Below are 228,500 nucleotides of genomic sequence, written 5' to 3'. Positions count from 1 at the left end.
GGCCTGTCTTCTGGAGCCTGTGGGGAGTTTTCCAGGCAGATTCTTTGCCATGACAACAAGGTCCTGGCCTGTTGGCCCCTCCCTTGCCCTCGTGCCCCCTCCCCCCATTCTGTAAATACTTGTCATTGTGGACTCTAACAGGGTCAGAGGGACAGGCCTGACCGACTGAAACTCCTCAGAGATATCATTTCTGTCTCCCTGGGTACCAGCAGCCCTGCTGCCATGTGCACTGGGGTGGCACTGGAGAGCCATGGAAGTCATGAGATATTGTGTGTGTATGCATGTGAACAAGTGTGTGAATGTGTATGTGTGTGTGTGTCTGCCTCATTTGGCCTCTGGGATCAAATCAGCTCCTTCTCTCTAAGTGCAGTGCCCTGGAGAGTGGTGGCTGCCCAATGCCTTTCCTCTGCTAGCTTCCATGTCTTGTTTTTGCTTCCCCCTCACTCCTTCCCTGCCTCCCTTCTTTCCTCTCTCCCTTTCTTTCCTTCTCTCCTTCTTTATTTGAGGGGGGAAGAGTGCTGTACAAAGTCAAACAAACAAGTTTACAGTTGTAAGTGCAATGAATGACCCGAGTCCTCCACATGACCTTGTGAATCGTGTGCCGTCCTCCTGTGCTCTGTGAGAACTCGTGGTACTTCAGTGTCCCTCCCCCTGTATTGTAACAAGGTAATTCTGTGGTATCAGAATAAAAGGACTTGGTATAAACAACCTACAGACTGTCTCTGGGATGGTTTCTGAAATGGGAAGGCGTAGGCAGAGGAACAAATCCCCAAACTGTGACAGTCCTGCCTTTTCACAGTTAAAGGGAAAAGAGTGAAAAGGCAAAGTTGCAGAAGTACTGGCAAGGCCAGGGCTGAGTTCATCCCAACCTGTCCAAAGACAGTGGGCCTCTCCACAAAGGCGCCCCAAGGCAGGTTTAATGCTTGGACCTGGAGGGAGCAGTTAGCTCACTGGGCAGACTGCTGAGCGACTGTGCCTCCACAGCCTTTGAGTGTCCGGGCTGCACAAACAGCTTTCTAGGGCCTGGTTCCCTGGGGAAGCAGGTGAGCAGGTGCTGCCCCCTGGTGTTGCCAACAAGCCCTACACCTGTCTGCCTTGCTGTGTCCACTCCAACCCCCAAACTCTTGGGGGCTGCTAGATCTTAGTCCTTCCCCAGGATGGGAGCGCCTCCTTATCAAAGTAACCCAGAGTTGCTAGAAATTTTTTAAAACACAGATAAATGAAATGAGTATCAGCCTCACCTCTGGCCTTCCCTAAAGTTAGTAGCTTGATGCATGTCTTTCCTTCCTGTTTGTGTTTTTCTTTTTCATTTTAAACAGAAGCCAGAAGGCACAGTACTTACTGTTTTCTAGCCTCCTGTTTAGTTCTACACATTCATTCCAAGTACTTAGATGTTCATCCTCCAGTGCCTGGCCTCCAGAGAGCTGCACCATGAGTTTACAGCCAGTCCACTCTACACGCCCTCAAGGACAGGCACCATGTTCCCAGTTTTCCTGTTATAAACAATGCTGTAATGAACATCCTAGTTTCCAACTTTCCACCCAGATTGGTGGCTGGGGCCACTCTTTCTGCTCCAAGTTCTGGCCTTAACAGTCCTGCACACACTGGATGCTCACAAGTAAGTGGCCTCAGAAAGTGGAAACTGTTTTTAGTTAACTAGTCCAATGGAAGGAGAAGCTGCAGGCCAGTCAAGTGGGATCTCAGTGAAAGGCAAGGCAGGGCGCAGGGAGCCAAGGCCCTGAGGTGTGGAAGACCAGCCAGGCTCAGGGTATATGGAGGAGGGGACATCCATTGCTGCTGGCCTGACCAGCCTCTCCTGCCCTCTTCTGCCATTGTAACCTGCCCAGTCCAGTGCCACTGTCCTGAGGGAGCCTGCCTGCCCAGGTTTTTCTTTCCACAGGAAGCTCTCTGGTTCTGGGTGGAGCCTGACCCCACCAGGCCCTCTACACCCAAGAACTTGGGCTGAGACCTGGGAAGGCAGACAGAGGCCCACGCGCTCATGATCCCCAGCAAGGTGCCACTGAGCGGGGCGGGTGAGGGCTGCAGGGGCAGATAGCTTCTGGGGTAGGCCTGGTGGCCGATAAGACCAGGCGACACCCTGTGAACTTTGCACCCGCCCTTCTTTACCCCACGCCCCGGAGCTCGAGCTCTGTGCCCTCTGCCAGGAGCACACCTCCGCCCTTCTTTCCTCGTCGGCCTGAGAGCCCCTCCAGAGCAGGGCCTGGCACCGTCTGGTGAATGCTTGCCTCGTAATGGACCAGAAGGACCCGACAGTTAGCCTCCGGCCTGCGGGAGACCCCAGCTGGGGCTGACTTTGGCTTGCACCCTGCCTGCCTCTCAGGCCCCCGCCCCTCACCTCTCTTTTCCTCGACTTTACCCTCGCAGGGCTCAGCCCCGCCCCCACCCCCGCGTCTTCGAAGAGTCCTCGGTCCGCAGCCTCTCAGGACCTGCCCCCGGATGCTTAGGGCCCACCCCCGTCCGGCCTCATCTGCCCTCCTCCCGTGGGCCCTGTCGTTCTTCACACACCTCGCCCCTCCCTACAGACCCGCTCCTTTATTCCGTTAACACAGCGCCAACCCCTCTCCTCGGAGACCCCATTCCCTCCCCTCCCAGTAACAGGCCGGGGCTTGGCCCACAGAGCTCGCCTCTCTCCAGCCTAGCCCACCCCGAAAGGCCTGCTCCTTTCCCCGAGGTCCCTGCTCTTCCCCTCCAGGACTCCTGAGGCCGCAGCTCCAACTTGTTTCTCACAGGCCCCACCTCCTTACCATCGAGGCCCCGCCCCTCGGCTAATCGTCCTCGCTCATTCGTCGAAAGTCCCGCCCCTCTCACTGCGCGGCAAGGCCGCGGCGGAGACTGGCCGAGCCTCTCACTTCCGGGCGCCTGAGCGCCCCGCCTCGCCCCGGCGGCCCAGAGCCACCATGGAGCGGCAGGTGAGGGAGCGGCCCGCGGTTCCCGTGGTCTTTGCAGCCCGGGCCGGGCCTGACCCTGCTGTGTCCCCTGCGCAGGTGCTGCTGAGCGAGCCCGAAGAGGCGGCGGCGCTGTACCGGGGCCTTAGCCGCCAGCCCGCGCTGAGCGCCGCCTGCCTGGGCCCGGAGGTCACCACGCAGTACGGCGGTTGTTACCGGACGGTGCACACTGGTGTGTGTATGGAGGGGAGTCGGTGGAGAGGAGGGGGGCGTGGAGGGCTAGCTGCCTGACAGTGCACACGGGTGTGTGGAGGAAGGCCGGGCTTGGAGAGTGTGGGTGTGGAACAGTGCATCAACAAGAGGTCTGTGCACACAGGTGTATGGGGGGGGCTATTTGGGGTATTATGGGATGGTGCCCATGAGTGCAGAGTGTGGGCCTTGTAAGGGTCACCCCTGTCATCGTATCCCACACCTGCCCTCAAGATTCTAGGGTGGATGCTAGGAGCAGTAATCGTTTCTCTCCAAGACGTTGCCAGCCTAGGCTCTGGAGGCCTAGACTTGAGAGTTGTGGCCAAGTGTTGCACATCCTGCCCCCCAGAATATCTGGAGACAGACTGAGGGAGGTTGGGTAGGGGAGGGGGTAACCTGTGCTGGGACTGGTCAAGTTGAGCAGCCTCATGCCTCTCCTCGCAGAGTGGACCCAGAGGGACCTGGAACGCATGGAGAACATCCGATTCTGCCGCCAGTACCTGGTGTTCCATGATGCGGACTCAGTGGTGTTTGCAGGGCCTGCGGGCAACAGTGTGGAGACCCGGGGCGAGTAAGTTTGAGGGAGGAAGCTTATAGGCAAGGCTGCAGCCATCTGCAAGCCTTTTATGAATGCCCACCCTGTGCCTTGGTGTGGGTAGGGCCCAGAAGGGAAGCCAGGAGCCAGATCCCTGCCCCTTGGGAGCTCAGGTAGTCTCTAGTGACATGGTCATAAGCATTGGAGGCTTGCTCCAAACTTGGGCTGCGACTAGAGGCCCTGCCCCAGGGAAGAGAGGCAAGGCAACTGCCATGGTAGGGCTAGAAGGGCTGCAGGGGCGGTTGTGGGCCAGAGCCTCAAGAATCTTGTCTAAGAGGTTGTGGCCAATAAGGGGACAGGATGGGCTATCACTGGGTGGGAGGTAATACTGACCTGCTCCCCTGTATCCTCCTCAGGCTGCTGAGCAGAGAATCTCCTTCAGGCACCATGAAAGCCGTGCTGCGCAAGGCTGGAGGCCCAGGCACTGGGGAGGAGAAGCAGTTTTTGGAGGTAAGTCTGCCTAGGACCACGTGGTGGGTAATTGGGGGCTCAGTCCCACAGGTTAGGCTCTGTTGGAGGACAGGCAACCTGACTCCCAGATGTCCTTAGGTTTGGGAGAAGAACCGGAAGCTCAAGAGCTTCAACCTGTCAGCGCTGGAGAAACATGGGCTGGTTTATGAGGATGGTGAGGCATCTGGCTGGTGAGCAGGCAGGGCGGACAGGAGGGGCAGCCATAGCCCAGGGCTCCCCCTGATCGGCCTTCCTTGCACCCAGACTGCTTTGGCTGCCTGTCCTGGTCGCACTCGGAGACACACTTATTATACGTGGCAGAGAAGAAGCGCCCCAAGGCTGAGTCCTTCTTTCAGACCAAAGCCTTGGACGTCAGTGGCAGCGATGACGAGGTGGCCAGGCTGAAGAAGCCAGACCAGGCCATTAAGGTGCTCATGGCCATGGCCAGTCCATGAAGGCCCCTCAGGGCAGCGCTGGGGTCCACTATGCTCTCTGCCCACACTGTGCCTATCAGAACCAGGGAGGTACTGGCTTCTAGGGGGCAGGGCCGTCTCCTGCAAGACAGGCTGGGCATTGAGTGTCTTGTGTTCTCAGGGGGATCAATTTTTATTTTACGAAGATTGGGGAGAAAACTTGGTTTCCAAAAGCACTCCTGTACTCTGTGTGCTGGATGTCGAGAGCGGCAACATCTCTGTGCTTGAGGGGGTCCCTGAGAGTGTGTCCCCTGGACAGGTTAGTGCTGACTTGGCCTACATCACTCCTGAAGTCTGGGGGCCCTGCCTGAGCTACTGTCCCTTGATCACACCTGTCCTGTGGTCTTGTTTACAGGCATTCTGGGCCCCTGGGGACACAGGTGTTGTGTTCGTGGGCTGGTGGCATGAGCCCTTCCGGCTGGGCATCCGCTTCTGCACCAATCGAAGGTGAGGACAATCGAAGGGGCAGGGCAGGGGGCCTTGCAGCTCAGACCGGCCTTGAAGCTGAGTGTCTCTCTGGTGGTTCCAGGTCAGCCCTGTACTATGTAGACCTCATCGGGGGGAAGTGTGGTAAGTGCTGGCACCTACCTGTGCTTCACTGACACACACCGGCCCTGGCAGCCTGCATGATGCTCGCATTTCTGTCTGGTCCAGAACTCCTCTCGGATGACTCTCTGGCTGTCTCTTCTCCCCGGCTGAGCCCAGACCAATGTCGCGTCGTCTACCTGAGGTTCCCATCTCTGCTCCCCCATCAGCAGTGTGGCCAATTGTGCCTGGTGAGCTGGGGTTGGGGTGGGGGGAGGTCAGCAAGAGGAGGGGATGGTGGATGAGAGCTGGAGGGTCAGCTTTGTCTCCCCACGGGCCCCTCAGTGGACCTCCTGTCCTGGGTGCAGTGATGGTGTGAGTTCTGCCTTTCCTTCTCTCCAGGCAAGGCCTGGAGGCTGAGAGTGCTGTCATGGGGGCTCTGCACAATCAAGACTCACCACCTTGAGAGCATCCTCTGTCTACAAGAATGCTCCTCCCTTTGCTTCTCATCTGCACGTGGCCAGACTCTGCAAGGGGCTGGGATATAGTGGGCAGTTACAGAGTCTCAGTCCTTGTAAAAGGGCCCCTAGTGAAAGTCAAAGGCCCCTCCAGACATCTGGTCCAGGTCACCAGAAAGGAGACACATCAAGCTTCTCTCAGGTCCTCCCCTCCCTGCCCTGAGGGCACTGCGAGTCCCCTGGTGAGCCTGACTATTGTGTTCTGTTGCAGTATGACTGGTATACCAGGGTCACCTCCGTGGTGGTGGACGTTGTGCCTCGGCAGCTGGGAGGTAAGGGGTGTCGGCTGGGTGGGTGCCAAGGAGCATGCAGTTCTGTTTTCCTGCCATCTGTTATCCCTGCTCAGGGCCAGCCTCCTCAGCTCTTCCTGCCTGGGTTCCTTCTGAAGTCTCCCTGCTGCTGGGCCAGCCCCAGGTTCAGCCTCCACAGGGGGTGGGGCCATCACCATAGGGAATGGTTCTGATAGAAGGAAGTCAGCTGGACCAAAGCTGAGATCAGAGTGGCCCAAGCTGGCTGAGGCTTGAGATTATTTCATTTGTGCTGCAGCCCATAGATTTATCTTGTTTTTCCAGTGGCTGCTTAAAGCCACTGCTCCTTTAAGGGGTCTCAGAAAGTACACTAGATTGGCAGGTCCTGCCCCAAGGGTGCTCATTCTCCCACTCCCAGCCCCCACCCCAGCGTTTGTCTAGTCCAAGCCCTTGAGGCAGCAGGGTCTCTGGGAGGGTGGCTCTTGGCTGACAAGCTCCAGTCACAGTTTCGGGAGCTCACAACTCTGCTTGGGATCCCAGACTATCCCAAGGACGTGAGGGGGTGAGTCTCTTGTTTTCTTAGGCCGCCTGGTCAGTTCCAGGAGTCAAGGACAAGGGATGGCCTCCTTTTCCTGTCTTTGGGTTACAGGGATGCAGCAGTGGGGACCCGGTCTGAATCCTAGCTCTGCCCCTTATTAGCTGTGTGTTCTTGGACAGTATCCTGACCCCCTGAGCTTCCATTTATTTATGTGAGGAGGGGGTGGTTGTTCCTGCCTTCTTTGTAGGATTGTAGTGAGGGGTAAATGAGTGATGATGTTAGAGGGTAGGGTTTATTCAGGCCCGAGTGCCAGGTACTCTAAGTACGGTTAGAGACAGACAGATGTCTTGGTTACAGCACCTGCTGCCTCCCAGCGGCCCATAAGAGCAGCTCAGAGGAATGCCAGTGCATTCAGTTTCTCTTAGAAGCTCTTCAGCTCCACCTCTTCTGGGCCCTCAGAGGCTTCTGCCCTTCAGCCCCCTCTTCAGGCAGCTCCTCATTGCCTAGGGTACCCCCATGTATGTGGCTGCTGTTCTGTCACAGTTCTGGGGCCCCAGGTGAATTCCCCAGCAACGTGGCCTGCCTCATAGTCTGGAGACACACACACACACACACAACCTCCACTCCTGGACGTGGCCCCCAGCTCTCTGCCTTTGCAGAGAACTTCTCTGGGATCTACTGCAGCCTTCTGCCTCTGGGATGCTGGTCGGCTGACAGCCAGAGAGTGGTTTTCGACTCGGCTCAGCGCAGCCGGCAGGTGAGGAGCCCTGACTGTGTTGAGAAGCAGCCCTCGACCAACGCTCAGGAGCTGTGGGCCTGGGACATAGCACACACACACTGCCAGGTGGACCGCCCAGCTCACAGGTCTCCCTGGCCCCTTAAGGCCCTGCCTGCCCCTGTCCTGGACTCATTTTTCCTTGAGGGGGCTAGCTGCCCTGGTACCCCACAACAGAGCCCTTGGCCCTTTCTCCTGAGGCAGAGATGCAAAGCCCCCACCCTCAGCATTTCCATGTGGTGGGCAAGGGGGCTGCCACTGGGGCGGGCCCCTGAACACCATACGGGGAGCTGATGGAGATGGGACAGCAGCTTTCTCCCAGGGATTGGGTGGGGACACCACAGTGTGCCAGACTCCTTTGGGGTTAGATATCGTTTGGTCCTCAGGGTAGCTCTAAGGGGCTCAAAGGCATTCCTTATCTTGCCCAGGGTCACTTAGCAAATTGTGATGGAACTGGGATTTGAACCCAGGCCCTCAGGCCACTCCCTACTGCACTGAGTAGCTATCACCATAGTCACTCACAGCTCTGGCCTTGGCCCAAGGGTCCCCAAGAGGGTAGAGAGGTGGTGGGGGCAGGACCCATAGGGCTCTTGGATGTGGTACCACACGTGGCCTCCTCTCTGCTTCAGGACCTGTTTGCTGTGGACACCCAGATGGGCGGTGTGACCTCTCTGACAGCTGGTGAGCAGGGCTGGCGAGTGGGCCAGCCAGGCCAGGGGTGGGACTGGAGCTCAAGCATGTGGGGCAGCCACGTGCTGACTCTGCACCACTGACTCTGCACCACTCTGCACTCTTGGCCACTCTGCACCACTGACTGTCCCACAGCCTTTACTGACAGTCTTGTGAGGACCCTGCCTATGCAGGACCCTTACTCAGCCAGCAGACTGCCTCCTGGCTCTGCTCTGCTCCCTGTGTCCTGGCACTGCCTCAGCACGGCCCCCACCCTACTTCTCAAACCCACAAAATTCTCTCTTGCCAAGATCTGCCAGAGTCATCCTTCCCCCTCCCCAAACCTCAGGCAGAGGCACCTCTGCCAACACAGGGCGCAGAATCCCTGGGTTGGCTCCCTCATCTTCCTGTTACCCAGGCCTGCTGATTCTGCCCCTGAAGTGTTTTTGAGTCCTCCACCTGCCCTGGCTGTACTCACTCCACAAAGCTACCGAAGGATTGTTCCCAAACTGCATCTCATTGTATAGTACCTGCTTAGGAATCTTAATCTCCTTGGTCCCCACTGCCTAGAATTAGCACCTCCCCCACCAGCCTCCTGGGCCTAGCTGCCACCCCTGCAGACTGCAGTCATCAGGTGGTGGGTGGATGTGCCATGTGGTCTGGTGTGTCCCCAGATCTGGCAGTCCCAGGGCACAACCAGCGCCTGCTGGATGAGTGGACTGCGAAGAAGGCTCACCCAGAGCTGTGTGCAGTTGTCTGTGACAGTCCCTCTGTGGGCATCCCTTTGCTTCCCAGGGAATAAGGGGCACCTCACTATAAAGCCTCCAGCCTGGGACTCTGGCTCTGCAGGGAGTGGGTGGGAATAGTGGTGGCATCTGCCTTTTCCAGGGGGGTCAGGTGGAAGCTGGAAGCTGCTCACAATTGACCGGGACCTCATGGTGGCACAGTTCTCCACGCCCAGCCTACCCCCATGCCTGGTGAGTGTTGGTGGGCCCCAGGCCAGGAGGCAGGGATTCTGTGCAGGCAGAGTTCCCCAGGTCAGGGAACTGGCCCGCGTCTGACTGTGGCTGGTCAGCATGTGAGAGGCCAAGGTGTGGACCCAGCCCAGTATAGTCCACGAGGGTCTGGCACTATAGGGAGAAACTACTGGGTTAAGGTTTGCTCTGTTCAGAACAGGGTGCCTGGGAAAGTGCTCAGTCCTCTAGCATAACAGCCTAGAAGCTGAGGAGGGAGGGGTACATATGTGTGGTTATGTGAGTACCTGTGTATATACCAGCTCATGACAGGAGTCCATGCTGTACCCTCTGGAGGTGGGCAGATGGCCCAGTATAATGAGAGCTGCCCACTCTCACACTGGTGGAAAGGCAGGGAGGCAGCCAGGCCACCTGTGACACACTCTTTCCCTTTGGCAGAAAGTTGGGTTCCTGCCTCCTGAGGGGAAGGAGCAGGCGGTATCATGGGTGTCCCTGGAGGAGGCCGAGCCCATTCCTGAAATCTCCTGGAGCATCCGGGTACTACAGCCACCCCCAGAGCAAGAGCATGTGCAGTATGGTGAGCTGGGCAGGGGCAGAGGGGCACCTTCTCCAAGTTCCCCAGCACATAGTGTCTGTGGTCACCTTTCCCATCTCCTGTCTCACATTTTGGGATTTTTTGAGATGACCTCTAAGAGATTTTTTTTTCCTCTTGTGGACGGTCATGGGGAGTAGTGTCCAGGCATCTGAGCACCTACTCTGGGTATCAGAGCTGGGCATCACCAGGCCAGATCATCTGCGGTGGGATAACGGAGCCCAAAGAAGACAGGCCTGTGTAAGGCCTCTGTGACCACACCTCCTCCAGAATGTTGCCCCTGCAGAGACTGGGACTCCCTGACTAGGGCAGAAGGAGCATGAGCGTCCTGGGGTCCATGTGTCACAGTGTGGGCTACCTTGGCCAGGTCTCTTGTTTCAGAGGTCAGCTGCAGACCTGCAGCTACAGCTGAGGCCTTGGCTGGGGAAGCCCCTCGGCAGTAGAACTGGCTCTGCTGATTGCTGCTTTTTCCCTGCAGCTGGCCTTGACTTTGAAGCAATCCTTCTGCAGCCCAGCGACCCTCCAGATAAGACCCAGGTGCCCATGGTGGTCATGCCCCACGGTAGGCAACTGGCCTAAGAGCCCCTGCCCTTCCACAATCCCTCCTAGCTGGCTCTTTCACCTTCTCTCTGTTCCCTATCTGCAGGGGGACCCCATTCATCCTTTGTCACTGCCTGGATGCTGCTCCCAGCCATGCTTTGCAAGATGGGCTTTGCAGTACTACTAGGTGAGGGAGCAGGGTGCCGCAGCTCTGGTAGAGCTGTGGGGTGGTGGTGATGGTGTGGGCCTGGTCTGTACAAGCACTGCGGGTACCACCCTAGTCTCCAGGCCTCTGCAGCCTGGACCTGGTAATCACTATCAGAAACTGCCCTGGCCAGTCTCTGGCTCCATGGCGTGGTGATAACATGAACTAACTCGTGACTGCCATGGAAAGGGTGTGTGGTCACTGGGCAGTCTCAAATCTCTTGGCCCCTTCCCCTTGAGTCTGGTGCAGCTAGCCTCAAGGCCTACTTCACATATAGGTGAAAGGGCGCTGGGAAGGTCACTTGACCACCCTGTCTGGTCCCTCCCTGGCCTCCAGTGAACTATCGTGGCTCCACGGGCTTTGGCCAGGACAGCATCCTCTCCCTCCCCGGCAATGTGGGCCACCAGGATGTGAAGGACGTCCAGGTAGCAGGGGCTGGGGCTTCTGGACAGGCTGGGGGTGTGGCTCCATTCAGCTGGGCAGGCAGCTGGCTGCAGCGTGATCTGCCCACCCTGTAGTTTGCAGTAGAGCAGGTGCTCCAGGAGGAACACTTTGACGCAGGCCGCGTGGCCCTTATGGGTGGTTCCCATGGTGGCTTCCTGTCCTGCCACCTGATTGGTCAGTACCCGGAGACCTACGGCGCCTGCGTGGTGCGGAACCCTGTGATCAACATTGCCTCCATGATGGGCTCCACTGACATCCCTGACTGGTGGGTGTGCCCAGAGGTCCCCCCCCTTCTCCCCACCACTCCATACCCTCATGGAGCTCCCGCAGGCCCCAGAGCTCCTGGGCCTGCATCATCTCAGTGTCTTGTAGGTGCGTGGTGGAGGCTGGCTTCCCCTACAGCAGCAACTGCCTGCCAGACCTCAACATGTGGGCTGAGATGCTGGACAAGTCGCCCATCAAGTACACCCCTCAGGTACGCAGCCCTCCTCCCTGCCCAGTGCACCACCAATCTGCCCAGAGCCCCGGGCCCTGCTCACCTCCGCTCCCCACATACCTAGGTGAAGACACCAGTGTTACTGATGCTGGGCCAGGAGGACCGGCGTGTGCCCTTCAAGCAGGGCATGGAGTATTACCGTGCCCTCAAGGCCCGAAACGTGCCCGTTCGGTGAGTACAGCAAGACAGCCCTGGCAGCTGGTGGGCAGGTGAGCAGGGAAGGATCCTCAATCCTCAAACATTGCTGCCCAACCCTTACAGGCTCCTGCTCTATCCCAAAAGCACCCATGCACTATCAGAGGTGGAGGTGGAATCAGACAGCTTCATGAATGCTGCGCTCTGGCTGTGCACGCACTTGGGCAACTGAAGCCCTACCACTCTGCATGAGCTGGGTGACATATGCCACACTTGGCTCTTGGAGAGCCCCAGGGTCTGGCAGAGCGGCAAGAGGCTTCCTGGGCTCTGGACTTCATGGATGGGTGAGCCGAGGAATGTAGGCTATATGCTCATAATAAATGAGGACACAGAGTCTAGTTCCTGCTGGTACTTTGTACCAAGCCACCCCTAACCCCAGCCCCACCCTTGGGGTTCAGAGACCGTAGGCCCTGGGTGTGGTAGCCATAAGGACGGCATCTACTTCCAGCGTGAGAGGGGAGGGGACAGCGAGAGGCTCAGCTGCTGCCTGTCCTGGCCAAGTAGGACTCCACCAGGCTAGCTCCCTCTGCTGCAGCCCCTTCTGTTAGAAACTGCCGTACACCACCCTTCTCCTCCCAGCAGTTTATTTAGGGGACTAGTGAGGCCCTGCCCTTCACAGCACCCACAGGCTAAGGTAGTGCTAGGGTCAGATCGCCCAGTCCAAATTGTGTTGGACTCAGCCACTCAGGCCCTAAGGAGGAGTTGCCAATTCATTCCCTAGAAGCAAAGGCTAAGAAGCACCCTGCACAGGCATAAAGAGGAAAGGTGGCTTTATGTCTGACAGAAAGCTTCGTCCTCCCCAAGGCCCACAGGATTGAGGCTGGGACTAGCCCAGCCTCATGACCTTGTGAATCCAGTCCACAAACACAGAGACACGCATGAAGATGGATGGCCAGCGGGGCCGTGCGCACACTCGGTTGGGGATTATAATTCCCTCCAGGACCCAGCAGTCGTGAGTAAAGCAGGCAAGTGGGCCCCCGTAGTCACCCTGGTAGGTGCAAGAACTGGTGAGGGCCTGGACCATGGTAGAGCCTAGACCCCTTGGGGGTGAAGCAGTACATTTTCAGCTTGCCAGGGGCCCTGCCACTGACCTCACAGGCTCCAACAGGGGCCAACAGTCCTTCAGTGCACATCTCACTCTCGCGTACGCGACCTCGGTGCTTGATGTTACATTCCCGGTTGGAGATGACATTGAGGGAGGCTATGTTCAGGACCGTGTTGTCCCCTGTACCTACAGTGAAGGGAATGGGAAGAAGGATAGGGTCTGTGGGTAGGATCCAAGGCTGGGCCTCTTGGCCTGGAGCAGTCCATGCCCCTACAGTGTACTCTTACCTTTGGTCTCGCCCCAGCCTGCGATCTCACACTTGGTGCCTGGAGGCACCACATACCACTCAGGGGGCAGGCAGATCAGGGCCACTCGCTGGTTCAGGGTCACAGGTCTTTAGCAAGAATGACGGCATTCAGGGTCTGAGGCCACAAGGCCCAGCCCCACCTCACACCCTCTTGACTTGTCACACACCTCTCCAGCTTGAGCAGAACAAGCTGGGAGCCAGAGGGCCCGCAGACCATCTTGGCCATTGAGATGCGCTGCAGGCCTGGCTCCCCGGGCTGTGGGTCCGGGAACAGGGTGCCTAGCCACACCTCATAGCCAGTGAGAGGCCCATGGCTGAGAGAGAAGCTCTGCTACATCAGTTGAGACTCATAGTCTGCTGCCCAACACTCACCCATTGGCTTGCCTAGGGAAGGTGGCTAAGGGGGAGAGGAAGGCAGGGGATTGGGACTGGGTCCCCAAACCCAAGGAAGGCTCACCAAGAGGAGAAGCACTGCCGGGCAGTCAGAACCCACTGCTCTTTCACTAGGGAACCTCCGCAGAAGTGCTGGCCCTGCCTGGAGGAGTGCAGGTTAGGAAACAGTCCTGAGACACAGAGACACAGGCTGGACCTGCCATGTCTTGGCTAGGATCTGTGAGGCTGGGGCAGGTTCCTGCCCCCCTACTGGCACAAGCACAAAGGATGTAGCGTCAGCCCCTGTCTTGGAGAATCAGGCAGTTGTGCCTCACCGGTTGCGCAAGCTGACTGTCCAGGGTGAGTTCCCAGGCTGGCCGCCCACCACACGCAGCTTGGAGCGCCGTGGGTCCAGGCGGGTCACTCTCTTGCCACACTTCTCAAACAGCACCTGGTCTGGGGGATAGAATGTGCTGGATGAAACCCCGGACTGGATGGAGATGGGGGGCAAAGGGACCACGACGCATGCCTGGCCCAAGTCCGTACCTGGGGGCTCCAGGATGGATGGCGGTTGGTCATCATCTGAAAGACCCAAGTTCAACCAAGTTAAGGGAGCCAGCCTTTGGCGGTGGAGGCTAGGGGCGGGGCCCCGGGGCTGTGTCGCCGGTGCTCACCGCAGCGCCGCAGTGCACAGTAGTCGAACGGAGTCCCCGGATCCGTGGTGTAGCACCAGGGCCCGTGACTGTCCCCGTCTGGGTTCCTGCAGAAGTTCTCCTCCAGTGGTGCGTGTGGGGTGGAGGTGGGTGTGAACCTAGGCGGGAGGGGGAGCAAAATCAAAGCAGGGTAATCCCAAGCCCTCGCAAGCCTCCAGTTGGAGAGCCGAGGCATGCCGCCCTAGGGTTAGTCCCGGGCGGGGCCTGTGGCCTCGGTCTGGGAGGCACCAGGCGCGCTGGCGGACTTACTGCGGCTTGTGCGGCGTCCCCGCGGACCAGCGCTGACACCGGACGCCCTTTCGGGTCTTGCTGACCGAGCCGCGGTACAGTTCCCCCGCGCCGTGGTAGCAGTCTGCGGCGGGCGGACGGGGGCGACCGTCAGCCGGTTCTCGCCCCAGCCCTCCGGCTCCGTGCCTCCAGCCGCAGCTCAGGCCTTACCCTCGGGCCGCACGTCGTCGGTGCAGCGCCGGATCTGATAGCAGAAGGCCACGCGCATGCCAGGCCGCGATGTGAAGCACCAGGGCGCCTCCGATCCGTCGGGGTTCCGACAGAAGTTCTCCCGAAGGTCCCTGAGCAACCACGCAGCTCAGCCCGGGTGGGTCCCAGGTCATGGGCTGGCCAGCCCGGCTGGGCGGGAGCCCAGCCTCCAGCTCCTCCCCAAGCCCCGCCTTCTTTCAAGCCCCGCCTGGGACCCCCCTCAGGTCCCACCCGCAGGAGTACTAGGCTCCCAGCGGCGGCCAGCCAACTCACTTGCACGCATACTTTTCCGGCGCAAAGCGATGCTGATGCGGATGCTGCGCGTCCCAACGCTGGCAGGGCACGCCCGCGGCGGTGGTGTTGACCGTGCCCCGGTAGCCCTCGCCTTTCCCGCGGAAGCAATTGAGCGTCGTGACGTCCCGGCGCGGCTGTGCCTCGGACCCTTGGATGGACCGAGGCCGGTCGGAGCCCGAGTCGGAGGTGAGACCGGGGCTGGGGCGGAGCCCCACTGTCGTTGGGCCACCGCCGGGTCACGCCCAGCCCCTCCTCTAGTCCCAGCCAGGCCACGCCCCCACGTGTCTCAGGTGCCCTCCCACGCCCCGCCCTCGCGCTCTACCGCAGCGGGGGAGGTCGCAGAACTCTCGCTTCATCTGCGGGTCCGCGGTATAGCACCAGGGCCGCTCCGAGCCGTCCGGATTCCGGCAATAGTTGTCGTCCAGACTTTTGTCCAGGAACCTAGAGGCGGTAGCCGGGCGTGAACAAGAGCCTGGGACTCGGGCCCTGTCTGGCCCCAACCAACTATGTGCTACCTTACATCGCCCCGCCCCTGGAGTCCTGGGCCCTCCCCTTGCCCGCCCTCCTCCTGCCGAGCCCGCCCACGCGTACTTGCGGGGCTCGAAAGGGTGAGGGTGCGGGTGCTGCAGGTCCCAGCGCTGACACTCGCGTCCTGACTCCGTGCGGTCCACTGAGCCGCGGTAATCCTCGCCATTGCACCAAAGGCAAGCGGCTGGAGACACAGGGCCGATGGGTTCGTGGACGGGCGTGGGCATGCTCCTCCCGCCCCAGGCTTGACCCGGAGCTGCTTACCCTCCCGGCAGGACTTAATGCCGCAGCTCTGGAAGCGCACGGCAGGGTCTGTTGTGTAGCACCAGGGACCTCCGGGGTCCCTGTCCGGGTTGCGGCAGAAGTTGTCCTCCAAGCCATTTCGAAGTGTTGGTGTGTACCTGTGAGAGTAGCAATACAGTGCGTACTGGGGGCAGGCGCCAGGCCGGCAGGGACAGAGGGGAGCTGCAGTCTGTCTCACTTGTGGTCATTGGGGAACCTGTGGCTCCAGCGCTGGCAGGGTAGACCACCCATGGTGATGGCCACGGTGCCCCGGTACTCGACCCCATTGTCCATGATGCAAGTCCGAACATAGACTGGGAGCAAAAGACCCAGGATCAACAAGGCCTGAGACCCCAGCAGCCCTCTCCCCAGCCCGCCCTTCTCTGCAGCCACTCACTCACTTTTCTTTTGGAAGAGATCGCAGCGCCTGGAACGCTGCAGCCGTGTCTGAGCTGAGTGCTGGGTCCATGGCAGCAACTGGCAACCATGGCTGCTCACATTGTAGTGGAAGGCCCTGGGAGGAGGAGCCACAGGGTAACTCAGTGCCCAGGTTCCCCTACCTCCAGTCTTATCTAGGTCCTGTGGCCACTCACCTGCAGTCCAGTAGGGGCCCACAAATCCCTGCACATTCTTCAGCATTTGCCACATCTTCTTGCCAAGGCCTGGGCCCCACTGCGTGTAGCAGATGTTGCAGCTCCGTACCCCGGAGCACCTGGAAGTCATTCAAGGGCGAGCGCTGCCCTGCAGCGTGGGCATGCATGTCAGCACATGTATATCAGCACGTGCACAATTTATTCATTCAGGGGATCAAACTACAAGGCCTCTGGAGTGGACCCTGTCAGCCCATTCAAGGGTCAGACCCCTGTACTGGGTGGGAGAAGCAGGCCCAGACATGATAGTTATCACTAGTGCACCTGTTTAGTGGGCAAGACACTAGGCTCAGCTGTAAAACATATACTCTGAGAGCAGTGGGTGATGGTGCTTGCCCCATGGAGCTTATCCCATCTCATTTCTCAGATGAGAATGAGAAGGCTCAGAGCTACCTTATTAACCATGCAGAAGCCCAACCCAAGCATTCTGACTCCAAGTCTAGGCTCTCACTAGCATAAGGGCATATGCTAAGTTAGAGAATTAGATCTGGCTCATAAGGGATAACTGCCTGCACGTGTGCCTGCATCTGTGTGGTCCTAATACTGCCTCAATGCTACAGCAGACGTTTTAACGCAGGCCTGAATAGGCAATGTGTTTATGTGTTCCTGGGGCTGCCCAGCTCTGCGAAAGAAGCCAAGGTCACTCGCTGCTCCATGCCCAATAGGAAAGTAAGTTCCGGGCTCAAAGAGCGGGATGGGCCTGGGGCCAACCCCTTTCTGAACGCAGATGGGGATCAGGGCTGAGGGGAAGGGCACTCACCAGGGGCCCCTGAGAACCCCGTCAGAAGCAGCAGGAGTGGGAGCCACCCCATCCTCCTAGCTGGAGGCTGCACTGTGACCCACCACAGCCCCATCCGGGAAGTTGTGAAACCTGTCCCTACGGGATTGGGTGGCTCTGTCTCCACACCCCCACTCTAGACTTGCTGGGGCCTGACCTGAGACCCAGTGGCAGGAATGGAGGTGGCGCCAGGCCTCAGGCCCTATAGGTGAGGTACAAGGGTCCTCACTCTGGCACAGTTAGCCCCCCGAGAGGCCTCCCTATGTAGTGGGCAGTGTTGGAAAGGTTCAGTGGGGACACTTGAGGTGCCCTGGGGTGGGGGTGGGGCCCCACTGCCCCCCCTCCCTTAGCCCCACCCCCTCCCCCTCCCCGCACCCTAGGCTGCTTTGAAGGGAAGGGCAGTGTGGACATGGTTGCTGCCAGAGGCCTAGGTTCCAGCCCGAAGGTGGTGATATTAAACTTTCCTGAGCTTCAGCTTTCCCCTGTAAAGTGGAGAATATTCCCTGCCCCAGCCTGAAGCAGCCTGCCCCTTTTGCTGTCTTATCGGCCCCAGCTGGAGGCAGGTCTGCCCACGCCCCTGCCAGCAGAGCCCAGAGAGGCTCCCCTCGCCCCGCCAGAGGTGCCATCCCAGGGAAGGTGAGTGAGGCCACCTTTCTGGCCTGAATGGAGGTGAGGGTGACAGGTGGCAGGGACCCTGGGAGGAATGGCCTTTCAGACGTCCTAGGGGACCTGTGGGCCGGACCTCCAAGTACGGGTAGGAGCTGAGATAGGTGGCCAAGGTCTCTCCCAGGACACAGCGTTACGACATGGCTGGGCCAGGAGCTCCTCCTGCGCAGGCGGGGGTCGGAGGAGGTTGGGCAGTGGGGCAGTGGGGCAGTGCGGCAGTGGGGCGAGGCGGGGGCCGGGAACGTCCCGGCTGGAGGCCGCGGAGGAAGCCTCCCCCGCTGGAGGCTGTGGAGGGGCCCCCTGGCGGAGGCCGGGAGCGGGTCGATGCGCGTGCGCGGCGGCGGCCGCGCGGTTTGGCCCTGGACAGGCGCCGTAGCTGAGAGCTGGGCGGATGTTGTGAGCCGGGACGCGGTGGCCGAGGTTGGGGGTGAGTATGAGGGGCGGCCGGGCTCCGAGAGGGGCGGGTGCCCGCGGCTCCCCTTGCGGCCCCGGCCCGTCTAGTGTGAGGGCGCTCGCCGCGCGAGGGGTCACACAGCCTGTGGTGCCAGACTCCGGGCCGGAACTGGCCTGGAGGATCCTCCGGAGCTTGGGGCCGGGCAGAGGCGACTGGGGGAAACAAGCGCTGCCCTTGCGTCCTTGGGATCCGAGATGGGGTCGGTTCGGTTAGAAGCCTTGAACTCTCGGCGGGGCTGAACAGGATCGACGTGGCAGGGAGCCCCCGAGCAAAGTCAAGGACCGCCTCTCACCTGGGTCCTCAGCACCTGACACCCGGAGTGGATGTCTGGAAGGTTTGCTCATCAGTTGAGTGACAGCGTCTAATCTGTCCTGCACCTGCTCTGGTGTGAGAGGGCTGGTGGTGGGCGGCAGGGCGGGGAGTCACCTTTCTGAGGGGCAGGCGTGGTGCCACCTGGGAGTGGGCAAGAGTGTGTGGCGGGAGCAGAGGACCTGTTTGGGGTGAGATAAGAGAAAAGAGTTCTGTCTAAGGCAGTGCTGGAGGGCCAGCCTCTAGACCAGCACTGACTAGTAGAATTTTATGTGATGATGGGAATGTTCTTTATTTTCGGAGTCTAGTCCAGTAACCATTAACCACATAGGGCCACTGAATCCTTGAAATGTGACTAATATAATTGAGAAATTGATTTTTTAATTTTAATTGAAATTTAAATACCCATGTAGGGCTAGTAGCTGCTGTGTTGGACAGCACAGCTCTAGATCAGTGAACCAGGCACCAGGGACTTAGTGCAGCTTCTGAAGCAGCTGTAGCAACACCATGGTATGTGAGGGATGGACAGCAGTGGGGACAATGGGGCCTGTGAAGAGGGCAAGGGTGGTGCTCTGATGGGGTAGGAGGCTGTGTGTGTGACTGGGGACAAGAAAGCTAGCAGGCCTTTGGAATAGAGAAGGGAGGATCCTGGAACTGAGGAAGGGGATCCTGGCCTTGGATGTAAGCAGGACTTGTAGCTGGAGATGGCACCAAGGCCTTGGATGGTGGACTATACTTGATGTAGGGTTCTCTCTTCCAGATGTGGACCCAGTGTGGCTTACAACCGAGAAGGATACAGGGGCTCTGCTCCTGGGCCACCTCACTTTGGACACTTGGGTCTGATTTCACACTCGGCGGAAGCATTTGGTTTAGTTTAACAAACATATATCTGGCACCTGCTCTCTGTTGGGCCCTGTGTGAGCACTGGGACATGGTGGGGCCCTGTCACATGGCCCCAGACCCCCTCCCCCCCCCACCCCCTGTGTAGGAAGCTGGAAGCCCCTGCTTTCCTTTGCCCTGGGTTGATGTGTGTGTGAGTGTGCATGCAGTGGCTTCACCTGCTCCCAAGCCTTTCTGACACCACAGGATTGAGGTCAATATGGAGGCCCTTGGCTGGCTTCGAATAGACAGGCTCTGCCTCTGCTTCAGTCCCCAGGACCACTGGCTGCCCACAAGAGATGAAAGATGGCGTCCAAGGGGACTGGCACGGCTTTCTCCCGAAAGAGCTACAGACTGACCTCAGATGCTGAGAAATCCAGGGTCACAGGTAAGGGTTGGAAGGGCTGGGATGAGGCTTCTAGTGCTGAGGGAAGAAGGAGGAAGAGAGAGAGGCAGCAGAGTCCCAGGTGCATTGAGCCTCAGGCCTTCCTGCACCTCCTGTACCTGTGAGTCAGCTCTTCTCCACTAGCAGCCATGGAGGAGGGCACCCACCGTGACTGCTCCTCTGACTCCTGTGGCTGGGCTAGGACCAGGAGCCTCTGTGGCCAGTAGGGGCTGGGAGCCACACTGACCATGTGTCCCTTCTCTCCCTTCTGACCTGTGGCGCAGGCATTGTGCACGAGAAGCTACTGGATGACTACCTGCACCGCATCTTTTCCTCTACTGATCGTGCACCCACGGCAGCCACCAGCAGGTATGGCCAGGTGGATCTCCCTTCCTCACTCTGTGGGACCAGACCAGAGGCTGGAGACTGCATTGTGGGGAAGGAGGCCGGGGCTCTGGGTAAGCTGGCTTGGGTTCCATTCTTGCTCTGCCACTCCTGGCTGTGAGACCTGTGGCCAGAGAGTCTGCCTTCTGGACTCCGCCTCTTCCTTTCCCCTGGCAGTGCTAGTACCTTCCTTCTGAGAGTATAGTGGAGGTCAGGGGCATGGTGCACACTCAGCATGGCACTTCGCACCTACTTTACACTCAGCATCTGGTCCGTGTGCACCTGCCCTCACCTCTACCGCACCCTGGCCCTCTGTAGCCTCTGCTTGATCTGTAAAGCACAGATGCCACCAGCCCTTTATTCCTTGCAAATTTAATGTATTTAAGTTTAGCTCATATCAAAACTACAAGTGGGGAATTCCCTGGTGGTCCAGTGGTTAGGACTCTGCACTCTCACTGCCGAGGGCCCGGGTTCAATCCCTGGTCGGGGAACTAAAATCCCGTAAGCCACTTGACATGGCAAAAAAAAAAAAAGTTACGAGTGTGCTGTAGCAGAAACTTATATAGAAAAAGAAAAAGCAACTGTCATCTTCTTATTCTAATATGACCATTTGAGTGTGATTCCTTTTTGTTTTCTTTATGTCATGATGTATGTAGTTTGGGTTATGCTATGTGGAAAATTTTTTTTAGATTTTTGTCACTGTCAGTTTTTTAAAAGTTATTGAGGAATAATTAACATACAGTAAACTACATGTATTTAAAACATACAATCTAGTAAATTTTAACATGGATAACCTGTGAAACCAGCAGTGCCATGAACATATCCCTCACCTCCAAAAGTGTATAGGAGTTTAAATCCTATTTTTGTCATCAGATGTTATCCCTAAATGTTTTTCTACACTACAGATTGATCTTGGGGGGAATCTTTTAGGTCCAGGAATCTGCCTGATCACTGCCCTAGTTTAGAGGGGCTTTTGTTTTTGTAAACAGTGCTGCATAGACGCCCAGGGTTGGAATCACAAGGCTAGAGTATTTGAATTGCAATCACTCTTAGGACTGTTGCTGAATTTCTTCTTCAAAGGGTTCTGTACATTCTTTTTTTTTTTAAATAAATTTATTTATTTTTTATTTATTTATTTATTCTTGGCTGCATTGGGTCTTTGTTGCTGTGCGCGGGCTTTCTCTAGTTGTGGCGAGCGGGGGCTACTCTTTGTTGTGGTGCGTGGGTTTCTCATTGCGGTGGCTTCTCTTGTTGCGGAGCATGGGCTCTAGGCATGCAGGCTTCAGTAGTTGTGGCTCGCGGGCTCAGTAGTTGTGGCTCGAGGGTTCTAGAGTGCAGGCTCAGTAGTTGTGGCGCACGGGCTTAGTTGCTCTGCAGCATGTGGGATCTTTCTGGACCAGGGCTCAAACCCATGTCCCCTGCATTGGCAGGTGGATTCTTAACCACTGCGCCACCAGGGAAGTCCCAGTCTGTACATTCTCTCTCCCTGCAGTGAGGCATGGGTGTCCCCATGTCTCAGCCCCCTTGCCAGCCAGGGCTATTCTGTCTTTCACAGTCTCTGCTCGCTGGGCCGACCCAAAGGGCAGCGTCGTTGCCTGTTCCGTTTAAGCAGCTGTGGTGACCAAAGGGTTTCTACTTGTGGAGGGCTGCTGCCCACCTCCACCCCAACCCCAGCCCTGGCCTGTTCCCAGGGCCATCTGATCCCTACCTCATGTGATACCAGAAATAATCCTGCTGCCACTGGTGCCGTGGCTGCCAGGAGGGAGAGCAGGTGGCAGAGCCATTAGTCAGTGGTTGTGTGGATGCAGAACTCTGGGCTGGGACCTGGGCAATCCAGAAAGGGTAAGCAAGTGCTGGGGTTGGCCAAATGGGCAACGTTGCAGGCGTTCACTGAGGCTGAGTGTCAGGTTGGCCACCCGAAGCTGCTCTTAAGAGCAGGCACAGGACTAGAGCAGCCTCCCAGGTGTGGGCCTGTAAGAAATGCTGTTGTGGAAGCCTGCTTGATCTCTGGGCCCATTGGGGTGTTGAGAGACAGGGTTGGCTACAGCCTTCCATGTTACTGGTGAGGCACCCCATTGCACGGCTGCCTCCTCGCCTTGGCCTGGGGCTCAGTAGGAGTAGGGAGGAGCCTTCATGAATCTCCACCTCCTGTAGCTCAAGGTCAGTTGTAGCTCACAGTGTGGGGACATGTGGCCCCTGGGCCTGGGTTGAAGCTACCTTGCCAGAGAGTCAGTGCTCTGGCCCATCTACGTGCCCTTCCAGAGCCTACTCTCTAGGGGGATGAGCGGGGTGGGAACTGGGATTAGAGTTAGAAGAGCAGGTGCCAGCAGTCTGTGGGCTGGATCCAGATGGGCACCAGGCCTCTGCTCTTTGAGGCCTGCTAGTTAGCACCACCTCATTCCCTGCTATTCTTAGCAACTGAACTCAGGACCTAGCTGGCCAGTGTTAGAGCTCTTTCTCCTCTGGGCATGTGTGCTGGGAGGATGAGGGGGCCACTCAGACAGATTTTCCTAGCCCCTTTGGCTGGGGCAGCTGGCAGATAGGCAGGCTGTGTGCTCTACTCTCCTCTACAGGTGGGTCCAGGACAGAGCCAGCCAGAAGCTAAGAGGGCTGAGCCCTTCATCCTCCCAGGACATGTCTCATTCAACACACAGGCTTCCCTGGCTGGGACCACAGACCTGGGGTCAAGGATTGGGCTAGCTGATCTTGGTACTGACCATCTTGGGGATCAGCACTTCTCCCAGCCTTCCTTGCCCAGGCATACTCAACAAGCCACCTTCAAGAGTGGGCAGGTTATGGGCTACGGAGGGCGCATTATTCCTAGGAATTTTCACAGCATCTCTGAGATACAGCTCTTGTTCCATTTATACAGGTGAGAGGATTAAGGCTTAGAAAGAGTTCTTCCTTCTTTTTTTTTTTTTTTTTTAAACAGTCTTGAGGTGCACCAAATTTAGTGGATAATCCAGTCTTCTGACCCCCAGCATACCAGAATCTGGGACTGGCACAGCCCTTTTTCTGGAGTCTGGGCAGCCACCCTCCTAAGCTCAGGAGAAAGGGACTGGGAGAGGGATTTAGCGTCATCTGGCTGGTTTCAAGGACTTTTGGGCCCCTCGCAGCCTCTCGCTCTCCCCAGGAAACTCCTGAACTTCCAGAACCTGCCAGAGCATCTGGACCAGTTGTTACATGTGGACGAGGAGGCGGAGGAGGAGGAGGAGAGCCAGGGTAGGTGACAGCCTCAGGAATGGGACTGGGGAGCCGGGGCTGGGCCTGGGGGGCTCAGTACCCTCTCTGCATCTGTCAGGCCCTGTGCCCGGCCCAACCCCACACCCTCTTCTCTCCGTTCCAGGACAGGTTGAAGGGCGGCTTGGCCCATCCACTGTGGTCCTGGACCACACGGGTGGCTTCGAAGGGCTTCTTCTGGTGGATGATGACCTCTTGGGGGTGAGCGAGGGCAAGGCGTGGGGTCCCAGATCCAAGCCCCTCCTGACACAGCCCCAAGCTCCTCCTGATGTGGCCCTGGTCTCGACCTTTCTTGATGGGGCTGCAGCCACAAACCCCTCCTGATGTGGACTATTGAGTCCCCAGCCCCCAAACCCTCCTGACATAGCCCCGAAACCCTCTTGGTGTGACCCCAGCCCCGAGGTCTTCCCGGCATAGCCATGAGTCCATCCTATCATGCTCCCAGCCCAGAACCCCTCCTGACATGGGCCCAGGCCCTTCCACCCTGTTCAGGCAGAGTACTCTGTTGGCCACGACAGGCGTCGCCACCAAGGCGAGCCGAGTTGGAGTGGGGTCGTTCTCCCTTGGGGTGGCACCCCGTATGTCCGGGAGGAGGTTCACCACCCCTGCTCTCCACCCAGGTGATTGGACACAGCAACTTTGGTACTATCCGCTCTACCACATGCGTGTACAAAGGTGAGACCACGCTCTGCTGTGGCCCAGGGAGTTGGGAGGAAGTTTGAGGGCCCGGGCCAGAGGCAGGAGGCAGTCTTTGTTTCCCTGCTGGGTTTGACGTGACTTTTTCCAGGGAAATGGATCTACGAGGTGCTCATCTCCTCCCAGGGGCTCATGCAGATTGGCTGGTGCACGATCAACTGCCGCTTCAATCAGGAGGTACATGCGGGAGAGGGACCCCTCCCAGGGAGACCTTCTCTGGCAGCAGGCCTCATCAGGGCTCAGGCAACCCCCCAGCTCACATAGGGTCTGCTCAGCACCCTAATCTGGACTGCCCTCTGGAGGAGGAATGTGTCCCACCCCATCCCAGGGCTATCTAGCCCAGAAACAGCCCTCACTCCTTCCCCCAGAGCATCAGCCCCATTCTGTAGAGCCACGTGGGTCCAAGGCTGGTGGCTGGTGGCTGGTGGGCTCTGGCCCTGCCCCTCCCCACCTCCCCCAGACCTCACAGAGAGTTCCTCCCTAGGAGGGGGTTGGAGATACACACAACTCCTATGCCTACGACGGCAACCGGGTGCGCAAATGGAACGTGACCACGACGAACTACGGGAAGGTGAGGCCCAGGCCCCCTGCAGCCCAACTGGCCCGTGTCCATCCCCACAGCTTGGTGGGGGCCACTGGGCAGCGGTGAGGGAATGTAGGGCACCAGGGGGAGGACAGGGACTGAGGTCCTCTGTCCTTGTGGCCAGTCTCCCCTGGGTGGCAGTGGAGACACAGCTGGAGGGGCAGAGTGGGCAGGCTGCTGGGCTTCTGCACATCTGTAAGGCTTCCTCCCCTGGCAGGCGTGGGCAGCGGGGGACATTGTGAGCTGCCTGATCGACCTGGACGAAGGCACGCTGTCCTTCTGCCTGTGAGTCTCCTGCCTCTATTCACAGGCCTGGCCTCTGGGGCATCCCCAGGCTGCCCTCGTGTTCCAGGCCCTGTAAGAGGCCAGGCTGGCTTTGGTAGCCTGAGGGTGGGCAGCCCCCACGGAGGCCTGCTCGCTGGTCCATTTCAGCCACATCCTTCTTAGCACTGGCTCACGGACCCTCTCTTCTGCTCCAGGAATGGTGTGTCGCTGGGCACCGCCTTTGAGAACTTATCCAGGGGCCTGGGCATGGCCTACTTCCCAGCCATCAGCCTCTCCTTCAAGGAGTCTGTGGCCTTCAACTTTGGCAGCCGTCCCCTGCGATATCCTTTTGTGAAGAAGGCTGTGGGCTGCTTGGATGCTCTTGAGGAAGCCAGGATGGGGGTCTCCCTGCTCCAGGAGCTCTGCAGGCTGGTGGCAGGCCCTGCTGCCGTGAAGAGTGAGTAGGGTACAGCTTAGGTGGGTGCCGAGGAAAATGCTTGCAGCAACCTTGTTAGGTGGGTACCATTGCTGTCTCCACTGAACAGGTGAAGAGCATAAAGTGGCAAGAGAAGTTTTGCTTCACAGAGAAATGGGAGGGTTGTGATGCAAACCAGGCAATCTGACCTCTCAGCCCCGCCCTGGAGCCCAGGCCCTACTGCAGGGGTCTCAGTGGGAGGGGGTGGGTATTCTGAGCCACAGATCAGGTGTTGCTGGCTTAACTCTGTGGCACCTACCCAGTGGTGGGCTACCGGCCCCTGCAGGACCCACCAAGCGCCGACCTGGTTCGGGCACAGGAGCTGCTGGGCTGCTTCCAGGCAGTGCTGAGCGTGGAGCTGGACCCCATGGTGAGCCAGCGTCTGGGCCGGGCATGCTGGGGGCTTTCTACAGCCCTCTGCCCCTCACAGTTCTTTCCTCCCTGCCCACACAGGAAGGGCGGCTGGTGGAGAAGGAAAGCTCTGAGTGGCAGTTGCAGGGCCAGCCCACCGTCCTCCTCACACTGGCTCACATCTTCCATCGCTTCGCACCGCTCCTGGTGAGGGGACATTAGGGAGGGGAGAGGCAGGCCATGGTAGAAACACCCCTGCTGAGGGCTGGGATGCTGAGGTGCATGAGGTCCAGCAGCATCACCTGTCAGGGGCCCCTGTGACCAGAGCCCTTAGACCTCAAGGATGTCACTGGGTGAGGAGGAGACACTTCCAGCTGAGGGTATCAGGGGGCATCCTAGAAAGAAGATCGAGGGGTGGTGACATCACAGGCCAAGGGAACGGCATGTGCAGAGCCCCAGAGGGGTTGTTGGGTAGCAGCATTTCCTGTGTCTCCATCAGACCCCAGAAGAGCTCGTCCATGACTTGGGGTTGCTTGACAGGGACCAAGAATCCATCTGTGGCCTTGGCCATGTGCCAGGGCAGGGGGGCCCTGAGTGGGGCAGGAGGCTGCCACCTCACTGGCACCCGCCCTTGGTGCAGCGCAAGGTGTACCTGGTGGAGGCCGTGCTCGTGAGCTTCCTGCTGGGCGTCGTGGAGGCGGGCACCCCCACACAGGCGCAGTCTGTGGTGCACCAGGTCCTGGATCTCCTGTGGCTCTTCATGGAGGTGAGGCGCCGGATCTCAGGCCTCAGGCCAGGATGTCAGGCTCCACTGAGTCAGGGGACGTACAGGGAGGGTGTTGGAGAAGGCCGCACACATGGCTGTCCCAGGGCCTGCCCTCAGCGGGTAGCTGTGCAACCTCACCTCCCTCTTCCAGGACTATGAGGTGCAAGATTGCCTCAAGCAGTTGATGATGTCCCTGTTGCGGCTGTACCGGTTCTCGCCCATCGTCCCTGACCTGGGCCTGCAGGTGGGAGCTCCTGCCCAGGCCCTGAGCCCCCTGGGCCTCACCTGCCCACTCTGAGTACCCTCTCCCCACAGATCCACTACCTGCGGCTCACCATTGCCATCCTCAGTCATGAGAAGTCCCGCAAGTTTCTGCTTAGCCACGTCCTGTATCCTCTCCTTGCTACTAGGCAGGCCAGACATGTGGTGCCCTCTGGGGTCAGCAGAAGCCAGGGAGGGTGGTGTGCCTCTGCCCAGGGTTCCCCACGGAGGCTCAGGAAGACCAGAGCCACCCAATGTGTGAGTCCTTGTTCCAGGACCCAGCCTTCCCAGCACTTTCTCTACAGAGCAGGGAGGGTAGAGCAAAGGATCCAGGCTGGCTGGCTGGCCTGAGCAGGGATTTCCAGATGCCTGCAGGCTCTTGGGCCACCCAGAGGTGGAGGGCGGTGGTGGTGGGGGGGAGCCACCAGCGCCTGCCCTCTTCAGCCAAAGCACTGCACTTTTATCTGTGCTCCATGGCGGGGGTTCCTATGAGATCTTCTCGAAGGAGTCAGCTCTTCCTGTTTCCCTATAACGTTGAGAACTGCAGGAATAGGAGAGAGAGCATAGCTTCGGGCCCCTGGCTGGGAAACCTGTGCTTAGTAGCTGTCTTCTCTCTCTGGGATCCTCAGCCTCTAGGAGGCAGAAACAAATAGAGAGGCTGCCAGGCCCTCTCTCCAGCTGTCCCACCGTCATCTGTTCCTGTGACAAGTCTTCATCGTGCCCTTGCTCGGAATTGGGCTTGGTGGGTTTGACAGCCACAGCTGTTTCTCTGGGCTCACAGTCAGTGGTGACAGGCACACAGTAGCTATGGCACCCTGAGGACTGGGAGAGCTGTGGTGGGCACATCCGGAGGTGGGCAAGTTTCGGGAGGGCTCATGAGGGTGTACGGGGCACCCTGTGGTGAGTAGAGCTCTGCCTTAACGACCACCAGCTTCGACGTGCTCCGGTCCGTTGTCTTCTTTTACATCAAGAGCCCCCTGCGTGTGGAGGAGGCTGGCCTACAGGAGCTCATCCCCACCACCTGGTGGCCCCACCGCTCCAGCAGGGAGGTGGGCAGCCCTGACTGGGGTGGGCGGTGGTCACAGTGAGGGCTGACCCGGGGTGTCCGAGCCACCTGTACTTGGCACGCGAGGCCCCTTCCTGGGCTGGGGGGGGGGGGAGTAGGGGTCTTTTGTCTGAAGTAGACCAGGGTGAATCTTGCCATCTTTGAACCCCCTCCCCTGCCCCGCCCCTGCCCAGGGCAAAGAGAGTAAGGAGGTGAAGGACGAAACCTCCGAGGAGCGGCTCCGGCGGCGTGCCTATGAACGGGGCTGCCAAAGGCTCAAGAAGCGCATCGAAGGTCAGCTCCGTGCCTCAGGCACTGGGTAGGGGGTGGAGGATTTCTGTGCCTGTGTACTTGGGGGCACTTGGTAGTGACCATGCTTAGGTTGGACTTGGGGATCCCTGGTGGTGGAGCCTCAGTCCAAACCTGCTCCCCCTGCCCGTCCCCGGGAGCCTGAGGGCAAGGCCCTGCCTGAGGAAGGCTGTCCTGTTCCCCACCCCACCCCCAGTGGTGGAGGAACTACAGGTCCAGATCCTGAAGCTGCTGTTGAACAATCAAGATGACAACGGGGTAAGTGACTCCCAGACCCCTGTGTGGGTCCCTGGCCAGGAAGGGTGTCAGACCGGGTCTGGAGACCCAGAGGGCAGGGCTGGCTCAGGCTCTTGTGGCAGGGTGCAGGCTAAGTTGAGTCCGGTCCGGGGCCAGGATCCTCAGCTCATCACAGCCTCGGCTTTCCTTCCGCTGAAGGGCGAAGCTTCTAGGTACATCTTCCTGACCAAGTTCCGAAAGTTTCTGCAGGAGAATGCCAGCGGCCGGGGGGTAGGTATCCCCAGGCCAGCCCACCATGGCCCCCTGGCTTTGTTGCAGCATTTGCACCTGAAATTCTGGCACCTCTGCATCTCCTCCCCACCTGCTGCCCTACCCTCTCTGCTCAGCCCAGGATCCTGGGGCAGGGCCTTGGATGAGGAGTGGGCTGGCCTCTGGGCTGCACAAATGCATGTCTTACACCTGTGCCTGCAGAACATGCCCATGCTCTGCCCCCCCGAGTACATGGTCTGCTTCTTACACCGCTTGATCTCGGCCCTGCGTTACTACTGGGACGAATACAAGGCCTCGAACCCATACGCTACCTTCAGTGAGGGTGAGTGTGGCCAGGACCTCGAGTTGTAGACGCTGGGCAGAGCCAGGCCCAGGGCAGCCCCTAATGTTGGTGTGGAGTGATGGCTGAGGGCAGGGCTGAGGGGAGCTGTCCCAGGCCTCCTGCCTAATTGAGTCCTACCCACTGGGTGCGGGGGCCTTGCACTTGGACGGTGAGCCCGTGTTTGCTCTGATGGTCTCCCGGGTTCCTGTCCTCTATGGGCCCCGTTCCTCAGTCCTTGCCTGCTAGCCCTACTGTGCAGTGTTTTGTCGGGGATGCCTTGGGTGAGCTCTGAGGTGCTGGGGGCCCTGTGTTTGTGTGGGACAGAGTCCTCAGGGGTCAGTGGAAGCAGCCTGCATTGGGGGATCTCCCATAGGGCTGGGTCAGGGCCCTCTCTGATTCTCACCTGGGTGACCCGCTGCCAAGAATGCCCCCTTCATCCCAAGTTGTGCCGTTGCTGGAACTGACCTGAAATGGTAGAGGGCGGGGTGGTAGGGGAAGCCTGGTCGGGTAGGTGGCCTAGGCCAGGGGTCCTGCTGGGCTCTGACTACTGGCCCGGCCTCCCAACTCCTCGCAGAGGCCTACATCCCGCCCCAGGTCTTCTATAATGGCAAGGTGGACTACTTTGACCTGCAGCGCCTTGGAGGCCTCCTCTCGCACCTTCGGAAGACCCTCAAAGGTGCGCGCAGGCCTGGGCAGTTAGCAGGGCAAGGACGGGGATGGTTCGTGAGCCAGCTCTGCCATGAGTGCTGAGCTGCGCTGTGCCCACCAGAGGGCGCCCGAGTCTCTCCACCTGCTCCGCAGGGAGATGCTGATGGGCCTCCTCTGCCCCTGGTCTTGCGTCCAACTATTCCTTCCTTCCCTTGCACATCCACCCCAGAGGAGGTCTGGGAGCCCTGTGATGGAATAGGGGGCAGTGTGCTGATGGAGGAGGGAACCATGGGATATTGGTGAGGGGGCGGGTGTGGGTGGTGTGGCTCGCATTTGCTGCCTGAACTACTTTCAAGGATCAGCACAAATGTCTCCAGTGCAAAAGGCTGAGAGCACAGTGTGAGCAGTGGCAGGGATGCCAGCAACGGCCCAGCATGGCCTGGAGACAGAAAGCAACTGGCGTGCTGGAGAGGAAAATGAGAGGCAGGGAGTGATGGGAAATGAAGCCAGGGAGTCTGAAGGGCAGAGTCTGAGGGCCTTGTGGGCCACAAAGTGGCTGTAGGCTCCTTCCAGGGACAGTGGTAGCTTTGGAAGGTCCTGAAGCAAGGGAGCGAGGTTGGGGGGGTCTGCGTTGTAAGAAGCTCCCTCTGGCTGCTACGGTGTGGAGGGTGGAGTGCAAGGGCCAAGAAAGGAGACAAGGAAGCCAGTTGTCCAGGCAACAGAGGAGGCGGGGAGGGTAAAGGGGAGGGGACAAGGATGACCCCAGGCTTCTTGCCAGAGGCTGTGGGGATGAGGCACCATCAGGAAGAGGAGCTGCAGAAGAGGACAGTTTTGTATGTTTGAGGTGCCCAGTGATGCAGCCAGGACGAAGGCCTGGGCTGGAGGCAGCGGTGGTGTGTCCAGCTGTCAGCGTAGAGGTGGGGACAAGCCTGCGGTGAGGACCGGACCCCCTGGGGAGTGTGCAGAGTGAGGCAAGGAGAGCCCTAGGCAGCTCTGGATCTCCCTTTGTTTGTGGGGCAGGACAAGGAAGAAAGCAACGGAGCAGTCAGAGAAGTAGGGCCCTGGAGAGAGTGAGGTCATGCAGATAAAGACGGAGTGATGGGGTCATGGTGGGGAGAGCCTTCTGCCTCACTCAGCAGGACTCGCCCTACAAGACACAGGGCCTTGGGATGCAGGGTGAAGGCTGGGTTGGAGCCGGCGGAGGGTGAGGCGCAGGCACAGTGGTGAATGGGGCCCTGCAGGGCCTCCTGCCCAGCCAGCTGGTGCCCTCTCGCTGTCCTGAGTGGTTCCATCTATGACCCCTCTGCCCTCCACTGGCCTGAGAGCCCTCTTGTCATTCCTCCTAGATGACCTTGCCTCCAAGGCCAACATCCTGATCGACCCACTGGAGCTCCAGGCAGCCACCATGGATGACCTGGATGAGGATGAGGAGCCAGCCCCGGCTGCGGCCCAGGTGCCGCGGTAGGGGCAGGCAGGGGGCTTTGTGTTGGGCTGTCCCTCTATCATAAGGGCAGGGGTGTCACACGGGGCCATCTCCCACTCCATGCAGGCAAGGAGCTTGTCCCCAGGCAGGTTCCCTTGCTGTAGGTGGAGGCATGAACTGACGGGTGTGGTGGGGCATGCCTCCTGCTGCTGAGTCCCTACGAGACACAGGGCCTTGGGATGCAGAGTGAAGGCTGGGTTGGAGCAGGTGGAGGGTGAGGCGCAAGCACAGTGGTATCTGGGCCCCTGCGGGGCCTCCTGCCCAGCCAGCCGGTGCCCTCTCGCTGTCCCATTCCCCAGCCTCGCAAATCAAGGGAGCCATAAGTGGGCCCGGGTCCTGGGATTGCTGAGTGGCGTCTGGCCTCCTCTCTCCACCACAGCGCCCCATGCAGGCCCTGGCCATGGGGGGCACGCTGCCCCTGCCTCGGCCCAGCTGGCTCAGTTCTCCAACCCTGGGCCGAGCCAACCGCTTCCTCAGCACAGCAGCTGTGAGCCTGATGACCCCACGGCGGCCTCTGAGCACCTCAGAGAAAGTGAAGGTCCGCACGCTGAGCGTGGAGCAGAGGACCCGTGAGGACGGTAGGTGCCAGGCAGGGCCAGGCGCGGCACACTGAAGGATCCTTCTATCCTGTACAGCACTCCCCCGGGGCAAAGCCAAATACACCCCATTCCCTCCTGGTCCTGTGGCCTGGCAGTATCTCAGGGGTGTGGGAAGTGCACTCTGAGGGCAGGAAATTGATGCTACAGAAATAGGTCCTGGAGTGCAGGACCTCCCCTGCCCCTGCCCACACATTCTCCCTGCAAGTCCCTCCTTGGGCCCAGGCAGGGGGAGAGGGCCTCCTTCTCCTGCTGTAAGGCCCATCCTGGCTCCATAGGCTTAGAAGAGAACTGGAATGGCTCCGACCCTGACCCTGTCCTTCCCTATTCCCTAGTTGAGGGTAGCCAGTGGAATGAGGGCCTGCTGGTGGGGCGGCCCCCTGAGGAGCCTGAGCAGCCCCTCACCGAGAACTCCCTGCTGGAAGTCCTGGATGGTGCCATCATGATGTATAATCTCAGCGTTCACCAGCAGCTGGGCAAGGTTTCACGCCACTGGTCCATGCGCGTGTTATGTGGTTCTGTGTGTTTGGATGCGTGTGTGTGTGCGCCCACATGTGCCCACGTGTCTCCAGGGGTGCCTGGGCGTGACTGTGCGCGTTAGCATATGCCACAGCAAGACTAGTTTCTGCCAGTGCCGTTTGGGCCTGACCTGGTTGACTTCTGTGGGAGGGGGCTGTCCTGGGCCTAAGGTTAAGGGTTTGGCAGGGCTGGGGTCCAGGCTGGGTGTGGAGAAACCTGTGTGAGGTGCCCAAGGGTCACCCTGGATGTGGTGTCTGGTGCTCTAGATGGTGGGAGTGTCCGATGATGTCAATGAGTATGCGATGGCTCTGAGGGACACAGAGGACAAGCTCCGCCGGTGCCCCAAACGGGTAAGGTGGACAGGCAGGTGGGTCTTTGGGAGGGCGGGGTGTTGAAGAGGGCAGCTTGCTCCCTGGGGGTCCCCAGGGAAGCCCATGAGGGAAAGCTGCTGTCCTGCCCCTGCCTCTGGGGTTGCCCAGCAGTTCTCCTCATCCCCACCCCAGCCCCGGGCAGACCACATCAGTGAGAGTGGGGCTGGCATCACGGCTAGGGACGGCCTGAGCCCCGTCAGCCAGCCATAGCCTGTGCCAAGATGCCCCTACCCTGGCCACTAAGTGCTGACGCACACCCACTCTCCTCATCAATTATGGATTCGACCCTGAGTACTTCCTCGGCCACTTGCAGAGTCAGCAGGAAGCAGGGCCTCCCTCCCTCCCTCCTTCCCTCCCCTGGAGCCCCTCTGCCGTAGCTCTCTGGCCTGGGGAACAGAGCCAAGTATGCCCAGTCTGGGCTTCCCTGGCAGCCCCTGGCTCCCATCTGTCTACAGAACCCTGCGCTTGTCCAGGGCAAAAGCAGCTGCCAGAGCTGCAGTTCTAGCATGGAGTCCCTGGGGTGTCCCAGCCAGGAGCTCATCTCACATACACTCAGCTGCGTCTCACTTCCACATTCTGAGGGGCACCTGTGGCCCTGTCTTGCTCAGGCTCACCAGCAGGCCAGGCTGAGGAGGGTTTTGAAGAGTGGAGCTGGGTCCGCCCAACACTTTGCCTGCCCTGGGCACCAGTGGGGCCCCTGCTAGGCTGCATGGGTCTGGGCACGGGGCCATGTCCTGATTGTCCTCTCCTCCCTTCTCCTTGGGTGGCAGAGGAAGGACATCCTTGCAGAGTTGACGAAGAGCCAGAAGGTTTTCTCAGAAAAGCTGGATCACCTAAGTCGCCGTCTTGCCTGGGTCCATGCCACCGTCTACTCCCAGGTGAGCGGTGTGGCCTAGGCCAGCAGCTGCTGCCCTCCCCAAGCCCCCGGACTAGTCACTGATTGGGCAGGGTTGTGCCAGCCCCTCAGTGCTTCCTGCCCTCCTGGACCTCTGGCACACACGTGCCCCCTCCCCGCTCCTCATCCTCCCTCCTCCCACCTAGTGCCACATCCCCTGAACTTTTCATGCCCCATGAACTTAAGTAGATGCCATTTGTAGACCCCACTTCCCCACGCAGCTCATAACCCTCCATTCAAGGAACAGCCTGTCTCTACCTGCCTCCCACTGTCCGCTGCCCCTGCTCCTCTCCCAGCGCATCAGGGGCTCTGTGACCTCTCCCAAGCCTCACCCTGCATCTACATCTGCATCTGCTTCTCTCTGACTCCCCTCCCACTCGAGACCACTGGCTTGTTCCCTTCTCGCTCATTCACTCACTCGTTCATTTATTAACATGCCCAGAGCCTGGAGGATGCCAGGTGCCATCCTGACACTGGGGACACTCAGTAGTGAACCAGAAAGCTGAGTCCCTGCCCTCCCGGGGTAGACGGGCAGACGGTGCACTCCCGCAGCGACCATGTTTTGACCCCCGCCACCCCAGGCCCCGGACCCGCCGCACTTGTTTTATCTCCCCACCTGCCCTGGCATCTCCCCCTCCACAAGTGAGTGCCTTGGGATGCTCCCCATGTGCCCATGTAGGGCATCTGTTCACCTTCTTGGGTGTGCCCCTCCCCCATAACTGGGTGATCAAGGCCCTTGGTATCCCTGTCTCTACTGCTCTTTCTTCTGGTGACTCCTCCCCAACCCAAACCACCTCTGCCTTTTACCCCTCTGTTCTCTCTTGCCACGGACCACCTTGCTCCAGCCCCACAAAGATGGTCACTGTCATCGCACCACCAGGATTTCATGCCTGTCCACCTCCCTAGGCGATCTTGCCACCCCCTCCCACACTGTCTTCTTAGGAACCTCACCCTCCCATCTTTGTACCTTTTTCTTTTTAAATTCTGATAAAATATACACAACATGAAATTTACCATCTTAACCATTTTAAAAAGTTGTGGTAAAATACAATATGTAACTTATCATCTTAGTCATTTTAAATGTACAGTTCAGCAGTGTTAAGTATATTTGTTGCTGTGCAACCAGTCTCCAGAACGCTTTTCATCTCCCCAAACTGAAACTTATATCCACTAATTCCCATTCCCCCCTTCACCTCAGTCCCTGACAACCACTGTTCTACTTTCTGTCTCTGTGAATTTGACTACTCTAGTACCTCATATAAGTGGAATTTTTGTCACTGGCTTATTTCACCTAGCATAATGGTCTCATGGTTCATCTATGTTGTAGCATGTGTCAGGATTTCTTTCCTTTTTAAGGCTGAATAATATTCCATTGTGTGTATATACCACATTTTATTTATCCATTAATCCATCTATGGACATTTGAGTTGCTTCCACCTTTTGGCTATTGTGAATAATGCAGCTACGAACATGGGTGTGCAAATACCTTTTCAAGATCCTGTTTTTTAATTCTTTTGGGTATATACCCAGAAGCAAAATTGCTGGATCATATAGTAATTCTATTTTTAATTTTTTTGAGAAACTGCCATATTGTTTTTCATAGTGGTTGCACCACTCCCACTAGCAGGGCACAGGGTTCTGATTTCTGCCTATCCTTGCCAACACTTGTTTCTCAGAGATTTTTTTTTATTAATAGTAATCCTAATCTGTGTAAAGTGGTATCTCATTGTGGTTTTGATTTGCATTTCCCTAGTGATTAGTGATGTTGAGCATCTTTTCATGTAATTATTGTCCATTTGTATATCCTTCTTTGGAGAAATGTCTATTCAATCCTTTTGCCCATTTTTTAATCAGATTGTTTTTCTGTTTTTGATTTGTAGGAGTTCTTTATATATTCTGGGTATCAACCCTTTAGCAGATTATGATTTATAAATATTTCCTCCCATTTGCTCTTTTGATTGTGTCCTTTGATGCAATTTTTTAATTTTGATGGTCTAATTTATCTACTTTTTTCTTTTCTTGCCTGTGCTTTTGTTGTGATATCCAAGAAATCATTATCAAATCCAAGGTCATGAAGGTTTCCCCCTATGTTTTCTTCTAAGTTTTTAGCTCTTAAGTTTAGGTCTGTGACCCATTTTAAGTTAATTTTTGTATATGATGTGAGATAATGGTCCAACTTCATTCTTTTGTATGTGGCTATCCAGTGTTCCCAGCACCATTTATTGAAAAGACTGTCCTTTCCCCATTGAATGGTCTTGGCACCCTTGTCAAAAATCATTTGACCATATATGTGAGGGTTTGGGGGTGGGGGGCTGTCTATTCCATTGGTCTGTATGTCTATGTTTATGCCAGTACCATACTGTTTTGATTATTGTAGCTTTGCAATAAGTTTTGCAATCAGGAAGTGTGAGATCTGCAGCTTTGTTCTATTTCAAGATTGTTTTGGCTATTTGGGGTCCCTTGAGATTTGATAGGAATTTTAGAATAGTTTTTTCTATTTCTGCAAAAAAAAAAAAAAAGCCATTGGGACTTTTATAGGAATTGCATTAAAACTGTAGATTGCTTTGGGTAGTATTGACATCTGATGATATTAAGTCTTCCAGTCCATGAACATGGGATGTCTTTCCATTTGTTTGTACCTTTTAAAATTTCTTTGAGCGACATTTCGTAGCTTCCAGTGTTTCAAGTGTTTCACTTCCTTGGTTAAATTTACACCTGTTTAATTAATTTTGATTCTCATGTAAATAGAATTATTTTCTCGATTTCCTTTTTGGATTGTTCCTTGCTTGTGTATAGAAACACAACTGATTTTTGTGTGTCGATTTTGTATCCTGCAAATTTCCTGAACTTGTTTATTAATTCTAATAGTTTTTTTGTGGAATCTTTAGGGTTTTCTGCATATAAGATCATGTCATCTGCAAACAGAGATAATTTTACTCCTTTCTTTTTTAAAAAAATATTTATTTATTTATTTATTTATTTATTTGGCTGCGCCGGGTCTTAGTTGCAGCATGCAAGATCTTCATTGCAGCATGCAGGATCTTTAGTTGCAGCATGCAGACTCTTAGTTGTGGCATGCATGTGGGATCTAGTTCCTTGGCCAGGGATCGAACCCAGTTCCCCTGCATTGGGAGCGTGGAGTCTTAACCACTGGACCACCAGTGAAGTCCCATACTCCCACCTTTCTAATGTAGATGGCTTTTACTTCTTTTTCTGGCCTAATTCTGGCTAGAACTCCCAATACTACGTTGAATAGAAGTGGCAAAAGCAGACACCTTGTCTTGTTCTTGATCTTAGGGGAAAGCCTCTGTTCTTTCACCATTGAGTATGATGTGAGCTATGGACTTTTCATAATACAGCCTTTATTATGTTGAACTGCCTTTTTTTTCTTCTACATTTGCAATGCTTACCCTCTTGCCTCCTGCTCATTCAGCTTCTCCCATTAGTAAAGGAAAAAGCCCGTGATGCCTTTCCCTCACTGTACATTTGCTTACACTACCGCTCTCTCCTTCCTTCTCTGTGTCTTGGCTTCCTCATCTTCCCTTCACTCTTTGCCCAGATCAGGCTCCTCCACTTTTCTGAAATAGTCTTGCGAGGTATCTATCGAGCTCCCCCCTCTCCCTTTGTGGACACATCTCCTCTCCCATTACAGTGGCCCCCTTGGCCGCATCGGTGCCATTGCCATCCTTTCCTCAGACTCGGTCTTCTCTGGCCTTCGGTGACACCAGCTCCTGTAGGCCTCCCTGTCCGTGTGTACTCCCAGGCCCAGGCCCACCCTCTGACTTCTTGCTTACGTCTTCTCAGGCTCTCAGGTTTGAGAGCACATCAGAGAGCTGGTGGAAAGTGCAGCTGCTCCGGCTCCACTCCAGGAGATGTGGTGCTATGGGTCTGGACTGGGGCCTAGGGCCTCACTCTGGTTGGTGACCCCTCCTGGCCCCTTTTGTGGGATAGACTATCTGGAAACCATACTGTGGGGAACTGGGCCCTTGGCAGGTTTTGTCTGCTTTCCATGGCCTCTGTTCCACCAGCAGTCATGCTACCTTTGACCTTCACACCACCTTCTCCTCTGAGCTCCAGACCCATTTTCTACCTGCCTCCTTAACACCACCTCTTTGGGGGCATCGCTGGGCACCTCATGCTCCACATGTCCTAAGCCACATCCCCTCTCCCCTTCACCAGGCCTGCTTCTCCCCCAGGACTTCCAACCGCCATGGAGGCTCCATCACACACAGAAATGTGGGCCCCGTTCTTGTTGCGACCATTCCCTTGCCCTCACAGCCAATTGGTGCATCCGCATGCCTGGCCATCCAGTCCCTTTGCTGTCTTGGGCCTAGCCAAGGCTATAGCTTCCTCACTGCCTTGTCCCCACTTGTCCCTGCAGCCCCTTCTGCTCTGGGCAGTGTTCCAACACAGGCTTCTGGTCACATGGCACCCTCTCGCTTAACACCTTCTGTACCTTAAAAACTCGCAACCCAGGATTCTGGTCGGGGTTGTAGTGCTGCCCTGTCCAGGCTGGTGGCTCATCTTGCCTGCCCAGTACAGTGCTTGATTGCTCCTACCTGAGCCACTGCTCCCACTTCCTGGAATCCAGTTCTCATGTCATGTTCCTGGGAGGCCTTTCCTAATCTCCAGACCGGGCCACACCCCCTGTGACCCCTCCCGTGAACAGCCCAGCAACACCCCGTGTGCCTCCCACAGGAGAAGATGCAGGACATCTACTGGCTGCTGCGTGTCTGCCTGCGGACCATCGAGCATGGAGACCGCACAGGTCCTCTCTTTGCCTTCATGCCCGAATTCTACCTGAGTGTGGCCATCAACAGCTACAGTGCTCTCAAGAATTACTTTGGCCCTGTGCACAGCATGGAGGAGCTCCCAGGTGATAGGGCCATTCAGGCTGGGAGGGGACAGAAAAGGGGGCCCCTGGAGTGAGCCCTAGGAGCCCTGTTCTGAGCCCTCGTGGCCCAGCAGCACACATCCCACGTAGGGGAGGAGGTGAGGCTCTGCCCAGCATCATACAAGCATTTGCAAAAGTCCCACATGGTGGAGAGCCCTGTCCTAGTACCAGCAGCCATAGAATCAACAGCACCTCCCTGGTGTTAAGAGGGAAACAGATGAAATGGAGTACAGGGAGTGGGGATTACCCCCACCCCACCCACCCTGCCCCGCCCCGCCCCGCCCCGGCTTTTACTTCCTTCTTGGTGCTTCTGTGGCCCAGGAGCCAGCTGGCCTCTTACCTTGCTGCCCTGGCGCTGGCCATGGGGTGTGGCATCCCATGCAGGGGCAGAGTGGCTTGTCTTTGCAGATCACAGCAAGGAGCACGGGGGCCCTGCTGGTGGCCACATAGGAGTCTGGGCTTCTTGCAGACCACTGATTCCAGGCTGGGCTTGGCAGTTTATGTCTGGACTAGGCTGTGGGCTTTTAGGCTCCTGACCTGTCCCCTTGCCCTGCCCTAGGCCTCGGTGCAGGCTTTGTCCTCAGAGGTGGAGCTGTGGGTGCCCAGGGGGCTTTGACTGCTGAGCCCTCCAGTGTGTGTGCTGAGATGGGTTTGAGCCCAGGCAGGACTCTTGTCAGGACCTATCCTCCTGCTGGGACCCGCCCAACGCCCACAATGAGTCTGTGCCTTCGCCTCTCACCAACTGTTAGTGAATGCCCTGCCTAAAGTCCCCAGATGTCGGCTTGGGCTCAGACTAGCCCTTGGAGCTAGCTCTGGAGCCCACTACCCAAGCCCACTCACCAAGGGGTGTGCCTGCCTCTGGAGTCCGCACTCCCAATCATCTCGCCCTACTACCCAACCCTGCAGGCTATGAAGAGACCCTGACCCGTCTGGCTGCCATCCTTGCCAAACACTTTGCTGACACACGCATCGTGGGCACTGGTGAGGTGCCCGACAGAGGGCTGGGGGAGATGGGGACGGACGGGATGGCACCTCTGGCTGGCTATTTTCTGCGCACAGTGCCGGCCAGGTGGGTATGAGGCATGGGCACCAGGGCTCATGCCAGGCACCTGCTGAGGCATGGCCTGTCCCAGCAGATATCCGTGACTCGCTGATGCAGGCCCTGGCCAGCTACGTGTGCTACCCAAACTCCCTGCGGGCTGTGGAGCGGATCCCTGAGGAGCAGTGAGTGGGGGCCCGGGGGCAGGGGGGCACACACTGTGCCCTGCACAGCACTAGCCTCACCCCGTGCCCGCCACCCGTTGCTCTCACAGGCGTATCGCCATGGTGAGGAGTCTCCTGGCTCCCTATGAGCAGCGGCCCTGGGCCCAGACCAACTGGATCCTGGTGCGGCTCTGGAGGGTAAGCCTGGCTGGAGAGGAGGTGGCTATGGCTGGCTGGAGGGAGGGGTTGCCCTGCCCCACTGACCTCCCACCAACTCCACCCCCAGGGCTGTGGGTTCGGGTACCGCTATACACGGCTGCCACATCTGCTGAAAACCAAACCCGAGGATGCCAATTTGCCCAGCCTCCAGAGTGAGTATCCAGGTTTGGCAGGCGGGGGCCCTCACCCGCTGCTCCTGGGCTCTCGCAGACTTTCCCACTTCTTCCAGCCTCAGTCCTGGACTCGTGTTGGGCCCCAATTCCCTGTGTATCCCCTGGGGTTTCCATTTCCCTGCTTCCTCCCAGTCTAAGGACACTCTGGTCCTCTTGAGTCTTGCTTTCCAGTCCCATGTGTGCCCTTTGGTCCTGAACGATCTGCATGTGTCACAGTGAAAAGGGGCAGCATCTTCCCAGGCTGCCGGCAGCTTATGCAAAGTGAGGACCCTATCCCTTGCCCTCTGAACCAGCTCCCTGACTTCCAGCCTTGTCCCAACGCCATGTCCTTCTGCCCCTTTACTTTCACTAGCTGGTGCCAGACCCTGGATACCTGAGTCAAGGCAGGGGCACAGACTAGGGGCTGGCCAGGGCCCCAAAGGGTGTCCATGGGGCTTCCTGGAGGAAGTGGCCTTTGGTTGGGAGCAAAGTCTGCATTTTCTGTCCTGGGCCTATGGTCCAGCAAAGCCCTGTGAGCCTGGACCTTCACTGGGCCCAGCCCAGGGTCTTGGGCTGTCTTGCTTGCAGAATCTGCCTGTCACATGCTGTATTCACCCCACACAGTGGCTCTCTTTAGCCCACGTGGTATGTTTCTGCCCTTGTGGGAGTGTTTGGGCCTAAAGGGGTCCCCAGAGGCCAAGTTCCTTGTGCAGAGTCACACAGCAAGTCCTTGCCAGTTGCCTTGGTCCTGCCTCCAGGGTGGACCTGAGCTGCAAGTGGAGAGCAGCAGTGGGGCCAGATATGCATCCTGCTGCTGTAGGAACTATTGATTTGCAGGGGGGGAGGTATGCCTAGCCCAGTGTGGCTGAGGGCTCTGGTTACTGCTGCCTGTCAGCCCAGACTTGGCGCCCACCACCTCAGCCGTATGCCAAGGCCAGGCCAAGGGCAGCAGAGGACAGTGGAGGATGGCAGGGCTCAGAGTAGGCTCTTGGGAGAAATGGCCTTGATACGAGTGAAGAGGGGTCTAGGTTGCCCTGTCTAGGTCTAGCCCTTCCTGAAGGGCATGTGACTGAGAACTTTCTGGGGATCAGGCTGGGGCTTGGGGGCAGTTCTAGAACTGGGGGTGGGGGAGGCATTGGGAACAACTGCAGCCTGTGGTTGGCCCAGCAGAGGGAGGGGACAGATTTAGCCCTAACCCCCAGGCAGCACTGCACCCTGTCCGCCTGCCTTCAAGACCTGAGTGTTCCCAGGGAGCTGTCTGTCTGCCCTTACACCAATGGCCTGTGAGTGAGGACAGAGGCAGACAGGCAGGGGCCGCTGACTGGAGTCCCAATGATGCCCCTCCCCATGTCCCCACAGAGCCCTGCCCCTCCACCCTGCTGCAGCAGCACATGGCAGACCTGTTGCGGGAGGGTCCTGACGTGGCACCCAGCTTCCTCAACAGTGTCCTCAACCAGCTCAACTGGGCCTTCTCTGAGTTTATCGGCATGATCCAGGAGGTGGGTCATGGAGGGACCTTGTGGGCCAGGGGGTTGCAGAGGATGCGGCACGATCTGTGGTGTGGCCAGACCACTGACTGCTGCCCACGCACACGTTGGTGGCTTAGATCCAGCAGGCTGCTGAACGCCTGGAGCGGAACTTTGTGGACAGCCGGCAGCTCAAGGTATGTGCCACCTGCTTTGACCTCTCGGTCAGCCTGCTGCGCGTCTTGGAGATGACCATCACGCTGGTGCCTGAGATATTCCTCGACTGGGCCCAGCCTACCTCCGAGATGCTGCTGCGGCGTCTCGCACAGGTGTGTCCATCTGGGCAAGGGTGGTTGGGACCCTGGGGACACCCCAGTGGTGTGAGCCCACCCATCCACCAACGGGCTCCTGCCCTCACAGCTGCTGAACCAGGTGCTGAACCGGGTGACAGCTGAGAGGAACCTGTTTGACCGCGTGGTCACCCTGCGGCTGCCTGGTGAGGACCTAGAAGCCCTGTAGCCAACACACCACAGGCCTTGGTTCCTCTGCCAGGAGCAGTGCTGCCTGATTCTACATTCTGCACCGGGACAGCCTGGCTTGGCACCCCCAGCCTAGCTCAGCCTTCTGTGGGGAGGAGGGTGGGAAGTGTGAATGACGATGATGTCGGCTGGGCAGGGATGGAGACCCTGCAGCGGGAGCACTTGGGTAGCTCATCCCCTTCCTTCCCTTTCCCTTAGGCCTGGAGAGTGTGGACCACTACCCTATTCTGGTGGCAGTGACAGGCATCCTGGTACGACTCCTGGTGCATGGCCCAGCCTCAGGGTGAGTGTTAGGGGCTGGGGTCCCCTGTGGGGGCTGGGCTTGTCTGATGGGGAGGGGGCTGGGCAGGGCCTTCCAAAGCTCATCTCTCACATGGACTTCAGCGTCAGGTCTGGAGCTGGAAGGAAGGTAGTGAGGTGTGAACTGAGTAACTGGGTGGCTGCAGCAGCAGCAGCAGCAGCTCAAAGCAGGAGAATCCAGGAGCTCAGCAGAGCAGGGTGCCCCGGCCCACGGGCACAGCCGCTGGCTGTGGCTGTGCCTAAGGCAGGGGCAGGGGAACTAAGACTGTGCTAAGGGCGGGGTGCCATCGTGCGATATCCAGGGACGCACTGCTGGGGTTAAGAGCTGAGCACACACACTGCCACCTGTGTCTGTGAAGGCTCCAGCGACAAGCATGTACTATCTTTATTAAGAAATTCCATGATAGCTGGATCCAGGACACTTGTGGGCCCCCCAGCTGAGCCCTCACTCAGGAGGGGTTCCCAGTCCCCGCTTCCCTGCCTCCCTGCAGTGGGAGTGGTGAGATGCATATGAAGCCAGGGCACTGCTTCAGCCATTAGGCCGATACCAGTGCCAGCCCTTAAGAGGATTCTACCCTTGGGAGACAGCAAGTTCCGGCTCGGCCCTCCCATCTTAGCCACGCTCAGCAGGCTTTTTACTGCTGAAAAGCTGGGGGAACAGGCCATTGATGCCCCTTACCGTTGTCTTGCGAGCCCATGGGAGAGGCTCTGCCCTCAGAGTGGCCTGCGATGCCCCTGGGGGTCTCTTGAGGAGCCTTGCCTGCTGGTTGCCTTCTCACCAGACTGCATGGACTCGTGAAGCTTCAAGTAGCTTGAATGTTGGTGCGTGGGGAGTCACATTTCACCAGAGGGAGGGCTTGTAATTCCTCTTTCCACCCTCGGGGTGGGGACTCAGTCTTCCTTTGAAGTCCTCCTCCTTTTCCCCCGTGGGCCACTCCCATCCCCTTGGGAAGCGGAAGGTGGTCATGCTTCAATTCTTCACCACCACTCTCCTTGATGGCTGCCTCAGCCCCTGCGGGTGAACCTGGGGCTCTAATGCAAGCGCTCTTCCAGATGGTCCTCGGTTCCAATCCTCATGTGGGCACAGGTAGGCCCTGCTACGTCCTGGGATGTTTTGGTCCTGTGCTGCTGGGGAGAAGCAGGAGAGAGTTGGGGACTTCAGCCCCTCTACCAATGAGTGGGGTTGCTGTGGTTTATGTTGAGGCCCACACAGGAGGCTGGAGGACCAAGCCCAGTGCTTCCCACCAGCATCTGGCAGTTCTCTGGGCAGCAGCAGGGAGCAGGGCAAGCAGCGGGCAGGCAGTGGCCTCGGTGGGGCCCCTGAGCAGCCTAGGTCATCACCAGACCCTCAGAGCCTGTGGAGCTAGCGGACTCAGAGCCAGCCTTGAGCCGCAGGCCCATGGGATTGTAGAGATCAAAGTTCTCAGCTACCGCTAGCTGCACACGACCATTGAGGCTTCTCCTGCCAGGCTCCAGAAAGACCACATGCTTGTGGACACTGGCCTTGCGTCTTGGTGCGTTGGGCAGCGTGGTGCTGAGCACTGAGGACTGTGCGCTCAGCTCCTGGAGTGGGCTGGGTGTTCGGGGCCAGCGGCGGCAGCGGCAGGTGCAATGGTAGCAGCGGCGGCAGCCGGGGCAGGGTGGCACGAACAGGTAGAGCAGCACGAGCACCAGGCCCACGGCGCAGCCCAGCAGTGTGGTGAAGCCCGTGTTGAAAGTGTCAGGCTCAGGGCGTGGAAAGTGCACACTCACGTTGTACTCGTGTGTCTGGTTGTGATGCAGGTGGGGTCCAGTAGCCAGGCACACAAAGACACCCTCGTGCCATGGCTGCACGTTGCTGATGGCCAGGCTGCCATCAGCCCGCACTGCGATGCTGCCGTTGCGAGATCCTGGTGCCATGAGCAGCTCATGCTGCGGCGAGACCCAGGCAATGTGTACGGCTGGGGCGCTGGTGTTGCAGTGTAGCCTCAGGGACTGCCCCACCTGCACATGCAGCTGTTCTTCCGGCTGCTCTAGGCCCCGAGCCAGGGCAGCTGAGCAGTTCTCAAAGACACGGCTGTGCTCAAAGAAGTGCACGCGGGAGGTGGGTACCTTGAAGGCCAGGCACGTGTACTCGCCCGCGAAGTCGCTCACGGCGCTGAGCCCCCGCTGGTGCCAGCGCCGCAGCAGGTGGTAGAGACGGCAGTCACAGGGTAATGGGTTGTTGTGCAAGTAAAGGCCGTTCTTGAGAAAGGCTGGCAGTGAAGCCAGGTCAGGTACAGGGATGCGTCCTAGGTGGTTGGAGGAGAGATCCAGAGTACGTAGGTGGGTCGTGCCCAGGCCGTGCAGGTGACTGAAAGAGAAGGACGCAAGTTCATTGCAGCCCAGGTAGAGACGACTGAGCGCGCCCAGGCCGTGGAAGGCCTGCTCGTCCAAGTGCGCCAGGCGGTTATTGAACAGAAGCAGCATCTTGAGCTCCCCCAGGCCGTCGAGGTCGTGGCGGCCAAGGGCCCGCAGGGCGTTAGATGATAAATCGAGCAGCCGCAGGCCACTGGCATTGGTGAAAACTCCCCGACCTAGTGCATCCAGCTCGTTGTGATTTAAACGCAGGGTGCGGAGCCGGGAGAGGGGCGCCAACCAGCCGGGGCGCAGGCGCTGCAGCGCATTGTGGCTCAGGTCGAGGTCTGCAGCTGCAGCTGGTAACGTGACCGGCACATCCTGCAGCCCCAGGCCGGCGCAGCTCAGGAGGTCGGCAGCACAGACACATTTGTAGGGACAGTTATGAGGCGCAGGGGACAGGAAGCCCTCGGAGTCCAGGGTGCTTAATCCGACGCGCAGCATGCACAGCAGTGTGCCCTGCAGCACCAGCCGGGCCATGGCGGCGGCTGCCAGGGGTGGGACAGGGCAGCTCGGTGTGGGGCGCAGCTCGGATACTCACCCACTTCACATCCGGCCAGAAGTGCGGGGCGCTACATGGCCAGTGGCCAGCGAGACAGGATGCGGGCTCCGTCCCGCAAGGCCGACTGCGCCAGCTGCCTGGTCCCAGGTTTTGGGTTGTGAGTTGGGGCCACGCTCGCTCAGCACTCCCTTCTCAGGCTTCCCCAGCTCTCTCCTGAGTGCCTTTGTGAGCACTCAGCTTCTAAATACTCTCCGGGAGGCGATTTCTCAGGGGCGGGGCCTCAGGCTCCCATTGGCTCCCATTGGAGGGGCGGGGTAGCCGCGTACCCCGGCGATCATAGGCCCCCGCGTGGCCGCCAGAGGGTGAGCGAGTCGGGCCACAATGCCCCAGCCTGAGCTTGGCCGGCGGCTTTCCAGAGGGCCCTGTCTCCCGGAACCCTGGGAAGCACGCCTTTAAGCTTCTTGTGTTCTTTGTGTTTTCTTTGAAGGGTTAACGTTTATGAGGGGGCAGGTGTTTTCTTTGAAGGGTTAACGTATATGATTGGGCAGCTGTGTCCTTTGAATGGTTAACGTAAATGAAGGGTCAGGTGGACTTCCATTATCTTCTGGTGGTGCCCCCTTAAACTGGTACCCGGCAATGTGGGTCCTTACCGGGATCTAGGACTTTACTGGGAGGACTGGAGAGAAGCAGGGAGATTGGGTGGAATGAACCAGGCAATAATGCAAGTAGGCTGGACTTTCCAGCCCCACCCCTCCGATAGATGCTGATTGCAGACAGGCCCAGCATTCTGACTACCCTTGTACCCTCTCCAACCTAGGACAGAGAGAGCCACATCAGTGCTCCTGGCTGATCCCTGCTTCCAGCTCCGCTCCATATGCTATCTGCTGGGGCAGCCAGAGCCCCCTACCCCTGGCACTACCCTGCCTGCCCCTGACCAGAAGCGCTTCTCCCTACAGAGCTGTGAGTAGGCCGGGGGTGGGTCAGGGAAGAGAGGGATTTGGGGCTGGGCCAGGTCAGTAGTCTTAAGAAGAGCAAATTTCCAGGCAGGGAGTACTCAAGAGGCACTGGGTTCTAGGGCCACATTGGGCCTGACACCTCCTTCCACCCGCCAGACACAGATTACATCAGTGTTGAGGAACTGGCCCAGGTGGAACAGATGTTGGCACACCTGACCTCTGCGTCTGCCCAGGCAGCAGCTGCCTCCCTGGTGAGTGGGGCCACAGCATACGGGTCCACACAACCCCAGTACACATCACCACAGCTGTGTGCGTAGTGTACACCCAACTTGTCTGGGCACCCAACCCCAGCCCACCCTGCACTCTGCTCCCTGCAGCCCACCAGTGAGGAAGACCTCTGCCCCATCTGCTATGCTCACCCCATTTCTGCTGTGTTCCAGCCCTGTGGCCACAAGTCCTGCAAGTAAGTGGGCTGCACGGGCACAAGGGGCTGGGTGGGGAACAGCAGGGATACACAGGCCACCTTTATGCCCTCCCCTGTTATAGAGCCTGCATCAACCAGCACCTGATGAACAACAAGGATTGCTTCTTCTGCAAAGCCACCATCGTGTCTGTAGAGGACTGGGACAAGGCAGCCAGTGCAAGTGCCACTTCCTCGGCTGCCTAGGCCTGCCTGGCCCACACAGCAGGAACCTCTACCCTTAAACTCAAACCCAGGCTGGGCCCTATTTATGAGCCCCTTGCCCTGTCCCCCACGGCCCCCCACCATGCCCTATTTGTGCCTGAGCTTGACTTTCAGTCAGGGCCACAGTGAGCATTAAATTATTATTCCATACAGTCCTGGCCCAGCCCATCTTGAGGGAGTGGGCTTTGTGGGGTATGCCCAGCAAGGATCTTGCCAGATTATGTCCACAGGCGAAGGCGGGTGTCCGACAGCTTCAGCCTTGTCCAATCCTCCCCAGTCAAATGGCAATGAGTCCAGAGCCTCCTGATGTGTCGAGCCAGTGATTCCCCTTGCCAGTGGGGAAATGGGGGCTCAGCCAGCCCCGCAGCATCCTCACATGATGATGCGGGGCTCTGGCACCGACTCACCAATAGACTTGTGGGGCAGCACACTGGCCCCGTTGAGGTAGAGCTCGTCGTTAACTATGACGTCCTCACCCAGCACTGTCACGTTCTCCATGCGCACCTTGGGGGGAGGGGCAGGCCTGTCAGCGAGGCAGAGGCATTCCCCCACCCTCTCCATCTGGCCCAGCCCGGAGGCTTACCCACTGGCCCACGCGGCAGCGCCAGCCTACAATGCAGGACTCAAGCCAGGAGTGGGAGCGAATGTGGGCGTCTCGCAGCACCGTGCACCGCCGAATGCACACACCATCCTCCACCACCACACCAGGACCCAGACTCACGTTGGGGCCAATGCTGCAGTTTTCGCCAATACGGGCACTTGGGTCCTGAGGACAGTGGGGAAAACACAAGTGGGCCATCTGTCCCCCAAGATTGAGGGGGTTGACAATGCTCTGGGCAAGGGCCTCACCACCAGCACGTTGCCCACAATGCCAGGACCTGAGCACAGTTGCTCAGGCTGCCTCTGTCGCAGCGACTGCAGGAAGAGGCACATGCCAGTGAGGAAATCCTTGGGCTGCCCAATGTCCATCCAGAAGCCTGTAGGGAGAGAATGCATCAGGGGGCTCCAGGGGGCTCAGCCCAGCCACAGACCACCCCCACCCTGTGGCCTCCCTGCCTCACCCTGCAACTCCATGGCATAGAGCTGCCCCTCCTTGGCCATGACAGGGAAGATCTCCTTCTCAATGGATGTGGGCTGCAGCTGTGGGAGTGGGCAGCTCATGAGCAGGGTCATGGCAGTGGTGGCCTGCCCTACCCCAGCCCACCCAGCAGCTGGCTTCTACACACCTGGATGCGCCGTAGCACTGCAGGGCTCAGGATGTACATGCCTGCGTTGATCTTGTTGGACACAAACACCTGCGGCTTCTCCACGAACCGGTGAATGCGGCCTGTGTCCGCCTCACACACCACCACACCGTACTTAGAGGGTTCCTCTACTTTGGTCACCTGAGTGCAGGGGGACTTCAGGCCTAGTCCAGTGCTCCTGAGCCTTGATATACATGTTGTCCTAAATTTCACGGGCTTTGCCACAAATGCTTAAAGGCACAAACTGCACAGCTCTGCATCCACAACACTAAGGGGCAGTTCAAGGCCGGAGAATGGGAGAGGCTGGGGAGGCTGTGCATGGGGACAGGAACATTAGAGCAGAAAGACGTGCTTGCTTACCAGAATTGAGCCCTCCTGGCCATGGTGTCGGTGGAACTGCACCATGGCTTGAAAGGGGAAATCGCAGATCACGTCACTGTTGAGGACGAAAAAAGGGTCTGCAGTCTCAGAGAGCAAGTCACGGGCCAGTGCCAGGGGCCCAGCTGGGGGAGAGGAACAGGTCACCATCATCTTGGGGGTCTGAGCCCCTGGATCCAGGCTCAGCAGTCCCCATCCAGGCTGAGTCTTGCCCCTTCCCTGGCCCTAAACCCTCCCCAAGGGACCTTCCTGTCTCTACTGACCTGTCCCTAAAGGCTCCTCTTCATGGGACATAGAGATTCGGATTCCTAGCTGGAAGGAAGAAACCCCCCGTCAGGTTCCTCTCACCAGGGTGAAAAGTTGAGCGGGGACCAGGGCAAAGAACCAGAAGTCCGTGCCTCACCCTTTGCTCCTGCGCCTTCATTTCCTTCTCCAGCACCTGAGACATATAGCTCACAGCCAGAATCACGTGGTCCACGCCGGCCTGTGGGACAGAACGGCGCCGGCCGCCAGGCGGACTCAGCCGAAGGCACAGGTGTCCCCGATCCCCAATCGCTGGCCGTCCCTCATCCTATCAGGTCCTACCAAGACCCCGGCCCCGGGCCTTACCGCGGCCAGCGCCTCCACTTGGTGCAGCAAGATGGGCTTATTGCAGAAGTCCACCAGCGGCTTCGGGATGCTTAGTGTCAGCGGCCGCAAGCGCGTCCCATAGCCGCCCACCAAAATCAGTGCCTTCATTGCGCCTGCGGGCGGCCGGAGAGTGAGTCCCGGGATCCGAGGTGTCCGCGGCCCGCCTGGCGCACCTCTGCCGCACACTCCCGCCGCTGTGCCCGGCCCCGCGCCCTTCACCCGCCAGACTGACCAACTCTGGCTCTGCCTTGTCCGCCCAGTCCGCGCTGACGCTAGGTCCAGGACCGCAGCAAACCGAGACGCGACGCCGGACGGGGACCGACTGCCTCCCAACTCGGGCCGGCGGCCGGCGGGAAGTGACGTAAACTCGGGCGGCCCAATCAGCTACCGTATACGTGGCACACCGTCGGCGTCGGAGCGCCGGGACGCGACGCTCCGGCCGACGCAGCCAATGAGAGCCGAGCGCGCCGGGCTGCCATGGGGACCGGGACCCGGACCTGCGGGTCAGCTGGCCATTGGCGGATCCAAAAGCGGAGCTGGCGCCAAGGGCGAGGCTTCCTTTGCACCGCGCCCCAGCGGCTTCCGGCCCCTCTTCCCCTCACCGGGTCAGCGAGGGGCCGAGGACGCGGGCGGGCCGGACTAGGCCAGTCTCCCGGAGGCCGAGGGGTTTCTCAAAGACACGGACACGCCTCGGTTTCTAGCGGCTTTATTTTGACATACACGACCTCAGACACAAGCGGGGCGGGCAGCGCTAGGTGTACAGAAAGGGGCGGGCTCGGCCCAAGGCCAGAGCACCCCCCTCCCCTGCACGCAAGGTCCCGAGAAAACGCAACCGCGCCCAGACGCGCCCAGAGCCACGTGTCATATCCGGGCGCAGGGCTCGGGCGGCGTGGACAGGCTTAGGCAGCTTCCAGGAAAGTGGAGTAGAGAGCGGTCCTCCAGACGAGGCCTTGCAGTTCCTCGAGAAGCAAAGGAACCAGGCCCTTCCCACGGTTCTCCCCAATCTTTTCCCCATTAAAACATTTTTTAAATCGGCACAAACAAAACCAAATTGAACAGTTTTAAAGTTCAAGCAATCTGCATCTGGGGGGGGGGGGGTGGTGCACGTGGCGGGATGTGAGCAAGTGAGCAGAGGCTACGAACTAGCCCAGGCCTTTGGCCCCTTAAGGAGAATCCCCACGCCCACTGTACAGGCCCGGATGTGAGGGAGGCGTGGGGTCCCTGCCAAGTTGCAAAACTGGTCCCCTTCCTCTTTAAGCACCGCCCATCCCACCCCGCTAGGGGGCTGGTGTCGACTTCGCCCAGGGAAGCACTACAGAGAGGGGTCGCTTGAACGCCCCAACCCGTGATCCCATCTTGCACTTTGGTCCCAAGTTGGGGCTGGGAAGGCAGGGCCTGGCAGGGACAGGGCTCTCTAGCATGGAACAGGGTGAAATGGTGGCAAAGAGCGTGTGCAGACACACACGCCCACCACCCACCAGATAACAGGGCTGTGTCTCCCAAGTGTTCAAAAGTGCTGAAAAGAAGGGACCCTGCCCTGGGGGAGAAGCAGCAAATCCCAGCCCTGCTCTTTTAGTGCCAGGCAAACACTGAATTTAAGTCAGTACAGCCTCTCTCGCGATGAAGAGCGGAATGGGGGCAGCATCTCCCATAATATACAAACTCAGGAAGCACAGCACATCCCCAGGCTGGAGAGGTGCCATCAAGTGGGTCCCAAGCGGCCCCAGACCCTTTGCTCTAGCCCCTGCCTTGCCAGGAAATGACTATCCACACTAATGAAGAGCTACTGCCCCCATGGGGGAAGCCACAGAATAGTACAGAAGATGGTCATTACTGACCAGAAACAGGCAAGCTGCCCCTCCTAGCCCCAAGGAATGGGAACCTGCCCACCAACGGCACCAGGGTCAGAGGGCCGAGAGAGATGGGATCCCATCAAGGAGCCCATTTAAGATGTGTGAGGCTGCATCTCTAAGGACCAGGAAATTAGTCCATCAGTTATCAAGGCCTCTCAGAGACACAGGCTGGCAGGCTTATCATTAATGCCCAAATAGGGACATGCCAAAAGTGACAATGACAGTGGCCCTAGACTCAGGTGAGGGCACTAACCTCAGCAATGGCTAGGTGAGTGCAGTATCACCTGGCCACAAGTGTTAGAGATGGCAGGTCTCTGTGCCATTAAGGGCTGGCAGCAAAAGTTATGAGCAAGGAATGGGTCACCCCCTGGGCCTTCACTGTGCCACTGTCAGTGTTGAGTGTTGAGGGGGCCACACTCCAGGCTCACAGAGAGGGTGTTGGGCCAGCAGAGAAACACCTCCTCCAATTCATTTTGCTACCAGTTCTTTTAAAAAAGGTAGCACCTGCTGAGGAAGGGCACAGGGGCAAAAGCTCACCTCAGAAATGGTAAAGAGAATATTTTGCTGAGGGAAGCATGAAGAAAATCAATATTTACTAATGAACAAGGCTACACCCCAGGGGAAAGATCACAGGAGCTGGCAGATGGACAAATGGACAGACTGATGGACCCCAGTACTGATAAGACAAAACTCTCATTAGCAGAATCTGGGCTCCTGCACCCAGCGCCCAATGTCCCTATAAGCAAACAAGCTTAAAGTTCTCCCTCACAAGCCTGGAGCTCCTCACAGTGGGCTGCTGCCTTGAGCTTGGCCTGGGGAGAGGTGAGACCCTGAGCGGACCACAGCCTTTGAGCCCTGGAAGGAGCAGCCCATCCAAGGCAGCACAGCTGCCCAAGCTAGAGGAAGAGGACTCCTACCCACAGCACAAGGACTGCAAATACTAGCTGGGTCAGAGCCATCAGAGGCCCTGAGACCTGCTGGAACATTGACTCTCCTCAGCAAACAGAGCAGGGCCCCCTCCAGTGGGGCAAGAGGGGATGGCCTCCTTAGGCAAGGGATCTTGGTGAGAAACGCTGGCTGGGCTGTGCAGGCAGGAGGAGGAGCAGGTTCAAGTGCCAAATAGTGCCTGGGGATCCCAGGGCCTGCCCTCTGCCATTGCTGGCTTCAGCACAGCTTCATGAATCTAGCCTCATGCCAAGGTCAGAACCGAGAAGGGTCCAGCTGTGTGCAGTTGGCCCTGTGGTGCCCTGGGGACATCTGTTACAGACCTGGGTGATACTCACAACACAAGTTACAAAGTCCCCCAAGAGATGGGCACCCAACCCTCTACTACTGAGGAACAAGGGATGAGTGAGCACAGAGGGGCCCTGAGCCATCCCAGGGCTTCACCCCACAACTAGCAGGACCCTGCAGCCACAGACCCCAAAGACCTAAGCAAGAGAAACCAATGTCCAAGGGCAACCTGTCCCTGCTGCCAAGCCCACCAGGGGCATCTCCTCCTTCCTAAGTCAGCCTGGACACAGCAGTCAGAACCACAGAGCTAGGAAGCCTGGCTGAGAGGATGTGTTCTGCCCTCCTTCACTTTATATATATGGATTCCAGGCTACAGCTAAAAACATTTCTTTTAGTTTACACCAAAGAGAAATATAACCCTTTTAAAAGCAAGTCTGTGTGTCCTCATGGCGAGTTCAGAGCAATGGTCCCTGCCTGAGGGTGGAGAGGAAGGGGTTCTGGAAGCCCAGAGCTGGGCCTACTGGTTCTCGTCCCGCATCTGTTCCATGATGCTGATGAGGTTCTCCAGGCCAAACACATAGCCTCGGTCAGGCCCATCATGCACAGTGGGGTCATCTCGGAAGCCCTTGAACGTGCTGTGTGCAAAGTCGATCATGCGGACATCCACCTTGGGTGGAGAGGAGGGGCCCACCTCGGGGCTGGTGCTGCTGGGGCTGGTGCTAGGGCCACAGGATGGTGCCACCTCAGGGAGCCCTGTGTCCAGGTGCTTGATACGCATTTCAGACCGGCGGTCCAGGTAGGACTCAGACCGGCACTCCTTGCCATCATAGATGACAAGCAGGGAACTGGAGTAGAAGCGGTAGGAGGCCTGCCGCTCCAGAACAGCTTTCAGGCCCCGCAGTTTGCTCAGGATGGGCTCAAAAAGGTCACGCCGCAGGTCCAGGCCATTGTGCAGGTACTGATAGAGGGCATTGCGGAAGCCTTCGATGGAGAGCCCACGGCCATAGTACTTGTTCCTGCAGAGGTAATGCCCCGTGTCCAGCTGGTACACCTGAAACCCCAGGAGACAGACAGGTGAGTACCAGGGAGGTCTGATGACCTCACGGTGCCCTGGGCAGGCACCATCTGGAAAGTACTTCTGACCAACCTGAGATTTTCTGCTCAACCCTACACAACTGGAGGAGGCAGGCCAAGTTCACCCTAAGTTTTCCTGTGGTAAAGCCAGCAATGTGCAGAGACCAGGCCTACAGGTTTTCTGCCACTACCTCTGGAGCCCTCCTCCAAGTTGCCCCAGGAGACCAGCTGGACTCAAACTAGGAATTATCTTGCTGACAGACAAGAGTCTTACTTGCCCCAATATCAAGGCAACAGGCTCTCACAGTGGTTCTGCACTGGAGCCCAGACCAAGGTCCCCAGGTAAGGATAAGAGGGCTCAGGGAACATACCTACAAAAACGCACTCCGCACCCTGTAGGGGACTCACCCTCTTGGAGGAGATTCTGGACCACTGTGGGCCAGGAGGACACCTGGCTCGGATAGCAGGCAGGTACACACGCAACCCAAAACAGGCAAGCAGGAGCACCTAGGCTCTCACCAAGGATGACTCACCTGCATGCCACAGACTCTGACACCTAGTGTAGCCGACGTACTTTGCTCGCACTTCCGCATCTGCCGAGCTGCCTTCTCAGCTGATGCATCATCACCATGCTGCCGGGTGCCCATCTTCAGGTCCAGCACACAGGGGTACTTGAAGTGGTGCACCACGTTCTCAAGCAGGAGGAACTCTGGGCCACAGTCAAGGGGAATAACCACCAAACTCACCATCAGCCCCAGCCAGAAAAGCACAATCCAGTTTTTCTATAAAAGGAGGCATTCCCCTCTAATGTAATCTGTATTCACCTCACAAACTCTCAAATGTGGATTTCAAACCACTGGCTTATTATTTCTTTAAAAAAATTTTTTGTTGTGGTAAAATACATGTAACATTTATCATTTTAACCATTTTTAAGTATACAGTTCAGTGGTGTTAAGTACATTCATATTATTGTGCAACCATCACCACCATCCAATCTCCAAAACTTTTTCATCTACCCAAATAGAAATTAGAAACTGTACCCATTAAACAGTAACTCCCATTCCCCCCTCCCCTGCCCCCATAACCACTATTCTATTTTCTGTCTCTATGAATTTACCTGTTCTAGGTACTTCATATAAGTGGCATCATGTAATATTTGTCCTTTTGTATCTGGCTCTTTCGCTTAGCAAATTGTTTTCAAGGTTCATCCATATTGTAGCATGTGATAAAATTTCATTCCTTTTTATGGCTAATTTTTCATTGTATGTATATACCACATTTGTTGATATCATCATTTTTATTTTATTCTTTAGATCTGTCTTGCAGGCATACATAAATAAACCAAAGAAGATTTGGCAGTTTCACATACATCCCTGGCACCATCAGTAAACCAAGGCCCTGCTCAATCCAGTGTCTCATTCAGGCCTAAGAAGTAAGGAACTTCCTTTGTAGCACTACTACAAAAATGATAAATCAGATTTAACATTCCCAAACAGGAATCTTTAGAAAAATCTGGATTTAAATTTCTATCTTGCCATTTTCTGACTAAACTTCAAACCAGTGGACCATATATTTAAACTTATCCCTTAGTACTTCTAGGACCTTCTGCTTAAAATGGCTCTGTGGTCCTGGCCTCCTGGCATTTATATCCATGTCCTCATCTACATCTCCTGTCTGCAACAATCTTAAAGGTACAGGCCTGTCACATGTCTGCCAAAAGTCATCAGGGCTCACAGCCTAGCCCTCAATTCCATATTTGGGACTATGTAGCAATCACATGGTCTTGGAGGATAAGACCCTCAGCATCACTCTGATGAATATTTTAATATCCCCTAATTCTTTAAAGAGTAACATAAAAAAATGATTAAATATGGCTTTTAACTAGTCTCATCACCTGCTATAACCTATAAACAAGTGACAGTAAAACTCAAAGAAGGTTGCAGAAATATCTCACAATGCCTGAGAGCACTGGATCCTGCTTCGGCCACTCACTGGCTCTGAGCACAACACTTAACCACCCTGTGCTTCCAGTTACTCGTCTGTAAACGGAAATCATAACAGTTCCTCCCTCAAAAGACTTAGGAAAACTGAGTAAGTACATATGAAGTGCTCAGCATGCTTCCCCTCAGTTTCTCAGTAAGTATTATTTATTTATTGTCTACTGCTTGAAAACACTAAATGATTTTAAGAATTCCCATTTCATAATACTTTTTTACCTCTGGTATCTTAAAAAACTGTTTTATATTGCACAGGTATAGTGTTTATCTTTAGAAAAAACATACTAAAATCAAACATATTACTTTTTAATTATTATCTTTTGGGAGGGGAGAAATACACACGTGTACACATGTACATATGCGCATGCGCACACACACCCCTCCCCCCCAATTCTAGACATGCACTGATAAATATGGTAGCCACTATCCATGCCTGGTGATTTAAATTTAGATTTTAATTAATTAAATAACAAAAATTCAGTAACTCAGTCACAGCAGCCATATTTCGGTTACAGTGTGGCTAGTGGCTACCCCAAATTTCAGCACAGATTCAGAATACTTCCATTGTCACAGACAGTTCTATTGGACAGCACTCTTCTAGACTGCCAAGTTTAAGCTTCAGTCTTACCAGCCCCAAAACGCAGGAAAAAAACATGTTGATGAAAATAAGAAGGACAAAGAGGAAGAAGAGCCTATGGAAAAGGGAGATGAGAACGAAAGACGAGCCCCTGAACAGAGAGGGCACTGGCCATGGTACTGGTAGGTGCCCTGACACAGGAGTCATGGTCCCAGTAGCAGGCACTGCTGGGGAAGCAGTAACAAGGATACTGTAGAGCTTTCGGTCCTTGGACTCGGAGCGCATGCGGCTCAGCTGCTGTTTGTGACAGCGCAGGCTCCAAGGGTTGTGGCTGATCTTCTCAGAACTCAGACCGCTGTTGCCATCCAGCATCTGGAAAGGGACGTCCGAGTGGCTGTGCAGCTCCACCTTCGGAGTCTTTGCCTCCTGGGGGCTAAGAAGGAAGAACATACCCATTGCTAAGGGGCTCAGACAAGTCACCCTCTGGGGTCTCACTACACAGGGTGGGGGAGGCCTGGATCAAGTCTAATGTGCCACGCATAGACCTTCCTGAGGGGTGACACGGGGCCCAGATGCATGAGCCCATTAAAGTGAGTAAATGGTATAAGTACTAAGGAGCTAGGGTGTGCAGCCTGTGCTGCTAAACTGATCTGATCTGATGTCAGAGACAAACTATGTGCTGCCACATCTAAGAAAAGTCCCAATTCCAACTTCTAGGTCAAGTCACAGAGAATCCTATTCACTGAATTTTTTTTTTTTTTCTTTTTTTTGGCCATGCCGTACGGCTTGCAGGATCTTAGTTCCTGGACGAGGGATCAAACCCAGGCCCTCAGCAGTGAAAGTGCCGAGTCCTAACCACTGGACTGCCAGGGAATTCCCTCACTGAAACTTATTTTTGAGTGATATTAAATATATATAAAGTAATTTAATCATACAATTTTAATTTCACTTTGGTTAAAAAGCTCATTTTTTATTTACATTAGTTTTATTTTTTTTACAATTCAGTGTTTTGGGTTTTTTTTAGTATATTCATGAGGTTATAAAACATCACCACTATCTAATTTTTAGGAATTTTCATCACCCCAAAAACAAACCTTGTCACCATTAGCAGTATCTAATTAGCATCTATCCCTCCCCCTCAGTCCCTGGCATCCACTGACTTTGCCTTCTGTCTCTTGGAGAGAAACGATGGATTTGCCTATTCTGAACATCTTATATAAATGGAACCATATAATATGTGGTTTTCTGTGACTGGCTTCTTTCATTTAACATAAATGTTTTCAAGGTTCATCCATGTTGTAGCATGTGTCAGTACTCCATCCCTTTTTATTGCTGAGTAATATTCTATTGTATAGATATACCACATTTAATTTATCCATTCACCAACTAATGGACACTCAGGTTGTTTCCAGTTTTCGGCTATTAGGAATAATGCTGCTATAAACATTTGTGTACAAGTTTTATGTGTGAATATATTCCTTCAATTCTCTTGGGCATATACCTAGGAGTGCAGTTGCCAGGTTTAACTTTTTGAAAAACTGCCTAATTTTTTTCCAGAATGGCTGCACTATTTTACATTCCCATCAGCAATGTAGGAGGGTTTCAATTTCTCCATATCCTCATCAAAACTTTTATTGTCTATCCTTTTGATTATGGCCACCCTTGTTGGGGTTCACATTTTTTTGCATGATATATCAAGAAAAATAATTCCTTTGTAGACTATTTTCCTAATCTACAAGAAAAATCAATTTCCAATACAATAAACTGAACTTCAGATTCAGGGAAAGGATTAATAGCTGATATCAGAGTCTCAGAGAGATCTGACACCCAAACCCTTAAGGAACACTAGTCTGGATGCCACTCATTGTCTTTGGGCTCTGACATCCTGCAGGTGAGAAAGGAGCTGGAACCTCATCGTGGACCAATGCATTTCCACCTCTGTCTTGGGGGTGCGAGACATAACAAAGCTGGAAAAAACAGGGTGTTCTTGTTTCCAAAAAGCTGAGGGAACTTCATTCTCTCTTGACTAGCTACAGCTATACTCAGAAGGAGGCATCACCGGGGTGATGTGACATACAGGCGGCAGCCTGCACCTATGTGGGTGGCCTAAGAACATCAGCCACCTTCCCCCAACCTTGAGCCCTACTTCCCCGTGATGTATCAGGACTCTAGTGATATTCTGAGTATATCAGGACCAGACATGAACCACCAGTCCTGCTCACCGTCCCCTTACCTCTCTGAGGTTTCAAGGGACAGGCTGGCTTTCTCCTCCCTGTGGTCACTGCCACTGCCTGACCGGTGCAGGCTCCGGCGAGAGTGCTTACGCCGAGGTTGCTCCCGCTCTGGTGTGTCATCCTGCTCCACGGTCTCACTTTCCACATAAGGGTAGGCCACCAAGTTGATGTAACCATCACTGTCCCCCTCAAAGCAGACTGACACCACTCCTGTTGGAGAAAAAAAGGCAGCCACTCAACAAATGCCTACAGAGATTGGGTCCATTCAGTTCAGACTGCTGGCACTTGCTGTCCCTCAGCACACTGACATCACCTGCCCTGAATCAACTGTAGGAACAACGACTAGCAGACATCTTTCCAAAACATAGCTAACCACTAATCCCCCATTCTAAGTCCACTATTTACCTTTGATTTTGGATAAATCTATATTTTTTTCCCATTCTCTTGTCTAACCCTCTCACTTTCCTTTTTTCCTTTTTAATAAATTTATTTATTTATTTATTTTTGGCTGTGTTGGGTCTTCGTTGCTGCACGCGGGCTTTCTCTAGTTGTGGCGAGCGGGGGCTACTCTTCGTTGGGGTGCGTGGGGTTCTCATCACTGTGGCTTCTCTTGTTGCGAAGCACGGGCTCTAGGCGCGTGGGCTCACTAGTTGTGCATGTGGGCTCAGTAGTCGTGGCTCACGGGCTCTACAGCACGGGCTCAGTAGTTGTGGCGCACAGGCTAAGTTGCTCCGCGGCATGTGGGATCTTCCTGGACCAGGGCTCGAACCCATGCCCCCTGCATTGGCAGGCGGATTTGTAACCACTGAGCCACCAGGGAAGCCCACCCTCTCACTTTCAACTATTGCCTTCTGTACTATTCAAAAGAACTGTATTTTCTAGGTGACATCCACAGTCGACATAATTTAACCCTATACTTACTTAACTGCTCTATGATGCTGTCATTTCCTATGTCCTCCTCTAGATGTGTTTTCCTTCTGCCTGACAATGTCACCTAGAGAGACATCAAGACTTCTCAAAGACAGTCTCCAAAATATGTCTTCTGCTGACACTGAACATCAGGCTATTCTAAGCTCAACAGGCAGAACTTCTGCCTCACCAAACCACCAGCATTCCTAAGTTGAAACACCTATTTTCCATGCTGTACTCATGCAAAACAGTTTGTTGTGTCCATTTTTATCAAACAGGTTTTCATAGTTTCTTCTGGATCATTACCAAACGAGTTGAAACACAATACCTAGAAATCAAGGAGTTTTTTGTTATTTGTTCTTAAAATGGTCTAGGCTGCCCTTCATCTAACTTCCATATCCAACCTTCTGTCAGCTACACTTCTTGTTTTACACTCTTGGTGTGCAAAATCAGCATTATGTGAGAATCAGTGAGAAGCATTTAGGAATATGTCAGTATGCCAGACCAAGAATATCCTTCTCTTTGGCCCATTTCCTTCTCCAGGAGGGCACTGCCCCAATCCCTGGTCTCTTTTAGGAAAAAAAATCCTTAAGACGTTAAGGTGAAATAGATTCTTTTTTCTTACCTTCTCATTACATTGTTTAAATGTACACCTCACTTTAGTGAGCTTCACAACTGTGTCCTGGCTTCCTTACACAGATGACTGCCTCTCCTACAGTTTTTTGCCTTTATAACTTCTTCTCTTTGTCTTTTCCAGAGCTTCAGTTCTGTTCAAGCTTGAATGCCCTCTGGTCTACAATATTCTTTGTTTCCTGGGCTCCCCCTCGTACTCTGATCTAGAGTGTCCTCCAGGCCTGCCACATAGCTCCCATGCTGGGCCCCTCCTTGCTGCAGCTGACCAGAGTGAGAATTGTTCCTTCTACGTCCTCTCCTTTTCCCCTTTTTCTTGGTTTCCTCCTTATTTGAGTGGAATACATCTTCAAGTAACTTCCTAAGAAAGAGTATTCAGGAGGTCAATTTTCTGAGTCCTTTGCAGGACTTTATTCTACTCCAACACTTGACTGATAGTTTGGCTGAAGACAGAATTCTACGTTGTCTGAAAATAAAGACAGTTTTACTTCTTCCTTTCCAATCTGGATGTCTTTTATTATTTCATTTTCTTGCCTAACTGCGCTGGCCAGAACCTCCAAGTTATATGTCAACTAGAAATGGAGGGCATGGACATTCTTGTCTCGTTCCTGATCTTAGGGGTTAAAGCAATTGTCTCATCACTGAGTAAGAAGCTAGCTGTAGGTTTTCATAGATGCCCTCTATCCGGTTTGAGGAACTTTCTTTCCATCCCCACTTTGCTAAGAGTTTTGTTACTCTTGTTGTTTTATCAAGAATGGATGTTGATGCAGATGGCCAACAGGTACATGAAAAGATGCTCAACATGGCTAATTATTAGAGAAATGCAAATCAAAACTACAACGAGGTACCACCTCACACCAGTCAGAATGGCCATCATTAAAAAATGTACAAATAACAAATGCTGGACAGGGTGTGGAGAAAACGGAACCCTCCTACATTGTTTTTGGGAATGTAAATTGGTGCAGCCACTATGGAGAACAGTATGGAGGTTCTTCAAAAAACTAGAGTTGCCAGATGATCAGCAATCCCACTCCAGGGCATACATCCGGACAAAACTGTAATTCAAAAAGATGCATGCACCCCTACGTTCACAGCAGCACTATGCACAATAGCCAAGACATGGAAACAACCTAAATGTCCATCAGCAGATGAATGGATAAAGATGTGGTACATATAGACAACAGACTATTACTCAGCCATAAAAAAGAATGAAATAATGCCACCTGCAGTAACACTGATGGACCTAGAGATTATCATACTAAGTGACATAAGTCAGAAAGACAAATACCATATGATATCACTTACATGTGGAATCTAAAATATGACAAGAACTTTTCTACAATACGAAACAGACTCACACACAGAGAGAACAGACTTGTGGGGGTGGGGGGGGAGGGATGGGTTGGGAGTTTGGGATTAGCAGATGCAAACTATTATATACAGAATGATTAAATAACAAGGTCCTACTGTACAGCACAGGGAACTATATTCAATATCGTGTGATAAATCATAATGGAAAAGAATATGAAAAAGAATGTACATATATGTATAACTGAATCACTTTGCTGTACAGCAGAAATTAACATAGCATTGTAAATAAACTATACTTCAGTAAAATAAATTTAAAAAAAGAATGTATGTTGGATACTGTCAAGTACTTTTTCTGCATCTACTGAGATAATCATATGATTTTTCTTTTTTTAGTTTATTAATATGGTCAATTACATTAACTTTTGAATGTTAAACCTACCCTGCATTACTCCTATGGTAAACCATACTTGGTCACGACATATTGTCCTTTTAATATATTCTTGGATTCAATTTGCTAAAATCTTGTTCAAATTTTTTAAATTTAGCTTCGTCTAGGACATTAATTTTCTTGTAATAGCCTTATAGAACGAGTAGAGATGTAGTCCTGCTTCAACTTTTTGGAAGAGTTTGTGTAGTATTTCTTAAATATTTGGTAGACTTCACCAGTGAAGTTGTGTGGGCCTGGAGTTTTCTTTGCTAGAATGCTTTAAAATCCAATTTCAATTTGTTTACTACATAGAGCTATTCAGATTATTCATTTCTTCTTGAGTGAGTTTTCATAGTTTGTGTCTTGCAAGAAATTGTCTATTTCATCTAAGTTGTAGAATTTACTTGCATAAAATTGTTCATAATATTTTTATTTTTTTAAATATCGGTAGAAACTGCAGTGATGACACATCTGTCTTTTTTTTTTTAAGATTTCTTTTTTGATGTGGACCATTTTTAAAGTCTTTATTGAATTTGTTACAATATTGCTTCTATATTTTGTTTTTTTGGCGGTGAAGCATGTGGGATCTTAGGTCCCCAACCAGGGATCGAACCCACATCCCCTGCATTGGAAGGTGAAGTCTTCACCACTGGACCACCAGGGAAGTCCCACATCTGTCATTTCTGATATTGGAAATTTATGTCTTTTCTTTTTCCTAATCAGTCTGGCTAGAGATTTATCCTAGCCTTTGGTCTTTAGTTTTCATTGATTTTCTTTATTTTTGCTCATTTTCCTACTGAATTGTCTTTTTTCCTATTGATTTTGAATTGCATACACATACACACACATTCTAGAAACAAATCCTCAGTCAGTTTTATGTGATGTAAATAGCTCTTAATTTTCTTTAAAAGTGTATTTTGATAAAACTTTTTAATTTTATATACTCAAATGTATCATTCTCTCCTTTAAAATTTCTTTTTGTCTTGCAGGGCCATCTAAAGCTGTAATAGAAACCTTTAATTCTCTGCAGGCACATACCATTGAACACCTTGACACAGAGCATCATACCTGATCAAGGGAGAAATAGTTATGCTATGTGTAGAACAGGAAGAAGATCCTTCCAAGAGTGGGTAAGATCTGGTAATTAAATGAGCCATGCAACCTACCACTAGTTTAAAAAATATGTATTATTTTGATCCTGATTTTTTTTTTTTTTTTACCTCATTACTCACACCTAGAAAGAACTCAGGTAGGAAAATGAAAATCAATGGTCCTTTACTTTATTTGATATAAGCCCTAATTTTCTTGGCATTTGTAAGATTGGCTTAAACACAGAGAATTACATTTGGGTGGAGGTTTTCGGGGGTTCTTTAATATACTTTTTTTTACTTTTTAAAATTGTGGTAAAAACATATATAACATAAATTTGTCACTTTAACCATTTTTAAATGTAAAATTCAGTGGCATTACGTACATTCACAATGTTGTATATAACCACTTTCGTTATCTATTTCCAGAACTTTTATATCACCTCAAACAAAATCTCTATATCCATTAAATAACTCACCATTTCCCTCTCAACTGAACCCCTGGTACCCTCTAATCTACTTTCTGTCTCTACAAATTTGCCTACTGTAGATATTTCGTACAAGTGGAATCATGTAATGTCTGTCCTTTGGGGTCTGGCTTATTTCACTTAGCATAATGTTTTCAAGGTTCATCCACCTTGTAGCATGTGTCAGAACTTCATTTGTTTTTATGGCTGAATACTCTTCCAGCGTAAATATATGCCACATTTTATTTATCCATTCGTCTGTTCAACCCAATCAAACACTTGGGTTGTTGCCACCTTTTGGCTATTGTAAATAATGCTTCTGTGAGTATTACAAGTATCTGTTTGAGTCTCTATTTCCAATTCTTTTGAGTATATACGTAGGAGTGGAATTGCTGAATCATATGGTAATTCTGTGTTTAACTTTTTGAGGAACTGTCAAACTGTTTTTCCATAGTGGCTGTACCATTTGACATTCTTACCAGCAATGTTCCTATTTCTCCATATCTTTGCCACTCTTTCTTTCTTCCTTCCTTTCTTCCTGTCTTCCTTCCTTCCTTTTCTTTCTTTTAATGTATTTTTATTTATTTATTCAAATTAATTTTTATTGGAATATAGTTGCTTTACAATGTTGTGTTAGTTTTCTTTCTTTTTAATAGCCATCCACCGGTTGTGAGTAGTCTCTATTGTGGTTTAGATTTGCATTTTCCTAATGACTAATGATGTTGATTATCTTTTCATGTGCTTATTGGCCATTTGTGTATCTATTCTGGAGAAATGTTTATTCAACTCCTTTGACCATTTATGAATAGGGTTGTTTCTTAACTTTTTTTTTTTAACATCTTTATTGGAGTATAATTGCTTTTGTTTCTTAACTCTTAATTGGCAAAAAGAGGTAGACTAGTTCTTAGAACTAGTTGTTGTTGTTGTTTTTCTTATAAATTTATTTATTTATTTATTTTTGGCTGTGTTGGGTCTTCGTTTCTGTGCGAGGGCTTTCTCCAGTTGCGGCAAGCGGGGGCCACTCTTCATCGCGGTGCACAGGCCTCTCACTGTCGCGGCCTCTCTTGTTGCGGAGCACAGGCTCCAGATGCGCAGGCTCAGTGGTTGTGGCTGACGGGCCTAGATGCTCCGCGGCATGTGGGATCTTCCCAGACCAGGGCTCGAACCCGTGTCCCCTGCATTGGCAGGCAGATTCTCAACCACTGCACCACCAGGGAAGCCCTGTTGTTTTTTACCTCAGGGCTTTTGTTTATGAGTGGAAGCTTGGAATGTTCTTTCCATTGTCCTTTGCCCACAGCTGCTCCTCATCCTTCAGTCCTTTAAGTCTCCCCAGACACTCCTTCAATGATCATTCTATATCAAGTGCTCTGTTTTGGAAGCTTTATTATTTTCAATTACAGAACCTGACTTATTTTATTCAAAGTACTTATCACAATCTATAATTGTTTTGTCTATAATTTGTTTATTCTTTGTTTCTCACAGTAGCATGTAAGCTCCATAAAGGTATGGGCCTTTTTTGTCTTTTACACTAATGAGCACAGGGCCTGGCATCTAGTAGATGCTCAGTAAGTACTGGTAACTGAAAAATGAATGAGGCAAAGTTTTGAATAACTATACAGAAGCCTAGAACCTCATATTTAGTACTATTAAGAAGTAACACTTGGAATTTCCCTGGTAGCGCAGTGGTTAGCAGTCCAATGCAGGGGACATGGGTTTGATCCCTGGTCCGGGAAGATCCCACATGCCGCAGAGCAACTAAGCCTGTGCACCACAGCTGCTGAGCCTGAGCTCTAGAGTCCGCGAGCCACAACTACAGAGCCCATGTGCCACAACTACTGAAGCCCGCGTGCCTAGAGCTCATGCTCCGCAACAAGAGAGGCCACCACAATGAGAAACCCGTGCACTGCAACGAAGAGTAGCCCCTGCTGGCCGCAACTAGAGAAGGCCCGCACGTAGCAACGAAGACCCAATGGAATGGAATGGAATGGCATGGCATGGCATGGAATAAAATACTGAAAAAAAAAAAGAAGTAACACTTGATAACTACCGCTGGTCATACTAAGTAAATGAAAATCCCTCTTCAAACCTATTGCCAAAATATAGACTATTACTGGCATTTTTCCTTAGCTGAGTTTTAAAAATACCTGTACTTCTGGCAATCAAGAAATATATGTGTAATTGTGGGTTAGTATTAATACATGTATTTTCTAAACCTGTGTGTTGAAAGGGGCTAAAGGCAAAGGTATTCCAGTGGCAATCAGAACATCTAGCACCAAGATCTTGTTTTTTCTAAATACCATTCCTAAAAGGAAGAAGAGCTTGTTGCAGAAGTATTTGGCTCCTGAATCTGGACAGGAAAAATACAAGATGAGCCTGGAACATCTTGCTGTAACTGAAAGTAAAGCAATAGTCAAAAATGATGGGGGGGCTTCCCTGCTGGCGCAGCAGTTAAGAACCTGCCTGCCGGGCTTCCCTGGTGGCGCAGTGGTTGAGAATCTGCCTGCCAATGCAGGGGACACGGGTTCGAGCCCTGGTCTGGGAAGATCCCACATGCCACGGAGCAACTGGGGCTGTGAGCCACAAGTACTGAGCCTGCGCGTCTGGAGCCTGTGCTCCGCAACAAGAGAGGCTGCGATGGTGAGAGGCCTGCGCACCGCGATGAAGAGTGGTCCCCACTTGCCGCAACTAGAGAAAGCCCTCGCACAGAAACGAAGACTCAACACAGTCATAAATAAATAAATAAATAAATAAATAAAAGAACGTGAATTTCTAAAAAAAAAAAAAGAACCTGCCTGCCAATGCAGGGGACACGGGTTTGAGCCCTGGTCCGGGAAGATCCCACATGCCGTGGAGCAACTAAGCCCATGAGCCTCAACTACTGAGCCTGCGCTCTAGAGCCCATGAGCCACAACTACTGAGCCCGTGTGCCACAACTACTGAAGCCTGTGTGCCTAGAGCCCGTGCTCTGCAACAAGAGAAGCCACCGCAATGAGACGCCCATGTACCGCCACAGAGAGTAGCCCCCGCTCACTGCAACTAGAGAAAGCCCGCACACAGCAACGAAGACCCAACACAGCCAAAAATAAATTAAAAAAAAAAAAAAAAAGTTAAATCACCAGTAACAAGGTATGTACCTTGTGATATGATGAACTGAAGAGGACACAGGATCATTTCTATCGCCCCAAAATATTAGGTTGGCCAGAAAGTTCGTTTGGGTTTTTCTGTGACATCTGACAAAAACCCGTATGAACTTTCTGGCCAACCCAATATACAACCTCAATCTAATCCTGAGGAAAGATAAGACAAATCCAAATTTAGGGACAGTCTACAAAATAACTACTAGTACTCTTCAAAAGTGTCGAGGTCAGGACTTCCCTGGTGGTCCAGTGGTTAAGTATCCGCCTTCCAATGCAGGGGACGCGGGTTTGATCCCTGGTTGGGGAACTAAGATCCCACATGCCGCAGGGCAACTAAGTACACATGCCACAACTACTGAGCCCAACTCTCTACAACTAGAGAGCCCACATGCCGTGACTATAGAGCCCACGTGCTCTGGAGCCCGCGCGCCACAACTAGAGAGAAGCCCGCCTGCCGCAACAAAGATCTCGCATGCTGCAACTAAGACCCAATGCAGCCAAACATAAATAAATAAATAAATATTTTTTAAAAAGGTGGGGGGGCTTCCCTGGTGGCGCAGTGGTTAAGAATCCGCCTGCCAATGCAGGGGACACGGGTTCAAGCCCTGATCTGGGAAGATCGCACATGCCGCAGAGCAACTAAGCCCGTGCACTACAACTACTGAGCCTGTACTCTAGAGCCCACGAACCACAACTACTGAGTCCGCGTGCCACACTACTGAAGCCTGTGCACCTTAGAGCCCATGCTCCACAACAAGAGAAGCCACCGCAATGAGAAGCCCGCACACCGCAACGAAGAGTAGCCCCCACTCGCCGCAACTAGAGAAAGCCCGCGCGCAGCAACGAAGACCCAATGCAGCCAAAAATAAATAAATAAATTTATAAGTGGAAAAACAGCCAAAATTTGAATAAAATGTACGGATTAGTTAATAGTATTATACCAATGTTCCTTTCCTGGCTTTGGTAATTATAAATTATACTATGGTTATGTATTTTTTAATGATGCTTTTGTTTATTGATACTAGACAACCAGCCTAAGTAAAGACTCTGATTTTAGTATAAGTCCCTTTACTAACAATCGGCATGAAACAGCATCATACTTAAAATCTAAACCGTTTAAAATCAGGTACTGAAATTCACTTAAGGAACTTAAGGGCAGTGTTAAAAAGGGCCAGGTTTTCACAGGCCCTCATCCACTTCTGCACGTTGGCTGGCACCATCACACTGCAGCCTCCTGTCTGCTGGAGAACAGACCACAGCACAATTTCTGCCACAGTGAGTTCATTCCCAAGAAGCCAGGAGCTCTTCCCAAAAGCTGAATTCATGGAGCAGAACACAGTGGCTTCCCTCTTCTGGCTGAAAAATAGCTCTATCTACCCAGCTATCTATAAGGGTTAAACTTACAGCATTATGCTTCTGGCCAAACAGAAAACAAAAAATGTGCATGTTCCCTTCTCCTTCAATGGGATACATCATTTGGATATTGAACTTCATCTGAGTCTTTAGCACATTCTTCCAAATTAAGAGTAAAACCCAGCACTTACGAAGGTTTTCTGGCGTGCTCTTGACTGCTGAATGTGTGTGAACAGTAGAGAGGACTCTAGTGGTCACAGAGCAGCCAGTGCAATACAAGCAGGGAGAGGGGAAGAGAGGGGAAGGGAGGGGAAGGGAGGGGAAGGGAGGGGAAGGGAGGGGAAGGGAGGGGAAGGGAGGGGAAGGGAGGGGAAGGGAGGGGAAGGGAGGGGAAGGGAGGGGAAGGGAGGGGAAGGGAGGGGAGGCTGGGTTTGTGTTGATCAAGATGTCTTTCAGTGCCCTGTAGTCTCTTCCAAACACCGAATTTAAGCCCAATGCATTGGTAGCTAAAGCAGTGGGTTCGTCAGCTTGGATTATGTTGGTAATATCCAAATCCACATCTGGCATCTGAATCATCTTGGAGAGACCATCGACTGCAGCTTTCAATTCATACAGATACTTTAGAATATCATCTTGGTGGAAAAAATAAAGTATCTTGGCGGAACTCAATAGGTTGAAGACTCTTCCTGCATCTAGCACGGGGCTCATGGTCCTGCCATGCACACTGGGGAGCCAGTACGTGCATCTACACAGAGAGGTGAGCCACACAATTACAGGGCTTTACTTAGTACATCGGCATCATGGGACCATTAGAGGAACTCTTATTATTTTTGCAACTTTTCTGTAATTTTAAATTTATTTCAAAATAAAAAGTAAATGACTTCCCTGGCGGTCTTGTGGTTAAGACTTTGTGCTTCCACTGCAGGTGGCACGGGTTTGATCCCTGGTCAGGGAACCAAGATCCCACATGCCACGTGGTGCAGCCAAAAACAAAAACAAAAAAAGGTAAAAACCCTATGGTATCAGTCTTTGAAATACATGAATTGGACCCATCATATCTTCCATTTTCTCTGAATAAACTGGACTTCATTTGACTTAAAAAGAAGGGATCAATTTTAATTTAATTGTATTTTTGAGAAAGTGTATTTATTCTTCCCTAGTGAAAACGCAGCCTGAGGAAAAAAAAAATCAGGTAGATACTAAGGATTTGCTATGGCTTTTAAAGACTTCTGTTCCCCAGTCTGAGAGCAGGTTGGGGGAAAAACTGAACCAATCTATGACTGACAATCCTTCCCTGGGTGGCACCTTGAAATTCTAACTTGTCCCAATTCTGGTGGTTGTGATTTAGAAAACATTTCTTTGGAGCCAGGGGCTCAACTCCATTTTCAGGGTTTTTTTTTTCCCTGAGCATCAGAAGGACTCCATGAGCTAACACGGCTTGCAGTTCTCTTTCTGGTTTTGGCATATTTATAGCAGAAGATTTGGCCATGGATGTGTTGAGTGTGGATGAGTAGGCGGCTAAAGCCACATTTATAAAGCATTTATAACTGTTGTTTCTTAGCCACTTAGGGACAGCAGTGTGTTTGATTCTGGCTTCTCTCTCGTTTTGCAGCCTTAGAATATTTATTCCTCCAAATTCAGTATTATTCTGATTCTGTTTTGAAAATAATAACAAACCATACAATTCAAAACTGCACAAAGGACTTGAATAGACATTTCTCCAGAGAAGATACACAAATGGCCAATGGCACATCAACATCATTCATTAATCATTAAGAAAATGCATATCAAAAGAAAACAATGAGACACCACTTCACACCTACTAGGGTGGCTATAATTTTTTTTTTTAATGGAAAATAAGGGTTTGTAAGGATGTGGAGAAATAGGAACACTGTTGGTAAGAATGTCAAATGGTACAGCCACTATGGAAAACAGTTTGACAGTTCCTCAAAAAAGTTAAACACAGAATTACCATATGATTCAGCAATTCCACTCCTACATACTCAAAAGAATTGGAAATAGAGACTCAGATAAATACTCACAGAAGCATTATTCACATTAGCCAAAAGATGGAAACAACCCAAGTGTCCATCAACAGATGAACGGATAAACAAAATGTGGCATATATTGACACTGGAATAGTATTCAGCCATAAAAACAAATGAAGTTCTGACACATGCTACAAGGTGGATGAACCTTGAAAACATTATGCTAAGTGAAATAAGCCAGACCCAAAAGGAGAAACGTTACATGATTCCACTTGTATGAAATCTCTACAACAGGCAAATCTGTAGAGACAGAAAGTAGATTAGGGGGTACCAGGGGTTCAGGTGAGAGGGAAATGGGGAGTTATTTAATGGGTATAGAGATTTTGTTTGAGATGATGTAAAAGTTCTGGAAATAGATAATGGTAATGGTATACAGCACTGTGAATGTATTTAATGCCACTAAATTATATAACGGTAAATTTTGCTGTACAGCAGAAATGAACAAACATCGTAAATCAATTATACTTCAATTAAAAAAAAAGACAAGGTGCAACCACTTTAAAAAAAAAATGGTTAAATTTTATGTTATGTGGACTTCCCTGGTGGCGCAGTGGTTAAGAATCCACCTGCCAATGCAGGGGACACGGGTTTGAGCCCTGGTCCGGGATGATTCCACATGCTGCGGAGCAACTAAGCCCGTGCTCCGCAACAAGAGAAGCCACCGCAATGAGAAGCCTGCGCAAGGTAACGAAGAGTAGCCCCCGCTCACCGCAACTAGAGAAAACCCGCACACAGCAACGAAGACCCAACGCAGCCAGTGGCTGAGAATCTGCCTGCCAATGCAGGGGACACGGGTTCGAGCCCTGGTCTGGGAAGATCCCACATGCCGCGGAGCAACTGGGCCCGTGAGCCACAACTACTGAGCCTGCGCGTCTGGAGCCTGTGCTCCGCAACACGAGAGGCCACAATAGTGAGAGGCCCGCACACCGCGATGAAGAGTGGCCCCCGCTTGCCGCAACTAGAGAAAGCTCTCACACAGAAACGAAGACCCAACACAGCCAAAAGTAAATAAATAAATAAATAAATTTATTTTAAATAAATAAATAAAATATTTTAAAATGTTTATGTTATGTATATTTCACAATTAAAGATTTAAGGAAACAAAAGTCAATACCAATATGGATTGGTTTTTCTAAATCGAGGATCCCCCAAGTAAAGGATGGTACAAACATGACTGAATTCATACTGCTTTGGAAAAGTTGAAAAACAGAACACAGGGGCTTCCCTGGTGGCACAATGGTTAAGAATCCGCTTGGCCAATGCGGGGGACACAGGTTCGAGCCCTGGTCCCGGAAGATCCCACATGCCACGGAGCAACTAAGCCTGTGCGCCACAACTACTGAGCCTGCGCTCTATAGCCCGTGAGCCACAACTACTGAAGCCCGCATGCCACAACTACTGAAGCCCATGCACCTAGAGCCCGTGCTCCGCAACAAGAAAAGCCACTGCAATGAGAAGCCCACGCACCGCAACGAAGAGTAGCCCCTGCTCGCCACAACTAGAGAAAGCCCGCGCACAGCAACAAAGACCCAATGCAACCAAAAGTAAATAAATAAACTAAAAAAAAAACAACAAAACCAAAAAACAGAACACAGGGAATTCCCTGGCAGCCCTGTGGTTAGAACTAGGTGCTTTTACTTCAGTGGCCCGGGTTCAATTCCCGGTCAGGGAACTAAGATCCCGCAAGCCATGTGGCACAGCCAAAACAAAACAAAAAACAGAACAAAAAACATAACTTACACATGAGAGGCAATCATAAAAATATATAATCATAGTGACAAAAATCAGATTTGAAAATCAAGTACCTTAAATTCTGGTATATATCCACGGGGTTCTAGTCTATAAAGTTAATTTACATTTTAAAACAGATTATTTTTCCTTTAAAAGTTAGGACCCTCCAGGCCCCAGTCCTTCTGTAGATTTCTTACCATCAATTCATCCCCCAGCACATACATACACAAGCTCCACAGAGCCTCCTCGCCAGCTGTCTCATCGCCTTAGCCTGGAAAGCATCCAATTCTTCCTCCTCTGGGACCAGATAAGTGCTGCCCCTTCTCTCCTAGACCATTCCAGCAAACAGGGAAACCTCCTTGACAACAGCATGCTCTTCACCAATGGGACTTAATGCTGTGAATTCTTCTCAGGTTTACCTATCAATGAATTCAATTTTCAAGATCTAAAGACCTTGCTGATGCTTTCAGCTTCAAATTTTGCTTAACAAAGTGACTCTGCTGCTTTGAGACAACAGAGACCTACAATCACACCACATGGCCATCAGAACAAGGAAAACTGAGCTGAGGGCCTATAGCTGCTGCTGTCTCCAAACTGGCCAGTGACTGACCTTTGTACTCAGGGGTGAACTCCTTCATTTCGGGAGGGAGGGACTCGTAGAAGCGCTGCTCCCGGGAGATGAGGGGCTTGCACACAGTGTGGTCGTCGTAGCGCATCATGCTGCTGTGTCCGCCCACCTGGTGGATGAAGGGCTCCAGGAGGACTCCCCGGTCTCCGGCCCGACTTGCGTTCTTGCCATACTGCCCCACTTCCATGGTTTGACAAACACACATTGCGTTGGGGGCCAGTTGCACACTGAGAGCAGAGGATGCAGCACATGAGCCACGAAAGGAGAGTTAGGTAGAAGGTCCTGGCGAGCTGAAAACCAACGGTCAGAGTCTGTTCAGCTTATTCTTCTCTCCTAACAGAGGGAAGAGAGGAAAAGAGGGAATCAAAACACCAGGCAAGTTACAGTTTCCCTGGAGTTCACAGAATATCCACTCCTGAGGAACAACAGGGATTCTGTCTTGTTCCCTGCTATGTGTTCCCCAGTATGTACAACACTGCCTGATGCATGAGAGGTAGCTGAGTCAATTTCTGTTGAATGATGTAATTTTGGTCTCCTCCATCCGTCTTTTTATGCACAGAAGCCCATATTCTCTTCCTTTCCTAGTTCTCAGATCCCTTCTAAGTTCTCTAAAGGATTTGATTTTAGAGCTACAGTATGTTGTAGCCATCAGGAAGGCAACTATCCCTGTTTACTTCACATTCAGTTAAGAGCTCAAGAAAAAAACAGAAAGCAACACCACTTCATTCTGTTCGGATTTTTCACAATACTCAGTACTGGTAAGGGTCTCTTCCCTGACTCAAAGGAAGGGTTTTTGCCTGAGAAATCAGGTCATTCTAGATTCCCAACTTTTCTGCTGAAGGTGCCAAGGACCAGACAGGAAAAGCCATTCCTTCCTGCGTTGTAGAAGCATAAAAAGGTTTTGTTTTGGGACTTCCCTGGTGGTCCAGTGGGTAAGACTCCATGCTCCCAATGCAGGGGGCCTGGGTTTGATCCCTGGTGGGGAAACTAGATCCCACATGCATGCCACAACTAAGAGTTCACATGCCGGAACTAAGAAGACCACGTGCCGCAACTAAGATGTCTGCATGCCGCAACTAAGAGCCCTCATGCCACAACTAAAAGATCCTGCATGCCGCAACGAAAAAACATGCCGCAACTAAGATCCCACGTGCCACAACTAAGACCTGGTGCAGTCAAAATAAATAAATAAATATTTTTTAAAAATGTTTTGTTTTTCTGAAAGGAATTCAGGCTTCATATTTCTTCTACTTTAAATCTATAGCCATCAATTTATGACCATGTCTAGCACCACAGAGCTTCCCTTTCTGTTTGACTCTAGGGACAAAGAAAAGCTCTTTGTACTTAAATAACCTCCTTTTAATGTCAGTCTTCTCTCAAGAAAGTTAATATAGTGGGCAACTTAATACTGAATATATTTTAAAAATTAGGAATGTAGTAGGTGGGGGGGGTGGGGGAGGGAAGGATTGGGAGTTTGGGATTAGCAGAGGCAAACTATTATATATAGAACAGATAAACAAGGTCTTACTGTATAGCACAGGGCACTATATTCAATATCCTGTGATAAACCATAATGGAAAAGAATATGAAAAAGAACATATATATATATATATATATATATATATATATATGTGTGTGTGTGTGTGTGTGTGTGTGTAACTGAGTCACTTGGCTGTACAGAAAAAATTAACACAACATTGTAAATAAACTATACTTCTATAAAATTTAAAAAAAAATTAAAAAGGAATGTAGTAGGCAAGACAACTTCTGAAAGATCAAGACTAAAAAAGAAAAAGAAAATATAGAGCAGAAATATGGTTTTATCTTCAAGAGATAATAAACTATTTTTTTTTCTGAACCTCATAATTATGGGCAAAATGAGCTATACAAGAACACTGTTGCAAAACTGCAAAATTTTCTTAATCCAAAGCTGCCCAGGAAACTATGTTCTATTTCACCGCTATCAACAAAAATAAACTATTCTCCATTCCCACTCCCACAAACAGATCAGCACCACTTTAAAGCTATTCATTTTTTAGTCCTCCTTCAGGATAAAGCAACTCCCTGTCTCAGGGAGTTTTTTGAGACTCCATTCTCTTGAAACAAGAGTTTGATGTACACCTCTGCGACTCCTACGGCACCCTGTGCCAACTCTAAGGCAGCAATAAATCACTGTAATGTCATCTATTTTGTCATCTGTCACCACCACCAAACCATTCTCTCTTAACTCCATCTAGGATCCAAGGCAGTTCCTGGCACACAGTAGTGCTCAAAATAAGGTTTGTTAGAATGAATTAAAATAATTCCAGAAAGAGGACCACAGTGAGTAAAAGCACAACAATATGAAAATAAAATATGAAAGCACAGTGGCAGTGCTTAGGGCAGAAAGCAATTGCGGAAGGCTTATCTCAGGGTTCCTGGAGGTGCCCACTGTGGCAGTGGACTCTAGTTAGCAATGTCAGTCGGCTCCTGCCCTGGCTCCTCTTCACCCTGGGATTGCCTCTGACCACAGATGGGATACCAAGAAGGTGCCAGACTTTCTAGCCTGGGTCAGTGGGTATCTGGTTTAGGAGAGGGGTCAACAGTGCCAAGTGCCCCAGAAGAGTTGGACATTAGGGCCATTCCTTGGACTCTGAGAGATCCGTGGCATCCTCTGCAGCCCCCACAGGACTGAAAGGAAGAAGTTCAATCTCCAGTCAGATGTAGACTTTGATATTTTGTTTCCCCTTGATGTCTACATAAAGTCATGGTACTGTTTTTGTGTTTGAAATATTTTCTTACAAGTAAACATGTAAAATATACCACATTTCTATAGCTCTGATTTGGCCTTTCTTTTTAAATAAACTGGGAACCTGAAAAAGTGGAAGTGCCCAGAACTCTCTCAACCTCTGTGAAGCCCTGGCCTACAAGGTGTGGAGCCTTGTATGTCACTTGAAGTAAGAAACTTCAAGTTTCCTCATGAAGACATGCCCACTGCCAACCCTGGGGGATATGCCGACGTAGGTGAAGGGCTTGGGCTTGACTCACCTACTGCCCAGCCTTGAAAGTTCTGGAAATAGCAAAAGCTCTGACTCTTTTTGATAAACAACCAGAGGTCATTCCTGAACTCTGGTGTCCACCAAGGCCCGCTGTAAAAACCGTGGACTGAGAGGGCTATGGATGATGGTGTCTGTCTCCACTATTCCTTTCCTAATAGAGTCCCAATCTTGTTCAGGCAGTCAAACCTCAAGGGAATGTGAAATTCCATTCTAGTTCAGGGAGAATCTTGAACAGTACCTCAGTTCTTACGAGCTTATTTAGGAAAAAGCATGTGACTCTCTTCTTCCCAATGAGATGAGGAGAAGTTGGCCAGGGATTCTCTGGGAAAAGATACCTTGCTCTTAACATGAGAGAGGGGTACCTCCTCTTCCTCAGGATATTATTCTGTCTGCACGTGATATATGAGACTACTGCAGCCACCTTGTGACTCTAAAAGATACTTGCCTAAGACAAGGCCAACATGCTGAGCATACAGAACAGGAAGAAAACATCAGGGCCCATGATGCTGTCACTAAAGTACTGGATATCCTGTTATGTAACAAAAATAAATTTCCCTTTATGCTTTAAGCCAGTCGCATTAGGATGTTCTGTCACTTGCAGTCAAAACCATCATAAATGAAAGGCCAGAAATAGTTGCATCAAAATCCCCAGATCTCCAGTTAATACACTTTGCACATAAAGAGGTCACTAACTGTTTTCTGATGACAACAAGGAAACTTCCAACAAATGAAGAACAAGCTCTTTCACTAATGACAAAGGGCATATTCTCCATAAGCCCCAAAATGAAAAATGCTGCTTTATAAAGTGTCCCTGAAGGCAGAGAATGTGAATTATGTCTGGTCCATAGCGCTGGTACCAAGATACTAAAAAAGAACCTGACCAACAGAAAATTCATTCTCTCATACGTAGAAATGAACCTGTCCAAATATCCAAATAATTAGTTTAGAACTGATTCTACTATGCTTCAGGAGGCAGACCATAAAAGAAATTTATACTCTTGCCACTTCAGGACCTTACTGCTCATTATTTTTTTTTTTTTTACAAACGGATCTAAATACCATGTAGTCAATAAATCATATTTCCCAGAGTGTAATTAATTCTCAAATATTTTGCAGACTGTCCTCTGCAAATACACTGACCTGATTTCAAGTAGTTTATGCCATTCAAGATGTCAACAGCTTCTGCAGTCTTTTCTAGACTTAAGAAACTACTAGCATAAAGAAAAACTTGTGGGGACTTCCTTGGTGGTCCAGTGGTAAAGAATACGCCTTCCAGGGCTTCCCTGGTGGCGCAGTGGTTGAGAGTCTGCCTGCCGATGCAGGGGACACGGGTTTGAGCCCTGGTCTGGGAAGATCCCACATGCTGCGGAGCGACTGGGCCCGTGAGCCACAACTACTGAGCCTGCGCATCTGGAGCCTGTGCTCCGCAACAAGAGAGGCCACGACAGTGAGAGGCCCGCACACCGCGATGAAGAGTGGCCCCCGCTTGCTGCAACTGGACAAAGCCCCCGCACAGAAACGAAGACCCAACACAGCCAAAAATAAATAAATAAATAAATAAATAATTAAAAAAAAAAAAAAAGAATACGCCTTCCAACGCAGGGGACATGGGTTCAACCCCTGGTTGGGGAACTAAGGTCCCACATGCCACGGGGGAACTAAGCCCACGCACCACAACTACTGAGTTCGCATGCCTCAACCAGAGAGACTGCATGCCGCAAACTACAGAGCCCAGGCGCTCTGAAACCCACGCGCCACCAACTAGAGAGAGAAAACCCACACACCACAACTAGAGAGAAGCCGATGCACCACAACTGGAGAGAAGCCCGCGTGCTGCAACGAAAAGATCCCACATGCTGCAATAAGACCTGATGCAGTCATAAAAATAAAGGGACTTCCTTGGTGGGGCAGTGGTTAAGAATCCGCCTGCCAATGCAGAGGACACGGGTTCAAGCCATGCTCCAGGAAGATCCCACATGCCGCGGAGCCACTAAGCCTGTGCGCCACAACTCTGAGCCTGCGCTCTAGAGCCCACGAGCCACAACTACTGAGCCCGCGCACCTAGAGCCTGTGCTCCACTACAAGAGAAGCCACTGCAATGAAAAGCCCGCGCACCACAACAGAGTAGCCCCCGCTCGCCGCAACTAAGAGAAAGTCCGCATGCAGCAACAAAGACCCAACGCAGCCAAAAATAAATAAAATTTAAAAAAATTTTTTGAAATAAAGAAAATATATAAAAATAAAAATATAAATATATAAAAAAAGAAAAACTTGTGAATTCTTTAAAAGCTACAAAGTATCAAAAATATCACATAACTGCAATCATGAGGGACTCTGGTTTCACTGCCATGGGTTAAACTAAAAACAAACCAAAAACAACTCCCTACCAGAATATGTTTTTGGTTTGGTTTGGTTTTGTAAACAAAACTCCAAAGGCTTTCCCTGGGGAAAACTTTATAAATGGTACTCTTTTTCCTTATGTGGCATCTTAGACCTGCGTCACTACAGAAATCATGGCCAAGTTTCACTTTTCTGTGTAGCTGTGTTCCCATGTAAACGTGTTTCCAAGTTACCTGTCTTGTCTACTTCCCAGGTAACATAAAGATTTTTCTCTGGAAAGGTGGAATCTCTACAGATACAGACCTCTATGCTGGCAAGCACTGGTTTCCTGGGTGTCAAGGAAAGGAACGAAGAATAGTGCTTGAAAATTACAAATTAGCCACTTTTTCCCCCCTAGTTTTTGGCCACGCTGCGTGGCATGCAGGATCTTAGTTTCCCAACCAGGGATCGAACCCGTGCCCCATGCAGAGGAAGCGTGGTGTCTTAACCACTGGAAGTCCCAGGGAAGTCCCACAAAATAGCCACTTTAATTCCACTACTCAGACCAGGGAAGTCCCACAAAATAGCCACTTTAATTCCACTACTCAGACAGACCCAGGAACCATACAGTGTGGAGGAACTTGTGAGCCGCCATCCCAGTTTCTAAGACCAGCAGAAAGCTGGCATTTATTAAAAGCATCTCCAGGACGCAAAAAGGCTCCCACTTTCCCCAGTCATCCCGATGGCCCTTTGCTGTGACTGACAAACATGCAGAAGTGAAAAGCAATTGCAATTAGTATTTAATTCCTACAGCCTAATTCTTTGACATGAAAGTCTGAAGTGGCATTTGCCCAGATTCAGAGTTGAAGGGAAATGTACTATTCTTCTTCCTCTCTACACCTTTTTGTCCTTGGCAGAAATAGGGCATTTCTCATTTTGGGGGCATTAAGGAGTACTGAAAGGAAGTAATTACAAGGAGTTACATTCTTAGGGTTTTGAGAAGAATCCCTAGGAAACTGTCTTAATCCGTCTGGGCTGCTGTAATAGAATACCATAGACTAGGTGGCCTATAAACAACAGAAATTTGTTTCTCACTGTTCCAAAGGCTGGGAAGTTCAACACCAAGGCAATGGCAGGTTTGATGTTCGATGAGTAACTGTGTCCTCATGTGGTAGAAGGGATGAAAGGGCTCTCTGGGGCCTCTTTTATAAGGGCACTAATTCTATTCATGAGGGCTCCACCCTCATGACCTAATCAGCCCCAAAGGTCCCACCTCCAAACACCATCACATTGGAAATTAGGTTTCAACATATGAATTTGTGGGGGACACAAACATTCAGTCTAGAGCAGAAATTACAATCAGTGTTTTCAGCTCTGCTGCCAGAGTACCTGTTCACTCTTTTTCTGATGAGACTTCACCATTTCTGCCATGACTTGATAAAATATTTGGTGAGGAAATCTTGTTTTTGTGAAAAGGAAACTGTCCTTCTCTATGGAAATAGTTTGTAGCATTGTGTGTACCGGATTGAAAATTATTTTACTTTATTTAGAGAGGATTAACCAAGATGGCAGAGTAGAAGGACGTGCTCTCACTCCCTCTTGCGAGAGCACGAGAATCACAACTGGCTGCTGGACAATCATCGACAGGAAGACACTGGACTTCACCAAGGAGGATACCCCACGTCCAAGGACAGAAGAGAAGCCACAGTGAGACGGTAGGAGGGGCGCAATCAGAGTAAAATCAAATCCCATAACTGCTGGGTGGGTGACTCACAGACTGGCGAGCACTTATACCACAGAAGTCTACCCACTGGAGTGAACGTTCTGAGCCCCACGTCAGGCTTCCCAACCTGGGGGTCCGGCAACGGGAAGAGGAATTCATAGAGAATCAGACTTTGAAGCCTAGTGGGAATTGATTGCAGGACTTCGACAGGACTGGGGGAAACAGAGACCCCACTCTTGGAGGGCGCACACAAAATAGTGTGTGCATCGGGACCCAGGGGAAGGAGCAGTGACCCTGGGGGAGACTGAACCAGACATACCTGCTGGTGTTGGGGGGTCTCCTGCAGAGGCGGGGGCTGGCTCTGTTTCACCGTGGGGACAAGGACACCGGCGGCGGAGGTTCTGGGAGGTACTCCTTGGCGTAAGCCCTCCCAGAGTCTGCCATTAGCCCCACCAAAGAGCCCAGGTAGGCTCCAGTGTTGGGTTGCCTCAGACAAAAAACCAACAGGGAGGGAACCCAGCCCCACCCATCAACAGTCAAGTGGATTAAAGTTTTACGGAGCTCTGACCGCCACAGCAACAGTCAGCTCTACCCACCTCCAGAGCCTCCCATCAAGCCTCTTAGATAGCCTCAACCACCAGAGGGCAGACGGCAGAAGCAAGAAAAACTACAGTCCTGCAGCCTGTGGAACAGAAACCACATTTACAGAAAGACAGACAAGATGAAAAGGCAGAGGGCTATATACCAGATGAAGGAACAAGAAAAAACCCCAGAAAAACAACTAAATGAAGTGGAGATAGGCAACCTTCCAGAAAAAGAATTCAGAATAATGATAGTGAAGATGATCCAGGACCTCGGAATAAGAATGGAGGCAAAGATCGAGAAGATGCAAGAAATGATTAACAAAGAAGAATTAAAGAACAAACAAACAGAGATGACCAATACAATAACTGAAATGAAAACTACACTAGAAGGAATCAATAGTAGAATAACTGAGGCAGAAGAACGGATAAGTGACCTGGAAGACAGAATGGTGGAATTCACTGCCATGGAACAGACTAAAGAAAAAAGAATGAAAAGAAATGAAGACAGCCTAAGAGACCTCTGGGACAACATTAAATGCAACAACATTTGCATTATAGGGGTCCCAAAAGGAGAAGAGAGAGAGAAAGGACCAGAGAAAATATTTGAAGAGATTATAGTCGAAAACTTCCCTAACATGGGAAAGGAAATAGCCACCCAAGTCCAGGAAGCGCAGAGAGTCCCATACAGGATAAATCCAAGGAGAAACACGCCGAGACACATAGTAATCAAAGTGGCAAAAATTAAAGACAAAGAAAAATTATTGAAAGCAGCAAGGGAAAAATGACAAATAACATACAAGGGAACTCCCATAAGGTTAACAGCTGATTTCTCAGCAGAAACTCTACAAGCCAGAAGGGACTGGCATGATATACTTAAAGTGATGAAAGGGAAGAACCTACAAGCAAGATTACTCTATCCGGCAAGGATCTCATTTAGATTTGATGGAGAAATCAAAAGCTTTACAGACAAGCAAAAGCTAAGAGAATTCAGCACCACCAAACCAGCTCTACAACAAATGCTAAAGGAACTTCTCTAAGTGGGAAACACAAGAGAAGAAAAGGACCTACAAAAACAAACCCAAAACAATTAAGAAAATGGTCATAGGAACATACATATCGATAATTACCTTAAACGTGAATGGATTAAATGCTCCAGCCAAAAGACACAGGCTTGCTGAATGGATACAAAAACAAGATACATATATATGCTGTCTACAAGAGATACAATACATTGTATCAGACAATACACTGTCTACCTCAATACATAAGGCAACTGCTAACAGCTATAAAAGAGGAAATCGACAGTAACACAATAATAGTGGGGGACTTTAACACCTCACTTACACCAATGGACAGATCATCCAAAATGAAAATAAATAAGGAAACAGAAGCTTTAAATGACACAATAGACCAGATAGATTTAATTGATATTTATAGGACATTCCATCCAAAAACAGCAGATTACACGTTCTTCTCAAGTGCGCACGGAACATTCTCCAGGATAGATCACATCTTGGGTCACAAATCAAACCCCAGTAAATTTAAGAAAATTGAAATCATATCAAGCATCTTTTCTGACCACAACGCTATGAGATTAGAAATGAATTACAGGGAAAAAAACGTAAAAAAGACAAACACATGGAGGCTAAACAATACGTTACTAAATAACCAAGAGATCACTGAAGAAATCAAAGAGGAAATCAAAAAATACCTAGAGACAAATGACAATGAAAACATGACAACCCAAAACCTATGGGATGCAGCAAAAGCAGTTCTAAGAGGGAAGTTTATAGCTATACAAGCCTACCTCAAGAAACAAGAAAAATCTCAAGTAAACAATCTAACCTTACACCTAAAGAAACTAGAGAAAGAAGAACAAACAAAACCCAAAGTTAGCAGAAGGAAATAAATCATAAAGATCAGAGCAGAAATAAATGAAATAGAAACAAAGAAAACAATAGCAAAGATCAATAAAACTAAAAGCTGGTTCTTTGAGAAGATAAACAAAATTGATAAGCCATTAGCCAGACTCATCAAGAAAAAGAGGGAGAGGACTCAAATCAATAAAAACAGAAATGAAAAAGGAGAAGTTACAACAGACACCACAGAAATACAAAGCATCCTAAGAGACTACTACAAGCAACTCTATGCCAATAAAAGGGACAACCTGGAAGAAATGGACAAATTCTTAGAAAGGTATAACCTTCCAAGACTGAACCAGGAAGAAGCAGAAAATATGAACAGACCAATCACAAGTAATGAAATTGAAACTGTGATTAAAAATCTTCCAACAAACAAAAGTCCAGGACCAGATGGCTTCACAGGTGAATTCTATCAAACATTTAGAGAAGAGCTAACACCTATCCTTCTCAAACTCTTCCCAAAAATTGCAGAGGAAGGAACACTCCCAAACTCATTCTATGAGGCCACCATCACCCTGATACCAAAACCAGACAAAGACACTACAAAAAAAGAAAATTACAGACCAATATCACTGATGAATATAGATGCAAAAATCCTCAACAAAATACTAGCAAACAGAATCCAACAACACATTAAAAGGATCATACACCACGATCAAGTGGGATTTATCCCAGGGATGCAAGGGTTCTTCAATATACGCAAATCAATCAATGGGATACACCATATTAACAAATTGAAGAAGAAAAACCATATGATCATCTCAATAGATGCAGAAAAAGCTTTTGACAAAATTCAACACCCATTTATGATAAAAACTCTCCAGAAAGTGAGCATAGAGGGAACCTACCTAAACATAATAAAGGTCATACATGACAGACCCACAGCAAACATCATTCTCAACGGTGAAAAACTGAAAGCATATCCTCTAAGATCAGGAACGAGACAAGGATGTCCACTCTCGCCACTATTATTCAACATAGTTCTGGAAGTCCTAGCCACGGCAATCAGAGAAGAAAAAGAAATAAAAGGAATACAAATTGGAAAAGAAGAAGTAAAACTGTCACTGTTTGCAGATGACATGACACTATACATAGAGAATCCTAAAACTGCCACCAGAAAACTGCTAGAGCTAATTAATGAATATGGTAAAGTTCCAGGATACAAAATTAATGCACAGAAATCTCTTGCATTCCTATACACTAATGATGAAAAATCTGAAAAAGAAATTATGGAAACATTCCCATTTACCATTGCAACAAAAAGAATAAAATACCTAGGAATAAACCTACCTAGCGAGACAAAAGACCTGTATGCAGAAAACTATAAGACACTGATGAAAGAAATTAAAGATGATACCAACAGATGGAGAGATATACCATGTTCTTGGATTGGAAGAATCAACATTGTGAAAATGACTATACTACCCAAAGCAATCTACAGATTCAATGCAATCCCTATCAAATTACCAATGGCATTTTTTACGGAGCTAGAACAAATCATCTTAAAATTTGTATGGAGACACAAAAGACCCCGAATAGCCAAAGCAGTCTTGAGGGAAAAAAACGGAGCTGGAGGAATCAGACTCCCTGACTTCAGACTACACTACAAAGCTACAGTAATCAAGACAATATGGTACTGGCATAAAAACAGAAACATAGATCAATGGAACAAGATAGAAAGCCCAGAGATAAACCCACGCACCTATGGTCAACTAATCTATGACAAAGGAGGCAAAGATATACAATGGAGAAAAGACAGTCTCTTCAATAAGTGGTGCTGGGAAAACTGGACAGCTACATGTAAAAGAATGAAATTAGATACACCATACACAAAAATAAACTCAGAATGGATTCGAGACCTAAATGTAAGACTGGACACTATAAAACTCTTAGAGGAAAACATAGGAAGAACACTCTTTGACATAAATCACAGCAAGATCTTTTTTGATCCACCTCCTAGAGTAATAGAAATACAAACAAAAATATACAAATGGGACCTAATGAAACTTCAAAGCTTTTGCACAGCAAAGGAAACCATAAACAAGACGAAAAGACAACACTCAGAATGGGAGAAAATATTTGCAAACGGATCAACGGACAAAGGGTTAATCTCTAAAATATATAAACAGCTCATTCAGCTCAACATTAAAGAAACAAACACCCCAATCCAAAAATGGGCAGAAGACCTAAATAGACATTTCTCCAAAGAAGACATACAGACGGCCACGAAGCACATGAAAAGATGCTCAACATCACTAATTATTAGAGAAATGCAAATCAAAACTACAATGAGGTATCACCTCACACCAGTTAGAATGGGCATCATCAGAAAATCTACAAACAACAAATGCTGGAGAGGGTGTGGAGAAAAGGGAACCCTCTTGCACTGTTGGTGGGAATGTAAATTGATACAGCCACTATGGAGAACAATATGGAGGTTCCTTAAAAAACTAAAAATAGAATTACCATATGACCCAGCAATCCCACTACTGGGCATATACCCAGAGAAAACCGTAATTCAAAAAGACACATGCACCCGAATGTTCATTGCAGCACTATTTACAATAGCCAGGTCATGGAAGCAACCTAAATGCCCATCAACAGACGAATGGATAAAGAAGTTGTGGTACATATATACAATGGAATATTACTCAGCCATAAAAAGGAACGAAATTGAGTCATTTGTTGAGACGTGGATGGATCTAGAGACTGTCATACAGAGTGAAGTAAGTCAGAAAGAGAAAAACAAATATCGTATATTAATGCATGTATGTGGAACCTAGAAAAATGGTACAGATGAGCTGGTTTGCAGGGCAGAAGTTGAGACACAGATGTAGAGAACAGACATATGGACACCAAGGGGGGAAAACTGCAGTGGGGTGGGGATGGTGGTGTACTGAATTGGGCGATTGGGATTGACATGTATACACTGATGTGTATAAAATTGATGACTAATAAGAACCTGCAGTATAAACAAACAAAACAACTAATACTAAACTTTCATTGGGTTATTTGTATGGAAATATGTTAATATAAATGTTTCAGACATTACATGAAATTTCTAAAAATCTTATATGTTCTTGTATAATGTTATAAGTCATAATCCTAGTTATTACTTTAAAATGTATATCTCAGAAATAACTAATTTTCTTGTCAACTGCATTATTATGAACTTTCATCAAATCTTTAACCGTGGTCATTTTTAAGTCTTTTGTCATTTACAGACAGTTCTGGGTGTACTCTGATGCTTTTGTAAATATGTTCCTATAAAAGGGTTTCATCTTCAGGAAATTCATGGAAAAGACTCTGACAAGTACAGGTTTCTGGTAACTGACTGTACTGCTGAACTGAATGAAAAGCATTTTCAGAACTCTAATGAAAAACTGATGAGCTCATAAAAGTGCTAACAAAAGATCAAGATAAAAAAAAAAATTAATTACATGGGACTGAGTGAACTGATGAGGATGAGTATAATTGTTGTGACTTTCTGTTTGAATTTTAAAAAAAGAAAAAATCCCACAAGGACTCAGAGGCAAAGAATATACAAATCAATTTTCACTGCAAAGTAAAGGAGCTGTTACAGTGGAGGATTACTGGACTGAATGACAATATTATGACATAGTATGAGTGTGTTTCATGTATGGTAACATCCATGTACAATACTTGGTGTCAGTCTATTTATCTCTTGTAAAAATAAAATACAGTGTGTGTGAAAAAAAAAAAAAAACCAATGATAAAAAACCTTAAGACAATCAAGATGTTAAAAAGTACTAAGGAATTACAATTAGCTTTGGTGTGATAGTGTTATTGTATTATGAAAGAAAATGTTCAGTTTTTAGAAATTCCCATTAAATTGTATAATGATGAAATAATGTGCTTTCTGAGATTTGCCGTAAACTACCTCAGCAGAGAAAGTATGATGGATGGACGAAGCCTGTGTGGCACCATCACGATAAGTCTAGAATCTAGGTTTGGGGTACACAGAGCCTTATTATATTGTTCTTTCCTCTTTTATGTATGTTTTACATTTTGTATTTAAAATGTTGACTAAGGTAGGGCCAAGAATGGAGCCTCAAGAGATGTGTTTTAAGGCCTCCCTGTATTTTTCAGTCTCTTAATTAGTGCTGCCTGGGTATGGTTAATCAAAGAGCTAGGACTCCGCCTAATTGATTGTGATGTTTCTGTTTTATCACCTACTGAAAGCTGCAGAAACCATGTGTCCTTTGTTTTCTTCTCACTACATTTATAGTTAAAATATATTTTGCTATCTAAAAAAAAAAAAAAAATTCTACTTCTGTGAATATTATATATATTTTATGTGTATCTGTGTGTGTGTGTGTACGTAGCTTACTAAATGAGTTGAATTCAGTAATCAACAGAAAATGGCCGTGCAAAAAAAAAAAAAAAAATTAAAAAATAAGAAAATTCCCATTGTGGAAACATGATACATTTCAGTATTTAGTAGTAAAGCTCCTCTCTGATTAACACAACCTTGAATAATGGAAATTAATCAAGAATATTATTTAATATTATGCATTAGAGTAGACAAGACCACTGCATTCTGACTACCATGTCTATTCTCACTGGGTCGTTTGCACTGGGGTCTGAATCAGGTTCTAGGGGAGGCAGGAGAAGTACAGCACCAAGCTAGGCTTTGGAACGTTTGGCAAAATCATGTGGTGATTAAAATTATATGACCCAGGACTTCCCTGGTGGTACAGTGGTTAAGAATCCACCTGCCAATGCAGGGGACATGGTTTCGAGCCCTGGTCCGGGAAGATCTCACATGCTGCGGAGCAACTAAGCCTGCGTGCCTAGAGCCCGTGCTGCACAACAAGAGAAGCCACCGCAATGAGAAGCCCGCACACCGCAACGAAGAGTAGCTCCCACTCACCGCAACTAGAGAAAGCCCATGCGCAGCAACGAAGACCCAATGCAGAAAGAAAGAAAAGAAAGAAAGAGAAAGAAAGGAAAGGAAGGAAGGAAAGAAAGGAAAGGAAAGAAAGGAAAGGAAAGGAAGGAAGGAAAGGAAGAAAGAAAGGGAAGAAAGAAAGGGAGGGAAGAAAGGGAGGGAAGAAAAGAAAGGGAAGGGAAGAAAGGGAAGAAAGAAAGGAAGGAAGAAAGGAAGGAAGGAAGAAAGAAAGGAAGGAAGAAAGAAAGGAAGGAAGAAAGGAAGGAAGGAAGGAAGGAAGGAAGGAAGGAAGGAAGAAAGGAAGGAAGGAAGAAAGGAAGAAAGAAAGAAAGGAAGGAAGGAAGGAAGGAAGGAAGGAAGGAAGGAAGGAAGGAAGGAAGGAAGAAAGGAAGGAAAGAAAGAAGGAAGAAAGGAAAGAAAGGAAAAAAGGAAGGAAGGAAGGAAGGAAGAAAGAAAGAAAAAAAGAAAAGAAAGAAAGACTGTGCCCAAATGAAAGGACCACTGGCTTAGCTTGTGGGGTTTTCAGTAATAGCTGCATTTTATTCAACACTGTCACCAGCCTCAGGAGCAGAGAAGAGGTCTAAATACTTGAGGAAAAGGAGCAGCAGACATTCTTCACAAATGTGGATGCTGGAGTAAGAGGGGCTTAAGTAGCAGCAATCCCCTCCATATATCCTGGTGACTGACGTTCAGAGAGGAAATAATGTAGTTTGTTTGAATCAGTTATTTTAGATTATTGGAAGTTTATATTAAAATGGTTAAAATTTTGTTAGCTTATGAACGGACTGCTCCCCCAGAGGTCATGGAGTTCCACTGCTCTGCCTATGAATTTGTATACCACCAGCTACAGAAGTCTGTATTTGTTTGTCCTTCATTTTCTTTAAAAAACTTTGGTTCCACATTTCACTGCCTAAAATGGGAAGGAGGCTATTTTTAAGAAGAACTTGCTGAGATTCTGAAATTGAATTTTTTCCACTGGTGAACAGCAACAAATGAAAATAAATTTGCACTTTAAAGACATTAGTTAACAATAGTTAGGTTGACTTTCTGGTTATAGGAACTAACTCCTTGAACATATAATTGAACTCCAAAATGAATTATGTTCTAATTCAAGTAAAATAAAGTTTCTGATATTGCTGAAATTTATATATTAATTTGTTTTCCTTTTTCAAAGCAAAAGCTGTTGGTGAGGTAAAATGACTATCAGGTGTTATTATGGCTTATAAATTAATAAGTGGGATATATTTAATTCTGTAAAAAAAATTAAAATGGGTGAATTGTGGTATATTCATACAGTGGAATACTACAGAAAAATGAAAAAGAACCAACTACTGCCAAACACAACACAGATAAATCTCACAGGTGTGATGTAGCAAGAAACAATCTAGACACAAAAGAGGCCATGTGGTGTGATTTCTATTTATATGAAATTCAAAATGATGAAGACCACAACAGTGGTTTCTCTGGGAAAATGCTAATTGAGAAGGGGCACAAAGGGAGAGGTGACAAAGATGAGTACTATACATATCCACTGAGCTGTGTATAGCTTTACTATAAGTCAGGACTTAATAAAAAGGGGAAAAAAATCAATAGTAGTCTCCTATACTAGCAAAACATAATTAGAAAATGAAAACTGTTTAAATATATCCCATTTACAACAGCAACCAAAACTATATAAAGTACATATGAATCTTTAAAAATTATGACAAATCAATAATAAAACTTTACTGAAGGACCTAAAAGAAGACATAAATACACCATATTCATGTGGGGGGGGGGCTCAATATTGAAATGCAATGCAATTTCAATAAAAATTCCAAGAGTTTTCTGACAAACTTGACAAGCTGACTTTATATTCATATGGAGGAGTAAAGACCAAGTAATGTAGCTAGACAGCAATGTCAAAGAGTAATGAAAGGGACTTCCCTGGTGGTCCAGTGGTAAAGAATCCGCCTTCCAATGCAGGGGACACAGGTTCAATCCCTGGTTGGGGAACTAAGATCCCACATGCCACGGGGCAATTAAGCCCGCGCGCCACAACTACTGATCTCACGCGCCTCAACGAGAGAGCCCACGTGCCACAACTAAAGAGTAAACCTGCACGCCACAACTAGAGAAAAGCCCGGAGCCACAGCAAAGAGCCCACGAGCCCGCAACGAAAGATCCTGGTGTCGCAACTAAGACCCGAGGCAGCCAAAAAAATAAATTAAATAAATAAATATTTTTAAAAAAGAATGTAGAAACTTATTTTTAAAAAAACTTAAAAAAAAAAAGAGTAATGAAAGATGACTTGCCCTCCCCAATAGCAAAGCTCTTTGTGAAATTATAGCAATTAAGGAAGAGTATATTTTGCAAAGAGAAGCAAAGAGATCTTAGGAACAGACATGGGAGTGTGTGCGTGTGCCTGAAGTAATATTTAATTAAAATAATATTAAATATTTAAATACCCATTATTCAATTGAAAAAGATGATCTGTGTCATAAACAGGCTACATACAGATAAAATTCTATCCCTACCTCCAACAATACTCCAAAATACATTCCCAACATATAAATGTGCAAAATAAAACTTGAAGGCAATAAGGACAAAATTTAAATGCCTTTTGACAATAGATTAGGTAAAATTCCATAAGACATAAAACACACAAACCACAATAGGAAACACTGATGAATAAGATGGCATTAAATATTTTTTTAATTTTAACAGCTTTTATTGAAGTATAATCTACAAACCATAAAATTCATTTAAGTGTACAATGCCATTATTTTTAGTAAATTTACAGAGTTGTACAATTCCCACAACCCAATTTTAAAATATTTCTATCACTCCAAAAGATCCCTCATACCCACTTGCAATCCCCCCTTCCTACCACCAGCCACAATAAAATTACTTTTTGTATAAGAGAATCATAAGTGAAGATAAAAGTCGGACAAAGAAATGATATTTGCAATATTTATAATTAGCAATATTAGTAAACAATATATGAAGAACTCCTATAAATAAAAGTGGGAAGAAAAAAGAAAACACTCAGATGGCTAATAAACATGTGATAAGATGCCCCCCTTCACAAATACCAGAGGAATGCAAACTTAAACAGGAAACCATTTCAATTCTGTTAAGATCGGCAAAAAATACAAAGTGTGAACATACCAAGCACTGGCAAACCAGGGAGAAATGGCTCCTCTCCTATTCTGATGATGGCAACACAAAACCAAAGATCTGTACCCTCCACAACCTAGCACGTACCCAAGATGGCAGGTTCAAGGATGTTCACTGCAGCATTGTTACAACAGAAAAATGGGAAATGATTTAAATGTTCATCAATGGGCGAATGGATAAATGAACAGGTATATTCATAAACTGTATAGTACTGAATTAATAATCTACATGTGTTAACATGAATACATTTCAAAACAAATTGGAAAAGCATGTTTGGAAATATTTCTAGTATGCCATCATTGTAAATTTTTAATACATAAAACAGTATTATACATGAATTTACGGACACACATATGTATTAATGACAACAATGATATGGAATGGAAGAATGTGCATCAACTTTACAGGAGGAAAAGAAAGGAGGGGACTGGTATCTAGGAAGAAAAGGGAACTTCAGCTCTTTTAATAATTTTTAATTTCTTTTTTAAAAGTCTGAAACAAATATGGTAAAATGTTAACATTTTTTAATCTATGTGCCCAGTACACTAGTATTGTATTATTCCCTGAACTTATATTTCATTAAATAAAACAAAAAGCCTTCATAGTGCTAAAAGCCTGATGTCAATACACAGCACATGACAGGAGAAGAACATACTAGCAATGGTTCCCAAAGTGGAGTATGAATACCATCACAGTCCCCTGGAAATGGGAAAAAAATATTAGAACTCCTTGATCTGTTTTCTTCACTTGGGCTTCAAGCACCACACACCCCTCGTCTTCCTGTTACTCAATCTTCTTTGCTGGTTCTTTCTCTTCTTCCCAGCCTAACGCTGGAGGCCTCGGGGCTCAGTCCTTGGTCCTCTTTTGTCTAGCTACACTTTCAGTTCAGTCCTCTTTCTTGAACACCAAATTCATATATCCAACTGCCTATTTGATCTAGGAAGTCTAAATTTAACATTGCCAAGACAGAACTCATTTCCCCCCACCCCCAAAAAACCTCTCCACCTGCAGTCTTACCCATCCCCAGCTCCATTTTCACAGCTGTTCTCACAAAAATCCTGACAGGCATTCTTGATTCCTCTTTTTCTCTCAAACCCCATGATATGAGTAGGGTATCATGTAATCCTACTGAGTCTATCTTCAGAACAAATCCAGATCCAACTACTTCTTACCATCTCTAATGCTACCACCTGGTGTGATCACCAACTGGTATCCAGCTTCTATCATGGCCTTCCTGCAGTCTGTTCTCAACACAGCAGTCAGCGGCTCTGTTAAACTGACACTCGGAGCACGTGACTTCTCTGTTCAAAATCCTGCAATGGCTCCCATCTCACCCAACACCTTGCCATGACCTATAAGATCTGCATTCCTCCTCACCCCCATTTTCTCTCATATCTAATTCCTATCCCTTTCCCCTTTGCTTATTACCTCACTCTGAGTCATACTGGCTAGACACACAGGAATATTCCTACTTTAGGGTCTTTGCACCAGCCATTCCTTCTGTCTGGACCATTCTTCCCCCAGATATCCAAGTGGCTAACTCCCTCGCCTCCTTCAAAAGTCTTGGCTCAGGACTTCCCTGGCGGTGCAGTGGTTAAGAATCCACCTACCAATGCAGGGAACAGGGGTTCAAGCCCTTGTCCGGGAAGATCCCACGTGCTGTGGAGCAACTAAGCCCATGCACCACAACTACCGAGCCTGTGCTCTAGAGCCCGCAAGCCACAACTGCTGAGCCCACGCACCACAACTACTGAAGCCTGTACGCCTAGAGCCCGTGCTCCACAACAAGAGAAGCCACCTCAATGAGAAGCTTGCGCACTGCAGTGAAGAGTACCCCCGCTCACCACTACAGAAAGCTCGTGCACAGCAATGAAGACCCAACACAGCCAAAAAAAAAAAAAAGTCTGTGTCCAAATGTCTCTCTCAATTAGGTCTACCCTAACCTCCCTAAGTTTAAACTGCAAACCCGCCTGGATGTTCCATCCCCCTTAATCTGCTCTACTTTTTCTTTTTCTCCACGGCACTTATCCCCTTCTGACATGTTATATATTTTATTTATTGATAATGTCTGTGGTTTATTATTATTATGATGTCAGCTCCATGAAGGAAAGGCTCTTTGTTTTTTCACTATATATTATCCAAACTGCCTGGAGCAGTGTCTGGCATGTGGTAGCCACACAATAAAAACAGCTGAATAAATGAATGTATGCATATGATTATATAACCGATGTGTACAGTAGGGTAAGTATACAACATATGAAAAATGTTTATGACAGGACAAGGTCTTTCTCTCTTTTTTTTTTTTTTACTATTAGGATTGTAAATCAAAAAAGTTTACAGACTTCTAACCTAGGGCTACCAAACCCAGAACAAAGAATTAACGTGCCTTTACAGAGAAGTATGTTGACCAAAGGATAGAATTCCAAACCAAAGAAATAAAAAGAACGCAAAATTCTGTGTTTTGACTCGAAAAAGAGTTGACATATGAAAGAAAAAGATGTTTAAATGTACCTGCATAAGAATGACAACAACAGAAACTAAACAAGATACGGAAAGAAAAAAGAATCATCCTATGAGGGAGGATGATTAGATCATTTTCATTAATGATACAAAAGAGAAACAAGGGGCAAAAAAATCAGGCAAACATACAGATAATCTCACTTATAAAGAATAAACCACACCAAAGAACTTGAACCAAATTTAGGAGATAAAAGTAGTTTTGTTTGTTTTAATTCAACAACACAGCAAAGCTAGAAAGTGGCAATGAATAAAAGCCCTGGCAAAGAAAGAGAAATTGCAATCAGATATGGTGGTGAATGAGGTCCAAACTATTTTAAGAACTAGGAAAGAACTGTCTTCACTGCAAGAGAAAGACAATACCTAGTCACCAAGTTTGTTAGTCGGGCAGGCACAGACACACACTCAAAATGCAGACCAGCAGACATGCACTCCAAGGAGCTTGGTTAGAAGTGGAAATTCTGGGACTTCCCTGGTGGTCCAGTGGAAGACTCCACGCTTCCAATGCAGGGGACACGGGTCTGATCCCTGATCGGGGAACTAAGATCCCACATGCTGCGTGGTGCGGACAAAAAAAAGAAAAAAGAATTGTAAATTCTGTGGCCAACATATTTTTACAGCCTGAGATTAACCACTTGGGTTTGATATACAATCTTTTTGTAAAGAGAAGCATCCTTAGCACCTTCACATTGAACAGGTATATTTGCAAATTTCCTCAAATTTTCATTAAAACTGGTTTAAAAATCCAGTATTTCTACTACCTCTTCTAAAATTAAATACACCCACTTAAGCACTAAAAGCATAATGACAAAGTATCACGCCCTTAAAAAAGCATATGAGGGCTTCCCTGGTGGCACAGTGGTTAAGAATCCTCCTGCCAATGCAGGGGACACGGGTTTGAGACCTGGTCTGGGAAGATCCCACATGCCGTGGAGCCGCTAAGCCCATGCGCCACAACTACTGAGCCTGCGCTCTAGAGCCCGCGATCCACAACTACTGAACCCATGTGCCACAACAGTTGTGGCTCGCGGGCTCCAGAGTGCAGCCTCAGTAGTTGTGGCGCACGGGGCTTAGCGGCTCTGCAACATGTGGGATCTTCCCAGACCAGGGCTCAAACCCACGTCCCCTGCATTGGCAGGAGGATTCTTAACCACTGCACTACCAGGGAAGTCCTACTTAGTCTTTTAAAAGTCTTTTAAAAGTAATTTAAACTTGATAAGACAGGAATGCTAAGTAAAATTCTGGCAATAATGTATCTTTCATTTGTTTTTTACTCTCTGATACAATCTAAGGGAAAAACAGCAAAATCACTCACAACTGAAAAGAACACAATGGACTGATAAGTCACTCTAACAGAAAAGGACAACACATAAAGCTCTGGTTGCATAGCTCTGGACTTCATGAAAACTAATTTCTAACTATTTCAGAAATAATAAGCTGATATGGACTCTAACAGGAAAAGATACTGAAATACTCTCAAATTCAAGGACAAAAAAACCCAAAACTGCAGCTGAAAACTAACATGAAAGCATGTTTCTGAAGCATATAAAATCAAGGGAACCTAATGCTTTCTGAAATTCAAGTCAATTTGTGCTTTTACGTATGAGACTGTAGGTGCTGATATAGATTAGGTATATTTATGAGGGTAAAAGAGAACAATCCTCCTTCCTTCACCCCTAAGGACTGTTTCAAGCAGATGCTCACAAACCTCTCCTTTAAGGAAGACAGAAATATAGGGAACGTTCTTGAGGTAAGTATGGCTGCCAACCTGAGCCTGCCCTTCCAATCTACCAGGGACTGGGACATCCCTCACCTAGAAACCAGAAATATGTGCAAAGGCCTAGAGCAATCTGGGAGGTTTCAAAAAAGGAGAAGGGGGAAAAGGCTTAAAGGTATCTATTTTGTTTATCCTCAGAGAAGAGGAAGGATTATTTAGACATCTTGGTCCTATCCAGGAGCAAGGGACACAGTGGCATCCTCCTGAGGACACCAGGCTGAGAGCAAACAGGGAGGAAAGGAAACTTGGCAGGATGCCTGAGATGTGCCAGCCCATCAAGAAACAGCCAGAACAGAATTAATTTAGGACAAAGAGAGAAGCTAAGTAAAATCCAGTGAACCGCTTTCCTTTTTTTACTGTATTTCTAAAGATTAAAAACTTGTGCTTCCCCAGACATATATATATATATGTATGTGTGTATATATATATATATATATATATATATATATACTTTTTTTTTTTTTTAGTAAAGATCCTTTTGAAAGTGTCTATTTCAACTGTGCTCAAAAGAGTGTAAGTAAGGAGGTTTGAGGACAGAATTTTAAGAACACAGGTCCAAAGTGATATAGGGAAATCAAAACTAGAAAACACCAAAAAGAAAGGGGAAACAAAGGTGCCCCATCCTTCTCACCAGAAACAGTGTCTGCTCACAATTTGTATGGGATTATTCTTTAACAAGAATCCAAAGGAATACCTGTGCTGTGATTAGTCAGTTCAGGCAAGCCATACCTGGATCAGGTTAAGTCTCTGCCTAGCACAGTTAGAACTGAATACAAACATGGTCATACCTAGAAAGCACACATGTAGAAGGATAGGAGAAATGGTTCAAAAAGGAACACAAAACCAAAGAACACTTAAAATGAGACTGTCTAAAATGCTAACGTATGGAATGGGGAGCTTTCCAGACTTACTATCTCATACTACTGATCCCACTGAAGACCCAAAGCTGAAGAGAGAAGCTTCTGCATAACTGAAAGATGCAAACGAACAGTACAAGGCTTGTTCTAGCAACCTAGGTTCCTGACATGACTGGTAACTCTAGTTCCTTTTCTTTACTACCATCCTATTGCAGCTCAACTAAAAGAAAAGCTGAGCACAGTGGAGGCAAGCTGACAGGACTGAGGCAGAGGTGAACATACCCTAAGGTGACTGGGAAACTGATGTAGACAACTCCCTACTTGAGATTTCCCTCCACCATAAAATTTTTTTTGAATAAAATCTGCTCTATTTCAGAAGAGAAACAAAAGAAAAATAATTCTTGTCACTCACCCTGATTTCAATTAGCTGTAACTCTGAGTTTATAACTGGAAGTCACTCCAGGTACAAATCCGCTACCTTGTACTAGTGATATTCACATGTGTCCTGTTAAAGAGGTAAAACATGGAAATAAAATCTCCTGTACCTAGGAGAGGTGAAGTCAAAGTTCTGGTCACAGCATTGCGCTTTCCAGATTACCTGGGGGCCTCATTTAGATTCTCCCACCCCCTGCCATGAAAGATGACTACTAGCTTAAAACAAGAAAATCTCCAGAGTAAGGAATTAGGCAACCATGGAATAGCTCCTGTCTTTCCTGTGACATCTCAATGATACCACACAACTGTTAGAACTCCAAAGGAGTTTTAAATCACCGAATTCTGTACTATTTTAAAAGAGGCACACCAAGAGGCAATATACACCTAAAAATCAAGTATGTCTACAATCCAGAGGACTGCCTTTGGTGGTGAAATCACATGCTTAAAGGTCTTGATACTATACTACTCTGCAGATTACCTGAAACTATAATCAAAAACCAAATTCCTCAGACGTGGGCACTGGACTGTGTTCAGCTGTAGTTGGGAGATACAATGAAGTGTCCACCACAAAATATAGCACTGCTGAGTTTTGCTATTTTGGGATAATCTGCAGCTACTCCCACAAAGGGGCTGAGACCAACTTAGGTTTTCTACTCCAAGGACCATGTTCTTAGTATCCTATGTTCCTGACCTCCTGTGAGACCTCTCCCCTACAAGGCCCACATAGCATATTTCCTTATATAGTCAGACATTCAGAAAACAATGCAAGGAGATTTCAGAGCACAAATTCAACAGGTAGTCCCTCCACTTAGAACCACATACCATTTGCGGCCACACAATGACATATCTGAACATCTATCCTGTGGATAAAGATTTTATTAGCAAGTACCCAGAAGAGGATGAGCAACATGCAAAATGACAGTGAATGTGGGGAAAACCTGTAAACAGAAGAGACAAATGACCTGTTTAATGCCTCACAAAATGCAACAGTTTGACTGCTCTGTCAAGACAGATTCTGTTTTCTACCCTCCACTGAAACACCAGAACTTTAAAAGGTACTTTTAAGCACCTTTAAACACCAGAAAAGAGGGACTTCCTGGTGGTCCAGTGGTTAAGACTCCGAGCTCCCAATGCAAGGGGCCTGGGTTCGATCCGTGGTCAGGGAACTACATCCCGCATGCCGCAACTAAGATCCTGCATGCCGCAACTAAGATCCTGCATGCCGCAACTAAGATCCCACATGCTGCAACTAAAGATCCCACATGCCGTAACTAAAGATCCCACACGCAGCAACGAAGATCACATGTGCCACAACTAAGACCCAACACAGCCTAAATAAATAAATAAATGTTTTTTAAAAATTCAGAAAAGAACTTCTATCTACCTCATAGACAACTCATAGTTCTAGATAGAGGAGGGACTAACTTTCACCCACACAACTTCCCAACTCAGAAAAGTGTAGAGCTATCTCCAAAGAAACATCACTCCTTAAGAGCATGTTCCAAATCTCTCCACTCTCTCAGCTTCCTTTCCTGACCTTCATGTGATACAAGGAACTGAACAGCCTGAACATGTAGAGAGCTCTCATGATTCTGGGAGTCAAAAACTATATTAAAAAAAAAAAATAGTGGAACTCAACCTGGAAGCAAGCATCAATCCCATGATTAATAAGTTGTGTACCCTTCAATATACCAATTCACCTTATTTTCCCTGACAAGGAGCTAGACTTGAGACTGCATGTCCTACTTTTCAGGGTGAGGTAATATATGAGAAATCAATTAAAAAATATATACTATAGGAACTTCCTTGGCGGTCTACTGGTTAAGACTCCACGCTTCCAATGCAGCGGACGTGGGTTTGATCCCTGGTCAGGGAACTAAGATTCCATGCCACGTGGTGCAGCCAAAAAATTAAATTAAAAAAATTTTTAAATTTAATAAAATCAGCGTTCATTAAAAAAAAAAATGTACTATACTGATGCAGCTAAAGCAATGCTAAAATTTTTTAGCTTTAAAAGTAGGAATATAACATTAATGACTTAAGGTTCTCCTTAATAAACTAGAAAAAGACCAAAGTAGAAGGAAGGAAATAAGATACGAGAACTCAATGAGAGAGAGAGAGAGAATGAACAACAGAGCCAAAAAAAAAAAAAAAAAATCAATAAAGCTGATAAAAATCTCTAAAGAAACTGATCAATGAAAAGAAAACACACAAATTACCACTATCAGGGATGAAAAACAGGGATATCACTTCGGATCCTACAGGCACTAAAGGAATAATAAGGTAATATTATGAACAACTGCATACCAATAAGTTCAACAACTTAGACAAAATGGATAAATTCCTTGAAAAATACAACTTACCAAAACTGACACAAGATTAACATAAAATCTGAATAGCCCTATATCTATAAAGAAAACTGAATTTATCACAACTCTTTCCACACAGAAAAGTCCAGACACAGATGATTTTACTAGTAAATTCTATCTAACATTTAAGGAAGAAATAACACCAATCTTGCACAAATTCTTTCAGAAAATGGGGAGAGAAAGAACACTTTCCAACTTGTTTTATGAGGTCAGGTAACCCTGAAAACAAGAACTAAAAAAAAAACCATACAGAAAGAAAGAACAAATGAAAGAAAAGACAGAAAGAAAAAAATATACATATATAGACCAATATCCTTCATGAACACAGACACAAACATCCCTTTTAAAAGTTTAGCAAAACAGGGACTTCCCTGGTGGCGCAGTGGTTAAGAATCCACCTGCCAATGCAGGGGACATGGGTTCGAGCCCTGGTCCGGAAAGATTCCACATGCCATGAAGCAACTAACCCGTGCACCACAACTACTGAGCCTGCGCTCTAGAGCCCACAAGCCACAACTACTGAGCCCACGTGCCACAACTACTGAAGCCCGCGCGCCTAGAGCCCGTGCTTCGCAACAAGAGAAGCCACTGCAATGAGAAGCCCGCACGCCACAACAAAGAGTAGCTGCCGCTCGCCACAACTAGAGAAAGCCCATGCGCAGCAATGAAGACCCAATGCAGCCATAAATAAATAAATAAATAAATAAATAAATGTTTAGCAAAACAAATTCAGTGACATACAGAAGGAATAATATGACAAAGTGTGGGATGCAAGGTTGACTATCTGTAGAATCAATCAATGTAATCCAACATATTAACAGAAGAAAGGAATAAAACCATACAGGAAGACACTCAACAAAATTCAACACCCACTCATAATTTAAAACTCTCACAAATAAAAATTTGAAAAAAACTTCCTCACCTGCTAAAGAGCATTTATGAAAAACCCAAAAAAACTATAGCTGACATCACAGTCAATGTGAAATTCTGAACATTTCCCTCATATAATCAAAATAAGGCAAAGATGTCCATTCTCACCATTTCTATTCAACATTTTATCAGTCAGTATAGTAAAGCAAGAAAAATTTTTTAAAAGCATAAAGACGAGGAAAAAGGAAACAAGACTTTCTCTATCCATAGATAACATAATAGAAATACTTTATACATACATAAAATACATAGAAAATACTTAGCTATCTACAAACAACTTCTAAAACTATGTGAATTTCACAAGATCATAGGATACAAAGTCAATATACAAAAGTCAATTACATTTTTATATGCTAGCAGCAAACAATTAGAAATTAAAAGACAATTTAGTGGATTGATTTCATATAAGATGGCAGAGAAGGAGGCTTCAGGAATCCATCCCTTCACCCAAACAACTAATGAGCTGGCAGAAACTGTCTGAAGTAACTTTTGGAACTCTGGAGTCTAGCTGGAAAACATGAAACTTCCAAGGTAGAGCTTGATGAAGAGGCTGGTGAATACTGGTAAACTTAAGCCTTTTGTGTAGCACCTGCCCAACCCCCAGCCTCACAGCAAGCAACAGTGGCATGGCTACCTTCATTCCGGATATAGCTTGCTGGAGGCTAGGGTGGACACAATAAAGATCTTGTCCTCCAAATATTGGGGTTGTGTGTTCTGACTGATGACGGCTGCTTTTGATCACTGAGGAGCAGGCAGAGGCTGGTGACCATTGTTCCAACACCCACAAGCTGAAGCAGCTTCCAGGAGATTTAAGAGAACAGTACTTGTTTTCATGTTTCCCCCTTTTGGGAGCCAGACATTTACGGAAATCTTTGTCAGGTCACTAACTGCAGATATAATTGAACAGAAACTTCAATTATCACATACAATAAGGAATACACATTTCAAACATTTATCTGTAAAAGTCACAAATGGAAGGCTCTCACACTCAATGAGCAAAAACTAGCCAACAGCTGAGGAGTGGGAAAGTTAGATTGCTAAAGTTACCACAACAGGGACTTCCCTGGTGGCGCAGTGGTTAAAGACTCCATGCTCCCAATGCAGGGGGCCTGGGTTCAATCCTGGGATCTAGTCAAGGAACTAGATCCCACATGCATGCCACAACTAAGAGTTAGCATGCCACAACTAAGGAGCCCACCACCCACAACTAAGGAGCCCACCGGCCGCAACTAAGGAGCCCGTGACCCACAACTAAGGAGAACGCCTGCTGCAACAAAGACCTGGCGCAACCAAATAAATAAACAAATAAATAAATAAAAATAATTTTTTATTAAAAAAAAGTAATAAAGTTACCACAACATAATACTCAAATGTCGTTTTAACAAAAAATTTAAAAACATACAAAGAAACAGAAAATCAATGCCTGATCACAGGAAAAGGAGAATCTGACAAAAAACAAAAAACACCAAAAACAAAACACCGTGGCCTCTCGCCTTCTGAGAAAGCCTACACTCTGCCTGTGAAGTGTGTTTCTCCCTTTGCTGCCCTCACTTTCCAAGACAACCCCATGACCTGGGGCCACTCTTGCCTTTTGAGATGGACTGCATTCTGTCTACAGAATTTGTATCTCTAAATAAATCTACTTCTTACCAAAAAAACAAAACAAAAAAACCCCAAAACCATGAGGAAGCAAAGACACTGGAATTATTATTATTTTATTAGTTATCTATTTTATACATATTAGTGTATATATGTCAATCCCAATCTCCCAATTCATCCCACCATCCCCCCCGAATTATTATTATTAGTCAAAGATGTTAAATCAACTGTCTTAAATACATTTAACGAGCTAAAGGAAATAATGGTCAAAGGAATTCAGGAAAATGATGTACCTACAAAATAAAAACATCAGTAAAGAAATAGAAATTACAAAAAGGAACCAAACAGGAATTCTGCAGCTGAAAAGTACAATAACTGAAATGAAAAAGTCACTAGAAGGGCTTCCCTGGTGGCACAGTGGTTAAAGAATCTGCCTGCCAGAAATTGAGACACAGATGTAAAGAACAAACATATGGACACCAAGGGGGGAAAGCCGCAGGGGGGTGGGTGTGGGGTGGTGTGATGAACTGGGCAATTGGGATTGACATGTATACACTGATGTGTATAAAACTGATGACTAATAAGAACCTGCTGTATAAAAAAATTAATTTAATTAAATTAAAAAATTAAGAAAAAAAAAGAATCCGCCTGCCAATGCAGGGGACACAGGTTCGAGCCCTGGTCCGCGAAGATCCCACATGCCGCGGAGCAACTAAGCCCTTGCGCCACAACTACTGAGCCTGCGCTCTAGAGCCCGTGAACCACAACTACTGAAGCCCACACACCTAGAGCCCATGCTCCGCAACAAGAGAAGCCACCGCACTTAGAAGCCCATGCACCGCAACGAAGAGTAGCCCCCGCTTGCTGTAACTAGAGGAAGCCCGCGCAGCAATGAGGACCCAATGCAGCCAAAAACAAACAAATAAAATAAATAAATTAGAAAAAAAGAAAAAGTCACTAGAGGGAGTCAACAGCAGATCTGAGCACACAAAAGGAATATCAGTGTACCAGAAGGTAAAACAACTGAAATTATTACACATGAGAGGCAAAAAGAAAAAAGAATAAGTAAAAGTAAAGAGTCTGAGGGACCTGTGGGACACCCCCAAATGTAACAATATATACATTTTAAAAATTCCAAAAAGAGGAAATAAAAGGGAATAAAAAATATTTGAAGAAATAATGGCCCAAAACTTTCTAAATCTCAGGAACGACATGAGTATATATGTGCAAGAAGCCTAATGAAGCGGAAGTGGGATCAACTCAAAGAGATTCACACCACACCAAGACACATAAAACAAAAACACACTATAAAACTGTTGAAACCCAAAGACAGAGAATATTTAAAGCAGCAAGACAGAAGCAACTGGTAAGGTACAAGAGATCTTCAATAAGATTAACAGCTGGGGCTTCCCTGGTGGCGCAGTGGTTGAGAATCTGCCTGCCAATGCAGGGGACACGGGTTCGAGCCCTGGTCTGGGAAGATCCCATATGCTGCGGAGCAACTAGGTCCGTGAGCCACAATTACTGAGCCTGCGTGTCTGGAGCCTGTGCTCCGCAACAAGAGAGGCTGCGATAATGAGAGGCCCGCGCACCGCGATGAAAAGTGGCCCCCACTTGCCGCAACTAGAGAAAGCCCTCACACAGAAACGAAGACCCAACACAGCCATAAATAATAAATAAATAAATAAATAAAATTAAAAAAAAAAAAAAGATTAACAGCTGATTTCTCCTCAGAATCCTCCAGAAGGCAGTATTTAAAATCCTGAAAGAAGAAAACTGTCAACCAAGAACTCTATACCTGGATAAACTATCCTTCAGGAAGGAAGGGAGGGGCTTCCCTGATGGCACAGTGGTTAAGAATCCGCCTGCCAATGCAGGGGACACAGGTTCCAGCCCTGGTCCAGGAAGATCTCACATGCCACAGAGCAACTAAGCCTGTGTGCCACAACTACTGAGCCTGTGCTCCAGAGCCCACAAGCCACAACTACTGAAGCCCGCGCGCCAAGAGCCCGTGCTCTGCAACAAGAGAAACCACCACAATGAGAAGCCTGCACACCACAACGAAAGAGTAGCTCCCACTCACCGCCAACTAGAGAAAGCCTGCGCACAGCAATGAAGACCCAACACAGCCATAAAAAAAAAAAAAAAAAAAAAAAAGAATGAAGGGAAAATTAAGATATATCCAAATAACAAAAACTGAAGGTGTATATTACCAGTGGACTTGTCCTATAAGAAATGCTAAAGGGAGTCCTTCAGGCTAAAGTGAAAGGACAACTCAAAGCCATTAAGAAAAAAATATACAACACTGGTAAACATGACTACATAGGTAAATATAAAAGCCAGTATTATTGTACATTTGGTATGGTTTGTAATTTCTCTCTTCTTCCTAAATGATTTAGCAGACAAATGCATAAAACTTATAAATCTATGTTAATAGGCATACAATGTATAAAGATGTAATCTTATAAATATATGTACACATAAATAAAAAGAGGGAGGGATACAGGTGTATAAGGGCAGAGTGTTCGTATAAACTAACTAGGTTGTTATCAGTTTAAGATGTAAATTTTAATCCCCAAGGTAATCACTAATAAAATAACTTTAAAATACACAGAAAAATGGAGAGAATCAAAATGATTCACTACAAAAAAAAAATCAACTAAATCCTAAAAAAGATGGTAATGGAGGAATTGAGGAACAAAAACATGCAAGACACACAGAAAACAAAAAGATAAATGAAAGTAACTCCTTCTTGATAGGTAATCACAATAAATGTAAACGGACTAAACTCTCCTATTGAAAGGCAGAGATTAGCGGAAAGGACTTTAAAAAAATATCAATCCATCTATATGTTGCCTACAACAGATTCACATTAGATATAAAGACATAAAGAGGTTGAAAGAAAAAGGATGGAAAAAGATATTCCATGCAAATCTTAACGGAGAGCTGAGGTGGCTCTACTAATAGCAGATAAAATAGACTTTAAATTATAAAAGTTTACAAGACACAAAGGATATTAAATATTGACAAAAAGTTAGATATAGCAAGAAGAAATAACAATTATAACATACATGCACATAACAGAGCCACAAAATGTGTTTTTGGGAAAACTAGTAGAGTAGTCTTGTTCAGGCTTCAGAGGCAGAAGTAGGCCTCTGAATGACTTGTAACCCTGCCTGGACTGTGTGACTGCTTGCACACCTAACAATTGTTACCAACAAGTCAAGCAACACTTATGATAAGAAAGGGAGTGGGTTTTGGAATTTCTTGAGCCCTGGGGACCTGGCCAGTCCCCGGGGTCTGGAAAATCTTGTGACTCACAAGGTGAAACCAACAGCATTGTTACAGTTAAATCAGAGCTGCATTTTTGCACACAAACTGATAATATCAGTTTGTGGCCTGGGATTATAAATGGAAGCCCCCAGAGCTGCAATCTGAAGTCTCACCTGTGGGGTGGACGCACCACCCGGGACCCTTCCCCACTGGGACTCCAGATTGCTATTACTCGGGACTTCTCAGCTGCTGTTTGAATCTGGATGCAGGTGTCGGCCCAATCTGGTGATGTACACTCTGTTATATCTCTCAAATACTTTTATTCATCCCCTTCTAATGACTGTATATTGAACTTAAGTAATCTTCTATTAAAAAATTAATTATATCTGTTCAGTTGTGTGAGACGAGTGGTTATTTTGCCAGCAAACCCAACGAACCCTGAAACTGAAAGCAGGCTTTTGGCAAAACATTAAATTGGCGCTGTGAGCAGGATTCGCAGAGCAAAATGCCTCTCTTTAAAAAGAAGGAAGTTAAAGTTAATCAGGTTTTTATTCCAGGATGGGACGAACTCCCTTACAGCTCATTAGTGGCAGAGTGGGGCATATCGACTGGACTGTGTGAGAACTGGGGATCTAAATAAAAGCGAGCCAAACATTTGGATGTGACTGTTTACAGCTCGTGCTGATAGAGAAAGGGCAAGAATGTACCACGCTGGGACAGAAAGGCTGGATCCTCCTTTCAGCCTATCGTAAGGTGCATTAAGCTAAGCAGAAATTGGCTGAAGAGAAAGCTCAACTGGAAAAAGATCTGTGTGACTTACAAGGACGACTGTCCATGACTCAATGCCAAAATTATATTCTAGCTGATTAGGTCTCCACTTTCCAGTCGGTAGCCGAAAAAGCCACTGTTAAAGTTGCCCAAGCCAAATATCGAAAGTGGCGGGGCAAAGTAAATAAAAGGAAGGTACATCTGGCTATAGCTAAAGCTGGAGTAGACTGGGACCCAGATACATGGGACGGAGATATCTGAGATGATAGCTCACAATCAGAATCTGATGAAAATGATGATTTGGGATGGAAGTCAGCCCCACAGTCAAAGGAAGAACTGAAACTGCCTAACTTTAAGACAAAGCAAGCTTGGCGGCATAAAATGGAAACTGATGCTCAGAGGAATGCAATAAAAAAAGATACTCTGGAGGATTATATTCAGCATGAGATTAGATACTTTAAGACAGTTAACTCAAAGGTCAGGAGAGCCTTTAATTACTTGGGCAGTTCGTATCTATGATGCAGGGGCTGCCGGAATATTAACTGATGATGGAGATGCTCATAAATTTGGCACCATTAGCAATGAGTCTTTTGTGCAACAGGCTGTTAGAGATAAAGCTAATCGCCCAGGCGATTCCGATCTATTGGAAATAGTCGCTGAAAGGTACCTTAAGAAATATCCCATAGAATCTGCTTGGCCTGGAAGGGACTGTCCCTGGTACACTCTTAAAAGACTGTGTCCAGAGACTAAAGGAAGACGCTATGAAAGGTGCTATTTTTATTGGACATCTAGATAATATGTCTGACATTCCCGACTGTACAAATGAGAAATAAAGTTTTTAAAACTGCTCCTCCTACTTACAAGCATGTAATTGTGACTCTCTTGCTAAATGAGACAGGTAATCCCATCTCCAAAGTCATCAAATAAAGTACAACAATTGGGAGACTTGGGAGAGTGGAACTTTGAAAAGAAAGAGGAAGATAAAGAAAGAGCAAGACAAGCAGACAGGATATCTGGAAAGGACACGTTCTTGGCCCTTATTACAAATGGGGTCCCAAGAGAAAAGACTGATGGAATAACTACAAAGGAATTATGGGAAATATTTTTTTTAAAAAAAGGAAAGGGACCAAGAGACATTTTAAATCTCAAGCGGAAACTATGAGATATCTGTCTGTCTGGGTATATGTGTATGTCTCAGTATGTGTCTTTCTCTTTGGATAATATTACTGAGGTTAATTTATAAATGAGCTCTATTTAAATGGCTTAAAGAAAAGTAAGTGCTTACAAATCAAACAATTCTAAATACAAGAGAAATTAAGCTAAATGAATTTTAGGTTCATGTGAAATGGGAAATAGTCAATATTAAATTAATATCTGGTATTAATGTTTGTTAATCTAATTAATATAGACATGTGTTAGGAGTCATCAACATTAAGTGTAACACTTTTATTGTGCCTAGGTTTAATATAAGCTACATAAAATCTTGTTATATTGTTACAAATGTCAGCAAGTAACTTGATGTGAAGAAACTTTTAAGAAAATGTAAATGAGATAAGAGCTGTTAGATAAACTCTATTAAGAACAATTATGCTTTAGGAATGTCTATCTAAAATAGTCTCTCCAGATTCTGTTAACTTGAAATTCTAGAGTTATGCTAAATTAAGTGATGGAAGCTTGTTGAATAGCTAGGTCATTCCCAAATAAAATAAGATACTGAAACATTAATTACTGAACATTGGCTTCCTTTTACAGAGAAACAAAAGATATTTAGGATTAGTAATGAATACGTTTGGTGCCACGTTCTCTAAAGAAAATAAATGTTTTTAGAAAATATCACTGGTATTTATGTTCACCAATCTACAGAATGCTAATGTAAAGGACAGTTTATAATTGCTTACTTCTTAGTTTTCACAAGAAATTAAGGTTTTAAGAGCTGAGGATTCTAACTTAAACATGTAATTAAAGCTAACAGAAATAATAAAGGAAACATTTCAGTGTACAGTAGGAAAGTAGGATGTGTGTTGTCAGTAAAGAAGGTATGAGGAATGGAATTACATTTTATTAAGGGAAAAGGAAGTAGGTCTGACCTATAGCTGGCTATTTCTGAATGGGAAAAGAAAGTGATGGATATAGAAAGTGATAAAAAGTTTTGTGGAAAGTGGACCCCAAGAAAAGAGTTTTGTGCATGGTCAGAATTGACAAAGTTTAAAATAAATGTAACTGAGTAAATGAATTTTAAAAGTAAGCAGGTGTAAAACTTGAATTTGGCTTTTCTCTCTCTTAAGAGGACAAGATTTCTTAATATGTTGAACTGCCTTTGATAACAAATTGTAAGTTCTCTTACCTTTTAAGTGATCTGTTCTATATTTGCCTTTGAAATCTTGTATTGTTACTTTGGTAAAATAAATAAGTATTAATTCACAATGATCTATGACGATTATGGCACACATAGATAAAGCTCATTCTCCTTCTTAAAAAAACATTAACCCCTCATTGTCAGACTTGTGCTATCCTGCTGTCCTCATAACATGGCAACGGTCTACTCCTAAGTCAGAAAATTTAAAATGGGTAAACAATAGCTGTAAATCAAACAGTCAGGGCTATGGGAAATCCAAGACAGCCCCTTGGCTTTTCCCGGCTCCCTGACAAACCTCATTCTTTATTTGATGGGATAAAGCCTTCCCTGGCAGCAGGGTTAATGCCCTCACAATGAAAAAGAAAAAAAAATATGTTTCACTGAATATTAAATTCTAGTTTTGTTAATTGAGGTCTGTGTTTACCAAGATTCACTTCCCAGATAGTTCCTCGTTGTTATGTTTTATTGGTAAAAAGTTTAATTGAACTATTCTAAAGCTTATCTCAGTAGTCTGTCTTTGGATGGAGATCAGATGCCCCGTGACCTACAACCAGGGCACACAGAATTACATATGTCAATCAATGAACTGTATACTAATTGGAGCTTATGACAAAAACAGCAAGGCAAAAGAGTACCTCTGGGTTTTTGGAACAGAAAATTCCCAGAAGCCAGAAAGAACTATACTACCTTTGAAAAACAGCTACTGGCAGGCTTCCCTGGTGGCGCAGTGGATAAGAATCTACCTGCCAATGCAGGGGACACAGGTTCGATCCCTAGTCCAGGAAGATCCCACATGCTGTGGAGCAACTAAGCCCGTGCGCCACAACTGCTGAGCCTGCACTCTAGAGCCCGCGAGCCGCAACTACTGAAGCCTGCGTGCCTAGAGCCCATGCTCTGCAACGAGAAACCACCACAACGAGAAGCCCGTGCACCCCAATGAAGAGTAGCCCACGCTTGCCGCAACTAGAGAAAGCCCGCACACGGCAAGAAAGACCCAATGCAGCCAAAAATAAATAAATTAAAAAAAAGAAAAACAGCTACTGGCATGTTACTGGGCTCTAATTGATACCAAACAATTGACTGTAGGTCACACGGTTATATTGAGACCCCAAGTGCCCATTATGTAATGGATTTTAAGCTCACCAAAGACCCACAGAATTGGGCAAGCCCAAGAGTCTTGTATAGTCAAATGGAAATGGTATATACAGGACCGGGCCAAACCAGGCCCACAGGGTGCCGCTGTTTTACGTGCAAGGATTTCTGAAATTCCAATTGAAGGTCTTGAGCAAGAAGCTATGATTAGGGCTTCCCTGGTGGCGCAGTGGTTACGAATCCACCTGCCAATGCAGGGGACACAGGTTCGATCCCTGGTCCAGGAATATCCCACATGCTTTGGAGCAACTAAGCCCGTGTGCCACAACTACTGAGCCTGTGCTCTAGAGCCTGTGAGCCACAACTACTGAAGCCCGTGCGCTGCCCGCGCGCCTAGAGCCCGTGCTCCGCAACAAAAGAAGCCACTGCAATGAGAAGCCCACGCACCGCAATGAAGAGTAGCCCCCACTCGCCGCAACTAGAGAAAGCCCGTGCGCAGCAACAAAGACCCAATGCAGCCAAAAATAATTAATTAATTAATTTTAAAAAAAGCTATGATTAAACCCGAGTTAACCAAGTCGCCTGTAAAATGGGGAAAGCCCCTTTGACTCTTTAACTGAGAAAGAAAAGAAACATGCCTGGTTTACAGATGGCTCAGCAAAATATATAGGATCTGTTTGTTACTGGAAAGCAGTAGCCTACAATCCAGTCACAACTAAACTGTTAACACTTGAGAGGGAAAAAGCAGGCAATTTGCTGAACTATATGCAGTATAGCAAGTTTTGAAAAAGAAAACTTAACAGAATGTCCTATTTATACTGATTCCTGGTCTGTGGCCAATGGATTAGCAACTGGGCTTCCAACGTGGGTTAAAAATAATTGGCAAATTCATTCAAAAGAGTTGTGGGGGAAAGAATTATGGGCGGATATTTAGGAAATTGTCCAGAAAACTAATGTTTCAGTTTTTCATGTAGACGCTCATAGTACTCCCATTCCACGGAATGATGGTATAATTCAATTACAGATGAACAAAATCAGCTCCAGACGGTGGAAGTCGACCCACGCTCTAGTGAATTCAAAGGTTTGGCACTTCGGGCACACAAAAAATGTGGCCATCTGGGAGAAAAAGCTACATACAGGTGGGCTCAGGATCAAAGTATTTCCCTGACTATGGATCTCATTAAGTCTGTTATTTTACAATGTCCAATCTGCCAACATGTTAAACATAGGAGCTTGCCACAACTAGTAAAAGGACAATTGGCATGTGGCAAATTGCCTGGGCAGATATGGCAAATTGATTACACTGGCCCATTAATCTGTGATAAAGGCTGCCAATATGTGTGCACTGCAGTGGACACCTATTCTGGATACTTGGTGGCCATTCCATGTGGAAAAGCCAATCAAACTAACACTATTGAAACATTAGAAATAATTTGTACTATGGTGTTCCACTCCAAATACAAAGTGATAATGGGTAACATTTCATAGGTAAGCTTAAAGAAGAATTTTCCCAGAAACATAATACACAATAGATTTTTCATATTCCATATTATCCTCAAGCTGCTGGTTTAACTGAAAGAATGAATGGATTGCTAAAGGACCAAGTGATTAAATTGGGACAGGGTTCTTATAAAAATTGGAGGACTAACTTAAATACTGCCTTAAATATTTTGAACAATCGTCCAGTTGGGTTTAATGAGAATGACTATATACCATATCTACAAATTCATAGGATGGATTTCCATCCAGAGATAATTGAATATTGGGAAATTTTACCTGGAGTGTTAGCTCCTTTTCGAGCCTCTCCTGAGGCAGCAGGCCTCCATTTGCATTCTACGACTGAGCAGAGGCTTACTAAGAGAATGATTTGTGCTATATCAATTGGCATTGGTATGAAAATGCCTCCTGGACATTTTGGGCTAATTAAGGAACACTCTAGCTTAGCCCTTAGGAGCATCTGTGTCCAAGGAGGAGTGACTGACCCTGAACTATCAAGGAGAAATTAAAGTGATTTTACAAAATGAAGGTAATGATGATTTATTTATTAATAAATACGACAGGGTTGCTCAACTACTTATTCTTCCCTAATTGGAAAATCAAGAAAGGAGAACCCCCTACTTTGTTAACTGTCTGGGGAGATGGAGGATTTAGATCCACAACAGAGCACAATTCAATTGGAGCTAAAGGTGAAGCAACCCAATGGTCCTCCTATACCTGCTGATGTAATTGTGCAGGGAAAGGATGACACTGTGTTGGTGATGATCCCTGGACAAGAAAAATGGAAATATGCACCATTAACCCATTGTTATTCTCATGAACAGACTGTTTTTGGAAGCTTGACTGTAATGCGGATCGTCACCCACGCCTTAACCCCAGGATATCTGCTACGGTTGAGAAAGGACAAAGGAAAACGTTGGGGAATCTTCCGTTGGGAAAACATGAGCCACACCTGAACTCAAGACAACTTCACCTGCCCTGCAAACAAAGCCTGTCCTTTTCTAATTATGACTTTCTATGGCTGTCAATTTCATGTGTTGCCTATTGTTTTTGGAAATGAATACCGGTTGCCTCATTTTACTGGAAATTACTTAGATTTTAATAATCACACCCACTGACTGACAGACTGTGAAAAGACTATTCAAGGATTGCTTTGTGGCCAGACTTCACACATCTGGGAACCCTGTTTATTAGAGAATTCCATTAACTACTGTGAATCGACTATATTTCCTCAATCCTATAGTATGTTTTGTGACGTTGCTCCCCAATTTGTATGTATTGTAACTGATATTAACACAACTTCTACTTATCAGCTAGGAAACCCTTTTTCAGGATGTCTAGCACATATAGATCACTTATATTGGAAAGGGACAACTTATTTCTTTTCCCCCATACACACACAATTGTTGTGGACTCAAATGCTAATTCCTACTTTACCTGTTCCTAATATTAGCCTACCACTTGAACCTTTGAAAAAGGTATTACAGTAAACAGCGTTACTACAGAAATTTATAGCTAAGCATAACCGTACTTTGTTCGAACACTCTATTGTTACTACTATTGCAGCTAACAAATTAATAGATGTGGGAGTTAATGTACAAAAGCATACTTCTCATACTTGGTGGGACTTTTTCTTTACTCAATCCAAGGCTCGACAATTGTTCTCTGCATTATTTAACGCACTGCTTGTATTTTTTATTATAGTACTCTTACTGTTTGTAACTGTTACTTATCTTACCGTATTTGAAAAACTGCTCGTGTTATATTGCCTTATTCTTATGCTCTTCAGCCTCAACAATCCTAGAGGCCGAATCTTGGGAAAACCAGTAAAGTAGTCTTGTTCAGGCTTCAGAGGCAGAAGTAGGCCTCTGACTGACTTGTGACCCTGCCTGGACTGTGTGCCTGCTTGCACACCTAACAATTGTTACCAACAAGCAGCACTTACGATAAGAAAGGGAGTGGGTCTTGGAATTTTTTGAGCCCTGGGCACCTGACCAGTCCCCCGGGGTCTGGAAAATCTTGTGACTCAAGCGGTGAAACCAACAGCACTGTTACAGTTAAATCAGAGCTGCATTTTTGCACACAAACCGAAATCACAGTTTGCGGTCCGGGATTATAAATGGAAGCCCCCAGAGCTGCAATCTGAAGTCTCACCTGTGGGGTGGACGCACCGCCCGGGACCCTTCCCCACTGGGACTCCAGATTGCTGTTACTCGGGACTTCCCAGCTGCTGTTTGAATCTGGATGTAGGTGTTGGCCCAATCTGGTGATGTATACTCTGTTATGTCTCTCGAATACTTTTATTCACCCCCTTCTAATGACTGTATACTGAACTTAAGTTAAATAATCTTTTATTAAAAAATTAATTAAGTCTGTTCAGTTGTGTGAGATGAGTGGTTATTTTGCCAGCGAATCCAACGAACCTTGAAACCAAAAGCAGGCTTTCGGCAAAACATGTGTGAAGTAAAAACTGATAGCACAGAAGATGAAAAAAAGACAGTCCTTCAAGAATAGTTGGAGATTTCAAAATCCCACATTCAGAAATGGACAGAACAATATCAAAAACAGATGGAATATCAATAAGGAAACAGAGGATGTGAACAACACTGTAAACCAATTAGACGTTAACAGATATATATGGACATTCAACCCAATAACAGAAAAATAAATCTTCTTCTCAAGTGCACATGGAACATTCTTCAGGAAAGATCATATGTAGGCCAGAAGACAAGTCTTAATACATTTTATAAGACTGAAATAATACAAAGTATCTTTTTCAATCACAACAGAAACTAAAAATCAATAAAAGGAAAACTGGAAAATTTACAAATATGTGGAAATTAAATAACATACAACCTTGAACAACCAATGGATTCAAGAAATTACAAAGGAAGTTCCTGCCAGAGCAATTAAGAAAAAGAAATATAAGGCATCCAAATTGGAAAGAAAGAGTAAAAACTGTTTGCAAATAACATGGTCTTATATATAGAAAACCCTAAAATTACATACATACACACAAAACCACTGTTAGAGCTAATAAATGAATTTGGCAAATTTGCAGGATACAAAATCAACATACAAAAAAGAGTTGCATTTCTATACACTAGCAAAGAACAATCTGAAAAGGAATTTTAAGAAAACAATTCCATTTACAATAGTATCAAAGAGAATAAATATACTGAGGAATGAATTTAACCAAGGAGGTGAAAGATGTGTATTCTGAAAACTGTAACATATTGTTGAAAGAAATTAAAAGGGGAAGTAAGTAAATGGAAAGACAGCCCATTTGATAAACTGGAACTTTTACTATTGTTAAATGACAAAGACTACCCAAAGAGATCTACAGGCTGACTGAAATCCCTAACAAAATTCCAATGGCAGTTTTTATAGAAATAGAAAACCCATCCAGAAGTTCATACAGAATCTCTAGGGACTCTGAACAGCCAAAATTCTTGAAGAACAAAGTTGGAGGAATCACATTTCTTGACTTCAAAACTTACTGCAAAGCTACAATAATCAAGACAGTATGGTACTAGTATGCAGACAGATATATAGACCAATGGAACAGAATAGGAAATCCAGAAATAAACCCTCAAATATACAGTCAAATGATTTTTGACGAGGGTGCCAATACCACTCAATGGGGAAAGGACAAATTTTTCTTTCTTTTTTTTTTTTTTTTTTTTAATATTTATTTGGCTGTGCTCTTAGGTGCGGCAGGCGGGATCTTCACTGCAGCATGTGGGATCTTTAGTTGCAGCATGTGGGATCTTGAGTTGTGGCATGTGGGATCTAGTTCCCTGACCAGGGATTGAACCCGGGCCCCCTGCATTGACAGCATGGAGTCTTAGCCACTGGACCACCAGGAAAGTCTCGACAATCTTTTCAATAAATGGTGTTGGGAAAACAAAACAGCCACATGCAACAGAGTGAAGTTAGACCATTACTTCACATTATATACAAAAATCAACAAAATGGATCAAAGACCTAAACTTACGAGTTAAAACTATAAAACTCTTAGAAGAAAACATGGGCGGGGGGAACTTCACGACCTTGGATTTGATAATGATTTCTTGAATATCACAACAATAGCACAAGCAAGAAAACAAAAAAATGGATAAACTGGACTTCATCAAAATTTAAAACTTCTGTGCATCAAAGACACTATCAAGAGAATGAAAAGACAACCCACAGAATGGGAGAAAATATCTGCAATCCCACGTCTGATAAGGGATTAATATCCAAAATACAAAGAGAACTCCTGCAACTTAACAACAACAAAAATAAATGACCCAATTAAAAACTGATCAAAGGACTTCACTAGACATTTCTCCAAAGAACATATACAAATGCCAATAAGCACATGAAAAGATGCCCAACATCGTCATTAGAGAAATGCAAATCAAAGCCCCAATAAGCTACCACTTCACACCCACTAGAATGGCTATTATCAAAAAAGCAGAAACAAACAAAAGTTGGTGAGGATGCAGAGAAACTGGAACCCTGTGCACTGCTGGCAGGACTGTAAAATGGTTAAGTCACTGTGAAAGACAATATGGTGGTTCCTCAAAAAATTAAACAGAGAATGTCCATATGATCCAGCAATTCTACTCCTACCCCAAATAACTGAAAGCAGGGATTCAAACAGATATTTATACACTAGTGTGCATTATTCACAATAGCCAAAAAGTGAATACAACCCATATCCATCAACAGATGAATGCACAGATAAAATGTGGTATATACATACAATGGAACGTTATTCAGTCATAAAAAGGAAAGCAATTCTGATACATGCTATAACATGGATGAACCCTGAAAACATTATGCTAGGTAAACAAGCCAGGTACCAAAGGAAAAAAATTATATGACTCCACTTATATGAAATATCTAGAATAGGCAAGTTCATAGAGATAGAAGTGGATTAGAGGCTGCAAGGGGGGGGGGCGGGGAGAATGGGGTGCTACTATAGACTGAGTACAGAGCTTCTATTTGAGATGATGAAAACAGTTCTTGAAATAGACAGTGATAATGGTTACACTACATTATGAATGTACTTAATGCCACTGTGTTATACATTTAAAAACAGTTCACGTGGCAACTTTTATGTATATTTTACTACAATTAAAAAAAAAAAACAATTCATTTACCAGTATGGAGTTTCCTCTAAAAAAAATTAAAAAACAGTAAAAAACTAAAAACAGAACCACCATACGACCCAGCAATCCCACTACTGGGCATATACCCTGAGAAAAACATAATTCAGAAAGAGTCATGTACCACAATGTTTATTCCAGCTCTATTTACAATAGCCAGGACTTGGAAGCAACATTAAGTGTCCATCTACAGATGAATGGATAAACAAGATGTGGCACATATATACAATGGAATATTACTCAGCCATAAAAAGAAACGAAATTGAGTTATTTGTAGCGAGGTGGATGGACCTAGAGTCTGTCATACAGAGTGAAGTAAGTCAGAAAGAGAAAAACAAATACCGTATGCTAACACATATATATGGAATCTAAAAAAAAAAAAAAATGGTCATGAAGAACCTAGGGGCAAGACAGGAATAAAGACGCAGACCTACTAGAGAATGGACTTGAGGACACGGGGAGGGGGAAGGGTAAGCTGGGACAAAGTGAGAGAGTAGTAGTGTATATATGGACATATATACACTACCAAATGTAGAATAGATGGCTAGTGAGAAGCAGTCGCATAGCACAGGGAGATCAGCTCAGTGCTCTGTGACCAGCTAGAAGGGTGGGATAGGGAGGGTGGAGGGAGGGAGACGCAAGAGGGAAGAGATATGGGGATATATGTATATGTATAACTGATTCACTTTGTTATATAGCAGAAACTAACACACCATTGTAAAGCAATTATACTCCAATAAAAATGTTAAAAAAAATTTTTTTTAGTAAATAAATAAATAAAAATAAAAACAGAACTACCATATGATCCAGCAATTCTGCTCTCGGGTATATACCTGGAAAAAATTAAAACACTAATTTGAAAAAATATATGCACCCCCACGTTCAGAGCAGCACTAGCTACAATAGCCAAGATACGGCAGCAACCCAAGTGCCCATCAACAGATAAATGGATAAAGAAGATGTAGCATATGTGTGTGTGTGTATATACATATATGTGTGTGTGTGTATATATATACATATACACACACACACGGAATATTATATAGTCATCAAAGGGGAGGAATTCTGCCATTTGCAGCAAAGTGGATGGACATAGAGAATATTATGCTTAGTGAAATAAGCGAGAGAAAGACAAATACTGTATGATATCACTTATATGTGGAATCTAAAAAATAATACAAATGAATGCATACACAAAATAGAAAGAGACTCACAGATACAGAAAACAAACTAGTAGTTACCAAAGGAGAGACAGAAGGGAGGAGGGGCAAATAAGGGGTATGGGATTAACAGATACAAACTATTATGTATAAAATAGACAAGCAAGAAGGATATACTGTATAGCACAGTGAGTTCTTGCCATTATCTTGTTATAACTTTTAGTGGAGTATAATCTGTAAAAACTCTGAATCACTATGCTGTACACCTGAAACTAATCAAATCAACTGTACTTCAATTAAAAAAAAAGAATAATATTGACAAAAAACAATTCATTTACAATAGCATTAAAAGAACATTAAATATCTTGGAATAAATTTAACGAAATATGTGAAAGACCTCAACATTGAAAACAATCAAACAATGCAGAGAGAAATTAAAGTCGTAAATAAATGGAGATCTACATAATGTATATGGATTAGAAGACTCAATGTTAAGTTGCCAATTCTCTCCAAATGAATCTATGAATTCAATGAAATCCCAACCACAATGTCAGCAGATTTTTTCACAGAAATTGACAAATTAATTCTAAAGTGTATATGGAAATACAAAGAACCTAAAATATCCAAATCAATCTTGATAAAGTTTGACAACTTACACTACCCTGACTTCAAGACTCACTATAAAGCCACAGCGGTGGGGTACTGGCATATAGATAAATAAACAGATTAATGGAACAAAACAGAGACCCCAGAAATAGGCCCATACCTATACAGTCAATTAATTTTTGACAAAAGTACTAAAGCAAACAAAGGAGCAGAGAAAGTTGTGGTGATTTTAAACTACATCAAATTTTTCAACATTCCTTCCCCCAAAAGGCAGAGCCCTCCTCTCGCCTCTCCTTGAGTATGAGATGGACTTAATGACTTCATTCTAATAAACAGAATATGGCAGAAGTGACAGTATGTGACTAGATAAGAAGCTTCTTCCTTACTGTCTTGGATCATTCACTCTGGAGGACATAACTGCATACCAGGAGGGTACTCAGAGAGCCCACATTATCAGGGAACTGAGGACTCCTGCCAAAAGCCAAGTAAGTCATCTTGGAAACAGATCCTCCAGCCCCAGGCAAACCTCTATCACTGGCAGCCCCAGAAGACATCCTAACGGCAACTTCATGAGAGACTATGAGCCAGAATCACCCCGCTAAGCCCCTCTTCAATTTCTGACCCTCAGAGACTGAAGTAATAAATGTTTGCTGTTTTAAACTGTTAAATTTTGGAGTAATTGAACAGATAACAAATACACAAGTCTTTTCAGCAAATGGTGCTGGTACTGGGACAAGGTATCCATACTGGTGGAGGGTGGGGAGCGAGTTTGAACTTCAACCTCAATCTTACACAATACACAAAAATTAATTCAAGGAGGATCAAAGACCTGAATGTAAAAGCTAAAACTGTAAAACTTCTAGGTGAAAACACAGGCGAAATATCCTGCACTTAGAGATAGGCAAGGGCACAGAAAGCAATACCCATAAAAGGAAATATTGATAAATCAGACTTCAACAAAACTGAAAACTTCTAACCTTTGAAATATACTTTTAAGAAATAAATAGGCAAGCCACCATGGATTGACAGAAAACTTTCACAAACATATATCTGACTGGTATTCAGAATATAAAAAGAGCTCCTAAAACACAATAATAGACGGAAGTTAACAGTTCCATTTTTTTTAATGGGCTGAAGATTTGAACAAGTATTGTACTTCACAAAGGAAATATACAAATGACCATTAAGTACAGACACCAGTGCTCAACATCATTAGTAATCAGGTAACTGCAAATTAAAACCACAATGAGATATTACAATACTTTCACAAAAATGGCTAAAATTCAAAACACTTACAACACGCTAAATGTTGCTAAGGACGTGGAACAATCACAACTCATACATTCTTGGTCGGAATGTAAAATGGTACAACCATTTTGAAAAAGGTGTTAATATTTCCTATAAAACAAGACATACATCTACCCTATGATCCAGCAATTCATTTCCCCTCAAGAGAAATGAATGTATATGTTCCCCAAAACCACTTGTACAAAAATGTTCACAGAAGCTTTACTCATAAGTCAAACCCTGGAAGCAGACCAAATGTCCATCAACAGGGTAATAGATCAACGAACTGGAATGTTCATGCAATGAAATACTTTACAGCAATAAAAAGGAATGAACCAATGATACAGGCAATAGCATGGATAAATCCCTAAACAGTATACTGCATGAAAGAAGCCCTACACAAGAGTACACGGGGTATTATTCCACTTATATGAAATTTTAAAACAGGCCTAACTAATATATGATGAAAAAAGTCAGAGAAGTTGTCTCTGGCTAGAAGAGAACAGTGGTTTAATCACTTATATTAAAACAAATTGAAAACATAAGGTGGCAGCAACAAGAGAATTCTGTTCAGAAAATACTTATCAAATTATTAATAACTTGGGACTTCCCTGGTGATCCAGTGGGTCAGACTCCTAATGCAGGGGGCCTGGGTTCGATCCCTGGTCAGGGAACTAGATCCCGCATGCATGCTACAACTAAGAGTTCGCATGCTGCAACTAAGAAGCCTGCATGCCACAACTAAGAGTCCGCCTGTTGCAACTAAGAATCCCACATGCTACAACTAAAGATCCCACGTGCCACAACGAAGACCCAGTGCAGCCTAAATAAATATATTTTTTTAAATTAATAACTTGTTATATAGTGCTGACAAACAGCAGTTTACCAGTTATCAATATATTACCTCTTTGCTCCAAACCCAAACATCATAGCCTGCTCTGCAAAAATGGAGCTGAACCCATTAAATATTTTCCTTTGCCAACTGATGTTAAACTTTATCAGTAGAGGACACTGGAGAGACTCTGCAAAAAGAGGAGGCTTCTCTACATGGTTCCAGTATGCTCCTATCACCAGGCCCCTGCCAGCCAGTCAGCTCCCCGCACTGTCCAGTCACTGATGGGTGCCTGACACCTGCAATGCATAGTGGTCAGCAGCACACAGGGTCCAGTAGCTTCCTCTGACACCTCACTCAAGCAGTTTTGTGGCAGAGTGGTTCCAGCAAGACACCCCTCCATAAATGGCTTTCTCTGACATCCAAGAGGGTAGATTTCCAGCAAGTTCTGGAGAAAACATTTCCAACATGTTCTGCCAGTGTGACACCACAATGACTTTCTCTGCCATCCAGTTAGTCATGGCCACCCTCTCCTCCAACAAGATATGGATTTCAGTCCCGGAAGGGTATCTTCCTTAAGCACTCTGTATCAGCCCTACAGGTAGTGGCTATTCCTACATATGCTACTCCTATATTATTTAGAGTTCACTCTATTTCTTACTAGCCAACCCATCACTACTCCAATCTCCTGTTACCTGTTCAAATTACTGTGTGGTTTCTGAATGGACCCTGAAAGTTGTTTCAATGAGTTGAAAAGGCTAAGTAGCATAAACCTAAAATGAGAAATTTTATTACCTACATAAAATCCACATGCTTCTGCTTTATTCACAATTCTACCAATGAAAACTAATACAACACTGTAAACAGTCAAGTTAACATGTCTAAGGGCCTAAGGAGCCCTACCTCGTACACTCTGCTTCAGGAAGTTACTCAAGCTTAATATTCGGCTCCCTGAAGCTAAAGCCAGCATTTTCTTTGGAGACACTCATGAATAGCTAACACAACCACATATCTTATAATATACCTTCCAAAATATGGAAGAAACTTCTTAGCATTCATTTTACTTTCTGTGCTAAAAAAATAATTTTATTTTTCATGCAGAATATCGAAAACCAAAACAGCCTAGGTATGCCCTGTGCTTGCCTGAAAAATCTAGTGTTCTACTTGGCCCTGACCCACACAATATCCTCCAGTTGAGCAGTCTTTATAAGTTTCAGAACACTTTCCACCAAATCAAGTTTGTGTCTAAGTCGCAATTATAAAGTCTCCAAATCAGTCGTGAACCATTAAAATAAAATCTGCAAAAAACCTTTTTTAAAGGATATAATCAAATATATGCTGAGTACCCACAACGAATGAGACCCTGTAGAATACTGTAGTAATAAGACAAACACAGTTCCTGCCCTCAGAAAACTGAAAGTGAGGATGGAGAGCAGGTAGAAAGGAGAGGCAAATAAGCAATTTTAAAAGAGTATGATAGGGACTTCCCTGGTGGTCCAGTGGTTAAGAATCCGCCTTCCAATGCAGGGGATGCGGGTTCGATCCCTGGTCAGGAAACCAAGATCCCCTATGCCGCGGGGCAACTAAGCCCGTGCATTGCAACTACTGAGCCCGCGTGCCACAACTAGAGAGCCCACGCACCACAATGAAAGATCCCGCATGCCGCAACTAAGACCCGATGCAGCCAAATACATAAATTTTTAAAAATAAAATTAGAAAAATAAAACAAGTTACAGGTTAACCATTTGACAAGCTTCCCCTTTATCTGATCAACACCATAAGGTAAAGAGATTAGGTACTGTCAATCCAATATTACAAACACAGTAGTAGAGAAATCAGCTGACTTGTCTAAGTAAGGCTCCACAACTAATACTTGAAATACCAGCATTCACCTTCCTCATCTGGTTCCAAGAAGAGCTCCAAGATGGATCTTTTCAATCTAGTCTGGGGAGGCAGGCACCAGTCCGTACAGGATTGAGTGAGATTAGTACTCTAGGCAGTAAGTACACAGAGAGGTTCATTTGCTCAGAAAGTTTACTGCATTGGGCTTCCCTGGGGGTGCAGTGGTTAAGAATCCGCCTGTCAATGCAGGGGACACAGGTTCGATCCCTGGTCCGGGAAGATCCCATGTGCCGTGCCGCGGAGCAACTAAGCCCGTGTGCCACAACTACTGAGCCTGCACTCTGGAGCCTGCGAGCCACAACTACTGAGCCCGCGTGCCACAACTACTGAAGCCCACGCGCCTAGAGCCTGTGCTCTGCAACAAGAGAAGCCACCGCCATGAGAAGCCCACGCACTGCAACGAAGAGTAGCCCCTGCTCGCCGCAACTAGAGAAAGCTCCCGTGCAGCAACGAAGACCCAACACAGCCAAAAATAATAAATAAATAAATTTATTTAAAAATTAAAAAAAAAAAGTTTACTGCCTTAACAAAATGATGTGGGGACCCCAAACCTTTCAGACACTAGAGACAACATTTACTGTTGCCTGTGCCTTTTTCACACTACAGGGAAGGCCACAGAATGTGAAGAAGAGAAACTAAATAGTCGGGACACCAGAAGTTTCAGAACCAGGCTTGCCCTTAAGAATATCACATATTCTCTCTACAACTTTAGACATCACCTAGAAACTGAATACAACATTGCCAAAGTCCCCACACTCTACAATAATGTCTAAGACTCTGAAACCATCCCACCTGAAAAAATCATGGTATCTGGAAACCTTCACATTATAGCTCCAATGTTTGGGTGATAATATAATCTTGGAGGGTTTCAAATCTCCCAGGAAATACTCTGAGTGCTGACAACCAGCATCAATGTCCATGGTCAGGAGAAAACTTTGAGAAGTGTGGTTGAAACTGTACCCTTAGGTAATATGTAAGAGAAAAAACCACAACATCTAAATCCAGTAGCAGTTGCTATTTGCATTATAAAACTAATTTATAAGCCAACTCAAAAGAAATAAGGTCTCCCACCCTCCCCCACTCTCTATCCTGGCAGACGAGAAACCATATTGGCATCATCAGTTCAGCTACCAAGATAATGCTATAGTTCAGATGCAAGGCCTCTGTGGGGCTCCATTAACAACATCTGTTAAGACAAAATTTGAATTTTTTTTTTGGGGGGGGCCGTGTTGGGTCTTCATTGCTCCACACAGGCTTTCTCTAGTTGCGGCGAGTGGGGGCTACTCCTCGTTGCAGTGCGCAGACTTCTCATGGCGGTGGCTTCTCTTGTTGCGGAGCACGGGCTCTAGGAGCGAGGGCTTCAGTAGTTGTGGTGCATGGGCTCAGTAGTTGTGGAGCATGGGCTCTAGGCGCTCAGGCTTCAGTAGTTGCGGTGCGTGGGCTCAGTAGTTGCGGCATGCGGGCTCTAGAGTGCAGGCTCCTTAGTTGTGGCGCACGGGCTAAGCTGCACTGTGGCATGTGATATCTTCCCAGACCAGGGACCGAACCCATGTCCCCTGCATTGGCAGGTGGATTCTTAACCACTGCGCCACCGGGGAAGTCCAAAATTTGAATTCTTTAATAGGGAAAACTAAAGTAATAATACATAAAAACAAAAAAATTGACTTGGGAAGAAAGTACAGCCAAGCAACGCTGTCAGTGTACCAAAGCCACTCACATAGTCTTCAGCAGACCCAGCAGTCAGACTGGATACAGGGAGCAAAGGGTACAGTTATCAAAAGGCTCCAAGATGAGCCGAAAGGAGAAACAAAGTCCCCTGCATAGCTTTTAGGGCTTATCAGTCAAATGAAGAATATCAGAACCAATTATCTGAACTTTTTTCTAACAAAGTATTTTACCTTAATCTCAGGTTGTACGAGGACTAGAAAATCGACCTGCTTTGTTCAGGGGGTATGACCCTAACTACAGTCTTATACTTGAAAAGATAAAGTCCTTAAAGGAAAGTTGGTTTTGATTTGCTTTCATCACCTTCAGACAAGGATTTTTACCAACAATAAGTTTTACAAACAGTTCCAAGATCCTTCGCCCTCCCACAGGGCCAGTATTTCAATAAGGACCACATACAGCAATAAGGTTTGCTCACAGCACAGATTATAGTTTCCCAAGTAAAATGCTTACCCACCTAAAGCCAAATTTCCCAGGTATCAGGCCAGGGTGCACAGCTGTTGAGGAGGAAAGGAAAAGTTGTCCACATTTAAAAGATGAGGAAACTGGGCTTCCCTGGTGGCGCAGTGGTTGAGAGTCTGCCTGCCAATGGGGGGCACACGGGTTCGAGCCCTGGTCTGGGAGGATCCCACATGCCGCGGAGCAACTGAGCCCGTGTGCCACAACTACTGAGCCTGCGCGTCTGGAGCCTGTGCTCCGCAACAAGAGAGGCCGCGATAATAAGAGGCCCGCGCACCGCGATAAAGAGTGGCCCCCACTTGCCACAACTAGAGAAAGCCCTCGCACAGAAATGAAGACCCAACACAGCCATAAATAAATAAAAATAAATAAATAAATAATTTAAAAAAAAAAAGAATGCCATTTGAATGGCTTTCAGTTCTAAAAAAAAAAAAAAAAAGATGAGGAAACTAGGCACTTCCCTGGTGGTCCAGTGGTAAACAGTCCACCTTCCAATGCGGGGGACGCACGTTCGACCCCTGGTCGGGCAACTAAGCCCGCGTGCCACAACTATTGAGCTCACGCACTTCAACGACAGGGAAAACCTGCACACCACTAGAGAGAAGCCTGCATGCCTCAACTCGAGAGAAACCTGAGCAGACGTGCACCGTAACGAAAAGATCCCGCATGCCTCAACAAAGATCCCGTGTGCCCCAGCGAAGACCCAACGCGGCCAAAAAAAAAATAAGGAAAATAAATAAATAAAATAAATAAATATTTTTTAAAAACTAATATGTCATTAAAAAAAATAAAAGATGAGGACACTAAAGTACACAGAAGATAATCAGATGAAAGCTAAAGTAGAAAAAGGAAAGCTTTATTTGGCCCACTTTATAATATAATATGAATCTAAACATTCGTCTAAGCTCACAACAAATATGAAATGCATGTTACTCTTCTTTAAAAAGAGCAAGCGAGGGAATTCCCTGGCCGTCCAGTGGTTAGGACTCCACGCTTTCACTGCCGAGGGTCCGGGTTCGATCCCTGGTTAAGGAACTAAGATCCCACAAGCCATGCAGCACGGCCAAGGCGGGGGGTGGGAGGGGGGGAAGGAACAAGCATTTCACTTTAAAAAAACACAAACATCAAGATCTATTTTGTATAAAAAACAAATTATATAGTAGTTTTACTCATAGTTGTCAAAACTTAGAAGTAACCAAGATGTCCTTCAACTGGTGAACGGATAAATAAATGGTGGTACACCCACACAATGGATTATTCAGCACTAAAAAGAAATGAGCTATCAAAGCCCTGTAAAGACATGGAGAAATCTTAAATGTACATTACTAAGTAAAAGAAGCCAATCTAAAAAGGCTATATACTGTATGACTCCAACTACATGACATTTTAGAAAAGGAACAGTAAAAAGATTAGTGGGACTTCCCTGCTGGTCCAGTGGCTAAGTCTCTGTGCTCCCAATGCAGGGAGCCCGGGTTCAATCCCTGGTCAGGGAACTAGATCCCACATGCCGCAAGTAAGAGTTCACATGCCGCAACGAAGATCTCGTGTGCAGCAACTAAGACCCAGAACAGCCAAATAAATAAATAAAATATTAAAAAAAAAGAAAAGATTAGTGGTTGCCAGCGGCTGGGGGAGAGGAAGGGATGAATAGAAGACGAGATTTTTTTAGGACAGTGGAACTATTCTGTATGATACTATAATGGTAGATATATGTCCTTATACATTTGTAAAAACCCATAGAAGGTACATAAACTGCAGACTTTGAGTGCTAATGATGTGTCAATGTACGTTCATCAACTGTAACAAATGTACCACTCTGGTGTGGAATGTTGATATGTATGAGTGGGGCCAAGGGGTATATGGGAACTCTCCATTCAATTATGCTATGAACCTAAAACTGCTCTAAAAAATAAAATCTATTTTTTTATCTTTTTAAAAAATTTTATTTATTTATTTATTTATTTATTTATTTATTTAAGTTTTGGCTGCATTGGGTCTTCGTTGCTGTGCACAGGCTTTCTCTAGTTGAAGCGAGCGGGGGCTACTCTTGGTTGCGGTGCGCAGGCTTCTCATTGAGGTGGCTTGTCTTGTTGCAGAGCACGGGCTCTAGGCGCACGGGCTTCAGTAGTTGTGGCACGCGGGCTCAGTAGTTGTGGCTCGCAGGCTCCAGAGTGCAGGCTCAGTAGTTATGGCGCACAGACTCATTTGCTCCGCGGCATGTGGGATCTTTCCGGACCAGGAATCGAACCCGTGTCCTCTGCACTGGCAGGCGGATTCTTAACCACTGTGCCACCAGGGAAGCCCCAAAATCTATTTTTTTAAAAGCCAATTTTTTTGTTTTGTTTTTGCTCTTTTGTTTTTTTGTTTTGTTTTGTTTTTTTGGGCCACGCTGTGCGGCATGAGGGATCTTAGTTCCCCAACCAGTGATCGAACTCATGCCCCCTGCAGTAAAAGCACAGAGTCTTAAATTAACCACTGGACCACCAGGGAAGTCCCCCAAAAGCCAAATTATTCAAATGTTCTAATTTTTTATCTGGGTGGTTGTTAGGTATATACAGGTGTAAAAAATCATCTAATTTTGTGTTTCTATACTTTTATACTTTTTGTGTTTTTATACTTTTATACTTTTTTTTTTGTTTGTACACTTTTATACATATTTTATGCTTTAATAAGAGTTACTTTAAAAGAAAACAAAAATTTAACAGGGAAATCCAATCATTTGAGGGGCGAAAAAAAAATGTGTACTTAAACGAACACTGAGGCAGAGCCTATTTATCATGACAAGGCATGGGCACTGTCTGAGCACTGATACTCCCTGGCTGTGTGGCCTAAACATTCTCACTTCATTTCGTCAAATGTAAAGTGAATGTACTACTACTTGTCTCATAGGTCTATTAAAAAAGAAGTTCCTTCTCTTATCCACTTAGTTATTCAAAAGAAAAACAAGAAGACCAGGGAATAAAGATTCCAATCAAGCAAGAGGAATACTGCATATTAGTTCTCTCTCTCAACAAACTATAAAAAATACAGTAAACTGGGGACTTCCCTGGTGGTGTAGTGGTTAAGACTCCGCGCTCCCAATGCACAGGGTCCGGGTTCGATCCCTGGTCAGAGCACTAGATCCCACATGCATGCTGCAACTAAGAGTTCGCATGCCACAACTAAGGAGCCCGTGAGCCGCAGCTAAGTAGCACACGTGCTGCAACTAAGACCCGGTGCTACCAAATTTAAAAAAAAAAAAAATGCAGTAAACTGAAAATAAAATAGACACTTCAAATTTTTAACAAAAGGCCCTCTTAAAGCAGCATTTAAAGAGTAATTTTCTCATTTCAACCAACTCCCACATGAACATTTCATTCATCTTAAATACCCACCTTATCTTCTATCCAGAAAATATCATTTTAGCAACTCCATAAAAATCCAATTTATTCTTTAAGGGATTTGAGAAGCTTTAAAAAAGGATGCTGATAATCAAGTTCTTGGCTATAAAGAAACTAGTCACTGAACACTAGCACAAGAAGTCAATGGTGAAACAGAATGCAGCATGCCAAACAGAGCTATGACTATGCAGTGTGGAAATGACTTTAATGGGACGGGGGATTTAAGGGATGAATACTTATCACCAAAGCACTGCTTGCTGCTCCCAGAAATTAAAATCTAGAATACTTAGCTAGGACCCTCTGGTTGGTGCTAGTTTTCAAATACCACACATGGAAGATCATCAGACAAGGAAGCCTCAAGCTTTAGAAAAAAGGTGCATGTGAATTAAAATTAATTCACGTGTAACTTTTTTTTCTTAGGTAGCAAAATACCTGCCACATGACCAACAGTCTAAAGAGGCAGTGCCAACTGTGGTAACTGGGCGTGGATACTTACAAAGGCACAAATCACCAAGGCCAGGCTCCACAGAGAGATGAAGGATAAATTTTGTGAACCCTGTGGATAAATTTTGTGAACCCTGTGGATGACCAAGAAGCCTCCTAGCCCGCGTCAATTAACAGAAACCCAGAAACATGACAAGTAACTGAAGTTCTAAAGCAAAGAGACCCCCCTCAATCTAGAAGCTTGCGCCTACATGCAATAGTTCCTGATTATTTCAACTTCCCACTTCAATGGAATATCCATTAGTTTTTGACTCAGCATGGGTACATCTGGAAATCTGGCAAAAAACAGAAAATGAAGCTTAGAGCTGAGAACTACAAGGGATGAATAATAACCAAACTGGGCCCGGAGTCCAAAGAACTGTTCAACTTTTTCTGAAACAGTGTCCCTGAATGAAACTTATCTAACACATGTATTTTCTTTATAAGGTGCTTCACAGCCTTCTTGTGCTTAGGAAAATTAGACAGCGCTCCAGCACTATACTTGGGAGGCATTTTAATCAGCAAAATTACCAATAAAAAAAAAACAATATGAAAAATCATGGCACTAAATAGACGATGAAAAGGACACCTGTTTACCATACAAGTATCCCCCACTTTTCAAAAATTCACTTTACGCCACTTTGCTTTTATGAAAGACCTACATTAGTACCTGCTTTCACTAACCAAAAGAAATCCAAAGAGCATTTTCACTTTTATGAAAAGGCAGAAAGTAAAAACAGCATTAGGTATTTGTTTTGCAGGGAGTCATTATAGAAGCAGTGTGCACCCAGAACAGCGAGAGTGGCACTGCCAAGCTCCTTCCCCGGAAACTACACTCAGCATCTCAGCATCAAGCTGCTACAGCTCTGAATTGTATCTGTGAGCATCTGTGCTTTATCTTGATTTAAACTGCGCATCCGTTAGCAAGATGTGTCCTAAGGTAATTGCTTCTTCACTTTACGCCGTTTGGCTCATGAAAGGTTTCATAGGAGCACTCTACTTCCATCTGAAAGCACTCTTCTTTCACTGGAAATCAAGGGAAATATGTATTACAGCTGAAACAAGATGGCAGAGTGTCACCTGGTTCCACCTCAGCTGGGAATGTACACCAGGCAATTCAAATTTTTCACCATTTCTGGTCTGCAAAGGGTTTTCTCTGATCACTGGAGTGGCTCAAATTTTAATTCATCGCCAAACTTTAAAATCAGGAAATTACACATAAAAATCCAGATTTCTGGTTTTCCTTTAAAAAAAAAACAAAAATCACATGATCTGGTAACAACAACTGGCTAAAACTAAGAAACAGTGACCCTTTCAATAGGGCCTGTGGTTGCTAGTTCACTGAAGTCCCCACCACTCACCACTGCCCTTACACCCTGCTTCCCTAATTTACTGCCAGCTAGCCCCTGATGTAAATGCATCTTTTACCAACCCAGACGTTTATAATATACTGCTGACTGCAAAAAGGTACAAATCAGGATGTAATGCATAATCTCATTTTTGTAAAATTTATAAGACACAGAAAAAAAGTCTGGTTGTACAATAAAACAGTAACAGTAAAATTATGGATGGTCCTTTATTTTTATTTCTTCTTGTTACTCATGTTATCTTTTTTTAAACTAGTGAATATATATTACTTACATAAGTTATTTCCTACAACAGCTTCGAGATATAATTCACATACCATAAAAGTCACCCATTCAAAGTGTACAATTCACAGGAATTCCCTGGCAGTCCAGTGGTTAGGACTCCGTGCTTCCACTGCAGGGGGCATGGGTTCGATCCCTAGTCAAGGAATAAGATGCCGCATACCACACGGCAAGGCCAAAAAAATAAAATAAAATAAAAAAATAAAGTGTACAATTCAATGGTTTTTAGTATATAAAAGATATGTGCAACCATCGCTACAATTTTAGAACATATTCATCACCTCTCCTCTCATTTACCCCCAAGCCCTAAGCAACCACTAATCTACCTCCTGTCTCTATAGATTTGCCTCTTCTGGGCACGTCCTATAAATGAAATCATATAATACGTGATCTTTTGTGTCTGGCTTCTTTCACTTTGCATAATGTTTTCCAGGTTCATCCATGTTGAAGTATATATTAGTACTTCACTCCTTTTCATTGCTAAATGATTTTCCATTGTATGTATATACCGTATTTTATTTATCCATTATCGGCTGATAAACATTTGGGTCATTTCCCCCTTTGGTTATTATGAATAATACTGCTATAAACATTCATACACAGGTTTTTGTGTGTACCTATGTTTTCATTTTTCTTGGGTAGATAACTAGGAATGGAATTGCTGGTAACTCTATGTTAACCATTTAAAGAACTGCCAGACCATTTTCCAAAGCGACTGCGTCATTCTCACCAGCTGAGTATAAGGACTCTGATTTCTCCACATCCTCACCAACACTTGTCATTATCTAACTTTTTGATTACAGAGTAAGTTGTTTAGAAGTGTTCATTCAATCATAATACACTCAGATTTTTATGGACTTCAAGATGCTCTTATTCCCTGACATCAAAATTTAGACTTGAAAAGAGTCCAATTCTAGACCTGCTTCCCTAGCCTGTTCACCTTCTGGAAAATGAGGGGACAGGAATAAATGGGCTAAATCCCCACCCACAAATAAAACTTTTACAGAAATGATCAGATTTTCTAAGCACTCAACAAAATAAAGTCTCTAACAGGGATCCAGCACTGAAGTGAACATATGTTCCCATCAAAACTCATTTGCAATGCCTCTTACATAAACCCAGCTTCAAACCATAATAGCAGAAAACATGAATGAGAGTCTCAATCTATCACCTTTTGTAAAAGAACCAAAATGTCTTGGGTTTTTACACTCAGAATTCATTGCTCAAATCCTGCTGTAGTATAGGAAGAGAAATGAAATCTGATTTAAAATCAGGGCAAAAGCACAGATCCACTGGCACAAACATACAAAATGCCCCTCTGCTCCAAGCCAGAGACAGAGTGCACTGTGCAGCCTTTCCCCAGCTCTACCCATCACTGCTCCTTATAGTCTCAGGGCAGCACTGGGAGGAGGACAAGCAGCAAATACTACTGACATGTTTACAGAAGCCCGAGGTGGCAGTGAGAAGACCCAACCAAGAAGAGAGTCTAAGAATCTCAATGCTATGCTCACCCAATACATGTTTTCCAAGAGTCAAAAGTGGCATCTTAGCCAGGAAGCGGGTTGAGCCGCAGAGCCCCTTCTGAGATGCAGAATTGCTTTCTGTTCTCAGGCTTCAGTCATGCACTTTGAGCAAGTTCTGCTGCCTCTTGCAGAATGAGGATGGGCCTCCATAAGGTGCTAGAGTGCAAGCACTCCAGGCAGGGTAGGAGGTGGAGATCCATGGCCAAATTCTCATTTCTATTTGCCCATTCCCTCCATTTCCCTATTTAATTAGAGGGTGTTCTAACTCAGACAAATTTAGCACATTTTTGTAAACATTTAGTCCTTATCTACTACATGCAGGTACAAGAAGACACAAAAACACAATCTCTACAGGAAAGGGGTTAGGTCTAATCAGAGAAAACAATTATTCTCAAAAGAGTATATACTGTGTTTTTTGTTTGCTTGTTTGTTTTTTTAATAAGGGCAATGATACTACTGCAGTTCAGAGGGAGTGGAGTATTCCCAAGAACTGGAATGTTTTGGGAGTGTTTCATAAAGGAGGTAGGAGGGACGTGAGCTGGACTCTGGAGAAAAGAGAAGTGACATTGAAGGCAAAGAGGGGCAAAAGCCAATGGATTGGCTGGTAAAAGGATCTGTGTAAGGAAATATCACATATGGAATGTTTACCAAACCATTTGGTTAGTGGGGTTAGGACAAACCCTGAAGAGCTGGGTTGGGGCCAGCTGGGCAGCAGCACCTTAAATGCCACATTAGGACATCAGATCTCATCCCATAAGTCTGCAGCAGTTTGACTTTAGTGTAGGATCTCCATAGTTGTGAATTATGTCTGTTGCTCATAATAGTTAAAAGTGTTGACATTTACAGGTGAATTATGTAAATACAAAGTTAAAGTAGATGGAAGGGCCACTATTCTAACATTCCTACTCATCTGCACTTAAAAATGCCCAGCACAGAAGTACTGCTATTAACTATCTCTGAGTAATAACATACACTGAATCAAGCAAGCATCATCTAATACTCGTAAGTATTCATGAGGCAGTAAAAGCATTAAACAAAGGCAATAAAGTTCTTGGATATTCTATAATTTCCTTGGGGCAGCAGTTCTAACATACGGTTAAACCACGAATGGACTTTAATGGACCCCCTGACCTCCCTAAAATTGCATGCAAAAATTAGTGTAGTGAAGTTGACTGAGTGGATCTGTCTCTTTCTATATCTCAAAGAGGTCAGATACCCAAAATAGTCTAAGAGCCTAACTTAGGGTTGTTTTAATAGAAAACAGCAAGAATCTGGGGACTTCCCTGGCGGTCCAGTAGTTAAGACTTCGCCTCCCAATGCAGGGGGTGCGGGTTCGATCCCAGGTTGGGGAGCTAAGATCCCACATGCCTCACAGCCAAAAAACCAAAACAGAAAACAGAAGCAATATTGTAACAAATTCAATAAAGACTTTAAAAATGGTCCACATCAAAAAAAAATCTTTAAAAAAAAAAAAGAAAACAGCGAGAATTTAACCCAGTGGCAGCCTTAACTTTCTAAAGGAAGTGTTAATCAGAGGGGGGGTTGGGGGGAAGTTAGATTGAGGCCATTTTGAGAAGTTCCTAGTATTTTCATATCTCCCTCCTTTCTTGTAAAGAACTGCCCAAGGAACTAGTCTCACCAAAATCAAGACTCATTCAACATTCAAAAAATGGCCCAAGGGAGGGTAATGAAATATCTAAAAACTACTCACTCAACTTCTCTCTCTTCTCACAAGTAAGGGAAACAGCAACAGGCCACCAGCTGCCTCTGGTTTCAGCATCTTCTCCAAAAAGATCTCCTGACCAAACAGCTAGTTTCCTTCAAAATTACACGTTCTGAGGTGACAAGATCCTGACACAAACCCACAAAGTACTGCTGCTTGACTTCTTAGTCGTCTCAGGCAGGCTTGCTGTAAGACCATATACAGGAGCCTATGCTGAGAAGCCAAAGGACCACAGGGAAAGAGAAATGTGTTTTGGAGCACTCAGAACTCTTCCTAGACCTGCACACCTTGCCCGGCGTCTCTAACCCTCCTACCCTCACAAGAAGCGGGGGCTGGCGGTCTGTTTTCATTGCGCAAGATACATTTACTCTATTAAAAGTTAATTTGGCATTCACGAGACAAAAAGAAGTTTCATTTCTTTTTCTGATTCTAACACACTCCCACATTTCCTTTGTCTCCTGATTACACTTGCCAGATTATCTCTTTAGGAGGTAAAATCAATCAACTCACCACCATAATATTCACTTTCTCCCAGAGCCAAAAGAGCCTTACCACAACTCCAAAGAGTGGTGGTCCAGAACCAAAGAAATTATGTCCCAAAATAAAATTCGGGCATCATGGACATTTAACCAGGCCCTTCAGGAAGAAGCAAACGGTGAGCTCCGAGGAGCACAGAAGGCAGGCGCCAGGCAGAGGGCCTTCGCCCTGTCAGAATCACAGGGCCGTCACACTGGCCTGCCTGGTTCGCGGGGGCTTTCGACTGTTTCGTCTAGTCTTAGTCTCAAGCAGTCTGAAAGTCAGTCGCAGGAGCGAAATCTAAGAAAATGGTACCTGTATTTCTCACCTGGGAACAACACAAGACCCCGGAGAGCATCAAGCTGGCACTGGACACGTTTCAGCGCTGCGGGTCAGCGGAGCCCAGGGCTGTAGTCACAGTAACTAGTTTCCCGCTACACCTCGGGAGCGGGGCTCTCGGACCTCCATCCCGAGGCCGTCCTCCGACCTCGGCAGCAGCATCTAGGAGGCTCCACGGGCGGCCCGTCAGGACGATCGAGCGATGCTCAGCCGATACCCCTTCCCTGCGCGCGCCAGCTCCAACCCCGCGCCCGCCGCCGCCCGCCCCGCGGCGTCAGGCCGGTCTTTCGGCCCGGCTTCTGTCACTCACCGGCCGGCCCAGGCAGCGGGCGCCCACGGCTCCCCACGGGAGCTGGGCCCCCCGGGCGTCCAGGTTTCGACCCGCCCCCTGGCAGGCAGCGCAGGTGGCTGAGCCCCGCAGCAGCGGCCCCACACCCGCCGCTCGGACCACCTCCCGGCGCTGCCCACTAGGTACGGATCAACAACAAGATGGCGGCCAGCCGAGGGGGCGGGGGCCGGGCGTCATAGTAACCTGGACGGCAAAGAACCCGCCCCCGGCTCAGAATATCCCCAATCAACAACCTCTTTGCCCGACGCCCAGGGGAGTGCCTCCCGCTCACAGGTCGGCCAGCCTGTCAGTCAGACCCTGCCTCTCGTGGCCCGTGCCGAACGCCTCAGCACGTGACTGTGACGGCACGGGTTAGCGCATGCGCGCCGTTCCCGGAGTTGCTGGCGGCAGAGCTTTCACTGGTTACTCCGAGTCCGAAGCGCCCTTGGCATCTCTGCGTGCGCGGCCCCCGTGCGCAGCCGGCAGCGTCTTCTCCCACGCATGCTTAGGGAATGTCTGCTGTGTGCTACATCCCTTTTTTTTTTTAATCACTCACCCTAGAAGGCAGGACTTGTCGCTCCCTAGTGAGGAAACTGAGGCTCGGAGGGGGAGGCCGGGCCAAGGTTACACCACCTCTGGAAATGTAAGCACCGGGTTTCGTTCCTCCTCTTACTGGCTCCAGTGTATAATGCCCTCTTCCCAGCGGCTTCCCTAGCTTTGCCCTTCATCAGCCTTTTGTGCTGCCCCAGCAGTCCCTGGTCTGTTGTCCACGTTTGTCCTTCTGCCTGGAGTTCAGTCCCCAATTCAGTCCCCAGCACAAGCCCTGCCACACAGCGGGCATTCTTTCTTCCTACCCTAGAGCATCTCGTCTTGAGTTCTTATAACATCTTTTGCCCTGGATTGTCATGATCTGCCCCCGAGGCCAACTGTGAGTCTTGGGAAGACTGTTACCCCCTATGCAGAGAACCTAGCCCTGGGCTTGGCATCTGATGCAGTCACACAGCCTGACCCACATCAAGTGCCTGGACTAGCTAGTTTTGTGACTATTGAGGCTTGGTTGCCCCACCTGTGGAATGAGGATAACAATCAAGCTCCTTAGAGATGAGGATTTAATAAGCCCTTAGAGCAGGGTAAAGTGCTCAGGAAAAATCCACCTGCAACCCCTTCCAGTAAGGGCCTGCTGTCAAGTTGCTGGCCCTGAGGCCAGTTCTAACACCCTCACTTTATTGGAAGCACCGTGAAACATATTTTTCCCACAGAAGGCACTCAGCTTCTTCCTCCACCTGGGGTACCATAACTGGCTCAGTAAGGGAGGTCCTCTGGTACCCTAAGATGGTTCAAGTCCACAGACTTGACAGAGGGGAGAAGATTGAGAGAACTTGGGGACACCACAGTAAAGGTAGCCTCCACCAAGACAGCAGGTCCTCTGGGAGAGCTGGCAGTAACCTGAGACCTGATGCCAGGCTGGGTATGGGGAGTGAGCTAGCACTGCACCCAACAGAACCCACCCTGCAGCAGGCTACTGTAGGCCACCTCGCCATGTGCAGCAGCTCAGCTCAGCACAGGGAGGACAGAGGGCCCTGGAACTAGAAGAAACAGATCAGGAGGAAATGGGAACACCTGCTCAAAAGGGGGCTACTCTCAATCCCTCCATGGCCACCCATGCCACAGGGTGCTCAAGTCTGCACCAACCCTCACCTCAATGCAAAAGCTCCAGATCCTTTTCAAGAAAACCTCCACATACAGTCGGCAAACTGCCCTGGAAGTTGGTGGGGCTCTCAAACGAACAATGCCCTCCTTTCAGTGGGAAAAGGAAGCTCTTGGGCCCTTCCCATCTGCCAGAGCAGGTGTCCTCTGAGGGGACAGGCCAACTGGAGGCCCCCTCAGTCCCCCTCAGTCACTGGCAAGGATAACAGCTTCTTACATGTCAGAGCATTGTACAATGCCTTCTTAAAAGAAAAATAACCTTACTACTCCCACAATGTTCCCACAAGACAGGGCATTCTCCAAGTGAGAACAAGGAAGCACAGATCTCAGAGCTTCCCCCACATGTAGGTTACAAGGCTAGGACTCTTCTGTTTGTAATTTTGTTTATTATTGAATCAACTTGAAAACACATAATCATGTGAAGAAGAAATTCCACAAATATGATGCAGCTTCTTGGCCTCAGAGCCAGCGCCGGGCTCCTGTGTGCGTGTTGAACAGGTAATCTCTGCCTGTACCTGAGCTCAGATGGTCAGGGGAGAGGGAGGGTATTGCTGGCTTCAGCAGAACTGCCTCCCTCCCCTAAGGGCAGGGAAAGGTATTCCAGGACCCTTGGTGTGACCCCCTCCCTTCTGCTTGATCCAGCTTGTCCCCTCCCTCCTTTCTCAGCACATCATTTGAGGTCTGGCTCAAATGCACAGGAAGCATCCATGGTTCCCCAAAACTGGACACCAGCTCCCCTAAGCCCAGTGCCAGATTACTCTGCTATAATTCATGGTGACAGTGGAGCATTTGGGGGCCTCTTCCCTCACCACCTTCCTCCCTTTCCCCCATGGGCAGGAACTAGATCAGGTTCCCCAGGTGATTGGCAAACACTGGCTGAGGGGTGAGTGGGGGTGAGAAGAGACCCCATTCAGGGAAACAGTAGATAGTGGATGCCTGGTGGGAGGCAGAGATTGAAATGGGGTATGGAAAGAAAGTGGGCCCAAGTAGAGAATGGTTTGGAAAGAGCGGGACTCACGGGGGTCCTGTGCTCTGCCATCAAAATGCTGCTGAGGTGAAGAATGAGAGGGTGCAATGAGTTGAACCCTGCCCATGGGGAGCAGGTGGAGGCCTGCCCCCAGAAGGGTCAGGAGCCCACCTGCCTCCTCCATGCTGATGGTGCTGGTATGGGCCCTCCCACAGGGACAGCCATCCATGGGAAAGGGGGCAGGCTTGGCAGGGGAGCACTCTGAAGCAGCCTCAGTGCCCACTGCACAGGATGGTAGGTTGACATACCAGGCTCATGACACTGCTGGGTGCCTGGGGTGTCTCCATCCTCGGTGCCTCCATGAACCTCTCAACGGACCCCTCAGTTCCCTGGATACTGGGGCAAAGTAGGAGCTGGAGTACAGGATAGGGCTCTGGGCCCCAGCCTGAGTTTAAGAGATGGACTTCCAGGCATAGAGGTATGCAAAGGAGGCTTACCTGTTTAGCAGTAGAGCCTGGGTTGATTTGCTTGGTGCCTGTAGCACCTGGGCCAACCTAAAATGCCAGGAGGAGGGACCAAGCAGTGAGAGCAGCAGACCTGCTGGCTCCAGAAACCAGCACCATTCATCTGCCCCTTTTATTGGGGATAGCCTATGTCTGTATGCAGTGCCCACATTGTTACTCCCACCTACCCCTGGGTTCAGTCCTGTGCTCACAAGAAACTCAGAGTCTTAGGGGAAGGTCAGGTTTCAAATGGAGGGCAGGGGTCAGAAATAGGGGTAAATGCCCAGTGCATGACAGACTCAGATTCTAAAGCCCTGGGCCTCGTCTCATTCCAAGACTGGGTTCTGCCAGCGATGGAGACAACTTTCTCCCAGTGTATCTCTGCCTCTAACCTGATGACCACTGGAAGGAGGGCAGTCCTCCTGAATATCAGTTTGTCTGCTCATCAACTTGGGCAATCTTGGGTAAAACCAGCTATCACAGATGCGATCCATTAGTGGGCTGGGGGGAGGCAGTCAGTACAGGGATAGCAACCCTACCCCCGCAGGAGCCTGCTGAGGAGCCAGCCCAGAGCCAAGAGGAGAAGCGCACTGGTCACTGTCAGCACCACCACAAACCAGGGCTCCGGCTGCCAGAAAGCCTCCGTGTCTGTCACAAGCAGGGGTGTCATCATTGAAGTCACCTGAAATGGGGCCACAGCTTCACCACTGCCCTGCCAAAATGCCCTGATCATCCAGCCTTCAAAACCCTCCAAGGGCTGGGCCACCCCACACCCCAGATTTCTCTTCTGTATTGCCAGGCTCTTTGCACTCAGCAGTTCCCTCCGAAATGCCTTCCCCCACTGTTCCACCTGGAAAACTAGGTCCCTGCATCCTCCAAGATCCTTTCTTCCCACCCACCAAGGGCCTGAGGACCCCCCTCACTGTGGCTCTGTGGGTGCTGGTGGCCACTGTGCTGGCCCTCCAGGGAACTAGATGCACAATGACAGTGGCTGTGGTGCTGAGGTGGGGGGTGGAGGGACCTGCATCGGCCACACGGATCAATAGCTCATAAGTATGGGGCTGCTCTGGCCAGGAGGGCCCCAACATGAGGTCGTTGTGCACCAGGACAGCTCCTTGCAGGCTGAATTGGCTCCGACTATTCCCTGAAAACAGAGTGGCAGAAGAAGGGGACCATTGCTGGCCTGCCTCTCCCCCACAGCCCAGTGGTCCCCTTGGCCCTCACCTCCCACAATGCTGTAGGAGAAAGCCAGGCGCTGTGGCTCTTGGGGCACCTGACATGACACCCTGGTCACCTCCATGCTGCGGCCCAGGTGAGTGTGGATGGTGAGCTCCTGAAATGGGGGCTCACACTCGGGGGCATGGTCGTTCACATCCTGCAGGCAGGTAGTCAGATCACCCACTCCCAAACCCCCAGGCCAGCCCCTCAGCCTCCTCCCACCACAGCCAGAACCTCGGTAACAGGCAACAGGTTCCAAAGCTTTCCACAATGAGGCCCCACCCCTCTCCAGCCAACCAGCGGAGGAACCTGAGGCAGAGTGGAAAAGCAGAAGGCCAGAGGGAGATATGAACTCTTTCCAATTCTTTCCAAGGCTTCGGGGCTCAATTACCTCCACCTCAATGGTAATGGTGCAAGAGCCTGAGCGGTGGCAGGTGGGGTCCTGGTCTTGGCTATGGTCAGTCAGCAGGACAGTGAGCCTGTGCAACTTCTGCAGCTCATAGTCCAAAGGCCCCAGGAGGCGAACCTCCCCTAGAAGGGGTGGCCACTGCCTCAGCTTGCAGAGTCAACTCTGGCTTCGCCCCTCCATCCCAGCCCTGGGGTGGGAGTACCGCTGAGACGGTCCACAGCAAAAGTGGCAGACCCGCCAGGGGTGGAGTACTCAATGCTGTCGTGCGGGTAATCCATGTCCTTGCCCACCACAGAGCCCAGAAGAGCGTGGGGCCCTGCATCCTCACGAACCCGGAATGTGCGTGGGACACAGGCTGGGGAGAACTCGTTGACAGGTGTCACCATCACCAGTACTGGCACCTCAGCTGGAAGCCATTTGGCAGTCAGGGAGCTGGCCTGGGTTGCCCAGCCCTGCCCTGGCAGCTTAAGGAGGTAGAGGCTCTGGAAGGAGGAAGGGCAATAGCCCTCCCCTGCCAAGGAGTCTCAGAGAGGAGAAATGTGCCTCTGCCAGGGGTCTTTGGTGGAGACAACCCTGCCCTATTGGTTTCCGAGGGAGGAGAGATGACCTCATCCTGAGGATAGGAAGAAGGGTGTAGAAGAACCCGGTCCTGAATGTCCAGGCCTGGGCATGGTCACTCACTGGTCATCAGAGGCTGACCACTATCAAGCACCAGGATGGAAGCTGCATGATGAAAGCAGGCGCCAGGAGTGTCACAGTCCAGTGTGGCATTCACCTAGCCAGAGGGGCCAGAGGGTGACGCCCAGCCAAGGCCTGGGAGAGCCTTGAGCCACACTGGGCTGCCTCAGGCCAGGTTACTCACAGATAGCCTACCCTGACCCTCCGTTTTCCAGACTGTGAAGCAGGTTGGCTCCACCACCATCTCCTTCACCCTCATGGTCTCGGCTCCCGCAGACCATTGGCCCACCCCGCTTCCCGTCCAAGCACTCTGCACATGGGTCTGGGGTCGGGGACTGGGCACCTCCAGGACTCTGTCTTGAAGGCAGAGGCTGGCTGCGCCAGCAGGGCTGTGGAACAGCAGCTGGTAGTCCAGGGTGGAGCCAGGAGAGTCCGGGTCAGTGCAAGTGAAGGTATTCAGCACGGTGCCCACAGGCGTGGTCTCGGGGATTTGAGTCCTGGGAGCAGAGGGCAGGGCGGCAGGGCGGGAGCTGGGGCTGGGCGGCGAACCATGGCTCTACCCAATAGCCAAGGTAAGGCTCCCATATACTCACACCAGCAGCGCTGGTGTGCAGCGCGGGGGCCAGCGGTTGACTGACTGCACGTCCACCCTGAAATCAAGCTCGGCGCTGGCCCACGGCCGGAGCCGCTCAAAGGCCTTCACCCGCAGCCTAGTGACCGCGGCGTCTGGGGCTTGCGCCAGCTCCAGGGGCGAGGTTGTCCGGACCACTCCGTCGACTAGGCGGGTTGGGAGGGCGGGGGACGCAGAGTTCGGCCCCGCCCCCAGCTCAGTCCAGTTCCCACCCTCCCACGGATCCGCCGGCGGGGGAGGGCGCAGAGACTGACCACTTGGCCACCTCCTCCAAGGCTCGCTTCTAACTTCGGGCCCCCAAACGCGACCTCGCCCCAGTTTCTGCCTCGGCACCAGGCTCGTTTCTCAAGAGAGCGAGGAGGTAGTGCGGGTCGCTTCTAGACCAGCCGCAGAGGCATCCCCTTACCCGCCCTCCATGCCCCTCACCGCGTCCGATGGAGAAGAGCCGGCAGGGCACTGGGGAGAGGATTTCGTAGCGCACATTGAAGCCCCGGGCCTGGACCTGAACCACCTTACTTCCGGGGACCAGGTTCTCCGGGATGGTGATATTCTGGGCTTGCTGCCTGGACCAAAATGGGGGCACTGGCTCCTACTTTCTCCCGCCACCCTGGCGGGGTCTGCGGACCCCTCCCCTGGGTCTTCCGTGGTACAGGAGCCAGCTGGGGATGCTCCAGCAGCCCCACACCTTAACCCTACTCCTAATTCCCTGGGGCTAGGTCCTGCCTTCCCCACTGTTCCCAGGGTAGGGGAGCCTTACAGGAAGGAGACCTGGCTGGAGGGAGCAGGCAAAACTTTCACTGTCAGCGTCCCACAGCAGCTTCGGCCTTGTCCAAAGGTCACCAGGATCTGAAGCTGGAAGACCTGCGGTGCACACAAAACAAGAAGGGAACCACGGTGTGTGTCTACCTGTATATCTGTGCCCAGTCGTCCCTTCAAATAGGCAGCGCCACCTCAGGACCTCCACAAGGAACCCCGACACTCACTCCTCCCTATGACCTGTCACTCTGTTGACAGATATTCCTTTGTGTCTCACTCTTCTGGGTCATAAGTCCTTCTCTTAGGATGCATACAGCCCCCAAAAGAGTAATATCTGAATCATTCACAATGTGAATTATCATCTTAGAGTTGCTAAGAGTCAGTCACTAAGACATGGAAGTTTTAAAGAAGGAACTTCTCTAACCTCCTCCAGACTACACTAGGCACTGTACCCAGAGCTTTCACTTCCTGTGTGACTGCTCAGAACTTTCTCCTTTCTGTAAGGGGCACCATGGGCTCCTGGAGCCAGGGATCCCTCTTCTTTCTAGAACTCCAGAGCCCAGCACAGAATCAGGCCAAGGTGGGAGTACAGCCAGCATGGGGCAGCAGGTACAGGTGTGGGCTATGTCTGGAAAAGGCAGCATGATTCAGGAGGTCAGGAACAAACAAACCTCCAGGAGGTAGTGGCTCTGCCCATTTTATGCCCAATTCACGGATATCTCCAGGTCCCAAGTCATGCTCACCTTTTGAGCCTGGCCTTTGAGGCCCTGGGATGGTGCCTGCAGCCAACCCTGCCCATTGATAGAGAAAGGTCCAGGGAAGTATGGCGGATCCTGGGCACTGGTGATGCTCATCTGACAGGACAGAGATGCTGGAGGCCCCTTCCCCAACCCTCAGTGCCCCAAACATCCCTGTCAAAGTCCCCCAACAACCCAGCAGGTACCTGCCCACTCTCAACTCTCCCATACCCTGCCACTGCCACTCTAGCCTGGGCTCCCCCCAGCCCTGATCCTCAATCCTCTCTGCTTTTAAACTAATTATTTTGTTTTTAAACTAGATTTCTTTTGGGGATTGCAAAAATTATACAGAAATTTCATGGAGAATTCAGAACACACAGAAGAACTTTAAAGAAGAACTCAGCCCCTGAGATGTCCCTATGGGAACAACCATAGTCATTGGGGGGTGGGCAGCCCTCAGTGGCTCTCTCCAAGAATATGCATCATTGCTGAGGCTCAGCTGTAGACTAAAGAATCCTTCTGCAGGCTATGCTTGGCCAGACAGGGGCTGGGCTTGGTCTCCCCATCTCCCCCCGACCCTCCATCCTACCCCCCACCACCACCACCACTGCCCATGTGCAGGGCTCACCTGGGCTCCCTGGCCTGGGAGCAGCAGAGTGTACAGCCGGGTCCCAGGTGTGACAGTTTCTGGCACCTGAATGATTTCCCCAGCTGGCCAGAGGGGAGGTCATTGGGTGTTCTGTTCAGGTTATGCCTGCCCACACCCCCTGCCTGCTGTCCCTGGCCTCACCTGGGCTGGCAAATCGACCAGCACACTGGATACGACCAGGGTCCCGCTGCACATCCACAGAGAGTGGTCCCTCCATCACATGGTTGCCACATGTGAACCGCAGCTGCAGCTCATAGTGGTTCACTGTCAGGGCATCCAGCCGGGCCGAGCTGCTCAAGGTCATCTGTGGCAGGTGGGCAGTGCCATGTGGGGCCTAGGATCTCCATCCCCCTACGCCACCTCTGGCTTTGTGAATTTAGGGTCTGTCCTTGGTCCCCCATGGTCCCCAGTTGTGCCCATGACCCTACCTTGCCCACATAGATCCCCTGCCATCTAGTTAGGCTAGGTGGGTTGAAGAAGGTGGTGGGTGGCTGCACATGGAGCAACTCCAGGGTGGGTGTGTGTGAAGAGCAGTTGAAGGAGAAAGACTGAAGGATGGTGCCAGGTCCCTGGCTCTCAGAGACATTTATGAACCAGGGCAGGCAGTGGAGGTCTGTGAGGAAGAGACGATTCAGGCTGGAGGCCCCCATTCTCATGGAACCATATACACAATCAGAGTCCCTCCTTTCTGCCTTAGGGCCTGGCCACATCCTGGAGACAAGCAGCCAAAGTCCTTCCTTGTCCCCCACATCCAGCCATGGGTCAGCTCATTTCACAGACTGGGAGTGAGAACTTGGTCGAGGAAGCAGCCAAGATAAGGAATGAGGGTCGGGGATACAGATCTTTGCCCTTTCCTGGCTCCCCCCAGCCCCTGTCCTCCATGGTAGCTTATCTGAGAGGGATCAGGACTCCACTGTGGAGTCAGGGGGTGAGAGCTGGAGTTCCCCCACCCACCAGCTCCTCACCAGAGACAACCAGAGCAAGAAGAAGCACCAGGGGCCTGAGCAGCACCATAGTGGCCTGAAGATACAGACAGCAGAGGAGACTACAGAAAACCAGAAGTGATTGTCAGGCCCACCCCGTTGCCAGGTCAGTTGCTCAAACAAAGCTGGGCCTCCAAGATTCTAGCCCTGCCCAGCCCTGGTGACTGAGCTCTAGACTCTACAGTCATCAAGAGGCCTGGAAAACTCCATTTTTTCCACTGCTCCCAATGAATTCCCCTATTTATTACTAGAATTCAAAGGAGGTGTGAGGGGAGAAGGATCAAGCTTCAGATAGGGAAACTGAGGCTCAAGGAAGTCTTGGTCATGCAGTCCTTGGAGACAGAGCAAGCACAGAACCCAGGAAAACTGGGCCCATGACCTGCTACCCCACAGAGTCTGAACTCCAGCTGCCCACTCCCATTAGAACATTATCTGCCTAGGGACTTCCCTGGTCGTTCAGCGGTTAAGAATCCACCTGCCAATGCAGGGGACACAGGTTCGATCCCTGGTCTGGGAAGATCCCACATGCCACGGAGCAACTAAGCCCGTGCACCACAACTACTGAGCCTGCACTCTAGAGCCCATGAGCCACAACTACTGAGCCTGCATGCCACAACTACTGAAGCCCGCGCGCCTAGAGCCCGTGCTCCACAACAAGAGAAGCCACCGCAAAGCCTGTGCACTGCAACAAAGAGTAGCCCCCGCTCACCGCAGCAATGAAGACCCAACACAGCCAAAAAAAAAAAAAGAAAAAAAAGAACATTATCTGCCTATAAAACCTGAGCCCAACCATCAACAAAATCTCTCAAAACCTGTGTACATTCAACAAACAAAAGGTATCCTTGGTGATAGAAATAAAAATGGTGGTTACTTTTGGGGATATCAACTGGAGGGGACAAAAAGTGGCCTCCTGGAGTGGCTGGTGATATTCTATATCTTGATCTGGGTGACAGTTGTACAGGTGTCTACAGATTTTAACATTTATAGTGCTGTACCTTTGAGAGTTGTCTCTTCACTTTATTTACATTATATGGCAGTGTTTAAAAGGTTGTCTACACATGCCCTCTCCAGTTCTTCACCTCTCACTCTCTTTTCTACCCACTATAGTTGAGCTTGTCCCTCTCTCCATAAAAATGCCCTCGTTGGGGTCCTCAGAGACCTGCAAACTGCAGTTTATTCTCTACTCTCACCTCCTCGGCAGCATTTGATGCTTGCTCCCCTTGGCTCCTAAGTGCCCACACTCTCTCAGCTTCCTCCCACCTCTCTGGCTGCTCCTGCTCAGTTCCTCTGCTGGTTCTGCTTCATCTTCCCTACCTCCACCCAGTGGAGTGTTCCAGGGCTCAGTCCTGACTGCTGCCATCCTCTGTCCACCTTCCGCCTCACATCCAGGCACATGGCCTTAAACACCATCCACTCAGATTGGTTCAAGATGGTGGAGTTGAAGGACGTGCGCTCACTCCCTCTTGCGAGAGCACCAGAATCACAACTAACTGCTGAACAATCATCGACAGGAAGACACTGGAACTCACCAAAAAAGATACCCCACATCCAAAGACAAAGGAGAAGCCGCAGTGAGACAGTACGAGGGGCGCGATCACAATAAAATCAAATCCCATAACTGCAGGGTGGGTGACTCAAAAATGGGAGAACACTTATACCACAGGAGTCCACCCACTGGAGTGAAGGTTCTGAGCCCCACGTCAGGCTTCCCGACCTGGGGGTCCGGCAACAGGAGGAGGAATTCCTAGAGAATCAGACTTTGAAGGCTAGAGGGATTTGATTGCAGGACTTCGGCAGGACTGGGGGAAACAGAGACTCCACTCTTGGAGGGCACACACAAAGTAGTGTGCACATCGGGACCCAGGGGAAGGAGCAGTGACCCCATAGGAGACTGAACCAGACCTACCTGCTAGTGTTGGATGGTCTCCTGCAGAGGCAGGGGGTGGCTGTGGCTCACCATGGGGACAAGGACACTGGCAGCAGAAGTTCTGGGAAGTACTCCTTGGTATGAGCCCTCCCAGAGCCCGACATTAGCCCCACCAAAGAGCCAGGTAGACTCCAGTGCTGGGTCACCTCAGGCCAAACAACCAACAGGGAGGGAACCCAGCCCCACCCATCAGCAGACAAGCAGATTAAAGTTTTACTGAGCTCTACTAAGCAGAGCAACACCCAGCTCTACCCACCACCAGTCCCTCCCATCAGGAAGCTTGCACAAGCCTCTTAGATAGCCTCATCCACCACAGGGCAGACAGCAGAAGCAAGAAGAAATACAATTCTGCAGCCTGTGGAAGGAAAACCACATTCACAGAAAGACAGACAAAATGAAAAGGCAGAGGACTTTGTACCAGATGAAGGAACAAGATAAAACCCCAGAAAAACAACTAAATGAAGTGGAGATAGGCAACCTTCCAGAAAAAGAATTCAGAATAATGACAGTGAAGATGATCCAGGACCTTGGAAAAAGAATGGAGGCAAAGATCGAGAAGATGCAAGAAATGTTTAACAAAGACCTAGAAGAATTAAAGAACAAACACCTAGAAGAATTAAAGAACAAAAACAAACAGAGATGAACAATACAATAAGTGAAATGAAAAATACACTAAAAGGAATCAATAGCAGAATAACTGAGGCAGAAGAACGGATAAGTGACCTGGAAGACAGAATGGTGGAATTCACTGTTGTGGAACAGAATAAAGAAAAAAGAATGAGAAGAAATGAAGACAGCCTAAGAGACCTGTGGGACAACATTAAACGCAACAACATTCGTATTATAGGGGTCCCAGAAGGAGAAGAGAAAGAGAAAGGACCCGAGAAAATATCTGAAGAGATTACAGTCGAAAACTTCCCTAACATGGGAAAGGGAATAGCAACCCATGTCCAGGAAGCTCAGAGAGTCCCAGGCAGGATAAACCCAAGGAGAAACATGCCGAGACACATAGTAATCAAACTGGCAAAAACTAAAGACAAAGAAAAATTATTGAAAGCAGCAAGGGAAAAATGACAATAACATATAAGGGAACTCCCATAAGGTTAACAGCTGATTTCTCAGCAGAAACTCTACAAGCCAGAAGGGAGTGGCATGATATACTTAAAGTGATGAAAGGGAAGAACCTACAACCAAGATCACTCTGCCCGGCAAGGATCTCATTCAGATTCGATGGAGATATCAAAAGCTTTACAGACAAGCAAAAACTAAGAGAATTCAGCACCACCAAACCAGCTCTACAACAAATGCTAAAGGAACTTCTCTACGTGGGAAACACAAGAGAAGAAAAGGACCTACAAAAACAAACCGAAAACAACTAAGAAAATGGTAATAGGAACATACATATCAATAATTACCTTAAACGTGAATGGATTAAATGCTCCAACCAAAAGACACAGGCTTCCTAAATGGATACAAAAACAAGACCCATATATATGCTGTCTGCAAGAGACCCACTTCAGACCTAGGGACACATACAGACTGAAAGCAAGGGGATGGAAAAAGATATTCCATGCAAATGGAAATCAAAAGAGAGCTGGAGTAGCAATACTCTTATCAGATAAAATAGACTTAAAAATAAAGAATGTTTCAAGACACAAGGAAGGACACTACATAATGATCAAGGGGTCAATCCAAACAGAAGATATAACAATTATAAATATATATGCACCCAACATAGGAGCACTTCAGTACATAAGGCAACTGCTAACAGCTATGAAAGACAAAATCGACAGTAACACAATAATAGTGGGGGACTTTAACACCTCACTTACATGAATGGACAGATCATCCAGACAGAAAATTAATAAGGAAACACAAGCTTTAAATGACACAATAGACCAGATAGATTTAATTGATATTCATAGGACATTCCATCCCAAAACAGCAGATTACACTTTCTTCTCAAGTGCACATGGAACATTCTCCAGGATAGATCACATCTTGGGTCACAAGTCAAGCCTTGGTAAATTTAAGAAAATTGAAATCACATCAAGCATCTTTTCTGACCACAACGCTACGAGATTAGAAATCAGTTACAGGGGAAAAAATATAAAAAACACAAACACATGGAGGCTAAACAATACATTACTAAATAACCAAGAGATCACTGAAGAAATCAAAGAGGAAATAAAAAAATACCTAGAGACAAATGACAATGAAAACACGACAACCCAAAACCTATGGGATGCAGCAAAAGCAGTTCTAAGAGGGAAGTTTATAGCAATACAAGCCTACCTCAAGAAACAAGAAAAATCTCAAATAAACAATCTAACCTTACACCTAAAGGAACTACAGAAAGAAGAACAAACAAAACCCAAAGTTAGTAGAAGGAAAGAAATCATAAAGATCAGAGCGGAAATAAATGAAATAGAAACAAAGAAAACAATAGCAAAGATCAATAAAACTAAAAGCTGGTTCTTTGAGAAGATAAACAAAATTGATAAACCATTAGCCAGAATCATCAAGAATAAGAGGGAGAGGACTCAAATCAATAAAATTAAAAATGAAAAAGGAGAAGTTACAACAGACACCACAGAAATACAAAGCATCCTAAGAGACTACTACAAGCAACTCTATGCCAATAAAAGGGACAACCTGGAAGAAATGGACAAATTCTTAGAAAGGTATAACCTTCCAAGACTGAACCAGGAAGAAATAGAAAATATGAACAGACCAATCACAAGTAATGAAATTGAAACTGTGATTAAAAATCTTCCAACAAACAAAAGTCCAGGACCAGATGGCTTCACAGGTGAATTCTATCAAACATTTAGAGAAGAGCTAATACCTATCCTTCTCAAACTCTTCCAAAAAATTGCAGAGGAAGGAACACTCCCAAACTCATTCTACGAGGCCACCATCACCCTGATACCAAAACCAGACAAAGATACTACAAAAAAAGAAAATTACAGACCAATATCACTGATGAATATAGATGCAAAAATCCTCAACAAAATACTAGCAAACAGAATCCAACAACACATTAAAAGGATCATACACCACGATCAAGTGGGATTTATCCCAGGGATGCAAGCGTTCTTCAATATACGCAAATCAATCAATGGGATACACCATATTAACAAATTGAAGAAGAAAAACCATATGATCATCTCAATAGATGCAGAAAAAGCTTTTGACAAAATTCAACACCCATTTATGATAAAAACTCTCCAGAAAGTGGGCATAGAGGGAACCTACCTCAACATAATAAAGGTCATATATGACAGACCCACAGCAAACATCATTCTCAATGGTGAAAAACTGAAAGCATTTCCTCTAAGATCAGGAACGAGACAAGGATGTCCACTCTCGCCACTATTATTCAACATAGTTTTGGAAGTCCTAGCCATGGCAGAGAAGAAAAAGGAATACAAATTGGAAAAGAAGAAGTAAAACTGTCACTGTTTGCAGATGACATGATACTATACATACAGAATCCTAAAGATGCCACCAGAAAACTACTAGAGCTGATCAAGGAATTTGGTAAAGCTGCAGGATACAAAATTAATGCACAGAAATCTCTTGCATTCCTATACACTAACAATGAAAGATCAGAAAGAGAAATTAAGGAAACAATCCCATTCACCATTGCAACAAAAAGAATAAAATACCTAGGAATAAACCTGCCTAAGGAAGTAAAAACCTATACTCAGAAAACTATAAGACACTGATGAAAGAAATCAAAGATGACACAAACAGATGGGGAGATATACCATGTTCTTGGATTGGAAGAATCAATATTGTGAAAATGACTATACTACCCAAAGCAATCTACAGATTCAATGCAATCCCTATCAAATTACCAGTGGTATTCTTTACAGAACTAGAACAAAAAAATGTTAAAATTTGTATGAGACACAAAAGACCCCAATTAGCCAAAGCAGTCTTGAGGGAAAAAAACGGAGCTGGAGGAATCAGACTCCCTGACTTCAGACTACACTACAAAGCTACAGTAATCAAGACAATATGGTACTGGCATAAAAACAGAAATATAGATCAACGGAACAGGATAGAAAGCCCAGACATAAACCGATTCACCTATGGTCAACTAATCTATGACAAAGGAGGCAAGGATATACAATGGAGAAAAGACAGTCTCTTCAATAAGTGGTGCTGGGAAAACTGGACAGCTACATGTAAAAGAATGAAATTAGCACACTCCCTAACACCATACACAAAAATAAACTCGAAATGGATTCGAGACCTAAATGTAAGACTGGACACTATAAAACTCTTAGAGGAAAATATAGGAAGAACACTTTCTGACATAAATCACAGCAAGATCTTTTTTCATCCACCTCCTAGAGTAATGGAAATACAAACAAAAATAAACAAATGGGACCTAATGAAACTTCAAAGCTTTTGCAAAGCAAAGGAAACTATAAACAAGACGAAAAGACAACCCTCAGAATGGGAGAAAATATTTGCAAACGAATCAATGGACAAAGGATTAATCTCCAAAATATATAAACAGCTCATGCAGCTCAACATTAAAGAAACAAACAACCCAATCAAAAAATGGGCAGAAGACCTAAATAGATATTTCTCCAAAGAAGACATACAGATGGCCAAGAAGCACATGAAAAGCTGCTCAACGTCACTAATTATTAGAGAAATGCAAATCAAAACTACAATGAGGTATCACCTCACACCAGTTAGAATGGGCATCATCAGAAAATCTACAAACAACAAATGCTGGAGAGGGTGTGGAGAAAAGGGAACCCTCTTGCACTGTTGGTGGGAATGTAAATTGGTACAGCCACTATGGAGAACAGTATGGAGGTTCCTTAAAAAACTAAAAATAGAACTACCATATGACCCAGCAATCCCACTCCTGGGCATCTACCCAGAGAAAGCCATAATTCAAAAAGACACATGCACCCCAATGTTCATTGCAGCACCATTTACAATAGCCAGGTCATGGAAGCAACCTAAATGCCCATCGACAGATGAATGGATAAAGATGATGTGGTACATACATACAACGGAATACTACTCAGCCATAAAAAGGAATGAAATTGGGTCATTTGTAGAGACATGGATGGATCTAGAGACTCTCATACAGAGTGAAGTAAGTCAGAAAGAGAAAAACAAATATCGTATATTAACGCATATATGGGGAACCTTGAAAAATGGTACAGATGAACCAGTTTGCAGGGCAGAAATAGAGACATAGATGTAGAGAACAAACATATGGACACCAAGGGGGGAAAGTGGTGGGGTGGGGTGGGGGGGTGGGATGAATTGGGAGATTGGGATTGACATATGTACACTAATATGTATAAAATAGATAATAAGAACCTGCTGTATAAAAAAATAAATAAAATAAAATTTAAAAAAACATAAGTGAAAATAAAAATAAAAGCATTGCTTACTTGATGATTTCTTTTTTGGAAAAAAAAAAAAAAAAAAAAACCATCCACTCGCTTTGCCTCCCAGATCCAAAGCTTCAGTCCTGATCTCTCTCCCAGGCAGCAGAGTCACACACCCAGTGGCTGACTCCGCATCCCCTCTTGGATGCCTAACAGGCATCTTAAGGGTCACATGTCCACAAATGATCATTTGATTTTCGTCTCCAAGCCCACTCTTCTCCAGTCTTGCTTGGATTGATTCATGGCCATTCCATCCAATCAGTTGTTCAGGCCAGAAATCTAGGAGTCATGCTTCATGCTTCTCTTTCTCTTCCCATACTCATGCATCAGCAAGGCTTGATTTTTAACTCCAAAACATTCCCCCAAGGGACCCCCTTCTTTGCAGCCCAGGTGATGCTCAAAAGCCCCCATTGCTCCCCATCACACCAAGAACAAAACCCCTTATTCCTTTCTAAGACTGCTAGGAGCCTGGTTTTGCTGACCTCTTCACTCCCCCAACTACCACCATCAGAGATATCTAGGTCTTCTTTATGTTATGCCCTGTCTAGCTCCTGTCCTCTCAGGGCCTTTAACTGGCTGATCCCCCCACCTAGAGTGACCCTCTTCTTGATCTCCCCTTGATGGCTCATCCAGATCCCATACAGAATGCCACCTCCCCTGAGAGTCCCCTCTCCCAAGCTGGCCCGTCGCCCTCATTCCCTGGTATTTTTCTGTCTACTGACTTGTCTAGTTTGTCTCCAGTTAGTCTGTGTCCTTGAACCTAGCCTCCGACTATGGAGCGGCCTCAGGGAAGGCTCTGACCATTTGGGTCAGAGAGCCCCGCCGTAACCCCCTGTACTCAGCCCGCATGTGGTCTGGGGCAGAGGGGATGCGGGTGTCGCCTCGGGAATCGCAGCTGACCAGGCGCTGCCCACTAGAGGGCAGCCCTGCTTAGCTAGGCCGAGACGAGGGGCAGATAGGGCGGGGTCTGGGCCTTGGCCGAGGCTCCTCCCCGGTGCTGCAAAGAGGTTCTGCGCTCCCGCAGTCCTCTGAGGGGCCGGACCCCTCCCATGACTTCCAGGGACTGTCAAGGCCGGCTCCAGGAGCGGATTCAGTGGGTCGAACCGCGAGTGGGCCACATCAGTGCCGAATCCGACGATTGGGGGCGCTCTGCCCGCTCAAGGGCGCAGCCGGGGAACCCGCGCGGGAGGGACCACAACTCTATCCTGGGAAAAATGGGGAAGCTGAGGCTACCGCAGGGCAGCGACTTGTCCTGGGTCATGCAGCGAACCCGGAGTCAGCTCAACGGCCCGGGACTTTGGGTAGTCAGGGGCCGGACGCGGCCCAGCTTCCAGCTATAGTCCTGCCCCTCCCCCCAGAGCTGCTGTGGAGTGGGTAGTGGGCGGCCGGCTCACCCACCCGGCAGAGTCCGGGGGCGGGGCCACATCAGCCCCGCCCCAGCCCCATTGGCTGCGGCGCTAGGGGCGGGGCGGGGCTGCCAGATGTTGGGGCGGCAGCGACGGCGGGAGCTAGGGAGAGGGAGGAGCCGCGGAACCAGGCGGAGGGTAAGGGCGCCGCTGGCCGGCCCGCGGGGCCCTCTCCGCCCCCCCTCTCGCTGAAGTTCGAAGAGGAATTGGCAGGCCTGGCGGGGGCTCCGGAACGGGCATGCACAGTGCTCGGCTTGACAGTTTCCTGGGCCAGCTCCGCTGGGAACTGGTGAGGCTTGGGAGCGGTTGTGGCTTGTGAGGACGTGTGTGGGGTGCTCGGCTGCCTTCCTGCCCGAAAGGCACTCGGGTGGGGGGGCTCTCCTGAGTGCCCATCCAAGACAGGATGGGGGCGGGGCGACGCAGTTGGCCCAGATGGCCCGCGTCGGGTTTCGGACGGTTGGAAGCTGTGCTGGGCATCAAGTAACAGCCGCCCAGCTGGCCGTGCTGCCGGCGCGGCGGAGGAAGTTGGTGGGAGAAACTTCTTGTGGGGCGGAGCAGGGGGCTGCGAGGGACTAAAGAGGTGTGGTGCTGCTATGGATGCCTCCTATTCCAGGCTGGCCTGTACCTCTGTCCTCTATACCCCACCTGGCAGGTGCTCTATTCTTCTCTGAAAGACGCTGCGGGCTTTGGGGAGCTGAATCCCTCAAGAGGCACAGGATGCCCACCCCCCAGCCCTGAGCAGGACTTACTTCCCAATGCAGGCCCGCAACCCTGCCTCCCGCCCTGGTGGCGGGTACCGACTTGCCCGGCGCTGCGTGCTGCAGCCTGCCGGACTGCCACCAGGTCGGCAGATGGGAGCCACACGAGCTTCGTGTGCCAGCGCCCCATGCCGGCCCTGTGCCCACTAGAGGCTTTGCTGCTTAGGCCTGCAGGCCAATCCAGCCCTCCTGGGCCTTCTGTTTTGGAATTGGCCTGACCAGGCAGACAGGGGTGACAAGCACTGCTCCTTCGACTTCTGCCCTCTCTTCCTCCACAGCTGTGTGGCCGGGACACAGACTCACCCCCAATGCCTGGCCCCCTTCCGCAACCCCCCAAACCTGGCCCAGGCATGCGGCTCAAGCACCGGCTCAGGGCCTCAGATGCCTTGGAAGAGGACTCAGCCTGTGGTGTGGAGGAAGCGGAGGAAGAAGCTGTGGTGACAGGAGACAGGGGTGCAGCCTTGGGGGGCCCCAGGGAGCATGCCCTAGACTGGGACTCTGGCTTCTCAGAGGTGTCAGGCAGCACATGGAGAGAGGAAGAGCTGCCTGTACTCCAGCATCCACCACCCTCAGCATGGCACCCCCGTAGACAGCGCCTCTCGGCCAGTGGCATCCCCCTGCCTGGCAGAGCTCCTGCGGCCAGTGTACCACCTGCCCACCGACCACGGCCCAAGTCCACCCCAGATGCCTGCCTGGAGCACTGGCAGGGGCTGGAAGCTGAGGACTGGACAGCAGCCCTGCTTAGCAGAGGTCGTAGTCGCCAGCCCCTGGTGCTGGGGGACAACTGTTTTGCTGACTTGGTGCACAACTGGATGGAGCTGCCCGAGGCAGCAGGTGAGGGGGACAGTGGGGGTGGGCCCCGTGCCCGTGCTCGGCCCCCCCAGTTCCTGCTTGGCCTCTCTGAGCAGCTGCGGCGCCAGCTGGCCAGGGCACGCCGGGCAGCAGTGGCAGGAAAGCGACTGTCATGCCCACCTCGCCCGGAACCCGAACTGCCTGCAGATGTCTCACGCTTTGCAGCCCTCATGAGTTGCCGCAGTCGCCAGCCCATCATCTGCAATGATGTTGTCAGCTACCTCTGACCCTGCCCTCCAGCCTGGGACAATAAAGGCCTTTCTCTGCACTGTCCTGGTTCCATACCCCTGAGGCTCCAGGAGGCAGCCTCAGTCCTGCAAGGCACAACTCAGGCAGGCAAATCTAAAGAGCCTTTTCCCTCCCTGCAGGGGTCCCTGTCATGTCCATGTCACACCCCATGTGTCTGCCCCGTGTTCCATCATCCATCCTGTCCACTTACACCTTCCTTCAACAAGCATTTATTAAGCGCCTACCGTGGGCTTGGGATGCATGGCTCAACAGAGCTGGGTGGTGGGGCTGCTGCCTTGTCACAGCTTGTAGTGCAAGGGTGGGAAGGTAACGTCCTCCTTCTCACCCTCATAGCTGAGCTCCAATACCAGCACCCGCTGCCCAGGCTCAGGCACCTGGCGTGTCACCTCCAGCACCAGATCCGTCACCCTGGTGGCATGGGGGGGAGAGGGGTGGGGAGATTGGGTAGGTGAGCGGTGGCAGGCAGAGAGTGTCCTAGCATGGACTATAGGGTGTTGGCGGGCCATAAGGAGCCCAAGCCAGGAGCAGGAGCAGCCCAAGACAGGAAACATCTGAAACTATTTTAGGAGCGGCTGGCGGGGTGGGCAGGAGGCAGGAAGCTGTGAGTCCTCTGGGAGAGGGCCGTGAAAGGGGAGCTGAGCAGGGCGTGAGCTGGTGGGGCTGGCCAAGCAGGCAGCTCCTAGAGGCCTCTCCTCAGGCTCTTGGCCCTCACCCCACCCCCAGCCCATTTGCTGGCTCCATTTGGCAAAAGAAAACTTCAGGAAGGTGTGAGGGGCCCAAATGGGATTGGGAAGAGGAAAGGCTGCTTGTCCCCCACCTCCCACCTCCAGGGACAGAATGAGGTTAAAGCCAGGTGTGGGCTCACCTGCGGGACAGGTGCTGGTCCTGCTTTTCAGGAGACCATCCTGCTGAGTAGAGCAGGGCCTTCCCGTGCAGCAGCATCCTCACCCTCAGCCCATTTAGTTTCTAGAGAGAGACAGGTTAGGTGCCAGCTGGGCCAGGCTGGGCCAGACCTGGGGGAAGGGCAGGAATGGGGCACACCTGGACATGGGCCAGCAGTGACTCCAGGGTCCTCTCGGGCTGCCCAGCAGGCACTTCCAGGCGGTCCCAACAGGTCCACTTCCAGTGATGGAACTGGGGGGCAGTAGTGGGGAGGAGTGAGAAGCTTCTTACACACACACCCTCCCCCTACCCCAGTTACCAATAGCTTATGGCCCCTTTCCTAGGGGAGGAGCTGGACTAGAGGCAGGAAGCAGAAGCCAGGGGGTGGGGGTGGAAGGTGGGATCTGGGCCCAGAATCTCAACACCCTCCCCGCCCATGCTGGGGCCAGCACAGGAAATGGGGCTACGGGGCCCCCACACAGGGAAACAGGCGATCCATCACACGGGCCGGTTGTGTGTGTGTGTGTGTGTGTGTGTGTGTGTGTGTGTGTGTGTGTGTGTTGGGGGGGCAATGCTTCCTGAGGAAGCGGGAGCAGGGCCGCTGCAGTCTCTGATAAAGCTGCTTGTTCCTCAAATGCAAGGCTGGATGCTGGGGGTGGGGTAAATCCTGTCCCCTAATCCTTTACCACCAGGGCCTTGGACTACTCATGGGCACATGGCAAGGGGCACAGTGACTCTAGCAGGAACACAGTCCACAGAGGACTCCTCTTCCTGTTCCTTTGTTCCTTCCTTATTTCTGGAGTCTTGGGGTTCTGGTACCCAGAGCTGAGGGCATAAGGGTGGCAGGCAGCCAGGGACCAAGACAGGAGGAGTTCTGCCAGCTCCCCAGAAAACACAGTGGGGTCAAGCTGAGACGAGGCCAGAGGTGAGATGGGGGACCCTTCCCCTCCCCCTCCTCCACGGACAAAGGCAGCTTGTGTTCTAGCTAGAGGAGGGGCCCCTCACAAAGGGGCTCTGTGTGCTGTGCCCTGAGGGACCCCAGGGCTGCTCAGCAAAAGCCCAGTGCTGGCCCATGACCTCTCCCCTCTCCCCCGGTGAGGGAATTCTCTCTGTACCCTCTTCTCTGCCCTAAGGAAATGCCAACTATCGCAGAACCTGGGCACACAGCCAGGGGCATTCATAGCCCTACACTTGAAGGAACACACATGTACACAAGCCCACGTGTACTCACATGCACACACATGCAAGCCCACATTGTGAAAGAGCCCTGCAGTCCCATCTGGCACACAGATGTGCAAGCATGCTCCCTCCATGCCCACACACCACAGGGCCAGGGATGCCTAGACCTGTGTGCACTCACACCTGTGACATGAATGCACACATCCCCACAGGGCTGCACACCCCACACCGGTGGTGGTGAGCTCAGTGCCCTTTAACTCAGGTCGAGGGGGAGGGCCAGGATCCCCATGTTTGCAGGCCGATATTAGGCTCCGTTTGGGGCTAGGGCCCTATTCCCCCTCCCCCTCAGGGGCACTCCTGGGAAGGAGGGAACTGCGGGGGATGTCTGGCTCCACTAATGAGTTAAAGCTGCAGCTCCCCCAGACCCGGACTGTTGGGGGGTGGGGGTGGCTGACGGCTGCTTCCTGTGTCTGACAGGTCCCAGCCTGGCTTTGCAGCAGGGAGGCGACTGGAGGGAGTCTTGAGGACTCCCCCAGAGTCTGGGTCCTGATGAGAGCCTGAAGCTAAAGTAGGGCCTGTTTGGGTAGGTGCAGGGAAAACTCAGGTCTGGTATGGGTGGGGTGTCAAGGGCTCACCTCCTGGATGGCTGGGGCGTGAGGTACCCAGCGGCTAAAGTAGTTTTCAGCCAGGTTCAGGTAGCTGTGGCGAAAGGCACTGCGGGGCCGTGGGCTGCCCACCACCTTATACAGCTCCAGGCCCACCAGGCCAGCCACAGCTGCCGTAGTAGTGGCAATGGCTGGGGTAATCCGGCCCACAATTCGCTTGGTCTGCCAAGGACAGGAGATTTGGTCTGGGCCCAAGGCATAAGGTTAGGGTTTGACCCCCACCTCCAGGCCTGAGCCCCAAGGGGCAGGGTACCTTGGTGCGGTCTGCTGGTGGGATCCCATAGTTCTGAGCTCGCAGGCTCGCCGCTGCCGCCACAAAATCCACATGGAAATCATCGTCCTGTGAGGCCCAAGGCACAGTAGTATTAACATTGTCCCAGTGCCCCTCACCTCAGCCGACCCTGTGCCACTGCACAGCTCTTCACACAATTCGGTGGGGTGGATGCTCACATCTCCCCACTTAACAGATAAGGAGGCTGAGGCTCGGGGAAGATGAGCTGCTTCTGGGGTCCTTCTGGGAGGAAAACTCAGGCCAAGGGGCTTCAAAGCTACCTTCTTAGCTCTTGACCTTCCCCAACAACCTCTCTCACCCCGCCCTTCACCCCAACTTGGGCTCCCACCTTCTCAAATGGCAAGGGTTCCAGGGGAGGGCCCACAGTCCAGATTTCCAGGGCTTCATGCAGTTTCTTCGACTGCTCAGGGTCTGTCAGGGGAAGGGGGTGTTGGGGCAGTCCTTAGCCCCCATGTCCTGCACTCTTCTGGAGCCTGCTGCCTATCCTTGGTCCCTGCCAAGCCTATCACTTACCACTTTCAGGGAGACCCCTTGATGGATGGTGCAATCTCCTCTCCAGCAGCCCCAGCCCTCACTTGTGTGTGTGTGTGTGCCCATGCACACCTATGTGACTCTGTTCTCATCTGGGGGCCACAGCTAGTTGCTCCCTAGGGCCCAGTGGTTTGTGTTTTTTTGTTTGTTTGGTTTTTGTTTTTGTTTTTTTTGGCTGAGAGTCTGCCAAAGGAATGGGGGTGGGGGAGTGGGGTGTGGGTGGGGTAGGCAGCAGGGAGAGGACCTACTGAGGGGCCAGAGGATGAACCCAAGGCTAGAGAGAAGCAAGGTCAGAGGGCCTGAGAGGTATTGAGTTGGTTTCAGGGCCCCCAGACCCCGTTTTCTTTCTGCAGCACAGTCTGAGGAGGGTCAGGCCTTTGGGTGGCAGCACGGGGGGCCAGGGTCAGGGACCTCACCAAACTCAGCATAAGCCGAAGCCAGCTCCAGGTCACTAGCAAAAATGGGGGCTAAGTCCTGTGGGTCAGGCAATGGCAGCAACTTCAGCAGTCGCCTGAACGCAGTCTGGTCCCGTGAGCCAGGCAGCCCATGCATCTGGGCATACAGGTTGGCAGCCGCTAGCACGTAGAGGAGATGCGTGTCCTGCAGTGAGACAAAGAGCAGGGGTGGCTGCATGGGCTTGAGCGAGCTTGTGTGGGTGCATGGGGTGGGGGTCACCGCCCATTTGTGGATCTGTTTGAGTGCCTGCCTCTGCCTCCCATGTGGACACCCACATGTGCACAAACACGGCTTTCTCCCTCTCAGCATCTGTGAGATGCTACAAAATATAGAGGTGCCCACCTCCGCTCTGAGGGGCCATATTCCCATCTCAGGGCCGCCAAGGGACTCCACTCACTTGGCTGGCGTCAAACTCCAAGGGCCAGGGACACTGTTTGGGACCCGACCAGAAAAGAGTTCCATCCTCTAGCACCTAGGGAAATGGAGGCTGCTGGGCTCAGCCGGGTCACCCTGAGCCCTCAGCCTCCTGAGGAGGCCCTCAGCCTCCTGACCCCTAGCCACCCACTTTGTCGGGTGGGAAGCGGCTCAGCAGCTGTGTGATGCCATAATGGAAGCAGAGTTGCCACTGGCCAAGGGCCCAAAGCACGCAGTCTTGCCAGTTCTGTGGACGCTCTCTCAGGACACCCAGCACCACCTGCTGCAGGGTCAGCACCTGTGACTCATCCAAGTGTGCCAGAGACGTGAATGCCCTGCGGACAGAGGAGAAAGTTTGAGGCTAAGCCCTAAGCCTCTTGGTGTTAGGGAGCCTGGACTCCCATTCACCCTTGTTGGCGGTCTTACTGTTGGTGGCAGTTGATGGTCTCGGCAGACAGACGGAAAAGTCCTTCAAACTCATCCCGGGCCCACTGTGAGGGGAGGGAGGAACCATGAGGTGCCGGTTGGCAAAGAGGTCTGCAGCTGAGGACTGAGCCAGGTGGGTAGGAGTCTCTGGGGTTCTTCCCACCTGCAAGGTGTGCTCGGTTGTGCTGGGGAAGTGCCGCACGGTGCAGACAGGGTAGGAGGCATCCTCAGAAGCTGCAGCGGAGGCGGGGGCTCTGTAGTCCTCAGTCACGTGTGGTATGAACACACAAGCACTGCCCAAGGTGCCCTTGGTGCCCGCCTCCAGTAGTGGCTTCAGATAGTGGGTGCAGCGAGCAGCCACATAGCGCCCTGGCAAGGGGGGCAGAGGGTCAGAAGTGGGGCTGGCACAGCCTCGGACAAGGGGTGAGTTCTAGGCTTGAGCACTCACGGGCCTGGAAACTGTCCAGGGCAGCAGCCACGCCATCCACACTGGAGAAGAAGTTGTCCCCATAGATGTGCTCTGTAGTAAGATCCAGCTGGTAGGTGAGCGGGGTCACCTGCAAATCTGAGTTCAGGCGGTGAGCAGCCTCTGCAGCCACCTCCGCCTTTGGCCTCTGAGAAGAAAGCAGGAAGACGTTGGGTGGGGGAAGGGGCGCATTGTGGGAGGACAGTCCAGGACACGGGTGTGGGGACGGGTCGGCACTCACACCAAAGTCCTGGGGCCTGAAGAGAAACTGCCGGCTGAGGTTGGAGCGCTCCACGTGGTCCATGTCAGCAACTGTCACGCCCCCACTGCCGCCGGCACCCAGGCCCACTAGGGCAAAGCCTTTGAGCAGCTCGCAGCCGATAGCGCCAGCACCCACCTGCCAGCAGGAGCAACCTTAGCCAGAGGGCCAGGCCTTGCCCTTCCACATACTCCCAACCTCACCACATAGCTCACCAGGAGGTAGTGCTGGTGGCTCAGCTTCTCCTGAAAACCGGCCCCAAACACTGCAATTTGCCCGTCATAGCGGCAGTCTCTCTAGGGGACACAGACAGGGGTCAGTGATGGCCACTGGCCTGTGCTGCATCTCCCTCCTGCACCCAGTTTTCCAGGTCAGGATCTCGGGACCGTTCTTCCTCTTTCTCCCCCAGTCCTGAGTTTGGATAAGGCTTGCACCCCTACCCCAGGTTCTCACCGGTGCATAGTCCTCAGGATTGGGAAAGGGCTCCTCATCTTCTGGAAGGCAATCAAGGGCATCAAAGTACAGCCACTGGTCCAGGGGCATAAACTTCTTGGAGACTGCCTAGAAGTCAGCACTTCAGTCTGGGGACTCTTCCCACCTCCTAATCCCCTCAGATCCTGGCTGAGGGCTGCACCCAGGTTGGTGAAGCTCCCAGGGCCGCTATCTGGTATTGGGCACCCTGTGGCACCCACACCGACCTCTGCACCCTTCCCAGCCCCGCCCTGCCTCTGCCTGTGCCCACCTTCAGCACTTCCTGAGCAGCCACTGCACCCAGCACGGCTGCCATGGGGCTCAAGCCACCAGCACTGCTCAGGGCAACTGTCCGCACCAGAGCCTTATCCAGCTGCTCTTCCAAAGGCTCTCCTTCCGTCCCCTTCAGTGATTCCAGGGCCTGGGCTAGGTCCACCACCATCTCTGCATCAACCTATCGGGTAGAACTCTGTGGGTAAAGCAGCCCCAGCTTGAGCTCCACTCCGCATTTGAATCCTTCAGGCAGCCAACCACCCTGTTCCACAGAAGAGGAAGCAGAAGCCTGAGTGGGAGGGCCCCACTAGCGGATGCCCGGTGCCAGACAATGGCCCTGGAGGCTTCCCCAACCTGGGGGCACCTTCCAGGCCAGATCTTAGGGGTTAGGAGTAGCATGGGTCCCCAGGCTTTGTGCTTGGCCCTTCCATGGATCCAACCTCTGGTCTATAGATAGTGTTTATCATCTCCTTTATATGAGTGGGAAACTGCTTCTGGATTCAGTCTTGGATCTGTAAGACAGTCATTGTTGCCTCCTGGTAGGTGAGGGCCCGTTAAGACAGAGGCTGGAGGGAGGGGCAACGGGGCCACTCACAGGATCCCAGGGCTTAGGAGGGCGGCCATGGAGCTGCTGAAACTTGTGCAGTGCATGGAAGGCCTGATGCAGGCAGTGGGCACGGTGAACTTCCTGGGGACTCTGGGCCACAACACGGGGCTGAAGCAGGGCTGTGTCCAGGGGCTCCTGCAGGGGGCACTCGGTTCAGGGTCATGTCCAGAACACTGCGGGTCCCTCGAGGCACCCAAGCTCCCCAACCTCAGATGCACTTGGACTCACGTGGCTCACAGTCTTGGGTCTCTTGACCTCAGTGACAGCCCCACCACGCAAGTAACGAGAGAAAGTTGTTGTGTCCCCAATCTCCAAGGTCCCATCCCCTAGGGGAGATCGAGCCTGGTCAGTATGCCCTCTGAACCTGAGTAGTTCCCCACACCCCATCCTGTCTTGCATCTACATTCTTGATGTTGCTCCACCCTGAGGAAGGGGGAGGGAGAACTTATCTCCAAGGACCAGGTTGTGTCCACCCCCAGTGGGGACCTGGGCCCTGAGCCTGGAGTTGGAGTGGGGTTGACTTAACTCTGCACGTGGAGAGGCCGAGGAGCACAGCCGTTGAGCTCCACCATGCCCTCAATGCCTGAGAAAGTCACCAAATCCCCACTGCTGAAGCGGTGGGCATCAGCCTCTTCTCTCAGAGTGAGAATGCCAGGGGAGCCCTGGATAAGAGGTGGCTTGCTCAGGGCTGCCTGTCCCTGCATTCCACAGGCTCTGGCAGCCCCTCCTTAGTAGGTGAGCACCCCCCACATTAGCACCCACCTGGGAGATGTGCTGGATGGCAGCCATCAGGGGTTCTGCCTCTGTAGGGTCCTGCACAGTGAAGTCCTCACCAAAGTCACAGAACAACTGCCTGTGGTCGGGTGGGAGGGGTCACTGAGATGGCTCAGTGGTTAACTGCCACAGTTGTGGTGAAGGGTGACGTACACTAGGGCAAGCCCAGAGGAATTGGGAAAAGAATGCTGGGAGAGGCTTGGAAGCTGGAGTTTGAAGGGTTTACTGGATCAAGTCTGGAGGCTGGGGTAGAGGAAGCAGACAAATGGGACTGGGGACTGTATAATCAAGAGGGGATGCTGGGACAGGCCTGAGGTTGGGTGGAGGGGCTCTAGAGCAAGCCTGGAGCTGGGGACAGCACTGGGACCAGTTGCTGCCTGTGATGTGGCAGGCTAGGTAAGCCATCTCACCCCACGAGGCCTCGGGTGTCAGCCACCAGAAAGCAGACTCCGTGTTTATGGCAAATGGTGCCCACCTTCAGCTGCTCCTGTAGCTCCGAGGCAGTCAGCACCACCACCTGGGTGGACCTCATGATCAGCAGGGCCAGAACCACTTCAAGCCCACCCTGCTGCTAAAGGCTGGAGGGGGACACTGGGCTGGCCTGGAGAGTAGGGCTGGGAGGGTACCTGGAAGTCCAGCAGCAGGTCCTCGGTGATGTCACCTGTGTGGATGCACACCTGAACAGCTCCATTGAGCTTAGCCAGAAGTTCTTGAGATGCCTCAGCCCTGCTCCTTCCCAAGTCCTGCTCTGAGAGGAAAAACTAAAGAGAGACCCAGTCTGGCTTTAGCAAGGAGTTTTCTCTTGGGCCCTATCCCCAAGGGCTATGGTCTGGAAACCCATAGTCCCCCAGGACCCTCACCTGGGCAGACAGGTCAGACCAGCAGGTAGGGTGGGGATCATGAAGAGTGAGACTGCCCACGCCCATCAGGACCAGGTTTTTGGCCACCTCAGCCCCCAGGCCCTGCAGGCCTGACAGTAGCACCTTGGCTCCCTGAATCCTCTGCATGGCTGGCAAGCCCAGCACATACCTGTGGGTGGGAAGTAAGAGGGCAGGCGATTGGAGATCAGAAGTCAGAAGGCCACCCCGCTCTCCTCCCCACCTCGGGCCTCACAGCTGCCGCGAGTACAGCTCTTCATCCAGCGACTTGGAGGTCTCCAAGACATCCATCCTGAGGCCTGGGGCCGGAAAACAGGCTGCAGCGCTTACAGATAGGGTCTCTGTGTGGCAGGCAGTGCCAGCAGGAGCCAGTGCAAACAGGCACTAAGGCTAAGGAGTGAAGCACACTGCCGGTCACAGCTTTCTTCCTGGCTCCTCTGTCATTTCCGGGCAAAGCAAAAGTGAAAGTGAAGCTAGACTGAGCAGGCTCCTGGTCCTGCCTCCAGCCTGTCCAGCACAGCCTAGCCTGGCAAAGAAGAGTTCTGGCAGCCCTAGGGCACGGCAAGGTAGGACAGAATTCCTGGATCTGTTCCCCCTCTGGGAGAGCAGGTATTTCTCTTGAGGAAGGCGGCAGGGCCATAGGAGGGATCCATGCGGTCTCCTGTAGCTCCCTAGATGTCCTGAAACCTCAGGCCCCTATCCCCCTTAGGGGCCCCTGCCTGGATGGGCTTCCTGCCCACAGAGTACCGATGGGAACTCCCTTGTCCTGAGGACTCGCCTGGTCTCCTAACCACACACAGAGACTTAGAGACCCTAGAGGGCAGAGCCAGTCCCAGAGGCTGTGAGAGCTTATGGATTACGCTGTCCCACATCCAGGGCTTAAACTACAGACTTGGGGTGGAGCCTAGCATCTTTGAGAGTGCCTGCGTGCCCCTAAGCCATCTCCTCAGGGATCAGGGATTCCCCTCTGCCCACAGCTGCCTGGTCAGGACAGTTGGCAGCCCTAGGTGGCCAGTCAGGATCTCTCACTGATGAGTGCCAGGACTCAAAGAGGGTTCTCAGTCTCTGAGTGCCAGCCCTGAGAGTGGGAGGCATGGGGCAGCCATGATCACGTGTCCTTATTTGTCATTTAAACTTTTATTTTGAAATAATTATAGACTCAGAGGAAGCTGCAAAAATAGAAAAGAGAGGTCCTGTGTACCTTTCACCCACAGATGTCCCCTTCTGCCTTCTTAGGAACTTGGGGCCAGTTCTTTAGAAGATGGACCACAGCTCCCCACAAAACTCCACAATAGCTAAACCAGGTGCTATCATAAATTCGTTTTTTTAAATTGAGGTAAAATCCATACAACATTAAAATAACCATTTTAAAGTATACAATGTAGTGGCATTTAGTGTATTGACAATGTTGTGCAACCACCATCTCTCTCTAGTTTCAAGACTTCATCACCCACTGAAAAACACCACAACCATGTTAAATAATTGCTACCCATCCCACATCCCACATCTCACCCCCTGGCAAACACTTATATGCTTTCTGTCGCTAGGCATTTGCCCATTCTGGATATTTTATATAAAAGGAATCATACAAAATGTGACATTTGGTATCTGTTTTCCTTCACTTAACATAATCTTTTTGAGGTTAATCCAAATTGTAGCATGTATCAGTACATCATTCCTTTTTATGGCTGAATAATATTCCATCAGAGGCATATATCACAATTTGTTATCCAGTCACCTGTTGACATTTGAGTTGTTTATACCTTTTGGATATTATGAATAGTGCTACTACGATTGTTCTTGAACAAGTATTTGAGTACTTGTTTTCAATTCTTTTGTGTGTATGTCTAGGAGTAGAATTGCTGGGTCACATGGTAATTCTATGTTTAATTTTTTGACAGACCAACAAGCTATTTTCCACAAGCAATGTACAGAAGTGATCTCCACATCATGGCCAAACTGGTTTTCCTTTTTTTTTTTTCCAAATTATATCCATCCTAGAGGGTGTAAAGTAGTAGGTAATTGTGTTTGTTTTTTTTTTTTCATTCAGTGAACATTTATTGGCTGTGTTATACATACTAGGTACAGAAACCAGGGCCAGATTCTGAAGTAAGTGGTATCTTCAAATAGATACCAAAAGGCATTTGATGAAATTCAACATCCATTCCTGATTTTTTTTAACTCTTATTAAAATGGAAATAGATTTTTGTAAATTGTGGTTTTAACCATTTTTAAATGTACAATTCGGTGGCATTAAGTACATTCACAATATTGTGTAACCATCACCACTATTTCCAGAACTTTTTCTTTATCCCAAAGAGAAATACTGTATCCATTGAACAGTAACTCGTCAACAATCTTAGATCCCCTGTTTCCCTAGGGCTTCTATTCTATTTTGTCTCTATGACTTTGCCTATTCTAGGTACCTAATGTAGGTGGAATCATAAAGTATTTGCCCTTTTGTGTCTGGTTTATTTCACTTAGCATACCTTTTCAACATTCATCTAGGTTGTAGCATGTATCAGAATTTCGGTCCTTTTTTTTATTGTGATAAAATATGCATAAAATGAAATTTACCATTTTAACATCTTTAAATGTACGGTTCAGTAGCATTAAAGACATTCACATTGTTGTACCACCGTCACCACCATTCATCTCCAGAACTTCATCCTCCTAAACTGAAACTCTCAACCCATTAAACAATAACTTCCCATTCCCTCCTTCCCCACCCGTGGCAACAACCATTCTACTTTCTGTCTCTATGAATTTGACTACTCTAGGTATCTCATATAAATGGATTATACAGTATTTGTCCTCTGTGCCTGGATTATTTCACTTAGCTTAATGTCTTCAAGGTTCATCTATGTTATAGCATGTTTCAGATTTTTTTTTTTTTACTATTTTTTTAAAAATTAATTAATTAATTAATTTATGGCTGTGTTGGGTCTTCGTTTCTGTGCGAGGGCTTTCTCTAGTTGTGGCAAGTGGGGGCCACTCTTCATCGCGGTGCACGGGCCTCTCACTATCGCGGCCTCTCTTGTTGCGGAGCACAGGCTCCAGACGCGCAGGCTCAGCAGTTGTGGCTCACGGGCCTAGTTGCTCCGCGGCATGTGGGATCTTCCCAGACCAGGGCTCGAACCCATGTCCCCTGCATTGGCAAGCAGATTCTCAACCACTGCACCACCAGGGAAGCCCCTCAGAACTTTTTAAAAGGCTGAGTAATATTCCATTGTATGTATAGACCCAGAGTTTTGTAGTTTTCCCTCACAGAGATCTTGTACATATTTTGTTAGATTTATACCTAAATATTTGTTTTCTTTTTTCTTCTTCTTTTTTGGTGCTGAAGTAAATGGTATTGGGCTTTTAATTTTAATTGTTGGGACTTCCCTGGTGGTCCAGTGGCTAAGACTCCATGTTCCCAATGCAGGGGGCCCAGGTTCAATCCCTGGTCAGGGAACTACATCCCACGTGCCGCAACTAAGAGTTCGCATGCCACAACGAAGATCCCACGTGCTGCAACTAAGACCTGATACAGTCAAACAAATATTTTTAAAAAAATAAAAAATAAAAATAATTTGAATTGTTCATTACTGATCTATAAGAAAGCTATTAGCCAGCCACTGCACCCTTAACTTGATGCTACACTTCCCCTCACTAACCGTCCTTGTCTCAAGGCAGCACCAGAGGGGTCCAACTCCCATAACCAAGAGCGTCACTTCCTCCCCAAGAAGCCCAAGGCTCCTCCACACCTGCTGGAGAGCAGCTGGGCACTCTCAGCCTGAAGCATTCTCCCCTGTGCCAGGTCCATGCTGGGATCTGCAGAAACAGGTGAACTCCCATCCAGTAGTGAGAGAGGAAAGTTTAGGGGTCCTCATCCAAGCTAGGAGTTCAAAGGGAAGTCTTCTGGGAGAAAGTGCTTTTGAAGCTAAGATGCAGAGGCTAGCAATTTGGCTGGCAGAGGTGAAAGGTGGAGAAGAGGGGGGTGTCACTGGTTATTTGTTGTGCTTGCTGTGAGTTCCCTGTGTGTCTAGACCCTAGTTCACCCATTCGCTTTCCTGCTTATGGCCTTTGCGCTGTGCCCAGGTTAGAGACTGTGGACAAAGATGAGGTGATGTCACTCTTGCTACAGTCTCCCTGTGCCCTATGAGAGGGCAAATGCCTAAGGGTGAAGCTGCTGGGTCTGGGTCTAGGTGAAGGTCCCGCTTTAGAAAATCATGCCAGACAGTTCTCCAAAGTGAGTGCAAATTTACACTCCCAGAGTCAGGAAGAAAAGACTCTATCTTTTTTATTTCACAAAGAAATCTGGCCCCCCTCCTCTCCCTACCACCATCCCCCATTCCCCACCCTGCTTGGCCCAGGCCAACAGCAAGTCAGAGACAGGCAGAAGCTTGGGCAGGCTGAGGTTGCCTGAGAAGCCTCAAGCACTTTGGTCCTTACAGTCAACAAAAAACCCTGGTCTGGAGGACCAGAAGCAGCCCAGCCACATCTGATCATGGCTATAAATGGGAGCCTGGAATAAGGAGCAAGCCCTGCCGGCAGGAACAGTGAGCTGATCACATCAGCTCTCACAGGGAGATCCAATATGATGGGGTGTGGGGCAGGGTGTGTGTGCAGGAAAAGCACAGTTTCTGGGCCTCACCTTCATCCCCATCTTCTTGTTTATCCTTGTCCACAGGGCTGGTCCTAGAAGAGGGGCCATGCCCCCCAAACCATCTGCCGAGCCAGTCAGCAGTCCTCGGCCTATAAGTCAGAGGCATGTATCTGGCCACTGATCAGACTCACTGTTCTCACTACCACAGGAAGGTGTCCAGCTTGGCCTGGGAGGGAGGGAGCACTGTCCTGGCCCCCAGTCTCTGCTTAGCCCTGGCCTTGGGCTTGGGTTTAACGGGCAGTGGGCGGATCATAGTCGTGTCAGTCTGAAGGAAATGTCAAGGAAGAGGCCTAAAGAGGAGATTGGAATGGAATGCAGGGCAGGAAAGGCTCAGACTTGGCGGTGGGCAGCCCTGCTATACTGAGTAAGGTCTGGCTCTGCACACCTGGGGCTGTAGCCACCGGCGGGCTGGGGTCTGGGGGTACAGGTGAGGGATGATGTGGGCGCCACAGCTCAGCTCAGCCCAATGCTACAGAACAAGGATACAGGCTGGATGAACTTTGTCCGGCCTCCAAGTCCATCGAAGCCGGTCCTTACCTAAAGCAGAAAGAAGAGGTGAGTGGGCCAGGCTAATGGGCTAGGGGGCTGGCCACCCAGCCCCACCCCCAAGGAGGCTGGCACTTGCCACTTGTAGGAAACCACACTCACTGCATCTGTGCTGCGACAGGGCTCTGCCCTGGTCCTCTTGGTCTGTTTCTGGCCCAGGACAGCATTCCGGATGAAGACAGGGAAGGCATCAGCCAGCTCCTCATCAGGCTCTCCCAGACAGCGCTGGCCACCCAGCAAGAGCTGGGACTCCTGCAGAGGAGACCCCAGAGCCAGGCTTGATAAGCCGGATGGCAGCAAACGAGGAGGGTAGGAGGTGTGTTGGAACAGGATCAGGATCTCTGATGCCTCACCAGGAGGCAGGAAGGACAGTGAGTAGGGTTCCCAGGGTGGCTCCAAAGTGCTTCAGTCCTCCAGGGGAGATAGGGCTCTGGCAAGACCCTGACCTCTCGGAAGACCAGATTCATACTCAGTCCGGGCCAGAGTTGGAGGGTGACTGCCTGAGTTTCTGGGAAGCCTTACCTGCTTGGGGCCTTTGGGCATCTTCTTGAGAATGTCCCGAACGGGAGAACTGCAAGAGCGAAACATGAAGACAACAGGCAGGTGAGCAAGACATAAGGGGCAGGTGAGGGACTTCCCTGGTGGCACAGTGGTTAAGCATCCGCCTGCCAATGCAGGGGACATGGGTTTGAGCCCTGGTGCGGAAAGATCCCACATGCCGCGGAGGAACTAAGCCCGTGCGCCACAACTACTGAGCCTGTGCTCTAGAGCCTGTGCGCCACAACTACTGAGCCTGTGCTCTAGAGCCTGTGAGCCACAACTACTGAGCCTGTGCTATAGAGCCCGTGAGCCACAACTACTGAGGCCCACATGCCTAGAGCCCGTGCTCTGCAACGAGAGAAGCCACCGCAAGGAGAAGCCTGCGCACCGCAACGAAGAGCAGCCCCCACTCGCCGCAATTAGAGAAAGCCTGCAGGCAACAACGAAGACCCAATGCAGCCAAAAATAAATAAATAAAATAAATAAATTTATTAAAAAAACAAACAGAAAAAGAATCCGCCTCCCAGTGCAGGGGACACAGGTTTGAGCCCTGGTCCGGAAGATCCCACATGCCACAGAGCAGCTAAGCCCGTGCGCCACAACTACTGAGCCTGTGCTCTAGAGCCCACGAGCCACAACTACTGAGCCCACATGCCACAGCTACTGAAGCCCGCACGCCTAGAGCCCGTGCTCCACAAGAGAAGCCACTGCAAGGAGAAGCCCGCGCACCGCAAGGAAGAGTAGCCCCCGCTCGCCACAACTAGAGAAAGACCCCCGTGCAGCAAAGACGCAACGCAGCCATAAATAAACAAACAAACAAACAAATAAATATACTTTAAAAAGGGGGGGGCAGGTGAACCAGGCTCAGCACATTCCCCTTGGGGAGCCACTGCGTGGCATGGCTGCATGCTGGGCAAGGCACCTCAGTAATCCCCACCCCAAGAGCAGGTCTGTGAACAGCTGGAGAGCCACAGCCACCAGAGTGGTGGAGGCAGGGGAGGTTGGGCCATATTCCAATCTTGTGGCTTCCACTCAGGGACAAACCAATTCCATTGGAATGCTCACCATTGGAATGATGGGCTCTCAGTCACCTCACCGCATCCTGGGCTGTATGTGGGGCTGGAGAGCCCAACAAATTCACTACCCACAGAAGGAAGGCCACTTATGCCCTGAAAATGAGCTCAGGCCTAGCCCCATCTGCCCAGAGAGGGGCCACCACCTCCAGAGGACCCTCAGTAAGTTAGAGAGCCTGTAAAGTACTCTCAGAACACAGGGTTAGGCCATCTCCCTAGATAAATCTGTGCAGGCAGGGTCTGGGGCAGAACAGATCATGGCCCCAGGCCCTGGTCTGCCACTCCTAGTTCCAAAGCTGGACACAGTGTTTCCATCCAACTCCTGGGGACCCTAGCAGCTGGATACCCTCTTCTCATATCTTCCCAGAAGGGTGGGAGAATGGTGACCTAAGGCTGACCCTGTGGATTCTCAAAGTCATAAGGACAGGGGCAGGATCAGGGCCTGTAGATACTGAACCCCTCTGTTCCTGCCCCCATAGCCTGTGGTGATGCCACATGATGACCATGGGAAGAATCTCCTCTTGCTCCACTTGCAAGTCTGGTTCTGGGGAGGCTGGGCTCCCTCACCCCCGTCACAGGCACTGAAGATGGTAGAAACGTCTCTAAAAGGTATGGTAGCCTACAGGCCCCAGGTGCCCACTTTCAACCTTTATAGCTAAAGAGGCAACAAGAGGAAGCCAGAGTATCGAGCAGGCACTGAGAGGCCCCCTGACTGCAGCCCACATGCTCTAGGTGTGTTTCTCACTGCTACCAGGCCTGGCCCTATACAGCACTGGTGCCTCTGCCCCTGAGGCTGGGGAGGGGTGGATAATCCAGCTGGCTTTCCCTTTTGTCCTCTCCCTGGGCCTCCTCTACCTCCACTGCCTAAGATCTCAATTTCTTTCTCTCATGTCCAAAGTCTTTGACTGAGAAAAAACTTGCTCAGCCCCTGACTCCCTTACCTGAGCAGCGTACACCTACGTGGATGTACAGGAGTAGCTCTTGTCTCCATGATGAACTACAGTGGCCTGCCTGGCCAAGGAGACAGCCTCCCCACTCCCAGTCCCACTGCACCACTAGTGCAGGTCCCACCCATCCCACTGCAGCTCCTCACAGCTTTTCATGTCTGCCCCTGTGGGCTACCTCCTTAAGTGGTAGGGCTCTGGGCTCCATGGTCTGATATGGTCCTGCCTCAAGCATGAGCCTGTGGGGTACACAATGGAAGAGGAAGTTCAGAGTCCCTGACTTAAGACTCCAGCGAGCCCATTCAAGGTACTGGGAGCACCCTGCCTCCCAACAGCATCAGCCCAGACCTGCCCATACTGGGACCCCCGTGTTCTCTCTAATTCACATCCCCAACTTTGCTTGAAGGGTGATTGTGAAGATTAATGAGACAAGCAAGAGAAGGGCTTTGTACAGATTGAGTACTCAGGAGAGGGCAGAAAGGTAGCTGGAACCAAAGCCATGGCCATGGCCAAGCCCAGGTGACCCTCACTGTCCTGTCAGCCACTCACAGCTATTAGGGCAGGACCTGCAGAGATCTCTTAGCCATCCTCCCTCCAGGCTGTGGAAGGGCCAGGGACTACCACTTACTGTGCCTTCTCTGGGAAGAGCCTCTTGGCATGGCCATGCTGGGCGCTGGAGGGCTGGGCTGGGGGAGTATCCACATTAAAGGTGACATTGAGGTCAATATCATCGCCAAAGGCTGGCTGGCGAAGCTTCAGGTTCAGCATCTCCACAGGAGCTGGGCTATAGGCAGAGATGGCCTGGTTAATCAAGACCACAGTGGCAGCCCAGAAGGACAACAGCCCCTCAAGCATCAGAGATGGCTCAGCTCTAGGGGCCTGGAGCCCACACCTGGTTTAGAGCCATCCTGCAAGGAAGCCCAGATCTCTACAGAAAAAACCACTTGGCTTAGTCCTTCACACAGTGGAAGTCTGGAAGACATGGAAGGAAGCAAGCAAAAATCCACACAAAACCCAAATGTACAATTAAAAGGCCTTTTGTTCACGTAGCCTCATTTCTCAGAATGCAGTGCAAGGATCCTGTCAGAGAGGTGACCACAGACTGAAGTAGAGGGATGTCCCTTCCAGTGCTACTTATTATGACAAATGGCACAATATTAGAAACTGTCAAAATGACTCCCCGGGCTTCCCTGGTGGCGCAGTGGTTGAGAGTCTGCCTGCCAATGCAGGGGACACGGGTTCGAGCCCTGGTCTGGGAGGATCCCACATGCCGCGGAGCAACTAGGCCCGTGAGCCACAAGTACTGAGCCTGTGCGTTTGGAGCCTGTGCTCCGCAACAAGAGAGGCCGCGACAGTGAGAGGCCCGCGCACCGCGATGAAGAGTGGCCCCCACTCGCCGCAACTAGAGAAAACCCACACACAGAAACGAAGACCCAACACAGCCAAAAATAAATAAATAAATAAATAAATAAAGTGTAAAAAACAAAAAAAAACTACAATGAGACACCCCTCACACTCATTAGGATGGCTACTATAAAAAAAAAAAACAGAAAATAACAACTGTTGGTGAGGATGTTCTAAAATGGGAACCCTGTGCACTGTTGGTGGGAATGTAAAGTGATTAAATCACTGTGGAAAACAGAAAGACAGTTCCTCAAACAATTAAAACTAGAATTATCAAGTGATATAGCCATTCCATTTCTGGGTTTATGTGCAAAAGAACTGGAAGCAGGATCTCAAAGAGATATTTGTATATCCGTGTTCACAGTAGCATTATCCACAATAGTCAAAAGGTGGAAGCAACCCAAGAGTCCATCTACAAAAGAATGCATGAGCAAAATGTGGTATATACATACAATGGAATATTATTCAGCTTTAAAAAGGAAATTCTGCAACATGCTACAACATGAATGAACCCTGAGGACATTATGCCAACTGAAAGAAGCCAGTCACAAAAAGACTGTATGATTCTACTTCATGAGGTATTTGGAGTAGTCAAGACCATAGAGACAGAAAGGAGAATGGTGGTTGCCAGGGGCTGAGGGGGAGGGGGAGGAAATGGGGAGTTACTGTTTAATGAGTATAGAATTTAAGTTTTACAAGACAAAAATTCGGGGGACGGATGTTGGTGATGGTTGCACAACCTTATGAACATCTTTAATACCACTGAACCGTACACTTAAAAATGTTGGTAAGGGACTTCCCCAGTGGTCCAGGGGTAAAGAATCCGTCTTCCAATGCAGGGGACGTGGGTTCGATCCCTGGTCGGGGAATTAAGATCCCACATGCTGCGGGGCAACTAAGCCCATGTGCCACAACTACTGAGCCTGCGTGCCTCAACTAGAGAGAGAAAACCCACACGCCACAACTAGAGAGAAGCCCGCGCGCCACAGTGAAAGATTCCGCATGCCGCAAAGAAGATCCTGCGTGCCGCAACTAAACCGGATGCAGCCAAAAAAAAAAAAAAAAAGTTGGTAAATTTTATGTTATGTATATTTTACTACAATAAAATTGGGGGAAAAGAAACAAAGAAAACTCTATGTATAGTACAATCACATGACTTGTGCACACACATCCCCTATTCTACCACATACAGAAAAAGGACTTGAAGGGAATATACCACTGGTCAATGGTGACTACCTCTGGGATAAGTCCATATTTTCCAAATTCTCAACAATGAATGTGTTTTTACTTTTTTTTAATGGGGGAGGGGTATAATTCTATTAGAAAATTTAAGCCAACAGGATTTTTTCTAGCCCATCCAGACCTGGTGGGGCTCCCCAGCTCCTGTGATCAGAGAACTCCGGGGAGGGGCAGGGGAAGCCCCAAGAACACTCTTTCCCTCAGGAGCCTTTCAGAGCTGCCCACAGCCCTACTCTTACTACTCAGGGACAGAGGGATGAGCTGTGCCGTATTAGTCTCTGGCCAGGAGCCAGATGGGGTGTGCAGATCAGAGGAAAGGGAACTACCTGCACTGACTTGGGTAGGTAAGCAATCTGGGAAGCTTGGACTCTCTCTTTCCCTGGCCAGACCCCTGGAAGCTCTACCCTTTCCTTGCCTGTAGGTGGAAGCAAAGGCTGCGTAGACCCACCTCAGACCAACTCCATGCGTTGCTTTGCTTCCCCCTCTGGGAACCACAGCATAAAGCAGTAGTCAGGACCACTCATGCCAATCTTTTTTTTTTTTAATAATTTTATTTATTTATTTTTATTTTTGGCTGCATTGGGTCTTCGTTGCTGCTCGCGGGCTTTCTTTAGTTGTGGTGAGCAGAGGCAACTCTTCATTGCCGTGCTCGGGCTTCTCACTGCGGTGGCTTCTCTTGTGGAGCACGGGCTCTAGGCGCGTGGGCTTCAGTAGTTGTGGCTCAGGGGCTCTAGAGCATAGGCTCAGTAGTTGTGGCGCACGGGCTTTAGTAGTGTGGCTTGCAGGCTCTAGAGCGCAGGCTCAGTAGTTGTGGCGCACGGGCTTAGCTGCTCCACGGCGTGTGGGGTCTTCCTGGACCAGGGCTTGAACCCGTGTCCCCTGCATTGGCAGGAGGATTCTTAACCACTGCGCCACCAGGGAAGCCCCATGCCAATCTTCTGTAAGATCTGTTACTCTGCCACTATTTACCAACCTCAGCAAGTCCAGGTCCAGGTTAGGAGAGGTGCACTCAGGAGGCAGGCAAGGTCTGGCTACGAGAGCCATTTTGCCCTCCAGGTGGCTCAGGACTACTGAGCCTGCGTGCCTCAACTAGAGAGAGAAAACCCGCACGCCACAACTAGAGAGAAGCCCGCGCGCCACAGTGAAAGATTCCGCATGCCGCAAAGAAGATCCTGCTGCCATTGCCTCAGACCTTGCCCAGTAGTGTTCATGGCATGTGCCCAGCCTTGGCTCAAGCCAAGCCAGTCTTTTTCACTCACACCTCCTGGCCATCCCCAACACTAAATTCAAGACTCAGGAGGTTCTCTCAGTGCCTCCCTCACTCCCCCACACCATCTGGCTCATATGAACACATTTCTTGTTCCCTCAGACACTTCCTGGTAAATCCTTCTTCTTTTATAAGCTCGAACCCTGTTTTTCTTCTTGCCAATGGTCTTTCTTTCCTTCCCACCTTCTATCTGTCTGACAAGGTGGAAGAGTCTAGAGCTCAGTGGCCACATACACCCCCCAACTGGTTGAGGGCCTGGCTTTAGGTCCTCCTGGGTGATACCATCATCTTTGGGATACTCACCCATGGCCAACATACAGGGCTTCATGCCAGAGGACTCAGGAATTGGGGCAAGACACCCCTCTTTCCAAAACTCAACCAAGGCCCTGGGCAGACCTATTACCTGTGTGGCACGGGAGTTAGTGTGTCCTCCATGAACTCATGGCAACCGGCAGGCCTACCCTAAGCAAAGGCCTCCCCAAATCCTTTCAGCTTGGAGGTCAGGGGCTCTTGGGGTCCCTGAGAGAGGTCTTCCAAACACCTCCTCTGTGGTTGGGGGTGACAGCTACCTCCTGAGGCCTCCCTAAAATGACGGAGTGAAGGATAATCCTACTGCAACAAATGGAATGGGCAGCCATCATCAGTACCCATAGATTTCCACAAAAATCTGGGAGAGAGCATGGCCAGGGGATAGGAGACTTATACAATAGCCAGAACCCACCAGGAGACGGCTACGGACGCAAGGGAGGAGCGGGGAAGACCTGGATTTACAGATGCATTAAACAAGCCTGAAAATGGGGGTACTGATGGAAGGTGCGAGCTTGGTGCCACCCCTCCCTACATCAGGGAGTGAGCACCAGGAAGTGAGCCTGCTACCTGGGGCCAAGAATGAAAAGGGCCTTTCCTAAAGTCACCTGCAAACCATCCACGGGATCTTAGGGCAGCCAGTACTGGACCTGACAGCAAATCCCTCTGCACCTAGGTTCAGATAAGACTCAGCATGATACCAGATGACTGCACATTCCCCCAATTCCTGCCCATAAAGGGTTCCCAGGACACCTTTCTGTTACTCCTCCTCAGAGGGCCACAGGCAGCCAAGGACCCCCAAGCATGAGAGGGAAGTCCAAGAGAAAGGCCATGATGTGCAAACACTGGCCCTGACAGAAATGAAAATGCTAGACCATAAAACAAGGGATAGCATATTTTGCCAAGGATGCATTCAGTGAGCAAGAAAGAATGTGTGCAAATTTAAAATGCGATTGCTGATTCAGACTTAAAAAGGAAGGAAATTGGGACTTCCCTGGTGGCGCAGTGGATAAGACTCCAAGCTCCCAATGCAGGGGGCCCAGGTTCGATCCCTGATCTGGGAACTAGAGCCCACATGCATGCCGCAACTAAGAGTTCACATGCCACAACGATGGAGCTCACCTGCCGCAACTAAGGAGCCCACGTGTCACAACTAAGGAGCCCGCAAGCTGCAACTAAGGGGCCTGCCTGTTGCAACTAAGACCCGGCGCAATCAACCAACCAACCAAACAAATAAATAAAAAGAAAGTAAGCAAAAGCAGGAATGGAAAGTCCCTGGGCACCTAGAGGAAGCCTCTGTGCTTGTGCTCCCCCTTACTGTGGATGCCAGACACAGATGACAAGTGCATGGAAACACCAAGGCCCATGGAATAGAAAGTGGAGGGAGCACGATGGGGAGCTTGCAGACAGCATCCTTGAGTGATATCCTAAAAAAAAGGATTTTTACTTTCTGCCTTGACCCAGGTTGGGTTCTAAAGGTCTATCTACATGAGATGGTCACTGAGACTAACAGCTCCCTGAGGGTGGGTACTATACCTGCCAAGCTCCTGACAGAGCCTTCATGTTACCTGGGGCTTCCAAGGTGGCTGGGCCGATGGGCTCTGAGGGTAGAGTAGGTAGGAGGGACCAGAAACAGAGCTTAGTTTGTCAAAATCAGCCACAGGCTGGACCTCACAGAGTCATGTGCCCATCACACTCCCACAGCCCTCAGACCTAAACTGGGGCAGGCAGGCAGCCCTGGCTCTGTAAAGAGACACTGGAAGGGGCTTCCCTGGTGGCACAGTGGTTAAGAATCCGCCTGCCAATGCAGGGGACACGGGTTCGAGCCCTGGTCCAGGAAGATCCCACATGCCACAGAGCAACTAAGCCCGTGCACCACAACTACTGAGCCCACGCGCCACAACTACTGAAGCCAGCGCACCTAGAGTCTGTGATCCACAACAAGAGAAGCCACCGCAATAAGAAGCCAGCGCACCACAACGAGGAGTAGCCACCGCTCACCGCAACTAGAGAAAGCCCGCGTGCAGCAACGAAGACCCAACGCAGCCAAAAATAAATAAATAAAATAAATAAATAAAAAAAAAAAAAAGAAACACTGGAGGACCTGAGGTATGAAAGGAAAGAGAAAGATTGAGGAATGAAAGGTAGGAGAATGAGAGGAAACTGGCTTGCATGCATTCACTGCCCCCCTCAGACGCTGACCGGGTACTATGGTGTGGGGGAAGGAGCGTGTGTGTGAGGAAGCTGATGGTGGGGACACAGATTAGGAGGCGGCTCCTGGTCTACTCGGAGGCGGCTCCCAGTCTACTCACAGCCTGTGTGTGTACACAGGGGGTAGACCAGGCTCCAGAAAGCCTCTAGAGCACCTCTGTGGACCCTAGCACCTGACAGCATCTGAATAAGAAGTGCTACCTATGCAGAGGACAGTGAGCTTATTTCTGCTGAGGAGACTAGGGAAGGCTCCGCAGGGCAGCTGACACTTCAGTGTGGAGAAGGGCAGAAGCACAGGAGGGCACAGGAGCAGGAAGGCAAGAGGTGTTCTGCTGCATTGGGCAGTGTGATTTGGCTGAAGCCCGAATATCCATCGCAGCCCACACGGCCAGCTCCATGAGGGCCTGAGGCCAGTGCCAAGGGTCCTGGGAGATGCTTGGCAAGGGAGTGGCATGATGCCCTGGGGCTGCTATACAGGACAGGGGGGAGGAGTGGGACAATGGGTCACAAGCCTCACACGGAGGTGGGAGCAAGGAAAAGGGTCAGGAAGGCACCACAGAAGTTAGATGGGCAGGCTCTAGCAACTGAGCGGATGTGGGGAAGAGGGAGCATAATGATTTTCCAACGTTGAAACGTGGCTCAAAGGGACTTCCCTGATGGTCTAGTGGGTAAGATGCCACACTCCCAATGCAGGGGGCCCGGGTTCGATCCCTGGTCGGGGAACCAGATCCCACAGGCATGCCACAACTAAGAAGTCCACACACTGCAACTAACAGCCCGCATGCCGCAACTAAGAAGACTGCATGCCACAACTAAAGATCCCGCACGCTGCAACTAAGACCCTGCGCAGCCTAAATAAATAGTTAAATTAAAAAAAAAAGAAAAGTAGCTCAAATAAAAGTGCCTGGGGGGCTCCCCTGGTGGCACAGTGGTTAAGAATCCGCCTGCCAATGTAGGGGACACGGGTTCGAGCCCTGGTTCGGGAAGATCCCACATGCCGCGGAGCAACTAAGCCCATGTGCCACAACTACTGAGCCTGCGCTCTAGAGCCCGTGAGCCACAACTACTGAGCCTGCGCGCCATAACTACTGAAGCCCACGTGCCTAGAGACCATGCTCTGTAACAATAGAAGCCACCGCAATGAGAAGCCCATGCACCGCAACGAAGACCCAACGCAGCCAAAAAAAAAAAGTGGCTGGGGACTACGCTGGTGGTCCAGTGGTTAAGGATCCACGCTACCAATGCAGGGAGAATGGGTTCGATCCCTGATTGGGGAACTAAGATCCTGCATACCGTGTGGCTCGGGGAAAAAAAAAAATGTGGCTGGGCTGCTGGGTTGTGTTTTCTATCTGGACCATCAGGAGGGCTGCTAGGCAGGAGATTGCCCTGAGGACCCTCTCAGCCCACTGGCTTCTGTGGAACACTCGGGAGGAGGATACCCATCCCTCTGCCTCTTGGCTCCCTCTGCTGGCAGCTTTAATGTGCATATTCTTGGAACCAGAAGAGAGTTACAGTATTTCCGTGGGTGGTTTCGTGGTTGTTTCAGAACCTGGGGCAGACGGATACATTAGGTGAGCCATTCCATAAACAGGAAGCCCTGAGCTGGTGCTCCTGCCCTTTCTCTGACCAGCCCTAGGTCCTTTCTGGCCTCCCCTGGCCTCTCCTTGTCAGAGCCCAGAATCTACCTCAAAGCTGCTTTTCAGCTAAATCTTGGCTATCTCCCAGGGCAGGGGCGCACAGCCTTCAGGCCTACATGGGCCACCCGCTCCCACAAAGCCAGGAGGAGTGAGGACACCCTTACCAGGGAGCTCCTCCAGCCTGTAGCCCTTGCACCACCCCAGAGGGTCAACAAACCTCTCTAAAACCAGGCGGTTGACAGTCTCACTGTCCACTGGTGGCAGGTTCAGGGTTTCCTGCAGCATCGTTAGCTTTTTTCTCAGGCTCTTGGGGAAGGAAAGAGAAGAGTGTGAAAGAGACGCTGAGGCACCAAGTCCAGAGGGACTGCCAAGGACTGAGCACCACACACGAAAGGCAAGCCCACTGGGAACAGAACAAGGCCCGAAACCCAAATATCAGGCTCAGGAGGCCAGGACCACCCGACCTCAGAACCCCTCTCTGGTGGAGCCCCTACTCTGGTGGTCTCAAGGGTGTAGGCACAGGACAGACTGTGAGGAAGACCCAGGTGCTCTCTGTCCTCTGCTGAGGAGGCCCCGGCTCCAGACCAAGGGCCAAGGCACATGTCCTGACCCACCCTGACCCAGGAGGGTGCAGGGATCCCAGAGCCACCACCACTGACTGGTGCAAGGTTTTGCAGACAGAACTAGCCAGCCCTGTTCTTGGAGGGCACTTAAGCCACCCCTCGTTCCCGCCTGGCCAGAGATGTCCCTCACTGCGATTTCCTTGTCAGCACTCTGTAAGTCCTTCTGGGCCGACCTCAGCTCCAACTTGGCCTGGTCCAGTTCAGAGTAGACTGTCTGCAACTACAAGAAAGTGTAAGGAGAAAAGGATGAACCAAGGGGTGGCCATGTGCCCTGCCCGCACCTGCTGCTACACCAGCTCGTGGTAGCCCGGGGCCCAGAAGAGCTGGGAACATGGAAGGGAGACCCTAGCTCCATGGGGCTGGACCTTAGTCCGGCAATGTCCATCTGGAGCTGCCCAGGAGCAAGGGCTACTTCCTACACCCTTGCCCATGGATGCACCATGCCCAGAAATAAAAACTGCTGTGCTGACTGAACAAGGTTCCAAGATGCCTCCTACTGGGTCTCCCCTGGTGGCCTAGTGGTTAGGATTCCAGGCTTTCACTGCCGTGGCCCAGGTTCAATCTCTGGCTGGGGAACTGAGATCCCACAAGCCAAGTGGCGTGGCCAAAAAACAAACACAAACAAAATAAAACAAAACAAAAAATACCCCAAAACAAGAGGTCTCCTACTCTGGGCCTGGAACAAAAAACAGGCCCTTGAAGCTGTCACATTTGGGACCTGTGTGCTCCAGCCAGCTGAGAGGTACCCAGAAGAGCAGAGGGGAACAGAAGTGTGCAGAGGCTGGGGGGATACCTGCCTGATCTGCCACCCTAACTGGACAAGCCATGTAGCCAGAGTCAATGCCCAGTAAGGATCAGAAACCAGCCTCTGTGAGTCATCCAACAGCCCCATGGCCTTGCTTAGGAGACACACATGAGCATGACAAAAGGACAGCCACCTCTCCCCTCACTGTCAGCTCCCCACTGAATTACCTTGTTTCTGGAAGAAAAGAAGTCCTTCTTCAGTTTGTCGGCTAGCTCCCCTGAGGCCTTCCGCGCCTCTTTTAGATTCTCGTACTCTCTACAAAGGGGCCATGGAAAGACATGTCAGCACCAGACACCTGCTGGTCAGACTGAGCCATAGCACCAACCAAACACAAAGCCTAGTCCAAGCCCTCAGCCCTTCTCATTCCTACTCTGACACCTGAGCCCAGAGGGGACCAGGTAGTGCTGTGGAGGGTCCGGCACCCAATGCAAGGAGAGCTGATGAGTCTCTGTTCCCTGCCTGCCTGCAGGCACTGGCGATTTGAGAGGGTGTGCAGGAAGCCCCGTCCCCACTACGAGACCCCCTACACCACCTGACCCCTACACAAGGCATCTGGGATCCTCCATGCCTGTCAGCCAAGTGGTCCCTTTTCTCCCACCTCACACCCATTGTAGTGAACATCTGAGCTGAGTTTCTGATGCAAGCCAGGCAGGGTCAGTAACAGTGCTGATGGGAAACAGCCTCCAGATATCATGATGGGGCTCATGGCTCAGAAAGCTGTGCCAATGTCTTTAGAAATAACACTTATAATTCACACTCAATTCTCTCAATAATCCTGTGAGGCAAGTTATTATTATCTCCATTCAGGAAGCTGAGGATCAGAGAGGTTAAGAAATTGGCTCCTGGCCACATGGTGAAAGGGGTGAGGGTTCAAACTGAGGCAGCATGGCTCCAGAGCCTGCCCCTTAACTCCACCTGCTGTGCTTTACAAGAGATGGGCAACGGACGGAGAGGCATGGCTGGGGTGCCATGGCTTAGCTCCTGGGCTTGGATAGAGGGGCCAGAGTACACACTTCTTGAGGGACACGCAGTACACAGCCAACTGCTCCACCGCTGACTGTCCCACACCCATGTCTCGGATCATCTCCTCCACCTCGGGCCGCTGACTCTGGAGTAGGAGCTCAATCCTGAAAAACACCCAGCCCATGGCATTTAAAATCTGGAGGCTGGTGGGTAGATACACAGTGCAGCTCTGCTTCCCTTTGCTGCCGTTGCTATGGTGACAGCCTGAGCTGCTAGGATGCTTCAGCAGGCAGGTCTGCCCAAAGAAAGGCCCCACAGCAGAGCTAAGCACAGCTGCAGTGATGCTGCTGAGGAAGAAGGGGTGTTGACAGACAGCCTCAGGTCAGGGATCCCCAGAGAGAGGTTCTTGGAACAAAAGCCCTGCCAGGTCATTTGGCCACAGGCAACAGGGACAGGGAGGAGTGTGGCAAGATCCCCCATGGAAAGTAGAGGAGCCCATAGAGGCTGAGTAAGACCTGTGCCCATACTCAGCTGGCCTGAGCCCCCCATGGCCTATGGAGAGTTGAGCTACAGAGGTGAGCCAGCCCCTGCTGCAGTCCTGAGAGCTGTGCCCCAGAGGGCCCTAGGTGCAAGGGCACAGGGCAGGCCCCAGATCCAAGCTCACCGCTCCATGGTCTTCATCTTGTTCCGGAGCCGGCGGGCCTCCTCCCGTGCTTGTTTGGTCTCATCCTGCTGCTGTTCCAAGTACTTCATCTGCTTCTGAAGAGCAAACGTACCACTACATACCTGTTGCTTGGAGGCTCCCAGGGGCCAAGGCTAAAGTCATTGGGAGAACACTACCCTAGAACTGTATGCTTTTGAAAATGCTGATAAGCATATGCTCCAACCCCCAGGAGGTAAGGCTCCTGGGCCCCACTCTGGCTTGTGCTTTTTCTGCTAAGAGGCCCTAGGCCAGCTGCTTCCTCACCTCCCTGCTTGCTTCCTCCTGAGATATGTCTTACCATAGGCACAGCCCACTCCCAGGATCTATAGGCCTGCTGGGGGCTGCCAGGGTCCTGTGGCCTGCTGTGCAGGAAGCTGAAGAAGCCTGGAGCACAAATCCAGGCTGCACTATCCACCATCTAGACCTATGGACAGTTGCTGGGGTAGGAGAGCTGAGCCAGAGGCAGCTGGCCAGGCTGCCCTCAGTACCTGGCCACTTCATCTCTGACCTGGGACTGCCAGAAGACTCCTGCTCTGCAGCCAGGTGCTGGTTCACTCCTTCCTTCCCACTGGCCAGGCCACGTGATCCAGGCCAGCCACGAAGCAGAGACAGAAACAATGAACACCCTGGGGCCCTATCTGTTCACAAGGATGGCTCCCTTTCCCTTTCAAATGGCATCAGCAAGGACTGCTCCTTCCTACGAGGCCAGAATATCAATTATGGATTCAAGTCAATCACCTCATGCCCCTTGGAGAGCAAGAGGCTCACCAACCCAGGCTGATACAAAATTCATTTGGGTCTAGAGCCACTTGCTCTGCAGGCTTTGATCTGCCTGGTCAGCTCAGCACAGCCAACTTCAAAGGCCCCCTGCTCCTCCCTGGGATGCTGTTTGATCTGGCTCCAGAGAGCAGCCCAGCCAAGGACTAGAGTGCTAATGGAAGGTTCTTCAGGCTGGCTTTGTCAGTGGAGTACAAACCACTTTTGGAAACACGGCCCAGCCTCACTGAGGTCTTGGCTGAGCAGCCCCTCCATGAAGCACTGGGCAGGCCTCACCTCTCGAAACTACCTAGTACAAAATCCATAAGTGCAGGCAATACGATCCTTTTCTCATGGGCTGGATGGGTACAGCATGGGAGGCCTGGGGAAGATGGGATTTGCCTCCATTTTACAATTGCACAAACCAAGGTATTGACCAAGGCAGAACCAAAAGACAAGCCCAGAGTCATGAGTCCAGGACTAAAACTATATCTCACCACCAATCTGTGTCCACAAGGCTTGGGGACCCACCTTGAGGGTGGAGCACAGCATCTCAGCCTTGTCTAAGGCCTTCTGCAGGGATTCAACAGTGGCGTTGCGTTCTTCCAGCGTGTCCCGCAGAGTGTCAATGATGAGCTGGCTGTCTCGTTTTTCCTTCTCTGGAGCAAGGGTGGGGGATGGAGGGAGAGGAGAGGCCCGTCCACACCACAGTATGAGAACCTGGGCCCTTGGGCTCCAGCATACCACCCCAGAGCCTGGTGAGGAACAAGTCTCAGGCCAGAAAGTTGGGTGGTCTGCTTTTCTCTCTGGCAGACACCAAACCAGGGATGCCCAGCCAGAGTCTCTTCCTTCAGGGGATGAGACCCTCTTTCTGATGCTTGGAACTACTTGAGTAAAGATTTCACCGCTCCGTGCTCCTGTGGGTCTAGTTAATTCATCATCCCAGAACTCAAACAGGTTCCTGCCAAATTTGGCAGTGGAACCCTCACCTACAAATACTTTGCCCTATCAGATAGCCCCCTCCCAGCCCAGCTCCTAGGCAAGCAGCCTCAGACAAAGAGAAGAGGCTCACCTGATCTAGGTGGACACCTTCGGTCACCTCCCTTTCCTTTCCTTTTCTGCCAGTCACAAGAGCTGATAGGACTCTTGGACATATGAAGCAGGGAGAGCCCCTGGCTCTGCTGGAAGGTTGGAGGCCTTCCTTCCAGGGCCTCTCCCTCCACTACCCAAGTCAGGGGCTTCCCAGGGCCCCTTGGGAACTCACCTTTCTGGGAAAGCAGGGCTCTGGTATTATCCAGTTCATTCTGCAAGGCAATACCCACAATAAGCAGCAAGAAGGCATCAGAGCTGGCCTCCACTCAGCCTCCCATAAGGCTTGTGGGGAGCCCCAGGAGGGGACAAGGAGGCCTATGGGCCCAGGGAAGCATGAACCCTGCGCACCTCAAGGCCAAGCTAAGTCAACAATGGAGAGAGAAACCTTGCTTTATCTCTGTGTGCCTTTTTAAAAAGTAGGTAAAATGGTTGAAAATAATCTCAGGTATAAGACCCTAGGACAGGAAAAGAGGCATAACAGGGGCAAAAGAAGTGGAACTGCGCCTGTGCAGTCAGTCTCATGGCAGAGGCTTCCATCGCTTCCTTGGGCCTGTGCTGGCCTTGACCCTCTATGGCATTAGCTGCACTCACTCGGGACACAGAATTGTGATGTCCAAGCACCTTGGGCCACCACTGCTTCCCTCCACCCTGGGTCCTGCCTGCTTCATGGTCTGCCCCTCTCCAAGCTCTAAGCTGGCTCTGTGCACCATGAGTCTTCCAGCCCCAGAATCCAACAGGTAGGTGAACCAGGACAACTTTGCACCCCTGGATGAAACCTCACCTGTGCTAGGCTCTAACCAGACTGTTGTGAGGGTCAAATGAGCCTCTCAAAGTGCATGCATATGTTCCAAAGCCACTGCCACAGAACCACTGAGAGGCTGGAGCAGAACTGAGCCCAGCTCCCATTCAGGAGTCCCATGTACTCAACACCCCTGTGGGCAAGAGACATGCCTACTCCATAAGCAGGAAAACCAGGCTCGGCAGACCTGAAAGGCTTGGCCTAGGGTCCATGGTGGTAGCTAGATGCAATCCAGAAAAATCCTCCTCCAGATTACCCTTCCCAGGTCAACGCAAGACTCAGAATATCGGGCTTCCCTGGTGGCGCAGTGGCTAAGAATCTGCTTGTCAATGCAGGGGACACAGGTTCGAGCCCTGGTCCGGGATGATCCCACATGCTGTGGAGCAACTAAGCCCGTGCGCCACAACTACTGAGCCTGTGCTCTAGAACCGGCAAGCCACGACTACTGAGCCTGCGCTCTAGAGCCCGCGAGCCACAACTACTGATGCCCATGCGCCTAGAGCCTGTGCTCCGCAACAAGAGAAGCCACCGCAATGAGAAGCCCATGCACCACAACGAAGAGTAGCCCCCGCTGAATGCAACTAGAGAAAAGCCCTCATGCAGCAACAAAGACCCAACGCAGCCAAAAATAAAAAATAAATAAAATAAAATAAGTTAAAAAAAAGACTCAGAATATCACATGTGACCAATACTAAGGCCTAGCCCCAGTGCGTGGATAAGTCCCTGTTGTCAAACTCTCTACCCAGGACTCTGGGGCAGGAGCTGTTGGTGGCTGAGCTGGTCAAATAGGCTGGACATCTGGGGTGGAAGCGGTGGGTAGAGAAGGGCACACACGGGCTGCCTGAGAATGGCTGCCAGCCCAAAGCTACCGCTAGTCCCCTGGCTCCTTCCACACCCAAGCAGGGTGCCTTCCAAGCCCTTGCTCCAAACTACTCAAGATTTTGCCTCCCTGTCTCCTAGATCTGGCTCAGAAGGCCAGAAAGAAATGAAGCTGCCTTTGTTGCCTTTATCACAGGGAGGACACGGCTTAAAACTGGGAGCAGTTACCATGACGATGAACATGTTAGCTTTAAGCATAAAAGTTCCACGTTCTTGAAGCAGTGAGGTTCCAAGGACATCACAGCACCCTGCGACCAGGGCCAAATGAATCCTGATCTGACAGATGCCCAGCAAATTAACCCTCAGAGTCCAGGTTCACTTGCGAACCCCAATCCCACTTCCTTGAGAGGTTTCTGCCAATCCAATCCCTTTGTGCACAAAGAAAGCTAAACCTTACACTTGGAGGGGAAGCAGTATAAGTGTAGGAGGGAATCCACCCATCCTCCCCTGCAGTGTGGGTTTCTATCCTGGCTGCATATCTTGATACCAGGGGCTCTGCCCTCCATTCCTGCTCTGAGAAAGACTCAGGCACCTGGATATATACCAAGTTCCCCAGGCAGTTTTGAAGCACAGGCAGGTCTGTGAACAGGAGGTTCACACATATTCCCTGGCTGAGGACTGAAAAGATGGTTGTAGACCCTTTGCGAGGTGAGGGAACTTCAGGAGAGGCACTCTGAACTATGGTCAGAATCGCTCTGAAATCCCCAGGGGAGGGCTCACAGTCAAGTGGCTCCCTTCCTCCCTAACAGCGTATTTCTCCAATGACTGTAGCATCATCACTTGTCCTCTGCTCTCTCAGCCTCTGCCTTGAAATCTCCACCAAGTCTTCCCTCCAGAACTCCATCTCCATACTCGAGGTACTCTCCCTGGGTAGGAGCAGAAAGTGAACTCTCAGAGCGCTTGGGGTTCAGTAGAATGAGATAAATTCTGGGTACCTTTAAGAATTCTGCATCTAAGACACTCTCCTCCTCCTGGGCAAGGTCAAAGAAGAGCTTATTGATAATGGTTCTTTTGCCGACCTGAATGAAAGAACAAGATACAGTATGATTGCACAGCTGGGTCACGGGCAAGGAGGACAAGGGTGTACATTCAGCCAAGCCCATCTCAGGCCTAACCTTCCACAGCACATCCCTTGGAGTGAGAGGACCTCTGTAACCCTGTAGGTGGCCCAAGCTGCTGCCACTAGCTTGGTGGTTACTGAAGTCATGTCACTGCAGCCCCATGTGGTAACTGCTCAAAAGAAACCCCAACTCTAGGTGCTGGGCATTGCAGGGGAAAGGCTGGGAAGGAGACCAAATCTATCCAGGTGAAGATTGGCCCAGGCAATGAGTCCATCCGCCTGCTATCTTTGGGCACAAGCAGGCCTCCCGAGCCACTCAAAAGCACAAGTGAGGCTCGACCAGCCTCAAACCATGAGGGTCCAAATAGGTCAAAGACATTGCTTAGCTTCAGAGATCTTTCCTCATTCCTGCTCCCTGGCAAGGAGCTGTCTTTAGCTGAGGTGTTTTCATCCTACCACCCTCACCTGGATTCGGCACTGCGGGCAGGTCCGACTTGGTGCTGTCTCGAACCACTGAATTAGGCTGGAATGAGAAACAGAAAAACAGACTTGTGAGCCATGGCTTGGAGGGAGACATACAGGCCAGGTAGCCACCCCGACCAGAACAGCGCCTGTCCTGCTCCTCCTCGACCCAATGCCTGCCTACCCAGGAGGGCAGCACCACAGGCCATGATGGTATATCCCACAAGGCCTGACTGGTACAAGCACTCCAACCAACTGGCCCTTTTTTGGGCCCTGTTGGCTTGGATTTCCCTACCCCTGAGCTGCAATTTTGTCAACTTTCTAGGCTTGGAGCGGGGCGTGGGGGGGCAACAGTCAAAACCAGACTCCCTCAGAGATGGGGATTGTAATAATACCCTCATGTAAGCTGGGGCTCCAAAGGGGTACACTTTCAAAGTAAGGATAAACTAGAGGTAAAAGCAAGTAGCAGTAAAAGCAAAACACAGCCCAGCTATGCACCATCTGCTTTAAACTTTAATTAAAATAGTCTCCTGCTAGGGAATTCCCTGGCAGTCCAGTGTTTAGGACTCCGTGCTTTTGCCAAGGGCCCAGGTTCAATCCCTGGTGGGGAAACTAAGATCCCATAAGCTGTGCAGCGTAGTCAAAAAAAAACAAAAACAAAAACAAAACGTAGTCTCCTACTGGTAAACAATCCCATCCCCAGGGACCAGGGAGAAACAGAGTCCTTTCAGGAAGATGATACCATAATCCTAGGCCTCAATTTTTTTTCTATAAATAATTTTTCAAATACGTATAATACAAAGCTAACAATGCACAATGGAATACTACACAGCAATGAGAACAAATGAGTCTACAACTAAGAACAAATTATGGATGAATTACATAAATATAACATTGAGGAAGAGAAGCCAGATACAAAAAAAGGTATATTGTGTATAACTGCATTTACGTAAAGTAAAAAAGTAGGCAAAACTCATCTATGTTGCTGGAAGTCAAGACAGTGGCTATCCTTATGTGTGGGGGAAAGGCGGGCAGGTGGGAGTAACTGAAAGAGTGCACCGACCTGGGTCCTTGGACTCTTTAATCAATAGAAACTGATAAGAGGCTAGAAGAGAAATTCAGGCAAGGCTTTACTGGGACTTGTGCTGCACCTGAGGGAGCAAAAACAAGCAACAGGTGCCCTTGCTTGCTCACTGTAGGGCAGGGAGGGAGCTGGTTCCTTAAATGGGGTGAGTGTAGGGGGCGGGTCGGCAGATTGAGCCACAGGGGTGGCTTAGGTAGTCTGCCCACCGCTTTGGTGGTGCTGTGTGCAGGGGTCATGCACAGTGCCCTGCTTTTGCTCCAGGCACTTCAGAAGCGACAGCTGGGTTTTGGCCTTTTTGTATTTTTTTGTTTGTAATTTGCCCCAGCTGCTGCCCACATGTAGTTATTTTTAGTCCCCTATAGTTTCTCTGTATTCTGTTGCTTGAGGAGACGTTTGTCTAGGTACAAGTGCAAGCACTCTGGCAGTGTCCCAGGTCCCAGCCTGTCTCAGGAGGAGGTTCCTGGAGTGCTGATGTCTAGTTTCTTGTTCTGAATTCTGGTTGCGAGGGTGTGTTCAGTTTGTGAAAATTCTGCAAGCTACACACTTATTATATTTGTACTTTTAAAGGTTTTATTTATTTATTTATTTATTTAATTTATTTATTTTTGGCTGTGTTGGGTCTTTGTTGCTGTGTGGGGCTTTCTTTAGTTGTGGTGAGCGGGGGCTACTCTTTGTCACGGTGCGTGGGCTTCTCATTGCGGTGGCTCCTCCTGTTGCAGAGCACGGGCTCTAGACGCCCGGGCTTCAGGAGTTGTGGCTCGCAGGCTCTGGAGCGCAGGCTCAGTAGTTGTGGCACACAGGCTTAGTTGCTCCGTGACACGTGGGATCTTCCCGGACCAGGGCTCAAACCCGTGTCCCCTGCATTGGCAGGAGGATTCTTAACCACTGCACCACCAGGGAAGCCCCTATATTTGTACTTTTATGTAACATTTCTTTTTTAAAAAAATATTTATTTATTTATTTATTTATGGCTGCATTGGGTGTTTGTTGCGGCACATGGGCTTTCTCTAGTTGCAGCGAGCGGGGGCTACTCTTCGTTGCAGTGTGCGGGCTTCTCATTGTGGTGGCTTCTCTTGTTGCGGAGCACGGGCTCTAGATGTGCATGGGCTTCAGTAGTTGTGGCTCGTGGGCTCCAGAGTGCAGTTTCAGTAGTTGTGGTGCACAGGCTTAGTTGCTCCGGCACGGCACGTGGGATCTTCCCCGACCAGGGATGGAACCCATGTCCCCTGCATTGGCAGGCAGATTCTTAACCACTGCACCACCAGGGAAGTTCCTGTAATGTATCTCAGTAAATTATTTTTAAGTAAACAGTTATACAAGGAAAAAAGCACTACATAGTGCAAACCAGAACATATCCACAAAGACTTAAGATATTCGGATTTTCACAGACCATAATAAACACATTATGCTGAATAAATAAAAATTAAGATTGAAAATATCAGCAGAGGGCTTCCCTGGTGGTGCAGTGGATAAGAATCTGCCTGCCAATGCAGGGGACACGGGTTCGATCCCTGGTCCAGGAAGATCCCACATGCCGCGAAGCAACTAAGCTCGTGCACCACAACTACAGAGCCTGCGCTCTAGAGCCCGCGAGCCACAACTACTGAAGCCCGTGAGCCTAGAACCAGTGCTCCACAACAAGAGAAGCCACTGCAATGAGAAGCCCACGCACCGCAACAAAGAGTAGCCCCCGCTCGCCACAACTAGAGAAAGCCCACACGCATCAACGAAGACCCAGCGCAGCCATAAATAAATAAATAAATAAATAATTTTTAAAAATTAAAGAAAAAAAGAAAGAAAATATCAGCAGAGAATTCGAAAATAAAAGGTGACATATCAGAATTTAATAAGGACCAAACAGAAATTCTAAAACTGAAAAAATGGCCAAAATTAAGAATTCAATGGATGAGTTTAATAGCAGTTTAGACACAGTTGAAGAACTGGTATATTGAAAGATAGGTCAGAGGAAACACCGAGAATTAGAAAGATGGAAGATACATGAGAAATGATAAGAGATATAAAAGATACTGTGAGAAGGTCTAGCATACATATAACTAGGAATTCCAGAAAGAAAGTGTTAGGTAGAATAATGTCCTCCCCTCAAGAAATGTACACCCTAATTTCTGAAACCTGTGAATATGTTACCTTATATGACAAGAGTAATTTTGCAGATGTGATTAAGTTAAGGAGATGGGGAGATTATCCAGGTGTGTCCCATGTAATCACAGGGGTCCCTGTAAGTGCGACAGGAGTACTGGAGTCATAGAGAGAGTTGAAGATGTAACACTGCTGACTTTGAAGATGGAGAAATGGGCCATGAGCCAAAGAAGGCACAGCCCCACTTCCATCTTGATTTTAACCAAGCAAGACCCATTTTGGACTTCTGACCTCCAGAATTATAAAATAGTAAATCTGTGTTTTCTTAAGCCACTAAGTTAGTTGTAATTTGTTATAGCAGAAAAGAAAAACTAACATAGAAAGAAAAGAGATAATGGAATAGAGGCAATACATGAAGAGATAATGGCTGATAATTTCCCAGAACTGATTAAAGAAATTGTTCCACAAGTTAAAGAAACCTATGAATCTCAAGCAGAATAAAAATAGTAACAAAAAGAGAATTGAGGTAACTATATTATTGTCAGACAAAATAGACTTTAAGTCAAAAAAGTTTACAAGAGACAAAGAAAGACTTTACATATTGATAAAAGGTTCAATCCAACAAGACATAACAATTATAAACATATATGCACCTAACAAAATATATATGAAATATATACATGTTAGAAAATTGTACAGAATTGAAGGGAGAAACAAAAAGTTCTCCAATAAAAGTTGGAGGTGTTGGGACTTCCCTGGTGGCTCAACGGTTAAGAATCCGCCTTCCAGTGCAGGGGACAAGGGTTCAATCCCTGGTCTGGGACGATCCCACATGCTGCGGAGCAACTAAGCCCATGTGCCACAACTACTGAGCCCGCACTCTAGAGCCCACGAGCCACAACTACTGAAGCCCGTGCACCGCACCGCAAAGAAGAGTAGCCCCCCGCTCGCCACAACTAGAGAAAGCCCGAACGCAGCAACGAAGACCCAATGCAGCCAAAAAAATAAATAAAATTTAAAAAAAATTATTTTAAAATTTGGAGATGTCAGTACCCCACAATTTCAATAATGGATAAAACAATCATACAGATGATCAATATGGAAATAGAGGACTTGAACAACTCTTTAAATCAAATAGACCTAACAGACATATACTCCCCCCAACAATAGCAGAACACACATTTTTCTCAAGTGCACGTGGAACATTCTCTAGGAAGGTCATATGTTGGGCCACAAAACAAGTCTTAAATTTTAAAAGGCTGAAATCACACAAAGTATCTTTTCTGATCAAAATAGAATGAAACTAAAAATCAGTAACAGAAGAAAAATGGAAAATTCACAAATGTGTGGAAATATAACAACACACTCTTAGACAACCAATGGGTCAAAGAAGAAATCACAAGGGAAATTAGAAAATACCATGAGATTAATGAAAATGAAAACATACCAAAACTGTGTAATACAGCAAAAGCAGTGCTAAGAGGAAATCTGATAGCTTTAAACACACACAACGAAAGAGAAAACACCCATTAGGATGGCTATTATGGAAAAAAAACAAAACAGAAAATAAGTTTTGGCAAGGATGGGGAGAAACTGCAACCCTTGTGCATTGTTGGTGGGGATGTAAAATGGTGCAGCTGATGTGGAAAACAGTAAGGCAGCTTCCCAAAAAATTAAATATAGAATTACCGTATGATCCAGCTATTCCTTCTCTGGGATAACCCAAAAGAAATGAAAGCAGGAACGTGAACAGATACTTGTACACCAATGTTCATAGTAACATTACTCACAGTAGCTGAAACATGGAAACAACCCAATGTCTATTAACAGATAAAGGGATAAACAAAATGAGGTATTTTCATACAATGAATACTACTTAGTCATAAAAATGAAATTCTGAAACATGCTACAACATGGATGAACCTTGAAAACGTTACGCTTAGTGAAATAAGCCAGACTCAAAAGAACCAAATGTGCGATTCCACTTATATGAGGTAGCTAGAATAGAAAAATTCAAGGAGACAGAAAGTAAAATAGAGGTTTCCATGGGCTGTGGGAAGGGGAGAATGGAAAGTTATTGTTTAATGGATACAGTGCTCTGTTTGGAATGATGGAAATGTTTTGGAAATAGATAGTGGTGATGGTTACACAACGTTGTGAATGTACTTAATGCCACTGAATTGTACACTTAAAAATGGTTAAAATGCAAGGCATCTTTGAGCTCACTGAGTAAACACCCTTCTGATAAATTTTAAAATTTTATGAAGAAGTTATCATTGAAATTAGATGGTGGCCGACATGTCCAAGGAATATTGCAGGAATTTGATCCCTTTATGAATCTTGGGATAGGTGAATGTGTGGAGATGGTAACTACTGGGCAACAGAACAATACTGAAATGGTGGTAATATGAGGAAATAGTAGCATGTTAGAAGTTTTGGAACAAGTATAAACAATGCCTGTGTTCACCAGAGAAATCAATTGTTTCCACGTGTCCCCTTTCCAAAGGGCCTGTTTTACTATGATATAAAAATCAGGTTGTGTACATTTTCATATTGAACTTTTTTGTTAAGTAAACTTTTGCAAAAGTTTAAAAAAGGTTTAAATGTTAAATGTTATCTTATATATTTTTACTACAATAAAATAGTGTATAGTAAAAAAAAGGAAAATGAAAAAATGGTTAATTTTATGTTACACATATTTCACCACAATTAAAAAAGGAGCTCGGAATCAGCCTGTTCACAGCTGATAGAGGAATCCCCCACTAGCTGCACACTCAACAGAACGGCTTGATTAGAAAGCACCTCCTTACCCTTCGATGTTAACTTGGGTTTGCTGGGGTCAGTGAATACACTGAAGTGTCTGACCAACGAGATGACTCTGGACAGAATCATTCCAAACCATCAAGCAAACCACAAGAAATCGGGTAGCCAGTAGTCTACTAGGTCTCGAAGAAACAAAAGGGCTCGCTAATGTGGTGAAAGTTCATTTCTGCCCGGGCTAATAATTTTGAAATCACATCTCTTTGCAAGTCCATCAAAGAAACCCCTACTCTGTCTTCATTAAACCAACCCTGTACCCCCGACCTCAGCTCAGCTGTCACCTCCTCCGGGAAGCCTGCCATAACCCGCCTCTGCCCAGGTCAGGAACTCTCGTGGGACTCCGTCTAATGCCGTCCTCATCACCAGTCTGGGCTCCGGGGTCGGGTCGCCCGGAGGCCCGACACCCCACAGTCCTGTAGCCGTACGGGGGCGAGTGCCCAGCTCCAACAGAGCAGTCACTCACCACTGCAAGTGGAAGGTGTGGCCGCAGTGAATGGCGGCCACGTCGCGGGAGTGATCGAAGAAGTCAGAGCAAATGGTACACAGAGCACGGATAGGCATGATGACTGGACTCAAGTGGCCAAGGTAGCCAAGGAAAACGCGACGGGTTCAAATTCGTGGCCGTGCCTCCGCGTCTCAGCTTGCTTCAAATTTGGCTCCACAGCGCAACTTCCGGGAGCGGATCGGAAGTGGCAGCAAGGAACGTGAAGGCGCGGACCGAAGGTTGGGTCCGGATTGGACGAACCCTCAGGGGCGGGGCTTAACGGCCCAGCGGCCGTAAAGAATCCTGGGGCGGAGCGCGGGCCTGAAATTGTCAGCGGTATTTCTCAGGCGGCTTGCGGGAAGACCGCCGGTACCGCGGGAGCGCAGCGTTGGATTGACACGGAGAGCAGCTGCGCCGCCGGCCGGGCCCCTTTCTGGGGCAAGACTGGGAGTTATGGTCCCAAGCCAGAGCTGGTGCCAGGTGCGCTGGGCACGGGCTTCTCAGCCTTGTTCTCTCGGCGCAGCCTCCTCTGCACTTCGGGGGAGTCGAGAAGACCGCGGCCGTAGGGGAATGGGACGACGGTCCCGATGGAGAGCGGGTCCCCTGGGCTCTGGACAGTGCTCGACCATATGGTGGAAGCCCATAGTTCCCAGACCAAAAGAACGCTCCACCCTCTCAGCCTTCCGCTCTGAGTGGTCCTAGAAAGATGGACACAGGTCCAGACACCTCAAGCTCACCCTGGCTCTATACAAGCAAAGCTTGATGATCCCTAAGTTTAGAGGTGGCCAGTATCCTGACTTTAGCTCCTAGCTCTCAGGAGGATCAAGTTTTGCCTCGGGACTGCAGTAGGGTTGGAATTTTGGAGGCCCAGATGCTTCATAGATGAGTGACTAACAAACCTTTTTCTTATTCCCACATCAGAGAAGTTATCTTTGGGGTCGTCTCTGAGAAAGAGCAGCATACCTGGTGAGTTCACCTGGACTGATCTGGGCTGGAACAAGTATTCCTAGGAGTTTTCATGATTAATTATTTTTAGCAGTGTTACTCCCCTCTCCCCAGAAAAAAACCTTGTACAGAGCCCCATAATATAAAGCTGATCTGTTCCACCTGAAGTAGACCCAGAGTGAAGTCCTTGGGGCCTATGCGGAAAGCAAAGGTGTTGTTTACAGGAAAGAGGAATCAACACAAAGGGCAGGCTAGAATCTTTGTGTAATGCCCACCCTGCATCCACTCCCCAACCCAGGGAAGCCCAAAGGTCTCTCCCTATGGTGGATGGCACTTGGTGGGTTCCAGGTCTAGGCCTAAGTCAAGATAAGGGCTCCTTGTTCAACAGGACTTGTGAGAACAGTAGCCCAGAAGTTATTCCTCGGCACAAGCCCAGCACAGTACCCACCACCCACATGGATTTCTGGAGTCCAGAGGACCCTGCCACACCATCAAGGAACACCCTGTGGCAGGGATGATCTGTACTCTCAGCCCAAGCAATCGCATGGCACTGAGCACAGACCACTCACTACCTGTGAACCTAACTCCCGGCCTCTTCCCTCCCCACTGCCTTCCAGGGGCCCTTCCCCAGTAATATAGAGGAAGCAAAGGCGAGAGGGTGGCCAGAGGCTTTGGCAGAGTGACATTTATTTGCCAGGTTCAGCAGGTACACAGCCCACCGACCTTCATACACCAGAGCAGACCCACAGGCATGCAGGGAGAAGGGCAGGACTACCCCCAAGTGCCAAGCGAGGGCCAGGACCAGTGCGGCTGCCTGCCCAGGCTGTAGTGGGGTCTGACAAAGGGCACCTGCCAGGAGCCTCCATTAGGAAACTGGGGAGCTTTGTTCCACTCCCTCATTCCAGCAAAAGCAACTCAGCATGGCTCAGAGGCACCTGGGCCTCTCTCCAAGCCTTGATAGAAGGGAAAGTGGGTCATAGACAGAGGGGGTTCCTCTCTATTTTGTTGTTGAATTGAGAGAGCAGAAAATCTGCCCCTGTGAAGGGCAAACCCCGAATCAGACTATGGGACACTGCCATACAGCAGGCCCCCAGGGATGGAGAGGACTGTGGACTGAGCCTGAGGGAGCCCATGTGGGAAGAGCCAGGGGCAGCACTCCTTGTTTGGCCCAGGGTAAGGACCCAGCTAGGCTGATACACTAGGTGCTGGGCCTGCACTCTGCCCTCCCAGATCTCATTGCCACATCCTCATTGCTCCTCCTTCCCCTTACAGGCCCAGGCAGTTCAGGGCACAGGGCAACCCACTGCAGGACCCAGGAGGGCAGGAAATAGAACAAGAGTCTTGGGAGAGACTTCCCAGGGACAAAGATGGAGGCTTCTAGCCTCCAACTCATTCTCTTTCACTTCTGAGGACCCCCATGGCTACCAAGCAGTGCCCCCAGCCATGTGACCAGTCTTGTCTTAAAGCATACTGCCTGAGATTATAGCATTCTCTATACCAGCCTGTTTCCACTCCTAGAGCAGCCCACACACCACAGGCACATACCTTCATGTGCAGGAGCCTAAGACCGCTGACAGGGCCTCGCTGGAGGACCAGCTCTCAGGGCAAGGCCACCCAATTTAGGGCCTGGGAGAGGATGGGACCTGCAGGGCCTGCCTGGGGGAATTGTGAGGCAAAAAGGGAAGGGGAAGGGTGCAGGGACCTCCTGAGTATCCCTAGAGCAGCATCCCACAAGAAACAGAAACTGATGAAGCTAGCAAGACAGAAAAGCCACAAGGAATCCATGCAGGGGCTGGGGCTGGTCCTGCCTCTGGCCTGCCCACCACTCACACACATACACACAGGAGATGAAACTGCTCTCCTGTGGCCCCCAGACATGCCCCATGCTGGGAGGCTGGGGCGGGGGGGAGCGAGGGCATCATGCCAGTGACTCTCTGTACAGTGAGAAGCCCCTCATCCACTCTCCCACCCTCCTGCCCATCCTCCGCCCCCCCACAGCCTGCCCACTCAGCTGGTCTCCTCCCTCCGAGACTCCTGGGCAGAGCCAGCAGCCTCTTCCCCTTTACTAGAGGGTGGAGCCTGGCCTGTTGCGCCCCCTGGGGCTGTGCTGTCCGGCTGGGCCAAAGCCGGCTCAGGGGTGGCAGCAGCCTTGGTGGCCGGTGTGGCACTGCTTTGGGTAGTGGGCACGGTGCTCTCTTCCACGGCTGGTGTGGCTCTCCCATCAGTGGCTGGAGTAACACTTCTGTCGGTGGCTGGGGTGACACTCCCATCAGTGGCTGGGGTGATGCTCCCATCAGTGGCTGGGGTGATGCTCCCATCAGTGGCTGGAGTGGCACTGCCATCTGTGGCTGGGGTGGCACTACGGTCTGCAGGGGCTACATTATCGCTCTTCGTAACATCACCCGCTGTGGCTGGGGTGGCACTGCCCCCAAGGGCTGGGGCAGCTCCACTTGCGGCTGTGGCCCCGCCTGCAGCCCCAGGGGTGGCAGTGTCTGTGGCTGGGGCAGACTGGGCTGCAGCCGTGCTGGACTGCTCTGGTGCCCTGAGCCGTTTCATGAGGGTGGTCACTCGGACAGCCTTCTGAAAGAAGGACAGTGGAGACAGGCTCAGAGCGAGGCTTACAGAAGCTGGATCCATTCCTTTGCGAAGGCCAAACCCAGACCATTCCATCATGCTCTGGCTGCCTCTGACCAACCCAGGGCCAGGGACCCAGCTGCTCAGCACACCTGCCTAAGGTAGTAGCAGTGGCTACAGCTACACCTGATGGTTGAAGAAAAGCCTGTGTGTGGCTGCAGGGGTGTGATGCAGGCAAGAAACTGTGGTGCCAGAAGGAGCACTTGGGATCAAGCCAGGAAAGGGAGCCATCCAAGCCTTACCTTCCACTTAGCCCTGGCAAAGTTCTTTTCAATCTGGGCACAGACACCATCCTTGATGTTCTTATCAGAAGCAGCATTGCCAGAAATCCTGGAAAGGGTGCAAGTGCGTCTGGATCTGAGGGGGTATGGCCTTCATGGAGACTGTGCCCAGCCCTTTCCTTGTAAGATCCAAGGGTTACCAGGCAGACCCTCTGGGCTGGCCTGAGCTCTGGGTGCCCCCTGAACCCCAATTTGAGGCCTCAAGGATAGATGCTGCTAGGTGTGAGGAGGACAGAGGCCAAGGGACCCCTGGCCTCTCCTCCCATCCTCCCTGGGCCCTGCTCACCACTCATGGGAAATGGCCTCTTCCGCGGTGATCCGCTGGTCTTGCTCCACCTCCATCAGCCTTGTGACCAGGTCTTTGGCTGGGGACAAAGCCAGGGAGAGGCTAGGCTTGGGCACCCCATTTCACTGTCTAGAGGTGATGAATGGGCTCGGGGATAGGATCAGAGTCCAACAGAGGAGGCTGAGAGCAGTCCCCCACGCCAACCCTTCACTCTGCCCTCATGCTGGGCACCTCCTCACCCGCCTGCGAAATGTCATCCCAGTATGGAGAGTCAAACTCATAGTCGCCAGCCAGGATCTTGCGGAAGAGATTCTTGTCGTGGTTCTCATAGTCATCTTCCTCCACCTCCTCATAGAAAGGTGGATTCCCTGAAAGCCTGCGCAGGGGCCCAAGGACAGGGTCACTCAGGAAGGCCATGGACACAGACCCCCACCCCACCTGGCTGCCAGGCTGTTTGCCGGCTTATCCACTCACAGGATGTACATGATGACTCCAATGGCCCAGCAGTCCACAGGGCGTCCATACCGCTGCCGGCCTACCACCTCTGGGGCTGCAAACAGTGTCCACCTGCTGGTCAATATCAGGCCTGGCCAGGCCTTGTACCGCTCACACCCATTTGCTGGGATAGGGACTTCCTTCCCCCCCCCTACCCAGAGCCACTCATTGAAGGCTGTGTCCCACCCTGCCCCGCCCCACTCCCTGCTTGCCCAGGTACTCAGGGGTCCCACAGGGCTCCTTGATGAGGCCATTCTCTAGCTTAGCCAGGTGAAAGTCGCTGATGACGATCTTTGAGTTCTTCAACCGGTTGTAGTAAACCAGGTTCTCCAGCTGCTCCAACCAGGAATGGCATGTGGGTGGGCAGAGGAAGAGACCATGAAACCCTCAGAGGCTGGACCACGGCCCTGAGGTGCTGCCCACCCCAGCCCCAGGCCGGCTGCCAATTGACCCTTTGACCTGATTGCTGGCCTCACCTTGAGGTTCCTGTGCACGATCTTGAGTGAGTGCAGGTAGGCCACCGCCTCCAGGACCTGCCGCACCACGTTGCTCGTGTCTCGCTCCGAGTAGTAGCCCTGGTCCAGGATCCAGTCAAACACCTCCCTCCCCGTGGCCCTGAGGGACACCAGCCCCTGAGACCGGCGTGGGCAGGATCGGGGGTGGGGCAGGAGCATGTGGGCAGGCTGCCTACACCAGGCAGCTGACTGGGCAAGGCACAGGGACCTGGGACCCCAAGGATCCAGAAGGGGGGCTTTCCCTGGCTGCAGAGGGCAGAGCAGATAAAGACCTGGGGGACTGAGGAATCCTGGAACCCCAGACCCACACTCACAGCTCCAGGAAGATAAAGTACTCCTTGCGGGTCACAAACACATCCACCAGTTGCAGGATGTTGGGATGCTTCACCCTGGCAACAGAGAGAAGAACCAGTAGATAGGGCTGGCTGAACCCCTAAGAGAGGCTCTGGTTGCCACTGTGAGCCACAGCAGACTAACTGGCCAGAGGCTGGTACTGCTTGAGGTGTCCGGACCTCGAGGCCCTTCCCGGCTACCTCCCCTACCCCACCCCACCACTGGGCCTCATACTCACATCTTGAGGATGCCTATCTCGTTCTTGGCTGCCTTCCGCACCTTGCGGCCATCCCGCTTCTGGAATTTCTTGCAGGTGTGCAGCTTGCCTGTTGTCTTGTCCTTGGCCCGGAAGATCTCACAGAACTCCTCACTGCAGCCAGCAGGCACTCCACTCAGCCCTGGCTTCAGCGTGGGCTGTACTCTGCTCCCCTTTCTCCAGCCCTTGCCCGCCCACCCTTGCCCAACAGACCCGGCACTCACGTCTTGATGACCTGTCCCAAATCATATCTGTCAGTCACCTCCGATGGCTGGTTATAGTTCTTCTTGTCACCCAGAGTCACACACCCAAACGGCATTGCCGGGCTCTGAGCTGCGGGCAGGATGGAGTCTGGTTCAGCTGTACCGCAGCCCACTTCTCCCCACAATGTAAAGGTTGCGTTTGGGAAACCCCAACCTGTCTCAGACCAAGTCAGAGGCAGAGTCTATACCAGGAAGGGCTAGAGGGTGATCAGGCTCAGATCCAGTGCCTGCTTTTTCTGGCTGTACCTCCAACCACTCAGCTTGGCTGCCCGAACTACAACAAGCCCCTGCGCTTATGAAAAATATAGTAAACTGACATATCCGTGAATCACTTTGCATTATATACAATCAAAAGAAGATTTATCAAATGATTTATTTAAATTTCAGTAATTCCACAGATGAAGGGGGCTGTATCTACCCACCCATCAGAGAATCATCTCCGCAAGTCTGAAGATGCCAAGTGTTGGCAAAGATGTGGAGAACACGAGCACTGCTGGTGGATGGCAAGTCTCCCCTTTGCAAAACAGTTTGGTAAAACTACTGAAGTCGAACATATCCTGTGCACCAACAATTGCACTGCTAACTATGTACATTTGTGCAGCAGGACACTCGTACAAGAGTGCTCATGGCTGCAATATTCAGAATTGCCCCAAACTGGAAACAGCCCACATATCCATCAAGAGCAGGATGTACTGTGGTAGAGTCAGTCACACAATGGAATATTGTTACAAAACAATGGAAATGAGGAGCTACAGCTCTACACAAGCACATGGTCAATCTCACCAATACAGTGTTGAGTGAAAAAAATACCAAATACATATAGTGTGATTCTACTGATACAGAGTTCAAAACAGGCAGAACTACCTATACTGTTTAAGGATACAGACATACTGGTAAAATTATAAAGAAACACTAGGAAATAAACACCATGAGTCTTTCTAAGAGAAACAAAGAGGTTGTGATTGGTGGTGGGGGGATTCTGGAGGACCTATTTCTGAACCTGAGAACCACCTGAGTCGTGGTTTAACAGGTGTTCAACTTTATAATAATTTGTAAAAATGTACATACGCGTATTGGGCTCATTCCTAGATCTTTCTTATATTTCACAAAAAAAAATGTTAATAAAAATTATGGCTATCCATACTGAAGAATACTTGATAGCTATTAAAAAGCATAAAATAGATTAAAATGTGCTGCTGTAGGACAGTCTCTGAAAAAAAGCAGGGGACAGAATGGTGGGTAAAGGGTGCTACATTGGGGTAAATTTTTTAAAGTTTATATACCTGTGTACACTCACAGACTATTTTCTGGGAGAAAATAAGAGTTATCTTTGGGGGAAAGAATTGGGTGTCAGAGGGGCAGATTTATATCTATTGTTTATTAATTTTCTGTTAGGATTTGTACTGTGATTACTTTTACTGATTTAATAAATACTGCAGGAATTCCCTGGTGGCGCAGTGGATAAGACTCCACGTCCCCAGTGCAGGGGGCCCGGGTTTGATCCCTGGTCAGGGAACTAGATCCCACATGCATGCCGCAACTAAGAGTTCACATGCCACAACTAAGGAGCCCGTGTGCTGCAACTAAGGAGCTGATGAGCCGTAACTAAGGAGCCCGCCTGCCACAACTAAGACCCAGTGCAACCAAATAAATAAATAAATAAATAAAAATAAATAAATATTGCTTGGGGGATTCTTCAGAGGGAGAACCCCCATCTGGGTAGAGAAATGAGGAAAGGCTTTGAGGAAGAAGCAGCATTAGGGCTGGGCCTTAGAGGGAAAGGATTTGCCAGGAGGCATGAAGGGGTAATGGTCCAGAAAAGCAAGACAAGCCTGCCTAGTGCCTCACTGCCAGGGCCCGCAGGAGACCTGGACCATCAGGTCCAGGGGAGAGGCCCCTGGCCAGGGGTGGCTATTCCAGGCACAAGGATGACCACATGCAGCTGACTCCAGTAGGTTCCAGGCACTCTGGCACCCGGAGCATGGCACCCCACGGGTCTGCAACCCTGCCAGCCCAATCCTCACTTGTGGTGCTGAGTGGACTGGCTCCAGCACCCACAGGAAAAGGCACTCACGGCCCTTGCTCAGAGGTAAACTTCAGGAGGGGAATTGGTGACAGTGTCAGGACATTTCCAGACCTGACCCAGAGTCAGCCTCCTTAATGCCTGGTTGGTGTGACACTGGGATGATAACACACTTCACACTGAGGCTGCATTGAAACTGCTCTGCCTTGCTGACTGTGCATAGTCTCCCTCCACCCCGATTAGCACTTGCTATGCAAAGGGGCTGGGCTGGGGCCTTGGCTACCTAGATGCCCCCTACCTGAAGTGACTCATAGCCACAGGGTAGTGGAGGAGAGAGGAAGCCACCACCAGAGAAAGCAGCTAGGTCAGAGGGACTCTGCCAGCCAGGGTCAAAGGCCAGGACCCACACAAGCCCCCTGGTCAGCCCTGGCTGCTGCTTGCTTCCTCCCAGGTGGAGGCTACCCACTTCCCAGGGCACCCAGTCCTGAAAGTTCTCCCTCAAATTTGCCCTCCGCTTTAGGGAACAAATTCCATCATTCCCGCATCCAGGTTCTTTGGGCTCAGGCAACACAAACGCATTTCATCAGTGTGATTCAAGCTAGGGCTTAAGCCATCTTGTGAGGCACTGCAGAGGCAAACAAGAGAAGCTTTGAAGATCGTCCCTGCCTGCGTATCTTTGCCGCCATGGTCACAGCCCTGCTCCTGCATCTGCCGGGAAGGAGCCTATGGCTAGAATCCCACTCTCACAGCTGAGAGCAGAGGCATGGCCACCCACCACTGCCGGCCACCCATCTCTATGCCCAAACAATCCGGGGGAGGGGGCTTGCATCAGTCCCCTCAGTGGCTCTTATGTGCAGCGATTCCCTTCCCAGGCTGCAATCCAAGGGCCCTGTACTGGGTGGGAGGGTTGTACCCCAGCCTACAGGTCCCCCAGGAGGACTGGGAGGGACCTGTGTCCCAGCTCTGCTGCTCTGCTTACACTATTCCCTCTGGCAGGAATGCCCTTCCCCCAAAGCCTCCCATCAGTATCCTATTTGTCACGGCAGAGTTATTTTTAACATTAAAAAAATCAGCAACTACCTAAACAACCAACAACAGGTGACTCGCCAGCTCAACTGTGTCCACCCAATGGCAGGAATTGTGGGCACTGGCAAGGGCACTGCCCATCCTGGCCTCTCTGTGGAGCAGCCTCCACATGAGCTAGGTGCTGAGACCAGGGCTAAATCTCTTCTTTCATTGTGATTTCTGACATTATAAGGTTATTTGTGCCACAGATGGGCTGCAACAATCCTGAAGCTCCAGGCTCAAAACCTCCCTTCGCTGAGATAACTTCCACAAACTCCACCTCCACCCACCCCACACCAAGAGCTCCCTGCTCAGCCGCACGGCGTGGGAGGTTTTGTACGTGCCTGTCCCTGATCTTGGCCCAGCTTTTGGCCGTGCATAGGCACTCGTACCCGCAGGGACCCAGGGCTGATCATGGGGGTCTGTCTCCACCACGGAAATCCGGGCCTCTGCTCAGTCACATCAGCCTGGAGCCATGTCCTGAAGCCTCATGGCAGGGGCAGGGACAGATCTGTCTCCTCCCTCCCACGGCGGCCCTGATCTCAGCCAGTCACTGCCTCTCCTCACCAACCTAACTGCACTCACTTGCCTCCACCCCCAACCTGGCCCCAGGGCGAAGAGAGGAGAAAAGGGGGCCCTGCTTCAGATTAGCATCTTGGTCCCCTCCACCCCCACCCACTCTACCATCTGCTACCCACTGCTGCTGCCTAGGAGGCTGCCGGTGTGCGTACCAAGCCCCTGGCACCTGCTTGCAACAAGGGGGCCCTGGCCCCAAAGCAGGGAGAAGCTGAGGGACGGCTTCAAGAACAGTAGAAGGCCAGGCAGAAAGAGGGTGTGCATTTCTCACCCCCATGGCCTGGACAGCCCAGACTCAGCATCCAACAATAGAGAGCTCCCCGCGCAATGACACGGGACCTGGGCTCGACCTTAAGTCCACACTGGGACATGGGAGGGCACAGAAGTCCCATAGCTGCCATTTCCCTAAAGACATGGTTCCTTCCATTCTCTGCAGAGAAACTGACTGGTGTGCACAGGGGCGGTCCAAAGGGAGCTTGGGGGAAGTGCAGAGACTGGGGGAGCCTCTAAGGGAGCCTGAGGGCCAAGCATTCCCTAGCTACTGCCTGCTCCTCAGGTCTGGCCCCTCAGGCAACGCTGATGGAGCCTCTGCCTTGGTAATAAAGGGTCCCCTAGGGACCCTACTGTAGCCTAAGACAAGTCTGGCCCAGGGGAAGCCCGAATAGGACAGAGGCCAGCTCCAGAGGCCCAGGGGTCCCACAGAGAGTCCTGGCCCCTCCTCTACTGGGGTCAGCCTGATTCAAGCCCCACCTTTTGTAGCCATAAACAGGAGTTACCTGCCACCCTGGTCCTCTGCCATGCGGGGCTTCAGACCTTGCAGTAAACCTAGGGAGGCCAGGGGGTGCCCAGGAGGCCTCCAGCTGCTTCCCAACAACTGTGGGCAACACCTCCCAATTTAGTGGCAGCTGTGAACACCAGCCTGCAGGCAACCCCTCCCCTTCCCTGCTCTCTCTCAGGGACTGGGGCTGGGTTTCCTGCTGTAATAGACATGCCTAGGCCCAAGCTCTGCCCAGCCTGCCGCAGAGACCTCACCCGCAGGATGCAGGGCGGGCAGAAATAGAGACCTCACTCTCAGGTCTGTGTCAGGGGGCAGAGTCAAGTTTCTCGCCCACCATCCAACTGCTTTAGGTAACTGGGCAGGGAGCTGCCCTGGCTGGGCCTCAGGCTCTAGCTAAATCATGGTCCGTAGTTCCTGCTGCTGACGCTCTCCCACCTAATGAGGGCGCAGGCAGAGGGCGGGGGTGCTCTCCAGTCTCAGGGGTGGGCATGCGATCAGGTGCTGCCTCCAGAAAGTTCAGCCTTCAATATGCAGGCAGAGCCAGAGCCAGCTGGCCCCTTCCAGGCACCTGGGGTCCCCATCTTTGAGCCCCTGAAGGAAAATTCACTGGGGGCCCTGCTTCCCTCTGAGCGGAGGAGGGGAAATTCAGGGAAGGCCCCAGAGTAAAGGGTTGCTATGGTGATGGAAGTTTTTTAAACCGGAGAAGGGAGGGGAGGGGAGGGGAGAGGTGTTATTCAAATTCTCCAAGAATTCCCTGAGACTTTGGCCTGATTCTTTCCCCATGGGTTCTGTGACCCTGGTCCCCATCAAGGAAGGGGAGGTGGGGAACTGAGAAACTTTAGAAAAGAGAGGGGCAGGGACACAGAAAGACAAAGGCAGAATCTGTGATGGAAAAGGAGTAAAGAGTCGACATAGTAAAAAGGATGCAGGCACAAGAACACAGGAGGGAAGGTGGGCAGGGGGTTTCAAAGGGGCCTGTGGATGCCCAGCAGAGCCCTAAGGCCTCCATGACCATGTGCTCTGCACACCTGGACCAGGAGCTGCCCCTGATGCCTGGACCTCTGAGACTGACCCCTCCTGTCTAGACATGCACTGAACTTGGTGTGGGACAGCCGTAGCTCTGGGAAAGAGGCCAGCTGTTGCGGTCCCCTCAGAACAGTTCCTCAGCCTCTCTCCCTGTCATCACAGCAGCTTAGGTGAGGCAGGTCCAACATGTCGAAGGCACAGGCTTGGGGGATGGAAATGAAGCTTGGAGACCTGGCTGCTTCCCTTTACAGCCCCTCCTCTCAGCTGACCCAGCTCTGCCTAGACTCCCCAGCCACCCCCACCCCCATCTGCTGTCCTCTGGAGGCCTTGGGTCCCCAGGGCCTCTCTTGCAGCTCAGCCTAATTCCCTGCCACCACCGTCCCCCTCCCCGACAGTGGATCCTGTCTGAGGGCCAGAAACAGCACCCCAAGCAAGCTAGAAACAGGACAACAACTGCACAGCATCCCTCCACTATGCCTCAGTTTCCCTGGATGGAGATCACTGACTCTGTGGTCTTCTCCCAGGGCAAGGACTGCCCACCTGCCAGGACAAGGGCTGGAGAGGAGGGCCAGAAGCTGATACGGGAAAGGCAGCCTATGGCACCTGGAGGCCCACACCAAATGCTGTAAAAGAAAGGAAGAGAGACCTCTTCTCCACCACAGGGCCCGGCGCCTGACACCAAGGGGAGTGGAGACACCAATTTCCCAGCTGAGGAAACTGGGGCCCAGCAGGTACCTAAAGCTGGCAGGAATCAACTGGGAGTGGGGGGCAGGAAGGGCACCAGGTCTCCGCAAGCGGTCCTGGGCGGGGGTGGGGGGGGTGTTGCTCAAAGCCTGGACCTTGGAGGAGGGTGGCAGGACAGGGGCTGGACTGCTGCAGACTGAGCTTTTGGTGAGGGACAGAGAGCCCTGCTCCCTGGGAGGGAACCTGGTGAAGCAGGCTCTGCCTAACGGTGCGGACAAAAGCAGTTTGGCAGAGCTATGGGGGGCTGGGAGAGCCTAGGGTCTCTGCCAGACACTACAGGGTGGGGAAAGCAGAAACTCACTCGCTCATTGTTCACCCTGCCAGCCGGGGGCCCTGCTCCCCATCGTGCTGCCACCCTGACCCCCTTCCCCAGTGCTGCTGACTCGCCCCCGCTGGCACAGCAACACACATGCGGGAGGCACACGTGTGAGCACCCAGCCCCGCACCTCCCAGCAGAAACATGTGCGTCCCCCAACCCCACCGCGCAGCGCTGGGTCGGTGTCCTGGACCCCCGGCGGGCCCTCGAATTCAGGCTTGGAAGATGGATCTTGGCTAGGGGGCTGCTGGTCCCCAAGGGCTTGAGCCTCCTCCCCCACCCCGCGGCAGCCCCGCCCAGCCCCCTCCAGGTTGTCGCCCATAAAGAACTCTCGTTGTCATGGAAATTAGTGACTGCTTAGCGGGAGGGAGGGGGCCCGGGGGCAGTTGGGAGGGGCCGGAGGCGGCTCTGGGAGTCCAGAGGTACAGCTGAGCCCTCGGCCCCTACCCCCACGGGGCACCACGAATGTTGGAGGGTTAATGTTTTCACAATTAGGAGCCCAGCGAGACGGAGGTGGGATGGGGGACAAGGAGGGGAGATTGGCCTGGACTTGAGTCTCAGAGGCTTCCCTTGGGACCCCCGAGCCGTCTGAGGCGATGGGGAACTTTAGCCCAACCCCGCACGCCGAGCCCTGGATCTGCAGAGCCCGCGTGCTCTGCCCCCGCCGGGACCCCAAGCCCTTGCAGCGCCCCGGCGCACTCGGCTACCCGAACCTCGAGCCAGAGACTCAATCCCCTAAGACCCCACAACGTACGTTCCGGGGGCGCCACCCCCTCCCGGGTCACCCCGCACCTGCAGCGCTGGTCGGTCACAGGGAGGAAGCGATCGCGGGTTCAGTGGGGCGCCGAGGGCTCCGGGGGCGGCGGGCAGAATCCGCTCCGGGCACGCGGGGCAGACGCGGCGCCAGCTGCAGCCACTTGGGCTCGCGAACCTCCAGCATCTCCCGCCGCTCGCCGGCTCCGGATTCGCACCCCGGGCCGGGGGCGGGCTGGGGGCGGGGCCTCCCTCAGCCGGCTCCGCCCCGACCCTGGAGGAGCCTGAGCCCGGAATCCCACTCGAAGGAGGGCTGAGGAGGGGGTGGCAGCAGAGAAGGTGAGCACTGGCCTGCCCGGCCCTGGCCAGGCTTTCAAAGGCTCCCTTAGGCCCTTGGACTGACCGGGCAACAAGGACCGGAGGGGTCTTCCTATGCCCATTGTAGAGGGTGCGGAGTAGAAGGTGTGGGGAAAGCCTGAGTCCTGGAGCTGCACAGGAGTGTCTTGGCAGATAGTGGTCCCCAGGGGACTGGCGTTCCGCCCAGCTCCCAAAACCTGACCCAAAGAGTGGAACCCACTTAGAACCAAGTGGGCAGTCGCTAGGGCAAGCTGTGCTACAGACAGGCCTCCCCTAGCTAGTAAACACACTGGGGTGTGTGTGTGTGCAAGTGAGGGCTCCATACCTTGGTGGCAGAGTCTCCTACCCATCCTCCCCTCCCCTCCTGCAAGGTCCCATCCAGGGTGGCTGGCCCAGCCTACCTCCTCCTGTGTGGCACTGAATTTCTCAAGCTCTATAAGTTACCTATGACATGGCATAGACTCTGCTTTCTTGACAGTTTAATCACCCTCGAACCCTTCATGAACAGCATCACTACTGGTGGCCTGGGCTGGGATATGGGGGTACAGGAGAACTACAGCACCATGGTGCCCCACCAGACCTGGCCCCTGACTGGAGGAGGCTGAGAACTGCCGGGAAGAGCCTCTGAAGGAAGTCCTTGGCCATTTCTCTGTCCCTTGTCACAGAGGCACATGGACCAAATGCTTGCCCCGCCCCCCCGCTAACCTTGAGGCCAGTATCTGAAGGCCAGACTTAGGCTTCTCTGTGCCTGAAACTGGGCTCCACCCAACCAGAACCCTCTCAGCGAGCCTTCTGACCCCATCCTGGGTGGGGTCATCTCCAAACCCCTGGCCATGTTGACTGAGTCTCTCCTGGATGGTTCCCCACAGCTGCTGACAGGAGTGACTGCCCAAGTTAGGAAGTTGGAGCTCGTGCTGGGGCTGGAAGTCTAGCCTGGGAAATGACTGCTAGATCAGGACCCCTCAATATCTTTCTCGAGAGGGGGTGTTGAGGAGCCCTTCACATCCTTCCCTGGTTTGGTCACTGCTTCCAGGCCAGGTGGGTGTCACCTCTGGGCTCCCTGGGCTCTGGGTGATCTCATTCATGGCACCAACTCCACCACTGGGTAGGAATCTCCTGGCAAGCTGGGCATCTGCAGGGCAGAGCTCTGTGTCTCATCTCAGTATGCTAAGTTCATGTCTGCAGAATGAATGAATGTCCTGGCACTCAGTCTTTCCTGCTGTCTGCCCACTGTCATTGAAACAATGGTTCCCTTCATTGTATGGTGCATCTGATCCATGGCTTGCTGACCCCACACATGGCACACACATTTTCTGCCTTTCCTGAAGATCATGGCTATCCAGGCACAGAGAAGCTGGGCCACGGAGAAGCTGGAATGTGGGGGATTTAGAGGCAGGGGAAGAGGTGGCTCGCTAGAGCCCTGCCTGCTGCTGGCAGTGCTCCACCTCTTCTTGGTCCCGTGCACACTCCATGTGCCTGTGGGTGAGCACGTGGCAGGGTGTATGTGCACACATGTGATTATGTCTGTGTGTGTGTGCTCTTATGCCAAAGGAGATGGCAACAGCACAGTGTGTGCAGCGGTGCCCAGGGGCACATGTGTTTGCGTTCTGTGTGCACCCAGGCATGCTTGCTTGCATGTGCACATGGACGCTGTAGCTAGCTAGTCCCTAGAGCCACTGTTCCCCTTCCTACCTGACACAGGCCTCAGGATCGTGGGGGCTGACTCACAGTGTGAAAGCTGGACATGGGAAGAGGGTGGAGCATGCCCAGGGGTGGGTGGGGGCTGTGATGACCTTATATCATTGGCCATTTCTAGTCTCTCCACGAAGGGCAGCCCCTCACTCTCAGGTGTGTGTGGGGATAGCCAGGTCTTTGCCCTTTGTGGAGAGGGCAACCTAAAGGCGAGAACCCAGGGTTGGGACAGGGGCATGGCTTGTCCCTCAGCTCCCAGCCAGAGGGGCACCAGCAGGGTAGGGCTTCAGTGTCTTTTTTTTTTTTTAATTAATTAATTTATTTATTTATTTTGGCTGCGTTGGGTCTTCATTGCTGCAGTCGGGCTTTCTCTAGTTGCGGCAAGCAGGGGCTACTCTTCGTTGCGGTGCATGTGCTTCTCGTTGCAGTGGCTTCTCTTGTTGCAGAGCACAGGCTCTAGAGCACAGGCTCAGTAGTTGTGGCGCATGGGCTTATTGGCTCCGCGGCATGTGGGATCTTCCCGGACCAGGTATCGAATCCGTGTCCCCTGCATTGACAGGCGGATTCTTAACCACTGCACCACCAGGGAAGTCCCGGCTTCAGTGTCTTGGCTTCAACCTCCAGCTGCCCTCCAGGCAGAAAGTAGCAACACCAGCTGAATTCTTCCTCTCAGCTCTTCCAGGCCATGGAAGACATGGACCTTTATTCCTACCCCCACTATTCAGAGCCAGACAAGGTCAGGAGCCGTGGCTTCTAGCCACTCCCCTGGCCAGAGGGACAGCGGGAGGCCCTTTAAAACAGAGTGGAGTTTGGGACAAGAGCAGGGCAGTTGGCACTGGCATTGCCCCATAGCCTCTATGAAGATCTCCTGACGAGGCCTTTACCCTGGCCACCCTGTGGGCAGAGGCTGCCCATTTTGGGAGGCAGAGGAGGCAAAGGGACCCCAAAGTCGACAGTTCTGGCTCCCACCAAAACTTGATAGTCAGAGAGGCAGGATAAGGTGTGAGTCTCCATGTCCACAGAGACTACAAAGCAGGCCAGAGCCTCATCCCCCAGCTCAGGTTGTATCTCCCACCCAGGATTCAGGACTTATCAGCCCCCCCACCCTGATTTCCTGCCCCAGGGAACCAAAGGCCAGCACTCCTATACCTTCATATTCTGACTGGCTGACAGAAGCACCTGCCAAACCAGCATAGAGCTCCAGCCAAGGTTCTGACTTTAGGAGGTATCTGCATTATCAGGCCAGCTCCCCCAGGAAGCCCAGACTCTGACAGGGACCCTCCTTGGGGGTAACAAGTGCTCCAGGGCCCCAGCCATCTGTAGAACTGTTTGGCTGTTGTCAGTGTTGCTGGCCTCAGCGCCCCGTAGAGGGCCCAACATGGGGGAAGGCAAGCAGTCTTTTCCTCTGGAGCTAGGGGAGGGGGCTGCCCCCCCCCGCCCCCATGACTCACTCCAGGCTGTGTGGGTTATTACATTATGTTTGAAATTGCCATGGCAACGAGCTGGCAATCAAGGGTAATTGAGCTTGTCGCCAGGGCAACAGGGCAAAACCCACAGCCGCCACTCTCTGTGGTTGCCCTTGGGGTGCAATAAAGGTCAGGCTAGACCAGGGCCAATGCCAGCCGTGGGGCTCTGGGGCTCTCTGGAAAGGATAGGATTGCCAAGGCCCATGGAATTCCAGTGTGTAGAGGCAGGGTGTGCCTTGGGAGTGCCAAGGTCCCCATCCCTGACCACATGCCTGGACCCCTGCCCTTCCCTCCACCACCCTGTGCCTAAAATATGCCACAGTGGTCAAAAGAAGCAGAACCAGAAAGAACTTTTATGTGCTCACAGATGGTACTTATAGATGGCCCATGGACCCTCCTCCTCGTACTCATGGCGGCTGAGCCACAGGCTCTGGAAGGAGTCCCGGGACGCCATGATGGAGCCTCCAAGCCAAGCAGCAACAGCACGGTGCGGAGAGCCCAGCACAGTGGCACCGGGGCCGAGCTCCTGTCTCAGGCGCTCAGGAAAGCCACTCAACAGGGTGCCGCCACCGTCCAGCACCACATTGGCCAGCAGCTGCTCCTGCTGCTTGGCCTCCAGCCGGCTGATACTTAGGAGGGCTAGTTGTGGAAGGCCCGGCTGATTGAGGCCTAGCAGATTGGGCTGGAAGAGGGCCTCGGGGCAGCAGAAGCGCTCAGAGCCCAGTGTGATGACCTGCTTATCTGGAAGCAAAAAGTCCACCCGGGCCAGGGCCTGGGCACGGGCCATCTCAGCTGTCATGTCCATGGCCACATAGCAGCAGGCCTCTTTAATCTGGTTGACCAGCCATGCCTTGAACAGTGACTGGCCACCTGCCAGCAACAGCTGAGCCAGGTATTCAGTGAGGTCAGCACCTGCCACATCCAGCCGGTAGGTGTCAAGTGGGGCCAGATCCCCAGTGATGATGGGTGCCACATAGGAGGTGCCATGGCCACTGCCCAGCACCAGCCCAGTGGTCCGCCCATAAGCATAGAGTGCCAGCAGGGCCTGATGCACTGTCTGCATGGCTGGCACATGGAAACGCTCAAAGAGTATTTCAGCCACCTTTTCTCGGTTGGTGCGTGGTGAGGTGGGTGAGTCCGCCACAAGCACAGCCAGCTCCTCGGGCTGCACACCCAGCCTGCAATAGAACAGGTGCTGCCACAGCACCTCCAGTGCATCCCAGTCGGAGACCACTCCTCGATTCAGCACCGAGTAGGAACCCTCTCGGTTGTCAGGCACTGCGTACCTGGGCTGGCCCTGGACTGGATGCTGGAGCAGCTGGACGCGTGAGGACAGCACACTGAGGACGTGGTCCTCTCCAGCCGGTCCACATTTGGTGAAGCCTGTGCCTGTGTCGATCACCACGGCTGCCATGTCCTGGTAGGGGCCCCGTGAATGGTGGCAGAGCACTGGGGACCGTACTGGCAGAACATCCATGGTGGGCACCAGCTCATAGCAGGCCCCTCGGAGAAGGCCAAGCTGCGAGACCACTGGCGAGTGTGTAATGTCCTCAGCTGTCAGCTTGAACCGGGGACCGTGGGGCTCAGTGCCCACCGTGGCCATGGGCGAGACCTTGCAGCCAGGACCAGATGTGGTGAGTGTGATCAGGGAAAGCTGCTCCTCCTGCTCCCTGGGGGAGCCGCCAGGTTGCCAGGATGAGAGCCGATGTGAGCTGGAGCTTTGACCAGCACTGACACCAACATTTTCTCTGTTTACATAGACACAGGTCTCCTCAGGGGCCGGGGTCACCCGAAGTACCCCCACATGGGTAGGCAGGCCCAATGGCTCACCTTCCTGGCACAGGGTGGAGGCCTGACCAGGCTCCCTAGTGGTGGGGGGACCTCTTGAGAGAGTGGGCTCATTGGAGATGGGGGGTTCTTGGGAAAAGGGAGGCTGCCTAGTGAGAGAAAGCTGCCTGGCAATAGGGGCTCCAGTGAGAGGGGCCCGACTAGGAAGGGGGGGCTGCTTGGTGGAGGGGGCCTGCTCAGCTAGGGGTGGCTGTCCAGAAAGGTGGGTCTGCCTGGTAAGGGGACGCTGCTCTGCAGAGGGAGCTTGACCGGTCGAAGGGGGCTGCCTGGAAAGGGGATGCTGCTCAGCTAGTGGGGGCTGACCACCAAGGGGGGCGTGCCCAGCACCTTTGACCTGAGGGTTGTCAGCGTGAGCAATAACGACCTCTTTCTGATTGTGATTGCCTGCATCCTCCTGGAGCAGGGGTCTGGGCACCTGCTGGTTTTTGGCTGGTGGTACAGGCTCTGGGGTCTGCTCTGAGTTCGTCCACTGCAGTTTCTTGGCCTGGACTATAGAGGTGTCCTGCATCCCGGAGGCATCCTGCATCCAGATGGTGTGACTAGTTTCGTTTTTTTCAGCATCAGGTTTGGACCAGCCAGGATCATGGGCATGGCTCAGTATCCTCTCTCCAAATTGGAGGGGCATCCCCAGTGGAACACGCTCAGTGAGCATCCCCATCCTGATGGGTGTCTCAGTACCAGGGGAGCCTTGTGACTCCAGGTTGAGCCTGGCCTCTTTGGGAACCAGGGCCACCTCTCGGTAGCTTCCAGATGAAAGGCTGGAGGGCACGGGGCTAAACCCCATGGGTGTGGTGGACCAGAAGCTGGAGCCATCGCTGTCAGGGGAGAGGATGGGCATGGCCAACGGCCGGGTGGACAGCGTATTTTCAGAGGCATAGATGGATGGGTGGCTGGGCATGAGGCCCACCAGCACTGCCCTTGAGCCCATGGGGTCATGGCACAGCAGCCCCATCCTGGTGTTGCCCGTGGCCATATCAAACACCAGCACACGGTCTTCCACAGTATCCTGGAGCTGGCAGGTAGGGGCACTGGAGGCGGGTATCTGCGTGGCTTCCCTGGGAGGCTGTACTGGGGAGGAGTTGTGGCAGGTTACTTGGTAGGCAGACGGCGGCACATTGGAGCAGGTGTTGCTGCAAGCATTGAGGGGCTGCTGACCTGGCTGAGAGCTGCAGATCTCCTGGTTACCCCTCTGGGGCTTGGGGGTTTCTGGGGGCCCTGAGCCTGGTTTGGGGCTGCCTGGCCTGGAGGTACAGACCATGGGCTTCTCCACTTGGTTCTCAGGCTGCCTTGGTAACACCGGCCTTTGGGCAACCTCGAGCTCCTGGGCCTGGTCTGGGGACTCTTTTGGAGTGGATGCTGGGGTGGCAGGCTCATCCTGAGAATGGAAATTCACTTTGTCCTGGCGGGATGTGACCCCTTTGGAAGACTCCAACTGGATTGACCATTGGTTGCCACATTTCCTGGGCAAGAGGTCTTGGGACAGGCCCTTGGTGATGGCATTGGTATTCATCAGGTGGTCAAGGTTGCAGGTGTAAGATTCAACTGCTGCTGACATTGGGATTGTATCCAGAGCTGGAGTATTTGCCCGAGTTGGAGTTGGAGGAGCCTGAGCCTGACATGGGCACTGGCCCTGGCCCTGATATTGGGCTGGAGCCAGAAGAGGACCTTGGGCTGCAGCTGAGCCATCCTCCCCTGAAAGAAAATATGGTAGCCACCGGCTCTTCCTAATGCCCAATGGGGCTATCTGGTTGGGGCTGCAGGGACCTTTGCCCCAGCCTACTAGGACTTTAGCTGGAGCCTTGCCCTCCCCCGCCATCTGCACCTGAAGCCGGGAACAGCAGAGTCCATGCTGGGCCATGTCACTGGTGCCGTCACTGCGCCTGCACACCGGTAGAGCCAGGGTCCTGTTCTCTGTGACGAGATGTGTTTGGGCTCCCACGATAGAGCCTGGAAACGGGCTAGTGGAGGAGAGTCTCAGGGAATCCTGGGAGGCCCGCTCACAGCCACATTGGGAGCTAACCTCAGCAGGGTCCCAGAGTTGCTGGTGACTGGGCTCGTGGGTATGGGCCTGGGACGCTGAGCCATAGGCCCCATCAAGGATGGCCTCAGTGGACAGTGACAACCCCTGCCTCAAGTATACAGATCCTGAGTTTATCCATGGTCCCTGGGACCCTCTAGGGCCACCGCCCAACTGCTGGCTGCCAGCTGAGGGGTGGCCCTGGGAGCCCGATGGATCAGGGCCCCCCACTTTCTTGGTGACTTCCATAGTCCTGCTCCATGCCCTAGGTGCCCTGCCCCCACTTCATTGCCATGGCAACCCCACACATCACAGCCCCCAGTGACCTGGTGGAGGGTGAGAGAGTGTGGGAAACCAGGGGCCCCACCCCCCTGAGGAATGGGGGCCTGCCCAGGGAATCTTGAGAGATAGAAAGGCCAAGGGACCCCAGTGAATTCTGCCAACCCTAGACTGGCCTCCTCTCTCCTTGCCAGCCAGGTGGCCACTCTGCCCAGGCCAGCCCTAGAGGGAGGGCAGTGCTCCTAGAGGCGAGAGCGTGTATAAGGCCAAGGGAAAAAGGTAGGCAGGGGAGATACTGAGGAAGCCCCTGGGTTCCCAGTTTACCTCAGATGCCAGACTTGGCTCTTTCTCCCCATTTCCCACGTGGCAACTTGAGACTTAAGCCCTGACCCAGGGATGCAGTTCCAAGTGTGTGACCCGAGGCCCTTGTCGGGGGCAAAGCCGCTTCACCACTCAGTCCTGAGAGGCAGAAGTGGGTGAGGGGCCCAGGCTCAGGCTCTAACTCCCCTCCCCCATGTTCCCCAGCTCCCGCTCCAGGGACAGCAGCTCCTTGGCAGTCTCTCTGCTCCAGATGGTTTTCCTCTGCCTGTGCCTCGCAGAGCCCCCTCCCCAGAGCCCCATGTCCTTGAGGCCCAGGACCAGTATCCCACAGAGGTGGGGATGGGGACGACACGGGTGGGAGTGGGGCCTCTGCTCAGAACCCTCAAGTCAGAATGTTCTAGCTCTTGTCACATTGTGTCAACTTCACCTTGGCCAGAAGGGGGGCAGAACACTGGGCATACGGCTAGGCCACCAGTGGAAATTACAGGATGGGGCACAGTGGGGGCACAGTGGGGACACAGTGGTCAGGGGGCTGTCCACACAGTGGGCACAGGGCTGGCTACACAGTGCGGGTATGGTGGGTGCAGAACTGGGTACACATTGGGCACAACTGCATACGCAGTGAGGACAAGTTAGACAAAGGACTGGACTTGGGTAGCACACAGAATAGAAAGCTATTAGACGAGGTGGGCAGTCCTACCCTCCATTTTGTAGATGGGCAGAAGGTCAGGGAGGAGTGGGACCTGCCTGGACCACCAGCCGAGGCCCAGATGTGCCCTGCAGCCACAGAGGACAGGCCTAGTTTGGGGAACCAACCAGTGCCACAGGCCTGAGTCTGGAGGTTCTGACTGGAGGGGAGTCAGACCTTCCTCCTTCCCCCAGTTATGAGCTCTGGGCCTCTTCCCTCTGTCCTCCAGGGCTATCCTTTCAGGCCTCAGTCTTTCTACCCAGGAAACAGGTTTGTGGAGAACAAAGCTGTAGTCTTGTCCTCTGAAGCGGTGTGTTTTCACAGAAGTTAAAAATAGTGCTTACGGTTGGCCGTGGGGTGTGAAGCGATGTGACCAGGGACCAAGCTAGCTCTGTGCTTCATCTGCACCTTCCTGACTCGGCACTGGGCAAAGCCTGACTCAGCCATGTCTCAGGCCCCCGGACCCCCTCCCCCTTCCCCAGATGCTGCCTTCAGTTAAGAATGGGGACAGATGTGTCTGGACACTGCTGCTCGCCACACACTATGGCCCAGGAAGGTGGCAGAGCCCAAGGGTCTGTGGTCTGCACATGTGTGCATTCACACACACATACTTGCTGAACACTATTAACTTCATTAATCTCTGGCCCCAAGCAAACTGTTTTTTAATTTTGTTCTGTTTTTCCCCATGACAGAGATGCTAGTAGCAGCCTCCTGTGTTTGTGGGAGGGCTGGAGAAGAATGGAGGGAGGCCCTGAAAGTCCCTGCCTGTCTGACCACTGAGCCATCCCCCCACTCCTGCGGAAGTGAGGCATAATCCTCCCTTTCAGGGCTGGAGTCCTCATGAACAACTGATCTGAGAAGGGTGTGGCCCACGAAGGAAAGACCAAAGAAGGCAGCCTGGAGAGAGGAGAAGACTTTTCCCACCTGGGAAGCAAACACCCCTTATAGCAATAAGAACAGTGACTGCTATTGACTGGGCCCTTCCCCTGTGCCAGGCAGTGCTGAGCACTGTAACCCAGCCTCACAGCAATTCAACAAGAGCCGGGTGCTGTCACCCTTATTTTATAAATGACGAAATCAAGGCACAGGGAGGAGAGAGAATTCACAGAGGTTGTAGCTAGTGAGTTGTAGAGCCAGAATCCGAAGCCAGGCCACCAGGCTCTGGACCCACACTTCAGGAAACTACGGTGCCATCACGGGTGTCACGCGCAGGGCCACGTTGGCATGGACCCTGCTGGAGGGGAGCAAACATGCCTCCCTTCCGAGTGCTGCAGCCCCAAGCCCCCACCCAAGCTGTAACCCACATGGCCCTGTTCCTCCTCCCAATAGCTTAGCAGGTGGCTCAGGCCTGGGAGGGGACATTTTCCTGGGGGGCACTAAGCCAGTGCCTCCCAGGAGGCTGTCAGTGCTGAGTAGGGGCTAGTTACATACCCTGTGGGACCAGGCTGAGTCTTTTGTACTCAGAATTCTTGGCTGGCTGAAGCCCCTCTGCTTCATCCAGCAGCAGGCAGTTAGAGAGGATCCCAGGCTGGACCCCCTTCTACCCAGCCCCCTCCTGCACCCACCCCCCATCCCCCCCATCCCCTCCCCCCCATCAGGCAGGGACACTGCCCCTGTACCCCTCCCCCCAACATGTTTTTAAATAGTCTCTCACCAGGAAGAAGGGCATCCAATTCTATTTCTGATTCTGGAAAGTGAGGAGGGCCAACATGTTACCATGGCAACCTGGAGAGCCCCTCCCCCACGCTGAGCCCATTCCCCAGGCTGAGGGCTGTCTGGGATGGAGGGGCCAGGAAGCAACAGGAAGGAGCTCAGTCTGAGGGCGAGGCCATACAGAGGCTCCTCTGTGAGGGCGGGTTCCAGCACTGCCTCCCTTCACACTTCACCTGACCCGCTCCCGGCAGGCTTGGGGGAAGGCCCCAAACCCTGTGGAGAGGGTCAGGCTTCAGGAGATGGGGACGGTCACCTCACTCTGAGAAACCCTCCTTCCCAGTGGATCAGGCTGGAATGCTCCTTCCTAGGAGACCTTGAGGATGGTGGGCAGGAAGGACATCAAGAGGAGAGGCACAGAAGGCCCCATTCTACCTCACGACCAGCCAAGTCTCCCAGACCTGCTTCTCCAACACAGACATATTTTGGGCTCTGTTGTGTTCTCAGGAGTCAGCTCTGTCAAGTCTCTGGCCCTGCACTCTTCCAGTCTACCTGCCTTCCCCTCCCTGTACTCTGGGAAGACTCTGGACATCTCCAAAAATCTAGGATCAAAAGGAGCCTTAGGGACTTCCCTGGTGGTGCAGTGGTTAAGGAATCCGCCTGCCAACGCAGGGGATACGGGTTCGAGCCCTGGTCCAGAAAGATCCCACATGCTGCAGAGCAACTAAGCCCGTGCACCACAACTACTGAGCCTGCACTCTAGAGCCCCCGAGCCACAACTACTGAAGCCCGCGTGCCTAGAGCCTGTGCTCCGCAACAAAGAGAAGCCACTGCAATGAGAAGCCTGCGCACTGCAACAAAGAGTAGCCCCCGCCCGTCGCAACTAGAGAAAGCCCACGTGCAGCAACGAAGACCCAACGCAGGCAAAAATAAATAAATAAAATAAATAAATAAATAATAAAAAAGGAGCCTTAAAGGGCTCCCAGTGCAGCCAACCACTTGATAATGGAGTGAAAAGCAATGCCTGTTTTCCCAGAGGTTCATCTCTGCCTACTGTCCAAGGGCTCAGACACCAGCCCTCTGTCCCAGAGGCTGCACGTGGGTAGCACTTAGGTCTGTGGAGGGAGGGCACTCCAGGTAGGAGCTCAGCCCAAGCAGAGGCAGGCTTCTGAAGAGACCCACAAGGACCTTGTGATCAACCCTCTCTGGGTCCTGATGGGAAACCAAAGCCCCCCAGGAGGAAGGCTGTACCCTCTGTCTGTCTCTCAGCTCTATACCCAGCACTCTGTCTGTGTTTTCCTCTCCTCCCTGTGAACTCTAACTTCCTGCTTCCCTGGAAGTCTCTCCTGTTCAGGATGCACCCATTCCATGGAGGCAGCACCATGTTTGAAGGAGCTGGCACCTTCTCCCTGCCCCCCTGCTTCACCCCAAAGAAAGGCAGTCATGGTACAGAAAACCCCAGTCCTAGAGGAAACTATGGCAGGGTGAGGGGTGATAATCCACTCCTCATCTGGCATGTGAAAGGCAGAACCCGAGAGTGCAGGAAGACATGGCTTTTGAGCTTTAAGGCACAGGGAAATTTAAATAACAGATGTTTCAACAACCTTCCCTGCAAGCCATGGTGCAGTGACCCCTCTGCTGTGATGTGTTACAGCTTAAAAATAGCCCACAATGAACCGCTCTGAGCTCCAATTGACTCAAGCTTACGTAACTCTGCGTGAAAGATGGCCAGCCGCACCAGCCAGGAGGGAGGACAACAGCACAGGCACCCCCCCGACTGCTGTCCACAGCTGGCTTAGGGGCTGCAGGCAGCTCCTCACCCTCCCTGGGAGCAGCCTCCCATCCAGGAGCCAGCAGCGGGGAGTGGGGGGAGGAGGCAGGACTTCATGCCCGGCAAGAAAAGACCTCCAACCACACCTGCGAAGGGGATGTAGGGAGAGCTGCCCTCCCTCAGGGTCCCTGAGGAACCCGGGCCCAGTGGAGGGTGGGGGCGACTTTAAGAACAGATGGCTGGACTTCCCTGGTGGCGCAGTGGTTAAGAATCCACCTGCCAATGCAGGGAACACGGGTTTGAGCCCTGGTCCGGGAAGATCCCACATGCTACGGAGCAACTAAGTCCGTGGGCCACAACTACTAAGCCTGTGCTCTAGAGCCCGTGTGCCACAACTATCGAAGCCCGCGCGCTCTAGGGCCCGCATGCCTCAACTACTGAGCCTGTGTGCTGCAACTACTGAAGTCCGTGCACCTAGAGCCCGTGCTCTGCAACAATAGAAGCCACTGTGACGAGAAGCACGCGCACACACACCACAATGAAGAGTAGCCCTCGCTCGCCGCAACTAGAGAAAGCCCACGCGCAGCAACGAAGACCCAACACAGCCAAAAATAAATAAATAAAGTAAATAAATTAAAAAAAAAGAACAGACGGCTGAGTCAGAGAGACCAGGGCAGGAGCACACGTGGGCAGAGTGACTGGGGCAGCCCAAACAATTCCTTTCCCCCTTTGAAGAGGGGTCTCCCCAGCTTGGAGAGACATGTCAGCAGGACTGATGCCTGGCTGAAGCTGTCACTACCGTGGAGCCCAGGGGTCGAGCTCAGGGGTGGAGCTGACTTTTTGGGGGTCTCTAAGTCTCCATGGTCCAGGCCGCATGGAGCCTGTCAGGGGGGTGGACTTGTAGCATGAGAGAGGGAGCTCTGGCTTCAAAGCTGATTAAATCCTGTGATCTTGGCCACCAGCTGCTGCTTTTGAGTCCCCTGCCTTCCCTGATGCATTCCCACATCCCAACTGCCCAGTCCAAGACTGACCACAACTGTGCAAGCGGCTAAACCAACAAGAAAGGCAACAGATTGGAGAGGAGGCAAGGATGCGCCTGGCTCTCATGCTCCCTCTGCCTCTGCCCATGCTGAGCCCCAGGGATTCAGCAACTTCCCTCAGCTCCTACCACCTGAGCTCAGAATAGGAACCATCATGGGCCTGGCCCTCAAGCTCCCACAGAGCAACAGTGAGACAGGCGAGGGCCAAATACAAGGGCTCTCCTGCCACCTGCCCAGCAAAGGCTGGCTCCCAGGACCACTAGTGCCTCTGCTTCCCTTCCAAGGTTTGGGCTGCAGGATGGGTGGAGCAGAAATTGTGGGGGAATGGGTAGCTGTGGAGGGACAGGAGCTGGTACTGGGCTCTCTTGGCATCTAGGCTCATTGGGTTAAAAACCCCAACTGGAACAAACCCCAAAAGAATGGAGGGAGAGACTGAGGCTCAACTGCCCCCCCTGTGCCGGATGGGGAATGCTGGGGGTGGTTCATCAAGTCATCCCCCCTCCTCCAGGCCAGAGTAGCTCCATCTCCAAGCTGGTTGGACCCTCACACGGGCAGAACAGAGGCTCTGAGTGAAGAGATGCTTGGTTCCTGGGGTCTTCATGGAAGAGAGTTCTCCAGCCCAGCATGGAGTAAACAGTGTTTTTCATCAGGGCCTGGCAGATACCGGATCAGTGCTCAGCTACCGATTCCTGGGGCTGCTTCTCTCCAGGCAGAGGCAATAAGTGTGAGAGGTGCATCCCAGGCCTTCCTGAGCCTCAGACACTCCCAGCAGTGCCCACGTCCCCCAACCCCACCCAGCACTGGAGGATCCTGCTCTCTCCTACAGGTGCAGGGAGTTAGTTCATGAAACGGCACCAGAGGTGGACCCGGGACCTCGTGGGCTGCACCAAGGGAGTGACGGATGAAGCCACTGTCCCAGAAAGTTCTCAGGATTTGAAATGGGGCTGTGTCTAGAACCCTCAGGTGTGACCCCCTAGAGAGCCTATGGATCCCTGAGGAAATTCTCTGAAAGGCTGGGGCTTCGGCATAAGGGGAATCTCAGACCAGATTCATGGTCCCCTATCAAAGCAGGTCGGTCTACCCCATGCTTGCCCTCCAGGTGCCAGACAACAGCGACACCAGTGGGCAATCAGGAGGATGTGAGTCATCTGCTGCTTCCTCAGCCCCAGCTCCCATCCTGGCCTTCCTCCAGCCTTTGTTGGCACCTGCTGGGCCCCAGCCCCACTGGAGATGAGGAGAGGAACTGACACCCTCTCTCCACAGCTCATGATGGCAATGCTGGACTCCCAAAGCCCTGGGAGAAAACTGTGCTCACCCCATCCCACCCTAGTGTCACGCCCAGGCCCACCAGGGCCACCAGCAACCTTCTCCTTGGACCAACCATTATTCAGGCCTCCCCCAAGGCAAAGGCAGTCCAGCCTTCATTAGCCCTGGAAACCACTCAGAAAACTCCTGGTCCCCCCAGCCCATCAGGGGGCCTAGAACCTACCGTCCCTTCTTCTCCTTCCTGGTGGCCCAGTCAGGAATTGGAACCCTGAAGTAGTTCCAGCTCCCGACACTCCAGATGGACTTAGGACTATCAAGTGTCTCTGAGAAAAGAGTTCAGAGCTTGGGGGCTGCAGCATCAGGGAGAGGGGGTGCAGCTATGGCAAGCACCTGCTTAACTGTGTCCCCTCCCTGGAGAATCCTGGCCCTGGAGGCCCTTGGCCCAGAAACAGGCCCAAAGCCCCACATTCTGGCTACACAGGAAACCTGACATCCCCTGAGTTTCTTCCATCTCCCTTCTCTGGGACTCCTCTCCTCACTAAGCTTCCCTCCCATCCAGAGACCCCCTTCTCTCTGAGTCCCTCTCTTATGAACAGAGAAGCCCATGGTCCACAAGCTGCAGAGGCCCAGTGGGGAAGGAGCCTCAGTCCAGCTTCAGTGAAGCCTCTGAGCCTTCTTCTCACTCCCCACCCAGCTCCAAGCCCTGGGTGACCCTTAGATCCCAAAGATGAGGTTAGGACACAAGGACTACCAGTTGGAGGGATGGAGACAGTCCTTTCCAACTGGTACGGGGACCACAGCTGTGGGAGTGCTCCAGGACATTCCACTCACCTCTCTCGCAGCCTCAGGGGTGACACAATGGGGGAAAGAGAGCCCAAGTGTCCCTGGCAGAGCATGCAAGGCTACAACCTCCTCTGTGCCTGCACTCACGGGCATCAGAGGTGCAGGGGTAAACAGGCAGACGGAGTCCATCTCTTCCCCTCTCCAGCTCATAGGGCCCTGATCTTCAGACCCTTGCCCTTGAGCGGGAGAGTCTCCTTTTAAGCTTTACCCCTGTCCTCAGAGTCCTTTGGGTCCCCATATTTGGGCCTCCCTCTGGCCTGAGGTGACAGAGTAGGCAACAGATGGGTAGAAAACCACTAGGCAGCTCCAGTCCCAAGGAGACCCCCACTCTGCTTACCAGGGAGCTCTTGCCTAAACCCAGGATTCCATGCATGACAGGGCAAAGAGCTGGGGACTCAAAATGAAGGGAGCCTACGTCCCTTAGGGTGAGCCAGGGTCTCCCAACTGATGAGATAGAGGCCATGGGGGACCTGAGCAAGAGAGAGGAACCAGGACTTCCCTGGTAGCACAGTGGTTAAGACTCCATGCTCCCAATGCAGCGGGCCCGGGTTCAATCCCTGGTCAGGGAACTAGCTCCCACATGCATGCCACAACTAAGAGTTTGCATGCCACAACTAAAGAGCCCACGTGCCGCAACTAAGCAGCCTGCCTGCTGCAACTAAGACCCGGCATAACCAAATAAATAAATAAATATTTTTTAAAAAAGAGAGAGAGAGGAACCACCACAGTGCATGTCCTGGGCTCAGTCACCCTGATACTCCAGTTATCCACACCAGCAGAGCCCAGCGGCCCCCTCAGCATTGAGGGCATGGGGGAGGGATAGTACAAGGAGGAAGCTGTTCTCCTTCTCTGGTGGAGGCTGCCCCTCTAGTGGGTATTGTACAGTGGCCTTGACGAGTATAAATAGCCTGAGCAGTCTGCACCTCGAAGCTGGTGCCTTGAAAGTGTGGAGCTGAGGCCTTGCTGCTGGCTCATCTCTTTCAAGGCTGCAAGAGCAATGCTGGCAGGATTGGGGGGAAGGGGAGCAAGTCTCCATGACTTATCAGTGGCGGGGGTGTGCCGGGGGGAGTTGGGGGAAGGCTGCAGGTGGATCAGGGAGCCCTGGAGTGGGGTTAGGGCCTGGGGAATGGGACAGACAGACTGGGCAATAGGAGAAGCCAACCTGGCTGCTGCATATCTGGGTATTCAACCCACTCCTCTCGGTTCCATCCAAAAGTCCCCAGGACCCTGTAACCTGGATTTGGGCCTGGCCTCCCCTTCCTGTTCTCTGGAGCCTTCTTGCTGACTCAACCCCTTTCCAGCCTCAGGGTCTTTGCAAGTGCTGTTCACTCTGCCAAAAACTCTCTTCCCCCGACCGCTTCTGGCACAGTTCCCACCTGACAAAGTCTCAGCAAAAATGTCACCTCCTGGGGTGGTTTCCCTTACCTCTCTATTCATGTGTCTAAGGCTGTCCTCCATTCCCTCAAAGCAGCCTGTCTTTTTCTTTCATAGCATTTACCACAATTTGTAATTAAATATTTATTTGTTCACTTACTGATTTAAGGGCCAGTGGTCACCACCGAGTCCCCTGTGCCCAGCAGCCAGTCACACAGCAGACACTCCATAAATACTCACTGCATCAGGGATCCCCTCAGTGGCCCCCACTGGGGAGTGAGAGACCAATGTGCCTTGCAGCCCTCCTGTGCCCCTGAAGGTTAAGGGGCAGGGACGGGGACAGGGCAGAGGCCAGCCCAGAGGCAGCTTGGGGTTAACTCCCACCACTATGCAGGTCCAACCCCCCGAGACCTGCCTGGGGCTGAGGTCACGTGGGCCTTGGTGGCTCTGAGAGGGGCTGGGCCACCTATGCTCCTGTGCACTGGTGGGGATGGCGACTATTACAAGGGCATGTCTGCCTTGTCAGAGGCACCAGGGCCCACGTTCACGTAGGCCACAGGCAGCTGCACGTAGTGGTCCCCTCGCAACGTGGCCACCAAGCATTCCACGTCCCCTGCCAGTGCTCCAAAGGTGGGTCGTGCTGCAGGGTCTGCAGCCCAGCAGTGCTGCATTACTGCATACCTACCGGGTAGAGGAAAACATGAGGGGCACAGTGCACCCCTACCCAGAGATTCTGGGCTATCCACCTGCTGTTAGCCCCCTGGTGGGCCACATGGGATGGACAGCGGGTGACAGGGCCTGGTGCCTTGCATCAGCCAATTAGGGGCAGCTCTTCTTGTTGTGATTGCCTTCCCACCCTGGCAGAGTTCAAATTGCCTCAGGGGTTGAGAGGCTGGACTCCTGTGTCCTGTGACCTGGGCTATGTGATCTTGAGCAAGTTCCTTAACCTGTCTGTGCCTCTGGAGTCTTCTCTGATCACAGAGCTATTGGGGCATAAAATGAGAGGATGCCTATGAAGTTCTTAGCTTAGGGCCCAGCTCACAAGCTATCATGGTTATCATCACGTCTTCTAGGAAGGAAGCCCAGGTCCAGTGAAATGGGGATTAAAAGCCCTGAGATGTGTGGGGCAGCTCATGGCACCATGGATTCCAAGCAGAGTTTCTCTAGGTTTGTCTGTTGGGTCCTAATACATGACCCTTTATCTTGGAAATGTCATCCCTGCCTTAAATGATACTACAAGTGACCTACACACAATAATCTCGTGTAGTTCTCAGACCTCTGAAGGTGGTACTGTTATCATTCCAACTTTGCAGATGAGGAAACTGAAGCCCAGAGAGAAGAGACTTCCCCTAGTATGGAGGATGCTATGGTATGCCACCCAGTTTCCCCCCTTCATTCTCCCTGTGACTTCTGATGGCTCTTGGCTGAGGCCCCCTCTAGGAACTGCCCTAGGCAGAAAAGAAATGCCTCCTCCAAGCTCACACTCCTTCCACAGGGGCATCTGTAAGCAGTGACGAATGAATGTCTGGAGCAAAGACCTGGGCCCCTTGGTCTCAATTTCAGAAAACTCTGAAGGGCCATCCCAATTCCAGGGGTCCCCAGGGGATGGACTGCAGCCTCTGTTGCATCTGCATCACAGTCCAACTTCTCCCCCTACCTAGTCCTGCTTCCCTCGCCCCCAACCTACCAATAAACCCCCTGCATGTAAACCTCCATCTCAGAATCTGCTTCAGGGAGGCTGACCCGGAGGCAGATAGGCAGTGAAGTTAATTTCCCTTACTTTGAACCAGGTTCATTAGTGAAATAAATAATAAAAAGCAAAATCAAGGCAGGCAGGGCTGTGAGGAAGGGTTACTCATACCCTTCTGGAGCACAAGCTGAGTGAGACAGTAATCATCAACCACCTTTACCTATGACCTGGTTCTTCCTGTTCTAACCTCAAAGACCTCAGCACGGCTAAGGCATGCATGCTGCTTATGAAGCTGAACCACCCGACAGGCACTGATGAAACACAGCTGCTGCCATGCCTCTGGGAACAGGGAATCTGAAACTATATCCAATGAAAAAAAAAAATTCTGATCTGGAGACGTGGAGTGAGCTAGTGTGAGAACTAATGGAACCTTTCCTTGAGGTTAAGTAAGTGGAAAAGATGGAAAACAGCCCCTCTTGGTGGTGTGAGGGGAGAGGAGTGCTGGGAAATCAAATCACTGGCCTCAACCCAGACTCTGAGTTGGGAATGGTGTTACCATGGCAACCGTGATATCCCTCCAGCACCAAGACTCGAACGGTGGTGGAACCACAGATGAGGAAACTGAGGTCCAGAGAGGGTCCCTTTCTAGGTCAACCAGAGAATCAGTCAGAGAGCCAGGCAAGAACTCTGTGTCTCCGGCCCGCTCCTCCCCTCCTTGTCTCTGGGGCCCAGCTCCCTCCCCATTACCATTTCCACATACTCACAGAGAATCAGGGCAATACTCAGGCTGGGGCAGGCGCCGACCCTGGGCCAGGAAGTGCATGAGGTCAAAAGGGTCGATGTGGGGGTACGGTGGGGCACCCCGTGTCAGCAGTTCCCATAAGAGGACGCCAAACGACCACTGTGGGAGGCGACAGGTGAAGGGACTCAGCTCTCGCCCTGGGGGGGACAGGTGGGCCCCCCCAGGTCCTCTACCTCCCAGAGCCCTCTAGCTGGAAATGAGGGGCTCGACCCCCCAGTCAGAGCCCATTCCTCAATACCTCACAAGCATCTTCCCTCTGTCCCCGCCCACCACCAGAGCCATCCAGAGCTGGGGATGGGCAGGGCCTGGATTGTCTGTGAGGAGCCAATGAGTTCACAGCCTCCTCTTGCCCTGACAGCTGCCCAGAGGTGGGCGAATGGGCTGTGGGGCTGCCCAGCGTGGGGATTCCCTGGGCTCATCACCATTCGGAGATCAATGGGCAAGGCCAAGTGTTCTCTGAGGCCATGTGGACTCTGGGGCAGGTGGGGCCTAACCACGTCGGACTTGGTGGTGAATCTGTAGGTCTGCAGGCTCTCTAGCGCCATCCATTTGACAGGTAGGCGAGCATGGCGGCGCTGTTGGACACTGTAGTACTCCTTGTCCAGGACGTCGCGGGCCAGACCAAAGTCAGCCACCTTGACTGTGAATGACTCATCCAGCCTGGGAGGGGAGAATCACACTCAGGACTGGCCCCCACCAGGCCCTGAACCCACCTGTTTCAGGCCCTTACAAGGTTTCTGAGCCACAGTGTCTGACTCAAGTCTGCGTTGGGCAGACAGGAAAACTGAAGCCCAGAGAGGGAAGGACATGCCCAGAGAGGGAAGGACATGCCCAGGGCTGCACAGCAAGGACTGGAGCATGGGCCTTCTCTGAGGCACCTTTAGCTGCACGCCCTGGTGCTCTGCCCCTTGGCTTCACCCCAACCTCACTATGGCTGCTCACATGCAGTTCCGAGCAGCCAGGTCCCGGTGCACAAACTTCTGCTCTGCCAGGTACGCCATGCCGCGGGCCACCTGCAGGCCAAAGCTGATGAGGTCCTTCACTGTGGGGCTCTAGGGGCACAGGTGGGTCAGTAGGCGAGGACGGAGCAGCTCCATCCCCAGCTGTTGCCCAAGCCCCCCAATCCAGGGCCAGCTGAGCACTGACCCGCTGGGGTGAGCGGATGAATTGGAGCAGGTCTCCGTGGCGCATATAAGGCAGCAGCATGCGGGGCAGCCCTTCAGGTGGCAGCATGATACCAATGAGAGCCATCACATTTGGGTGGTGCAGACTGCGCATGAGCAGCCCCTCACGCAGGAAGGCCTCCACCTCCTGCACCTCCGTGATGCCTGCAGAGAGGCTGGAGTCAGGCCCAGGGCAGGGAGGCCCTTTACAAGGGTCAGATGGGGAAACAGAGAAGAAAGGTCTCCTGCTCAAGGTCACTCAGCGAAGTGGTAGCACAGCAGGGACGAGTATCCTCCCAGCCTCTGCTCCACTTACGACTCAGCGACTTGATGGCACAGTGGATTTGATTCTGGGCCTCGTCTGTGTATTCTCCATGGTAAACAACTCCAAAATGACCTGATGAGGGAGAGACAGTGAGAGGGGCCCCAGTGCCCAGGGCTCACACCACACGCTCCCACTGGCAACCAGACCTCAGAGCCCCAACTGGCCAACCTGACATTAAAGACAAGCAGCAGCCTCATGATGGCAGAGCCTGCAGCCCTCCCACACCCACTTAATCTGCACCAGAACCCACGGAAGACAGAATTCCTATTTCACAGATGAGCAAATGGAGGCTCAGAGTCCTGCCCAACTATCCCTTGAGCCCCAACCCCACCCGGCCTGGCCCCCATACCTTTGCCAATGACTCGGTCAGTGTGGGTGACTACCCGCTCGTGGGGAATCAGTACATCCTTGACCTCGGCCAGGAGCGCAGAGTTCAGGTCCCCAAGCTGGATGGACTCTTTCCGCAGCAGTGGGACATGGGACCCATCCCCGTTGCCTGAGAAGGATGCTCTGTGGACCTGAGTGGTGGAATCCCGGCCATCAATGGCAGGGGCTGCTGAGGAAGAGAGGGAATGAGGCGCTGGTGGAGCAGAGAGTATGGTCCCAGCTTCTAACACCTCCACCATCTCACCAAGGCCATTTCTATAGTCAGAGCTTGAGCGGAGCAGAGGCAGAGGCATGGCTCCAGTGGTGCGGTCCAGGGATGCCAAGTCATCCAGGTTCGGAGAAAGGACTGTGGAAAAATGGCTCCAGGTAGCCAGCCACTCCAAGCTCCTAGAGGCTGACCCCTACCCAGGAGGTGTGGGCAGACCTCTAAGGCCTGGGCAGAGAGAGGATATAGGGACTTGGAGATGTCAGAGTTTGGGGGTGGGGCTGGGTCAGGATGGGAGTGGAGAGCTCACCTAGCTGTTTTCTCTGGTGGTAACTGAAGACCAGTATGGTGGCCAGTACAGCCACAAGCAGGAGCAGGGCCAGTAGGACACCAAGGAGTGTGCTCTGTGGGACCCCTTCCAGACCTGGCCGCACTACCTTGCCCAAGATGTGACACCCATCATCCACGCAGACCTGGGGGCAGGTGGCAGCTCAGGCCCAGCCTGTAGGTCCTCAACCCATGTTTCCCGTAGAGGGCCAGCTGAGCTGCCTACCTGCAGTGGAGCACCGTCCTTGCCAAGTTGCAGGGAGGGGGGAAGGGGGCAGACAATCACATCCCCCCGCAGCTCATGCTGGCAGCTCTCACCACCCACGGTCACGTTCACATCCACACAATCAGCCACAGCGCCCAGCCCAATGTACTGCAGAGACAGTCGTGAGGGCTGGCCATTGCCCCCATCTCTTTCGGGCAGGCTGCAGCCTTAACCCTCCACTGTCCCCACCCCCTATCCCCCCCACTTACCTCAAACTTAATGGCATGCTCCTCAGGCTTCAATGGGATCAGGTCCATACTGGGTGGGTGGGGTGGGGGCAGGAAGCGAAAGCCAGGCAGTGTGAAGCCAGCAGCTCCATCCCCCTGGGCACTCAGGTTCCCCGTCACCCACCCCTGCGGTCCTCGGACCACGTATTCGGGCAGGCGGCACCAGTGCTGCTCCGGGAGCTGCCCCTCACACTGCTGGGTCCATGCGAGAGTGGTTAGCCCGGTATCCTACCTACAGCCACCCCAGACCCCTCAGCCCAGCATGGGCTGGGGCTGGAACTCAGGGGACTGGTGTGGCCTTCCTCCCTCCTGGCCAGTGCCCACTCGGCAGCTACCAGTGCCCACTCACCCTGTTCTCCACTGCCCTGCGCCCATCATGGAATGACAGCACGAGGTGCCACACTGAAGTCAGATGCTGGCCATGGATGGTGACGTGGGAGCCACTGTGGAGGAGAGCAGGGTGGTGGACTTGGGGTGCTCTCCAAGGCTGGATCCCTCATTCTTAGGAGACCAGAGTGGGCAAGGAGGTGGCACTTACGTGTAGCCACAGTTGGGGCTGATACCCAGCATGATGGGGTCTTCCTGGTAGTGGAAGTTCCAGGAGCCAGGCACTTCGGCGCCCCCCACGTGCAGGCGAATGGGAACGCGGGCGGTAGCAGCCCCGGGGGGTGTGGTACATAAAAGTTGCCCCTCGCTGACCCTGCAGAACAGGGGGATTAGGCTCAGGGGCACCCTCCATGTGATGGCTAGGCCCGACTCCTCCAGGGCCCCGCTGACCCCTCCCAGTTCCTCTGTTGGTCATCTCAACTTGCCCGTACTCCATGGGTCTGTCTGAAGATAGGGTGGTCCCAGAAAGGCCTCCAAGAAGTCAGGGAGGGAACAGGTTCCCCCCACAACCTTGGCTGCAGCCAGTGGACTCTGTAATGGGCTCTCTTGCCATCCCAAACCACCTCTGGGCTGGAGGGAGCAGCAGACACTTCTTCCTGGACCTGTTCCCTACACTGAGTGACTGAGCCCTCCTCCCCCTGCCCTGTCGGGGATCCAAGCCCCACCTGGTGAGGGCTCCCCTATGTGGGACCCTGTGGCTTCCCATCCCCTTTCCCACTGGCACTTACCGTTTCAGCAGGCACTCAGTCCCATTGACCAGCACAGCCCGGCTGGTGCCAACAGACAGGCCTTGGCCTCCAAGGGTGAGGCAGGTACCCCCTGCCCGTGGACCAAAGAGGGGTTGTACTGCTGTCAGCATGGGTTCCTAAGAGGGCATGGAGGTGGCTTAGCTTGGAGCAGGAGGCACTCCACTCCAAACTCTTCCCTGCCCGAACTGCCCAGCTGGCCAAGGGCACAAACAAGGAAAGGTGGCCTCACCATGAAAGAGAAGCCTCGCAGCATGGAGGTGCCATCTACCCGGAAGTGCTTGCCCAGTGGCATGTTGTTCACAGTGAGGCTGACGTTGGCAGGCCCGGCTTCCTGCGTGCCCAAGGGCTCCAGTTCACACTCAAGCTCCTCTACAAAGTCCTTCCGGGGTACTTGGCTGGGACATCAGGGGAACTCAAGGTCAGGCAGGGGTCACACAGGCCTGGTTGCATGCCCACCACAAATCACAGGTCTCATCTGAGCTTGAAGATAGCATCTCTCTATCCATGGCTTCATCCAGGGTCGGCAGGATCTGACGGGGCAGTGACTAGCTTTGCCATGACTCAACAGACAGGTAGGGCATATGTAGGCTCAAGAAGGGACAGAGATGTCCCCCCAGACAGAAAGCAACCAGAGCTACTACAGCTTGCCTCATACCTCCTTGCCCCATACAAGCAGAGGACAGGGTCTCACAGGGAAGGGGCTGCTTGGTTATCCCCATCAGGGATAGAAAGGGCAGGGACCAAGTCGTACCTGAGGTTTGAGTTGCCTTTGAGCAGCAGTCGGCAGGGACTTTGACCCACAGTGACCTGATGGGTGCCCTCAGGCACCAGACCAGGAGGATGCAGGTAGAAGTTGGAGCCACACAGGGTCAGTCTCGTGCTGCCCCTTAGGGGTCCACTGTGGGGGCTGAACTGAGAGGGGAGGAGAAGATAGCCTGAGTCCCTTTATGGGTCAGGACTCTCAGTCCTGTCTGCTTTCCCCTAAATTTTCTGCCACACTCCTTGCCTGCCCCACACTCCAGTCACTCTAGGTCACTTGCTTGTCCTCACTCAATACTTTTCTGCCTCTAAGTCTTTGCATGTGCCATCCCCTCTGCCAAGAATACCCTCCTTGGGACTTCCCTGGTGGCGCAGTGGTTAAGAATCCGCCTGCCAATTCAGGAGACACGGGTTCAATCCCTGGTCCGGGAAGATCCCACACGCCTCGGAGCAACTAAGCCCGTGCACCACAACTCCTGAGCCTGCGCTCTAGAGCCCGCGAGCCACAACTACTGAAGCCCACGTGCCCTGGAGCCCATGCTCCGCAACAAGAGAAACCACCGCAATGAGAAGCACATGCACCGAAATGAAGAGTAGCCCCCGCTCACCGCAACTAGAGAAAGCCCGTGCGCAACGAAGACCCAATGCAGCCAAAATAAGTAAATAAATAAATTTATTAAAAATAAAAAAAAAGAATGTCCTCCCTGTAAATACTGAAGATATCCCAGGCCTGAGGAAGATCATGGTTAAG

General features: G+C 50.3%; 12 protein-coding genes, 1 long non-coding RNA gene, 1 other non-coding gene and 2 pseudogenes across 35 annotated transcripts in view; 6 read left to right on the top strand and 10 right to left on the bottom strand.

The window, feature by feature from the left end:
- The first annotated feature begins 2,845 nt into the window (after nucleotides 1–2,845).
- Nucleotides 2,846–11,720, top strand: APEH (acylaminoacyl-peptide hydrolase). Of its 2 annotated transcripts, XM_068558258.1 has the most exons (22): nucleotides 2,846–2,930; nucleotides 3,006–3,138; nucleotides 3,600–3,726; nucleotides 4,107–4,200; nucleotides 4,300–4,375; nucleotides 4,465–4,628; nucleotides 4,795–4,932; nucleotides 5,029–5,120; nucleotides 5,203–5,243; nucleotides 5,328–5,449; nucleotides 5,928–5,988; nucleotides 7,162–7,259; nucleotides 7,907–7,958; nucleotides 8,835–8,923; nucleotides 9,359–9,497; nucleotides 9,991–10,074; nucleotides 10,159–10,239; nucleotides 10,594–10,682; nucleotides 10,776–10,966; nucleotides 11,074–11,176; nucleotides 11,262–11,368; nucleotides 11,459–11,720. In XM_068558258.1, the coding sequence occupies exons 1-22, from the start codon at nucleotides 2,919–2,921 to the stop codon at nucleotides 11,562–11,564; spliced, it is 2,199 nt and encodes a 732-aa protein (XP_068414359.1). In that variant the 5' UTR covers nucleotides 2,846–2,918; the 3' UTR covers nucleotides 11,565–11,720. The 2 variants fall into 2 exon arrangements, with proteins under 2 accessions (XP_068414359.1, XP_068414360.1); XM_068558259.1 differs by lacking the exons at nucleotides 4,300–4,375; nucleotides 4,465–4,628.
- Nucleotides 11,721–12,145: 425 nt separating this feature from the next.
- On the bottom strand, nucleotides 12,146–16,914 carry MST1 (macrophage stimulating 1). 3 transcript variants are annotated; one of them, XM_068558861.1, is made up of 18 exons: nucleotides 16,821–16,914; nucleotides 16,004–16,151; nucleotides 15,812–15,924; nucleotides 15,610–15,724; nucleotides 15,393–15,529; nucleotides 15,192–15,312; nucleotides 14,923–15,041; nucleotides 14,580–14,748; nucleotides 14,268–14,398; nucleotides 14,079–14,181; nucleotides 13,791–13,927; nucleotides 13,663–13,698; nucleotides 13,452–13,572; nucleotides 13,202–13,279; nucleotides 12,912–13,058; nucleotides 12,725–12,831; nucleotides 12,484–12,623; nucleotides 12,146–12,380 (listed from the first exon to the last, which is right to left on the bottom strand). In XM_068558861.1, the coding sequence occupies exons 1-18, from the start codon at nucleotides 16,912–16,914 to the stop codon at nucleotides 12,219–12,221; spliced, it is 2,178 nt and encodes a 725-aa protein (XP_068414962.1). In that variant the 3' UTR covers nucleotides 12,146–12,218. The 3 variants fall into 3 exon arrangements, with proteins under 3 accessions (XP_068414962.1, XP_068414963.1, XP_068414964.1); XM_068558862.1 differs by having other exon boundaries at nucleotides 12,541–12,623; XM_068558863.1 differs by lacking the exons at nucleotides 14,268–14,398; nucleotides 14,580–14,748.
- On the top strand, nucleotides 14,765–46,690 carry RNF123 (ring finger protein 123). Of its 5 annotated transcripts, none has more exons than XM_068558858.1 (39): nucleotides 14,765–14,786; nucleotides 19,417–19,534; nucleotides 19,816–19,900; nucleotides 23,049–23,137; nucleotides 23,262–23,356; nucleotides 23,776–23,830; nucleotides 23,943–24,028; nucleotides 24,336–24,422; nucleotides 24,652–24,719; nucleotides 24,914–25,039; nucleotides 25,429–25,543; nucleotides 25,627–25,731; nucleotides 26,165–26,290; nucleotides 26,442–26,534; nucleotides 26,606–26,679; nucleotides 27,483–27,600; nucleotides 27,791–27,890; nucleotides 28,102–28,163; nucleotides 28,341–28,412; nucleotides 28,614–28,734; nucleotides 29,309–29,410; nucleotides 30,729–30,835; nucleotides 31,245–31,443; nucleotides 31,797–31,942; nucleotides 32,247–32,330; nucleotides 33,122–33,229; nucleotides 37,945–38,122; nucleotides 39,047–39,121; nucleotides 39,277–39,364; nucleotides 39,454–39,541; nucleotides 39,630–39,714; nucleotides 41,074–41,213; nucleotides 41,321–41,509; nucleotides 41,601–41,676; nucleotides 41,918–42,002; nucleotides 45,715–45,857; nucleotides 46,010–46,104; nucleotides 46,231–46,316; nucleotides 46,400–46,690. In XM_068558858.1, the coding sequence occupies exons 2-39, from the start codon at nucleotides 19,453–19,455 to the stop codon at nucleotides 46,518–46,520; spliced, it is 3,954 nt and encodes a 1,317-aa protein (XP_068414959.1). In that variant the 5' UTR covers nucleotides 14,765–14,786; nucleotides 19,417–19,452; the 3' UTR covers nucleotides 46,521–46,690. The 5 variants fall into 5 exon arrangements, with proteins under 5 accessions (XP_068414959.1, XP_068414961.1, XP_068414957.1 ...); XM_068558860.1 differs by lacking the exon at nucleotides 14,765–14,786 and adding an exon at nucleotides 17,453–17,474; XM_068558856.1 differs by lacking the exon at nucleotides 14,765–14,786 and adding an exon at nucleotides 17,855–17,931.
- Nucleotides 20,334–20,406, top strand: TRNAE-CUC (transfer RNA glutamic acid (anticodon CUC)). The gene has a single exon. It is a non-coding gene; the product is annotated as a tRNA-Glu (tRNA).
- GMPPB (GDP-mannose pyrophosphorylase B) lies at nucleotides 44,205–49,146 on the bottom strand. 3 transcript variants are annotated; one of them, XM_068558865.1, is made up of 10 exons: nucleotides 48,770–49,146; nucleotides 48,564–48,644; nucleotides 48,424–48,472; nucleotides 48,143–48,285; nucleotides 47,765–47,923; nucleotides 47,600–47,678; nucleotides 47,388–47,515; nucleotides 47,122–47,304; nucleotides 46,946–47,042; nucleotides 44,205–44,351 (listed from the first exon to the last, which is right to left on the bottom strand). In XM_068558865.1, the coding sequence occupies exons 1-10, from the start codon at nucleotides 48,896–48,898 to the stop codon at nucleotides 44,290–44,292; spliced, it is 1,110 nt and encodes a 369-aa protein (XP_068414966.1). In that variant the 5' UTR covers nucleotides 48,899–49,146; the 3' UTR covers nucleotides 44,205–44,289. The 3 variants fall into 3 exon arrangements, with proteins under 3 accessions (XP_068414966.1, XP_068414968.1, XP_068414967.1); XM_068558867.1 differs by lacking the exon at nucleotides 44,205–44,351 and adding an exon at nucleotides 44,880–45,573; XM_068558866.1 differs by lacking the exon at nucleotides 44,205–44,351 and having other exon boundaries at nucleotides 46,660–47,042.
- A 334-nt stretch (nucleotides 49,147–49,480) lies between these two features.
- On the bottom strand, nucleotides 49,481–131,837 carry IP6K1 (inositol hexakisphosphate kinase 1). 6 transcript variants are annotated; one of them, XM_068557777.1, is made up of 6 exons: nucleotides 131,344–131,837; nucleotides 71,470–71,820; nucleotides 57,758–57,968; nucleotides 55,776–55,957; nucleotides 53,484–53,659; nucleotides 49,481–52,927 (listed from the first exon to the last, which is right to left on the bottom strand). In XM_068557777.1, the coding sequence occupies exons 2-6, from the start codon at nucleotides 71,690–71,692 to the stop codon at nucleotides 52,394–52,396; spliced, it is 1,326 nt and encodes a 441-aa protein (XP_068413878.1). In that variant the 5' UTR covers nucleotides 71,693–71,820; nucleotides 131,344–131,837; the 3' UTR covers nucleotides 49,481–52,393. The 6 variants fall into 6 exon arrangements, with proteins under 6 accessions (XP_068413878.1, XP_068413879.1, XP_068413881.1 ...); XM_068557778.1 differs by having other exon boundaries at nucleotides 131,665–131,837; XM_068557780.1 differs by lacking the exon at nucleotides 71,470–71,820.
- Nucleotides 66,864–67,713, bottom strand: LOC137773254 (aminoacyl tRNA synthase complex-interacting multifunctional protein 2-like; annotated as a pseudogene).
- A 2,011-nt stretch (nucleotides 131,838–133,848) lies between the features above and the next one.
- On the bottom strand, nucleotides 133,849–140,951 carry CDHR4 (cadherin related family member 4). Its single transcript, XM_068559013.1, has 19 exons — nucleotides 140,903–140,951; nucleotides 140,366–140,550; nucleotides 140,079–140,241; nucleotides 139,917–139,999; nucleotides 139,295–139,405; nucleotides 138,553–138,656; nucleotides 138,222–138,358; nucleotides 137,758–137,941; nucleotides 137,508–137,661; nucleotides 137,168–137,261; nucleotides 136,689–136,892; nucleotides 136,469–136,608; nucleotides 136,084–136,234; nucleotides 135,783–136,003; nucleotides 135,399–135,541; nucleotides 134,854–134,910; nucleotides 134,665–134,752; nucleotides 134,408–134,435; nucleotides 133,849–133,904 (listed from the first exon to the last, which is right to left on the bottom strand). Exons 1-19 carry the CDS (start codon nucleotides 140,949–140,951, stop codon nucleotides 133,849–133,851), a joined length of 2,352 nt encoding a protein of 783 aa, XP_068415114.1.
- Nucleotides 140,952–149,795: 8,844 nt separating this feature from the next.
- Nucleotides 149,796–151,555, top strand: INKA1 (inka box actin regulator 1). The gene is made up of 2 exons (XM_068558404.1): nucleotides 149,796–149,974; nucleotides 150,722–151,555. The coding sequence occupies exons 1-2, from the start codon at nucleotides 149,924–149,926 to the stop codon at nucleotides 151,520–151,522; spliced, it is 852 nt and encodes a 283-aa protein (XP_068414505.1). The 5' UTR covers nucleotides 149,796–149,923; the 3' UTR covers nucleotides 151,523–151,555.
- A 182-nt stretch (nucleotides 151,556–151,737) lies between these two features.
- UBA7 (ubiquitin like modifier activating enzyme 7) lies at nucleotides 151,738–160,910 on the bottom strand. Of its 4 annotated transcripts, XM_068558042.1 has the most exons (24): nucleotides 160,353–160,910; nucleotides 160,100–160,268; nucleotides 159,866–160,000; nucleotides 159,650–159,756; nucleotides 159,228–159,318; nucleotides 158,992–159,127; nucleotides 158,694–158,791; nucleotides 158,454–158,600; nucleotides 157,857–158,039; nucleotides 157,568–157,675; nucleotides 157,330–157,410; nucleotides 157,097–157,252; nucleotides 156,838–157,003; nucleotides 156,553–156,758; nucleotides 156,390–156,454; nucleotides 156,115–156,298; nucleotides 155,947–156,021; nucleotides 155,510–155,693; nucleotides 154,891–154,973; nucleotides 154,524–154,610; nucleotides 154,241–154,432; nucleotides 152,586–152,678; nucleotides 152,410–152,510; nucleotides 151,738–151,952 (listed from the first exon to the last, which is right to left on the bottom strand). In XM_068558042.1, the coding sequence occupies exons 1-24, from the start codon at nucleotides 160,406–160,408 to the stop codon at nucleotides 151,823–151,825; spliced, it is 3,033 nt and encodes a 1,010-aa protein (XP_068414143.1). In that variant the 5' UTR covers nucleotides 160,409–160,910; the 3' UTR covers nucleotides 151,738–151,822. The 4 variants fall into 4 exon arrangements, with proteins under 4 accessions (XP_068414143.1, XP_068414144.1, XP_068414146.1 ...); XM_068558043.1 differs by lacking the exon at nucleotides 159,650–159,756 and having other exon boundaries at nucleotides 160,353–160,584; XM_068558045.1 differs by lacking the exons at nucleotides 159,650–159,756; nucleotides 160,100–160,268 and having other exon boundaries at nucleotides 160,269–160,584.
- LOC137773402 (uncharacterized) lies at nucleotides 160,584–162,270 on the top strand. 2 transcript variants are annotated; one of them, XR_011075667.1, is made up of 3 exons: nucleotides 160,584–160,683; nucleotides 161,354–161,421; nucleotides 162,019–162,270. It is a non-coding gene; the product is annotated as an uncharacterized lncRNA (long non-coding RNA). The 2 variants fall into 2 exon arrangements; XR_011075666.1 differs by having other exon boundaries at nucleotides 161,275–161,421.
- Nucleotides 162,271–164,481: 2,211 nt separating this feature from the next.
- Nucleotides 164,482–190,737, bottom strand: TRAIP (TRAF interacting protein). Of its 3 annotated transcripts, XM_068558047.1 has the most exons (15): nucleotides 190,542–190,737; nucleotides 184,081–184,138; nucleotides 183,491–183,574; nucleotides 181,050–181,089; nucleotides 180,317–180,444; nucleotides 178,991–179,085; nucleotides 178,377–178,490; nucleotides 177,531–177,618; nucleotides 176,689–176,778; nucleotides 176,153–176,241; nucleotides 168,500–168,655; nucleotides 165,837–165,885; nucleotides 165,417–165,566; nucleotides 165,255–165,305; nucleotides 164,482–165,033 (listed from the first exon to the last, which is right to left on the bottom strand). In XM_068558047.1, exons 1-15 carry the CDS (start codon nucleotides 190,637–190,639, stop codon nucleotides 164,908–164,910), a joined length of 1,416 nt encoding a protein of 471 aa, XP_068414148.1. In that variant the 5' UTR covers nucleotides 190,640–190,737; the 3' UTR covers nucleotides 164,482–164,907. The 3 variants fall into 3 exon arrangements, with proteins under 3 accessions (XP_068414148.1, XP_068414150.1, XP_068414149.1); XM_068558049.1 differs by lacking the exon at nucleotides 168,500–168,655; XM_068558048.1 differs by lacking the exon at nucleotides 178,377–178,490.
- Nucleotides 189,520–189,708, top strand: LOC137773960 (small nuclear ribonucleoprotein G pseudogene; annotated as a pseudogene).
- A 2,777-nt stretch (nucleotides 190,738–193,514) lies between the features above and the next one.
- CAMKV (CaM kinase like vesicle associated) lies at nucleotides 193,515–196,626 on the bottom strand. 2 transcript variants are annotated; one of them, XM_068558286.1, is made up of 11 exons: nucleotides 196,532–196,626; nucleotides 196,290–196,421; nucleotides 196,033–196,107; nucleotides 195,680–195,818; nucleotides 195,416–195,536; nucleotides 195,183–195,258; nucleotides 194,948–195,084; nucleotides 194,709–194,787; nucleotides 194,384–194,471; nucleotides 193,976–194,087; nucleotides 193,515–193,873 (listed from the first exon to the last, which is right to left on the bottom strand). In XM_068558286.1, exons 1-11 carry the CDS (start codon nucleotides 196,624–196,626, stop codon nucleotides 193,515–193,517), a joined length of 1,413 nt encoding a protein of 470 aa, XP_068414387.1. The 2 variants fall into 2 exon arrangements, with proteins under 2 accessions (XP_068414387.1, XP_068414386.1); XM_068558285.1 differs by having other exon boundaries at nucleotides 193,515–194,087.
- Nucleotides 196,627–207,727: 11,101 nt separating this feature from the next.
- LOC137773095 (uncharacterized) lies at nucleotides 207,728–211,480 on the bottom strand. The gene is made up of 2 exons (XM_068557520.1): nucleotides 209,391–211,480; nucleotides 207,728–209,321 (listed from the first exon to the last, which is right to left on the bottom strand). Exons 1-2 carry the CDS (start codon nucleotides 211,478–211,480, stop codon nucleotides 207,728–207,730), a joined length of 3,684 nt encoding a protein of 1,227 aa, XP_068413621.1.
- A 9,483-nt stretch (nucleotides 211,481–220,963) lies between these two features.
- Nucleotides 220,964–228,500, bottom strand: part of MST1R (macrophage stimulating 1 receptor) — a 12,512-nt gene continuing 4,975 nt past the window's right edge. Inside the window, exons 5-20 of the mRNA XM_068558189.1 lie at nucleotides 227,742–227,902; nucleotides 227,220–227,385; nucleotides 226,970–227,106; nucleotides 226,393–226,554; nucleotides 226,204–226,297; nucleotides 225,837–226,049; nucleotides 225,589–225,735; nucleotides 225,346–225,508; nucleotides 225,075–225,176; nucleotides 224,793–224,999; nucleotides 224,435–224,515; nucleotides 224,102–224,283; nucleotides 223,898–224,007; nucleotides 223,378–223,615; nucleotides 222,918–223,054; nucleotides 220,964–221,144 (exon numbers count right to left, since the gene is read on the bottom strand). Coding sequence (XP_068414290.1) covers nucleotides 220,964–221,144; nucleotides 222,918–223,054; nucleotides 223,378–223,615; nucleotides 223,898–224,007; nucleotides 224,102–224,283; nucleotides 224,435–224,515; nucleotides 224,793–224,999; nucleotides 225,075–225,176; nucleotides 225,346–225,508; nucleotides 225,589–225,735; nucleotides 225,837–226,049; nucleotides 226,204–226,297; nucleotides 226,393–226,554; nucleotides 226,970–227,106; nucleotides 227,220–227,385; nucleotides 227,742–227,902 — 2,481 coding nt within the window. The remainder of the gene's footprint in view (nucleotides 221,145–222,917; nucleotides 223,055–223,377; nucleotides 223,616–223,897; nucleotides 224,008–224,101; nucleotides 224,284–224,434; nucleotides 224,516–224,792; nucleotides 225,000–225,074; nucleotides 225,177–225,345; nucleotides 225,509–225,588; nucleotides 225,736–225,836; nucleotides 226,050–226,203; nucleotides 226,298–226,392; nucleotides 226,555–226,969; nucleotides 227,107–227,219; nucleotides 227,386–227,741; nucleotides 227,903–228,500) is intronic.

This window comes from Eschrichtius robustus, chromosome 12 (genome assembly GCF_028021215.1).
Source record: "Eschrichtius robustus isolate mEscRob2 chromosome 12, mEscRob2.pri, whole genome shotgun sequence".
NCBI lineage: Eukaryota > Metazoa > Chordata > Mammalia > Artiodactyla > Eschrichtiidae > Eschrichtius > Eschrichtius robustus.
The sequence above is the reverse complement of the archived record's forward strand: the minus strand, read 5'-3'. Positions and strand labels throughout refer to the sequence as shown.

Coding starts and splice junctions, on each gene's coding strand:
- APEH (XM_068558258.1), top strand. Junction 4,376..4,464: donor TGGGCTGGTTTATGAGGATG/GTGAGGCATCTG, acceptor CCTTGCACCCAG/ACTGCTTTGGCTGCCTGTCC. Junction 9,498..9,990: donor GCAAGAGCATGTGCAGTATG/GTGAGCTGGGCA, acceptor TTTTCCCTGCAG/CTGGCCTTGACTTTGAAGCA.
- MST1 (XM_068558861.1), bottom strand. CDS start 16,914: ATGGGGCTGTGGTGGGTCACAGTGCAGCCTCCAGCTAGGAGGATGGGG. Junction 13,928..14,078: donor GGGACGCCGCACAAGCCGCA/GTAAGTCCGCCA, acceptor CCTCCCGCCTAG/GTTCACACCCACCTCCACCC. Junction 12,624..12,724: donor AGGCTGGGGCGAGACCAAAG/GTAAGAGTACAC, acceptor CCTTCACTGTAG/GTACAGGGGACAACACGGTC.
- RNF123 (XM_068558858.1), top strand. CDS start 19,453: ATGGCGTCCAAGGGGACTGGCACGGCTTTCTCCCGAAAGAGCTACAGA. Junction 19,535..19,815: donor TGAGAAATCCAGGGTCACAG/GTAAGGGTTGGA, acceptor CCTGTGGCGCAG/GCATTGTGCACGAGAAGCTA. Junction 27,891..28,101: donor GCTCAAGAAGCGCATCGAAG/GTCAGCTCCGTG, acceptor CCCCACCCCCAG/TGGTGGAGGAACTACAGGTC.
- GMPPB (XM_068558865.1), bottom strand. CDS start 48,898: ATGAAGGCACTGATTTTGGTGGGCGGCTATGGGACGCGCTTGCGGCCG. Junction 48,645..48,769: donor AAGTGGAGGCGCTGGCCGCG/GTAAGGCCCGGG, acceptor TCTGTCCCACAG/GCCGGCGTGGACCACGTGAT. Junction 47,043..47,121: donor GCTGCCGCGTGGGCCAGTGG/GTAAGCCTCCGG, acceptor CCTCCCCCCAAG/GTGCGCATGGAGAACGTGAC.
- IP6K1 (XM_068557777.1), bottom strand. CDS start 71,692: ATGTGTGTTTGTCAAACCATGGAAGTGGGGCAGTATGGCAAGAACGCA. Junction 57,969..71,469: donor GTTCACCCCTGAGTACAAAG/GTCAGTCACTGG, acceptor TTTCTCCAACAG/GAGTGGTGTCAGTCTGCTTT. Junction 52,928..53,483: donor TCAGAGTCTGTGGCATGCAG/GTGAGTCATCCT, acceptor CTGGGGTTTCAG/GTGTACCAGCTGGACACGGG.
- CDHR4 (XM_068559013.1), bottom strand. CDS start 140,951: ATGGTGCTGCTCAGGCCCCTGGTGCTTCTTCTTGCTCTGGTTGTCTCT. Junction 138,657..139,294: donor TCAAAGGCCAGGCTCAAAAG/GTGAGCATGACT, acceptor TGTGCACCGCAG/GTCTTCCAGCTTCAGATCCT. Junction 134,753..134,853: donor CAGGCTCTACTGCTAAACAG/GTAAGCCTCCTT, acceptor ACTTTGCCCCAG/TATCCAGGGAACTGAGGGGT.
- INKA1 (XM_068558404.1), top strand. CDS start 149,924: ATGCACAGTGCTCGGCTTGACAGTTTCCTGGGCCAGCTCCGCTGGGAA. Junction 149,975..150,721: donor GCCAGCTCCGCTGGGAACTG/GTGAGGCTTGGG, acceptor CTTCCTCCACAG/CTGTGTGGCCGGGACACAGA.
- UBA7 (XM_068558042.1), bottom strand. CDS start 160,408: ATGGATGTCTTGGAGACCTCCAAGTCGCTGGATGAAGAGCTGTACTCG. Junction 159,757..159,865: donor ACCTGCTGCTGGACTTCCAG/GTACCCTCCCAG, acceptor AGGTCCACCCAG/GTGGTGGTGCTGACTGCCTC. Junction 156,022..156,114: donor GCCGCTTCCCACCCGACAAA/GTGGGTGGCTAG, acceptor CCATTTCCCTAG/GTGCTAGAGGATGGAACTCT.
- TRAIP (XM_068558047.1), bottom strand. CDS start 190,639: ATGCCTATCCGTGCTCTGTGTACCATTTGCTCTGACTTCTTCGATCAC. Junction 176,779..177,530: donor TCTTTTCTTCCAGAAACAAG/GTAATTCAGTGG, acceptor ACTTTCTTGTAG/TTGCAGACAGTCTACTCTGA. Junction 165,034..165,254: donor GGACAAAGTTCATCCAGCCT/GTATCCTTGTTC, acceptor CATTTCCTTCAG/ACTGACACGACTATGATCCG.
- CAMKV (XM_068558285.1), bottom strand. CDS start 196,626: ATGCCGTTTGGGTGTGTGACTCTGGGTGACAAGAAGAACTATAACCAG. Junction 196,108..196,289: donor GAGATAGGCATCCTCAAGAT/GTGAGTATGAGG, acceptor CTCTGTTGCCAG/GGTGAAGCATCCCAACATCC. Junction 194,788..194,947: donor GGATGACATTTCGCAGGCGG/GTGAGGAGGTGC, acceptor CTTTGTCCCCAG/CCAAAGACCTGGTCACAAGG.
- LOC137773095 (XM_068557520.1), bottom strand. CDS start 211,480: ATGGAAGTCACCAAGAAAGTGGGGGGCCCTGATCCATCGGGCTCCCAG. Junction 209,322..209,390: donor GGACAGCCACCCCTAGCTGA/GCAGGCCCCCTC, acceptor CCCTATTGCCAG/GCAGCTTTCTCTCACTAGGC.